Raw genomic sequence first — 288,358 nt, 5'->3', positions numbered from 1 at the left:
GGGCAGTGGGATTAGTTTCGCATTGATACAGGGCTATGGGGAGAGAGTGGGGCAGTGGGATTAGTTTGGAATTGATACTGGGCTATGGGGAGAGAGTGGGGCAGTGGGATTAGTTTGGGATTGATACAGGGCTATGGGGCGAGAGTGGGGCAATGGGATTAGTTTGGGGATTGATAGAGGGCTATGGAGAAACAGGGGGACAGTGGGATTAGTTTGGGATTGATACAGGGCTATGGGAAGAGAGCAGTGCAGTGGGATTAGTTTGGGGATTGATAAGGGCTATGGGGAGAGTGTGGGGCAATGGGATTAGTTTGGGATTGATACAGCACTATGGGAAGAGAGTGGGGCAATGGGATTAGTTTGGGATTGATACTGGCCTATGGGGAGAGAGTGGGGCAGTGGGATTAGTTTGGGATTGATGCAGGACTATGTGAGAGAGTGGGGCAGTGGGATTAGTTTGGGATTGATGCAGGACTATGTGCAGAGAGTTGGGCAGTGGGATTAGTTTGAGGACTGATACAGGGCTATGGGGAGACTGTGGGGCAGTGGGATTAGTTTGGGGATTGATAAGGGCTATGGGGAGAGAGGGGACACTGGGATTAGTTTGGGATTGATACAGAGCTATGGGGAGAGAGCAGGTCAGTGGGATTAGATTGGTTTGATACAGGTGCTATGGGGAGAGTGTGGGGCAGAGGGATTAGTTTAGGTTTGGCACAGGGCTATGGGGAGTGAGCGAGGCAGTGGGATTAGTTTGGGGATTGATACAGGGCTATAGGGAGAGACTGGGCCAGTGTGAGTAGTTTGGGATCGATACAGAGCTATGGGGAGAGAGCGGGGCAGTGGGAATAGTTTGGGGATTGACAGAGCGCTATGGGGAGAGAATGGGGCAGTGGGATTAGTTTTGGGATTGATTCAGGGCTATGGGAAGAGAGCGGGGCAGTGGGATTAGTTTGGGATTGATACGGGGCTATCAGGAGAGAGCGGGGCAGTGGGATTAGACTGGAATTGATAGAGGGATATGGGGAGACAGTGGGACAGTGGGATTAATTTGGGATTGATACAGGGCGATGGGGAGAGAGTGGGTCAGTTGGATTAGTTTGGAATTGATACAGGGCTATGGGAAGAGAGCGGGGCAGTGGGATTAGTTTGGGGATTGATAAGGGCTATCGGGAAAAAGTTGACAATTGGGATTAGTTTGGGATTGATACAGAGCTATGGGGAGTGAGCAAGTCAGTGGGATTAGATTGGGATTGATGCAGGGCTATGGGGAGTGCGTGGCACAGTGGGATTAGTTTAGGATTGATATTGGGCCATGGGGAGAGAGTGGGGCAGTGGGATTAGTTTGGGATTGATGCAGGGCTATGGGGAGAGAGCAGGGCAGTGGGATTAGTTTGGGGATTGACAGAGGGCTATGGGGAGGGAGCGGGGCAGTGGGATTAGTTTGTGGATAGGTACAGGGCTATGGGGAGAGAGTGGGGCAGTGGGATTAGTTTGGGATCGATACAGAGCTATGGGGAGAGAGCGGGGCAGTGGGATTAGTTTGGGGATTGATACAGGGCTGTGGGGAGAGAGCGGGGCAGTTGGATTAGTTTAGGATGGATACAGGGCTATGGGGAGAGAGTGGAGCAGTGGGATTAGTTTAGGATTGATACAGGGCTATGGGGAGAGAATGGGGCAGTGGGATTAGTTTGGGGATTTATACAGGGCTATTTGGAGAGAGCGGGGCAGTGGGATTAGTTTGGGGATTGATACAGGGCGATGGGGAGAGATTGGGGCAGTGAGATTAGTTTGGGATTGATACAGGGCTATGGGAAGAGTGGGGACACTGGGATTAGTTTGGGATTGATACAGAGCTATGGGGAGAGAGCAGGTCAGTGGGATTAGTTTAGGATTGATCCAGGGCTATGGGGAGAGAGCTGGGCAGTGGGATTAGTTTGGGGATTGATAAGGACTATGGGGAGAGAGGGTACACTGGGATTATTTTGGGATTGATACAGAGCTATGGGGAGAGAGCATGTCAGTGGGATTAGATTGGGATTGATACAGGGCTATTGGGAGTGCATGGGGCAGTGGGATTAGTTTGGGGTTGTTACAGGGCTATGAGGAGGGAGCGGGGCAGTGGGATTAGTTTCGGGATTGATATCAGGCTATGGGGAGAGAGCTGGACGGTGAGATTAGTTTTGGATTGATACGGGGCTATGGGGAGAGAGTGGGGCAGTAGGATTAGTTTGGGATTGATACAGGGCTATGGGAAGAGAGTGGGGCAGTGTGATTAGTTTGGGATTGATACAGGGCGATGGGGAGAGATTGTGTCAGTGGGATTAGTTTGGGATTGATGTGGGGCCATGGGGAGAGAGTGGGGTAGTGGGATTAGTTTGCGGTTGATATGGGTATATGGGGAGGGAGCGGGGCAGTGGGATTAGTTTGGGGATAGCTACAGGGCATTGGGGAGAGAGTGGGGCGGTGGGATTAGTTTGGTTCGATACAGAGCTATGGGGAGAGAGCGGGGCAGTGAGATTAGTTTGAGGATTGACAGAGGGCTATGGGGAGAGAGCGGGGCAATGGGATTAGTTTAGGATTGATACAGGGCTATCGGGAGAGAGGGGCACTGGGATTATTTTGGGATTGATACAGAGCTGTGGGGAGAGAGCATGTCAGTGGTATGAGATTGGGATTGCTACAGGGCTATTGGGAGTGCATGGGGTAGTGGGATTAGTTTGGGGTTGTTACGGGGATGTGGGGAGAGAGTGGGGCAGTGGGATTAGTTTGGGATTGATACAGGGCTATGGGGAGAGAGCGAGGCAGTGCGATTAGTTTGGTGCTTGTTATAGGGCTATGGGGAGGGAGCGTGGCAGTGGGATTGGTTTGGCAATGATACAGGGCTATGGGGAGAGAGTGGGGCAGTGTGATTAGTTTGGGATTGATACAGGGCGATGGGGAGAGAGTGTGTCAGTGGGATTAGTTTGGGATTGATATGGGGCCATGGGGAGAGAGTGGGGTAGTGGGATTAGTTTGCGCTTGATACGGGTATATGGGGAGGGAGCGGAGCAGTGGGATTAGTTTGGGATTGATAGAGGGATATGGGGAGACAGTGGGACAGTGGGATGAATTTGGGATTGATACAGGGCTATTGGGAGTGCATGGGGCAGTGGGATTAGTTTGGGGTTGTTACAGGGCTATGGGGAGGGAGCGGGGCAGTGGGATTAGTTTGGTGCTTGTTATAGTGCTATGGGGAGGGAGCGTGGCAGTGGGATTAGTTTGGGAATGATACAGGGCTATGGGGAGAGAGTGGGGCAGTGTGATTAGTTTGGGATTGATACAGGGCGATGGGGAGAGAGTGTGTCAGTGGGATTAGTTTGGGATTGATATGGGGCCATGGGGAGAGAGTGGGGTAGTGGGATTAGTTTGCGGTTGATACGGGTATATGGGGAGGGAGCGGAGCAGTGGGATTAGTTTGGGGATAGGTACAGGGCTATGGGGAGAGAGTGGGGCAGTGCGATTAGTTTGGGTTCGATGCAGAGCTATGGGGAGAGAGCGGGGCAGTGAGATTAGTTTGAGGATTGACAGAGGGCTATGGGGAGAGAGCGGGGCAATGGGATTAGTTTGCGGATTGATACCGGGCTATGGGGAGTGGGGCAGTGGGATTAGTTTGGGGATTGATAGAAGGCTATGTGGGGAGAGTGGGGCAGTGGGATTAGTTTGGGGATTGATAGAGGGCTATGGAGAAACAGGGGGACAGTGGGATTAGTTTGGGATTGATACAGGGCTATTTGGAGAGAGTGGGGCAGTGTGATTACGTAGGGGATTGATACAGAGCGATGTGGAGAGAGTGGGGCAGTGGGATTAGTTTGGGATTGATACAGGGCTATGGGAAGAGAGCAGTGCAGTGGGATTAGTTTGGGGATTGATAAGGGCTATGGGGAGAGTGTGGGGCAATGGGATTAGTTTGGGATTGATACAGCACTATGGGAAGAGAGTGGGGCAATGGGATTAGTTTGGGATTGATACTGGCCTATGGGGAGAGAGTGGGGCAGTGGGATTAGTTTGGGATTGATGCAGGTCTATGTGAGAGAGTGGGGCAGTGGGATTAGTTTGGGATTGATGCAGGACTATGTGCAGAGAGTTGGGCAGTGGGATTAGTTTGAGGACTGATACAGGGCTATGGGGAGACTGTGGGGCAGTGGGATTAGTTTGTGGATTGATAAGGGCTATGGGGAGAGAGGGGACACTGGGATTAGTTTGGGATTGATACAGAGCTATGGGGAGAGAGCAGGTCAGTGGGATTAGATTGGTTTGATACAGGTGCTATGGGGAGAGTGTGGGGCAGAGGGATTAGTTTAGGTTTGGCACAGGCCTATGGGGAGTGAGCGAGGCAGTGGGATTAGTTTGGGGATTGATACAGGGCTATAGGGAGAGACTGGGCCAGTGTGAGTAGTTTGGGATCGATACAGAGCTATGGGGAGAGAGCGGGGCAGTGGGATTAGTTTGGGGATTGACAGAGCGCTATGGGGAGAGAATGGGGCAGTGGGATTAGTTTTGGGATTGATTCAGGGCTATGGGAAGAGAGCGGGGCAGTGGGATTAGTTTGGGATTGATACGGGGCTATCAGGAGAGAGCGGGGCAGTGGGATTAGACTGGAATTGATAGAGGGATATGGGGAGACAGTGGGACAGTGGGATTAATTTGGGATTGATACAGGGCGATGGGGAGAGAGTGGGTCAGTTGGATTAGTTTGGAATTGATACAGGGCTATGGGAAGAGAGCGGGGCAGTGGGATTAGTTTGGGGATTGATAAGGGCTATCGGGAAAAAGGGGACAATTGGGATTAGTTTGGGATTGATACAGAGCTATGGGGAGTGAGCAAGTCAGTGGGATTAGATTGGGATTGATGCAGGGCTATGGGGAGTGCGTGGCACAGTGGGATTAGTTTAGGATTGATATTGGGCCATGGGGAGAGAGTGGGGCAGTGGGATTAGTTTGGGATTGATGCAGTGCTATGGGGAGAGAGCAGGGCAGTGGGATTAGTTTGGGGATTGACAGAGGGCTATGGGGAGGGAGCGGGGCAGTGGGATTAGTTTGTGGATAGGTACAGGGCTATGGGGAGAGAGTGGGGCAGTGGGATTAGTTTGGGATCGATACAGAGCTATGGGGAGAGAGCGGGGCAGTGGGATTAGTTTGGGGATTGATACAGGGCTGTGGGGAGAGAGCGGGGCAGTTGGATTAGTTTAGGATGGATACAGGGCTATGGGGAGAGAGTGGAGCAGTGGGATTAGTTTAGGATTGATACAGGGCTATGGGGAGAGAATGGGGCAGTGGGATTAGTTTGGGGATTTATACAGGGCTATTTGGAGAGAGCGGGGCAGTGGGATTAGTTTGGGGATTGATACAGGGCGATGGGGAGAGATTGGGGCAGTGAGATTAGTTTGGGATTGATACAGGGCTATGGGAAGAGTGGGGACACTGGGATTAGTTTGGGATTGATACAGAGCTATGGGGAGAGAGCAGGTCAGTGGGATTAGTTTAGGATTGATACAGGGCTATTGGGAGTGCATGGGGCAGTGGGATTAGTTTGGGGTTGTTACAGGGCTATGGGAAGGGAGCGGGGCAGTGGGATTAGTTTCGGGATTGATATCAGGCTATGGGGAGAGAGCTGGACGGTGAGATTAGTTTTGGATTGATACGGGGCTATGGGGAGAGAGTGGGGCAGTAGGATTAGTTTGGGATTGATACAGGGCTATGGGAAGAGAGTGGGGCAGTGTGATTAGTTTGGGATTGATACAGGGCGATGGGGAGAGAGTGTGTCAGTGGGATTAGTTTGGGATTGATATGGGGCCATGGGGAGAGAGTGGGGTAGTGGGATTAGTTTGGGATTGATACAGAGCTGTGGGGAGAGAGCATGTCAGTGGTATGAGATTGGGATTGATACAGGGCTATTGGGAGTGCATGGGGAAGTGGGATTAGTTTGGGGTTGTTACGGGGATGTGGGGAGAGAGTGGGGCAGTGGGATTAGTTTGGGATTGATACAGGGCTATGGGGAGAGAGCGAGGCAGTGCGATTAGTTTGGTGCTTGTTATAGGGCTATGGGGAGGGAGCGTGGCAGTGGGATTGGTTTGGGAATGATACAGGGCTATGGGGAGAGAGTGGGGCAGTGTGATTAGTTTGGGATTGATACAGGGCGATGGGGAGAGAGTGTGTCAGTGGGATTAGTTTGGGATTGATATGGGGCCATGGGGAGAGAGTGGGGTAGTGGGATTAGTTTGCGGTTGATACGGGTATATGGGGAGGGAGCGGAGCAGTGGGATTAGTTTGGGGATAGGTACAGGGCTATGGGGAGAGAGTGGGGCAGTGCGATTAGTTTGGGTTCGATGCAGAGCTATGGGGAGAGAGCGGGGCAGTGAGATTAGTTTGAGGATTGACAGAGGGCTATGGGGAGAGAGCGGGGCAATGGGATTAGTTTAGGATTGATACAGGGATATCGGTAGAGAGGGGACACTGGGATTATTTTGGGATTGATACAGAGCTATGGGGAGAGAGCATGTCAGTGGTATTAGATTGGGATTGATACAGGGCTATTGGGAGTGCATGGGGCAGTGGGATTAGTTTGGGGTTGTTACTGGGCTGTGGGGAGAGAGTGGGGCAGTGAGATTAGTTTGGGATTGATACAGGGCTATGGGGAGAGAGCGAGGCAGTGCGATTAGTTTGGTGCTTGTTATAGGGCTATGGGGAGGGAGCGTGGCAGTGGGATTGGTTTGGGAATGATACAGGGCTATGGGGAGAGAGTGGGGCATTGGGATTAGTTTAGGATTGATAGAGGGATATGGGAAGACAGTGGGACAGTGGGATGAATTTGGGATTGATACAGGGTGATGTGGAGAGAATGGGGCAGTGGGATTAGTTTCACATTGATACAGGGCTATGGGGAGAGAGTGGGGCAGTGGGATTAGTTTGGAATTGATACTGGGCTATGGGGAGAGAGTGGGGCAGTGGGATTAGTTTGGGATTGATACAGGGCTATGGGGAGAGAGTGGGGCAGTGGGACTAGTTTGGGATTGATACAGGGCTATGGGGAGAGAGTGCGGAAGTGGGATTAGTTTGCGGATTGATACAGGGCTATGGGGAGTGGGGCAGTGGGATTAGTTTGGGGATTGATAGAAGGCTATGTGGGGAGAGTGGGGCAGTGGGATTAGTTTGGGGATTGATAGAGGGCTATGGAGAAACAGGGGGACAGTGGGATTAGTTTGGGATTGATACAGGGCTATTTGGAGAGAGTGGGGCAGTGTGATTACGTAGGGGATTGATACAGAGCGATGTGGAGAGAGTGGGGCAGTGGGATTAGTTTGGGATTGATACAGGGCTATGGGAAGAGAGCAGTGCAGTGGGATTAGTTTGGGGATTGATAAGGGCTATGGGGAGAGTGTGGGGCAATGGGATTAGTTTGGGATTGATACAGCACTATGGGAAGAGAGTGGGGCAATGGGATTAGTTTGGGATTGATACTGGCCTATGGGGAGAGAGTGGGGCAGTGGGATTAGTTTGGGATTGATGCAGGACTATGTGAGAGAGTGGGGCAGTGGGATTAGTTTGGGATTGATGCAGGACTATGTGCAGAGAGTTGGGCAGTGGGATTAGTTTGAGGACTGATACAGGGCTATGGGGAGACTGTGGGGCAGTGGGATTAGTTTGGGGATTGATAAGGGCTATGGGGAGAGAGGGGACACTGGGATTAGTTTGGGATTGATACAGAGCTATGGGGAGAGAGCAGGTATCAGTGGGATTAGATTGGTTTGATACAGGTGCTATGGAGAGAGTGTGGGGCAGAGGGATTAGTTTAGGTTTGGCACAGGGCTATGGGGAGTGAGCGAGGCAGTGGGATTAGTTTGGGGATTGATACAGGGCTATAGGGAGAGACTGGGCCAGTGTGAGTAGTTTGGGATCGATACAGAGCTATGGGGAGAGAGCGGGGCAGTGGGATTAGTTTGGGGATTGACAGAGCGCTATGGGGAGAGAATGGGGCAGTGGGATTAGTTTTGGGATTGATTCAGGGCTATGGGAAGAGAGCGGGGCAGTGGGATTAGTTTGGGATTGATACGGGGCTATCAGGAGAGAGCGGGGCAGTGGGATTAGACTGGAATTGATAGAGGGATATGGGGAGACAGTGGGACAGTGGGATTAATTTGGGATTGATACAGGGCGATGGGGAGAGAGTGGGTCAGTTGGATTAGTTTGGAATTGATACAGGGCTATGGGAAGAGAGCGGGGCAGTGGGATTAGTTTGGGGATTGATAAGGGCTATCGGGAAAAAGGGGACAATTGGGATTAGTTTGGGATTGATACAGAGCTATGGGGAGTGAGCAAGTCAGTGGGATTAGATTGGGATTGATGCAGGGCTATGGGGAGTGCGTGGCACAGTGGGATTAGTTTAGGATTGATATTGGGCCATGGGGAGAGAGTGGGGCAGTGGGATTAGTTTGGGATTGATGCACTGCTATGGGGAGAGAGCAGGGCAGTGGGATTAGTTTGGGGATTGACAGAGGGCTATGGGGAGGGAGCGGGGCAGTGGGATTAGTTTGTGGATAGGTACAGGGCTATGGGGAGAGAGTGGGGCAGTGGGATTAGTTTGGGATCGATACAGAGCTATGGGGAGAGAGCGGGGCAGTGGGATTAGTTTGGGGATTGATACAGGGCTGTGGGGAGAGAGCGGGGCAGTTGGATTAGTTTTGGATGGATACAGGGCTATGGGGAGAGAGTGGAGCAGTGGGATTAGTTTAGGATTGATACAGGGCTATGGGGAGAGAATGGGGCAGTGGGATTAGTTTGGGGATTTATACAGGGCTATTTGGAGAGAGCGGGGCAGTGGGATTAGTTTGGGGATTGATACAGGGCGATGGGGAGAGATTGGGGCAGTGAGATTAGTTTGGGATTGATACAGGGCTATGGGAAGAGTGGGGACACTGGGATTAGTTTGGGATTGATACAGAGCTATGGGGAGAGAGCAGGTCAGTGGGATTAGTTTAGGATTGATACAGGGCTATTGGGAGTGCATGGGGCAGTGGGATTAGTTTGGGGTTGTTACAGGGCTATGGGGAGGGAGCGGGGCAGTGGGATTAGTTTCGGGATTGATATCAGGCTATGGGGAGAGAGCTGGACGGTGAGATTAGTTTTGGATTGATACGGGGCTATGGGGAGAGAGTGGGGCAGTAGGATTAGTTTGGGATTGATACAGGGCTATGGGAAGAGAGTGGGGCAGTGTGATTAGTTTGGGATTGATACAGGGCGATGGGGAGAGAGTGTGTCAGTGGGATTAGTTTGGGATTGATGTGGGGCCATGGGGAGAGAGTGGGGTAGTGGGATTAGTTTGCGGTTGATACGGGTATATGGGGAAGGAGCGGGGCAGTGGGATTAGTTTGGGGATAGCTACAGGGCTATGGGGAGAGAGTGGGGCAGTGGGATTAGTTTGTTCGATACAGAGCTATGGGGAGAGAGCGGGGCAGTGAGATTAGTTTGAGGATTGACGGAGGGCTATGGGGAGAGAGCGGGGCAATGGGATTAGTTTAGGATTGATACAGGGCTATCGGGAGAGAGGGGCACTGGGATTATTTTGGGATTGATACAGAGCTGTGGGGAGAGAGCATGTCAGTGGTATGAGATTGGGATTGATACAGGGCTATTGGGAGTGCATGGGGAAGTGGGATTAGTTTGGGGTTGTTACGGGGATGTGGGGAGAGAGTGGGGCAGTGGGATTAGTTTGGGATTGATACAGGGCTATGGGGAGAGAGCGAGGCAGTGCGATTAGTTTGGTGCTTGTTATAGGGCTATGGGGAGGGAGCGTGGCAGTGGGATTGGTTTGGGAATGATACAGGGCTATGGGGAGAGAGTGGGGCAGTGGGATTAGTTTGGGATTGATACAGGGCGATGGGGAGAGAGTGTGTCAGTGGGATTAGATTGGGATTGATATGGGGCCATGGGGAGAGAGTGGGGTAGTGGGATTAGTTTGCGGTTGATACGGGTATATGGGGAGGGAGCGGAGCAGTGGGATTAGTTTGGGGATAGGTACAGGGCTATGGGGAGAGAGTGGGGCAGTGCGATTAGTTTGGGTTCGATGCAGAGCTATGGGGAGAGAGCGGGGCAGTGAGATTAGTTTGAGGATTGACAGAGGGCTATGGGGAGAGAGCGGGGCAATGGGATTAGTTTAGGATTGATACAGGGATATCGGTAGAGAGGGGACACTGGGATTATTTTGGGATTGATACAGAGCTATGGGGAGAGAGCATGTCAGTGGTATTAGATTGGGATTGATACAGGGCTATTGGGAGTGCATGGGGCAGTGGGATTAGTTTGGGGTTGTTACTGGGCTGTGGGGAGAGAGTGGGGCAGTGAGATTAGTTTGGGATTGATACAGGGCTATGGGGAGAGAGCGAGGCAGTGCGATTAGTTTGGTGCTTGTTATAGGGCTATGGGGAGGGAGCGTGGCAGTGGGATTGGTTTGGGAATGATACAGGGCTATGGGGAGAGAGTGGGGCATTGGGATTAGTTTAGGATTGATAGAGGGATATGGGAAGACAGTGGGACAGTGGGATGAATTTGGGATTGATACAGGGTGATGTGGAGAGAATGGGGCAGTGGGATTAGTTTCGCATTGATACAGGGCTATGGGGAGAGAGTGGGGCAGTGGGATTAGTTTGGAATTGATACTGGGCTATGGGGAGAGAGTGGGGCAGTGGGATTAGTTTGGGATTGATACAGGGCTATGGGGAGAGAGTGGGGCAGTGGGATTAGTTTGGGATTGATGCAGGGCTATGGGGAGAGAGCAGGGCAGTGGGATTAGTTTGGGGATTGACAGAGGGCTATGGGGAGAGAGTGGGGCAGTGGGAATAATTTGCGGTTGATACGGGGCTATGGGGAGGGAGCGGGGCAGTGGGATTAGTTTCGGGATAGGTACAGGGCTATGGGGAGAGAGTGGGGCAGTGCGATTAGTTTGGGTTCGATGCAGAGCTATGGGGAGAGAGCGGGGCAGTGAGATTAGTTTGAGGATTGACAGAGGGCTATGGGGAGAGAGCGGGGCAATGGGATTAGTTTAGGATTGATACAGGGCTATCGGTAGAGAGGGGACACTGGGATTATTTTGGGATTGATACAGAGCTATGGGGAGAGAGCATGTCAGTGGTATTAGATTGGGATTGATACAAGGCTATTGGGAGTGCATGGGGCAGTGGGATTAGTTTGGGGTTGTTACTGGGCTGTGGGGAGAGAGTGGGGCAGTGGGATTAGTTTGGGATTGATACAGGGCTATGGGGAGAGAGCGAGGCAGTGCGATTAGTTTGGTGCTTGTTATAGGGCTATGGGGAGGGAGCGTGGCAGTGGGATTGGTTTGGGAATGATACAGGGCTATGGGGAGAGAGTGGGGCAGTGGGATTAGTTTAGGATTGATAGAGGGATATGGGAAGACAGTGGGACAGTGGGATGAATTTGGGATTGATACAGGGTGATGGGGAGAGAATGGGGCAGTGGGATTAGTTTCGCATTGATACAGGGCTATGGGGAGAGAGTGGGGCAGTGGGATTAGTTTGGAATTGATACTGGGCTATGGGGAGAGAGTGGGGCAGTGGGATTAGTTTGGGATTGATACAGGGCTATGGGGAGAGAGTGCGGAAGTGGGATTAGTTTGCGGATTGATACAGGGCTATGGGGAGTGGGGCAATGGGATTAGTTTGGGATTGATACTGGCCTATGGGGAGAGAGTGGGGCAGTGGGATTAGTTTGAGGACTGATACAGGGCTATGGGGAGACTGTGGGGCAGTGGGATTAGTTTGGGGATTGATAAGGGCCATGGGGAGAGAGGGGACACTGGGATTAGTTTGGGATTGATACAGAGCTATGGGGAGAGAGCAGGTCAGTGGGATTAGATTGGTTTGATACAGGTGCTATGGGGAGAGTGTGGGGTAGAGGGATTAGTTTAGGTTTGGCACAGGGCTATGGGGAGTGAGCGAGGCAGTGGGATTAGTTTGGGATTGATACAGGGCTATGGGGAGAGAGCGAGGCAGTGCGATTAGTTTGGTGCTTGTTATAGGGCTATGGGGAGGGAGCGTGACAGTGGGATTGGTTTGGGAATGATACAGGGCTATGGGGAGAGAGTGGGGCAGTGGGATTAGTTTAGGATTGATAGAGGGATATGGGAAGACAGTGGGACAGTGGGATGAATTTGGGATTGATACAGGGTGATGGGGAGAGAATGGGGCAGTGGGATTAGTTTCGCATTGATACAGGGCTATGGGGAGAAAGTGGGGCAGTGGGATTAGTTTGGAATTGATACTGGGCTATGGGGAGAGAGTGGGGCAGTGGGATTAATTTGGGATTGATACAGGGCTATGGGGAGAGAGTGCGGAAGTGGGATTAGTTTGCGGATTGATACAGGGCTATGGGGAGTGGGGCAATGGGATTAGTTTGGGATTGATACTGGCCTATGGGGAGAGAGTGGGGCAGTGGGATTAGTTTGGGATTGATGCAGGACTATGTGAGAGAGTGGGGCAGTGGGATTAGTTTGGGATTGATGCAGGACTATGTGCAGAGAGTTGGGCAGTGGGATTAGTTTGAGGACTGATACAGGGCTATGGGGAGACTGTGGGGCCGTGGGATTAGTTTGGGGATTGATAAGGGCTATGGGGAGAGAGGGGACACTGGGATTAGTTTGGTATTGATACAGAGCTATGGGGAGAGAGCAGGTCAGTGGGATTAGATTGGTTTGATACAGGTGCTATGGGGAGAGTGTGGGGCAGAGGGATTAGTTTGGGGATTGATAGAGGGCTATGGAGAAACAGGGGGACAGTGGGATTAGTTTGGGATTGATACAGGGCTATTTGGAGAGAGTGGGGCAGTGTGATTACGTAGGGGATTGATACAGAGCGATGTGGAGAGAGTGGGGCAGTGGGATTAGTTTGGGATTGATACAGGGCTATGGGAAGAGAGCAGTGCAGTGGGATTAGTTTGGGGATTGATAAGGGCTATGGGGAGAGTGTGGGGCAATGGGATTAGTTTGGGATTGATACAGCACTATGGGAAGAGAGTGGGGCAATGGGATTAGTTTGGGATTGATACTGGCCTATGGGGAGAGAGTGGGGCAGTGGGATTAGTTTGGGATTGATGCAGGACTATGTGAGAGAGTGGGGCAGTGGGATTAGTTTGGGATTGATGCAGGACTATGTGCAGAGAGTTGGGCAGTGGGATTAGTTTGAGGACTGATACAGGGCTATGGGGAGACTGTGGGGCAGTGGGATTAGTTTGGGGATTGATAAGGGCCATGGGGAGAGAGGGGACACTGGGATTAGTTTGGGATTGATACAGAGCTATAGGGAGAGAGCAGGTCAGTGGGATTAGATTGGTTTGATACAGGTGCTATGGGGAGAGTGTGGGGCAGAGGGATTAGTTTAGGTTTGGCACAGGGCTATGGGGAGTGAGCGAGGCAGTGGGATTAGTTTGGGGATTGATAAAGGGCTATAGGGAGAGACTGGGCCAGTGTGAGTAGTTTGGGATCGATACAGAGCTATGGGGAGAGAGCGGGGCAGTGGGATTAGTTTGGGGATTGACAGAGCGCTATGGGGAGAGAATGGGGCAGTGGGATTAGTTTTGGGATTGATTCAGGGCTATGGGAAGAGAGCGGGGCAGTGGGATTAGTTTGGGATTGATACGGGGCTATCAGGAGAGAGCGGGGCAGTGGGATTAGACTGGAATTGATAGAGGGATATGGGGAGACAGTGGGATTAATTTGGGATTGATACAGGGCGATGGGGAGAGAGTGGGTCAGTTGGATTAGTTTGGAATTGATACAGGGCTATGGGAAGAGAGCGGGGCAGTGGGATTAGTTTGGGGATTGATAAGGGCTATCGGGAAAAAGGGGACAATTGGGATTAGTTTGGGATTGATACAGAGCTATGGGGAGTGAGCAAATCAGTGGGATTAGATTGGGATTGATGCAGGGCTATGGGGAATGCGTGGCACAGTGGGATTAGTTTAGGATTGATATTGGGCCATGGGGAGAGAGTGGGGCAGTGGGATTAGTTTGGGGATTGATACAGGGCTGTGGGGAGAGAGCGGGGCAGTTGGATTAGTTTAGGATGGATACAGGGCTATGGGGAGAGAGTGGAGCAGTGGGATTAGTTTAGGATTGATACAGGGCTATGGGGAGAGAATGGGGCAGTGGGATTAGTTTGGGGATTTATACAGGGCTATTTGGAGAGAGCGGGGCAGTGGGATTAGTTTGGGGATTGATACAGGGCGATGGGGAGAGATTGGGGCAGTGAGATTAGTTTGGGATTGATACAGGGCTATGGGAAGAGTGGGGACACTGGGATTAGTTTGGGATTGATACAGAGCTATGGGGAGAGAGCAGGTCAGTGGGATTAGTTTAGGATTGATCCAGGGCTATGGGGAGAGAGCTGGCCAGTGGGATTAGTTTGGGGATTGATAAGGACTATGGGGAGAGAGGGGACACTGGGATTATTTTGGGATTGATACAGAGCTATGGGGAGAGAGCATGTCAGTGGGATTAGATTGGGATTGATACAGGGCTATTGGGTGTGCATGGGGCAGTGGGATTAGTTTGGGGTTGTTACAGGGCTATGGGGAGGGAGCGGGGCAGTGGGATTAGTTTCGGGATTGATATCAGGCTATGGGGAGAGAGCTGGACGGTGAGATTAGTTTTGGATTGATACGGGGCTATGGGGAGAGAGTGGGGCAGTAGGATTAGTTTGGGATTGATACAGGGCTATGGGAAGAGAGTGGGGCAGTGTGATTAGTTTGGGATTGATACAGGGCGATGGGGAGAGAGTGTGTCAGTGGGATTAGTTTGGGATTGATGTGGGGCCATGGGGAGAGAGTGGGGCAGTGGGATTAGTTTGCGGTTGATACGGGTATATGGGGAGGGAGCGGGGCAGTGGGATTAGTTTGGGGATAGCTACAGGGCTATGGGGAGAGAGTGGGGCAGTGGGATTAGTTTGGTTCGATACAGAGCTATGGGGAGAGAGCGGGGCAGTGAGATTAGTTTGAGGATTGACAGAGGGCTATGGAGAGAGAGCGGGGCAATGGGAATAGTTTAGGATTGATACAGGGCTGTCGGGAGAGAGGGGACACTGGGATTATTTTGGGATTGATACAGAGCTGTGGGGAGAGAGCATGTCAGTGGTATGAGATTGGGATTGATACAGGGCTATTGGGAGTGCATGGGGAAGTGGGATTAGTTTGGGGTTGTTACGGGGATGTGGGGAGAGAGTGGGGCAGTGGGATTAGTTTGGGATTGATACAGGGCTATGGGGAGAGAACGAGGCAGTGCGATTAGTTTGGTGCTTGTTATAGGGCTATGGGGAGGGAGCGTGGCAGTGGGATTGGTTTGGCAATGATACAGGGCTATGGGGAGAGAGGGGACACTGGGATTAGTTTGGTATTGATACAGAGCTATGGGGAGAGAGCAGGTCAGTGGGATTAGATTGGTTTGATACAGGTGCTATGGGGAGAGTGTGGGGCAGAGGGATTAGTTTCGGGATTGATAGAGGGCTATGGAGAAACAGGGGGACAGTGGGATTAGTTTGGGATTGATACAGGGCTATTTGGAGAGAGTGGGGCAGTGTGATTACGTAGGGGATTGATACAGAGCGATGTGGAGAGAGTGGGGCAGTGGGATTAGTTTGGGATTGATACAGGGCTATGGGAAGAGAGCAGTGCAGTGGGATTAGTTTGGGGATTGATAAGGGCTATGGGGAGAGTGTGGGGCAATGGGATTAGTTTGGGATTGATACAGCACTATGGGAAGAGAGTGGGGCAATGGGATTAGTTTGGGATTGATACTGGCCTATGGGGAGAGAGTGGGGCAGTGGGATTAGTTTGGGATTGATGCAGGACTATGTGAGAGAGTGGGGCAGTGGGATTAGTTTGGGATTGATGCAGGACTATGTGCAGAGAGTTGGGCAGTGGGATTAGTTTGAGGACTGATACAGGGCTATGGGGAGACTGTGGGGCAGTGGGATTGGTTTGGCAATGATACAGGGCTATGGGGAGAGAGGGGACACTGGGATTAGTTTGGTATTGATACAGAGCTATGGGGAGAGAGCAGGTCAGTGGGATTAGATTGGTTTGATACAGGTGCTATGGGGAGAGTGTGGGGCAGAGGGATTAGTTTGGGGATTGATAGAGGGCTATGGAGAAACAGGGGGACAGTGGGATTAGTTTGGGATTGATACAGGGCTATTTGGAGAGAGTGGGGCAGAGTGATTACGTAGGGGATTGATACAGAGCGATGTGGAGAGAGTGGGGCAGTGGGATTAGTTTGGGATTGATACAGGGCTATGGGAAGAGAGCAGTGCAGTGGGATTAGTTTGGGGATTGATAAGGGCTATGGGGAGAGTGTGGGGCAATGGGATTAGTTTGGGATTGATACAGCACTATGGGAAGAGAGTGGGGCAATGGGATTAGTTTGGGATTGATACTGGCCTATGGGGAGAGAGTGGGGCAGTGGGATTAGTTTGGGATTGATGCAGGACTATGTGAGAGAGTGGGGCAGTGGGATTAGTTTGGGATTGATGCAGGACTATGTGCAGAGAGTTGGGCAGTGGGATTAGTTTGAGGACTGATACAGGGCTATGGGGAGACTGTGGGGCAGTGGGATTAGTTTGGGGATTGATAAGGGCCATGGGGAGAGAGGGGACACTGGGATTAGTTTGGTATTGATACAGAGCTATGGGGAGAGAGCAGGTCAGTGGGATTAGATTGGTTTGATACAGGTGCTATGGGGAGAGTGTGGGGCAGAGGGATTAGTTTGGGGATTGATAGAGGGCTATGGAGAAACAGGGGGACAGTGGGATTAGTTTGGGATTGATACAGGGCTATTTGGAGAGAGTGGGGCAGTGTGATTACGTAGGGGATTGATACAGAGCGATGTGGAGAGAGTGGGGCAGTGGGATTAGTTTGGGATTGATACAGGGCTATGGGAAGAGAGCAGTGCAGTGGGATTAGTTTGGGGATTGATAAGGGCTATGGGGAGAGTGTGGGGCAATGGGATTAGTTTGGGATTGATACAGCACTATGGGAAGAGAGTGGGGCAATGGGATTAGTTTGGGATTGATACTGGCCTATGGGGAGAGAGTGGGGCAGTGGGATTAGTTTGAGATTGATGCAGGACTATGTGAGAGAGTGGGGCAGTGGGATTAGTTTGGGATTGATGCAGGACTATGTGCAGAGAGTTGGGCAGTGGGATTAGTTTGAGGACTGATACAGGGCTATGGGGAGACTGTGGGGCAGTGGGATTAGTTTGGGGATTGATAAGGGCCATGGGGAGAGAGGGGACACTGGGATTAGTTTGGGATTGATACAGAGCTATGGGGAGAGAGCAGGTCAGTGGGATTAGATTGGTTTGATACAGGTGCTATGGGGAGAGTGTGGGGCAGAGGGATTAGTTTAGGTTTGGCACAGGGCTATGGAGAGTGAGCGAGGCAGTGGGATTAGTTTGGGGATTGATAAAGGGCTATAGGGAGAGACTGGGCCAGTGTGAGTAGTTTGGGATCGATACAGAGCTATGGGGAGAGAGCGGGGCAGTGGGATTAGTTTGGGGATTGACAGAGCGCTATGGGGAGAGAATGGGGCAGTGGGATTAGTTTTGGGATTGATTCAGGGCTATGGGAAGAGAGCGGGGCAGTGGGATTAGTTTGGGATTGATACGGGGCTATCAGGAGAGAGCGGGGCAGTGGGATTAGACTGGAATTGATAGAGGGATATGGGGAGACAGTGGGACAGTGGGATTAATTTGGGATTGATACAGGGCGATGGGGAGAGAGTGGGTCAGTTGGATTAGTTTGGAATTGATACAGGGCTATGGGAAGAGAGCGGGGCAGTGGGATTAGTTTGGGGATTGATAAGGGCTATCGGGAAAAAGGGGACAATTGGGATTAGTTTGGGATTGATACAGAGCTATGGGGAGTGAGCAAGTCAGTGGGATTAGATTGGGATTGATGCAGGGCTATGGGGAGTGCGTGGCACAGTGGGATTAGTTTAGGATTGATATTGGGCCATGGGGAGAGAGTGGGGCAGTGGGATTAGTTTGGGATTGATGCAGGGCTATGGGGAGAGAGCAGGGCAGTGGGATTAGTTTGGGGATTGACAGAGGGCTATGGGGAGAGAGTGGGGCAGTGGGAATAATTTGCGGTTGATACGGGGCTATGGGGAGGGAGCGGGGCAGTGAGATTAGTTTCGGGATAGGTACAGGGCTATGGGGAGAGAGTGGGGCAGTGCGATTAGTTTGGGTTCGATGCAGAGCTATGGGGAGAGAGCGGGGCAGTGAGATTAGTTTGAGGATTGACAGAGGGCTATGGGGAGAGAGCGGGGCAATGGGATTAGTTTAGGATTGATACAGGGCTATCGGTAGAGAGGGGACACTGGGATTATTTTGGGATTGTTACAGAGCTATGGGGAGAGAGCATGTCAGTGGTATTAGATTGGAATTGATACAGGGCTTTTGGGAGTGCATGGGGCAGTGGGATTAGTTTGGGGTTGTTACTGGGCTGTGGGGAGAAAGTGGGGCAGTGGGATTAGTTTGGGATTGATACAGGGCTATGGGGAGAGAGCGAGGCAGTGCGATTAGTTTGGTGCTTGTTATAGGGCTATGGGGAGGGAGCGTGGCAGTGGGATTGGTTTGGGAATGATACAGGGCTATGGGGAGAGAGTGGGGCAGTGGGATTAGTTTAGGATTGATAGAGGGATATGGGAAGACAGTGGGACAGTGGGATGAATTTGGGATTGATACAGGGTGATGGGGAGAGAATGGGGCAGTGGGATTAGTTTCGCATTGATACAGGGCTATGGGGAGAGAGTGGGGCAGTGGGATTAGTTTGGAATTGATATTGGGCTATGGGGAGAGAGTGGGGCAGTGGGATTAGTTTGGGATTGATACAGGGCTATGGGGAGAGAGTGCGGAAGTGGGATTAGTTTGCGGATTGATACAGGGCTATGGGGAGTGGGGCAATGGGATTAGTTTGGGATTGATACTGGCCTATGGGGAGAGAGTGGGGCAGTGGGATTAGTTTGGGATTGATGCAGGACTATGTGAGAGAGTGGGGCAGTGGGATTAGTTTGGGATTGATGCAGGACTATGTGCAGAGAGTTGGGCAGTGGGATTAGTTTGAGGACTGATACAGGGCTATGGGGAGACTGTGGGGCCGTGGGATTAGTTTGGGGATTGATAAGGGCTATGGGGAGAGAGGGGACACTGGGATTAGTTTGGTATTGATACAGAGCTATGGGGAGAGAGCAGGTCAGTGGGATTAGATTGGTTTGATACAGGTGCTATGGGGAGAGTGTGGGGCAGAGGGATTAGTTTGGGGATTGATAGAGGGCTATGGAGAAACAGGGGGACAGTGGGATTAGTTTGGGGATTGATACAGGGCTATTTGGAGAGAGTGGGGCAGTGTGATTACGTAGGGGATTGATACAGAGCGATGTGGAGAGAGTGGGGCAGTGGGATTAGTTTGGGATTGATACAGGGCTATGGGAAGAGAGCAGTGCAGTGGGATTAGTTTGGGGATTGATAAGGGCTATGGGGAGAGTGTGGGGCAATGGGATTAGTTTGGGATTGATACAGCACTATGGGAAGAGAGTGGGGCAATGGGATTAGTTTGGGATTGATACTGGCCTATGGGGAGAGAGTGGGGCAGTGGGATTAGTTTGGGATTGATGCAGGACTATGTGAGAGAGTGGGGCAGTGGGATTAGTTTGGGATTGATGCAGGACTATGTGCAGAGAGTTGGGCAGTGGGATTAGTTTGAGGACTGATACAGGGCTATGGGGAGACTGTGGGGCAGTGGGATTAGTTTGGGGATTGATAAGGGCCATGGGGAGAGAGGGGACACTGGGATTAGTTTGGTATTGATACAGAGCTATGGGGAGAGAGCAGGTCAGTGGGATTAGATTGGTTTGATACAGGTGCTGTGGGGAGAGTGTGGGGCAGAGGGATTAGTTTAGGTTTGGCACAGGGCTATGGGGAGTGAGCGAGGCAGTGGGATTAGTTTGGGGATTGATAAAGGGCTATAGGGAGAGACTGGGCCAGTGTGAGTAGTTTGGGATCGATACAGAGCTATGGGGAGAGAGTGGGGCAGCGGGATTAGTTTGGGGATTGACAGAGCGCTATGGGGAGAGAATGGGGCAGTGGGATTAGTTTTGGGATTGATTCAGGGCTATGGGAAGAGAGCGGGGCAGTGGGATTAGTTTGGGATTGATACGGGGCTATCAGGAGAGAGCGGGGCAGTGGGATTAGACTGGAATTGATAGAGGGATATGGGGAGAGAGCGGGGCAGTGGGATTAGTTTAGGGAATGATAAGGGCTATCGGGAAAAAGGGGACAATTGGGATTAGTTTGGGATTGATACAGAGCTATGGGGAGTGAGCAAGTCAGTGGGATTAGATTGGGATTGATGCAGGGCTATGGGGAGTGCGTGGCACAGTGGGATTAGTTTAGGATTGATATTGGGCCATGGGGAGAGAGTGGGGCAGTGGGATTAGTTTGGGGATTGATACAGGGCTGTGGGGAGAGAGCGGGGCAGTTGGATTAGTTTAGGATGGATACAGGGCTATGGGGAGAGAGTGGAGCAGTGGGATTAGTTTAGGATTGATACAGGGCTATGGGGAGAGAATGGGGCAGTGGGATTAGTTTGGGGATTTATACAGGGCTATTTGGAGAGAGCGGGGCAGTGGGATTAGTTTGGGGATTGATACAGGGCGATGGGGAGAGATTGGGGCAGTGAGATTAGTTTGGGATTGATACAGGGCTATGGGAAGAGTGGGGACACTGGGATTAGTTTGGGATTGATACAGAGCTATGGGGAGAGAGCAGGTCAGTGGGATTAGTTTAGGATTGATCCAGGGCTATGGGGAGAGAGCTGGCCAGTGGGATTAGTTTGGGGATTGATAAGGACTATGGGGAGAGAGGGGACACTGGGATTATTTTGGGATTGATACAGAGCTATGGGGAGAGAGCATGTCAGTGGGATTAGATTGGGATTGATACAGGGCTATTGGGAGTGCATGGGGCAGTGGGATTAGTTTGGGGTTGTTACAGGGCTATGGGGAGGGAGCGGGGCAGTGGGATTAGTTTCGGAATTGATATCAGGCTATGGGGAGAGAGCTGGACGGTGAGATTAGTTTTGGATTGATACGGGGCTATGGGGAGAGAGTGGGGCAGTAGGATTAGTTTGGGATTGATACAGGGCTATGGGAAGAGAGTGGGGCAGTGTGATTAGTTTGGGATTGATACAGGGCGATGGGGAGAGAGTGTGTCAGTGGGATTAGTTTGGGATTGATGTGGGGCCATGGGGAGAGAGTGGGGTAGTGGGATTAGTTTGCGGTTGATACGGGTATATGGGGAGGGAGCGGGGCAGTGGGATTAGTTTGGGGATAGCTACAGGGCTATGGGGAGAGAGTGGGGCAGTGGGATTAGTTTGGTTCGATACAGAGCTATGGGGAGAGAGCGGGGCAGTGAGATTAGTTTGAGGATTGACAGAGGGCTATGGAGAGAGAGCGGGGCAATGGGATTAGTTTAGGATTGATACAGGGCTATCGGGAGAGAGGGGACACTGGGATTATTTTGGGATTGATACAGAGCTGTGGGGAGAGAGCATGTCAGTGGTATGAGATTGGGATTGATACAGGGCTATTGGGAGTGCATGGGGAAGTGGGATTAGTTTGGGGTTGTTACGGGGATGTGGGGAGAGAGTGGGGCAGTGGGATTAGTTTGGGATTGATACAGGGCTATGGGGAGAGAACGAGGCAGTGCGATTAGTTTGGTGCTTGTTATAGGGCTATGGGGAGGGAGCGTGGCAGTGGGATTGGTTTGGCAATGATACAGGGCTATGGGGAGAGAGTGGGGCAGTGTGATTAGTTTGGGATTGATACAGGGCGATGGGGAGAGAGTGTGTCAGTGGGATTAGTTTGGGATTGATATGGGGCCATGGGGAGAGAGTGGGGTAATGGGATAAGTTTGCGCTTGATACGGGTATATGGGGAGGGAGCGGAGTAGTGGGATTAGTTTGGGATTGATAGAGGGATATGGGGAGACAGTGGGACAGTGGGATGAATTTGGGATTGATACAGGGCTAGTGGGAGTGCATGGGGCAGTGGGATTAGTTTGGGGTTGTTACAGGGCTATGGGGAGGGAGCGGGGCAGTGGGATTAGTTTGGTGCTTGTTATAGTGCTATGGGGAGGGAGCGTGGCAGTGGGATTAGTTTGGGAATGATACAGGGCTATGGGGAGAGAGTGGGGCAGTGTGATTAGTTTGGGATTGATACAGGTCGATGGGGAGAGAGTGTGTCAGTGGGATTAGTTTATGATTGATATGGGGCCATGGGGAGAGAGTGGGGTAGTGGGATTAGTTTGCGGTTGATACGGGTATATGGGGAGGGAGCGGAGCAGTGGGATTAGTTTGGGGATAGGTACAGGGCTATGGGGAGAGAGTGGGGCAGTGCGATTAGTTTGGGTTCGATGCAGAGCTATGGGGAGAGAGCGGGGCAGTGAGATTAGTTTGAGGATTGACAGAGGGCTATGGGGAGAGAGCGGGGCAATGGGATTAGTTTAGGATTGATACAGGGCTATCGGTAGAGAGGGGACACTGGGATTATTTTGGGATTGATACAGAGCTATGGGGAGAGAGCATGTCAGTGGTATTAGATTGGGATTGATACAGGGCTATTGGGAGTGCATGGGGCAGTGGGATTAGTTTGGGGTTGTTACTGGGCTGTGGGGAGAGAGTGGGGCAGTGAGATTAGTTTGGGATTGATACAGGGCTATGGGGAGAGAGCGAGGCAGTGCGATTAGTTTGGTGCTTGTTATAGGGCTATGGGGAGGGAGCGTGGCAGTGGGATTGGTTTGGGAATGATACAGGGCTATGGGGAGAGAGTGGGGCAGTGGGATTAGTTTAGGATGATAGAGGGATATGGGAAGACAGTGGGACAGTGGGATGAATTTGGGATTGATACAGGGTGATGGGGAGAGAATGGGGCAGTGGGATTAGTTTCGCATTGATACAGGGCTATGGGGAGAGAGTGGGGCAGTGGGATTAGTTTGGAATTGATACTGGGCTATGGGGAGAGAGTGGGGCAGTGGGATTAGTTTGGGATTGATACAGGGCTATGGGGAGAGAGTGCGGAAGTGGGATTAGTTTGCGGATTGATACAGGGCTATGGGGAGTGGGGCAGTGGGATTAGTTTGGGGATTGATAGAAGGCTATGTGGGAAGAGTGGGGCAGTGGGATTAGTTTGGGGATTGATAGTGGGCTATGGAGAAACAGTGGGACAGTGGGATTAGTTTGGGATTGATACAGGGCTATTTGGAGAGAGTGGGGCAGTGGGATTAGTTTGGGGATTGATGCAGTGCTATGGGGAGACAGGGGGACAGTGGGATTAGTTTGGGATTCATACAGGGTTATTTGGAGAGAGCGGGGCAGTGTGATTACGTAGGGGATTGATACAGAGCGATGTGGAGAGAGTGGGGCAGTGGGATTAGTTTGGGATTGATACAGGGCTATGGGAAGAGAGCAGTGCAGTGGGATTAGTTTGGGGATTGATAAGGGATATGGGGAGAGTGTGGGGCAATGGGATTAGTTTGGGATTGATACAGCACTATGGGAAGAGAGTGGGGCAATGGGATTAATTTGGGATTGATACTGGCCTATGGGGAGAGAGTGGGGCAGTGGGATTAGTTTGGGATTGATGCAGGACTATGTGAGAGAGTGGGGCAGTGGGATTAGTTTAGGATTGATGCAGGACTATGTGCAGAGAGTTGGGCAGTGGGATTAGTTTGAGGACTGATACAGGGCTATGGGGAGACTGTGGGGCAGTGGGATTAGTTTGGGGATTGATAAGGGCTATGGGGAGAGAGGGGACACTGGGATTAGTTTGGGATTGATACAGAGCTATGGGGAGAGAGCAGGTCAGTGGGATTAGATTGGTTTGATACAGGTGCTATGGGGAGAGTGTGGGGCAGAGGGATTAGTTTAGGTTTGGCACAGGGCTATGGGGAGTGAGCGAGGCAGTGGGATTAGTTTGGGGATTGATACAGGGCTATAGGGAGAGACTGGGCCAGTGTGAGTAGTTTGGGATCGATACAGAGCTATGGGGAGAGAGCGGGGCAGTGGGATTAGTTTGGGGATTGACAGAGCGCTATGGGGAGAGAATGGGGCAGTGGGATTAGTTTTGGGATTGATTCAGGGCTCTGGGAAGAGAGCGGGGCAGTGGGATTAGTTTGGGATTGATACGGGGCTATCAGGAGAGAGCGGGGCAGTGGGATTAGACTGGAATTGATAGAGGGATATGGGGAGACAGTGGGACAGTGGGATTAATTTGGGATTGATACAGGGCGATGGGGAGAGAGTGGGTCAGTTGGATTAGTTTGGAATTGATACAGGGCTATGGGAAGAGAGCGGGGCAGTGGGATTAGTTTGGGGATTGATAAGGGCTATCGGGAAAAAGGGGACAATTGGGATTAGTTTGGGATTGATACAGAGCTATGGGGAGTGAGCAAGTCAGTGGGATTAGATTGGGATTGATGCAGGGCTATGGGGAGTGCCTGGCACAGTGGGATTAGTTTAGGATTGATATTGGGCCATGGGGAGAGAGTGGGGCAGTGGGATTAGTTTGGGATTGATGCAGGGCTATGGGGAGAGAGCAGGGCAGTGGGATTAGTTTGGGGATTGACAGAGGGCTATGGGGAGAGAGTGGGGTAGTGGGAATAATTTGCGGTTGATACGGAGCTATGGGGAGGGAGCGGGGCAGTGGGATTAGTTTGTGGATAGGTACAGGGCTATGGGGAGAGAGTGGGGCAGTGGGATTAGTTTGGGATCGATACAGAGCTATGGGGAGAGAGCGGGGCAGTGGGATTAGTTTGAGGATTGATACAGGGCTGTGGGGAGAGAGCGGGGCAGTTGGATTAGTTTAGGATGGATACAGGGCTATGGGGAGAGAGTGGAGCAGTGGGATTAGTTTAGGATTGATACAGGGCTATGGGGAGAGAATGGGGCAGTGGGATTAGTTTGGGGATTTATACAGGGCTATTTGGAGAGAGCGGGGCAGTGGGATTAGTTTGGGGATTGATGCAGGGCGATGGGGAGAGATAGGGGCAGTGAGATTAGTTTGGGATTGATACAGGGCTATGGGAAGAGTGGGGACACTGGGATTAGTTTAGGATTGATACAGAGCTATGGGGAGAGAGCAGGTCAGTGGGATTAGTTTAGGATTGATCCAGGGCTATGGGGAGAGAGCTGGGCAGTGGGATTAGTTTGGGGATTGATAAGGACTATGGGGAGAGAGGGGACACTGGGATTATTTTGGGATTGATACAGAGCTATGGGGAGAGAGCATGTCACTGGGATTAGATTGGGATTGATACAGGGCTATTGGGAGTGCATGGGGCAGTGGGATTAGTTTGGGGTTGTTACAGGGCTATGGGGAGGGAGCGGGGCAGTGGGATTAGTTTGGGGATTGATATCAGGCTATGGGGAGAGAGCGGGACGGTGAGATTAGTTTTGGATTGATACGGGGCTATGGGGAGAGAGTGGGGCAGTGGGATTAGTTTGGGATTGATACAGGGCTATGGGGAGAGAGTGGGGCAGTGTGATTAGTTTGGGATTGATACAGTGCGATGGGGAGAGAGTGTGTCAGTGGGATTAGTTTGGGATTGATGTGGGGCCATGGGGAGAGAGCGGGGCAGTGGGATTAGTTTGGGGATAGGTACAGGGCTATGGGGAGAGAGTGGGGCAGTGGGATTAGTTTGGGTTCGATACAGAGCTATGGGGAGAGAGCGGGGCAGTGAGATTAGTTTGAGGATTGAAAGAGGGCTATGGGGAGAGAGCGGGGCAATGGGATTAGTTTAGGATTGATGCAGGGCTATCGGGAGAGAGGGGACACTGGGATTATTTTGGGATTGATACAGAGCTATGGGGAGAGAGCATGTCAGTGGTATGAGATTGGGATTGATACAGGGCTATTGGGAGTGCATGGGGCAGTGGGATTAGTTTGGGGTTGTTACGGGGCTGTGGGGAGTGAGTGGGGCAGTGGGATTAGTTTGGGATTGATAGAGGGATATGGGGAGACAGTGGGACAGTGGGATGAATTTGGGATTGATACAGGGCTATTGGGAGTGCATGGGGCAGTGGGATTAGTTTGGGATTGATGCAGGGCTATGGGGAGAGAGTGGGGCAGTGGGATTAGTTTGGGATTGATGCAGGGCTATGGGGAGAGAGCAGGGCAGTGGGATTAGTTTGGGGATTGACAGAGGGCTATGGGGAGAGAGTGGGGTAGTGGGAATAATTTGCGGTTGATACGGGGCTATGGGGAGGGAGCGGGGCAGTGGGATTAGTTTGTGGATAGGTACAGGGCTATGGGGAGAGAGTGGGGCAGTGGGATTAGTTTGGGATCGATACAGAGCTATGGGGAGAGAGCGGGGCAGTGGGATTAGTTTGAGGATTGATACAGGGCTGTGGGGAGAGAGCGGGGCAGTTGGATTAGTTTAGGATGGATACAGGGCTATGGGGAGAGAGTGGAGCAGTGGGATTAGTTTAGGATTGATACAGGGCTATGGGGAGAGAATGGGGCAGTGGGATTAGTTTGGGGATTTATACAGGGCTATTTGGAGAGAGCGGGGCAGTGGGATTAGTTTGGGGATTGATGCAGGGCGATGGGGAGAGATAGGGGCAGTGAGATTAGTTTGGGATTGATACAGGGCTATGGGAAGAGTGGGGACACTGGGATTAGTTTAGGATTGATACAGAGCTATGGGGAGAGAGCAGGTCAGTGGGATTAGTTTAGGATTGATCCAGGGCTATGGGGAGAGAGCTGGGCAGTGGGATTAGTTTGGGGATTGATAAGGACTATGGGGAGAGAGGGGACACTGGGATTATTTTGGGATTGATACAGAGCTATGGGGAGAGAGCATGTCACTGGGATTAGATTGGGATTGATACAGGGCTATTGGGAGTGCATGGGGCAGTGGGATTAGTTTGGGGTTGTTACAGGGCTATGGGGAGGGAGCGGGGCAGTGGGATTAGTTTGGGGATTGATATCAGGCTATGGGGAGAGAGCGGGACGGTGAGATTAGTTTTGGATTGATACGGGGCTATGGGGAGAGAGTGGGGCAGTGGGATTAGTTTGGGATTGATACAGGGCTATGGGGAGAGAGTGGGGCAGTGTGATTAGTTTGGGATTGATACAGTGCGATGGGGAGAGAGTGTGTCAGTGGGATTAGTTTGGGATTGATGTGGGGCCATGGGGAGAGAGCGGGGCAGTGGGATTAGTTTGGGGATAGGTACAGGGCTATGGGGAGAGAGTGGGGCAGTGGGATTAGTTTGGGTTCGATACAGAGCTATGGGGAGAGAGCGGGGCAGTGAGATTAGTTTGAGGATTGAAAGAGGGCTATGGGGAGAGAGCGGGGCAATGGGATTAGTTTAGGATTGATGCAGGGCTATCGGGAGAGAGGGGACACTGGGATTATTTTGGGATTGATACAGAGCTATGGGGAGAGAGCATGTCAGTGGTATGAGATTGGGATTGATACAGGGCTATTGGGAGTGCATGGGGCAGTGGGATTAGTTTGGGGTTGTTACGGGGCTGTGGGGAGTGAGTGGGGCAGTGGGATTAGTTTGGGATTGATAGAGGGATATGGGGAGACAGTGGGACAGTGGGATGAATTTGGGATTGATACAGGGCTATTGGGAGTGCATGGGGCAGTGGGATTAGTTTGGGGTTGTTCCAGGGCTATGGGGAGGGAGCGGGGCAGTGGGATTAGTTTGGGGATTGATATCAGGCTATGGGGAGAGAGCGGGGCGGTGAGATAAGTTTTGGATTGATACGGGGCTATGGGGAGAGAGTGGGGCAGTGGGATTAGTTTGGGATTGATACAGGGCTATGGGGAGAGATCGAGGCAGTGGGATTAGTTCGGTGCTTGTTATAGTGCTATGGGGAGGGAGCGTGGCAGTGGGATTAGTTTGGGAATGATACAGGGCTATGGGGAGAGAGTGGGGCAGTGTGATTAGTTTGGGATTGATACAGGACGATGGGGAGAGAGTGTGTCAGTGGGATTAGTTTGGGATTGATATGGGGCCATGGGGAGGGAGCGGGGCAGTGGGATTAGTTTGGGGATAGGTACAGGGCTATGGGGAGAGAGTGGGGCAGTGCGATTAGTTTGGGTTCGATGCAGAGCTATGGGGAGAGAGCGGGGCAGTGAGATTAGTTTGAGGATTGACAGAGGGCTATGGGGAGAGAGCGGGGCAATGGGATTAGTTTAGGATTGATACAGGGCTATCGGTAGAGAGGGGACACTGGGATTATTTTGGGATTGATACAGAGCTATGGGGAGAGAGCATGTCAGTGGTATTAGAATGGGATTGATACAGGGCTATTGGGAGTGCATGGGGCAGTGGGATTAGTTTGGGGTTGTTACTGGGCTGTGGGGAGAGAGTGGGGCAGTGGGATTAGTTTGGTATTGATACAGGGCTATGGGGAGAGAGCGAGGCAGTGCGATTAGTTTGGTGCTTGTTATAGGGCTATGGGGAGGGAGCGTGGCAGTGGGATTGGTTTGGGAATGATACAGGGCTATGGGGAGAGAGTGGGGCAGTGGGATTAGTTTAGGATTGATACTGGGCTATGGGGAGAGAGTGGGGCAGTGGGATTAGTTTGGAATTGATACTGGGCTATGGGGAGAGAGTGGGGCAGTGGGATTAGTTTGAGATTGATACAGGGCTATGGGGAGAGAGTGCGGAAGTGGGATTAGTTTGCGGATTGATACAGGGCTATGGGGAGCGAGGCAGTGGGATTAGTTTGGGGATTGATAGAAGGCTATGTGGGGAGAGTGGGGCAGTGGGATTAGTTTGGGGATTGATAGAGGGCTATGGGGAAACAGTGGGACAGTGGGATTAGTTTGGGATTGATACAGGGCTATTTGGAGAGAGTGGGGCAGTGGGATTAGTTTGGGGATTGATGCAGTGCTATGGGGAGACAGGGGGACAGTGGGATTAGTTTGGGATTCATACAGGGTTATTTGGAGAGAGCGGGGCAGTGTGATTACGTAGGGGATTGATACAGAGCGATGTGGAGAGAGTGGGGCAGTGGGATTAGTTTGGGATTGATACAGGGCTATGGGAAGAGAGCAGTGCAGTGGGATTAGTTTGGGGATTGATAAGGGCTATGGGGAGAGTGTGGGGCAATGGGATTAGTTTGGGATTGATACAGCACTATGGGAAGAGAGTGGGGCAAAAACGATTAGTTTGGGATTGATACTGGCCTATGGGGAGAGAGTGGGGCAGTGGGATTAGTTTGGGATTGATGCAGGACTATGTGAGAGAGTGGGGCAGTGGGATTAGTTTGGGATTGATGCAGGACTATGTGCAGAGAGTTGGGCAGTGGGATTAGTTTGAGGACTGATACAGGGCTATGGGGAGACTGTGGGGCAGTGGGATTAGTTTGGGGATTGATAAGGGCTATGGGGAGAGAGGGGACACTGGGATTAGTTTGGGATTGATACAGAGCTATGGGGAGAGAGCAGGTCAGTGGGATTAGATTGGTTTGATACAGGTGCTATGGGGAGAGTGTGGGGCAGAGGGATTAGTTTAGGTTTGGCACAGGGCTATGGGGAGTGAGCGAGGCAGTGGGATTAGTTTGGGGATTGATACAGGGCTATAGGGGGAGGCTGGGCCAGTGTGAGTAGTTTGGGATCGATACAGAGCTATGGGGAGAGAGCGGGGCAGTGGGATTAGTTTGGGAATTGACAGAGCGCTATGGGGAGAGAATGGGGCAGTGGGATTAGTTTTGGGATTGATTCAGGGCTATGGGAAGAGAGCGGGGCAGTGGGATTAGTTTGGGATTGATACGGGGCTATCAGGAGAGAGCGGGGCAGTGGGATTAGACTGGAATTGATAGAGGGATATGGGGAGACAGTGGGACAGTGGGATTAATTTGTGATTGATACAGGGCGATGGGGAGAGAGTGGGTCAGTTGGATTAGTTTGGAATTGATACAGGGCTATGGGAAGAGAGCGGGGCAGTGGGATTAGTTTGGGGATTGATAAGGGCTATCGGGAAAAAGGGGACAATTGGGATTAGTTTGGGATTGATACAGAGCTATGGGGAGTGAGCAAGTCAGTGGGATTAGATTGGGATTGATGCAGGGCTATGGGGAGTGCGTGGCACAGTGGGATTAGTTTAGGATTGATATTGGGCCATGGGGAGAGAGTGGGACAGTAGGATTAGTTTGGGATTGATGCAGGGCTATGGGGAGAGAGCAGGGCAGTGGGATTAGTTTGGGGATTGACAGAGGGCTATGGGGAGAGAGTGGGGCAGTGGGAATAATTTGCGGTTGATACGGGGCTATGGGGAGGGAGCGGGGCAGTGGGATTAGTTTGTGGATAGGTACAGGGCTATGGGGAGAGAGTGGGGCAGTGCGATTAGTTTGGGTTCGATGCAGAGCTATGGGGAGAGAGCGGGGCAGTGGGATTAGTTTGGGGATTGATACAGGGCTGTGGGGAGAGAGCGGGGCAGTTGGATTAGTTTAGGATGGATACAGGGCTATGGGGAGAGAGTGGAGCAGTGGGATTAGTTTAGGATTGATACAGGGCTATGGGGAGAGAATGGGGCAGTGGGATTAGTTTGGGGATTTATACAGGGCTATTTGGAGAGAGCGGGGCAGTGGGATTAGTTTGGGAATTGATACAGGGCGATGGGGAGAGATTGGGGCAGTGAGATTAGTTTGGGATTGATACAGGGCTATGGGAAGAGTGGGGACACTGGGATTAGTTTGGGATTGATACAGAGCTATGGGGAGAGAGCAGGTCAGTGGGATTAGTTTAGGATTGATCCAGGGCTATGGGGAGAGAGCTGGGCAGTGGGATTAGTTTGGGGATTGATAAGGACTATGGGGAGAGAGGGGACACTGGGATTATTTTGGGATTGATACAGAGCTATGGGGAGAGAGCATGTCACTGGGATTAGATTGGGATTGATACAGGGCTATTGGGAGTGCATGGGGCAGTGGGATTAGTTTGGGGTTGTTACAGGGCTATGGGGAGGGAGCGGGGCAGTGGGATTAGTTTGGGGATTGATATCAGGCTATGGGGAGAGAGCGGGACGGTGAGATTAGTTTTGGATTGATACGGGGCTATGGGGAGAGAGTGGGGCAGTGGGATTAGTTTGGGATTGATACAGGGCTATGGGGAGAGAGTGGGGCAGCGTGATTAGTTTGGGATTGATACAGTGCGATGGGAGAGAGTGTGTCAGTGGGATTAGTTTGGGATTGATGTGGGGCCATGGGGAGAGAGTGGGGTAGTGGGATTAGTTTGCATTTGATACGGGTATATGGGGAGGGAGCGGGGCTGTGGGATTAGTTTGGGGATAGGTACAGGGCTATGGGGAGAGAGTGGGGTAGTGGGATTAGTTTGGGTTCGATACAGAGCTATGGGGAGAGAGCGGGTAAGTGAGATTAGTTTGAGGATTGAAAGAGGGCTATGGGGAGAGAGCGGGGCAATGGGATTAGTTTAGGATTGATATAGGGCTATCGGGAGAGAGGGGACACTGGGATTATTTTGGGATTGATACAGTGCTATGGGGAGAGAGCATGTCAGTGGTATGAGATTGGGATTGATACAGGGCTATTGGGAGTGCATGGGGCAGTGGGATTCGTTTGGGGTTGTTACGGGGCTGTGGGGAGTGAGTGGGGCAGTGGGATTAGTTTGGGATTGATAGAGGGATATGGGGATACAGTGGGACAGTGGGATGAATTTGGGATTGATACAGGGCTATTGGGAGTGCATGGGGCAGTGGGATTAGTTTGGGGTTGTTCCAGGGCTATGGGGAGGGAGCGGGGCAGTGGGATTAGTTTGGAGATTGATATCAGGCTATGGGGAGAGAGCGGGGCGGTGAGATAAGTTTTGGATTGATACGGGGCTATGGGGAGAGAGTGGGGCAGTGGGATTAGTTTGGGATTGATACAGGGCTATGGGGAGAGATCGAGGCAGTGGGATTAGTTCGGTGCTTGTTATAGTGCTATGGGGAGGGAGCGTGGCAGTGGGATTAGTTTGGGAATGATACAGGGCTATGGGGAGAGAGTGGGGCAGTGTGATTAGTTTGGGATTGATACAGGGCGATGGGGAGAGAGTGTGTCAGTGGGTATAGTTTGGGATTGATATGGGGCCATGGGGAGAGAGTGGGGTAGTGGGATTAGTTTGCGGTTGATACGGGTATATGGGGAGGGAGCGGGGCAGTGGGATTAGTTTGGGGATAGGTACAGGGCTATGGGGAGAGAGTGGGGCAGTGCGATTAGTTTGGGTTCGATGCAGAGCTATGGGGAGAGAGCTGAGCAGTGAGATTAGTTTGAGGATTGACAGAGGGCTATGGGGAGAGAGCGGGGCAATGAGATTAGTTTAGGATTGATACAGGGCTATCGGTAGAGAGGGGACACTGGGATTATTTTGGGATTGATACAGAGCTATGGGGAGAGAGCATGTCAGTGGTATTAGATTGGGATTGATACAGGGCTATTGGGAGTGCATGGGGCAGTGGGATTAGTTTGGGGTTGTTACTGGGCTGTGGGGAGAGAGTGGGGCAGTGGGATTATTTTTTGATTGATACAGGGCTATGGGGAGAGAGCGAGGCAGTGCGATTAGTTATAGGGCTAAGGTGAGAGAGCGGGGCAGTGCGATTAGTTTGGAATTGATACTGGGCTATGGATAGAGAGTGGGGCAGTGGGATTAGTTTGGGATTGATACAGGGCTATGGGGAGAGAGTGCGGAAGTGGGATTAGTTTGCGGATTGATACCGGGCTATGGGGAGCGGGGCAGTGGGATTAGTTTGGGGATTGATAGAAGGCTATGTGGGGAGAGTGGGGCAGTGGGATTAATTCGGGGATTGATAGAGGGCTATGGGGAAACAGTGGGACAGTGGGATTAGTTTGGGATTGATGCGGGACTATGTGCAGAGAGTGGGGCAGTGGGATTAGTTTGAGGACTGATACAGGGCGATGGGGAGACTGTGGGACAGTGGGGTTAGTTTGGGATTGATACAGGGCTATGCGGAGCGAGTGGGGCAGTGGGATTAGTTTGGGCTTGATAAAGGGCTATGGGAAGAGAGCAGAGCAGTGGGATTAGTTTGGGGATTGATAAGGGCTATGGGGAGAGAGGGGACACTGGGATTAGTTTGGGATTGATACAGAGCTATGGGGAGAGAGCAGGTCGGTGGGATTAGATTGGTTTGATACAGGGCTATGGGGAGAGTGTGGGGCAGAGGGATTAGTTTAGGTTTGGCACAGGGCTATGGGGAGTGAGCGAGGCAGTGGGATTAGTTTGCGGATTGATACAGCGCTATAGGGAGAGACTGGGCCAGTGTGAGTAGTTTGGGATCGATACAGAGCTATGGGGAGAGAGCGGGGCAGTGGGATTAGTTTGGGGACTGACAGAGCGCTATGGGGAGAGAATGGGGCAGTGGGATTAGTTTTGGGATTGATTCAGGGCTGTGGGAAGAGAGCGGGGCAGTGGGATTAGTTTGAGATTGATACGGGGCTATCAGGAGAGAGCGGGGCAGTGGGATTAGACTGGAATTGATAGAGGGATATGGGGAGACAGTGGGACAGTGGGATTAATTTGGGATTGATACAGGGCGATGGGGAGAGAGTGGGTCAGTTGGATTAGTTTGGAATTGATACAGGGCTATGGGAAGAGAGCAGGGCAGTGGGATTAGTTTGGGGATTGATAAGGGCTATCGGGAAAAAGGGGACAATTGGGATTAGTTTGGGATTGATACAGAGCTATGGGGAGTGAGCAAGTCAGTGGGATTAGATTGGGATTGATGCAGGGCTATGGGGAGTGCGTGGCACAGTGGGATTAGTTTAGGATTGATATTGGGCCATGGGGAGAGAGTGGGGCAGTGGGATTAGTTTGGGATTGATGCAGGGCTATGGGGAGAGAGCAGGGCAGTGGGATTAGTTTGGGGATTGACAGAGGGCTATGGGGAGAGAGTGGGGCAGTGGGAATAATTTGCGGTTGATACGGGGCTATGGGGAGGGAGCGGGGCAGTGGGATTAGTTTGTGGATAGGTACAGGGCTATGGGGAGAGAGTGGGGCAGTGGGATTAGTTTGGGATCGATACAGAGCTATGGGGAGAGAGCGGGGCAGTGGGATTAGTTTGGGGATTGATACAGGGCTGTGGGGAGAGAGCGGGGCAGTTGGATTAGTTTAGGATGGATACAGGGCTATGGGGAGAGAGTGGAGCAGTGGGATTAGTTTAGGATTGATACAGGGCTATGGGGAGAGAATGGGGCAGTGGGATTAGTTTGGGGATTTATACAGGGCTATTTGGAGAGAGCGGGGCAGTGGGATTAGTTTGGGAATTGATACAGGGCGATGGGGAGAGATTGGGGCAGTGAGATTAGTTTGGGATTGATACAGGGCTATGGGAAGAGTGGGGACACTGGGATTAGTTTGGGATTGATACAGAGCTATGGGGAAAGAGCAGGTCAGTGGGATTAGTTTAGGATTGATCCAGGGCTATGGGGAGAGAGCTGGGCAGTGGGATTAGTTTGGGGATTGATAAGGACTATGGGGAGAGAGGGGACACTGGGATTATTTTGGGATTGATACAGAGCTATGGGGAGAGAGCATGTCAGTGGTATGAGATTGGGATTGATACAGGGCTATTGGGAGTGCATGGGGCAGTGGGATTAGTTTGGGGTTGTTACGGGGCTGTGGGGAGTGAGTGGGGCAGTGGGATTAGTTTGGGATTGATACAGAGCTATGGGGAGAGAGCATGTCAGTGGTATTAGATTGGGATTGATACAGGGCTATTGGGAGTGCATGGGGCAGTGGGATTAGTTTGGGGTTGTTACGGGACTGTAGGGAGAGAGTGGGGCAGTGGGATTAGTTTGTGATTGATACAGGGCTATGGGGAGAGAGCGAGGCAGTGCGATTAGTTTGGTGCTTGTTATAGGGCTATGGGGAGGGAGCGTGGCAGTGGGATTGGTTTGGGAATGATACAGGGCTATGGGGAGAGAGTGGGGCAGTGGGATTAGTTTGGGATTGATAGAGGGACATGGGGAGACAGTGGGACAGTCGGATGAATTTGGGATTGATGCAGGGTGATGGGGAGAGAATGGTGCAGTGGGATTAGTTTCGCTATGATACAGGGCTATGGGGAGGGAGTGGGGCAGTGGGATTAGTTTGGGGATTGACAGAGGGCTATGGGGAGAGAGTGGGTAGTGGGATTAGTATGCGGTTGATACGGGGCTATGGGGAGGGAGCGGGGCAGTGAGATTAGTTTCGGGATAGGTACAGGGCTATGGGGAGAGAGTGGGGCAGTGGGATTAGTTTGGGGTCGATACAGAGCTATGGGGAGAGAGCGGGGCAGTGGGATTACTATGGGGATTGATACAGGGCTATGGGGAGAGAGTGGGGCAGTGGGATTAGTTTGGGATCGATACAGAGCTATGGGGAGAGAGCGGGGCAGTGGGAATAGTTTGAGCATTGACAGAGAGCTATGGGGAGAGAGCGGGGCAGTTGGATTAGTTTCGGATTGATCCAGGGCTGTGGGGAGAGTGTGGGGCAGTGGGATTAGTTTAGGTTTGACACAGGGCGAGGGGAGTGATTGGGCCTGTGCGATTAGTTTGGGATCGTTACAGAGCTATGGGGAGAGAGCGGGGCAGTGGGATTAGTTTGGGGATTGACAGAGCGCTATGGGGAGAGACTGGGGCAGTGGGATTAGTTTTGGGATTGATACAGGGCTATGGGAAGAGAGCGGGGCAGTGGGATTAGTTTGGGATTGATACGGGGCTATCAGGAGAGAGCGGGGAAATGGGATTAGACTGGAATTGATAGAGGGATATGGGGAGGCAGTGGGACAGTGGGATCAATTTGGGATTGATACAGGTGGATGGGGAGAGAGTGGGTTAGTGGGATTAGTTTGGGATTGATACAGGGCTCTGGGATGAGAGCGGGGCAGTGGGATTAGTTTGGGGATTGATAAGGGCTATCGGGAAAAAGGGAACAATTGGGATTAGTTTGGGATTTATACAGAGCTATGGGGAGTGAACAAGTCAGTGCGATTAGATTGGGATTGATGCAGGGCTATGGGGAGAGCGTGGGACAGTGGGATTTGTTTAGGATTGATATAGGGCCATGGGGAGAGAATGGGGCAGTGGGATTAGTTTGAGATTCATACAGGGCTGTGGGGAGAGAGCAGGGCAGTGGGATTAGTTTGGGGATTGACAGAGGGCTATGGGGAGAGAGTGGGGCAGTGGGATTAGTTTGCGGTTGATACGGGGCTATGGGGAGGGAGCGGGGCAGTGGGATTAGTTTGGAGATAGTTACAGTGCTATGGGGGGAGAGTGGGGCAGTGGGATTCGTTTGGGTTCGATACAGAGCTATGGGGAGAGAGCGGGGCTGTGGGATTAGTTTAGGATGGATACAGGGCTATGCGGAGAGAGCGGGGCAGTGGGATTGGTTTATGATTGATACAGGGCTATGGGGAGAGAGAGGGGCAGTGGGATTAGTTTGGGGATTGATACAGGGCTATTGGGAGAGAGTGGGGCAGTGGGATTAGTTTTGGGATTGATTCAGGGCTAAGGGGAGACAGCGGCGCAGTGGAATTAGTTTGGGATTGATACAGGGCTATGGGGAGAGAGTGGGGCAGTGGGATTAGTTTGGGGATTGATACAGGGCTATTTGGAGAGAGCGGGGCAGTGGGATTAGTTTGCGGATTTATACAGGGCTATTTGGAGAGAGCGGGGCAGTGGGATTAGTTTGAGGATTGATACAGGGCGATGGGGAGAGATTGGGGCAGTGGGATTAGTTTGGGATTGATACAGGGCTATGGGAAGAGTGCAGTTTAGTGGGATTAGTTTGGGGATTGATAAGGGTGATGGGGAGAGTGGGGACACTGGGATTAGTTTGGGATTGATACAGAGCTATGGGGAGAGAGCAGGTCAGTGGGATTAGTTTAGGATTGATACAGGGCTATGGGGAGAGAGCTGGGCAGTGGGATTAGTTTGGGGATTGATAAGGACTATGGGGAGAGAGGGGACACTGGGATTATTTTGGGATTGATACAGAGCTATGGGGAGAAAGCATGTCAGTGGAATTAGATTGGGATTGATACAGGGCTATTGGGAGTGCATGGGGCAGTGGGATTTGTTTGGGGTTGTTACAGGGCTATGGGGAGGGAGCGGGGCAGTGGGATTAGTTTAGGGATTGATTTCAGGCTATGGGGAGAGAGCGGGGTGGTGAGATTAGTTTTGGATTGATACGGGGCTATGGGGAGAGAGTGGGGCAGTGGGATTAGTTTGGGATTGATACAGGGCTATGGGGAGAGAGCGAGGCAGTGGGATTAGTTTGGTTCTTGTTATAGGGTATGGGAAGACAGTGGGGCAGTGGTATTAGTTTGCGGATTGATAGAGGGTTATGGGGAGAGAGCGGTGCAGTGGGATTAGTTTAGGATTGATACAGGGCTATGCGGAGAGAGTGGGGCAGTGGGATTCATTTGGGGATTGATACAGGGCTATGGGGAGAGAGTGGGGCAGTGGGATTAGTTTTGGGATTGATTCAGGGCTAAGGGGAGACAGCGGGGCAGTGGGATTAGTTTGGGGATTGATAAGGACTATGGGGAGAGAGGGGACACTGGGATTATTTTGGGATTGATACAGAGCTATGGGGAGAGAGCATGTCAGTGGGATTAGATTGGGATTGATACAGGGCTATTGGGAGTGCATGGGGCAGTGGGATTTGTTTGGGGTTGTTACGGGGCTAAGAGGAGGGAGTGGGGCAGTGGGATTAGTTTAGGGATTGATTTCAGGCTATGGGGAGAGAGCGGGGTGGTGAGATTAGTTTTGGATTGATACGGGGCTATGGGGAGAGAGTGGGGCAGTGGGATTAGTTTGGGATTGATACAGGGCTATGGGGAGAGAGCGAGGCAGTGGGATTAGTTTGGTGCTTGTTATAGGGTATGGGAAGACAGTGGGGCAGTGGTATTAGCTGGCGGATCGATAGAGGGTTATGGGGAGAGAGCGGTGCAGTGGGATTAGTTTAGGGTTGATACAGGGCTATGGGGAGAGAGCGGGGCAGTTGGATTAGTTTGGGGATTGATACAGGGCTATGGGGAGAGAGTGGGGCAGTGGGATTAGTTTTGGGATTGATTCAGGGCTAAGGGGAGACAGCGGGGCAGTGGGATTAGTTTGGGAATTGACAAAGGGCTATGGGGAGTGAGTGGGGCAGTGGGATTAGTTTGGGGATTGAAACAGGGCTATGGGGAAAGAGTGGGGCAGTGGGATTAGTTTGGGATTGATACAGGGCGATGGGAAGAGAGTGGGGCACTGGGATTAGTTAGGGATTTATACAGGGCTATAGATAGGGAGCGGGGCATTGGGATTAGTTTAGGGATTGATAAGGGCTGTGGGGAGAGATGGGCACTGGGATTAGTTTGCGATCGATACAGAGCTATGGGCAGAGAGTGGGCAGTGGGATTAGTTTAAGATTAATACACGGCTATGGGGAGAGAGCGGGCCAGTGGGATTAGTTTGGGATTGATCCAGGGCTATGGGGGATAGCGGGGCAGTGGGATTAGTTTGGGTTTGATATAGGGCTATAAGGAGAGAGAGCGGCAGTGTGATTAGTTTGGGGATTGATACAGGAATATGGGGAGAGAGTTGGGCAGTGGGATTAGTTCGGGATTGAAACAGCACTATGGGGAGAGAGTCGGGCATTGGGATCAGTTTGGGATTGATACAGGGCTGTGGGGAGAGAGTGGGTCAGTGGGATTAGTTTGGGATCGATACAGAGCTATGGATAGAGAGCGGGGCAGTGGGATTAGTTTGAGCATTGACAGAGGGCTATGGGGAGAGAGCGGGGCAGTTGGATTAGTTTAGGATTGATACAGGGCTATGGGGAGAGTGTGGGGCAGTGGGATTAGTTTAGGTTTGACACAGGGCGAGGGGAGAGATTGGGCCTGTGCGATTAGTTTCGGATCGATACAGAGCTATGGGGAGAGAGCGGGGCAGTGGGATTAGTTTGGGGATTGACAGAGCGCTATGGGGAGAGAGTGGGGCAGTGGGATTAGTTTTGGTATTGATACAGGGCTATGGGAAGAGAGCGGGGCAGTGGGATTAGTTTGGGATTGATACGGGGCTATCACGAGAGAAAGGGGAAGTGGGATTAGACTGGAATTGATAGAGGGATATGGGGAGGCAGTGGGACAGTGGAATCAATTTGGGATTGATACAGGTGGATGGGGAGAGAGTGGGTTAGTGGGATTAGTTTGGGATTGATACAGGGCTATGGGATGAGAGCGGGGCAGTGGGATTAGTTTGGGGATTGATAAGGGCTATCGGTAAAAAGGGAACAATTGGGATTAGTTTGGGATTGATACAGAGCTATGGGGAGTGAACAAGTCAGTGCGATTAGATTGGGATTGATGCAGGGCTATGGGGAGAGCGTGGGACAGTAGGATTAGTTTAGGATTGATATAGGGCCATGGGGAGAGAATGGGGCAGTGGGATTAGTTTGAGATTGATACAGGGCTGTGGGGAGAGAGCAGGGCAGTGGGATTATTTTGGGGATTGACAGAGGGCTATGTGGAGAGAGTGGGGCAGTGGGATTAGTTTGCGGTTGATACGGGGCTATGGGGAGGGAGCGGGGCAGTGGGATTAGTTTGGGGATAGGTACAGTGCTATGGGGGGAGAGTGGGGCAGTGGGATTAGTTTGGGTTCGATACAGAGCTATGGGGAGAGAGCGGGGCTGTGGGATTAGTTTAGGATGGATACAGGGCTATGGGGAGAGAGCGGGGCAGTGGGATTGGTTTATGATTGATACAGGGCTATGGGGAGAGAGAGGGGCAGTGGGATTAGTTTGGGGATTGATACAGGGCTATTGGGAGAGAGTGGGGCAGTGGGATTAGTTTTGGGATTGATTCAGGGCTAAGGGGAGACAGCGGCGCAGTGGAATTAGTTTGGGATTGATACAGGGCTATGGGGAGAGAGTGGGGCAGTGGGATTAGTTTGGGGATTGATACAGGGCTATTTGGAGAGAGCGGGGCAGTGGGATTAGTTTGCGGATTTATACAGGGCTATTTGGAGAGAGCAGGGCAGTGGGATTAGTTTGGGGATTGATACAGGGCGATGGGGAGAGATTGGGGCAGTGGGATTAGTTTGGGATTGATACAGGGCTATGGGAAGAGTGCAGTTTAGTGGGATTAGTTTGGGGATTGATAAGGGCGATGGGGAGAGTGGGGACACTGGGATTAGTTTGGGATTGATACAGAGCTATGGGGAGAGAGCAGGTCAGTGGGATTAGTTTAGGATTGATACAGGGCTATGGGGACAGAGCTGGGCAGTGGGATTAGTTTGGGGATTGATAATGACTATGGGGAGAGAGGGGACACTGGGATTATTTTGGGATTGATACAGAGCTATGGGGAGAAAGCATGTCAGTGGAATTAGATTGGGATTGATACAGGGCTATTTGGAGTGCATGGGGCAGTGGGATTTGTTTGGGGTTGTTACGGGGCTATGGGGAGGGAGCGGGGCAGTGGGATTAATTTAGGGATTGATTTCAGGCTATGGGGAGAGAGCGGGGTGGTGAGATTAGTTTTGGATTGATACGGGGCTATGGGGAGAGAGTGGGGCAGTGGGATTAGTTTGGGATTGATACAGGGCTATGGGGAGAGAGCGAGGCAGTGGGATTAGTTTGGTTCTTGTTATAGGGTATGGGAAGACAGTGGGGCAGTGGTATTAGTTTGCGGATTGATAGAGGGTTATGGGGAGAGAGCGGTGCAGTGGGATTAGTTTAGGATTGATACAGGGCTATGCGGAGAGAGTGGGGCAGTGGGATTCATTTGGGGATTGATACAGGGCTATGGGGAGAGAGTGGGGCAGTGGGATTAGTTTTGGGATTGATTCAGGGCTAAGGGGAGACAGCGGGGCAGTGGGATTAGTTTGGGGATTGATAAGGACTATGGAGAGAGAGGGGACACTGGGATTATTTTGGGATTGATACAGAGCTATGGGGAGAGAGCATGTCAGTGGGATTAGATTGGGATTGATACAGGGCTATTGGGAGTGCATGGGGCAGTGGGATTTGTTTGGGGTTGTTACGGGGCTAAGGGGAGGGAGCGGGGCAGTGGGATTAGTTTAGGGATTGATTTCAGGCTATGGGGAGAGAGCGGGGTGGTGAGATTAGTTTTGGATTGATACGGGGCTATGGGGAGAGAGTGGGGCAGTGGGATTAGTTTGGGATTGATACAGGGCTATGGGGAGAGAGCGAGGCAGTGGGATTAGTTTGGTGCTTGTTATAGGGTATGGGAAGACAGTGGGGCAGTGGTATTAGCTGGCGGATCGATAGAGGGTTATGGGGAGAGAGCGGTGCAGTGGGATTAGTTTAGGGTTGATACAGGGCTATGGGGAGAGAGCGGGGCAGTGGGATTAGTTTGGGGATTGATACAGGGCTATGGGGAGAGAGTGGGGCAGTGGGATTAGTTTTGGGATTGATTCAGGGCTAAGGGGAGACAGCGGGGCAGTGGGATTAGTTTGGGAATTGACAAAGGGCTATGGGGAGTGAGTGGGGCAGTGGGATTAGTTTGGGGATTGAAACAGGGCTATGGGGAAAGAGTGGGGCAGTGGGATTAGTTTGGGATTGATACAGGGCGATGGGAAGAGAGTGGGGCACTGGGATTAGTTAGGGATTTATACAGGGCTATAGAGAGGGAGCGGGGCATTGGGATTAGTTTAGGGATTGATAAGGGATGTGGGGAGAGATGTTCACTGGGATTAGTTTGCGATCGATACAGAGCTATGGGCAGAGAGTGGACAGTGGGATTAGTTTAAGATTAATACACGGCTATGGGGAGAGAGCGGGCCAGTGGGATTAGTTTGGGATTGATCCAGGGCTATGGGGAGATAGCGGGGCAGTGGGATTAGTTTGGGTTTGATATAGGGCTATAAGGAGAGAGAGCGGCAGTGTGATTAGTTTGGGGATTGATACAGGAATATGGGGAGAGAGTTGGGCAGTGGGATTAGTTCGGGATTGAAACAGCACTATGGGGAGAGAGTCGGGCACTGGGATCAGTTTGGGATTGATACAGGGCTGTGGGGAGAGAGTGGGTCAGTGGGATTAGTTTGGGATCGATACAGAGCTATGGATAGAGAGCGGGGCAGTGGGATTAGTTTGAGCATTGACAGAGGGCTATGGGGAGAGAGCGGGGCAGTTGGATTAGTTTAGGATTGATACAGGGCTATGGGGAGAGTGTGGGGCAGTGGGATTAGTTTAGGTTTGACACAGGGCGAGGGGAGAGATTGGGCCTGTGCGATTAGTTTCGGATCGATACAGAGCTATGGGGAGAGAGCGGGGCAGTGGGATTAGTTTGGGGATTGACAGAGCGCTATGGGGAGAGAGTGGGGCAGTGGGATTAGTTTTGGTATTGATACAGGGCTATGGGAAGAGAGCGGGGCAGTGGGATTAGTTTGGGATTGATACGGGGCTATCACGAGAGAAAGGGGAAGTGGGATTAGACTGGAATTGATAGAGGGATATGGGGAGGCAGTGGGACAGTGGAATCAATTTGGGATTGATACAGGTGGATGGGGAGAGAGTGGGTTAGTGGGATTAGTTTGGGATTGATACAGGGCTATGGGATGAGAGCGGGGCAGTGGGATTAGTTTGGGGATTGATAAAGGCTATCCGGAAAAAGGGAACAATTGGGATTAGTTTGGGATTGATACAGAGCTATGGGGAGTGAACAAGTCAGTGCGATTAGATTGGGATTGATGCAGGGCTATGGGGAGAGCGTGGGACAGTAGGATTAGTTTAGGATTGATATAGGGCCATGGGGAGAGAATGGGGCAGTGGGATTAGTTTGAGATTGATACAGGGCTGTGGGGAGAGAGCAGGGCAGTGGGATTATTTTGGGGATTGACAGAGGGCTATGTGGAGAGAGTGGGGCAGTGGGATTAGTTTGCGGTTGATACGGGGCTATGGGGAGGGAGCGGGGCAGTGGGATTAGTTTGGGGATAGGTACAGTGCTATGGGGGGAGAGTGGGGCAGTGGGATTAGTTTGGGTTCGATACAGAGCTATGGGGAGAGAGCGGGGCTGTGGGATTAGTTTAGGATGGATACAGGGCTATGCGGAGAGAGCGGGGCAGTGGGATTGGTTTATGATTGATACAGGGCTATGGGGAGAGAGAGGGGCAGTGGGATTAGTTTGGGGATTGATACAGGGCTATTGGGAGAGAGTGGGGCAGTGGGATTAGTTTTGGGATTGATTCAGGGCTAAGGGGAGACAGCGGCGCAGTGGAATTAGTTTGGGATTGATACAGGGCTATGGGGAGAGAGTGGGGCAGTGGGATTAGTTTGGGGATTGATACAGGGCTATTTGGAGAGAGCGGGCCAGTGGGATTAGTTTGCGGATTTATACAGGGCTATTTGGAGAGAGCAGGGCAGTGGGATTAGTTTGGGGATTGATACAGGGCGATGGGGAGAGATTGGGGCAGTGGGATTAGTTTGGGATTGATACAGGGCTATGGGAAGAGTGCAGTTTAGTGGGATTAGTTTGGGGATTGATAAGGGCGATGGGGAGAGTGGGGACACTGGGATTAGTTTGGGATTGATACAGAGCTATGGGGAGAGAGCAGGTCAGTGGGATTAGTTTAGGATTGATACAGGGCTATGGGGACAGAGCTGGGCAGTGGGATTAGTTTGGGGATTGATAAGGACTATGGGGAGAGAGGGGACACTGGGATTATTTTGGGATTGATACAGAGCTATGGGGAGAAAGCATGTCAGTGGAATTAGATTGGGATTGATACAGGGCTATTGGGAGTGCATGGGGCAGTGGGATTTGTTTGGGGTTGTTACGGGGCTATGGGGAGGGAGCGGGGCAGTGGGATTAGTTTAGGGATTGATTTCAGGCTATGGGGAGAGAGCGGGGTGGTGAGATTAGTTTTGGATTGATACGGGGCTATGGGGAGAGAGTGGGGCTGTGGGATTAGTTTGGGATTGATACAGGGCTATGGGGAGAGAGCGAGGCAGTGGGATTAGTTTGGTTCTTGTTATAGGGTATGGGAAGACAGTGGGGCAGTGGTATTAGTTTGCGGATTGATAGAGGGTTATGGGGAGAGAGCGGTGCAGTGGGATTAGTTTAGGATTGATACAGGGCTATGGGGAGAGAGTGGGGCAGTGGGATTCATTTGGGGATTGATACAGGGCTATGGGGAGAGAGTGGGGCAGTGGGATTAGTTTTGGGATTGATTCAGGGCTAAGGGGAGACAGCGGGGCAGTGGGATTAGTTTGGGGATTGATAAGGACTATGGGGAGAGAGGGGACACTGGGATTATTTTGGGATTGATACAGAGCTATGGGGAGAGAGCATGTCAGTGGGATTAGATTGGGATTGATACAGGGCTATTGGGAGTGCATGGGGCAGTGGGATTTGTTTGGGGTTGTTACGGGGCTATGGGGAGAGAGCGAGGCAGTGGGATTAGTTTGGTGCTTGTTATAGGGTATGGGAAGACAGTGGGGCAGTGGTATTAGTTTGCGGATCGATAGAGGGTTATGGGGAGAGAGCGGTGCAGTGGGATTAGTTTATGGTTGATACAGGGCTATGGGGAGAGAGCGGGGCAGTGGGATTAGTTTGGGGATTGATACAGGGCTATGGGGAGAGAGTGGGGCAGTGGGATTAGTTTTGGGATTGATTCAGGGCTAAGGGGAGAATGCGGGGCAGTGGGATTAGTTTGGGAATTGACAAAGGGCTATGGGGAGTGAGTGGGGCAGTGGGATTAGTTTGAGGATTGAAACAGGGCTATGGGGAAAGAGTGGGGCAGTGGGATTAGTTTGGGATTGATACAGGGCGATGGGAAGAGAGTGGGGCACTGGGATTAGTTAGGGATTTATACAGGGCTATAGAGAGGGAGCGGGGCATTGGGATTAGTTTAGGTATTGATTTCAGGCTATGGGGAGAGAGCGGGGTGGTGAGATTAGTTTTGGATTGATACGGGGCTATGGGGAGAGAGTGGGGCAGTGGGATTAGTTTGGGATTGATACAGGGCTATGGGGAGAGAGCGAGGCAGTGGGATTAGTTTGGGGTTGTTACGGGGCTATGGGGAGAGAGCGAGGCAGTGGGATTAGTTTGGTGCTTGTTATAGGGTATGGGAAGACAGTGGGGCAGTGGTATTAGTTTGCGGATCGATAGAGGGTTATGGGGAGAGAGCGGTGCAGTGGGATTAGTTTAGGGTTGATACAGGGCTATGGGGAGAGAGCGGGGCAGTGGGATTAGTTTGGGGATTGATACAGGGCTATGGGGAGAGAGTGAGGCAGTGGGATTAGTTTTGGAATTGATTCAGGGCTAAGGGGAGACAGCGGGGCAGTGGGATTAGTTTGGGAATTGACAAAGGGCTATGGGGAGTGAGTGGGGCAGTGGGATTAGTTTGGGGATTGAAACATGGCTATGGGGAAAGAATGGGGCAGTGGGATTAGTTTGGGATTGATACAGGGCGATGGGAAGAGAGTGGGGCACTGGGATTAGTTAGGGATTTATACAGGGCTATAGAGAGGGAGCGGGGCATTGGGATTAGTTTAGGTATTGATAAGGGCTGTGGGGAGAGATGGGCACTGGGATTAGTTTGCGATCGATACAGAGCTATGGGCAGAGAGTGGGCAGTGGGATTAGTTTAAGATTAATACACGGCTATGGGCAGAGAGCAAGCCAGTGGGATTAGTTTGGGATTGATCCAGGGCTATGGGGAGATAGCGGGGCAGTGGGATTAGTTTGGGTTTGATATAGGGCTATAAGGAGAGAGAGCGGCAGTGTGATTAGTTTGGGGATTGATACAGGAATATGGGGAGAGAGTTGGGCAGTGGGATTAGTTCGGGATTGAAACAGCACTATGGGGAGAGAGTCGGGCACTGGGATCAGTTTGGGATTGATACAGGGCTGTGGGGAGAGAGTGGGTCAGTGGGATTAGTTTGGGATCGATACAGAGCTATGGGGAGAGAGCGGGGCAGTGGGATTAGTTTGAGCATTGACAGAGGGCTATGGGGAGAGAGCGGGGCAGTTGGATTAGTTTAGGATTGATACAGGGCTATGGGGAGAGTGTGGGGCAGTGGGATTAGTTTAGGTTTGACACAGGGCGAGGGGAGAGATTGGGCCTGTGCGATTAGTTTCGGATCGATACAGAGCTATGGGGAGAGAGCGGGGCAGTGGGATTAGTTTGAGGATTGACAGAGCGCTATGGGGAGAGAGTGGGGCAGTGGGATTAGTTTTGGGATTGATACAGGGCTATGGGAAGAGAGCGGGGCAGTGGGATTAGTTTGGGATTGATACGGGGCTATCACGAGAGAAAGGGGAAGTGGGATTAGACTGGAATTGATAGAGGGATATGGGGAGGCAGTGGGACAGTGGGATCAATTTGGGATTGATACAGGTGGATGGGGAGAGAGTGGGTTAGTGGGATTAGTTTGGGATTGATACAGGGCTATGGGATGAGAGCGGGGCAGTGGGATTAGTTTGGGGATTGATAAGGGCTATCGGGAAAAAGGGAACAATTGGGATTAGTTTGGGATTGATACAGAGCTATGGGGAGTGAACAAGTCAGTGCGATTAGATTGGGATTGATGCAGGGCTATGGGGAGAGCGTGGGACAGTAGGATTAGTTTAGGATTGATATAGGGCCATGGGGAGAGAATGGGGCAGTGGGATTAGTTTGAGATTGATACAGGGCTGTGGGGAGAGAGCAGGGCAGTGGGATTATTTTGGGGATTGACAGAGGGCTATGGGGAGAGAGTGGGGCAGTGGGATTAGTTTGCGGTTGATACGGGGCTATGGGGAGAGAGCGGGGCAGTGGGATTAGTTTGGGGATAGGTACAGTGCTATGGGGGGAGAGTGGGGCAGTGGGATTAGTTTGGGTTCGATACAGAGCTATGGGGAGAGAGCGGGGCTGTGGGATTAGTTTAGGATGGATACAGGGCTATGGGGAGAGAGCGGGGCAGTGGGATTGGTTTATGATTGATACAGGGCTATGGGGAGAGAGAGGGGCTGTGGGATTAGTTTGGGGATTAATACAGGGCTATTGGGAGAGAGCGGGGCAGTGGGATTTGTTTGCGGATTTATACAGGGCTATTTGGAGAGAGCGGGGCAGTGGGATTAGTTTGGGGATTGATACAGGGCGATGGGGAGAGATTGGGGCAGTGGGATTAGTTTGGGATTGATACAGGGCTATGGGAAGAGTGCAGTTTAGTGGGATTAGTTTGGGGATTGATAAGGGCGATGGGGAGAGTGGGGACACTGGGATTAGTTTGGGATTGATACAGAGCTATGGGGAGAGAGCAGGTCAGTGGGATTAGTTTAGGATTGATACAGGGCTATGGGGAGAGAGCTGGGCAGTGGGATTAGTTTGGGGATTGATAAGGACTATGGGGAGCGAGGGGACACTGGGATTATTTTGGGATTGATACAGAGCTATGGGGAGAGAGCATGTCAGTGGAATTAGATTGGGATTGATACAGGGCTATTGGGAGTGCATGGGGCAGTGGGATTTGTTTGGGGTTGTTACGGGGCTATGGGGAGGGAGCGGGGCAGTGGGATTAGTTTTGGGATTGATTTCCGGCTATGGGGAGAGAGCGGGGTGGTGAGATTAGTTTTGGATTGATACGGGGCTATGGGGAGAGAGTGGGGCAGTGGGATTAGTTTGGGATTGATACAGGGCTATGGGGAGAGAGCGAGGCAGTGGGATTAGTTTGGTTCTTGTTATAGGGTATGGGAAGACAGTGGGGCAGTGGTATTAGTTTGCGGATTGATAGAGGGTTATGGGGAGAGAGCGGTGCAGTGGGATTAGTTTAGGATTGATACAGGGCTATGGGGAGAGAGCGGGGCAGTGGGATTAGTTTGGGGATTGATACAGGGCTATGGGGAGAGAGTGGGGCAGTGGGATTAGTTTTGGGATTGATTCAGGTCTAAGGGGAGACAGCGGGGCAGTGGGATTAGTTTGGGGATTAATAAGGACTATGGGGAGCGAGGGGACACTGGTATTATTTTGGGATTGATACAGAGCTATGGGGAGAGAGCATGTCAGTGGGATTAGATTGGGATTGATACAGGGCTATTGGTAGTGCATGGGGCAGTGGGATTTGTTTGGGGTTGTTACGGGGCTATGGGGAGGGAGCGGGGCAGTGGGATTAGTTTAGGGATTGATTTCAGGCTATGGGGAGAGAGCGGGGTGGTGAGATTAGTTTTGGATTGATACGGGGCTATGGGGAGAGAGTGGGGCAGTGGGATTAGTTTGGGATTGATACAGGGCTATGGGGAGAGAGCGAGGCAGTGGGATTAGTTTGGTGCTTGTTATAGGGTATGGGAAGACAGTGGGGCAGTGGTATTAGTTTGCGGATCGATAGAGGGTTATGGGGAGAGAGCGGTGCAGTGGGATTAGTTTAGGGTTGATACAGGGCTATGGGGAGAGAGCGGGGCAGTGGGATTAGTTTGGGGATTGATACAGGGCTATGGGGAGAGAGTGAGGCAGTGGGATTAGTTTTGGAATTGATTCAGGGCTAAGGGGAGACAGCGGGGCAGTGGGATTAGTTTGGGAATTGACAAAGGGCTATGGGGAGTGAGTGGGGCAGTGGGATTAGTTTGGGGATTGAAACATGGCTATGGGGAAAGAATGGGGCAGTGGGATTAGTTTGGGATTGATACAGGGCGATGGGAAGAGAGTGGGGCACTGGGATTAGTTAGGGATTTATACAGGGCTATAGAGAGGGAGTGGGGCATTGGGATTAGTTTAGGGATTGATAAGGGCTGTGGGGAGAGATGGGCACTGGGATTAGTTTGCGATCGATACAGAGCTATGGGCAGAGAGTGGGCAGTGGGATTAGTTTAAGATTAATACACGGCTATGGGGAGAGAGCGGGCCAGTGGGACTAGTTTGGGATTGATCCAGGGCTATGGGGAGATAGCGGGGCAGTGGGATTAGTTTGGGTTTGATATAGGGCTATAAGGAGAGAGAGCGGCAGTGTGATTAGTTTGGGGATTGATACAGGAATATGGGGAGAGAGTTGGGCAGTGGGATTAGTTCGGGATTGAAACAGCACTATGGGGAGAGAGTCGGGCACTGGGATCAGTTTGGGATTGATACAGGGCTGTGGGGAGAGAGTGGGTCAGTGGGATTAGTTTGGGATCGATACAGAGCTATGGGGAGAGAGCGGGGCAGTGGGATTAGTTTGAGCATTGACAGAGGGCTATGGGGAGAGAGCGGGGCAGTTGGATTAGTTTAGGATTGATACAGGGCTATGGGGAGAGTGTGGGGCAGTGGGATTAGTTTAGGTTTGACACAGGGCGAGGGGAGAGATTGGGCCTGTGCGATTAGTTTCGGATCGATACAGAGCTATGGGGAGAGAGCGGGGCAGTGGGATTAGTTTGGGGATTGACAGAGCGCTATGGGGAGAGAGTGGGGCAGTGGGATTAGTTTTGGGATTGATACAGGGCTATGGGAAGAGAGCGGGGCAGTGGGATTAGTTTGGGGATTGATACAGGGCTATGGGGAGAGAGTGGGGCAGTGGGATTAGTTTTGGGATTGATTCAGGTCTAAGGGGAGACAGCGGGGCAGTGGGATTAGTTTGGGGATTAATAAGGACTATGGGGAGAGAGGGGACACTGGGATTATTTTGGGATTGATACAGAGCTATGGGGAGAGAGCATGTCAGTGGGATTAGATTGGGATTGATACAGGGCTATTGGTAGTGCATGGGGCAGTGGGATTTGTTTGGGGTTGTTACGGGGCTATGGGGAGGGAGCGGGGCAGTGGGATTAGTTTAGGGATTGATTTCAGGCTATGGGGAGAGAGCGGGGTGGTGAGATTAGTTTTGGATTGATACGGGGCTATGGGGAGAGAGTGGGGCAGTGGGATTAGTTTGGGATTGATACAGGGCTATGGGGAGAGAGCGAGGCAGTGGGATTAGTTTGGTGCTTGTTATAGGGTATGGGAAGACAGTGGGGCAGTGGTATTAGTTTGCGGATCGATAGAGGGTTATGGGGAGAGAGCGGTGCAGTGGGATTAGTTTAGGGTTGATACAGGGCTATGGGGAGAGAGCGGGGCAGTGGGATTAGTTTGGGGATTGATACAGGGCTATGGGGAGAGAGTGAGGCAGTGGGATTAGTTTTGGGATTGATTCAGGGCTAAGGGGAGACAGCGGGGCAGTGGGATTAGTTTGGGAATTGACAAAGGGCTATGGGGAGTGAGTGGGGCAGTGGGATTAGTTTGGGGATTGAAACATGGCTATGGGGAAAGAATGGGGCAGTGGGATTAGTTTGGGATTGATACAGGGCGATGGGAAGAGAGTGGGGCACTGGGATTAGTTAGGGATTTATACAGGGCTATAGAGAGGGAGTGGGGCATTGGGATTAGTTTAGGGATTGATAAGGGCTGTGGGGAGAGATGGGCACTGGGATTAGTTTGCGATCGATACAGAGCTATGGGCAGAGAGTGGGCAGTGGGATTAGTTTAAGATTAATACACAGCTATGGGGAGAGAGCGGGCCAGTGGGATTAGTTTGGGATTGATCCAGGGCTATGGGGAGATAGCGGGGCAGTGGGATTAGTTTGGGTTTGATATAGGGCTATAAGGAGAGAGAGCGGCAGTGTGATTAGTTTGGGGATTGATACAGGAATATGGGGAGAGAGTTGGGCAGTGGGATTAGTTCGGGATTGAAACAGCACTATGGGGAGAGAGTCGGGCACTGGGATCAGTTTGGGATTGATACAGGGCTGTGGGGAGAGAGTGGGTCAGTGGGATTAGTTTGGGATCGATACAGAGCTATGGGGAGAGAGCGGGGCAGTGGGATTAGTTTGAGCATTGACAGAGGGCTATGGGGAGAGAGCGGGGCAGTTGGATTAGTTTAGGATTGATACAGGGCTATGGGGAGAGTGTGGGGCAGTGGGATTAGTTTAGGTTTGACACAGGGCGAGGGGAGAGATTGGGCCTGTGCGATTAGTTTCGGATCGATACAGAGCTATGGGGAGAGAGCGGGGCAGTGGGATTAGTTTGGGGATTGACAGAGCGCTATGGGGAGAGAGTGGGGCAGTGGGATTAGTTTTGGGATTGATACAGGGCTATGGGAAGAGAGCGGGGCAGTGGGATTAGTTTGAGATTGATACGGGGCTATCAGGAGAGAAAGGGGAAGTGAGATTAGACTGGAATTGATAGAGGGATATGGGGAGGCAGTGGGACAGTGGGATCAATTTGGGATTGATACAGGTGGATGGGGAGAGAGTGGGTTAGTGGGATTAGTTTGGGATTGATACAGGGCTATGGGATGAGAGCGGGGCAGTGGGATTAGTTTGGGGATTGATAAGGGCTATCGGGAAAAAGGGAACAATTGGGATTAGTTTGGGATTGATACAGAGCTATGGGGAGTGAACAAGTCAGTGCGATTAGATTGGGATTGATGCAGGGCTATGGGGAGAGCGTGGGACAGTAGGATTAGTTTAGGATTGATATAGGGCCATGGGGAGAGAATGGGGCAGTGGGATTAGTTTGGGATTGATACAGGGCTATGGGGAGAGAGCGAGGCAGTGGGATTAGTTTGGTTCTTGTTATAGGGTATGGGAAGACAGTGGGGCAGTGGTATTAGTTTGCGGATTGATAGAGGGTTATGGGGAGAGAGCGGTGCAGTGGGATTAGTTTAGGATTGATACAGGGCTATGGGGAGAGAGTGGGGCAGTGGGATTCATTTGGGGATTGATACAGGGCTATGGGGAGAGAGTGGGGCAGTGGGATTAGTTTTGGGATTGATTCAGGGCTAAGGGGAGACAGCGGGGCAGTGGGATTAGTTTGGGGATTGATAAGGACTATGGGGAGAGAGGGGACACTGGGATTATTTTGGGATTGATACAGAGCTATGGGGAGAGAGCATGTCAGTGGGATTAGATTGGGATTGATACAGGGCTATTGGGAGTGCATGGGGCAGTGGGATTTGTTTGGGGTTGTTACGGGGCTATGGGGAGGGAGCGGGGCAGTGGAATTAGTTTAGGGATTGATTTCAGGCTATGGGGAGAGAGCGGGGTGGTGAGATTAGTTTTGGATTGATACGGGGCTATGGGGAGAGAGTGGGGCAGTGGGATTAGTTTGGGATTGATACAGGGCTATGGGGAGAGAGCGAGGCAGTGGGATTAGTTTGGTGCTTGTTATAGGGTATGGGAAGACAGTGGGGCAGTGGTATTAGTTTGCGGATCGATAGAGGGTTATGGGGAGAGAGCGGTGCAGTGGGATTAGTTTAGGGTTGATACAGGGCTATGGGGAGAGAGCGGGGCAGTGGGATTAGTTTGGGGATTGATACAGGGCTATGGGGAGAGAGTGGGGCAGTGGGATTAGTTTTGGGATTGATTCAGGGCTAAGGGGAGACAGCGGGGCAGTGGGATTAGTTTGGGAATTGACAAAGGGCTATGGGGAGTGAGTGGGGCAGTGGGATTAGTTTGAGGATTGAAACAGGGCTATGGGGAAAGAGTGGGGCAGTGGGATTAGTTTGGGATTGATACAGGGCGATGGGAAGAGAGTGGGGCACTGGGATTAGTTAGGGATTTATACAGGGCTATAGAGAGGGAGCGGGGCATTGGGATTAGTTTAGGTATTGATAAGGGCTGTGGGGAGAGATGGGCACTGGGATTAGTTTGCGATCGATACAGAGCTATGGGCAGAGAGTGGGCAGTGGGATTAGTTTAAGATTAATACACGGCTATGGGCAGAGAGCAAGCCAGTGGGATTAGTTTGGGATTGATCCAGGGCTATGGGGAGATAGCGGGGCAGTGGGATTAGTTTGGGTTTGATATAGGGCTATAAGGAGAGAGAGCGGCAGTGTGATTAGTTTGGGGATTGATACAGGAATATGGGGAGAGAGTTGGGCAGTGGGATTAGTTCGGGATTGAAACAGCACTATGGGGAGAGAGTCGGGCACTGGGATCAGTTTGGGATTGATACAGGGCTGTGGGGAGAGAGTGGGTCAGTGGGATTAGTTTGGGATCGATACAGAGCTATGGGGAGAGAGCGGGGCAGTGGGATTAGTTTGAGCATTGACAGAGGGCTATGGGGAGAGAGCGGGGCAGTTGGATTAGTTTAGGATTGATACAGGGCTATGGGGAGAGTGTGGGGCAGTGGGATTAGTTTAGGTTTGACACAGGGCGAGGGGAGAGATTGGGCCTGTGCGATTAGTTTCGGATCGATACAGAGCTATGGGGAGAGAGCGGGGCAGTGGGATTAGTTTGAGGATTGACAGAGCGCTATGGGGAGAGAGTGGGGCAGTGGGATTAGTTTTGGGATTGATACAGGGCTATGGGAAGAGAGCGGGGCAGTGGGATTAGTTTGGGATTGATACGGGGCTATCACGAGAGAAAGGGGAAGTGGGATTAGACTGGAATTGATAGAGGGATATGGGGAGGCAGTGGGACAGTGGGATCAATTTGGGATTGATACAGGTGGATGGGGAGAGAGTGGGTTAGTGGGATTAGTTTGGGATTGATACAGGGCTATGGGATGAGAGCGGGGCAGTGGGATTAGTTTGGGGATTGATAAGGGCTATCGGGAAAAAGGGAACAATTGGGATTAGTTTGGGATTGATACAGAGCTATGGGGAGTGAACAAGTCAGTGCGATTAGATTGGGATTGATGCAGGGCTATGGGGAGAGCGTGGGACAGTAGGATTAGTTTAGGATTGATATAGGGCCATGGGGAGAGAATGGGGCAGTGGGATTAGTTTGAGATTGATACAGGGCTGTGGGGAGAGAGCAGGGCAGTGGGATTATTTTGGGGATTGACAGAGGGCTATGGGGAGAGAGTGGGGCAGTGGGATTAGTTTGCGGTTGATACGGGGCTATGGGGAGAGAGCGGGGCAGTGGGATTAGTTTGGGGATAGGTACAGTGCTATGGGGGGAGAGTGGGGCAGTGGGATTAGTTTGGGTTCGATACAGAGCTATGGGGAGAGAGCGGGGCTGTGGGATTAGTTTAGGATGGATACAGGGCTATGGGGAGAGAGCGGGGCAGTGGGATTGGTTTATGATTGATACAGGGCTATGGGGAGAGAGAGGGGCTGTGGGATTAGTTTGGGGATTAATACAGGGCTATTGGGAGAGAGCGGGGCAGTGGGATTTGTTTGCGGATTTATACAGGGCTATTTGGAGAGAGCGGGGCAGTGGGATTAGTTTGGGGATTGATACAGGGCGATGGGGAGAGATTGGGGCAGTGGGATTAGTTTGGGATTGATACAGGGCTATGGGAAGAGTGCAGTTTAGTGGGATTAGTTTGGGGATTGATAAGGGCGATGGGGAGAGTGGGGACACTGGGATTAGTTTGGGATTGATACAGAGCTATGGGGAGAGAGCAGGTCAGTGGGATTAGTTTAGGATTGATACAGGGCTATGGGGAGAGAGCTGGGCAGTGGGATTAGTTTGGGGATTGATAAGGACTATGGGGAGCGAGGGGACACTGGGATTATTTTGGGATTGATACAGAGCTATGGGGAGAGAGCATGTCAGTGGAATTAGATTGGGATTGATACAGGGCTATTGGGAGTGCATGGGGCAGTGGGATTTGTTTGGGGTTGTTACGGGGCTATGGGGAGGGAGCGGGGCAGTGGGATTAGTTTTGGGATTGATTTCCGGCTATGGGGAGAGAGCGGGGTGGTGAGATTAGTTTTGGATTGATACGGGGCTATGGGGAGAGAGTGGGGCAGTGGGATTAGTTTGGGATTGATACAGGGCTATGGGGAGAGAGCGAGGCAGTGGGATTAGTTTGGTTCTTGTTATAGGGTATGGGAAGACAGTGGGGCAGTGGTATTAGTTTGCGGATTGATAGAGGGTTATGGGGAGAGAGCGGTGCAGTGGGATTAGTTTAGGATTGATACAGGGCTATGGGGAGAGAGCGGGGCAGTGGGATTAGTTTGGGGATTGATACAGGGCTATGGGGAGAGAGTGGGGCAGTGGGATTAGTTTTGGGATTGATTCAGGTCTAAGGGGAGACAGCGGGGCAGTGGGATTAGTTTGGGGATTAATAAGGACTATGGGGAGCGAGGGGACACTGGTATTATTTTGGGATTGATACAGAGCTATGGGGAGAGAGCATGTCAGTGGGATTAGATTGGGATTGATACAGGGCTATTGGTAGTGCATGGGGCAGTGGGATTTGTTTGGGGTTGTTACGGGGCTATGGGGAGGGAGCGGGGCAGTGGGATTAGTTTAGGGATTGATTTCAGGCTATGGGGAGAGAGCGGGGTGGTGAGATTAGTTTTGGATTGATACGGGGCTATGGGGAGAGAGTGGGGCAGTGGGATTAGTTTGGGATTGATACAGGGCTATGGGGAGAGAGCGAGGCAGTGGGATTAGTTTGGTGCTTGTTATAGGGTATGGGAAGACAGTGGGGCAGTGGTATTAGTTTGCGGATCGATAGAGGGTTATGGGGAGAGAGCGGTGCAGTGGGATTAGTTTAGGGTTGATACAGGGCTATGGGGAGAGAGCGGGGCAGTGGGATTAGTTTGGGGATTGATACAGGGCTATGGGGAGAGAGTGAGGCAGTGGGATTAGTTTTGGAATTGATTCAGGGCTAAGGGGAGACAGCGGGGCAGTGGGATTAGTTTGGGAATTGACAAAGGGCTATGGGGAGTGAGTGGGGCAGTGGGATTAGTTTGGGGATTGAAACATGGCTATGGGGAAAGAATGGGGCAGTGGGATTAGTTTGGGATTGATACAGGGCGATGGGAAGAGAGTGGGGCACTGGGATTAGTTAGGGATTTATACAGGGCTATAGAGAGGGAGTGGGGCATTGGGATTAGTTTAGGGATTGATAAGGGCTGTGGGGAGAGATGGGCACTGGGATTAGTTTGCGATCGATACAGAGCTATGGGCAGAGAGTGGGCAGTGGGATTAGTTTAAGATTAATACACGGCTATGGGGAGAGAGCGGGCCAGTGGGACTAGTTTGGGATTGATCCAGGGCTATGGGGAGATAGCGGGGCAGTGGGATTAGTTTGGGTTTGATATAGGGCTATAAGGAGAGAGAGCGGCAGTGTGATTAGTTTGGGGATTGATACAGGAATATGGGGAGAGAGTTGGGCAGTGGGATTAGTTCGGGATTGAAACAGCACTATGGGGAGAGAGTCGGGCACTGGGATCAGTTTGGGATTGATACAGGGCTGTGGGGAGAGAGTGGGTCAGTGGGATTAGTTTGGGATCGATACAGAGCTATGGGGAGAGAGCGGGGCAGTGGGATTAGTTTGAGCATTGACAGAGGGCTATGGGGAGAGAGCGGGGCAGTTGGATTAGTTTAGGATTGATACAGGGCTATGGGGAGAGTGTGGGGCAGTGGGATTAGTTTAGGTTTGACACAGGGCGAGGGGAGAGATTGGGCCTGTGCGATTAGTTTCGGATCGTTACAGAGCTATGGGGAGAGAGCGGGGCAGTGGGATTAGTTTGGGGATTGACAGAGCGCTATGGGGAGAGAGTGGGGCAGTGGGATTAGTTTTGGGATTGATACAGGGCTATGGGAAGAGAGCGGGGCAGTGGGATTAGTTTGGGGATTGATACAGGGCTATGGGGAGAGAGTGGGGCAGTGGGATTAGTTTTGGGATTGATTCAGGTCTAAGGGGAGACAGCGGGGCAGTGGGATTAGTTTGGGGATTAATAAGGACTATGGGGAGAGAGGGGACACTGGGATTATTTTGGGATTGATACAGAGCTATGGGGAGAGAGCATGTCAGTGGGATTAGATTGGGATTGATACAGGGCTATTGGTAGTGCATGGGGCAGTGGGATTTGTTTGGGGTTGTTACGGGGCTATGGGGAGGGAGCGGGGCAGTGGGATTAGTTTAGGGATTGATTTCAGGCTATGGGGAGAGAGCGGGGTGGTGAGATTAGTTTTGGATTGATACGGGGCTATGGGGAGAGAGTGGGGCAGTGGGATTAGTTTGGGATTGATACAGGGCTATGGGGAGAGAGCGAGGCAGTGGGATTAGTTTGGTGCTTGTTATAGGGTATGGGAAGACAGTGGGGCAGTGGTATTAGTTTGCGGATCGATAGAGGGTTATGGGGAGAGAGCGGTGCAGTGGGATTAGTTTAGGGTTGATACAGGGCTATGGGGAGAGAGCGGGGCAGTGGGATTAGTTTGGGGATTGATACAGGGCTATGGGGAGAGAGTGAGGCAGTGGGATTAGTTTTGGGATTGATTCAGGGCTAAGGGGAGACAGCGGGGCAGTGGGATTAGTTTGGGAATTGACAAAGGGCTATGGGGAGTGAGTGGGGCAGTGGGATTAGTTTGGGGATTGAAACATGGCTATGGGGAAAGAATGGGGCAGTGGGATTAGTTTGGGATTGATACAGGGCGATGGGAAGAGAGTGGGGCACTGGGATTAGTTAGGGATTTATACAGGGCTATAGAGAGGGAGTGGGGCATTGGGATTAGTTTAGGGATTGATAAGGGCTGTGGGGAGAGATGGGCACTGGGATTAGTTTGCGATCGATACAGAGCTATGGGCAGAGAGTGGGCAGTGGGATTAGTTTAAGATTAATACACAGCTATGGGGAGAGAGCGGGCCAGTGGGATTAGTTTGGGATTGATCCAGGGCTATGGGGAGATAGCGGGGCAGTGGGATTAGTTTGGGTTTGATATAGGGCTATAAGGAGAGAGAGCGGCAGTGTGATTAGTTTGGGGATTGATACAGGAATATGGGGAGAGAGTTGGGCAGTGGGATTAGTTCGGGATTGAAACAGCACTATGGGGAGAGAGTCGGGCACTGGGATCAGTTTGGGATTGATACAGGGCTGTGGGGAGAGAGTGGGTCAGTGGGATTAGTTTGGGATCGATACAGAGCTATGGGGAGAGAGCGGGGCAGTGGGATTAGTTTGAGCATTGACAGAGGGCTATGGGGAGAGAGCGGGGCAGTTGGATTAGTTTAGGATTGATACAGGGCTATGGGGAGAGTGTGGGGCAGTGGGATTAGTTTAGGTTTGACACAGGGCGAGGGGAGAGATTGGGCCTGTGCGATTAGTTTCGGATCGATACAGAGCTATGGGGAGAGAGCGGGGCAGTGGGATTAGTTTGGGGATTGACAGAGCGCTATGGGGAGAGAGTGGGGCAGTGGGATTAGTTTTGGGATTGATACAGGGCTATGGGAAGAGAGCGGGGCAGTGGGATTAGTTTGAGATTGATACGGGGCTATCAGGAGAGAAAGGGGAAGTGAGATTAGACTGGAATTGATAGAGGGATATGGGGAGGCAGTGGGACAGTGGGATCAATTTGGGATTGATACAGGTGGATGGGGAGAGAGTGGGTTAGTGGGATTAGTTTGGGATTGATACAGGGCTATGGGATGAGAGCGGGGCAGTGGGATTAGTTTGGGGATTGATAAGGGCTATCGGGAAAAAGGGAACAATTGGGATTAGTTTGGGATTGATACAGAGCTATGGGGAGTGAACAAGTCAGTGCGATTAGATTGGGATTGATGCAGGGCTATGGGGAGAGCGTGGGACAGTAGGATTAGTTTAGGATTGATATAGGGCCATGGGGAGAGAATGGGGCAGTGGGATTAGTTTGAGATTGATACAGGGCTGTGGGGAGAGAGCAGGGTAGTGGGATTATTTTGGGGATTGACAGAGGGCTATGGGGAGAGAGTGGGGCAGTGGGATTAATTTGCGGTTGATACGGGGCTATGGGGAGGGAGCGGGGCAGTGGGATTAGTTTGGGGATAGGTACAGTGCTATGGGGGGAGAGTGGGGCAGTGAGATTAGTTTGGGTTCGATACAGAGCTATGGGGAGAGAGCGGGGCTGTGGGATTAGTTTAGGATGGATACAGGGCTATGGGGAGAGAGCGGGGCAGTGGGATTGGTTTATGATTGATACAGGGCTATGGGGAGAGAGAGGGGCTGTGGGATTAGTTTGGGGATTAATACAGGGCTATTGGGAGAGAGCGGGGCAGTGGGATTAGTTTGCGGATTTACACAGGGCTATTTGGAGAGAGCGGGGCAGTGGGATTAGTTTGGGGATTGATACAGGGCGATGGGGAGAGATTGGGGCAGTGGGATTAGTTTGGGATTGATACAGGGCTATGGGAAGAGTGCAGTTTAGTGGGATTAGTTTGGGGATTGATAAGGGCGATGAGGAGAGTGGGGACACTGGGATTAGTTTGGGATTGATACAGAGCTATGGGGAGAGAGCAGGTCAGTGGAATTAGTTTAGGATTGACCCAGGGCTATGGGGAGAGAGCTGGGCAGTGGGATTAGTTTGGGGATTGATAAGGACTATGGGGAGTGAGGGGACACTGGGATTATTTTGGGATTGATACAGAGCTATGGGGAGAGAGCATGTCAGTGGAATTAGATTGGGATTGATACAGGGCTATTGGGAGTGCATGGGGCAGTGGGATTTGTTTGGGGTTGTTACGGGGCTATGGGGAGCGAGCGGGGCAGTGGGATTAGTTTAGGGATTGATTTCCGGCTATGGGGAGAGAGCGGGGTGGTGAGATTAGTTTTGGATTGATACGGGGCTATGGGGAGAGAGCGGGGCAGTGGGATTGGTTTATGATTGATACAGGGCTATGGGGAGAGAGAGGGGCTGTGGGATTAGTTTGGGGATTAATACAGGGCTATTGGGAGAGAGCGGGGCAGTGGGATTTGTTTGCGGATTTATACAGGGCTATTTGGAGAGAGCGGGGCAGTGGGATTAGTTTGGGGGTTGATACAGGGCGATGGGGAGAGATTGGGGCAATGGGATTAGTTTGGGATTGATACAGGGCTATGGGAAGAGTGCAGTTTAGTGGGATTAGTTTGGGGATTGATAAGGGCGATGGCGAGAGTGGGGACACTGGGATTAGTTTGGGATTGATACAGAGCTATTGGGAGAGAGCAGGTCAGTGGGATTAGTTTAGGATTGATCCAGGGCTATGGGGAGAGAGCTGGGCAGTGGGATTAGTTTGGGGATTGATAAGGACTATGGGGAGCGAGGGGACACTGGGATTATTTTGGGATTGATACAGAGCTATGGGGAGAGAGCATGTCAGTGGAATTAGATTGGGATTGATACAGGGCTATTGGGAGTGCATGGGGCAGTGGGATTTGTTTGGGGTTGTTACGGGGCTATGGGGAGCGAGCGGGGCAGTGGGATTAGTTTAGGGATTGATTTCCGGCTATGGGGAGAGAGCGGGGTGGTGAGATTAGTTTTGGATTGATACGGGGCTATGGGGAGAGAGTGGGGCAGTGGGATTAGTTTGGGATTGATACAGGGCTATGGGGAGAGAGCGAGGCAGTGGGATTAGTTTGGTTCTTGTTATAGGGTATGGGAAGACAGTGGGGCAGTGGTATTAGTTTGCGGATTGATAGAGGGTTATGGGGAGAGAGCGGTTCAGTGGGATTAGTTTAGGATTGATACAGGGCTATGGGGAGAGAGCGGGGCAGTGGGATTAGTTTGGGGATTGATACAGGGCTATGGGGAGAGAGTGGGGCAGTGGGATTAGTTTTGGGATTGATTCAGGTCTAAGGGGAGACAGCGGGGCAGTGGGATTAGTTTGGGGATTGATAAGGACTATGGGGAGAGAGGGGACACTGGGATTATTTTGGGATTGATACAGAGCTATGGGGAGAGAGCATGTCAGTGGGATTAGATTGGGATTGATACAGGGCTATTGGGAGTGCATGGGGCAGTGGGATTTGTTTGGGGTTGTTACGGTGCAATGGGGAGGGAGCGGGGCAGTGGGATTAGTTTAGGGATTGATTTCAGGCTATGGGGAAGAGAGCGAGGCAGTGGGATTAGTTTGGTGCTTGTTATAGGGTATGGGAAGACAGTGGGGCAGTGGTATTAGTTTGCGGATTGATAGAGGGTTATGGGGAGAGAGCGGTGCAGTGGGATTAGTTTAGGATTGATACAGGGCTATGGGGAGAGAGCGGGGCAGTGGGATTAGTTTGGGGATTGATACAGGGCTATGGGGAGAGAGTGGGGCAGTGGGATTAGTTTTGGGATTGATTCAGGGCTAAGGGGAGACAGCGGGGCAGTGGGATTAGTTTGGGAATTGACAGAGGGCTATGGGGAAAGTGTGGGGCCGTGGGATTAGTTTAGGATTGACACAGGGCTACCGGGGGAAGGGGACATTGGGATTCGTTTGGGGATTGATACAGAGCTATTGGGAGTGAGCAAGTCAGTGGGTTTAGATTGGGATTGATACAGGGCTATGGGGAGCGGGGCAGTGGGATTAGTTTGGGGATTGATAGAAGGCTTTGGGGGGGAGAGTGGGCAGTGGGATTAGTTTGGGGATTGATAGAGGGCTATGGGGAGACAGTGGGACAGTGGGATTAGTTTGGGATTGATACAGGGTTATTTGGAGAGAGTGGGGCACTGGGATTAGTTTTGGGATTTATACAGTGCTATGGGGAGACAGTGCGACAGTGGGATTAGTTTGGGGATTGATACAGGGCGATGGGGAGAGAGTGGGGCAGTGGGATTAGTTTGGGATTAATACAGGGCTATGGGGAGAGAGCAGGTCAGTGGGATTAGTTTAGGATTGATACAGGGCTATGGGGAGAGTGGGGACACTGGGATTAGTTTGGGATTGATACAGAGCTATGGGGAGAGAGCAGGTCAGTGGGATTAGTTTAGGATTGATACAGGGCTATGGGGAGAGAGCTGGGCAGTGGGATTAGTTTGGGGATTGATACATGGCGATGGGGAAAGAGTGGGGCAGTGGGATTAGTTTGGGGATTGATATCGGGCCATGGGGAGAGTGTGGGGCAGTGGGATTAGTTTGGGGATTGTTAAGGGCTATCGGGGGAAAGGGGACATTGGGATTCGTTTGGGATTGATACAGAGCTATTGGGAGTGAGCAAGTCAGTGGGATTACTTTGAGGATTGATACAGGGCTATGGGGAGTGAGCGAGGCAGTGAGATTAGTTTGGGGATTGATACAGGGCTATCGGGAGAAACTGCGCCAGTGGGATTAGTTTGAGATCGATACAGAGCTATGGGGAGAGAGCGGGGCAGTGGGATTAATTTGGGGGTTGACAGAGCGCTATGGGGAGAGAGTGGGGCAGTGGGATTAGTTTTGGGATTGTTTCAGGGCTAAGGGGAGACAGTGGGGCAGTGGGATTAGTTTGGGATCGATACAGAGCTGTGGGGAGAGAGCGGGGCAGTGGGATTAGTTTGGGGATTGACAGAGGGCTATGGGGAGAGAGCGGGGCAGTTGGATTAGTTTAGGATTGATACACGGCTATGGGGAGAGAGCAGGGCAGTGAGATTAGTTTGGTGATTGATACAGGGCTATTGGGAGAGAGTGGGGCAGTGGGACTAGTTGTGGGATTGATTCAGGGCTAAGGGGAGACAGCGGGGCAGTGGGATTAGTTTTGGATTGATACAGGGCTATGGGGAGAGAGCGGGGCAGTGGGATTAATTTGGGGATTGTCAGAGGGCTATGGGGAGAGAGTGGGGCAGTGGGATTAGTTTGCGGTTGATACAGGGCGATGGGGACAGAGTGGGGCAGTGGGATTAGTTTGGGATTGATACAGGGCTATTTGGAGAGAGTGGGGCAGTGGGATTAGTTTAGGGATTGATACAGTGCTATGGGGAGACGGTGGGACAGTGGGATTAGTTTGGGATTTATACAGGGCTATTTGGAGAGAGCGGGGCAATGGGATTAGTTTGGTGATTGATACAGGGCGATGGGGAGAGAGTGGGGCAGTGGGATTAGTTTGGGATTGATGCAGGGCTATGGGAAGAGAGCAGTGCAGTTGGATTAGTTTGGGGATTGATAAGGGCTATGGGGAGAGTGGGGACACTGGGATTAGTTTGGGATTGATACAGAGCTATGGTGAGAGAGCAGGTCAGTGGGATTAGTTTATGATTGATCCAGTGATATGGGGAGAGAGCTGGGCAGTGGGATTAGTTTCGGGATCGATAAGGACTATGGGGAGAGAGGGGACACTGGGATTAGTTTGGTGATTGCTACAGGGCGATGGGGAGAGAGCAGGTCAGTGGGATTAGATTGGGATTGATACAGGGCTATTGGGAGAGCATGGGGCAGTGGGATTACTTTGGGGTTATTGCGGGACTATGGGGAGGGAGCAGGGCAGTGGGATAAGTTTGGGGATTGATATCGGGCTATGGGGAGAGAGCGGGGCGGTGAGATTAGTTTTGGATTGATACGGGGCTATGGGGAAAGAGTGGGGCAGTGGGATTAGTTTGGGATTGATACAGGGCTATGGGGAGAGAGCGAGGCAGTAGGATTAGTTTGGTGCTTGTTATAGGGCTATGGGGAGGGAGCGTGGCAGTGGGATTAGTTTGGGAATGATACAGTGCTATGGGGAGATAGTGGGACAGTGGGATTAGTTTGGGATTTATACAGGGCTATTTGGAGAGAGCGGGGCAGTGGGATTAGTTTGGGGATTGATACAGGGCGATGTGGAGAGAGTGGGGCACTGGGATTAGTTTGGGATTGATACAGGGCTCTGTAAAGAGAGCAGTGCAGTGGGATTAGTTTGGGGATTGATAAGGGCTATGGGGAGAGTGGGGACACTGGGATTAGTTTGGGAATGATACAGGGCTATGGGGAGAGAGTGGGGCAGTGGGATTAGTTTGGGATTGATACAGGGCTATTTGGAGAGAGCAGGTCAGTGGGATTAGTTTAGGATTGATCCAGGGCTATGGGGAGAGAGCTGGACAGTGGGAATAGTTTGGGGATTGACAGAGGGCTATGGGGAGAGAGTGGGGCAGTGGGATTAGTTTGGGATTGACACAGCACTGTGGGGAGAGAGTGGGGAAGTGGGATTAGTTTGGGATTGATGCAGGGCTATGAGGAGAGAGTGGGGCAGTGGGATTAGTTTGGGGATTGATACAGGGCGATGGGGAGAGAGTGGGGCGGTAGGATTGGTTTGGGATTGATACAGGGCTATGGGTAGAGAGCGGGGCAGTGGGACTAGTTTGGGGATTGATACGGGGCCATGGGGAGAGTGTGGGGCAGTGGGATAAGTTTGGGGATTGATACAGGGCTATGGGGAGAGAGCGGGACAGTGGGATTAGTTTGGGGATTGATACAGGGCTATGGGGAGAGAGCGGGGCACTGGAATTAGTTTAGGATTGATACAGGGCTATGGGGAGAGAGTGAGGCAGTGGGATTAGTTTGGGGATTGAGAAGGGCTATCGGGGGAAAGGGGACATTGGGATTCTTTTGGGATTGATTCAGAGCTATTGGGAGTGAGCAAGTCAGTGGGTTTAGATTAGGATTGATACAGGGCGATGGGGAGAGAATGAGGCAGTGTGATTAGTTTGGGGATTGCTACAGGGCTATGGGAGAGAGCAGGGCAGTGGGATTAGTTTGGGGATTGATACAGGGCGATGGGGAGAGAATGAGGCAGTGGGATTAGTTTGGGATTGATACAGGGCTATGGGGAGAGAATGAGGCAGTGGGATTAGTTTGGGGATTGCTACAGGGCTATGGGAGAGAGCAGGGCAGTGGGATCAGTTTGGGGATTGATACAGGGCGATGGGGAGAGAGTGGGGCAGTGGAATTAGTTTGGGGATTGGCACAGGGCTATGGGGAGATAGCAGGGCAGTGGGATTAATTTGGGGATAGGTACAGGGGTATGGGGAGAGACTGCGGCAGTGGGATTAGTTTGGGATCGATACAGGGCTATGGGAGAGAGCGGGGCAGTGGGATTAGTTTGGGGATTGACAGAGTGCTCTGGGGAGAGAGTGGGGCAGTGGGATTAGTTTTGGGATTGATACAGGGCTATGGGGAGAGAATGAGGCAGTGGGATTAGTTTGGGGATTGCTACAGGGCTATGGGAGAGAGTGGGGCAGTGGGATTAGTTTGGGGATTGGTACAGGGCTATGGGGAGATAGCAGGGTAGTGGGATTAGTTTGGGGATTGCTACAGGGCTATGGGAGAGAGCAGGGCAGTGGGATTAGTTTGGGGATTGATACAGTGTGATGGGGAGGGAGTGGGGCAGTGGGATTAGTTTGGGATTGATACAGGTCTATGGGGAGAGAATGAGGCAGTGGGATTAGTTTGGGGATTGCTACAGGGCTATGGGAGAGAGCAGGGCAGTTGGCTTAGTTTGGGGATTGATACAGGGCGATGGGGAGAGATTGGGGCAGTGGGATTAGTTTGGGGATTGGTACAGGGCTATGGGGAGATAGCAGGGCAGTGGGATTAATTTGGGGATAGGTAAAGGGCTATGGGGAGAGAGTTGGGCAGTGGGATTAGTTTGGGGATTGACAGAGCGCTCTGGGGAGAGAGTGGGGCAGTGGGATTAGTTTTGGGATTGATTGAGGGCTATGGGGCGATAGCGGGGCAGTGCGATTAGTTTGCGGATTGATACAGGGCTATGGGGAGACAGTGGGACAGTGGGATTAGTTTGCGGATTGATACAGGGCTATGGGGAGAGAGTGCGGCAGTGGGATTAGTTTGGGGATTGATACAGTGCGATGGGGAGGGAGTGGGGCAGTGGGATTAGTTTGGGATTGGTACAGGGCTATGGGGAGATAGCAGGGCAGTGGGATTAATTTGGGGTTAGGTACAGGGGTATGGGGAGAGACTGCGGCATTGGGATTAGTTTGGGATCGATACAGAGCTATGGGGAGAGAGCGGGGCAGTGCGATTAGTTTGCGGATTGATAGAGGGCTATGGGGATAGAGCGGGGCAATGGGATTAGATTAGGATTGGTACAGGGCTATGGGGAGAGAGTGGGGCAGTGCGATTAGTTTGCGGATTGATACAGGGGTATGGGGAGACAGTGGGACAGTGGTATTAGTTTGCGGATTGATACAGGGCTATGGGGAGAGAGTGCGGCAGTGGGATTAGTTTGCGGATTGATACAGGGCTGTGGGGAGACAGTGGGACAGTGGGATTAGTTTGGGGATTGATACAGTGCTATGGGGAGACAGTGGGACAGTGGGATTAGTTTGGGGATTGATAAGGGCTATGGGGAGAGTGGGGACACTGGGATTAGTTTGGGATTGATACAGAGCTATGGGGAGAGCGCAGGTCAGTGGGATTAGTTTAGGATTGATCCAGGGCTATGGGGAGAGAGCTGGGCAGTGGGATTAGTTTGGGGATTGATACATGGCGATGGGGAAAGAGTGGGGCGGTAGGATTGGTTTGGGATTGATACAGGGCTATGGGAAGAGAGTGGGGCAGTGGGATTAGTTTGGGGATTGATACGGGGCCATGGTGAGAGTGTGGGGCAGTGGGATTAGTTTGGGGATTGATACAGGACTATGGGAAGAGAGTGGGGCAGTGGGATTAGTTTGGGGATTGATACGGGGCCATGGTGAGAGTGTGGGGCAGTGGGATTAGTTTGGGGATTGATACAGGGCTATGGGGTGAGAGCGGGGCAGTGGGATTAGTTTAGGATTGATACAGGGCTATGGGGAGAGAGTGAGGCAGTGGGATTAGTTTCGGGATTGAGAAGGGCTATCGGGGGAAAGGGGACATTGGGATTCGTTTGGGATTGATACAGATAAATTGGGAGTGAGCAAGTCAGTGGGATTACTTTGAGGATTGATACAGGGCTATGGGGAGTGAGCGGGGTAGTGGGATTAGTTTGAGGGTTGACAGAGCGCTATGGGAAGAGAGTGGGGCAGTGGGATTAGTTTTGGGATTGTTTCAGGGCTAAGGGGAGACAGTGGGGCAGTGGGATTAGTTTGGGATCGATACAGAGCTGTGGGGAGAGAGCGGGGCAGTGGGATTAGTTTGGGGATTGACAGAGGGCTATGGGGAGAGAGCGGGGCAGTTGGATTAGTTTAGGATTGATACAGGGCTATGGGGAGAGAGCGGGGCAGTGGGATTAGTTTAGGATTGATACACGGCTATGGGGAGAGAGCAGGGCAGTGAGATTAGTTTGGTGATTGATACAGGGCTATTGGGAGAGAGTGGGGCAGTGGTACTAGTTTTGGGATTGCTTCAGGGCTAAGGGGAGACAGCAGTGCAGTGGGATTAGTTTTGGATTGATACAGGGCTATGGGGAGAGAGTGGGGCAATGGGATTAGTTTGGGGATTGTCAGAGGGCTATGGGGAGAGAGTGGGGCAGTGGGATTAGTTTGCGGTTGAAACAGGGCGATGGGGACAGAGTGGGGCAGTGGGATTAGTTTGGGGTTGATAAAGGGCTATTTGGAGAGAGCGGGGCAGTGGGATTAGTTTGGTGATTGATACAGGGCGATGGGGAGAGAGTGGGGCAGTGGGATTAGTTTGGGATTAATACAGGGCTATTTGGAGAGAGCGGGGCAGTGGGATTAGTTTGGTGATTGATACAGGGCGATGGGGAGAGAGTGGGGCAGTGGGATTAGTTTGGGATTAATACAGGGCTATGGGAAGAGAGCAGTGCAGTGGGATTAGTTTGGGGATTGATAAGGGCTATGGGGAGAGTGGGGACACTGGGATTAGTTTGGGATTGATACAGAGCTATGGGGAGAGAGCAGGTCAGTGGGATTAGTTTAGGATTGATCCAGGGATATGGGGAGAGAGCTGGGCAGTGGGATAAGTTTCGGGATCGATAAGGACTATAGAGAGAGAGGGGACACTGGGATTATTTTGGGATTGATACTGAGCTATGGGGAGAGAGCAGGTCAGTGGGATTAGATTGGGATTGATACAGGGCTATTGGGAGAGCATGGGGCAGTGGGATTAGTTTGGGGTTATTGCGGGGCTATGGGGAGGGAGCAGGGCAGTGGGATTAGTTTGGGGATTGATATCGGGCTGTGGGGAGAGAGCGGGGCGGTGAGATCAGTTTTGGATTGATACGGGGCTATGGGGAGAGAGTGGGGCAGTGGGATTAGTTTGGGATTGATACAGGGCTATTGGGAGAGCATGGGGCAGTGGGATTAGTTTGGTGCTTGTTATAGGGCTATGTGGAGGGATCGTGGCAGTGGGATTAGTTTGGGAATGATACAGTGCTATGGGGAGACAGTGGGACAGTGGGATTAGTTTGGAATTTATACAGGGCTATGGGTAGAGAGCGGGGCAGTGGGACTCGTTTCGGGATTGCTACGGGGCGATGTGGAGAGAGCGGGGCAGTGGGATTACTTTGGGGATTGATACAGGGCTATCGGGGTAAAGGGGACATTGGGATTCGTTTGGGATTGATACAGATAAATTGGGAGTGAGCAAGTCAGTGGGTTTAGATTGGGATTGATACAGGGCGATGGGGAGATCGTGGGGCAGTGGGATTAATTTGGGGATAGGTACAGGGGTATGGGGAGAGACTGCGGCAGTGGGATTAGTTTGGGATCGATACAGAGCTATGGGGAGAGAGCGGGGCAGTGCGATTAGTTTGCGGATTGACAGAGGGCTATGGGGAGAGAGCGGGGCAATGGGATTAGTTTAGGATTGGTACAGGGCTATGGGGAGAGAGCGGGGCAGTGGGATTAGTTTGGGGATTGACAGATCGCTCTGGGGAGAGAGTGGGGCAGTGGGATTAGTTTTGGGATTGATTGAGGGCTATGGGGAGAGAGCGGGGCAGTGGGATTAGTTTGGGGATTGCTACAGGGCTATGGGGAGAGAGTGGGGCAGTGGGATTAGTTTGGGATTGATACAGGGCTATTTGGAGAGAGCAGGTCAGTGGGATTAGTTTAGGATTGATCCAGGGCTATGGGGAGAGAGCTGGACAGTGGGAATAGTTTGGGGATTGACAGAGGGCTATGGGGAGAGAGTGGGGCAGTGGGATTAGTTTGGGATTGACACAGCACTGTGGGGAGAGAGTGGGGAAGTGGGATTAGTTTGGGATTGATGCAGGGCTATGAGGAGAGAGTGGGGCAGTGGGATTAGTTTGGGGATTGATACAGGGCGATGGGGAGAGAGTGGGGCGGTAGGATTGGTTTGGGATTGATACAGGGCTATGGGTAGAGAGCGGGGCAGTGGGACTAGTTTGGGGATTGATACGGGGCCATGGGGAGAGTGTGGGGCAGTGGGATAAGTTTGGGGATTGATACAGGGCTATGGGGAGAGAGCGGGACAGTGGGATTAGTTTGGGGATTGATACAGGGCTATGGGGAGAGAGCGGGGCACTGGAATTAGTTTAGGATTGATACAGGGCTATGGGGAGAGAGTGAGGCAGTGGGATTAGTTTGGGGATTGAGAAGGGCTATCGGGGGAAAGGGGACATTGGGATTCTTTTGGGATTGATTCAGAGCTATTGGGAGTGAGCAAGTCAGTGGGTTTAGATTAGGATTGATACAGGGCGATGGGGAGAGAATGAGGCAGTGTGATTAGTTTGGGGATTGCTACAGGGCTATGGGAGAGAGCAGGGCAGTGGGATTAGTTTGGGGATTGATACAGGGCGATGGGGAGAGAATGAGGCAGTGGGATTAGTTTGGGATTGATACAGGGCTATGGGGAGAGAATGAGGCAGTGGGATTAGTTTGGGGATTGCTACAGGGCTATGGGAGAGAGCAGGGCAGTGGGATCAGTTTGGGGATTGATACAGGGCGATGGGGAGAGAGTGGGGCAGTGGAATTAGTTTGGGGATTGGCACAGGGCTATGGGGAGATAGCAGGGCAGTGGGATTAATTTGGGGATAGGTACAGGGGTATGGGGAGAGACTGCGGCAGTGGGATTAGTTTGGGATCGATACAGGGCTATGGGAGAGAGCGGGGCAGTGGGATTAGTTTGGGGATTGACAGAGTGCTCTGGGGAGAGAGTGGGGCAGTGGGATTAGTTTTGGGATTGATACAGGGCTATGGGGAGAGAATGAGGCAGTGGGATTAGTTTGGGGATTGCTACAGGGCTATGGGAGAGAGTGGGGCAGTGGGATTAGTTTGGGGATTGGTACAGGGCTATGGGGAGATAGCAGGGTAGTGGGATTAGTTTGGGGATTGCTACAGGGCTATGGGAGAGAGCAGGGCAGTGGGATTAGTTTGGGGATTGATACAGTGTGATGGGGAGGGAGTGGGGCAGTGGGATTAGTTTGGGATTGATACAGGTCTATGGGGAGAGAATGAGGCAGTGGGATTAGTTTGGGGATTGCTACAGGGCTATGGGAGAGAGCAGGGCAGTTGGCTTAGTTTGGGGATTGATACAGGGCGATGGGGAGAGATTGGGGCAGTGGGATTAGTTTGGGGATTGGTACAGGGCTATGGGGAGATAGCAGGGCAGTGGGATTAATTTGGGGATAGGTAAAGGGCTATGGGGAGAGAGTTGGGCAGTGGGATTAGTTTGGGGATTGACAGAGCGCTCTGGGGAGAGAGTGGGGCAGTGGGATTAGTTTTGGGATTGATTGAGGGCTATGGGGCGATAGCGGGGCAGTGCGATTAGTTTGCGGATTGATACAGGGCTATGGGGAGACAGTGGGACAGTGGGATTAGTTTGCGGATTGATACAGGGCTATGGGGAGAGAGTGCGGCAGTGGGATTAGTTTGGGGATTGATACAGTGCGATGGGGAGGGAGTGGGGCAGTGGGATTAGTTTGGGATTGGTACAGGGCTATGGGGAGATAGCAGGGCAGTGGGATTAATTTGGGGTTAGGTACAGGGGTATGGGGAGAGACTGCGGCATTGGGATTAGTTTGGGATCGATACAGAGCTATGGGGAGAGAGCGGGGCAGTGCGATTAGTTTGCGGATTGATAGAGGGCTATGGGGATAGAGCGGGGCAATGGGATTAGATTAGGATTGGTACAGGGCTATGGGGAGAGAGTGGGGCAGTGCGATTAGTTTGCGGATTGATACAGGGGTATGGGGAGACAGTGGGACAGTGGTATTAGTTTGCGGATTGATACAGGGCTATGGGGAGAGAGTGCGGCAGTGGGATTAGTTTGCGGATTGATACAGGGCTGTGGGGAGACAGTGGGACAGTGGGATTAGTTTGGGGATTGATACAGTGCTATGGGGAGACAGTGGGACAGTGGGATTAGTTTGGGGATTGATAAGGGCTATGGGGAGAGTGGGGACACTGGGATTAGTTTGGGATTGATACAGAGCTATAGGGAGAGCGCAGGTCAGTGGGATTAGTTTAGGATTGATCCAGGGCTATGGGGAGAGAGCTGGGCAGTGGGATTAGTTTGGGGATTGATACATGGCGATGGGGAAAGAGTGGGGCGGTAGGATTGGTTTGGGATTGATACAGGGCTATGGGAAGAGAGTGGGGCAGTGGGATTGGTTGGGGATTGATACGGGGCCATGGTGAGAGTGTGGGGCAGTGGGATTAGTTTGGGGATTGATACAGGGCTATGGGGTGAGAGCGGGGCAGTGGGATTAGTTTAGGATTGATACAGGGCTATGGGGAGAGAGTGAGGCAGTGGGATTAGTTTCGGGATTGAGAAGGGCTATCGGGGGAAAGGGGACATTGGGATTCGTTTGGGATTGATACAGATAAATTGGGAGTGAGCAAGTCAGTGGGATTACTTTGAGGATTGATACAGGGCTATGGGGAGTGAGCGGGGTAGTGGGATTAGTTTGAGGGTTGACAGAGCGCTATGGGAAGAGAGTGGGGCAGTGGGATTAGTTTTGGGATTGTTTCAGGGCTAAGGGGAGACAGTGGGGCAGTGGGATTAGTTTGGGATCGATACAGAGCTGTGGGGAGAGAGCGGGGCAGTGGGATTAGTTTGGGGATTGACAGAGGGCTATGGGGAGAGAGCGGGGCAGTTGGATTAGTTTAGGATTGATACAGGGCTATGGGGAGAGAGCGGGGCAGTGGGATTAGTTTAGGATTGATACACGGCTATGGGGAGAGAGCAGGGCAGTGAGATTAGTTTGGTGATTGATACAGGGCTATTGGGAGAGAGTGGGGCAGTGGTACTAGTTTTGGGATTGCTTCAGGGCTAAGGGGAGACAGCAGTGCAGTGGGATTAGTTTTGGATTGATACAGGGCTATGGGGAGAGAGTGGGGCAATGGGATTAGTTTGGGGATTGTCAGAGGGCTATGGGGAGAGAGTGGGGCAGTGGGATTAGTTTGCGGTTGAAACAGGGCGATGGGGACAGAGTGGGGCAGTGGGATTAGTTTGGGGTTGATAAAGGGCTATTTGGAGAGAGCGGGGCAGTGGGATTAGTTTGGTGATTGATACAGGGCGATGGGGAGAGAGTGGGGCAGTGGGATTAGTTTGGGATTAATACAGGGCTATTTGGAGAGAGCGGGGCAGTGGGATTAGTTTGGTGATTGATACAGGGCGATGGGGAGAGAGTGGGGCAGTGGGATTAGTTTGGGATTAATACAGGGCTATGGGAAGAGAGCAGTGCAGTGGGATTAGTTTGGGGATTGATAAGGGCTATGGGGAGAGTGGGGACACTGGGATTAGTTTGGGATTGATACAGAGCTATGGGGAGAGAGCAGGTCAGTGGGATTAGTTTAGGATTGATCCAGGGATATGGGGAGAGAGCTGGGCAGTGGGATAAGTTTCGGGATCGATAAGGACTATAGAGAGAGAGGGGACACTGGGATTATTTTGGGATTGATACTGAGCTATGGGGAGAGAGCAGGTCAGTGGGATTAGATTGGGATTGATACAGGGCTATTGGGAGAGCATGGGGCAGTGGGATTAGTTTGGGGTTATTGCGGGGCTATGGGGAGGGAGCAGGGCAGTGGGATTAGTTTGGGGATTGATATCGGGCTGTGGGGAGAGAGCGGGGCGGTGAGATCAGTTTTGGATTGATACGGGGCTATGGGGAGAGAGTGGGGCAGTGGGATTAGTTTGGGATTGATACAGGGCTATTGGGAGAGCATGGGGCAGTGGGATTAGTTTGGTGCTTGTTATAGGGCTATGTGGAGGGATCGTGGCAGTGGGATTAGTTTGGGAATGATACAGTGCTATGGGGAGACAGTGGGACAGTGGGATTAGTTTGGAATTTATACAGGGCTATGGGTAGAGAGCGGGGCAGTGGGACTCGTTTCGGGATTGCTACGGGGCGATGTGGAGAGAGCGGGGCAGTGGGATTACTTTGGGGATTGATACAGGGCTATCGGGGTAAAGGGGACATTGGGATTCGTTTGGGATTGATACAGATAAATTGGGAGTGAGCAAGTCAGTGGGTTTAGATTGGGATTGATACAGGGCGATGGGGAGATCGTGGGGCAGTGGGATTAATTTGGGGATAGGTACAGGGGTATGGGGAGAGACTGCGGCAGTGGGATTAGTTTGGGATCGATACAGAGCTATGGGGAGAGAGCGGGGCAGTGCGATTAGTTTGCGGATTGACAGAGGGCTATGGGGAGAGAGCGGGGCAATGGGATTAGTTTAGGATTGGTACAGGGCTATGGGGAGAGAGCGGGGCAGTGGGATTAGTTTGGGGATTGACAGATCGCTCTGGGGAGAGAGTGGGGCAGTGGGATTAGTTTTGGGATTGATTGAGGGCTATGGGGAGAGAGCGGGGCAGTGCGATTAATTTGCGGATTGATACAGGGCTATGGGGAGACAGTGGGACAGTGGGATTAGTTTGCGGATTGATACAGGGCTATGGGGAGAGAGTGCGGCAGTGGGATTAGTTTGCGGATGGATACAGGGCTATGGGGAGACAGTGGGATAGTGGGATTAGTTTGGGGATTGACACAGTGCTATGGGGAGACTGTGGGACAGTGGGATTACTTTGGGATTTTACAGTGCTATTTGGAGAAAGCGGGGCAGTGGGATTAGTTTGGGGATTGATACAGGGCGATGGAGAGAGAGTGGGGCAGTGGGATTAGTTTGGGATTGATACAGGGCTATGGGAAGAGAGCAGTGCACTGGGATTAGTTTGGGGATTGATACGGGCTATGGGGAGAGTGGGGACACTGGGATTAGTTTGGGATTGATACAGAGCTATGGGGAGAAAGCAGGTCAGTGGGATTAGATTGGTTTGAGACAGGGCTATGGGGAAAGTGTGGGGCAGAGGGATTAGTTTAGGATTGACACAGGGCTATGGGGAGTGAGTGAGGCTGTGGTATTAGTCTGGGGATTGATACAGGGCGATGGGGAGAGAGTGGGGTGGTGGGATTAGTTTGCGATTGATACAGGGCTTTGGGAAGAGAGCGGGGCAGTGGGATTAGTTTGGGGATTGATACGGGGCGATGGGGAGAGAGTGGGCAGTGGGATTAGTTTGGGGATTGATAGAGGGCTATGGGGAGAGAGTGAGGCAGTGGGATTAGTTTGGGGATTGATAAGGGCTACCGGGGGAAGGGGACATTGGGATTCGTTTGGGATTGATGCAAAGCTATTGGGAGTGAGCAAGTCAGTGGGATTAGATTGGGATTGATACAGGGCTATGGGGCGAGAGTGCGGCAGTGGGATTAGTTTGCGGATTGATGCAGGGCTATGGGGAGCGGGGCAGTGGGATTAGTTTGAGGATTGATAGAAGGCTATGGGGGGAGAGTGGGCAGTGGGATTAGTTTGGGGATTGACAGAGGGCTATGGGGAGACAGTGGGACAGTGGGATTAGTTTGGGATTGATACAGGGCTATTTGGAGAGAGTCGGGCAGTGGGATTAGTTTTGGAATTGATACAGTGCTATGGGGAGACAGTGGGACAGTGGGATTAGTTTGGGGATTGATACAGGGCGATGTGGAGAGAGTGGGGCAGTGTGATTAGTTTGGGATTGATACAGGATATGGGAAGAGAGCAGTGCAGTGAGATTAGTTTGGGGATTGATAAGGGCTATGGGGAGAGTGGGGACACTGGGATTAGTTTGGGATTGATACAGAGCTATGGGGGGAGAGCAGGTCAGTGGGATTAGTTTAGGATTGATCCAGGGCTATGGGGAGAGAGCTGGGCAGTGGGATTAGTTTGGGATTGATACAGGGCTATGGGGAGAGAGCTGGGCGGTAGAATTGGTTTGGGATTGATATAGGGCTATGGGAAAAGAGCGGGGCAGTGGGATTAGTTTGGGGATTGATACGGGGCCATGGGGAGAGTGTGGGGCAGTGGGATTCGTTTGGGGAATGATACAGGACTATGGGGAGAAAGCGGGGCAGTGGAATTAGTTTAGGATTGATACAGGGCTATGGGGAGAGAGTGAGGCAGTGGGATTAGTTTGGGGATTGAGAAGGGCTATCGGGGGAAAGGGGACATTGGGATTTGTTTGGGATTGATACAGATAAATTGGGAGTGAGCAAGTCAGTGGGTTTAGATTGGGATTGATACAGGGCTATGGGGAGAGAGCAGGGCAGTGGAATTAGTTTGCGATTGATACAGGGCTATGGGGAGTGAGTGAGGCAGTGGGATTAGTTTGGGGATTGATAAGGACTATCGGGGGAAAGGGGACATTGGGATTCGTTTGGAATTGATACAGAGCTATTGGGAGTGAGCAAGTCAGTGGGTTTAGATTGGGATTGATACAGGGCTATGGGGAGAGAGTGAGGCAGTGGGATTAGTTTGGGCATTGCTACAGGGCTATGGGAGAGAGCAGGGCAGTGGGATTAGTTTGGACATTGATACAGGGCGATGGGGAGAGAGTGGGGCAGTGGGATTAGTTTGGGATTGGTACAGGGCTCTGGGGAAATAGCAGGGCAGTGGGATTAATTTGGAGATAGGTACAGGGGTATGGGGAGAGACTGCGGCAGTGGGATTAGTTTGGGATCGATACAGAGCTATGGGGAGAGAGCAGGGCAGTGCGATTAGTTTGCGGATTGACGTGGGCTATGGGGAGAGAGCGGGGCAGTGGCATTAGTTTAGGATTGGTACAGGGCTATAGGGAGAGAGCGGGGCAGTGGGATTAGTTTGGGGATTGACAGAGCGCTATGGGGAGAGAGTGGGGCAGTGGGATTAGTTTTGGGATTGATTGAGGGCTATGGGGAGAGAGCGGGGCAGTGCGATTAGTTTGCGGATTGATACAGGGCTATGGGGAGACAGTGGGACAGTGGGATTAGTTTGGGGATTGATACAGGGCTATGGGGAGACAGTGGGACAGTGGGATTAGTTTGGGATTGATACAGAGCTATGGGGCGAGAGCAGGTCAGTGGGATTAGTTTACGATTGATCCAGGGCTATGGGGAGAGAGCTGGGCAGTGGGATTAGTTTGAGGATCGATAAGGACTATGGGGAGAGAGAGGACACTGGGATTATTTTGGGATTGATACAGAGCTATGGGGAGAGAGCAGGTCAGTGGGATTAGATTGGGATTGATACAGGGCTATTGGGAGAGCATGGGGCAGTAGGATTAGTTTGGGGTTATTGCGGGGCTTTGGGGAGGGAGCGGGGCAGTGGGATTAGTTTGGGGATTGATATCGGGCTATGGGGAGAAAGCGGGGCGGTGAGATTAGTTTTGGATTGATACGGGGCTATGGGGAGAGATTGGGGCAGTGGGATTAGTTTGGGATTGATACAGGGCTCTGGGAAGAGAGCAGTGCAGTGGGATTAGTTTGGGGATGGATAAGGGCTATGGGGAGAGTGGGGACACTGGGATTAGTTTGGGAATGATACAGGGCTATGGGGAGAGAGTGGAGCAGTGGGATTAGTTTGGGATTGAAACAGGGCTATTTGGAGAGAGTGGGGCAGTGGGATTAGTTTGGGGATTGCTACAGGGCGATGGGGAGAGAGTGGGGCGGTGGGATTAGTTTGGGATTGATACAGGGCTATGGGGAGAGAGCGGGGCAGTGGGATTAGTTTGGGGATTGATAAGGGCTCCCGGGGGAAGGGGACATTGGGAATCGTTTGGGATTGATACAGAGCTATTGGGAGTGAGCAAGTCAGTGGGATTAAATTGGGATTGATACAGGGCTATGGGGAGCGGGGCAGTGGGATTAGTTTGGGGTTTGATAGAAGGCTATGGGGGGATAGTGGGGCAGTGGGATTAATTTGGGGATTGATACAGGGCTATTTGGAGAGAGTGCGGCAGTGGGATTAGTTTTGGGATTGTTACAGTGCTATGGGGAGACAGTGGGAAAGTGGAATTAGTTTGGGATTTATACAGGGCTATTTGGAGAGAGCGGGGCAGTGGGATTAGTTTGGGGATTGATACAGGGCGATGTGGAGAGAGTGGGGCAGTGGGATTAGTTTGGGATTGATACAGGGCTAACGGAAGAGAGCAGTGCAGTGGGATTAGTTTGGGGATTGATAAGGGCTATGGTGAGAGTGGGGACACTGGGATTAGTTTGGGATTGATACAGAGCTAAGGGGAGAGAGCAGGTCAGTGTGATGAGTTTAGGATTGATCCAGGGCTATGGGGAGAGAGCTGGGCAGTGGGATTAGTTTGGGGATTAATAATCTCTATGGGGAGAGAGTGGGGCAGTGGGATTAGTTTGGGGATTGACAGAGGGCTATGGGGAGAGAGTGGGGCACTGTGATTAGTTTGGGGATTGATACAGTGCGATGGGGAGAGAGTGGGGCGCTAGGATTGGTTTGGGATTGATACAGGGCTATGGGAAGAGAGCGGGACAGTGGGATTAGTTTGGGGATTGATACAGGGCTATGGGGAAAGAGCGGGGCAGTGGAATTAGTTTAGGATTGATACAGGGCTATGGGGAGAGAGTGAGGCAGTGGGATCAGTTTGGGGATTGATAAGGGCTATCGGGGGAAAGGGGACATTGGGATTCGTTTGGGATTGATACAGAGCTATTGGGAGTGAGCAAGTCAGTGGGTTTAGATTGGGATTGAGACAGGGCTATGGGGAGAGCGTGCGGCAGTGGGATTAGTTTGGGGATTGATACAGGGCTATGGGGAGAGAGCATGGCAGTGGGATTAGTTTGGGGATTGATACAGGGCTATGGGGAGAGAGCATGGCAGTGGGATTAGTTTGGGGATTGATACAGGGCTATGGGGAGAGAGCATGGCAGTGGGATTAGTTTGGGGATTGATACAGGGCTATGGGGAGAGAGTGAGGCAGTGGGATTAGTTTGGGGATTGGTACAGGGCTATGGGGAGAGAGTGGGGCAGTGGGACTAGTTTGGGGATTGATACAGGGCGATGGGGAGAGAGTGGGGCAGTGGGATTAGTTTGGGGATTGGTACAAGGCTATGGGGAGAGAGCAGGGCAGTGTGATTAATTTGGGGATAGGTACAGTGGTATGGGGAGAGACTGGGGCAGTGGGATTAGTTTGGATTCGATACAGAGCTATGGGGAAGAGAGCGGGGCAGTGGGATTAGTTTGAAATCGATACAGAGCTATGGGGAGAGAGTGGAGCAGTGGGATTAGTTTGGGGATTGTCAGAGGGCTATGGGGAGAGAGCGGGGCAGTGGGATTAGTTTGGGATCGATACAGAGCTATGGGGAGAGAATGGAGCAGTGGGATTAGTTTGGGATTGATACAGGGCTATGGGGAGAGAGTGCGGCAGTGGGATTAGTTTGCGGATTGATACAGGGCTATGGGGAGACAGTGGGACAGTGGGATTAGTTTGGGATTGATACAGGGCTATTTGGAGAGAGTGGGGCAGTGGGATTAGTTTGGGGATTGACACAGTGCTATGGGGAGACAGTGGGACTAGTTTGGGATTTATAGAGGGCTATTTGGAGAGAGCGGGGCAGTGGGATTAGTTTGGGGATTGATATCATGCTATGGGGAGAGAGCGGGAGGTGAGATTAGTTTTGGATTGATACGGGGCTATGGGGAGAGAGTGGGGCAGTGGGATTAGTTTGGGATTGATACAGGGCTATGGGGAGAGAGCGAGGCATTGGGATTAGTTTGGTGCTTGTTATAGGGCTATGGGGAGGGAGCGTGGCAGTGGGATTAGTTTGGGAATGATACAGGGCTATGGGGAGTGAGCGAGGTAGTGGGATTAGTTTGAGGATTGATACAGGGCTATGGGGAGTGAGCGAGGCAATGGGATTAGTTTGGGGATTGATACAGGGCTATGGGGAGAGAGTGGGGCGGTGGGATCAGTTTAGGATTGACACAGGACTATGGGGAGTGAGTGAGGCAGTGAGATTAGTTTGGGGATTGATACAGGGCTATGGGGAGAGACTGGGCCAGTATGATTAGTTTGGGATCGATACAGAGCTATGGGGAGAGAGCGGGGCAGTGGGATTAGTTTGGGGGTTGAAAGAGCGCTATGGGGAGAGAGTGGGGCAGTGGGATTAGTTTGGGGGTTGAAAGAGCGCTATGGGGAGAGAGTGGGGCAGTGGGATTAGTTTGGGGGTTGAAAGAGCGCTATGGGGAGAGAGTGGGGCAGTGGGATTAGTTTTGGGATTGATTCAGGTCTAAGGGGAGACAGCGGGGCAGTAGGATTGGTTTGAAATTGATACAGGGCTATGGGGAGAGTGCTGGGCAGTGGGATTAGTTTGGGGATTGATAAGGGCTATGGGGAGAGTGGGGATACTGGGATTAGTTTGGGATTGATACAGGGCTATGGGGAGAGAGCGAGGCAGTAGGATTATTTTGGTGCTTGTTATAGGGCTAAGGGGAGGGAGCGTGGCAGTGGGATTAGTTTGGGAATGATACAGTGCTATGGGGAGACAGTGGGACAGTGGGATTAGTTTGGGATTTATACAGGGCTATTTGGAGAGAGCGGGGCAGTGGGATTTGTTTGGTGATTGATACAGGGCGATGTGGAGAGAGTGGGGCAGTGGGATTAGTTTGGGATTGATACAGGGCTCTGGGAAGAGAGCAGTGCAGTGGGATTAGTTTGGGGATTGATAAGGGCTCTGGGGAGAGTGGGGACACTGGGATTAGTTTGGGAATGATACAGGGCTATGGGGAGAGTGTGGGGCAGTGGGATTAGTTTGGGATTGATACAGGGCTATTTGGAGAGAGTGGGGCAGTGGGATTAGTTTGGGGATTGATAGAGAGCTATGGGGAGAGAGTAGGTCAGTGGGATTAGTTTATGATTGATCCAGGGCTATGGGGAGAGAGCTGGGCAGTGGGATTAGTTTGGGATTGATACAGCACTGTGGGGATAGAGTGGGGCAGTGCGATTAGTTTGGGATTGGTGCAGGGCTATGGGGAGACAGTGGGGCAGTGGGATTAGTTTGGGATTGATGCAGGACTATGTGCACAGAGTTGGGCAGTGGGATTAGTTTGAGGACTGATACAGGGCTATGGGGAGACAGTGGGACAGTGGGATTAGTTTGGGATTGATACAGGGCTATGCAGAGAGAGTGGGGCAGTGGGATTAGTTTGGGCTTGATACAGGGCTATGGGAAGAGAGCAGAGCAGAGGGATTAGTTTGCGGATTGATAAGGGCTATGGGGAGAGAGGGGACACTGGGATTAGTTTGGGATTGATACAGAGCTATGGGGAGAGAGCAGGTCAGTGGGATTAGATTGGTTTAATACAGGGTTATGGGGAGAGTGTGGGGCAGTGGGATTAGTTTAGGTTTGACACAGGGCTATGGGGAGTGAGCGAGGCAGTGGGATTAGTTTGAGGATTGATACAGGTCTATGGAAAGTGAGCGAGGCAGTGGGATTAGTTTGGGGATTGATACACGGCGATGGGGAGAGAGTCGGGCGGTGGGATCAGTTTAGGATTGACACAGGGCTATGGGGAGTGAGTGAGGCAGTGAGATTAGTTTGGGGATTGATAGAGGGCTATGGGGAGAGACTGGGCCAGTGGGATTAGTTTGGGATCGATACAGAGCTACGGGGAGAGAGCGGGGCAGTGGGATTAGTTTGGGGGTTGAAAGAGCGCTATGGGGAGAGAGTAGGGCAGTGGGATTAGTTTTGGGATTGATTCAGGGCAAAGGGGAGACAGTGGGGCAGTGGGATTAGTTTGGGATTGATACAGGGCTCTGGGAAGAGAGCAGTGCAGTGGGATTAGTTTGGGGATGGATAAGGGCTATGGGGAGAGTGGGGACACTGGGATAAGTTTGGGAATGATACAGGGCTATGGGGAGAGAGTGGAGCAGTGGGTTTAGTTTGGGATTGATACGGGGCTATCGGGAGAGAGCAGGGCAGTGGGATTAGACTGGGATTGATAGAGGGATATGGGAAAGCGTGGGGCTGTGGGCTTATTTTAGGATTCATACAGTGCTATTTGGACAGAGCGGGGCAGTGGGAATAGTTTGGGGATTGATACAGGGCGATGGGCAGAGAGCAGTGCAGTGGGATTAGTTTGGGATTGATACAGGGCTATGGGAAGAGAGCAGTGCAGTGGGATTAGTTTGGGGATTGATAAGGGCTATGGGGAGAGTTGGGAGACTGGGATTAGTTTGGGATTGATACAGAGCTATGGGGAGAGAGCAGGTCACTGGGATTATTTTGGGATTGATACAGAGCTATGGGGAGAGAGCAGGTCAGTGGGATTAGATTGTGATTGATACAGGGCTATTGGGAGAGCATGGGGCAGTGGGATTAGTTTGGGGTTGTTACGGGGCTATGGGGAGGGAGCGTGGTGGTGAGATTAGTTTTGGATTGATCCGGGGTTATGGGGAGAGATCGTGGCAGTGAGATTAGTTTTGGATTGATACGGGGCTATGGGGAGAGAGTGGGGCAGTGGGATTAGTTTGGGATTGATACAGGGCTATGGGGAGAGAGCGAGGCAGTGGGATTAGTTTGGTGCTTGATATCGGGCTATGGGGAGGGAACGTGGCAGTGGGATTAGTTTAGGATTGATACAGGGCTATGGGGAGGGAGCGGGGCAGTGGGATTAGTTTCGGGATAGGTATTGGGCTATGGGGAGAGAGTGGGTCAGTGGGATTAGTTTGGGATTGATACAGGTCTATTGGGAGAGAGCGGGGCAGTGGGATTAGTTTGGGGATTGACAGAGGGCTTTGGGGAGAGAGTGGGCCAGTGGGATTAGTTTGGGGATAGGTACAGGGCAATGGTGAGAGAGTGGGGCAGTGGGATTAGTTTGGGATCGATACAGAGCAATGGGGAGAGAGTGGGGCAGTGGGATTAGTTTGGGGATTGACAGAGGGCTATGGGGAGAGAGCGGGGCAGTTGGACTAGTTTAGGATTGATACAGGACTCTGGGGAGAGAGCGGGGCAGTGGGATTAGTTTAGGATTGATCCAGGGCTATGGGGAGAGAGTGGGGCAGTGGGATTAGTTTTGGGATTGATTCAGGGCTAAGGGGAGACAGCGGGGCAGTGGGATTAGTTTGCGGATTGATACAGGGTTATGGGTAAAGAGCGTTGCAGTGGGATTAGTTTAGGATTTATACAGGGCTATCGGGAGAGAGCGAGGCAGTGGGATTAGTTTAGGATTTATACAGGGCTATCGGGAGAGAGCGAGGCAGTGGGATTAGTTTGGGGATTGATACAGTGCTATGGGGAGAGAGTGGGGCAGTGGGATTAGTTTTGGGATTGATTCAGGTCTAAGGGGAGACAGGGGGGCAGTGGGATTAGTTTGGGATTGATACAGGGCTCGGGGCAGAGATTGGGGCAGTGGGATTAGTTTGCGGATTGATACAGGGCTGTGGGGAGAGAGCGGGGCAGTGGGATTAATTTGGGGATTGATACAGGGCTATGGGGAGAGAGTGGGGCAGTGGGATTGGTTTGTGATTGATACAGGGCTATGGGAAGAGAGCGGGGCAGTGGGATTAGTTTGGGGATTGATAAGGGCTATGGGGACAAAGGGGATACTGGGATTAGTTTGGAATTGATACAGAGCTGAGGGGAGAGAGCAGGTCAGTGGGATTAGATTGGGATTGATACAGGGCTATTGGGAGAGTGCGGGGCAGTGGGATTAGTTTAGGATTGATCCAGGGCTATGGGGAGAGAGCTGGACAGTGGGATTAGTTTGGGATTGATACAGGGCTATGGGGAGAGAGTGGGGCAGTGGGATTAGTTTTGGGATTGATTCAGGTCTAAGGGGAGACAGTGGGGCAGTGGGATTAGTTTGGGATTGATACAGGGCTAGGGGCAGAGATTGGGGCAGTGGGATTAGTTTGCGGATTGATACAGGGCTGTGGGGAGAGAGTGGGGCAGTGGGATTAGACTGGGATTGATAGAGGGATAAGGGGAGACAGTGGGACAGTGGGATTGATTTTGGATTGATACAGGGCGATGGGGAGAGATTGGGGCAGTGGGATTAGTTTACGGATTGATACAGGGCTGTGGGGAGAGAGTGGGGCAGTGGGATTAGACTGGGATTGATAGAGGGATAAGGGGAGACAGTGGGACAGTGGGATTGATTTGGGATTGATACAGGGCGATGGGGTGAGAGTTGGGAAGTGGGTTTAGTTTGGGATTGATACGGGGCTATCGGGAGAGAGCGGGGCAGTGGGATTAGACTGGGATTGATTGAGGGATATGGGGAGACAGTGGGACATTGGGATTGATTTGGGATTGATACAGGGCGATGGGGAGAGAGTGGGTCAGTGGCATTAGTTTCGGGATTGATAAGGGCTATCGGGAAAAAGAGGACAATTGGGATTAGTTTGGGATTGATACAGAGCTATGGGGAGTGAGCAAGTCAGTGGGATTAGATTGGGATTGATGCAGGGCTATGGGGAGAGCGTGGGGCAGTGGGATTAGTTTAGGATTGATATAGGGCCAAGGGGAGAGTGTGAGGCACTGGGATTAGTTTGGGATTGATACAGGGCTATGGGGAGAGAGCGGGGCAGTGGGATTAGTTTGGGGATTGACAAAGGGCTATGAGCAGAGAGTGGGGCAGTGGGATTAGTTTGCGGTTGATACGAGGCTATGGGGAGGGAGCGGGGCAGTGGGATTAGTTTCGGGCTAGGTACAGGGCTATGGGGAGAGAGTGGGTCAGTGGGATTAGTTTGGGATTGATACAGGTCTATTGGGAGAGAGCGGGGCAGTGGGATTAGTTTGGGGATTGACAGAGGGCTTTGGGGAGAGAGTGGGGCAGTGGGATTAGTTTGGGGATAGGTACAGGGCTATGGGGAGAGAGTGGGACAGTGGGATTAGTTTGGGATCGATACAGAGCAATGGGGAGAGAGTGAGGCAGTGGGATTAGTTTGGGGATAGACAGAGGGCTATGGGGAGAGAGCGGGGCAGTTGGACTAGTTTAGGATTGATACAGGACTCTGGGTAGAGAGCGGGGCAGTGGGATTAGTTTAGGATTGATCCAGGGCTATGGGGAGAGAGTGGGGCAGTGGGATTAGTTTTGGGATTGATTCAGGGCTACGGGGAGACAGCAGGGCAGTGGGATTAGTTTGTGGATTGAAATAGGGTTATGGGGAGAGAGCGGGGCAGTGGGATTAGTTTAGGATTTATACAGGGCTATCGGGAGAGAGCGAGGCAGTGGGATTAGTTTGGGGATTGATACAGGGCTATGGGGAGAGAGTGGGGCAGTGGGATTAGTTTTGGGATTGATTCAGGTCTAAGGGGAGACAGAGGGGCAGTGGGATTAGTTTGGGATTGATACGGGGCTCGGGGCAGAGATTGGGGCAGTGGGATTAGTTTGTGGATTGATACAGGGCTGTGGGGAGAGAGTGGGGCAGTGGGATTGGTTTGTGATTGATACAGGGCTGTGGGAAGAGAGCGGGGCAGTGGGATTAGTTTGGGGATTGACAGAGGGCTATGGGGGGAGAGCGGGGCAGTTGGACTAGTTTAGGGTTGAAACAGGACTCTGGGGAGAGAGCGGGGCAGTGGGATTAGTTTAGGATTGATCCAGGGCTATGGGGAGAGAGTGGGGCAGTGGGATTAGTTTTGGGATTGATTCAGGGCTAAGGGGAGACAGCGGGGCAGTGGGATTAGTTTGTGGATTGATACAGGGTTATGGGGAGAGAGCGGGGCAGTAGGATTAGTTTAGCATTTATACAGGGCTATCGGGAGAGAGCGAGGCAGTGGAATAGTTTGGGGATTGATACAGGGCTATGGGGAGAGTGTGAGGCACTGGGATTAGTTTGGGATTGATACAGGGCTATGGGGAGAGAGCGGGGCAGTGGGATTAGTTTGGGGATTGACAGAGGGCTATGGGCAGAGAGTGGGGCAGTGGGATTAGTTTGCGGTTGATACGAGGCTATGGGGAGGGAGCGGGGCAGTGGGATTAGTTTCGGGATAGGTACAGGGCTATCGGGAGAGAGTGGGGCAGTGGGATTAGTTTGGGATCGATACAGAGCAATGGGGAGAGAGTGGGGCAGTGGGATTAGTTTGGGGATTGACAGAGGGCTATGGGGAGAGAGCGGGGCAGTTGGACTAGTTTAGGATTGATACAGGACTCTGGGGAGAGAGCGGGGCAGTGGGATTAGTTTAGGATTGATCCAGGGCTATGGGGAGAGAGTGGGGCAGTGGGATTAGTTTTGGGATTGATTCAGGGCTAAGGGGAGACAGCGGGGCAGTGGGATTAGTTTGCGGATTGATACAGGGTTATGGGTAGAGAGCGGGGCAGTGGGATTAGTTTAGGATTTATACAGGGTTATGAGGAGAGAGCGGGGCAGTGGGATTAGTTTAGGATTTATACAGGGCTATCGTGAGAGAGCGAGGCAGTGGGATTAGTTTGGGGATTGATACAGGGCTATGGGGAGAGAGTGGGGCAGTGGGATTAGTTTTGGGATTGATTCAGGTCTAAGGGGAGACAGGGGGGCAGTGGGATTAGTTTGGGATTGATACAGGGCTCGGGGCAGAGATTGGGGCAGTGGGATTAGTTTGCGGATTGATACAGGGCTGTGGGGAGAGAGCGGGGCAGTGGGATTAATTTGGGGATTGATACAGGGCTATGGGGAGAGAGTGGGGCAGTGGGATTGGTTTGTGATTGATACAGGGCTATGGGAAGAGAGCGGGGCAGTGGGATTAGTTTGGGGATTGATAAGGGCTATGGGGACAAAGGGGATACTGGGATTAGTTTGGAATTGATACAGAGCTGAGGGGAGAGAGCAGGTCAGTGGGATTAGATTGGGATTGATACAGGGCTATTGGGAGAGTGCGGGGCAGTGGGATTAGTTTAGGATTGATCCAGGGCTATGGGGAGAGAGCTGGACAGTGGGATTAGTTTGGGATTGATACAGGGCTATGGGGAGAGAGTGGGGCAGTGGGATTAGTTTTGGGATTGATTCAGGTCTAAGGGGAGACAGTGGGGCAGTGGGATTAGTTTGGGATTGATACAGGGCTAGGGGCAGAGATTGGGGCAGTGGGATTAGTTTGCGGATTGATACAGGGCTGTGGGGAGAGAGTGGGGCAGTGGGATTAGACTGGGATTGATAGAGGGATAAGGGGAGACAGTGGGACAGTGGGATTGATTTTGGATTGATACAGGGCGATGGGGAGAGATTGGGGCAGTGGGATTAGTTTACGGATTGATACAGGGCTGTGGGGAGAGAGTGGGGCAGTGGGATTAGACTGGGATTGATAGAGGGATAAGGGGAGACAGTGGGACAGTGGGATTGATTTGGGATTGATACAGGGCGATGGGGTGAGAGTTGGGAAGTGGGTTTAGTTTGGGATTGATACGGGGCTATCGGGAGAGAGCGGGGCAGTGGGATTAGACTGGGATTGATTGAGGGATATGGGGAGACAGTGGGACATTGGGATTGATTTGGGATTGATACAGGGCGATGGGGAGAGAGTGGGTCAGTGGCATTAGTTTCGGGATTGATAAGGGCTATCGGGAAAAAGAGGACAATTGGGATTAGTTTGGGATTGATACAGAGCTATGGGGAGTGAGCAAGTCAGTGGGATTAGATTGGGATTGATGCAGGGCTATGGGGAGAGCGTGGGGCAGTGGGATTAGTTTAGGATTGATATAGGGCCAAGGGGAGAGTGTGAGGCACTGGGATTAGTTTGGGATTGATACAGGGCTACGGGGAGAGAGCGGGGCAGTGGGATTAGTTTGGGGATTGACAAAGGGCTATGGGCAGAGAGTGGGGCAGTGGGATTGATTTGGGATTGATACAGGGCTATGGGGAGAGAGTGGGGCAGTGGGATTAGTTTGGGGATAGGTACAGGGCTATGGGGAGAGAGTGGGGCAGTGGGATTAGTTTGGGGATAGGTACAGGGCTATGGGGAGAGAGCGGGGCAGTTGGACTAGTTTAGGATTGATACAGGACTCTGGGGAGAGAGCGGGGCAGTGGGATTAGTTTAGGATTGATCCAGGGCTATGGGGAGAGAGTGGGGCAGTGGGATTAGTTTTGGGATTGATTCAGGGCTACGGGGAGACAGCAGGGCAGTGGGATTAGTTTGTGGATTGAAATAGGGTTATGGGGAGAGAGCGGGGCAGTGGGATTAGTTTAGGATTTATACCGGGCTATCGGGAGAGAGCGAGGCAGTGGGATTAGTTTGGGGATTGATACAGGGCTATGGGGAGAGAGTGGGGCAGTGGGATTAGTTTTGGGATTGATTCAGGTCTAAGGGGAGACAGAGGGGCAGTGGGATTAGTTTGGGATTGATACAGGGCTCGGGGCAGAGATTGGGGCAGTGGGATTAGTTTGCGGATTGATACAGGGCTGTGGGGAGAGAGTGGGGCAGTGGGATTGGTTTGTGATTGATACAGGGCTGTGGGAAGAGAGCGGGGCAGTGGGATTAGTTTGGGGATTGACAGAGGGCTATGGGGGGAGAGCGGGGCAGTTGGACTAGTTTAGGGTTGAAACAGGACTCTGGGGAGAGAGCGGGGCAGTGGGATTAGTTTAGGATTGATCCAGGGCTATGGGGAGAGAGTGGGGCAGTGGGATTAGTTTTGGGATTGATTCAGGGCTAAGGGGAGACAGCGGGGCAGTGGGATTAGTTTGTGGATTGATACAGGGTTATGGGGAGAGAGCGGGGCAGTAGGATTAGTTTAGCATTTATACAGGGCTATCGGGAGAGAGCGAGGCAGTGGAATAGTTTGGGGATTGATACAGGGCTATGGGGAGAGTGTGAGGCACTGGGATTAGTTTTGGATTGATACAGGGCTATGGGGAGAGAGCGGGGCAGTGGGATTAGTTTGGGGATTGACAGAGGGCTATGGGCAGAGAGTGGGGCAGTGGGATTAGTTTGCGGTTGATACGAGGCTATGGGGAGGGAGCGGGGCAGTGGGATTAGTTTCGGGATAGGTACAGGGCTATCGGGAGAGAGTGGGGCAGTGGGATTAGTTTGGGATCGATACAGAGCAATGGGGAGAGAGTGGGGCAGTGGGATTAGTTTGGGCATTGACAGAGGGCTATGGGGAGAGAGCGGGGCAGTTGGACTAGTTTAGGATTGATACAGGACTCTGGGGAGAGAGCGGGGCAGTGGGATTAGTTTAGGATTGATCCAGGGCTATGGGGAGAGAGTGGGGCAGTGGGATTAGTTTTGGGATTGATTCAGGGCTAAGGGGAGACAGCGGGGCAGTGGGATTAGTTTGCGGATTGATACAGGGTTATGGGTAGAGAGCGGGGCAGTGGGATTAGTTTAGGATTTATACAGGGTTATGAGGAGAGAGCGGGGCAGTGGGATTAGTTTAGGATTTATACAGGGCTATCGTGAGAGAGCGAGGCAGTGGGATTAGTTTGGGGATTGATACAGGGCTATGGGGAGAGAGTGGGGCAGTGGGATTAGTTTTGGGATTGATTCAGGTCTAAGGGGAGACAGGGGGGCAGTGGGATTAGTTTGTGATTGATACAGGGCTCGGGGCAGAGATTGGGGCAGTGGGATTAGTTTGCGGATTGATACAGGGCTGTGGGGAGAGAGTGGGGCAGTGGGATTAATTTGGGGATTGATACAGGGCTATGGGGAGAGAGTGGGGCAGTGGGATTGGTTTGTGATTGATACAGGGCTATGGGAAGAGAGCGGGGCAGTGGGATTAGTTTGGGGATTGATAAGGGCTATGGGGACAAAGGGGAACTGGGATTAGTTTGGAATTGATACAGAGCTAAGGGGAGAGAGCAGGTCAGTGGGATTAGATTGGGATTGATACAGGGCTATTGGGAGAGTGCGGGGCAGTGGGATTAGTTTAGGATTGATCCAGGGCTATGGGGTGAGAGCTGGACAGTGGGATTAGTTTGGGATTGATACAGGGCAATGGGGAGAGTGCGCGGCAGTGGGATTAGTTTGGGATTGATACAGGGCTATGGGGAGGGAGCGGGACAGTGGGATTAGTTTGGGGATAGGTACAGGGCTATGGGGAGAGAGTGGGGCAATGGGATTATTTGGGATCGATACAGAGCTATGGGGAGAGTGCGGGGCAGTGTGATTAGTTTGGGGATTGACAGAGGGCTATGGGGAGAGAGCGGGGCAGTTGGACTAGTTTAGGGTTGAAACAGGGATTTGGGGAGAGTGCGGGGCAGTGGGATTAGTTTAGGATGAATAGAGGGCTATGGGGAGAGAGCGAGGCAGTGGGATTAGTTTGGGGATTGATACAGGGCTATGGGGAGAGAGTGGGGCAGTGGGATTAGTTTGGGATTGATCCAGGGTTATGGGAAGAGAGTGGGGCAGTGGGATTAGTTTGGGGATTGATAAGGGCTATGGGGACAAAGGGGACACTGGGATTAGTTTGGACTTGATACAGAGCTATGGGTTAGAGAGCAGGTCATTGGGATTAGATTGGGATTGATACAGGCCTATTAGGAGAGTGTGGGGCAGTGGGAGTAGTTTGCGGTTGATACAGGGCTATGAGGAGGGAGCGGGGCAGTGGGATTAGTTTCGGGATAGGTACAGGGCTATGGGGAAAGAGCGGGGCAGTGGAATTAGTTTAGGAAAATGATACAGGGCTATGGGGAGAGAGTGAGGCAGTGAGATTAGTTTGGGGATTGTTAAGGGCTATCGGGGGAAAGGGGACATTGGGATTCATTTGGGATTGATACAGAGCTATTGGGAGAGAGTGGGGCAGTGGGATTAGTTTGGGGATTGGTACAGGGCTCTGGGGAGAGAGCAGGGCAGTGGGATTAGTTTGGGGATTGATACAGTGCTATGGGGAGAGACTGGGGCAGTGGGATTAGTTTGGGATCGACACAGAGCTATGGGGAGAGAGTGAGGCAGTGGGATTAGTTTGGGGATCGATAGAAGGCTATGGGGAGTATGTTTGACAGTGGGATTAGTTTGGGGATCGATATAGGGCTATGGGGAGACAGTGGGACAGTGGTATTAGTTTGGGAATAGGTACAAGGCGATGGGGAGAGAGTGGGGCAGTGGGATTAGTTTGGGGATTGATAGAAGGTTATGGGGAGAGAGTTTGGCAGTGGGATTAGTTTGTGGATTGATAGAGGGCAAAGGGGAGACAGTGGGAAAGTGGGATTAGTTTGGGATTGATACAGGGCTATTTGGAGAGAGTGGGGCAGTGAGATTAGTTTCCGGTTGATACAGGGTTATGGGGAGAGAGCGGGGCAGTGTGATTAGTTTGGGATTGATACAGGGCTATTTGGAGAGAGTGGGGCAGTGGGATTAGTTTCCGGTTGATACGGGGTTATGGGGAGAGAGCGGGGCAGTGTGATTAGTTTAGGATTGATGCAGGGCTATGGGGAGAAAGTGGGGCAGTGGGATTAGTTTTGGGATTGATTCAGGGCTAAGGGGAGACAGCGGGGCAGTGGGATTAGTTTAGGATTGATACAGGGCTATGGGGAGAGAGTGGGGCAGTGGAATTAGTTTGCAGATTGATACAGGGTTATGGGGAGAGAGCGGGGCAGTGGGATTAGTTTGGGGATTGATACAGGGCTATGGGGAGAGAGCGGGGCAGTGTGATTAGTTTAAGATTGATGCAGGGCTATGGGGAGAGAGTGGGGCAGTGGGATTAGTTTTGGGATTGATTCAGGTCTAAGGGGAGACAGGGGGGCAGTGGGATTAGTTTGTGGATTGATACAGGGTTATGGGGAGAGAGCGGGGCAGTGGGATTAGTTTGTGGATTGATACAGGGCTGTGGGGAGAGAGTGGGGCAGTGGGATTAATTTGGGGATTGATACAGGGCTATGGGGAGAGAGTGGGGCAGTGGGATTGGTTTGTGATTGATACAGGGCTATGGGAAGAGAGCGGGGCAGTGGGATTAGTTTGGGGATTGATAAGGGCTATGGGGACAAAGGGGAACTGGGATTAGTTTGGAATTGATACAGAGCTAAGGGGAGAGAGCAGGTCAGTGGGATTAGATTGGGATTGATACAGGGCTATTGGGAGAGTGCGGGGCAGTGGGATTAGTTTAGGATTGATCCAGGGCTATGGGGTGAGAGCTGGACAGTGGGATTAGTTTTGGATTGATACAGGGCAATGGGGAGAGTGCGCGGCAGTGGGATTAGTTTGGGATTGATACAGGGCTATGGGGATGGAGCGGGACAGTGGGATTAGTTTGGGGATAGGTACAGGGCTATGGGGAGAGAGTGGGGCAATGGGATTATTTGGGATCGATACAGAGCTATGGGGAGAGAGCGGGGCAGTGTGATTAGTTTGGGGATTGACAGAGGGCTATGGGGAGAGAGCGGGGCAGTTGGACCCGTTTAGGGTTGAAACAGGGATTTGGGGAGAGTGCGGGGCAGTGGGATTAGTTTAGGATGAATAGAGGGCTATGGGGAGAGAGCGAGGCAGTGGGATTAGTTTGGGGATTGATACAGGGCTATGGGGAGAGAGTGGGGCAGTGGGATTAGTTTGGGATTGATCCAGGGCTATGGGAAGAGAGTGGGGCAGTGGGATTAGTTTGGGGATTGATAAGGGCTATGGGGACAAAGGGGACACTGGGATTAGTTTGGACTTGATACAGAGCTATGGGTTAGAGAGCAGGTCATTGGGATTAGATTGGGATTGATACAGGGCTATTGGGAGAGTGCGGGGCAGTGGGATTAGTTTGCAGTTGATACGGGGCTATGAGGAGGGAGCGGGGCAGTGGGATTAGTTTCGGGATAGGTACAGGGCTATGGGGAAAGAGCGGGGCAGTGGAATTAGTTTAGGATTGATACAGGGCTATGGGGAGAGAGTGAGGCAGTGAGATTAGTTTGGGGATTGTTAAGGGCTATCGGGGGAAAGGGGACATTGGTATTCATTTGGGATTGATACAGAGCTATTGGGAGAGAGTGGGGCAGTGGGATTAGTTTGGGGATTGGTACAGGGCTCTGGGGAGAGAGCAGGGCAGTGGGATTAGTTTGGGGATTGATACAGTGCTATGGGGAGAGACTGGGGCAGTGGGATTAGTTTGGGATCGACACAGAGCTATGGGGAGAGAGTGAGGCAGTGGGATTAGTTTGGGGATCGATAGAAGGCTATGGGGAGTATGTTTGACAGTGAGATTAGTTTGGGGATCGATATAGGGCTATGGGGAGACAGTGAGACAGTGGGATTAGTTTGGGAATAGGTACAGGAGTATGGGGAGAGAGTGGGGCAGTGGGATTAGTTTGGGGATTGACAGAGGGCTATGGGGAGAGAGCGGGGCAATGGGATTAGTTTAGGATTGGTACAAGGCTATGGGGAGAGAGTGGGGCAGTGGGATCAGTTTGGGGATTGATAGAAGCTAATGGGGAGAGAGTTTGGCAGTGGGATTAGTTTGGGGATTGATAGAGGGCAAAGGGGAGACAGTGGGAAAGTGGGATTAGTTTGGGATTGATACAGGGCTATTTAGAGAGAGTGGGGCAGTGAGATTAGTTTCCGGTTGATACGGGGCTATGGGGAGAGAGCGGGGCAGTGTGATTAGTTTGCAGATTGATACAGGGTTATGGGGAGAGAGCGGGGCAGTGGGATTAGTTTGGGATTGATACAGGGCTATTTGGAGAGAGTGGGGCAGTGGGATTAGTTTCCGGTTGATACGGGGCTATGGGGAGAGAGCGGGGCAGTGGGATTAGTTTAGGATTGATGCAGGGCTATGGGGAGAAAGTGGGGCAGTGGGATTAGTTTTGGGATTGATTCAGGGCTAAGGGGAGACAGCGGGGCAGTGGGATTAGTTTAGGATTGATGCAGGGCTATGGGGAGAAAGTGGGGCAGTGGGATTAGTTTTGGGATTGTTTCAGGGCTAAGGGGAGACAGCGGGGCAGTGGGATTAGTTTAGGATTGATACAGGGCTATGGGGAGAGAGTGGGGCAGTGGAATTAGTTTGCAGATTGATACAGGGTTATGGGGAGAGAGCGGGGCAGTGTGATTAGTTTGGGATTGATACAGGGCTATTTGGAGAGAGTGGGGCAGTGGGATTAGTTTCCGGTTGATACGGGGCTATGGGGAGAGAGCGGGGCAGTGTGATTAGTTTAGGATTGATGCAGGGCTATGGGGAGAAAGTGGGGCAGTGGGATTAGTTTTGGGATTGATTCAGGGCTAAGGGGAGACAGCGGGGCAGTGGGATTAGTTTAGGATTGATACAGGGCTATGGGGAGAGAGTGGGGCAGTGGAATTAGTTTGCAGATTGATACAGGGTTATGGGGAGAGAGCGGGGCAGTGGGATTAGTTTGGGGATTGATACAGGGCTATGGGGAGAGAGCGGGGCAGTGTGATTAGTTTAAGATTGATGCAGGGCTATGGGGAGAGAGTGGGGCAGTGGGATTAGATTTGAAATTGATTCAGGGCTAAGGGGAGACAGCGGGTCAGTGGGATTAGTTTGGGATTGATACACGGCTAGGGGCAGAGAGTGGGGCAGTGGGATTTGTTTGCAGATTGATACAGGGCTGTGGGGAGAGAGTGGGGCAGTGGGATTAATTTGGGGATTGATCCAGGGCTATGGGAAGAGAGCGGGGCAGTGGGATTAGTTTGGTGATTGATAAGGGCTATGGGGACAAAGGGGATACTGGGATTAGTTTGGAATTGATACAGAGCTATGGGGAGAGAGCAGGTCAGTGGGATTAGATTGTGATTGATACAGGGCTATTTGGAGAGAATGGGGCAGTGGGATTAGTTTGGGATTGACACAGGGCGATGGGGAGAAAGTGTGGCAGTGGGATTAGTTTGGGATTGATACAGGGCTATGGGAAGAGAGCAGTGCAGTCGGATTAGTTTGGGGATTGATAAGGACTATGGGGAGAGAGGGGACAATGGAATTAGTTTGGGATTGATACAGAGCGATTGGGAGAGTGCGGGGCAGTGGGATTAGTTGAGGATTGATCCAGGGCTATGGGGAGAGAGCAGGTCATTGAGATTAGATTGGGATTGATACAGGGCTATGGGGAGAGATTCGGGCAGTGGGATTAATTTTGGGATTGATTCAGGGCTAAGGGGAGAGAGCGGGGCAGTGGGATTAGACTGGGATTGATAGAGGGATATGGGGAGACAGTGGGACAGTGGGATTAGTTTGGGATTGATACAGGGCTATGCAGAGAGAGTGGGGCAGTGGGATTAGTTTGGGCTTGATACAGGGCTATGGGAAGAGAGCAGAGCAGAGGGATTAGTTTGCGGATTGATAAGGGCTATGGGGAGAGAGGGGACACTGGGATTAGTTTGGGATTGATACAGAGCTATGGGGAGAGAGCAGGTCAGTGGGATTAGATTGGTTTAATACAGGGTTATGGGGAGAGTGTGGGGCAGTGGGATTAGTTTAGGTTTGACACAGGGCTATGGGGAGTGAGCGAGGCAGTGGGATTAGTTTGAGGATTGATACAGGTCTATGGAAAGTGAGCGAGGCAGTGGGATTAGTTTGGGGATTGATACACGGCGATGGGGAGAGAGTCGGGCGGTGGGATCAGTTTAGGATTGACACAGGGCTATGGGGAGTGAGTGAGGCAGTGAGATTAGTTTGGGGATTGATAGAGGGCTATGGGGAGAGACTGGGCCAGTGGGATTAGTTTGGGATCGATACAGAGCTACGGGGAGAGAGCGGGGCAGTGGGATTAGTTTGGGGGTTGAAAGAGCGCTATGGGGAGAGAGTAGGGCAGTGGGATTAGTTTTGGGATTGATTCAGGGCAAAGGGGAGAGAGTGGGGCAGTGGGATTAGTTTGGGATTGATACAGGGCTCTGGGAAGAGAGCAGTGCAGTGGGATTAGTTTGGGGATGGATAAGGGCTATGGGGAGAGTGGGGACACTGGGATAAGTTTGGGAATGATACAGGGCTATGGGGAGAGAGTGGAGCAGTGGGTTTAGTTTGGGATTGATACGGGGCTATCGGGAGAGAGCAGGGCAGTGGGATTAGACTGGGATTGATAGAGGGATATGGGAAAGCGTGGGGCTGTGGGCTTATTTTAGGATTCATACAGTGCTATTTGGACAGAGCGGGGCAGTGGGAATAGTTTGGGGATTGATACAGGGCGATGGGCAGAGAGCAGTGCAGTGGGATTAGTTTGGGATTGATACAGGGCTATGGGAAGAGAGCAGTGCAGTGGGATTAGTTTGGGGATTGATAAGGGCTATGGGGAGAGTTGGGAGACTGGGATTAGTTTGGGATTGATACAGAGCTATGGGGAGAGAGCAGGTCACTGGGATTATTTTGGGATTGATACAGAGCTATGGGGAGAGAGCAGGTCAGTGGGATTAGATTGTGATTGATACAGGGCTATTGGGAGAGCATGGGGCAGTGGGATTAGTTTGGGGTTGTTACGGGGCTATGGGGAGGGAGCGTGGTGGTGAGATTAGTTTTGGATTGATCCGGGGCTATGGGGAGAGATCGTGGCAGTGAGATTAGTTTTGGATTGATACGGGGCTATGGGGAGAGAGTGGGGCAGTGGGATTAGTTTGGGATTGATACAGGGCTATGGGGAGAGAGCGAGGCAGTGGGATTAGTTTGGTGCTTGATATCGGGCTATGGGGAGGGAACGTGGCAGTGGGATTAGTTTAGGATTGATACAGGGCTATGGGGAGGGAGCGGGGCAGTGGGATTAGTTTCGGGATAGGTATTGGGCTATGGGGAGAGAGTGGGTCAGTGGGATTAGTTTGGGATTGATACAGGTCTATTGGGAGAGAGCGGGGCAGTGGGATTAGTTTGGGGATTGACAGAGGGCTTTGGGGAGAGAGTGGGCCAGTGGGATTAGTTTGGGGATAGGTACAGGGCAATGGTGAGAGAGTGGGGCAGTGGGATTAGTTTGGGATCGATACAGAGCAATGGGGAGAGAGTGGGGCAGTGGGATTAGTTTGGGGATTGACAGAGGGCTATGGGGAGAGAGCGGGGCAGTTGGACTAGTTTAGGATTGATACAGGACTCTGGGGAGAGAGCGGGGCAGTGGGATTAGTTTAGGATTGATCCAGGGCTATGGGGAGAGAGTGGGGCAGTGGGATTAGTTTTGGGATTGATTCAGGGCTAAGGGGAGACAGCGGGGCAGTGGGATTAGTTTGCGGATTGATACAGGGTTATGGGTAAAGAGCGTTGCAGTGGGATTAGTGTAGGATTTATACAGGGCTATCGGGAGAGAGCGAGGCAGTGGGATTAGTTTAGGATTTATACAGGGCTATCGGGAGAGAGCGAGGCAGTGGGATTAGTTTGGGGATTGATACAGTGCTATGGGGAGAGAGTGGGGCAGTGGGATTAGTTTTGGGATTGATTCAGGTCTAAGGGGAGACAGGGGGGCAGTGGGATTAGTTTGGGATTGATACAGGGCTCGGGGCAGAGATTGGGGCAGTGGGATTAGTTTGCGGATTGATACAGGGCTGTGGGGAGAGAGCGGGGCAGTGGGATTAATTTGGGGATTGATACAGGGCTATGGGGAGAGAGTGGGGCAGTGGGATTGGTTTGTGATTGATACAGGGCTATGGGAAGAGAGCGGGGCAGTGGGATTAGTTTGGGGATTGATAAGGGCTATGGGGACAAAGGGGATACTGGGATTAGTTTGGAATTGATACAGAGCTGAGGGGAGAGAGCAGGTCAGTGGGATTAGATTGGGATTGATACAGGGCTATTGGGAGAGTGCGGGGCAGTGGGATTAGTTTAGGATTGATCCAGGGCTATGGGGAGAGAGCTGGACAGTGGGATTAGTTTGGGATTGATACAGGGCTATGGGGAGAGAGTGGGGCAGTGGGATTAGTTTTGGGATTGATTCAGGTCTAAGGGGAGACAGTGGGGCAGTGGGATTAGTTTGGGATTGATACAGGGCTAGGGGCAGAGATTGGGGCAGTGGGATTAGTTTGCGGATTGATACAGGGCTGTGGGGAGAGAGTGGGGCAGTGGGATTAGACTGGGATTGATAGAGGGATAAGGGGAGACAGTGGGACAGTGGGATTGATTTTGGATTGATACAGGGCGATGGGGAGAGATTGGGGCAGTGGGATTAGTTTACGGATTGATACAGGGCTGTGGGGAGAGAGTGGGGCAGTGGGATTAGACTGGGATTGATAGAGGGATAAGGGGAGACAGTGGGACAGTGGGATTGATTTGGGATTGATACAGGGCGATGGGGTGAGAGTTGGGAAGTGGGTTTAGTTTGGGATTGATACGGGGCTATCGGGAGAGAGCGGGGCAGTGGGATTAGACTGGGATTGATTGAGGGATATGGGGAGACAGTGGGACATTGGGATTGATTTGGGATTGATACAGGGCGATGGGGAGAGAGTGGGTCAGTGGCATTAGTTTCGGGATTGATAAGGGCTATCGGGAAAAAGAGGACAATTGGGATTAGTTTGGGATTGATACAGAGCTATGGGGAGTGAGCAAGTCAGTGGGATTAGATTGGGATTGATGCAGGGCTATGGGGAGAGCGTGGGGCAGTGGGATTAGTTTAGGATTGATATAGGGCCAAGGGGAGAGTGTGAGGCACTGGGATTAGTTTGGGATTGATACAGGGCTATGGGGAGAGAGCGGGGCAGTGGGATTAGTTTGGGGATTGACAAAGGGCTATGAGCAGAGAGTGGGGCAGTGGGATTAGTTTGCGGTTGATACGAGGCTATGGGGAGGGAGCGGGGCAGTGGGATTAGTTTCGGGCTAGGTACAGGGCTATGGGGAGAGAGTGGGTCAGTGGGATTAGTTTGGGATTGATACAGGTCTATTGGGAGAGAGCGGGGCAGTGGGATTAGTTTGGGGATTGACAGAGGGCTTTGGGGAGAGAGTGGGGCAGTGGGATTAGTTTGGGGATAGGTACAGGGCTATGGGGAGAGAGTGGGACAGTGGGATTAGTTTGGGATCGATACAGAGCAATGGGGAGAGAGTGAGGCAGTGGGATTAGTTTGGGGATAGACAGAGGGCTATGGGGAGAGAGCGGGGCAGTTGGACTAGTTTAGGATTGATACAGGACTCTGGGTAGAGAGCGGGGCAGTGGGATTAGTTTAGGATTGATCCAGGGCTATGGGGAGAGAGTGGGGCAGTGGGATTAGTTTTGGGATTGATTCAGGGCTACGGGGAGACAGCAGGGCAGTGGGATTAGTTTGTGGATTGAAATAGGGTTATGGGGAGAGAGCGGGGCAGTGGGATTAGTTTAGGATTTATACAGGGCTATCGGGAGAGAGCGAGGCAGTGGGATTAGTTTGGGGATTGATACAGGGCTATGGGGAGAGAGTGGGGCAGTGGGATTAGTTTTGGGATTGATTCAGGTCTAAGGGGAGACAGAGGGGCAGTGGGATTAGTTTGGGATTGATACAGGGCTCGGGGCAGAGATTGGGGCAGTGGGATTAGTTTGTGGATTGATACAGGGCTGTGGGGAGAGAGTGGGGCAGTGGGATTGGTTTGTGATTGATACAGGGCTGTGGGAAGAGAGCGGGGCAGTGGGATTAGTTTGGGGATTGACAGAGGGCTATGGGGGGAGAGCGGGGCAGTTGGACTAGTTTAGGGTTGAAACAGGACTCTGGGGAGAGAGCGGGGCAGTGGGATTAGTTTAGGATTGATCCAGGGCTATGGGGAGAGAGTGGGGCAGTGGGATTAGTTTTGGGATTGATTCAGGGCTAAGGGGAGACAGCGGGGCAGTGGGATTAGTTTGTGGATTGATACAGGGTTATGGGGAGAGAGCGGGGCAGTAGGATTAGTTTAGCATTTATACAGGGCTATCGGGAGAGAGCGAGGCAGTGGAATAGTTTGTGGATTGATACAGGGCTATGGGGAGAGTGTGAGGCACTGGGATTAGTTTGGGATTGATACAGGGCTATGGGGAGAGAGCGGGGCAGTGGGATTAGTTTGGGGATTGACAGAGGGCTATGGGCAGAGAGTGGGGCAGTGGGATTAGTTTGCGGTTGATACGAGGCTATGGGGAGGGAGCGGGGCAGTGGGATTAGTTTCGGGATAGGTACAGGGCTATCGGGAGAGAGTGGGGCAGTGGGATTAGTTTGGGATCGATACAGAGCAATGGGGAGAGAGTGGGGCAGTGGGATTAGTTTGGGGATTGACAGAGGGCTATGGGGAGAGAGCGGGGCAGTTGGACTAGTTTAGGATTGATACAGGACTCTGGGGAGAGAGCGGGGCAGTGGGATTAGTTTAGGATTGATCCAGGGCTATGGGGAGAGAGTGGGGCAGTGGGATTAGTTTTGGGATTGATTCAGGGCTAAGGGGAGACAGCGGGGCAGTGGGATTAGTTTGCGGATTGATACAGGGTTATGGGTAGAGAGCGGGGCAGTGGGATTAGTTTAGGATTTATACAGGGTTATGAGGAGAGAGCGGGGCAGTGGGATTAGTTTAGGATTTATACAGGGCTATCGTGAGAGAGCGAGGCAGTGGGATTAGTTTGGGGATTGATACAGGGCTATGGGGAGAGAGTGGGGCAGTGGGATTAGTTTTGGGATTGATTCAGGTCTAAGGGGAGACAGGGGGGCAGTGGGATTAGTTTGGGATTGATACAGGGCTCGGGGCAGAGATTGGGGCAGTGGGATTAGTTTGCGGATTGATACAGGGCTGTGGGGAGAGAGTGGGGCAGTGGGATTAATTTGGGGATTGATACAGGGCTATGGGGAGAGAGTGGGGCAGTGGGATTGGTTTGTGATTGATACAGGGCTATGGGAAGAGAGCGGGGCAGTGGGATTAGTTTGGGGATTGATAAGGGCTATGGGGACAAAGGGGAACTGGGATTAGTTTGGAATTGATACAGAGCTAAGGGGAGAGAGCAGGTCAGTGGGATTAGATTGGGATTGATACAGGGCTATTGGGAGAGTGCGGGGCAGTGGGATTAGTTTAGGATTGATCCAGGGCTATGGGGTGAGAGCTGGACAGTGGGATTAGTTTGGGATTGATACAGGGCAATGGGGAGAGTGCGCGGCAGTGGGATTAGTTTGGGATTGATACAGGGCTATGGGGAGGGAGCGGGACAGTGGGATTAGTTTGGGGATAGGTACAGGGCTATGGGGAGAGAGTGGGGCAATGGGATTATTTGGGATCGATACAGAGCTATGGGGAGAGTGCGGGGCAGTGTGATTAGTTTGGGGATTGACAGAGGGCTATGGGGAGAGAGCGGGGCAGTTGGACTAGTTTAGGGTTGAAACAGGGATTTGGGGAGAGTGCGGGGCAGTGGGATTAGTTTAGGATGAATAGAGGGCTATGGGGAGAGAGCGAGGCAGTGGGATTAGTTTGGGGATTGATATAGGGCTATGGGGAGAGAGTGGGGCAGTGGGATTAGTTTGGGATTGATCCAGGGTTATGGGAAGAGAGTGGGGCAGTGGGATTAGTTTGGGGATTGATAAGGGCTATGGGGACAAAGGGGACACTGTGATTAGTTTGGACTTGATACAGAGCTATGGGTTAGAGAGCAGGTCATTGGGATTAGATTGGGATTGATACAGGCCTATTGGGAGAGTGCGGGGCAGTGGGATTAGTTTGCGGTTGATACGGGGCTATGAGGAGGGAGCGGGGCAGTGGGATTAGTTTCGGGATAGGTACAGGGCTATGGGGAAAGAGCGGGGAAGTGGAATTAGTTTAGGAAAATGATACAGGGCTATGGGGAGAGAGTGAGGCAGTGAGATTAGTTTGGGGATTGTTAAGGGCTATCGGGGGAAAGGGGACATTGGGATTCATTTGGGATTGATACAGAGCTATTGGGAGAGAGTGGGGCAGTGGGATTAGTTTGGGGATTGGTACAGGGCTCTGGGGAGAGAGCAGGGCAGTGGGATTAGTTTGGGGATTGATACAGTGCTATGGGGAGAGACTGGGGCAGTGGGATTAGTTTGGGATCGACACAGAGCTATGGGGAGAGAGTGAGGCAGTGGGATTAGTTTGGGGATCGATAGAAGGCTATGGGGAGTATGTTTGACAGTGGGATTAGTTTGGGGATCGATATAGGGCTATGGGGAGACCGTGGGACAGTGGTATTAGTTTGGGGATAGGTACAGGAGTATGGGGAGAGAGTGGTGCAGTGGGATTAGTTTTGGGATTGATTCAGGGCTAAGGGGAGACAGCGGGGCAGTGGGATTAGTTTGCGGATTGATACACGGTTATGGGTAGAGAGCGGGGCAGTGGGATTAGTTTGGAGATTGATACAGGGTTATGAGGAGAGAGCGGGGCAGTGGGATTAGTTTAGGATTTATACAGGGCTATCGGGAGAGAGCGAGGCAGTGGGATTAGTTTGGGGATTGATACAGTGCTATGGGGAGAGAGTGGGGCAGTGGGATTAGTTTTGGGATTGATTCAGGTCTAAGGGGAGACAGGGGGGCAGTGGGATTAGTTTGGGATTGATACAGGGCTCGGGGCAGAGATTGGGGCAGTGGGATTAGTTTGCGGATTGATACAGGGCTGTGGGGAGAGAGCGGGGCAGTGGGATTAATTTGGGGATTGATACAGGGCTATGGGGAGAGAGTGGGGCAGTGGGATTGGTTTGTGATTGATACAGGGCTATGGGAAGAGAGCGGGGCAGTGGGATTAGTTTTGGGATTGATAAGGGCTATGGGGACAAAGGGGATACTGGGATTAGTTTGGAATGATACAGAGCTGAGGGGAGAGAGCAGGTCAGTGGGATTAGATTGGGATTGATACAGGGCTATTGGGAGAGTGCGGGGCAGTGGGATTAGTTTAGGATTGATCCAGGGCTATGGGGAGAGAGCTGGACAGTGGGATTAGTTTGGGATTGATACAGGGCTATGGGGAGAGAGTGGGGCAGTGGGATTAGTTTTGGGATTGATTCAGGTCTAAGGGGAGACAGTGGGGCAGTGGGATTAGTTTGGGATTGATACAGGGCTAGGGGCAGAGATTGGGGCAGTGGGATTAGTTTGCGGATTGATACAGGGCTGTGGGGAGAGAGTGGGGCAGTGGGATTAGACTGGGATTGATAGAGGGATAAGGGGAGACAGTGGGACAGTGGGATTGATTTTGGATTGATACAGGGCGATGGGGAGAGATTGGGGCAGTGGGATTAGTTTACGGATTGATACAGGGCTGTGGGGAGAGAGTGGGGCAGTGGGATTAGACTGGGATTGATAGAGGGATAAGGGGAGACAGTGGGACAGTGGGATTGATTTGGGATTGATACAGGGCGATGGGGTGAGAGTTGGGAAGTGGGTTTAGTTTGGGATTGATACGGGGCTATCGGGAGAGAGCGGGGCAGTGGGATTAGACTGGGATTGATTGAGGGATATGGGGAGACAGTGGGACATTGGGATTGATTTGGGATTGATACAGGGCGATGGGGAGAGAGTGGGTCAGTGGCATTAGTTTCGGGATTGATAAGGGCTATCGGGAAAAAGAGGACAATTGGGATTAGTTTGGGATTGATACAGAGCTATGGGGAGTGAGCAAGTCAGTGGGATTAGATTGGGATTGATGCAGGGCTATGGGGAGAGCGTGGGGCAGTGGGATTAGTTTAGGATTGATATAGGGCCAAGGGGAGAGTGTGAGGCACTGGGATTAGTTTGGGATTGATACAGGGCTATGGGGAGAGAGCGGGGCAGTGGGATTAGTTTGGGGATTGACAAAGGGCTATGAGCAGAGAGTGGGGCAGTGGGATTAGTTTGCGGTTGATACGAGGCTATGGGGAGGGAGCGGGGCAGTGGGATTAGTTTCGGGCTAGGTACAGGGCTATGGGGAGAGAGTGGGTCAGTGGGATTAGTTTGGGATTGATACAGGTCTATTGGGAGAGAGCGGGGCAGTGGGATTAGTTTGGGGATTGACAGAGGGCTTTGGGGAGAGAGTGGGGCAGTGGGATTAGTTTGGGGATAGGTACAGGGCTATGGGGAGAGAGTGGGACAGTGGGATTAGTTTGGGATCGATACAGAGCAATGGGGAGAGAGTGAGGCAGTGGGATTAGTTTGGGGATAGACAGAGGGCTATGGGGAGAGAGCGGGGCAGTTGGACTAGTTTAGGATTGATACAGGACTCTGGGTAGAGAGCGGGGCAGTGGGATTAGTTTAGGATTGATCCAGGGCTATGGGGAGAGAGTGGGGCAGTGGGATTAGTTTTGGGATTGATTCAGGGCTACGGGGAGACAGCAGGGCAGTGGGATTAGTTTGTGGATTGAAATAGGGTTATGGGGAGAGAGCGGGGCAGTGGGATTAGTTTAGGATTTATACAGGGCTATCGGGAGAGAGCGAGGCAGTGGGATTAGTTTGGGGATTGATACAGGGCTATGGGGAGAGAGTGGGGCAGTGGGATTAGTTTTGGGATTGATTCAGGTCTAAGGGGAGACAGAGGGGCAGTGGGATTAGTTTGGGATTGATACAGGGCTCGGGGCAGAGATTGGGGCAGTGGGATTAGTTTGTGGATTGATACAGGGCTGTGGGGAGAGAGTGGGGCAGTGGGATTGGTTTGTGATTGATACAGGGCTGTGGGAAGAGAGCGGGGCAGTGGGATTAGTTTGGGGATTGACAGAGGGCTATGGGGGGAGAGCGGGGCAGTTGGACTAGTTTAGGGTTGAAACAGGACTCTGGGGAGAGAGCGGGGCAGTGGGATTAGTTTAGGATTGATCCAGGGCTATGGGGAGAGAGTGGGGCAGTGGGATTAGTTTTGGGATTGATTCAGGGCTAAGGGGAGACAGCGGGGCAGTGGGATTAGTTTGTGGATTGATACAGGGTTATGGGGAGAGAGCGGGGCAGTAGGATTAGTTTAGCATTTATACAGGGCTATCGGGAGAGAGCGAGGCAGTGGAATAGTTTGGGGATTGATACAGGGCTATGGGGAGAGTGTGAGGCACTGGGATTAGTTTGGGATTGATACAGGGCTATGGGGAGAGAGCGGGGCAGTGGGATTAGTTTGGGGATTGACAGAGGGCTATGGGCAGAGAGTGGGGCAGTGGGATTAGTTTGCGGTTGATACGAGGCTATGGGGAGGGAGCGGGGCAGTGGGATTAGTTTCGGGATAGGTACAGGGCTATCGGGAGAGAGTGGGGCAGTGGGATTAGTTTGGGATCGATACAGAGCAATGGGGAGAGAGTGGGGCAGTGGGATTAGTTTGGGGATTGACAGAGGGCTATGGGGAGAGAGCGGGGCAGTTGGACTAGTTTAGGATTGATACAGGACTCTGGGGAGAGAGCGGGGCAGTGGGATTAGTTTAGGATTGATCCAGGGCTATGGGGAGAGAGTGGGGCAGTGGGATTAGTTTTGGGATTGATTCAGGGCTAAGGGGAGACAGCGGGGCAGTGGGATTAGTTTGCGGATTGATACAGGGTTATGGCGAGAGAGCGGGGCAGTGGGATTAGTTTAGGATTTATACAGGGTTATGGGGAGAGAGCGGGGCAGTGGGATTAGTTTAGGATTTATTCAGGGCTATCGGGAGAGAGCGAGGCAGTGGGATTAGTTTGGGGATTGATACAGGGCTATGGGGAGAGAGTGGGACAGTGGGATTAGTTTTGGGATTGATTCAGGTCTAAGGGGAGACAGAGGGGCAGTGGGATTAGTTTGGGATTGATACAGGGCTCGGGGCAGAGATTGGGGCAGTGGGATTAGTTTGCGGATTGATACAGGGCTGTGGGGAGAGAGTGGGGCAGTGGGATTAATTTGGGGATTGATACAGGGCTATGGGGAGAGAGTGGGGCAGTGGGATTGGTTTGTGATTGATACAGGGCTATGGGAAGAGAGCGGGGCAGTGGGATTAGTTTGGGGATTGATAAGGGCTATGGGGACAAAGGGGAACTGGGATTAGTTTGGAATTGATACAGAGCTAAGGGGAGAGAGCAGGTCAGTGGGATTAGATTGGGATTGATACAGGGCTATTGGGAGAGTGCGGGGCAGTGGGATTAGTTTAGGATTGATCCAGGGCTATGGGGTGAGAGCTGGACAGTGGGATTAGTTTGGGATTGATACAGGGCAATGGGGAGAGTGCGCGGCAGTGGGATTAGTTTGGGATTGATACAGGGCTATGGGGAGGGAGCGGGACAGTGGGATTAGTTTGGGGATAGGTACAGGGCTATGGGGAGAGAGTGGGGCAATGGGATTATTTGGGATCGATACAGAGCTATGGGGAGAGTGCGGGGCAGTGTGATTAGTTTGGGGATTGACAGAGGGCTATGGGGAGAGAGCGGGGCAGTTGGACTAGTTTAGGGTTGAAACAGGGATTTGGGGAGAGTGCGGGGCAGTGGGATTAGTTTAGGATGAATAGAGGGCTATGGGGAGAGAGCGAGGCAGTGGGATTAGTTTGGGGATTGATACAGGGCTATGGGGAGAGAGTGGGGCAGTGGGATTAGTTTGGGATTGATCCAGGGTTATGGGAAGAGAGTGGGGCAGTGGGATTAGTTTGGGGATTGATAAGGGCTATGGGGACAAAGGGGACACTGTGATTAGTTTGGACTTGATACAGAGCTATGGGTTAGAGAGCAGGTCATTGGGATTAGATTGGGATTGATACAGGCCTATTGGGAGAGTGCGGGGCAGTGGGATTAGTTTGCGGTTGATACGGGGCTATGAGGAGGGAGCGGGGCAGTGGGATTAGTTTCGGGATAGGTACAGGGCTATGGGGAAAGAGCGGGGCAGTGGAATTAGTTTAGGAAAATGATACAGGGCTATGGGGAGAGAGTGAGGCAGTGAGATTAGTTTGGGGATTGTTAAGGGCTATCGGGGGAAAGGGGACATTGGGATTCATTTGGGATTGATACAGAGCTATTGGGAGAGAGTGGGGCAGTGGGATTAGTTTGGGGATTGGTACAGGGCTCTGGGGAGAGAGCAGGGCAGTGGGATTAGTTTGGGGATTGATACAGTGCTATGGGGAGAGACTGGGGCAGTGGGATTAGTTTGGGATCGACACAGAGCTATGGGGAGAGAGTGAGGCAGTGGGATTAGTTTGGGGATCGATAGAAGGCTATGGGGAGTATGTTTGACAGTGGGATTAGTTTGGGGATCGATATAGGGCTATGGGGAGACAGTGGGACAGTGGTATTAGTTTGGGAATAGGTACAAGGCGATGGGGAGAGAGTGGGGCAGTGGGATTAGTTTGGGGATTGATAGAAGGTTATGGGGAGAGAGTTTGGCATTGGGATTAGTTTGGGGATTGATAGAGGGCAAAGGGGAGACAGTGGGAAAGTGGGATTAGTTTGGGATTGATACAGGGCTATTTGGAGAGAGTGGGGCAGTGAGATTAGTTTCCGGTTGATACAGGGTTATGGGGAGAGAGCGGGGCAGTGTGATTAGTTTGGGATTGATACAGGGCTATTTGGAGAGAGTGGGGCAGTGGGATTAGTTTCCGGTTGATACGGGGTTATGGGGAGAGAGCGGGACAGTGTGATTAGTTTAGGATTGATGCAGGGCTATGGGGAGAAAGTGGGGCAGTGGGATTAGTTTTGGGATTGATTCAGGGCTAAGGGGAGACAGCGGGGCAGTGGGATTAGTTTAGGATTGATACAGGGCTATGGGGAGAGAGTGGGGCAGTGGAATTAGTTTGCAGATTGATACAGGGTTATGGGGAGAGAGCGGGGCAGTGGGATTAGTTTGGGGATTGATACAGGGCTATGGGGAGAGAACGGGGCAATGTGATTAGTTTAAGATTGATGCAGGGCTATGGGGAGAGAGTGGGGCAGTGGGATAAGTTTTGGGATTGATTCAGGTCTAAGGGGAGACAGGGGGGCAGTGGGATTAGTTTGTGGATTGATACAGGGTTATGGGGAGAGAGCGGGGCAGTGGGATTAGTTTGTGGATTGATACAGGATTGTGGGGAGAGAGTGGGGCAGTGGGATTAATTTGGGGATTGATACAGGGCTATGGGGAGAGAGTGGGGCAGTGGGATTGGTTTGTGATTGATACAGGGCTATGGGAAGAGAGCGGGGCAGTGGGATTAGTTTGGGGATTGATAAGGGCTATGGGGACAAAGGGGAACTGGGATTAGTTTGGAATTGATACAGAGCTAAGGGGAGAGAGCAGGTCAGTGGGATTAGATTGGGATTGATACAGGGCTATTGGGAGAGTGCGGGGCAGTGGGATTAGTTTAGGATTGATCCAGGGCTATGGGGTGAGAGCTGGACAGTGGGATTAGTTTGGGATTGATACAGGGCAATGGGGAGAGTGCGCGGCAGTGGGATTAGTTTGGGATTGATACAGGGCTATGGGGAGGGAGCGGGACAGTGGGATTAGTTTGGGGATAGGTACAGGGCTATGGGGAGAGAGTGGGGCAATGGGATTATTTGGGATCGATACAGAGCTATGGGGAGAGAGCGGGGCAGTGTGATTAGTTTGGGGATTGACAGAGGGCTATGGGGAGAGAGCGGGGCAGTTGGACCCGTTTAGGGTTGAAACAGGGATTTGGGGAGAGTGCGGGGCAGTGGGATTAGTTTAGGATGAATAGAGGGCTATGGGGAGAGAGCGAGGCAGTGGGATTAGTTTGGGGATTGATACAGGGCTATGGGGAGAGAGTGGGGCAGTGGGATTAGTTTGGGATTGATCCAGGGCTATGGGAAGAGAGTGGGGCAGTGGGATTAGTTTGGGGATTGATAAGGGCTATGGGGACAAAGGGGACACTGGGATTAGTTTGGACTTGATACAGAGCTATGGGTTAGAGAGCAGGTCATTGGGATTAGATTGGGATTGATACAGGGCTATTGGGAGAATGCGGGGCAGTGGGATTAGTTTGCAGTTGATACGGGGCTATGAGGAGGGAGCGGGGCAGTGGGATTAGTTTCGGGATAGGTACAGGGCTATGGGGAAAGAGCGGGGCAGTGGAATTAGTTTAGGATTGATACAGGGCTATGGGGAGAGAGTGAGGCAGTGAGATTAGTTTGGGGATTGTTAAGGGCTATCGGGGGAAAGGGGACATTGGTATTCATTTGGGATTGATACAGAGCTATTGGGAGAGAGTGGGGCAGTGGGATTAGTTTGGGGATTGGTACAGGGCTCTGGGGAGAGAGCAGGGCAGTGGGATTAGTTTGGGGATTGATACAGTGCTATGGGGAGAGACTGGGGCAGTGGGATTAGTTTGGGATCGACACAGAGCTATGGGGAGAGAGTGAGGCAGTGGGATTAGTTTGGGGATCGATAGAAGGCTATGGGGAGTATGTTTGACAGTGAGATTAGTTTGGGGATCGATATAGGGCTATGGGGAGACAGTGAGACAGTGGGATTAGTTTGGGAATAGGTACAGGAGTATGGGGAGAGAGTGGGGCAGTGGGATTAGTTTGGGGATTGACAGAGGGCTATGGGGAGAGAGCGGGGCAATGGGATTAGTTTAGGATTGGTACAAGGCTATGGGGAGAGAGTGGGGCAGTGGGATCAGTTTGGGGATTGATAGAAGCTAATGGGGAGAGAGTTTGGCAGTGGGATTAGTTTGGGGATTGATAGAGGGCAAAGGGGAGACAGTGGGAAAGTGGGATTAGTTTGGGATTGATACAGGGCTATTTGGAGAGAGTGGGGCAGTGAGATTAGTTTCCGGTTGATACGGGGCTATGGGGAGAGAGCGGGGCAGTGTGATTAGTTTGCAGATTGATACAGGGTTATGGGGAGAGAGCGGGGCAGTGGGATTAGTTTGGGATTGATACAGGGCTATTTGGAGAGAGTGGGGCAGTGGGATTAGTTTCCGGTTGATACGGGGCTATGGGGAGAGAGCGGGGCAGTGGGATTAGTTTAGGATTGATGCAGGGCTATGGGGAGAAAGTGGGGCAGTGGGATTAGTTTTGGGATTGATTCAGGGCTAAGGGGAGACAGCGGGGCAGTGGGATTAGTTTAGGATTGATACAGGGCTATGGGGAGAGAGTGGGGCAGTGGAATTAGTTTGGGATTGATACAGAGCAATGGGGAGAGAGCGGGGCAGTGGGATTAGTTTGGGGATTGACAGAGGGCTATGGGCAGAGAGTGGGGCAGTGGGATTAGTTTGCGGTTGATACGAGGCAATGGGGAGGGAGCGGGGCAGTGGGATTAGTTTCGGGATAGGTACAGGGCTATGGGGAGAGAGCGGGGCAGTGGGATTAGTTTGGGATTGATACAGGTCTATTGGGAGAGAGCGGGGCAGTGGGATTAGTTTGGGATTGATACAGGGCTCGGGGCAGAGATTGGGGTAGTGGGATTAGTTTGCAGATTGATACAGGGCTGTGGGGAGAGAGTGGGGCAGTGGGATTGGTTTGTGATTGATACAGGGCTGTGGGAAGAGAGCGGGGCAGTGGGATTAGTTTGGGGATTGACAGAGGGCTATGGGGGGAGAGCGGGGCAGTTGGACTAGTTTAGGGTTGAAACAGGACTCTGGGGAGAGAGCGGGGCAGTGGGATTAGTTTAGGATTGATCCAGGGCTGTGGGGAGAGAGTGGGGCAGTGGGATTAATTTGGGGATTGATACAGGGCTATGGGGAGAGAGTGGGGCAGTGGGATTGGTTTGTGATTGATACAGGGCTATGGGAAGAGAGCGGGGCAGTGGGATTAGTTTGGGGATTGATAAGGGCTATGGGGACAAAGGGGAACTGGGATTAGTTTGGAATTGATACAGAGCTAAGGGGAGAGAGCAGGTCAGTGGGATTAGATTGGGATTGATACAGGGCTATTGGGAGAGTGCGGGGCAGTGGGATTAGTTTAGGATTGATCCAGGGCTATGGGGTGAGAGCTGGACAGTGGGATTAGTTTGGGATTGATACAGGGCAATGGGGAGAGTGCGCGGCAGTGGGATTAGTTTGGGATTGATACAGGGCTATGGGGAGGGAGCGGGACAGTGGGATTAGTTTGGGGATAGGTACAGGGCTATGGAGAGAGAGTGGGGCAATGGGATTATTTGGGATCGATACAGAGCTATGGGGAGAGAGCGGGGCAGTGTGATTAGTTTGGGGATTGACAGAGGGCTATGGGGAGAGAGCGGGGCAGTTGGACCCGTTTAGGGTTGAAACAGGGATTTGGGGAGAGTGCGGGGCAGTGGGATTAGTTTAGGATGAATAGAGGGCTATGGGGAGAGAGCGAGGCAGTGGGATTAGTTTGGGGATTGATACAGGGCTATGGGGAGAGAGTGGGGCAGTGGGATTAGTTTGGGATTGATCCAGGGCTATGGGAAGAGAGTGGGGCAGTGGGATTAGTTTGGGGATTGATAAGGGCTATGGGGACAAAGGGGACACTGGGATTAGTTTGGACTTGATACAGAGCTATGGGTTAGAGAGCAGGTCATTGGGATTAGATTGGGATTGATACAGGGCTATTGGGAGAGTGCGGGGCAGTGGGATTAGTTTGCAGTTGATACGGGGCTATGAGGAGGGAGCGGGGCAGTGGGATTAGTTTCGGGATAGGTACAGGGCTATGGGGAAAGAGCGGGGCAGTGGAATTAGTTTAGGATTGATACAGGGCTATGGGGAGAGAGTGAGGCAGTGAGATTAGTTTGGGGATTGTTAAGGGCTATCGGGGGAAAGGGGACATTGGGATTCATTTGGGATTGATACAGAGCTATTGGGAGAGAGTGGGGCAGTGGGATTAGTTTGGGGATTGGTACAGGGCTCTGGGGCGAGAGCAGGGCAGTGGGATTAGTTTGGGGATTGATACAGTGCTATGGGGAGAGACTGGGGCAGTGGGATTAGTTTGGGATCGACACAGAGCTATGGGGAGAGAGTGAGGCAGTGGGATTAGTTTGGGGATCGATAGAAGGCTATGGGGAGTATGTTTGACAGTGAGATTAGTTTGGGGATCGATATAGGGCTATGGGGAGACAGTGAGACAGTGGGATTAGTTTGGGAATAGGTACAGGAGTATGGGGAGAGAGTGGGGCAGTGGGATTAGTTTGGGGATTGACAGAGGGCTATGGGGAGAGAGCGGGGCAATGGGATTAGTTTAGGATTGGTACAAGGCTATGGGGAGAGAGTGGGGCAGTGGGATCAGTTTGGGGATTGATAGAAGCTAATGGGGAGAGAGTTTGGCAGTGGGATTAGTTTGGGGATTGATAGAGGGCAAAGGGGAGACAGTGGGAAAGTGGGATTAGTTTGGGATTGATACAGGGCTATTTGGAGAGAGTGGGGCAGTGAGATTAGTTTCCGGTTGATACGGGGCTATGGGGAGAGAGCGGGGCAGTGTGATTAGTTTGCAGATTGATACAGGGTTATGGGGAGAGAGCGGGGCAGTGGGATTAGTTTGGGATTGATACAGGGCTATTTGGAGAGAGTGGGGCAGTGGGATTAGTTTCCGGTTGATACGGGGCTATGGGGAGAGAGCGGGGCAGTGGGATTAGTTTAGGATTGATGCAGGGCTATGGGGAGAAAGTGGGGCAGTGGGATTAGTTTTGGGATTGATTCAGGGCTAAGGGGAGACAGCGGGGCAGTGGGATTAGTTTAGGATTGATGCAGGGCTATGGGGAGAAAGTGGGGCAGTGGGATTAGTTTTGGGATTGTTTCAGGGCTAAGGGGAGACAGCGGGGCAGTGGGATTAGTTTAGGATTGATACAGGGCTATGGGGAGAGAGTGGGGCAGTGGAATTAGTTTGCAGATTGATACAGGGTTATGGGGAGAGAGCGGGGCAGTGTGATTAGTTTGGGATTGATACAGGGCTATTTGGAGAGAGTGGGGCAGTGGGATTAGTTTCCGGTTGATACGGGGCTATGGGGAGAGAGCGGGGCAGTGTGATTAGTTTAGGATTGATGCAGGGCTATGGGGAGAAAGTGGGGCAGTGGGATTAGTTTTGGGATTGATTCAGGGCTAAGGGGAGACAGCGGGGCAGTGGGATTAGTTTACGATTGATACAGGGCTATGGGGAGAGAGTGGGGCAGTGGAATTAGTTTGCAGATTGATACAGGGTTATGGGGAGAGAGCGGGGCAGTGGGATTAGTTTGGGGATTGATACAGGGCTATGGGGAGAGAGCGGGGCAGTGTGATTAGTTTAAGATTGATGCAGGGCTATGGGGAGAGAGTGGGGCAGTGGGATTAGATTTGAAATTGATTCAGGGCTAAGGGGAGACAGCGGGTCAGTGGGATTAGTTTGGGATTGATACACGGCTAGGGGCAGAGAGTGGGGCAGTGGGATTTGTTTGCAGATTGATACAGGGCTGTGGGGAGAGAGTGGGGCAGTGGGATTAATTTGGGGATTGATCCAGGGCTATGGGAAGAGAGCGGGGCAGTGGGATTAGTTTGGTGATTGATAAGGGCTATGGGGACAAAGGGGATACTGGGATTAGTTTGGAATTGATACAGAGCTATGGGGAGAGAGCAGGTCAGTGGGATTAGATTGTGATTGATACAGGGCTATTTGGAGAGAATGGGGCAGTGGGATTAGTTTGGGATTGACACAGGGCGATGGGGAGAAAGTGTGGCAGTGGGATTAGTTTGGGATTGATACAGGGCTATGGGAAGAGAGCAGTGCAGTCGGATTAGTTTGGGGATTGATAAGGACTATGGGGAGAGAGGGGACAATGGAATTAGTTTGGGATTGATACAGAGCGATTGGGAGAGTGCGGGGCAGTGGGATTAGTTGAGGATTGATCCAGGGCTATGGGGAGAGAGCAGGTCATTGAGATTAGATTGGGATTGATACAGGGCTATGGGGAGAGATTCGGGCAGTGGGATTAATTTTGGGATTGATTCAGGGCTAAGGGGAGAGAGCGGGGCAGTGGGATTAGTTTAGGATTGATACAGGGTTATGGGGAGAGAGCGGGGCAGTGGAATTAGTTTGCAGATTGATACAGGGTTATGGGGAGAGAGTGGGGCAGTGGGATTAGTTTGGGGATAGGTACAGGGCTATGGGGAGAGAGTGGGGCAGTGGGATTAGTTTGGGATCGATACAGAGCTATGGGGAGAGAGTGCGGCAGTGGGATTAGTTTTGGGATTGAGAGATGGCTCTTGGGAGAGAGCGGGGCAGTTGGACTCGTTTAGGATTGATACAGGGCTCTGGGGAGAGAGCGGGGCAATGGGATTAGTTTAGGATTGATCCAGGGCAATGGGGAGAGAGTGGGGCAGTGGGATTAGTTTTGGGATTGATTCAGGTCTAAGGGGATACAGGGGGGCAGTGGGATTAGTTTTGGATTGATACAGGGAAATGGGGAGAGAGCAGTGCAGGGTATCAGTTTGGGGATTGATAAGGGATATGGGGAGAGAGTGGACACTGGGATTAGTTTGGAATTGATACAGAGCTATGGGGAGAGAGCAGGTCAGTGGGATTAGATTGGGATTGATACAGGGCTATTGGGAGAGTGCGGGGCAGTGGGATTAGTTTAGGATTGATCCAGGGATATGGGGAGAGAGCTGGACAGTGGGATTAGTTTGGGATTGATACAGAGCAATGGGGAGAGAGCGGGGCAGTGGGATTAGTTTGGGGATTGACAGAGGGCTATGGGCAGAGAGTGGGGCAGTGGGATTAGTTTGCGGTTGATACGAGGCAATGGGGAGGGAGCGGGGCAGTGGGATTAGTTTCGGGATAGGTACAGGGCTATGGGGAGAGAGCGGGGCAGTGGGATTAGTTTGGGATTGATACAGGTCTATTGGGAGAGAGCGGGGCAGTGGGATTAGTTTGGGATTGATACAGGGCTCGGGGCAGAGATTGGGGTAGTGGGATTAGTTTGCAGATTGATACAGGGCTGTGGGGAGAGAGTGGGGCAGTGGGATTGGTTTGTGATTGATACAGGGCTGTGGGAAGAGAGCGGGGCAGTGGCATTAGTTTGGGGATTGACAGAGGGCTATGGGGGGAGAGCGGGGCAGTTGGACTAGTTTAGGGTTGAAACAGGACTCTGGGGAGAGAGCGGGGCAGTGGGATTAGTTTAGGATTGATCCAGGGCTGTGGGGAGAGAGTGGGGCAGTGGGATTAATTTGGGGATTGATACAGGGCTATGGGGAGAGAGTGGGGCAGTGGGATTGGTTTGTGATTGATACAGGGCTATGGGAAGAGAGCGGGGCAGTGGGATTAGTTTGGGGATTGATAAGGGCTATGGGGACAAAGGGGAACTGGGATTAGTTTGGAATTGATACAGAGCTAAGGGGAGAGAGCAGGTCAGTGGGATTAGATTGGGATTGATACAGGGCTATTGGGAGAGTGCGGGGCAGTGGGATTAGTTTAGGATTGATCCAGGGCTATGGGGTGAGGGCTGGACAGTGGGATTAGTTTGGGATTGATACAGGGCAATGGGGAGAGTGCGCGGCAGTGGGATTAGTTTGGGATTGATACAGGGCTATGGGGAGGGAGCGGGACAGTGGGATTAGTTTGGGGATAGGTACAGGGCTATGGGGAGAGAGTGGGGCAATAGGATTATTTGGGATCGATACAGAGCTATGGGGAGAGAGCGGGGCAGTGTGATTAGTTTGGGGATTGACAGAGGGCTATGGGGAGAGAGCGGGGCAGTTGGACCCGTTTAGGGTTGAAACAGGGATTTGGGGAGAGTGCGGGGCAGTGGGATTAGTTTAGGATGAATAGAGGGCTATGGGGAGAGAGCGAGGCAGTGGGATTAGTTTGGGGATTGATACAGGGCTATGGGGAGAGAGTGGGGCAGTGGGATTAGTTTGGGATTGATCCAGGGCTATGGGAAGAGAGTGGGGCAGTGGGATTAGTTTGGGGATTGATAAGGGCTATGGGGACAAAGGGGACACTGGGATTAGTTTGGACTTGATACAGAGCTATGGGTTAGAGAGCAGGTCATTGGGATTAGATTGGGATTGATACAGGGCTATTGGGAGAGTGCGGGGCAGTGGGATTAGTTTGCAGTTGATACGGGGCTATGAGGAGGGAGCGGGGCAGTGGGATTAGTTTCGGGATAGGTACAGGGCTATGGGGAAAGAGCGGGGCAGTGGAATTAGTTTAGGATTGATACAGGGCTATGGGGAGAGAGTGAGGCAGTGAGATTAGTTTGGGGATTGTTAAGGGCTATCGGGGGAAAGGGGACATTGGGATTCATTTGGGATTGATACAGAGCTATTGGGAGAGAGTGGGGCAGTGGGATTAGTTTGGGGATTGGTACAGGGCTCTGGGGAGAGAGAAGGGCAGTGGGATTAGTTTGGGGATTGATACAGTGCTATGGGGAGAGACTGGGGCAGTGGGATTAGTTTGGGATCGACACAGAGCTATGGGGAGAGAGTGAGGCAGTGGGATTAGTTTGGGGATCGATAGAAGGCTATGGGGAGTATGTTTGACAGTGAGATTAGTTTGGGGATCGATATAGGGCTATGGGGAGACAGTGAGACAGTGGGATTAGTTTGGGAATAGGTACAGGAGTATGGGGAGAGAGTGGGGCAGTGGGATTAGTTTGGGGATTGACAGAGGGCTATGGGGAGAGAGCGGGGCAATGGGATTAGTTTAGGATTGGTACAAGGCTATGGGGAGAGAGTGGGGCAGTGGGATCAGTTTGGGGATTGATAGAAGCTAATGGGGAGAGAGTTTGGCAGTGGGATTAGTTTGGGGATTGATAGAGGGCAAAGGGGAGACAGTGGGAAAGTGGGATTAGTTTGGGATTGATACAGGGCTATTTGGAGAGAGTGGGGCAGTGAGATTAGTTTCCGGTTGATACGGGGCTATGGGGAGAGAGCGGGGCAGTGTGATTAGTTTGCAGATTGATACAGGGTTATGGGGAGAGAGCGGGGCAGTGGGATTAGTTTGGGATTGATACAGGGCTATTTGGAGAGAGTGGGGCAGTGGGATTAGTTTCCGGTTGATACGGGGCTATGGGGAGAGAGCGGGGCAGTGGGATTAGTTTAGGATTGATGCAGGGCTATGGGGAGAAAGTGGGGCAGTGGGATTAGTTTTGGGATTGATTCAGGGCTAAGGGGAGACAGCGGGGCAGTGGGATTAGTTTAGGATTGATGCAGGGCTATGGGGAGAAAGTGGGGCAGTGGGATTAGTTTTGGGATTGTTTCAGGGCTAAGGGGAGACAGCGGGGCAGTGGGATTAGTTTAGGATTGATACAGGGCTATGGGGAGAGAGTGGGGCAGTGGAATTAGTTTGCAGATTGATACAGGGTTATGGGGAGAGAGCGGGGCAGTGTGATTAGTTTGGGATTGATACAGGGCTATTTGGAGAGAGTGGGGCAGTGGGATTAGTTTCCGGTTGATACGGGGCTATGGGGAGAGAGCGGGGCAGTGTGATTAGTTTAGGATTGATGCAGGGCTATGGGGAGAAAGTGGGGCAGTGGGATTAGTTTTGGGATTGATTCAGGGCTAAGGGGAGACAGCGGGGCAGTGGGATTAGTTTAGGATTGATACAGGGCTATGGGGAGAGAGTGGGGCAGTGGAATTAGTTTGCAGATTAATACAGGGTTATGGGGAGAGAGCGGGGCAGTGGGATTAGTTTGGGGATTGATACAGGGCTATGGGGAGAGAGCGGGGCAGTGTGATTAGTTTAAGATTGATGCAGGGCTATGGGGAGAGAGTGGGGCAGTGGGATTAGATTTGAAATTCATTCAGGGCTAAGGGGAGACAGCGGGTCAGTGGGATTAGTTTGGGATTGATACACGGCTAGGGGCAGAGAGTGGGGCAGTGGGATTTGTTTGCAGATTGATACAGGGCTGTGGGGAGAGAGTGGGGCAGTGGGATTAATTTGGGGATTGATCCAGGGCTATGGGAAGAGAGCGGGGCAGTGGGATTAGTTTGGTGATTGATAAGGGCTATGGGGACAAAGGGGATACTGGGATTAGTTTGGAATTGATACAGAGCTATGGGGAGAGAGCAGGTCAGTGGGATTAGATTGTGATTGATACAGGGCTATTTGGAGAGAATGGGGCAGTGGGATTTAGTTTGGGATTGACACAGGGCGATGGGGAGAAAGTGTGGCAATGGGATTAGTTTGGGATTGATACAGGGCTATGGGAAGAGAGCAGTGCAGTCGGATTAGTTTGGGGATTGATAAGGACTATGGGGAGAGAGGGGACAATGGAATTAGTTTGGGATTGATACAGAGCGATTGGGAGAGTGCGGGGCAGTGGGATTAGTTGAGGATTGATCCAGGGCTATGGGGAGAGAGCAGGTCATTGAGATTAGATTGGGATTGATACAGGGCTATTGGGAGAGATTCGGGCAGTGGGATTAATTTTGGGATTGATTCAGGGCTAAGGGGAGAGAGCGGGGCAGTGGGATTAGTTTAGGATTGATACAGGGTTATGGGGAGAGAGCGGGGCAGTGGAATTAGTTTGCAGATTGATACAGGGTTATGGGGAGAGAGTGGGGCAGTGGGATTAGTTTGGGGATAGGTACAGGGCTATGGGGAGAGAGTGGGGCAGTGGGATTAGTTTGGGATCGATACAGAGCTATGGGGAGAGAGTGCGGCAGTGGGATTAGTTTTGGGATTGAGAGATGGCTCTTGGGAGAGAGCGGGGCAGTTGGACTCGTTTAGGATTGATACAGGGCTCTGGGGAGAGAGCGGGGCAATGGGATTAGTTTAGGATTGATCCAGGGCAATGGGGAGAGAGTGGGGCAGTGGGATTAGTTTTGGGATTGATTCAGGTCTAAGGGGAGACAGGGGGGCAGTGGGATTAGTTTTGGATTGATACAGGGCAATGGGGAGAGAGCAGTGCAGTGGTATCAGTTTGGGGATTGATAAGGGATATGGGGAGAGAGTGGACACTGGGATTAGTTTGGAATTGATACAGAGCTATGGGGAGAGAGCAGGTCAGTGGGATTAGATTGGGATTGATACAGGGCTATTGGGAGAGTGCGGGGCAGTGGGATTAGTTTAGGATTGATCCAGGGATATGGGGAGAGAGCTGGACAGTGGGATTAGTTTGGGATTGATACAGAGCAATGGGGAGAGAGCGGGGCAGTGGGATTAGTTTGGGGATTGACAAAGGGCTATGGGCAGAGAGTGGGGCAGTGGGATTAGTTTGCAGTTGATACGAGGCAATGGGGAGGGAGCGTGGGGCAGTGGGATTAGTTTCGGGATAGGTACAGGGCTATGGGGAGAGAGCGGGGCAGTGGGATTAGTTTGGGATTGATACAGGTCTATTGGGAGAGAGCGGGGCAGTGGGATTAGTTTGGGATTGATACAGGGCTCGGGGCAGAGATTGGGGTAGTGGGATTAGTTTGCAGATTGATACAGGGCTGTGGGGAGAGAGTGGGGCAGTGGGATTGGTTTGTGATTGATACAGGGCTGTGGGAAGAGAGCGGGGCAGTGGGATTAGTTTGGGGATTGACAGAGGGCTATGGGGGGAGAGCGGGGCAGTTGGACTAGTTTAGGATTGATCCAGGGCTATGGGGAGAGAGTGGGGCAGTGGGATTAGTTTTGGGATTGATTCAGGGCTAAGGGGAGACAGCGGGGCAGTGGGATTAGTTTGTGGATTGATACAGGGTTATGGGGAGAGAGCGGGGCAGTGGGATTAGTTTAGGATTTATACAGGGCTATCGGGAGAGAGCGAGGCAGTGGGATTAGTTTGGGGATTGATACAGGGCTATGGGGAGAGTGTGAGGCACTGGGATTAGTTTGGGATTGATACAGGGCTATGGGGAGAGAGCGGGGCAGTGGGATTAGTTTGGGGATTGACAGAGGGCTATGGGCAGAGAGTTGGGCAGTGGGATTAGTTTGCAGTTGATACGAGGCTATGGGGAGGGAGCGGGGCAGTGGGATTAGTTTCGGGATAGGTACAGGGCTATCGGGAGAGAGTGGGGCAGTGGGATTAGTTTGGGATCGATACAGAGCAATGGGGAGAGAGTGGGGCAGTGGGATTAGTTTGGGGATTGACAGAAGGCTATGGGGAGAGAGCGGGGCAGTTGGACTAGTTTAGGATTGATACAGGACTCTGGGGAGAGAGCGGGGCAGTGGGATTAGTTTAGGATTGATCCAGGGCTATGGGGAGAGAGTGGGGCAGTGGGATTAGTTTTGGGATTGATTCAGGGCTAAGGGGAGACAGCGGGGCAGTGGGATTAGTTTGCGGATTGATACAGGGTTATGGGGAGAGAGCGGGGCAGTGGGATTAGTTTAGGATTTATACAGGGTTATGAGGAGAGAGCGGGGCAGTGGGATTAGTTTAGGATTTATACAGGGCTATCGTGAGAGAGCGAGGCAGTGGGTTTAGTTTGGGGATTGATACAGGGCTATGGCGAGAGAGTGGGGCAGTGGGATTAATTTTGGGATTGATTCAGGTCTAAGGGGAGACAGGGGGGCAGTGGGATTAGTTTGGGATTGATACAGGGCTCGGGGCAGAGATTGGGGCAGTGGGATTAGTTTGCGGATTGATACAGGGCTGTGGGGAGAGAGTGGGGCAGTGGGATTAATTTGGGGATTGATACAGGGCTATGGGGAGAGAGTGGGGCAGTGGGATTGGTTTGTGATTGATACAGGGCTATGGGAAGAGAGCGGGGCAGTGGGATTAGTTTGGGGATTGATAAGGGCTATGGGGACAAAGGGGAACTGGGATTAGTTTGGAATTGATACAGAGCTAAGGGGAGAGTGCAGGTCAGTGGGATTAGATTGGGATTGATACAGGGCTATTGGGAGAGTGCGGGGCAGTGGGATTAGTTTAGGATTGATCCAGGGCTATGGGGTGAGAGCTGGACAGTGGGATTAATTTGGGATTGATACAGGGCAATGGGGAGAGTGCGCGGCAGTGGGATTAGTTTGGGATTGATACAGGGCTATGGGGAGGGAGCGGGACAGTGGGATTAGTTTGGGGATAGGTACAGGGCTATGGGGAGAGAGTGGGGCAATGGGATTATTTGGGATCGATACAGAGCTATGGGGAGAGAGCAGGGCAGTGTGATTGTTTGGGGATTGACAGAGGGCTATGGGGAGAGAGCGGGGCAGTTGGACTAGTTTAGGGTTGAAACAGGGATTTGGGGAGAGTGCGGGGCAGTGGGATTAGTTTAGGATGAATAGAGGGCTATGGGGAGAGAGCGAGGCAGTGGGATTAGTTTTGGGATTGATACAGGGCTATGGGGAGAGAGTAGGGCAGTGGGATTAGTTTGGGATTGATCCAGGGTTATGGGAAGAGAGTGGGGCAGTGGGATTAGTTTGGGGATTGATAAGGGCTATGGGGACAAAGGGACACTGGGATTAGTTTGGACTTGATACAGAGCTATGGGTTAGAGAGCAGGTCATTGGGATTAGATTGGGATTGATACAGGGCTATTGGGAGAGTGCGGGGCAGTGGGATTAGTTTGCGGTTGATACGGGGCTATGAGGAGGGAGCGGGGCAGTGGGATTAGTTTCGGGATAGGTACAGGGCTATGGGGAAAGTGCGGGGCAGTGGAATTAGTTTAGGATTGATACAGGGCTATGGGGAGAGAGTGAGGCAGTGAGATTAGTTTGGGGATTGTTAAGGGCTATCGGGGGAAAGGGGACATTGGGATTCATTTGGGATTGATACAGAGCTATTGGGAGAGAGTGGGGCAGTGGGATTAGTTTGGGGATTGGTACAGGGCTCTGGGGAGAGAGCAGGGCAGTGGGATTAGTTTGGGATTGACAGAGCTATGGGGAGAGAGTGAGGCAGTGGGATTAGTTTGGGGATCGATAGAAGGCTATGGGGAGTATGTTTGACAGTGGGATTAGTTTGGGGATCGATATAGGGCTATGGGGAGACAGTGGGACAGTGGGATTAGTTTGGGAATAGGTACAGGAGTATGGGGAGAGAGTGGGGCAGTGGGATTAGTTTGGGGATTGACAGAGGGCTATGGGGAGAGAGCGGGGCAATGGGATTAGTTTAGGATTGGTACAAGGCGATGGGGAGAGAGTGGGGCAGTGGGATTAGTTTGGGGATTGATAGAAGGTTATGGGGAGACAGTTTGGCAGTGGGATTAGTTTGGGGATTGATAGAGAGCAAAGGGGAGACAGTGGGAAAGTGGGATTAGTTTGGGATTGATACAGGGCTATTTGGAGAGAGTGGGGCAGTGAGATTAGTTTCCGGTTGATACGGGGCTATGGGGAGAGAGCGGGGCAGTGGGATTAGTTTAGGATTGATGCAGGGCTATGGGGAGAAAGTGGGGCAGTGGGAGTAGTTTTAGGATTGTTTCAGGGCTAAGGGGAGACAGCGGGGCAGTGGGATTAGTTTAGGATTGATGCAGGGCTATGGGGAGAAAGTGGGGCAGTGGGATTAGTTTTGGGATTGATAGAAGGTTATGGGGAGACAGTTTGGCAGTGGGATTAGTTTGGGGATTGATAGAGAGCAAAGGGGAGACAGTGGGAAAGTGGGATTAGTTTGGGATTGATACAGGGTTATGGGGAGAGAGCGGGGCAGTGGGATTAGTTTAGGATTGATACAGGGCTATGGGGAGAGAGTGGGGCAGTGGAATTAGTTTGCAGATTGATACAGGGTTATGGGGAGAGAGTGGGGCAGTGGAATTAGTTTGCAGATTGATACAGGGTTATGGGGAGAGAGCGGGGCAGTGGGATTAGTTTAGGATTGATACAGGGTTATGGGGAGAGAGCGGGGCAATGGGATTAGTTTAGGATTGGTACAAGGCGATGGGGAGAGAGTGGGGCAGTGGGATTAGTTTGGGGATTGATAGAAGGTTATGGGGAGACAGTTTGGCAGTGGGATTAGTTTGGGGATTGAGAGAGAGCAAAGGGGAGACAGTGGGAAAGTGGGATTAGTTTGGGATTGATACAGGGCTATTTGGAGAGAGTGGGGCAGTGAGATTAGTTTCCGGTTGATACGGGGCTATGGGGAGAGAGCGGGGCAGTGGGATTAGTTTAGGATTGATGCAGGGCTATGGGGAGAAAGTGGGGCAGTGGGATTAGTTTTAGGATTGTTTCAGGGCTAAGGGGAGACAGCGGGGCAGTGGGATTAGTTTAGGATTGATGCAGGGCTATGGGGAGAAAGTGGGGCAGTGGGATTAGTTTTGGGATTGTTTCAGGGCTAAGGGGAGACAGCGGGGCAGTGGGATTAGTTTAGGATTGATACAGGGCTATGGGGAGAGAGTGGGGCAGTGGAATTAGTTTGCAGATTGATACAGGGTTATGGGGAGAGAGCGGGGCAGTGGGATTAGTTTAGGATTGATACAGGGCTATGGGGAGAGAGTGGGGCAGTGGAATTAGTTTGCAGATTGATACAGGGTTATGGGGAGAGAGTGGGGCAGTGGAATTAGTTTGCAGATTGATACAGGGTTATGGGGAGAGAGCGGGGCAGTGGGATTAGTTTGGGATTGATACAGGGCTATTTGGAGAGAGTGGGGCAGTGGGATTAGTTTCCGGTTGATACGGGGCTATGGGGAGAGAGCGGGGCAGTGTGATTAGTTTAGGATTGATGCAGGGCTATGGGGAGAAAGTGGGGCAGTGGGATTAGTTTTGGGATTGATTCAGGGCTAAGGGGAGACAGCGGGGCAGTGGGATTAGTTTAGGATTGATACAGGGCTATGGGGAGAGAGTGGGGCAGTGGAATTAGTTTGCAGATTGATACAGGGTTATGGGGAGAGAGCGGGGCAGTGGGATTAGTTTGGGGATTGATACAGGGCTATGGGGAGAGAGCGGGGCAGTGGGATTAGTTTGGGGATTGATACAGGGCTATGGGGAGAGAGCGGGGCAGTGTGATTAGTTTAAGATTGATGCAGGGCTATGGGGAGAGAGTGGGGCAGTGGGATTAGATTTGAAATTGATTCAGGGCTAAGGGGAGACAGCGGGTCAGTGGGATTAGTTTGGGATTGATACACGGCTAGGGGCAGAGAGTGGGGCAGTGGGATTTGTTTGCAGATTGATACAGGGCTGTGGGGAGAGAGTGGGGCAGTGGGATTAATTTGGGGATTGATCCAGGGCTATGGGAAGAGAGCGGGGCAGTGGAATTAGTTTGGGGATTGATAAGGGCTATGGGGACAAAGGGGATACTGGGATTAGTTTGGACTTGATACAGAGCTATGGGGAGAGAGCAGGTCAGTGGGATTAGATTGTGATTGATACAGGGCTATTTGGAGAGAATGGGGCAGTGGGATTAGTTTGGGATTGACACAGGGCGATGGGGAGAAAGTGTGGCAGTGGGATTAGTTTGGGATTGATACAGGGCTATGGGAAGAGAGCAGTGCAGTCGGATTAGTTTGGGGATTGATAAGGACTATGGGGAGAGAGGGGACAATGGAATTAGTTTGGGATTGATACAGAGCGATTGGGAGAGTGCGGAGCAGTGGGATTAGTTGAGGATTGATCCAGGGCTATGGGGAGAGAGCAGGTCATTGAGATTAGATTGGGATTGATACAGGGCTATGGGGAGAGAGTCGGGCAGTGGGATTAATTTTGGGATTGATTCAGGGCTAAGGGGAGAGAGCGGGGCAGTGGGATTAGTTTAGGATTGATACAGGGTTATGGGGAGAGAGCGGGGCAGTGGAATTAGTTTGCAGATTGATACAGGGTTATGGGGAGAGAGTGGGGCAGTGGGATTAGTTTGGGGATAGGTACAGGGCTATGGGGAGAGAGTTGGGCAGTGGGATTAGTTTGGGATCGATACAGAGCTATGGGGAGAGAGTGGGGCAGTGGGATTAGTTTTGGGATTGAGAGATGGCTCTTGGGAGAGAGCGGGGCAGTTGGACTAGTTTAGGATTGATACAGGGCTCTGGGGAGAGAGCGGGGCAATGGGATTAGTTTAGGATTGATCCAGGGCAATGGGGAGAGAGTGGGGCAGTGGGATTAGTTTTGGGATTGATTCAGGTCTAAGGGGAGACAGGGGGGCAGTGGGATTAGTTTTGGATTGATACAGGGCAATGGGGAGAGAGCGGTGCAGTGGGATCAGTTTGGGGATTGATAAGGGATATGGGGAGAGAGTGGACACTGGGATTAGTTTGGAATTGATACAGAGCTAAGGGGAGAGTGCAGGTCAGTGGGATTAGATTGGGATTGATACAGGGCTATTGGGAGAGTGCGGGGCAGTGGGATTAGTTTAGGATTGATCCAGGGCTATGGGGTGAGAGCTGGACAGTGGGATTAATTTGGGATTGATACAGGGCAATGGGGAGAGTGCGCGGCAGTGGGATTAGTTTGGGATTGATACAGGGCTATGGGGAGGGAGCGGGACAGTGGGATTAGTTTGGGGATAGGTACAGGGCTATGGGGAGAGAGTGGGGCAATGGGATTATTTGGGATCGATACAGAGCTATGGGGAGAGAGCGGGGCAGTGTGATTGTTTGGGGATTGACAGAGGGCTATGGGGAGAGAGCGGGGCAGTTGGACTAGTTTAGGGTTGAAACAGGGATTTGGGGAGAGTGCGGGGCAGTGGGATTAGTTTAGGATGAATAGAGGGCTATGGGGAGAGAGCGAGGCAGTGGGATTAGTTTTGGGATTGATACAGGGATATGGGGAGAGAGTAGGGCAGTGGGATTAGTTTGGGATTGATCCAGGGTTATGGGAAGAGAGTGGGGCAGTGGGATTAGTTTGGGGATTGATAAGGGCTATGGGGACAAAGGGACACTGGGATTAGTTTGGACTTGATACAGAGCTATGGGTTAGAGAGCAGGTCATTGGGATTAGATTGGGATTGATACAGGGCTATTGGGAGAGTGCGGGGCAGTGGGATTAGTTTGCGGTTGATACGGGGCTATGAGGAGGGAGCGGGGCAGTGGGATTAGTTTCGGGATAGGTACAGGGCTATGGGGAAAGTGCGGGGCAGTGGAATTAGTTTAGGATTGATACAGGGCTATGGGGAGAGAGTGAGGCAGTGAGATTAGTTTGGGGATTGTTAAGGGCTATCGGGGGAAAGGGGACATTGGGATTCATTTGGGATTGATACAGAGCTATTGGGAGAGAGTGGGGCAGTGGGATTAGTTTGGGGATTGGTACAGGGCTCTGGGGAGAGAGCAGGGCAGTGGGATTAGTTTGGGATCGACACAGAGCTATGGGGAGAGAGTGAGGCAGTGGGATTAGTTTGGGGATCGATAGAAGGCTATGGGGAGTATGTTTGACAGTGGGATTAGTTTGGGGATCGATATAGGGCTATGGGGAGACAGTGGGACAGTGGGATTAGTTTGGGAATAGGTACAGGAGTATGGGGAGAGAGTGGGGCAGTGGGATTAGTTTGGGGATTGACAGAGGGCTATGGGGAGAGAGCGGGGCAATGGGATTAGTTTAGGATTGGTACAAGGCGATGGGGAGAGAGTGGGGCAGTGGGATTAGTTTGGGGATTGATAGAAGGTTATGGGGAGACAGTCTGGCAGTGGGATTAGTTTGGGGATTGATAGAGGGCAAAGGGGAGACAGTGGGAAAGTGGGATTAGTTTGGGATTGATACAGGGCTATTTGGAGAGAGTGGGGCAGTGAGATTAGTTTCCGGTTGATACGGGGCTATGGGGAGAGAGCGGGGCAGTGGGATTAGTTTAGGATTGATGCAGGGCTATGGGGAGAAAGTGGGGCAGTGGGATTAGTTTTAGGATTGTTTCAGGGCTAAGGGGAGACAGCGGGGCAGTGGGATTAGTTTAGGATTGATGCAGGGCTATGGGGAGAAAGTGGGGCAGTGGGATTAGTTTTGGGATTGTTTCAGGGCTAAGGGGAGACAGCGGGGCAGTGGGATTAGTTTAGGATTGATGCAGGGCTATGGGGAGAGAGTGGGGCAGTGGAATTAGTTTGCAGATTGATACAGGGTTATGGGGAGAGAGCGGGGCAGTGGGATTAGTTTAGGATTGATACAGGGCTATGGGGAGAGAGTGGGGCAGTGGAATTAGTTTGCAGATTGATACAGGGTTATGGGGAGAGAGTGGGGCAGTGGAATTAGTTTGCAGATTGATACAGGGTTATGGGGAGAGAGCGGGGCAGTGGGATTAGTTTGGGATTGATACAGGGCTATTTGGAGAGAGTGGGGCAGTGGGATTAGTTTCCGGTTGATACGGGGCTATGGGGAGAGAGCGGGGCAGTGTGATTAGTTTAGGATTGATGCAGGGCTATGGGGAGAAAGTGGGGCAGTGGGATTAGTTTTGGGATTGATTCAGGGCTAAGGGGAGACAGCGGGGCAGTGGGATTAGTTTAGGATTGATACAGGGCAATGGGGAGAGTGCGCGGCAGTGGGATTAGTTTGGGATTGATACAGGGCTATGGGGAGGGAGCGGGACAGTGGGATTAGTTTGGGGATAGGTACAGGGCTATGGGGAGAGAGTGGGGCAATGGGATTATTTGGGATCGATACAGAGCTATGGGGAGAGAGCGGGGCAGTGTGATTAGTTTGGGGATTGACAGAGGGCTATGGGGAGAGAGCGGGGCAGTTGGACCCGTTTAGGGTTGAAACAGGGATTTGGGGAGAGTGCGGGGCAGTGGGATTAGTTTAGGATGAATAGAGGGCTATGGGGAGAGAGCGAGGCAGTGGGATTAGTTTGGGGATTGATACAGGGCTATGGGGAGAGAGTGGGGCAGTGGGATTAGTTTGGGATTGATCCAGGGCTATGGGAAGAGAGTGGGGCAGTGGGATTAGTTTGGGGATTGATAAGGGCTATGGGGACAAAGGGGACACTGGGATTAGTTTGGACTTGATACAGAGCTATGGGTTAGAGAGCAGGTCATTGGGATTAGATTGGGATTGATACAGGGCTATTGGGAGAGTGCGGGGCAGTGGGATTAGTTTGCAGTTGATACGGGGCTATGAGGAGGGAGCGGGGCAGTGGGATTAGTTTCGGGATAGGTACAGGGCTATGGGGAAAGAGCGGGGCAGTGGAATTAGTTTAGGATTGATACAGGGCTATGGGGAGAGAGTGAGGCAGTGAGATTAGTTTGGGGATTGTTAAGGGCTATCGGGGGAAAGGGGACATTGGGATTCATTTGGGATTGATACAGAGCTATTGGGAGAGAGTGGGGCAGTGGGATTAGTTTGGGGATTGGTACAGGGCTCTGGGGAGAGAGCAGGGCAGTGGGATTAGTTTGGGGATTGATACAGTGCTATGGGGAGAGACTGGGGCAGTGGGATTAGTTTGGGATCGACACAGAGCTATGGGGAGAGAGTGAGGCAGTGGGATTAGTTTGGGGATCGATAGAAGGCTATGGGGAGTATGTTTGACAGTGAGATTAGTTTGGGGATCGATATAGGGCTATGGGGAGACAGTGAGACAGTGGGATTAGTTTGGGAATAGGTACAGGAGTATGGGGAGAGAGTGGGGCAGTGGGATTAGTTTGGGGATTGACAGAGGGCTATGGGGAGAGAGCGGGGCAATGGGATTAGTTTAGGATTGGTACAAGGCTATGGGGAGAGAGTGGGGCAGTGGGATCAGTTTGGGGATTGATAGAAGCTAATGGGGAGAGAGTTTGGCAGTGGGATTAGTTTGGGGATTGATAGAGGGCAAAGGGGAGACAGTGGGAAAGTGGGATTAGTTTGGGATTGATACAGGGCTATTTGGAGAGAGTGGGGCAGTGAGATTAGTTTCCGGTTGATACGGGGCTATGGGGAGAGAGCGGGGCAGTGTGATTAGTTTGCAGATTGATACAGGGTTATGGGGAGAGAGCGGGGCAGTGGGATTAGTTTGGGATTGATACAGGGCTATTTGGAGAGAGTGGGGCAGTGGGATTAGTTTCCGGTTGATACGGGGCTATGGGGAGAGAGCGGGGCAGTGGGATTAGTTTAGGATTGATGCAGGGCTATGGGGAGAAAGTGGGGCAGTGGGATTAGTTTTGGGATTGATTCAGGGCTAAGGGGAGACAGCGGGGCAGTGGGATTAGTTTAGGATTGATGCAGGGCTATGGGGAGAAAGTGGGGCAGTGGGATTAGTTTTGGGATTGTTTCAGGGCTAAGGGGAGACAGCGGGGCAGTGGGATTAGTTTAGGATTGATACAGGGCTATGGGGAGAGAGTGGGGCAGTGGAATTAGTTTGCAGATTGATACAGGGTTATGGGGAGAGAGCGGGGCAGTGTGATTAGTTTGGGATTGATACAGGGCTATTTGGAGAGAGTGGGGCAGTGGGATTAGTTTCCGGTTGATACGGGGCTATGGGGAGAGAGCGGGGCAGTGTGATTAGTTTAGGATTGATGCAGGGCTATGGGGAGAAAGTGGGGCAGTGGGATTAGTTTTGGGATTGATTCAGGGCTAAGGGGAGACAGCGGGGCAGTGGGATTAGTTTAGGATTGATACAGGGCTATGGGGAGAGAGTGGGGCAGTGGAATTAGTTTGCAGATTGATACAGGATTATGGGGAGAGAGCGGGGCAGTGGGATTAGTTTGGGGATTGATACAGGGCTATGGGGAGAGAGCGGGGCAGTGTGATTAGTTTAAGATTGATGCAGGGCTATGGGGAGAGAGTGGGGCAGTGGGATTAGATTTGAAATTGATTCAGGGCTAAGGGGAGACAGCGGGTCAGTGGGATTAGTTTGGGATTGATACACGGCTAGGGGCAGAGAGTGGGGCAGTGGGATTTGTTTGCAGATTGATACAGGGCTGTGGGGAGAGAGTGGGGCAGTGGGATTAATTTGGGGATTGATCCAGGGCTATGGGAAGAGAGCGGGGCAGTGGGATTAGTTTGGTGATTGATAAGGGCTATGGGGACAAAGGGGATACTGGGATTAGTTTGGAATTGATACAGAGCTATGGGGAGAGAGCAGGTCAGTGGGATTAGATTGTGATTGATACAGGGCTATTTGGAGAGAATGGGGCAGTGGGATTAGTTTGGGATTGACACAGGGCGATGGGGAGAAAGTGTGGCAGTGGGATTAGTTTGGGATTGATACAGGGCTATGGGAAGAGAGCAGTGCAGTCGGATTAGTTTGGGGATTGATAAGGACTATGGGGAGAGAGGGGACAATGGAATTAGTTTGGGATTGATACAGAGCGATTGGGAGAGTGCGGGGCAGTGGGATTAGTTGAGGATTGATCCAGGGCTATGGGGAGAGAGCAGGTCATTGAGATTAGATTGGGATTGATACAGGGCTATGGGGAGAGATTCGGGCAGTGGGATTAATTTTGGGATTGATTCAGGGCTAAGGGGAGAGAGCGGGGCAGTGGGATTAGTTTAGGATTGATACAGGGTTATGGGGAGAGAGCGGGGCAGTGGAATTAGTTTGCAGATTGATACAGGGTTATGGGGAGAGAGTGGGGCAGTGGGATTAGTTTGGGGATAGGTACAGGGCTATGGGGAGAGAGTGGGGCAGTGGGATTAGTTTGGGATCGATACAGAGCTATGGGGAGAGAGTGCGGCAGTGGGATTAGTTTTGGGATTGAGAGATGGCTCTTGGGAGAGAGCGGGGCAGTTGGACTCGTTTAGGATTGATACAGGGCTCTGGGGAGAGAGCGGGGCAATGGGATTAGTTTAGGATTGATCCAGGGCAATGGGGAGAGAGTGGGGCAGTGGGATTAGTTTTGGGATTGATTCAGGTCTAAGGGGAGACAGGGGGGCAGTGGGATTAGTTTTGGATTGATACAGGGAAATGGGGAGAGAGCAGTGCAGTGGTATCAGTTTGGGGATTGATAAGGGATATGGGGAGAGAGTGGACACTGGGATTAGTTTGGAATTGATACAGAGCTATGGGGAGAGAGCAGGTCAGTGGGATTAGATTGGGATTGATACAGGGCTATTGGGAGAGTGCGGGGCAGTGGGATTAGTTTAGGATTGATCCAGGGATATGGGGAGAGAGCTGGACAGTGGGATTAGTTTGGGATTGATACAGAGCAATGGGGAGAGAGCGGGGCAGTGGGATTAGTTTGGGGATTGACAAAGGGCTATGGGCAGAGAGTGGGGCAGTGGGATTAGTTTGCAGTTGATACGAGGCAATGGGGAGGGAGCGTGGGGCAGTGGGATTAGTTTCGGGATAGGTACAGGGCTATGGGGAGAGAGCGGGGCAGTGGGATTAGTTTGGGATTGATACAGGTCTATTGGGAGAGAGCGGGGCAGTGGGATTAGTTTGGGATTGATACAGGGCTCGGGGCAGAGATTGGGGTAGTGGGATTAGTTTGCAGATTGATACAGGGCTGTGGGGAGAGAGTGGGGCAGTGGGATTGGTTTGTGATTGATACAGGGCTGTGGGAAGAGAGCGGGGCAGTGGGATTAGTTTGGGGATTGACAGAGGGCTATGGGGGGAGAGCGGGGCAGTTGGACTAGTTTAGGATTGATCCAGGGCTATGGGGAGAGAGTGGGGCAGTGGGATTAGTTTTGGGATTGATTCAGGGCTAAGGGGAGACAGCGGGGCAGTGGGATTAGTTTGTGGATTGATACAGGGTTATGGGGAGAGAGCGGGGCAGTGGGATTAGTTTAGGATTTATACAGGGCTATCGGGAGAGAGCGAGGCAGTGGGATTAGTTTGGGGATTGATACAGGGCTATGGGGAGAGTGTGAGGCACTGGGATTAGTTTGGGATTGATACAGGGCTATGGGGAGAGAGCGGGGCAGTGGGATTAGTTTGGGGATTGACAGAGGGCTATGGGGAGAGAGCGGGGCAGTTGGACTAGTTTAGGATTGATACAGGACTCTGGGGAGAGAGCGGGGCAGTGGGATTAGTTTGGGGATTGACAGAGGGCTATGGGCAGAGAGTTGGGCAGTGGGATTAGTTTGCGGTTGATACGAGGCTATGGGGAGGGAGCGGGGCAGTGGGATTAGTTTCGGGATAGGTACAGGGCTATCGGGAGAGAGTGGGGCAGTGGGATTAGTTTGGGATCGGTACAGAGCAATGGGGAGAGAGTGGGGCAGTGGGATTAGTTTGGGGATTGACAGAGGGCTATGGGGAGAGAGCGGGGCAGTTGGACTAGTTTAGGATTGATACAGGACTCTGGGGAGAGAGCGGGGCAGTGGGATTAGTTTAGGATTGATCCAGGGCTATGGGGAGAGAGTGGGGCAGTGGGATTAGTTTTGGGATTGATTCAGGGCTAAGGGGAGACAGCGGGGCAGTGGGATTAGTTTGCGGATTGATACAGGGTTATGGGGAGAGAGCGGGGCAGTGGGATTAGTTTAGGATTTATACAGGGTTATGAGGAGAGAGCGGGGCAGTGGGATTAGTTTAGGATTTATACAGGGCTATCGTGAGAGAGCGAGGCAGTGGGTTTAGTTTGGGGATTGATACAGGGCTATGGGGAGAGAGTGGGGCAGTGGGATTAATTTTGGGATTGATTCAGGTCTAAGGGGAGACAGGGGGGCAGTGGGATTAGTTTGGGATTGATACAGGGCTCGGGGCAGAGATTGGGGCAGTGGGATTAGTTTGCGGATTGATACAGGGCTGTGGGGAGAGAGTGGGGCAGTGGGATTAATTTGGGGATTGATACAGGGCTATGGGGAGAGAGTGGGGCAGTGGGATTGGTTTGTGATTGATACAGGGCTATGGGAAGAGAGCGGGGCAGTGGGATTAGTTTGGGGATTGATAAGGGCTATGGGGACAAAGGGGAACTGGGATTAGTTTGGAATTGATACAGAGCTAAGGGGAGAGTGCAGGTCAGTGGGATTAGATTGGGATTGATACAGGGCTATTGGGAGAGTGCGGGGCAGTGGGATTAGTTTAGGATTGATCCAGGGCTATGGGGTGAGAGCTGGACAGTGGGATTAATTTGGGATTGATACAGGGCAATGGGGAGAGTGCGCGGCAGTGGGATTAGTTTGGGATTGATACAGGGCTATGGGGAGGGAGCGGGACAGTGGGATTAGTTTGGGGATAGGTACAGGGCTATGGGGAGAGAGTGGGGCAATGGGATTATTTGGGATCGATACAGAGCTATGGGGAGAGAGCAGGGCAGTGTGATTGTTTGGGGATTGACAGAGGGCTATGGGGAGAGAGCGGGGCAGTTGGACTAGTTTAGGGTTGAAACAGGGATTTGGGGAGAGTGCGGGGCAGTGGGATTAGTTTTAGGATTGTTTCAGGGCTAAGGGGAGACAGCGGGGCAGTGGGATTAGTTTAGGATTGATGCAGGGCTATGGGGAGAAAGTGGGGCAGTGGGATTAGTTTTGGGATTGTTTCAGGGCTAAGGGGAGACAGCGGGGCAGTGGGATTAGTTTAGGATTGATGCAGGGCTATGGGGAGAGAGTGGGGCAGTGGAATTAGTTTGCAGATTGATACAGGGTTATGGGGAGAGAGCGGGGCAGTGGGATTAGTTTAGGATTGATACAGGGCTATGGGGAGAGAGTGGGGCAGTGGAATTAGTTTGCAGATTGATACAGGGTTATGGGGAGAGAGTGGGGCAGTGGAATTAGTTTGCAGATTGATACAGGGTTATGGGGAGAGAGCGGGGCAGTGGGATTAGTTTGGGATTGATACAGGGCTATTTGGAGAGAGTGGGGCAGTGGGATTAGTTTCCGGTTGATACGGGGCTATGGGGAGAGAGCGGGGCAGTGTGATTAGTTTAGGATTGATGCAGGGCTATGGGGAGAAAGTGGGGCAGTGGGATTAGTTTTGGGATTGATTCAGGGCTAAGGGGAGACAGCGGGGCAGTGGGATTAGTTTAGGATTGATACAGGGCAATGGGGAGAGTGCGCGGCAGTGGGATTAGTTTGGGAGTGATACAGGGCTATGGGGAGGGAGCGGGACAGTGGGATTAGTTTGGGGATAGGTACAGGGCTATGGGGAGAGAGTGGGGCAATGGGATTATTTGGGATCGATACAGAGCTATGGGGAGAGAGCGGGGCAGTGTGATTAGTTTGGGGATTGACAGAGGGCTATGGGGAGAGAGCGGGGCAGTTGGACCCGTTTAGGGTTGAAACAGGGATTTGGGGAGAGTGCGGGGCAGTGGGATTAGTTTAGGATGAATAGAGGGCTATGGGGAGAGAGCGAGGCAGTGGGATTAGTTTGGGGATTGATACAGGGCTATGGGAAGAGAGTGGGGCAGTGGGATTAGTTTGGGATTGATCCAGGGCTATGGGAAGAGAGTGGGGCAGTGGGATTAGTTTGGGGATTGATAAGGGCTATGGGGACAAAGGGGACACTGGGATTAGTTTGGACTTGATACAGAGCTATGGGTTAGAGAGCAGGTCATTGGGATTAGATTGGGATTGATACAGGGCTATTGGGAGAGTGCGGGGCAGTGGGATTAGTTTGCAGTTGATACGGGGCTATGAGGAGGGAGCGGGGCAGTGGGATTAGTTTCGGGATAGGTACAGGGCTATGGGGAAAGAGCGGGGCAGTGGAATTAGTTTAGGATTGATACAGGGCTATGGGGAGAGAGTGAGGCAGTGAGATTAGTTTGGGGATTGTTAAGGGCTATCGGGGGAAAGGGGACATGGGGATTCATTTGGGATTGATACAGAGCTATTGGGAGAGAGTGGGGCAGTGGGATTAGTTTGGGGATTGGTACAGGGCTCTGGGGAGAGAGCAGGGCAGTGGGATTAGTTTGGGGATTGATACAGTGCTATGGGGAGAGACTGGGGCAGTGGGATTAGTTTGGGATCGACACAGAGCTATGGGGAGAGAGTGAGGCAGTGGGATTAGTTTGGGGATCGATAGAAGGCTATGGGGAGTATGTTTGACAGTGAGATTAGTTTGGGGATCGATATAGGGCTATGGGGAGACAGTGAGACAGTGGGATTAGTTTGGGAATAGGTACAGGAGTATGGGGAGAGAGTGGTGCAGTGGGATTAGTTTGGGGATTGACAGAGGGCTATGGGGAGAGAGCGGGGCAATGGGATTAGTTTAGGATTGGTACAAGGCTATGGGGAGAGAGTGGGGCAGTGGGATCAGTTTGGGGATTGATAGAAGCTAATGGGGAGAGAGTTTGGCAGTGGGATTAGTTTGGGGATTGATAGAGGGCAAAGGGGAGACAGTGGGAAAGTGGGATTAGTTTGGGATTGATACAGGGCTATTTGGAGAGAGTGGGGCAGTGAGATTAGTTTCCGGTTGATACGGGGCTATGGGGAGAGAGCGGGGCAGTGTGATTAGTTTGCAGATTGATACAGGGTTATGGGGAGAGAGCGGGGCAGTGGGATTAGTTTGGGATTGATACAGGGCTATTTGGAGAGAGTGGGGCAGTGGGATTAGTTTCCGGTTGATACGGGGCTATGGGGAGAGAGCGGGGCAGTGGGATTAGTTTAGGATTGATGCAGGGCTATGGGGAGAAAGTGGGGCAGTGGGATTAGTTTTGGGATTGATTCAGGGCTAAGGGGAGACAGCGGGGCAGTGGGATTAGTTTAGGATTGATGCAGGGCTATGGGGAGAAAGTGGGGCAGTGGGATTAGTTTTGGGATTGTTTCAGGGCTAAGGGGAGACAGCGGGGCAGTGGGATTAGTTTAGGATTGATACAGGGCTATGGGGAGAGAGTGGGGCAGTGGAATTAGTTTGCAGATTGATACAGGGTTATGGGGAGAGAGCGGGGCAGTGTGATTAGTTTGGGATTGATACAGGGCTATTTGGAGAGAGTGGGGCAGTGGGATTAGTTTCCGGTTGATACGGGGCTATGGGGAGAGAGCGGGGCAGTGTGATTAGTTTAGGATTGATGCAGGGCTATGGGGAGAAAGTGGGGCAGTGGGATTAGTTTTGGGATTGATTCAGGGCTAAGGGGAGACAGCGGGGCAGTGGGATTAGTTTAGGATTGATACAGGGCTATGGGGAGAGAGTGGGGCAGTGGAATTAGTTTGCAGATTGATACAGGATTATGGGGAGAGAGCGGGGCAGTGGGATTAGTTTGGGGATTGATACAGGGCTATGGGGAGAGAGCGGGGCAGTGTGATTAGTTTAAGATTGATGCAGGGCTATGGGGAGAGAGTGGGGCAGTGGGATTAGATTTGAAATTGATTCAGGGCTAAGGGGAGACAGCGGGTCAGTGGGATTAGTTTGGGATTGATACACGGCTAGGGGCAGAGAGTGGGGCAGTGGGATTTGTTTGCAGATTGATACAGGGCTGTGGGGAGAGAGTGGGGCAGTGGGATTAATTTGGGGATTGATCCAGGGCTATGGGAAGAGAGCGGGGCAGTGGGATTAGTTTGGTGATTGATAAGGGCTATGGGGACAAAGGGGATACTGGGATTAGTTTGGAATTGATACAGAGCTATGGGGAGAGAGCAGGTCAGTGGGATTAGATTGTGATTGATACAGGGCTATTTGGAGAGAATGGGGCAGTGGGATTAGTTTGGGATTGACACAGGGCGATGGGGAGAAAGTGTGGCAGTGGGATTAGTTTGGGATTGATACAGGGCTATGGGAAGAGAGCAGTGCAGTCGGATTAGTTTGGGGATTGATAAGGACTATGGGGAGAGAGGGGACAATGGAATTAGTTTGGGATTGATACAGAGCGATTGGGAGAGTGCGGGGCAGTGGGATTAGTTGAGGATTGATCCAGGGCTATGGGGAGAGAGCAGGTCATTGAGATTAGATTGGGATTGATACAGGGCTATGGGGAGAGATTCGGGCAGTGGGATTAATTTTGGGATTGATTCAGGGCTAAGGGGAGAGAGCGGGGCAGTGGGATTAGTTTAGGATTGATACAGGGTTATGGGGAGAGAGCGGGTCAGTGGGATTAGTTTGGGATTGATACACGGCTAGGGGCAGAGAGTGGGGCAGTGGGATTTGTTTGCAGATTGATACAGGGCTGTGGGGAGAGAGTGGGGCAGTGGGATTAATTTGGGGATTGATCCAGGGCTATGGGAAGAGAGCGGGGCAGTGGGATTAGTTTGGTGATTGATAAGGGCTATGGGGACAAAGGGGATACTGGGATTAGTTTGGAATTGATACAGAGCTATGGGGAGAGAGCAGGTCAGTGGGATTAGATTGTGATTGATACAGGGCTATTTGGAGAGAATGGGGCAGTGGGATTAGTTTGGGATTGACACAGGGCGATGGGGAGAAAGTGTGGCAGTGGGATTAGTTTGGGATTGATACAGGGCTATGGGAAGAGAGCAGTGCAGTCGGATTAGTTTGGGGATTGATAAGGACTATGGGGAGAGAGGGGACAATGGAATTAGTTTGGGATTGATACAGAGCGATTGGGAGAGTGCGGGGCAGTGGGATTAGTTGAGGATTGATCCAGGGCTATGGGGAGAGAGCAGGTCATTGAGATTAGATTGGGATTGATACAGGGCTATGGGGAGAGATTCGGGCAGTGGGATTAATTTTGGGATTGATTCAGGGCTAAGGGGAGAGTGCGGGGCAGTGGGATTAGTTTAGGATTGATACAGGGTTATGGGGAGAGAGCGGGGCAGTGGAATTAGTTTGCAGATTGATACAGGGTTATGGGGAGAGAGTGGGGCAGTGGGATTAGTTTGGGGATAGGTACAGGGCTATGGGGAGAGAGTGGGGCAGTGGGATTAGTTTGGGATCGATACAGAGCTATGGGGAGAGAGTGCGGCAGTGGGATTAGTTTTGGGATTGAGAGATGGCTCTTGGGAGAGAGCGGGGCAGTTGGACTCGTTTAGGATTGATACAGGGCTCTGGGGAGAGAGCGGGGCAATGGGATTAGTTTAGGATTGATCCAGGGCAATGGGGAGAGAGTGGGGCAGTGGGATTAGTTTTGGGATTGATTCAGGTCTAAGGGGAGACAGGGGGGCAGTGGGATTAGTTTTGGATTGATACAGGGCAATGGGGAGAGAGCAGTGCAGTGGTATCAGTTTGGGGATTGATAAGGGATATGGGGAGAGAGTGGACACTGGGATTAGTTTGGAATTGATACAGAGCTATGGGGAGAGAGCAGGTCAGTGGGATTAGATTGGGATTGATACAGGGCTATTGGGAGAGTGCGGGGCAGTGGGATTAGTTTAGGATTGATCCAGGGATATGGGGAGAGAGCTGGACAGTGGGATTAGTTTGGGATTGATACAGAGCAATGGGGAGAGAGCGGGGCAGTGGGATTAGTTTGGGGATTGACAAAGGGCTATGGGCAGAGAGTGGGGCAGTGGGATTAGTTTGCAGTTGATACGAGGCAATGGGGAGGGAGCGTGGGGCAGTGGGATTAGTTTCGGGATAGGTACAGGGCTATGGGGAGAGAGCGGGGCAGTGGGATTAGTTTGGGATTGATACAGGTCTATTGGGAGAGAGCGGGGCAGTGGGATTAGTTTGGGATTGATACAGGGCTCGGGGCAGAGATTGGGGTAGTGGGATTAGTTTGCAGATTGATACAGGGCTGTGGGGAGAGAGTGGGGCAGTGGGATTGGTTTGTGATTGATACAGGGCTGTGGGAAGAGAGCGGGGCAGTGGGATTAGTTTGGGGATTGACAGAGGGCTATGGGGGGAGAGCGGGGCAGTTGGACTAGTTTAGGATTGATCCAGGGCTATGGGGAGAGAGTGGGGCAGTGGGATTAGTTTTGGGATTGATTCAGGGCTAAGGGGAGACAGCGGGGCAGTGGGATTAGTTTGTGGATTGATACAGGGTTATGGGGAGAGAGCGGGGCAGTGGGATTAGTTTAGGATTTATACAGGGCTATCGGGAGAGAGCGAGGCAGTGGGATTAGTTTGGGGATTGATACAGGGCTATGGGGAGAGTGTGAGGCACTGGGATTAGTTTGGGATTGATACAGGGCTATGGGGAGAGAGCGGGGCAGTGGGATTAGTTTGGGGATTGACAGAGGGCTATGGGCAGAGAGTTGGGCAGTGGGATTAGTTTGCGGTTGATACGAGGCTATGGGGAGGGAGCGGGGCAGTGGGATTAGTTTCGGGATAGCTACAGGGCTATCGGGAGAGAGTGGGGCAGTGGGATTAGTTTGGGATCGGTACAGAGCAATGGGGAGAGAGTGGGGCAGTGGGATTAGTTTGGGGATTGACAGAGGGCTATGGGGAGAGAGCGGGGCAGTTGGACTAGTTTAGGATTGATACAGGACTCTGGGGAGAGAGCGGGGCAGTGGGATTAGTTTAGGATTGATCCAGGGCTATGGGGAGAGAGTGGGGCAGTGGGATTAGTTTTGGGATTGATTCAGGGCTAAGGGGAGACTGCGGGGCAGTGGGATTAGTTTGCGGATTGATACAGGGTTATGGGGAGAGAGCGGGGCAGTGGGATTAGTTTAGGATTTATACAGGGTTTTGAGGAGAGAGCGGGGCAGTGGGATTAGTTTAGGATTTATACAGGGCTATCGTGAGAGAGCGAGGCAGTGGGTTTAGTTTGGGGATTGATACAGGGCTATGGGGAGAGAGTGGGGCAGTGGGATTAATTTTGGGATTGATTCAGGTCTAAGGGGAGACAGGGGGGCAGTGGGATTAGTTTGGGATTGATACAGGGCTCGGGGCAGAGATTGGGGCAGTGGGATTAGTTTGCGGATTGATACAGGGCTGTGGGGAGAGAGTGGGGCAGTGGGATTAATTTGGGGATTGATACAGGGCTATGGGGAGAGAGTGGGGCAGTGGGATTGGTTTGTGATTGATACAGGGCTATGGGAAGAGAGCGGGGCAGTGGGATTAGTTTGGGGATTGATAAGGGCTATGGGGACAAAGGGGAACTGGGATTAGTTTGGAATTGATACAGAGCTAAGGGGAGAGTGCAGGTCAGTGGGATTAGATTGGGATTGATACAGGGCTATTGGGAGAGTGCGGGGCAGTGGGATTAGTTTAGGATTGATCCAGGGCTATGGGGTGAGAGCTGGACAGTGGGATTAATTTGGGATTGATACAGGGCAATGGGGAGAGTGCGCGGCAGTGGGATTAGTTTGGGATTGATACAGGGCTATGGGGAGGGAGCGGGACAGTGGGATTAGTTTGGGGATAGGTACAGGGCTATGGGGAGAGAGTGGGGCAATGGGATTATTTGGGATCGATACAGAGCTATGGGGAGAGAGCAGGGCAGTGTGATTGTTTGGGGATTGACAGAGGGCTATGGGGAGAGAGCGGGGCAGTTGGACTAGTTTAGGGTTGAAACAGGGATTTGGGGAGAGTGCGGGGCAGTGGGATTAGTTTAGGATGAATAGAGGGCTATGGGGAGAGAGCGAGGCAGTGGGATTAGTTTTGGGATTGATACAGGGCTATGGGGAGAGAGTAGGGCAGTGGGATTAGTTTGGGATTGATCCAGGGTTATGGGAAGAGAGTGGGGCAGTGGGATTAGTTTGGGGATTGATAAGGGCTATGGGGACAAAGGGACACTGGGATTAGTTTGGACTTGATACAGAGCTATGGGTTAGAGAGCAGGTCATTGGGATTAGATTGGGATTGATACAGGGCTATTGGGAGAGTGCGGGGCAGTGGGATTAGTTTGCGGTTGATACGGGGCTATGAGGAGGGAGCGGGGCAGTGGGATTAGTTTCGGGATAGGTACAGGGCTATGGGGAAAGTGCGGGGCAGTGGAATTAGTTTAGGATTGATACAGGGCTATGGGGAGAGAGTGAGGCAGTGAGATTAGTTTGGGGATTGTTAAGGGCTATCGGGGGAAAGGGGACATTGGGATTCATTTGGGATTGATACAGAGCTATTGGGAGAGAGTGGGGCAGTGGGATTAGTTTGGGGATTGGTACAGGGCTCTGGGGAGAGAGCAGGGCAGTGGGATTAGTTTGGGATTGACAGAGCTATGGGGAGAGAGTGAGGCAGTGGGATTAGTTTGGGGATCGATAGAAGGCTATGGGGAGTATGTTTGACAGTGGGATTAGTTTGGGGATCGATATAGGGCTATGGGGAGACAGTGGGACAGTGGGATTAGTTTGGGAATAGGTACAGGAGTATGGGGAGAGAGTGGGGCAGTGGGATTAGTTTGGGGATTGACAGAGGGCTATGGGGAGAGAGCGGGGCAATGGGATTAGTTTAGGATTGGTACAAGGCGATGGGGAGAGAGTGGGGCAGTGGGATTAGTTTGGGGATTGATAGAAGGTTATGGGGAGACAGTTTGGCAGTGGGATTAGTTTGGGGATTGAGAGAGAGCAAAGGGGAGACAGTGGGAAAGTGGGATTAGTTTGGGATTGATACAGGGCTATTTGGAGAGAGTGGGGCAGTGAGATTAGTTTCCGGTTGATACGGGGCTATGGGGAGAGAGCGGGGCAGTGGGATTAGTTTAGGATTGATGCAGGGCTATGGGGAGAAAGTGGGGCAGTGGGATTAGTTTTAGGATTGTTTCAGGGCTAAGGGGAGACAGCGGAGCAGTGGGATTAGTTTAGGATTGATGCAGGGCTATGGGGAGAAAGTGGGGCAGTGGGATTAGTTTTGGGATTGTTTCAGGGCTAAGGGGAGACAGCGGGGCAGTGGGATTAGTTTAGGATTGATACAGGGCTATGGGGAGAGAGTGGGGCAGTGGAATTAGTTTGCAGATTGATACAGGGTTATGGGGAGAGAGCGGGGCAGTGGGATTAGTTTAGGATTGATACAGGGCTATGGGGAGAGAGTGGGGCAGTGGAATTAGTTTGCAGATTGATACAGGGTTATGGGGAGAGAGTGGGGCAGTGGAATTAGTTTGCAGATTGATACAGGGTTATGGGGAGAGAGCGGGGCAGTGGGATTAGTTTGGGATTGATACAGGGCTATTTGGAGAGAGTGGGGCAGTGGGATTAGTTTCCGGTTGATACGGGGCTATGGGGAGAGAGCGGGGCAGTGTGATTAGTTTAGGATTGATGCAGGGCTATGGGGAGAAAGTGGGGCAGTGGGATTAGTTTTGGGATTGATTCAGGGCTAAGGGGAGACAGCGGGGCAGTGGGATTAGTTTAGGATTGATACAGGGCTATGGGGAGAGAGTGGGGCAGTGGAATTAGTTTGCAGATTGATACAGGGTTATGGGGAGAGAGCGGGGCAGTGGGATTAGTTTGGGGATTGATACAGGGCTATGGGGAGAGAGCGGGGCAGTGGGATTAGTTTGGGGATTGATACAGGGCTATGGGGAGAGAGCGGGGCAGTGTGATTAGTTTAAGATTGATGCAGGGCTATGGGGAGAGAGTGGGGCAGTGGGATTAGATTTGAAATTGATTCAGGGCTAAGGGGAGACAGCGGGTCAGTGGGATTAGTTTGGGATTGATACACGGCTAGGGGCAGAGAGTGGGGCAGTGGGATTTGTTTGCAGATTGATACAGGGCTGTGGGGAGAGAGTGGGGCAGTGGGATTAATTTGGGGATTGATCCAGGGCTATGGGAAGAGAGCGGGGCAGTGGAATTAGTTTGGGGATTGATAAGGGCTATGGGGACAAAGGGGATACTGGGATTAGTTTGGACTTGATACAGAGCTATGGGGAGAGAGCAGGTCAGTGGGATTAGATTGTGATTGATACAGGGCTATTTGGAGAGAATGGGGCAGTGGGATTAGTTTGGGATTGACACAGGGCGATGGGGAGAAAGTGTGGCAGTGGGATTAGTTTGGGATTGATACAGGGCTATGGGAAGAGAGCAGTGCAGTCGGATTAGTTTGGGGATTGATAAGGACTATGGGGAGAGAGGGGACAATGGAATTAGTTTGGGATTGATACAGAGCGATTGGGAGAGTGCGGAGCAGTGGGATTAGTTGAGGATTGATCCAGGGCTATGGGGAGAGAGCAGGTCATTGAGATTAGATTGGGATTGATACAGGGCTATGGGGAGAGAGTCGGGCAGTGGGATTAATTTTGGGATTGATTCAGGGCTAAGGGGAGAGAGCGGGGCAGTGGGATTAGTTTAGGATTGATACAGGGTTATGGGGAGAGAGCGGGGCAGTGGAATTAGTTTGCAGATTGATACAGGGTTATGGGGAGAGAGCGGGGCAGTGGGATTAGTTTACGATTTATACAGGGCTATCGGGAGAGAGCGAGGCAGTGGGATTAGTTTGGGGATTGATACAGGGCTATGGGGAGAGAGCGGGGCAGTGTGATTAGTTTAGGATTGATGCAGGGCTATGGGGAGAGAGTGGGGCAGTGGGATTAGATTTGGAATTGATTCAGGGCTAAGGGGAGACAGCGGGGCAGTGGGATTAGTTTGGGATTGATACACGGCTAGGGGCAGAGAGTGGGGTAGTGGGATTTGTTTGCAGATTGATACGGGGCTGTGGGGAGAGAGTGGGGCAGTGGGATTTGTTTGCAGATTGATACAGTGCTGTGCGGAGAGAGTGGGGCAGTGGGATTAATTTGGGGATTGCTCCAGGGCTATGGGAAGAGAGCGGGGCAGTGGGATTAGTTTGGGGTTTGATAAGGGCTATGGGGACAAAGGGGATACTGGGATTAGTTTGGATTGATACAGAGCTATGGGGAGAGAGCAGGTCAGTGGGATTAGATTGTGATTCATACAGGGCTATTTGGAGAGAATGGGGCAGTGGGATTAGTTTGGGATTGACACAGGGCGATGGGGAGAAAGTGGGGCAGTGGGATTAGTTTGGGATTGATACAGGGCTATGGGAAGAGAGCGGGGCAGTGGGATTAGTTTGGGGATTGATACAGGACTATGGGGAGAGAGTGGGTCAGTGGGATTAGATTGGGATTGATACAGGTCGATTGGGAGAGTGCGGGGCAGTGGGATTAGTTTAGGATTGATCCAGGGCTATGGGGAGAGAGCTGGACAGTGGGATTAGTTTGGGATTGATACAGGGCGATGGGGAGAGTGCGGGGCAGTGGGATTAGTTTGGGATTGATACAGGGCTATGGGGAGAGAGTGGGGCAGTGGGATTAGTTTGGGGATAGGTACAGGGCTATGGGGAGAGAGTGGGGCAGTGGGATTAATTTTGGGATTGATTCAGGGCTAAGGGGAGACAGTGGGGCAGTGGGATTAGTTTGGGATTGATACAGGGCTATGGGGAGAGAGTGGGGCAGTGGGATTAGTTTGGGGATTGACAGAGGGCTATGGGGAGAGAGTGGGGCAGTGGGATTAGTTTTGGGATTGATTCAGGGCTAAGGAGAGACAGCGGGGCAGTGGGATTAGTTTAGGATTGATACATGGCTATGGGGAGAGAGCGAGGCAGTGGGATTAGTTTGGGGCTTGGTACAGGGCTATGGGGACAGAGTGGGGCAGTGGGATTAGTTTTGGGAGTGATTCAGGGCTAAGGGGAAACAGCGGGGCAGTAGGATTTGTTTGGGATTGATACAGGGCTATGGGGAGAGAGCGGGGCGGTGGGATTAGTTTGCGGATTGATACAGGGTTATGGGGAGAGAGCGGGGCAGTGGGATTAGTTGAGGGTTTATACAGGGCTATGGGGAGAGAGGGAGGCAGTGGGATTAGTTTGGGGATTGATCCAGGGCTGTGTGGAGAGAGTGGGGCAGTGGGATTAGACTGGGATTGATAGAGGGATAAGGGGAGACAGTGGGACAGTGGGATTGATTTGGGATTGATACAGGGCGATGGGGAGAGAGTTGGGAAGTGGGTTTAGTTTGGGATTGATACGGGGCTATCGGGAGAGAGCGGGGCAGTGGGATTAGACTGGGATTGATTGAGGGATATGGGGAGACAGTGGGACATTGGGATTGATTTGGGGTTAATACAGGGCGATGGGGAGAGAGTGGGTCAGTGGCATTAGTTTCGGGATTGATAAAGGCTATCGGGAAAAAGAGGACAATTGGGATTAGTTTGGGATTGATACAGAGCTATGGGGAGTGAGCAAGTCAGTGGGATTAGATTGGGATTGATGCAGGGCTATGGGGAGAGCGTGGGGCAGTGGGATTAGTTTAGGATTGATATAGGGCCAAGGGGAGAGTGTGAGGCACTGGGATTAGTTTGGGATTGATACAGAGCTATGGGGAGAGAGCGGGGCAGTGGGATTAGATTGGGATTGATACAGGGCTATTGGGAGAGTGCGGGGCAGTGGGATTAGTTTAGGATTGATCCAGGGCTATGGGGAGAGAGCTGGACAGTGGGATTAGTTTGGGATTGATACAGGGCTATGGGGAGAGAGTGGGGCAGTGGGATTAGTTTTGGGATTGATTCAGGTCTAAGGGGAGACAGTGGGGCAGTGGGATTAGTTTGGGATTGATACAGGGCTAGGGGCAGAGATTGGGGCAGTGGGATTAGTTTGCGGATTGATACAGGGCTGTGGGGAGAGAGTGGGGCAGTGGGATTAGACTGGGATTGATAGAGGCATAAGGGGAGACAGTGGGACAGTGGGATTGATTTGGGATTGATACAGGGCGATGGGGAGAGATTGGGGCAGTGGGATTAGTTTGCGGATTGATACAGGGCTGTGGGGAGAGAGTGGGGCAGTGGGATTAGACTGGGATTGATAGAGGGATAAGGGGAGACAGTCGGACAGTGGGATTGATTTGGGATTGATACAGGGCGATGGGGAGAGAGTTGGGAAGTGGGTTTAGTTTGGGATTGATACGGGGCTATCGGGAGAGAGCGGAGCAGTGGGATTAGACTGGGATTGATTGAGGGATATGGGGAATGAGTGGGACATTGGGATTGATTTGGGATTGATACAGGGCGATGGGGAGAGAGTGGGTCAGTGGCATTAGTTTCGGGATTGATAAGGGCTATCGGGAAAAAGAGGACAATTGGGATTAGTTTGGGATTGATACAGAGCTATGGGGAGTGAGCAAGTCAGTGGGATTAGATTGGGATTGATGCAGGGCTATGGGGAGAGCGTGGGGCAGTGGGATTAGTTTAGGATTGATATAGGGCCAAGGGGAGAGTGTGAGGCACTGGGATTAGTTTGGGATTGATACAGGGCTATGGGGAGAGAGCGGGGCAGTGGGATTAGTTTGGGGATTGACAAAGGGCTATGGGCAGAGAGTGGGGCAGTGGGATTAGTTTGCGGTTGATACGAGGCTATGGGGAGGGAGCGGGGCAGTGGGATTAGTTTCGGGCTAGGTACAGGGCTATGGGGAGAGAGTGGGTCAGTGGGATTAGTTTGGGATTGATACAGGTCTATTGGGAGAGAGCGGGGCAGTGGGATTAGTTTGGGGATTGACAGAGGGCTTTGGGGAGAGAGTGGGGCAGTGGGATTAGTTTGGGGATAAGTACAGGGCTATGGGGAGAGAGTGGGACAGTGGGATTAGTTTGGGATCGATACAGAGCAATGGGGAGAGAGTGAGGCAGTGGGATTATTTTGGGGATTGACAGAGGGCTATGGGGAGAGAGCGGGGCAGTTGGACTAGTTTAGGATTGATACAGGACTCTGGGGAGAGAGCGGGGCAGTGGGATTAGTTTAGGATTGATCCAGGGCTATGGGGAGAGCGTGGGGCAGTGGGATTAGTTTAGGATTGATATAGGGCCAAGGGGAGAGTGTGAGGCACTGGGATTAGTTTGGGATTGATACAGGGCTATGGGGAGAGAGCGGGGCAGTGGGATTAGTTTGGGGATTGACAGAGGGCTATGGGCAGAGAGTTGGGCACTGGGATTAGTTTGCGGTTGATACGAGGCTATGGGGAGGGAGCGGGGCAGTGGGATTAGTTTCGGGATAGGTACAGGGCTATCGGGAGAGAGTGGGGCAGTGGGATTAGTTTGGGATCGATACAGAGCAATGGGGAGAGAGTGGGGCAGTGGGATTAGTTTGGGGATTGACAGAGGGCTATGGGGAGAGAGCGGGGCAGTTGGACTAGTTTCGGATTGATACAGGACTCTGGGGAGAGAGCGGGGCAGTGGGATTAGTTTAGGATTGATCCAGGGCTATGGGGAGAGAGTGGGGCAGTGGGATTAGTTTTGGGATTGATTCAGGGCTAAGGGGAGACAGCGGGGCAGTGGGATTAGTTTGCGGATTGATACACGGTTATGGGGAGAGAGCGGGGCAGTGGGATTAGTTTAGGATTTATACAGGGTTATGAGGAGAGAGCGGGGCAGTGGGATTAGTTTAGGATTTATACAGGGCTATCGTGAGAGAGCGAGGCAGTGGGATTAGTTTGGGGATTGATACAGGGCTATGGCGAGAGAGTGGGGCAATGGGATTAGTTTTGGGATTGATTCAGGTCTAAGGGGAGACAGGGGGGCAGTGGGATTAGTTTGGGATTGATACAGGGCTCGGGGCAGAGATTGGGGCAGTGGGATTAGTTTGCGGATTGATACAGGGCTGTGGGGAGAGAGTGGGGCAGTGGGATTAATTTGGGGATTGATACAGGGCTATGGGGAGAGAGTGGAGCAGTGGGATTGGTTTGTGATTGATACAGGGCTATGGGAAGAGAGCGGGGCAGTGGGATTAGTTTGGGGATTGATAAGGGCTATGGGGACAAAGGGGATACTGGGATTAGTTTGGAATTGATACAGAGCTAAGGGGAGAGAGCAGGTCAGTGGGATTAGATTGGGATTGATACAGGGCTATTGGGAGAGTGCGGGGCAGCGGGATTAGTTTAGGATTGATCCAGGGCTATGGGGAGAGAGCTGGACAGTGGGATTAGTTTGGGATTGATACAGGGCAATGGGGAGAGTGCGCGGCAGTGGGATTAGTTTGGGATTGATACAGGGCTATGGGGAGGGAGCAGGACAGTGGGATTAGTTTGGGGATAGGTACAGGGCTATGGGGAGAGAGTGGGGCAATGGGATTATTTGGGATCGATACAGAGCTATGGGGAGAGAGCGGGGCAGTGTGATTAGTTTCGGGATTGACAGAGGGCTATGGGGAGAGAGCGGGGCAGTTGGCCTAGTTTAGGGTTGAAACAGGGATTTGGGGAGAGTGCGGGGCAGTGGGATTAGTTTAGGATGAATAGAGGGCTATGGGGAGAGAGCGAGGCAGTGGGATTAGTTTGGGGATTGATACAGGGCTATGGGAAGAGAGTGGGGCAGTGGGATTAGTTTGGGGATTGATAAGGGCTATGGGGACAGAGGGGACACTGGGATTAGTTTGGACCTGAAACAGAGCTATGGGTTAGAGAGCAGGTCATTGGGATTAGATTGGGATTGATACAGGGCTATTGGGAGAGTGCGGGGCAGTGGGATTAGTTTGCGGTTGATATGGGGCTACGAGGAGGGAGCGGGGCAGTGGGATTAGTTTCGGGATAGGTACAGGGCTATGGGGAAAGAGCGGGGCAGTGGAATTAGTTTAGGATTGATACAGGGCTATGGGGAGAGAGTGAGGCAGTGAGATTAGTTTGGGGATTGTTAAGGGCTATCGGGGGAAAGGGGACATTGGGATTCATTTGGGATTGATACAGAGCTATTGGGAGAGAGTGGGGCAGTGGGATTAGTTTGGGGATTGGTACAGGGCTCTGGGGAGAGAGCAGGGCAGTGGGATTAGTTTGGGGATTGATACAGTGCTATGGGGAGAGACTGGGGCAGTGGGATTAGTTTGGGATCGACACAGAGCTATGGGGAGAGAGTGAGGCAGTGGGATTAGTTTGGGGATCGATAGAAGGCTATGGGGAGTATGTTTGACAGTGGGATTAGTTTGGAGATCGATATAGGTCTATGGGGAGACAGTGGGACAGTGGGATTAGTTTGGGAATAGGTACAGGAGTATGGGGAGAGAGTGGTTCAGTGGGATTAGTTTGGGGATTGACAGAGGGCTATGGGGAGAGAGCGGGTCAATGGGATTAGTTTAGGATTGGTACAAGGCTATGGGGAGAGAGTGGGGCAGTAGGATTAGTTTGGGGATTGATAGAAGGTTATGGGGAGAGAGTGGGGCAGTGGAATTAGTTTGCAGATTGATACAGGGTTATGGGGAGAGAGCGGGGCAGTGGGATTAGTTTACGCTTTATACAGGGCTATGGGGAGAGAGCTGGGCAGTGGGATTAGTTTGGGGATTGATACAGGGCTATGGGGAGAGAGCGGGGCAGTGTGATTAGTTTAAGATTGATGCAGGGCTATGAGGAGAGAGTGGGGCAGTGGGATTAGATTTGAAATTGATTCAGGGCTAAGGGGAGACAGCGGGGCAGTGGGATTAGTTTGGGATTGATACACGGCTAGGGGCAGAGAGTGGGGCAGTGGGATTTGTTTGCAGATTGATACAGGGCTGTGGGGAGAGAGTGGGGCAGTGGGATTAATTTGGGGATTGATCCAGGGCTATGGGAAGAGAGCGGGGCAGTGGGATTAGTTTGGGGATTGATAAGGGCTATGGGGACAAAGGGGATACTGGGATTAGTTTGGACTTGATACAGAGCTATGGGGAGAGAGCAGGTCAGTGGGATTAGATTGTGATTGATACAGGGCTATTTGGAGAGAATGGGGCAGTGGGATTAGTTTGGGATTGACACAGGGCGATGGGGAGAAAGTGTGGCAGTGGGATTAGTTTGGGATTGATACAGGGCTATGGGAAGAGAGCAGTGCAGTCGGATTAGTTTGGGGATTGATAAGGACTATGGGGAGAGAGGGGACACTGGGATTAGTTTGGGATTGATACAGAGCGATTGGGAGAGTGCGGGGCAGTGAGATTAGTTGAGGATTGATCCAGGGCTATGGGGAGAGAGCAGGTCAGTGAGATTAGATTGGGATTGATACAGGGCTATGGGGAGAGAGTCGGGCAGTGGGATTAATTTTGGGATTGATTCAGGGCTAAGGGGAGAGAGCGGGGCAGTGTGATTAGTTTAGGATTGATACAGGGTTATGGGGAGAGAGCGGGGCAGTGGAATTAGTTTGCAGATTGATACAGGGTTATGGGGAGAGAACGGGGCAGTGGGATTAGTTTACGATTTATACAGGGCTATCGGGAGAGAGCGAGGCAGTGGGATTAGTTTAGGATTGATACAGGGCTATGGGGAGAGAGCGGGGCAGTGTGATTAGTTTAGGATTGATGCAGGGCTATGGGGAGAGAGTGGGGCAGTGGGATTAGATTTGGAATTGATTCAGGGCTAAGGGGAGACAGCGGGGCAGTGGGATTAGTTTGGGATTGATACACGGCTAGGGGCAGAGAGTGGGGCAGTGGGATTTGTTTGCAGATTGATACGGGGCTGTGGGGAGAGAGTGAGGCAGTGGGATTTGTTTGCAGATTGATACAGTGCTGTGCGGAGAGAGTGGGGCAGTGGGATTAATTTGGGGATTGCTTCAGGGCTATGGGAAGAGAGCGGGGCAGTGGGATTAGTCTGGGGATTGATAAGGGCTATGGGGACAAAGGGGATACTGGGATTAGTTTGGATTGATACAGAGCTATGGGGAGAGAGCAGGTCAGTGGGATTAGATTGTGATTCATACAGGGCTATTTGGAGAGAATGGGGCAGTGGGATTAGTTTGGGATTGACACAGGGCGATGGGGAGAAAGTGGGGCAGTGGGATTAGTTTGGGATTGATACAGGGCTATGGGAAGAGAGTGGGGCAGTGGGATTAGTTTGGGGATTGATAAGGACTATGGGGAGAGAGTGGGTCAGTGGGATTAGATTGGGATTGATACAGGGTGATTGGGAGAGTGCGGGGCAGTGGGGTTAGTTTAGGATTGATCCAGGGCTATGGGGAGAGAGCTGGACAGTGGGATTAGTTTGGGATTGATACAGGGCGATGGGGAGAGTGTGGGGCAGTGGGATTAGTTTGGGATTGATACAGGGCTATGGGGAGAGAGTGGGGCAGTGGGATTAGTTTGGGGATAGGTACAGGGCTATGGGGAGAGAGTGGGGCAGTGGGATTAATTTTGGGATTGATTCAGGGCTAAGGGGAGACAGTGGGGCAGTGGGATTAGTTTGGGATTGATACAGGGCTATGGGGAGAGAGTGGGGCAGTGGGATTAGTTTGGGGATTGACAGAGGGCTATGGGGAGAGAGTGGGGCAGTGGGATTAGTTTTGGGATTGATTCAGGGCTAAGGAGAGACAGCGGGGCAGTGGGATTAGTTTAGGATTGATACATGGCTATGGGGAGAGAGCGAGGCAGTGGGATTAGTTTGGGGCTTGATACAGGGCTATGGGGACAGAGTGGGGCAGTGGGATTAGTTTTGGGAGTGATTCAGGGCTAAGGGGAAACAGCGGGGCAGTAGGATTTGTTTGGGATTGATACAGGGCTATGGGGAGAGAGCGGGGCAGTGGGATTAGTTTGCGGATTGATACAGGGTTATGGGGAGAGAGCGGGGCAGTGGGATTAGTTGAGGGTTTATACAGGGCTATGGGGAGAGAGGGAGGCAGTGGGATTAGTTTGGGGGTTGATCCAGGGCTATGGGGAGAGAGTGGGGCAGTGGGATTAGTTTGGGATTGATACAGGGCTGTGTGGAGAGAGTGGGGCAGTGGGATTAGACTGGGATTGATAGAGGGATAAGGGGAGACAGTGGGACAGTGGGATTGATTTGGGATTGATACAGGGCGATGGGGAGAGAGTTGGGAAGTGGGTTTAGTTTGGGATTGATACGGGGCTATCGGGAGAGAGCGGGGCAGTGGGATTAGACTGGTATTGATTGAGGGATATGGGGAGACAGTGGGACATTGGGATTGATTTGGGATTGATACAGGGCGATGGGGAGAGAGTGGGTCAGTGGCATTAGTTTCGGGATTGATAAGGGCTATCGGGAAAAAGAGGACAATTGGGATTAGTTTGGGATTGATACAGAGCTATGGGGAGTGAGCAAGTCAGTGGGATTAGATTGGGATTGATGCAGGGCTATGGGGAGAGCGTGGGGCAGTGGGATTAGTTTAGGATTGATATAGGGCCAAGGGGAGAGTGTGAGGCACTGGGATTAGTTTGGGATTGATACAGGGCTATGGGGAGAGAGCGGGGCAGTGGGATTAGTTTGGGGATTGACAAAGGGCTATGGGCAGAGAGTGGGGCAGTGGGATTAGTTTGCGGTTGATACGAGGCTATGGGGAGGGAGCGGGGCAGTGGGATTATTTTCGGGATAGGTACAGGGCTATGGGGAGAGAGTGGGTCAGTGGGATTAGTTTGGGATTAATACAGGTCTATTGGGAGAGAGCGGGGCAGTGGGATTAGTTTGGGGATTGACAGAGGGCTTTGGGGAGAGAGTGGGGCAGTGGGATTAGTTTGGGGATAGGTACAGGGCTATGGGGAGAGAGTGGGACAGTGGGATTAGTTTGGGATCGATACAGAGCAATGGGGAGAGAGTGAGGCAGTGAGATTAGTTTGGGGATTGACAGAGGGCTATGGGGAGAGAGCGGGGCAGTTGGACTAGTTTAGGATTGATACAGGACTCTGGGGAGAGAGCGGGGCAGTGGGATTAGTTTAGGATTGATCCAGGGCTATGGGGAAAGAGTGGGGCAGTGGGATTAGTTGTGGGATTGATTCAGGGCTAAGGGGAGACAGCAGGGCAGTGGGATTAGTTTGTGGATTGATACAGGGTTATGGGGAGAGAGCGGGGCAGTGGGATTAGTTTAGGATTTATACAGGGCTATCGGGAGAGAGCGAGGCAGTGGGATTAGTTTGGGGATTGATACAGGGCTATGGGGAGAGAGTGAGGCAGTGGGATTAGTTTTGGGATTGATTCAGGTCTAAGGGGAGACAGAGGGGCAGTGGGATTAGTTTGGGATTGATACAGGGCTCGGGGCAGAGATTGGGGCAGTGGGATTAGTTTGCGGATTGATACAGGGCTGTGGGGAGAGAGTGGGGCAGTGCGATTGGTTTGTGATTGATTCAGGGCTGTGGGAAGAGAGTGGGGCAGTGGGATTAGTTTGGGGATTGACAGAGGGCTATGGGGGGAGAGCGGGGCAGTTGGACTAGTTTAGGGTTGAAACAGGACTCTGGGGAGAGAGCGGGGCAGTGGGATTAGTTTAGGATTGATCCAGGGCTATGGGGAGAGAGTGGGGCAGTGGGATTAGTTTGGGATTGATACAGGGCTATGGGGAGAGAGCGGGGCAGTGGGATTAGTTTGGGGATTGACAGAGGGCTATGGGCAGAGAGTGTGGCAGTGGGATTAGTTTGCGGTTGATACGAGGCTATGGGGAGGGAGCGGGGCAGTGGGATTAGTTTCGGGATAGGTACAGGGCTATCGGGAGAGAGTGGGGCAGTGGGATTAGTTTGGGATCGATACAGAGCAATGGGGAGAGAGTGGGGCAGTGGGATTAGTTTGGGGATTGACAGAGGGCTATGGGGAGAGAGCGGGGCAGTTGGACTAGTTTAGGATTGATACAGGACTCTGGGGAGAGAGCGGGGCAGTGGGATTAGTTTAGGATTGATCCAGGGCTACGGGGAGAGAGTGGGGCAGTGGGATTAGTTTTGGGATTGATTCAGGGCTAAGGGGAGACAGCGGGGCAGTGGGATTAGTTTGCGGATTGATACAGGGTTATGGGGAGAGAGCGGGGCAGTGGGATTAGTTTAGGATTTATACAGGGCTATCGTGAGAGAGCGAGGCAGTGGGATTAGTTTGGGGATTGATACAGGGCTATGGGGAGAGAGTGGGGCAGTGGGATTAGTTTTGGGATTGATTCAGGTCTAAGGGGAGACAGGGGGGCAGTGGGATTAGTTTGGGATTGATACAGGGCTCGGGGCAGAGATTGGGGCAGTGGGATTAATTTGCGGATTGATACAGTGCTGTGGGGAGAGGGTGGGGCAGTGGGATTAATTTGGGGAATGATACAGGGCTATGGGGAGAGAGTGGGGCAGTGGGATTGGTTTGTGATTGATACAGGGCTATGGGAAGAGAGCGGGGCAGTGGGATTAGTTTGGGGATTGATAAGGGCTATGGGGACAAAGGGGAACTGGGATTAGTTTGGAATTGATACAGAGCTAAGGGGAGAGAGCAGGTCAGTGGGATTAGATTGGGATTGATACAGGGCTATTGGGAGAGTGCGGGGCAGTGGGATTAGTTTAGGATTGATCCAGGGCTATGGGTTGAGAGCTGGACAGTGGGATTAGTTTGGGATTGATACAGGGCAATGGGGAGAGTGCGCGGCAGTGGGATTAGTTTGGGATTGATACAGGGCTATGGGGAGGGAGCGGGACAGTGGGATTAGTTTGGGGATAGGTACAGGGCTATGGGGAGAGAGTGGGGCAATGGGATTATTTGGGATCGATACAGAGCTATGGGGAGAGAGCGGGGCAGTGTGATTAGTTTGGGGATTGACAGAGGGCTATGGGGAGAGAGCGGGGCAGTTGGACTAGTTTAGGGTTGAAACAGGGATTTGGGGAGAGTGCGGGGCAGTGGGATTAGTTTAGGATGAATAGAGGGCTATGGGGAGAGAGCGAGGCAGTGGGATTAGTTTGGGGATTGATACAGGGCTATGGGGAGAGAGTGGGGCAGTGGGATTAGTTTGGGATTGATCCAGGGCTATGGGAAGAGAGCGGGGCAGTGGGATTAGTTTGGGGATTGATAAGGGCTATGGGGACAAAGGGGATACTGGGATTAGTTTGGACTTGATACAGAGCTATGGGGAGAGAGCAGGTCAGTGGGATTAGATTGTGATTGATACAGGGCTATTTGGAGAGAATGGGGCAGTGGGATTAGTTTGGGATTGACACAGGGCGATGGGGAGAAAGTTTGGCAGTGGGATTAGTTTGGGATTGATACAGGGCTATGGGAAGAGAGCAGTGCAGTCGGATTAGTTTGGGGATTGATAAGGACTATGGGGAGAGAGGGGACAATGGAATTAGTTTGGGATTGATACAGAGCGATTGGGAGAGTGCGGGGCAGTGGGATTAGTTGAGGATTGATCCAGGGCTATGGGGAGAGAGCAGGTCATTGAGATTAGATTGGGATTGATACAGGGCTATGGGGAGAGAGTCGGGCAGTGGGATTAATTTTGGGATTGATTCAGGGCTAAGGGGAGAGAGCGGGACAGTGGGATTAGTTTAGGATTGATACAGGGTTATGGGGAGAGAGCGGGGCAGTGGAATTAGTTTGCAGATTGATACAGGGTTATGGGGAGAGAGTGGGGCAGTGGGATTAGTTTGGGGATAGGTACAGGGCTATGGGGAGAGAGTGGGGCAGTGGGATTAGTTTGGGATCGATACAGAGCTATGGGGAGAGAGTGCGGCAGTGGGATTAGTTTTGGGATTGAGAGATGGCTCTTGGGAGAGAGCGGGGCAGTTGGACTAGTTTAGGATTGATACAGGGCTCTGGGGAGAGAGCGGGGCAATGGGATTAGTTTAGGATTGATCCAGGGCAATGGGGAGAGAGTGGGGCAGTGGGATTAGTTTTGGGATTGATTCAGGTCTAAGGGGAGACAGGGGGGCAGTGGGATTAGTTTTGGATTGATACAGGGCAATGGGGAGAGAGCGGTGCAGTGGGATCAGTTTGGGGATTGACAGAGGGCTATGGGGAGAGAGCGGGGCAGTTGGACTAGTTTAGGATTGATACAGGACTCTGGGGAGAGAGCGGGGCAGTGGGATTAGTTTAGGATTGATCCAGGGCTATGGGGAGAGAGTGGGGCAGTGGGATTAGTTTTGGGATTGATTCAGGGCTAAGGGGAGACAGTGGGGCAGTGGGATTAGTTTGCGGATTGATACAGGGTTATGGGGAGAGAGCGGGGCAGTGGGATTAGTTTAGGATTTATACAAGGTTATGAGGAGAGAGCGGGGCAGTGGGATTAGTTTAGGATTTATACAGGGCTATCGTGAGAGAGCGAGGCAGTGGGATTAGTTTGGGGATTGATACAGGGCTATGGGGAGAGAGTGGGGCAGTGGGATTAGTTTTGGGATTGATTCAGGTCTAAGGGGAGACAGGGGGGCAGTGGAATTAGTTTGGGATTATACAGGGCTCGGGGAAGAGATTGGGGCAGTGGGATTAATTTGCGGATTGATACAGGGCTGTGGGGAGAGAATGCGGCAGTGGGATTAATTTGGGGATTGATACAGGGCTATGGGGAGAGAGTGGGGCAGTGGGATTGGTTTGTGATTGATACAGGGCTATGGGAAGAGAGCGGGGCAGTGGGATTAGTTTGGGGATTGATAAGGGCTATGGGGACAAAGGGGAACTGGGATTAGTTTGGAATTGATACAGAGCTAAGGGGAGAGAGCAGGTCAGTGGGATTAGATTGGGATTGATACAGGGCTATTGGGAGAGTGCGGGGCAGTGGGATTAGTTTAGGATTGATCCAGGGCTATGGGGTGAGAGCTGGACAGTGGGATTAGTTTGGGATTGATACAGGGCAATGGGGAGAGTGCGCGGCAGTGGGATTAGTTTGGGATTGATACAGGGCTATGGGGAGGGAGCGGGACAGTGGGATTAGTTTGGGGATAGGTACAGGGCTATGGGGAGAGAGTGGGGCAATGGGATTATTTGGGATCGATACAGAGCTATGGGGAGAGAGCGGGGCAGTGTGATTAGTTTGGGGATTGACAGAGGGCTATGGGGAGAGAGCGGGGCAGTTGGACTAGTTTAGGGTTGAAACAGGGATTTGGGGAGAGTGCGGGGCAGTGGGATTAGTTTAGGATGAATAGAGGGCTATGGGGAGAGAACGAGGCAGTGGGATTAGTTTGGGGATTGATACAGGGCTATGGGGAGAGAGTGGGGCAGTGGGATTAGTTTGGGATTGATCCAGGGATATGGGAAGAGAGTGGGGCAGTGGGATTAGTTTGGGGATTGATAAGGGCTATGGGGACAAAGGGGACACTGGGATTAGTTTGGACTTGATACAGAGCTATGGGTTAGAGAGCAGGTCATTGGGATTAGATTGGGATTGATACAGGGCTATTGGGAGAGTGCGGGGCAGTGGGATTAGTTTGCGGTTGATACAGGGCTATGAGGAGGGAGCGGGGCAGTGGGATTAGTTTCGGGATAGGTACAGGGCTCTGGGGAAAGAGCGGGGCAGTGGAATTAGTTTAGGATTGATACAGGGCTATGGGGAGAGAGTGAGGCAGTGAGATTAGTTTGGGGATTGTTAAGGGCTATCGGGGGAAAGGGGACATTGGGATTCATTTGGGATTGATACAGAGCTATTGGGAGAGAGTGGGGCAGTGGGATTAGTTTGGGGATTGGTACAGGGCTCTGGGGAGAGAGCAGGGCAGTGGGATTAGTTTGGGGATTGATACAGTGCTATGGGGAGAGACTGGGGCAGTGGGATTAGTTTGGGATCGACACAGAGCTATGGGGAGAGAGTGAGGCAGTGGGATTAGTTTGGGGATCGATAGAAGGCTATGGGGAGTATGTTTGACAGTGGGATTAGTTTGGGGATCGATATAGGGCTATGGGGAGACAGTGGGACAGTGGGATTAGTTTGGGAATAGGTACAGGAGTATGGGGAGAGAGTGGTGCAGTGGGATTAGTTTGGGGATTGACAGAGGGCTATGGGGAGAGAGCGGGGCAATGGGATTAGTTTAGGATTGGTACAAGGCGATGGGGAGAGAGTGGGGCAGTGGGATTAGTTTGGGGATTGATAGAAGGTTATGGGGAGAGAGTTTGGCAGTGGGATTAGTTTGGGGATTGATAGAGGGCAAAGGGGAGACAGTGGGAAAGTGGGATTAGTTTGGGATTGATACAGGTCTATTTGGAGAGAGTGGGGCAGTGAGATTAGTTTCCGGTTGATACGGGGCTATGGGGAGAGAGCGGGGCAGTGTGATTAGTTTAGGATTGATACAGGGCTATGGGGAGAAAGTGGGGCAGTGGGATTAGTTTTGGGATTGATTCAGGGCTAAGGGGAGACAGCGGGGCAGTGGGATTAGTTTGCGGATTGATACAGGGCTGTGGGGAGATAGTGGGCAGTGGGATTAGTTTGGGGATTGACAGAGGGCTATGGGGAGAGAGCGGGGCAATGGGATTAGTTTAGGATTGGTACAAGGCGATGGGGAGAGAGTGGGGCAGTGGGATTAGTTTGGGGATTGATAGAAGGTTATGGGGAGAGAGTTTGGCAGTGGGATTAGTTTGGGGATTGATAGAGGGCAAAGGGGAGACAGTGGGAAAGTGGGATTAGTTTGGGATTGATACAGGTCTATTTGGAGAGAGTGGGGCAGTGAGATTAGTTTCCGGTTGATACGGGGCTATGGGGAGAGAGCGGGGCAGTGTGATTAGTTTAGGATTGATACAGGGCTATGGGGAGAAAGTGGGGCAGTGGGATTAGTTTTGGGATTGATTCAGGGCTAAGGGGAGAGAGCGGGGCAGTGGGATTAGTTTAGGATTGATACAGGGCTATGGGGAGAGAGTGGGGCAGTGGAATTAGTTTGCAGATTGATACAGGGTTATGGGGAGAGAGCGGGGCAGTGGGATTAGTTTGGGGATTGATACAGGGCTATGGGGAGAGAGCGGGGCAGTGTGATTAGTTTAAGATTGATGCAGGGCTATGGGGAGAGAGTGGGGCAGTGGGATTAGATTTGAAATTGATTCAGGGCTAAGGGGAGACAGCGGGTCAGTGGGATTAGTTTGGGATTGATACACGGCTAGGGGCAGAGAGTGGGGCAGTGGGATTTGTTTGCAGATTGATACAGGGCTGTGGGGAGAGAGTGGGGCAGTGGGATTAATTTGGGGATTGATCCAGGGCTATGGGAAGAGAGCGGGGCAGTGGGATTAGTTTGGGGATTGATAAGGGCTATGGGGACAAAGGGGATACTGGGATTAGTTTGGACTTGATACAGAGCTATGGGGAGAGAGCAGGTCAGTGGGATTAGATTGTGATTGATACAGGGCTATTTGGAGAGAATGGGGCAGTGGGATTAGTTTGGGATTGACACAGGGCGATGGGGAGAAAGTGTGGCAGTGGGATTAGTTTGGGATTGATACAGGGCTATGGGATGAGAGCAGTGCAGTCGGATTAGTTTGGGGATTGATAAGGACTATGGGGAGAGAGGGGACAATGGAATTAGTTTGGGATTGATACAGAGCGATTGGGAGAGTGCGGGGCAGTGGGATTAGTTGAGGATTGATCCAGGGCTATGGGGAGAGAGCAGGTCATTGAGATTAGATTGGGATTGATACAGGGCTATGGGGAGAGAGTCGGGCAGTGGGATTAATTTTGGGATTGATTCAGGGCTAAGGGGAGAGAGCGGGGCAGTGGGATTAGTTTAGGATTGATACAGGGTTATGGGGAGAGAGCGGGGCAGTGGAATTAGTTTGAGGATTGATACAGGGTTATGGGGAGAGAGTGGGGCAGTGGGATTAGTTTGGGGATAGGTACAGGGCTATGGAGAGAGAGTGGGGCAGTGGGATTAGTTTGGGATCGATACAGAGCTATGGGGAGAGAGTGGGGCAGTGGGATTAGTTTTGGGATTGAGAGATGGCTCTTGGGAGAGAGCGGGGCAGTTGGACTAGTTTAGGATTGATACAGGGCTCTGGGGAGAGAGCGGGGCAATGGGATTAGTTTAGGATTGATCCAGGGCAATGGGGAGAGAGTGGGGCAGTGGGATTAGTTTTGGTATTGATTCAGGTCTAAGGGGAGACAGGGGGGCAGTGGGATTAGTTTTGGATTGATACAGGGCAATGGGGAGAGAGCGGTGCAGTGGGATCAGTTTGGGGATTGATAAGGGATATGGGGAGAGAGTGGACACTGGGATTAGTTTGGAATTGATACAGAGCTATGGGGAGAGAGCAGGTCAGTGGGATTAGATTGGGATTGATACAGGGCTATTGGGAGAGTGCGGGGCAGTGGGATTAGTTTAGGATTGATCCAGGGATATGGGGAGAGAGCTGGACAGTGGGATTAGTTTGGGATTGATACAGGGCAATGGGGAGAGTGCGCAGCAATGGGATTAGTTTGGGATTGATACAGGGCTATGTGAAGGGAGCGGGACAGTGGGATTAGTTTGGGGATAGGTACAGGGCTGTGGGGAGAGAGTGGGGCAGTTGGACTAGTTTAGGATTGATACAGGGATTTGGGGAGAGTGCGGGGCAGTGGGATTAGTTTAGGATTGATAGAGGGCTATGGGGAGAGAGCGAGGCAGTGAGATTAGTTTTGGGATTGATACAGGGCAATGGGGAGACAGCGGGGCAGTGGGATTATTTTGGGATTGATACAGGGCTATGGGGAGAGAACAAGGCAGTGGGATTAGTTTGTGGATTGATACAGGGCTATGGGGAGAGAGCGGGGCGGTGGGATTAGTTTCCGGATTGATACAGGGTTATGGGGAGAGAGCGGGGCAGTAGGATTAGTTTGGGGATTGATACAGGGCTATGGGGAGAGAGCGGGCAGTGGGATTAGTTTAGGATTTATACAGGGCCATGGGGAGAGAGCGGGGCAGTGGGATTAGTTTGGGGATTGATAAGGGCTATGGGGACAAAGGGGACACTGGGATTAGTTTGGACTTGATACAGAGCTATGGGGAGAGAGCAGGTCAATGGCATTAGATTGGGATTGATACAGGGCTATTTGGAGAGAGTGGGGCAGTGGGATTAGTTTGGAATTGATACAGAGCTCTGGGTTAGAGAGCAGGTCATTGGGATTAGATTGGGATTGATACAGGGCTATTGGGAGAGTGCGGGGCAGTGGGATTAGTTTGGGATTGATACAGGGCTAGGGGCAGAGAGTGGGGCAGTGGGATTAGTTTGTGGATTGATACAGGGCCGTGGGGAGAGAGATGGGACACTGGGATTAGTTTGGAATTGATACAGAGCGATGGGGAGAGAGCAGGTCAGTGGGATTAGATTGGGATTGACACAGGGCTATTGGGAGAGTGCGGGGCAGTGGGATTAGTTTAGGATTGATCCAGGGCTATGAGGAGAGAGCTGGACAGTGGGATTAGTTTGGGATTGATACAGGGCTATGGGGAGAGTGCGGGGCAGTGGGATTCGTTTGGGATTGAAACAGGGCTATGAGGAGAGAGTGGGGCAGTGGGATTAGTTTGCGGATTGACAGAGGGCTATAGGGAGAGAGTGGGGCAGTCGGATTAGTTTGGGATTGATACAGGGCTATGGGGAAAGTTGGGACACTGGGATTAGTTTGGGATTGATACAGAGCTATGGGGAGAGAGCAGGTCTCTGGGATTATTTTGGGATTGATACAGAGCTATGGGAGAGAGCAGGTCAGTGGGATTAGATTGGGATTGATACAGGGCTATGGGGAGAGAGCGGGGCAGTGGGATTAGTTTGGGGATTGATATCGGGCTATGGGGAGAGAGCGTGGCGGTGAGATTAGTTTTGGATTGATCCGGGGCTATGGGGAGGGAGCGGGGCAGTGGGATTAGTTTCGTGATAGGTACAGGGCTAAGGGGAGAGAGTGGGGCAGTGGGATTAGTTTGGGATTGATACAGGTCTATTGGGAGAGAGCGGGGCAGTGGGATTAGTTTGGGGATTGACAGAGGACTGTGGGGAGAGAGTGGGGCAGTGGGATTAGTTTGGGGATAGGTACAGGGCTATGGGGAGAGAGTGGGGCAGTGGGATTTGTTTGGGATTGAAACAGAGCTATGGGGAGAGAGTGGGGCAGTGGGATTAGTTTGGAGATTGATAAGGGCTATGGGGACAAAGGGGATACTGGGATTAGTTTGAAATTGATACAGAGCTAAAGGGAGAGAGCAGGTCAGTGGGATTAGATTGGGATTGATACAGGCCTATTGGGAGAGTGCGGGGCAGTGGAATTAGTTTGGGGATTGACAGAGGACTTTGGGGAGAGAGTGGGGCAGTGGGATTAGTTTGGGGATAGGTACAGGGCTATGGGGAGAGAGTGGGGCAGTGGGATTTGTTTGGGATTGAAACAGAGCTATGGGGAGAGAGTGGGGCAGTGGGATTAGTTTGGGGATTGATAAGGGCTATGGGGACAAAGGGGATACTGGGATTAGTTTGGAATTGATACAGAGCTAAGGGGAGAGAGCAGGTCAGTGGGATTAGATTGGGATTGATACAGGGCTATTGGGAGAGTGCGGGGCAGTGGGATTAGTTTAGGATTGTCCAGGGCTATGGGGAGAGAGCTGGACAGTGGGATTAGTTTGGGATTGATATAGGGCAATGGGGAGAGTGCGCGGCAGTGGGATTAGTTTGGGATTGATACAGGGCTATGGGGAGGGAGTGGGACATTGGGATTAGTTTGGGGATTGATACAGGGCTATGGGGAGAGAGTGGGGCAGTGGGATTAGTTTTGGAATTGATTCAGGTCTAAGGGGAGACAGTGGGGCAGTGGGATTAGTTTGGGATTGATACAGGGCTAGGGGCAGAGATTGGGGCAGTGGGATTAGTTTGCGGATTGATACAGGGCTGTGGGGAGAGAGTGGGGCAGTGGGATTAGACTGGGATTGATAGAGGGATAAGGGGAGACAGTGGGACAGTGGGATTGATTTGGGATTGATACAGGGCGATGGGGAGAGAGTTGGGCAGTGGGTTTAGTTTGGGATTGATACGGGGCTATCGGGAGAGAGCGGGGCAGTGGGATTAGACTGGGATTGATTGAGGGATATGGGGAGACAGTGGGACATTGGGATTGATTTGGGATTGATACAGGGCGATGGGGAGAGAGTGGGTCAGTGGCATTAGTTTCGGGATTGATAAGGGCTATCGGGAAAAAGATGACAATTGGGATTAGTTTGGGATTGATACAGAGCTATGGGGAGTGAGCAAGTCAGTGGGATTAGATTGGGATTGATGCAGGGCTATGGGGAGAGCGTGGGGCAGTGGGATTAGTTTAGGATTGATATAGGGCCAAGGGGAGAGTGTGAGGCACTGGGATTAGTTTGGGATTGATACAGGGCTATGGGGAGGGAGCGGGGCAGTGGGATTAGTTTCGGGATAGGTACAGGGCTATGGGGAGAGAGTGGGGCAGTGGGATTAGTTTGGGATCGATACAGAGCAATGGGGAGAGAGTGGGGCAGTGGGATTAGTTTGGGGATTGACAGAGGGCTATGGGGAGAGAGCGGGGCAGTTGGACTAGTTTAGGATTGATACAGGACTCTGGGGAGAGAGCGGGGCAGTGGGATTAGTTTGGGGATTGTTACAGGGCTATGGGGAGAGAGCGGGCAGTGGGATTAGTTTAGGATTTATACAGGGCTATGGGGAGAGAGCGGGGCAGTGGGATTAGTTTGGGGATTGATAAGGGCTATGGGGACAAAGGGGACACTGGGATTAGTTTGGACTTGATACAGAGCTATGGGGAGAGAGCAGGTCAATGGCATTAGATTGGGATTGATACAGGGCTATTTGGAGAGAGTGGGGCAGTGGGATTAGTTTGGAATTGATACAGGGCTAGGGGCAGAGAGTGGATCAGTGGGATTAGTTTGTGGATTGATACAGGGCCGTGGGGAGAGAGATGGGACACTGGGATTAGTTTGGAATTGATACAGAGTGATGGGGAGAGAGCAGGTCAGTGGGATTAGATTGGGATTGACACAGGGCTATTGGGAGAGTGCGGGGCAGTGGGATTAGTTTAGGATTGATCCAGGGCTATGAGGAGAGAGCTGGACAGTGGGATTAGTTTGGGATTGATACAGGGCTATGGGGAGAGTGCGGGGCAGTGGGATTCGTTTGGGATTGAAACAGGGCTATGAGGAGAGAGTGGGGCAGTGGGATTAGTTTGCGGATTGACAGAGGGCTATAGGGAGAGAGTGGGGCAGTCGGATTAGTTTGGGATTGATACAGGGCTATGGGGTGAGTTGGGACACTGGGATTAGTTTGGGATTGATACAGAGCTATGGGGAGAGAGCAGGTCTCTGGGATTATTTTGGGATTGATACAGAGCTATGGGGAGAGAGCAGGTCAGTGGGATTAGATTGGGATTGATACAGGGCTATGGGGAGAGAGCGGGGCAGTGGGATTAGTTTGGGGATTGATATCGGGCTATGGGGAGAGAGCGTGGCGGTGAGATTAGTTTTGGATTGATCCGGGGCTATGGGGAGGGAGCGGGGCAGTGGGATTAGTTTCGTGATAGGTACAGGGCTATGGGGAGAGAGTGGGGCAGTGGGATTAGTTTGAGATTGATACAGGTCTATTGGGAGAGAGCGGGGCAGTGGGATTAGTTTGGGGATTGACAGAGGACTGTGGGGAGAGAGTGGGGCAGTGGGATTAGTTTGGGGATAGGTACAGGGCTATGGGAAGAGAGTGGGGCAATGGGATTTGTTTGGGATTGAAACAGAGCTATGGGGAGAGAGTGGGGCAGTGGGATTAGTTTGGAGATTGATAAGGGCTATGGGGACAAAGGGGATACTGGGATTAGTTTGGAATTGATACAGAGCTAAAGGGAGAGAGCAGGTCAGTGGGATTAGATTGGGATTGATACAGGGCTATTGGGAGAGTGCGGGGCAGTGGGATTAATTTGGGGATTGACAGAGGACTTTGGGGAGAGAGTGGGGCAGTGGGATTAGTTTGGGGATAGGTACAGGGCTATGGGGAGAGAGTGGGGCAGTGGGATTTGTTTGGGATTGAAACAGAGCTATGGGGAGAGAGTGGGGCAGTGGGATTAGTTTGGGGATTGATAAGGGCTATGGGGACAAAGGGGATACTGGGATTAGTTTGGAATTGATACAGAGCTAAGGGGAGAGAGCAGGTCAGTGGGATTAGATTGGGATTGATACAGGGCTATTGGGAGAGTGCGGGGCAGTGGGATTAGTTTAGGATTGTCCAGGGCTATGGGGAGAGAGCTGGACAGTGGGTTTAGTTTGGGATTGATATAGGGCAATGGGGAGAGTGCGCGGCAGTGGGATTAGTTTGGGATTGATACAGGGCTATGGGGAGGGAGCGGGACATTCGGATTAGTTTGGGGATTGATACAGGGCTATGGGGAGAGAGTGGGGCAGTGGGATTAGTTTTGGAATTGATTCAGGTCTAAGGGGAGACAGTGGGGCAGTGGGATTAGTTTGGGATTGATACAGGGCTAGGGGCAGAGATTGGGGCAGTGGGATTAGTTTGCGGATTGATACAGGGCTGTGGGGAGAGAGTGGGGCAGTGGGATTAGACTGGGATTGATAGAGGGATAAGGGGAGACAGTGGGACAGTGGGATTGATTTGGGATTGATACAGGGCGATGGGGAGAGAGTTGGGCAGTGGGTTTAGTTTGGGATTGATACGGGGCTATCGGGAGAGAGCGGGGCAGTGGGATTAGACTGGGATTGATTGAGGGATATGGGGAGACAGTGGGACATTGGGATTGATTTGGGATTGATACAGGGCGATGGGGAGAGAGTGGGTCAGTGGCATTAGTTTCGGGATTGATAAGGGCTATCGGGAAAAAGAGGACAATTGGGATTAGTTTGGGATTGATACAGAGCTATGGGGAGTGAGCAAGTCAGTGGGATTAGATTGGGATTGATGCAGGGCTATGGGGAGAGCGTGGGGCAATGGGATTAGTTTAGGATTGATATAGGGCCAAGGGGAGAGTGTGAGGCACTGGGATTAGTTTGGGATTGATACAGGGCTATGGGGAGGGAGCGGGGCAGTGGGATTAGTTTCGGGATAGGTACAGGGCTATGGGGAGAGAGTGGGGCAGTGGGATTAGTTTGGGATCGATACAGAGCAATGGGGAGAGAGTGGGGCAGTGGGATTAGTTTGGGGATTGACAGAGGGCTATGGGGAGAGAGCGGGGCAGTTGGACTAGTTTAGGATTGATACAGGACTCTGGGGAGAGAGCGGGGCAGTGGGATTAGTTTAGGATTGATCCAGGGCTATGGGGAGAGAGTGGGGCAGTGGGATTAGTTTTGGGATTGATTCAGGGCTAAGGGGAGACAGCGGGGCAGTGGGATTAGTTTGCGGATTGATACAGGGTTATGGCGAGAGAGCGGGGCAGTGGGATTAGTTTAGGATTTATACAGGGTTATGGGGAGAGAGCGGGGCAGTGGGATTAGTTTAGGATTTATTCAGGGCTATCGGGAGAGAGCGAGGCAGTGGGATTAGTTTGGGGATTGATACAGGGCTATGGGGAGAGAGTGGGACAGTGGGATTAGTTTTGGGATTGATTCAGGTCTAAGGGGAGACAGAGGGGCAGTGGGATTAGTTTGGGATTGATACAGGGCTCGGGGCAGAGATTGGGGCAGTGGGATTAGTTTGCGGATTGATACAGGGCTGTGGGGAGAGAGTGGGGCAGTGGAATTAATTTGGGGATTGATACAGGGCTATGGGGAGAGAGTGGGGCAGTGGGATTGGTTTGTGATTGATACAGGGCTGTGGGAAGAGAGCGGGGCAGTGGGATTAGTTTGGGGATTGACAGAGGGCTATGGGGGGAGAGCGGGGCAGTTGGACTAGTTTAGGGTTGAAACAGGACTCTGGGGAGAGAGCGGGGCAGTGGGATTAGTTTAGGATTGATCCAGGGCTATGGGGAGAGCGTGGGGCAGTGGGATTAGTTTAGGATTGATATAGGGCCAAGGGGAGAGTGTGAGGCACTGGGATTAGTTTGGGATTGATACAGGGCTATGGGGAGAGAGCGGGGCAGTGGGATTAGTTTGGGGATTGACAGAGGGCTATGGGCAGAGAGTAGGGCAGTGGGATTAGTTTGCAGTTGATACGAGGCTATGGGGAGGGAGCGGGGCAGTGGGATTAGTTTCGGGATAGGTACAGGGCTATCGGGAGAGAGTGGGGCAGTGGGATTAGTTTGGGATCGATACAGAGCAATGGGGAGAGAGTGGGGCAGTGGGATTAGTTTGGGGATTGACAGAGGGCTATGGGGAGAGAGCGGGGCAGTTGGACTAGTTTCGGATTGATACAGGACTCTGGGGAGAGAGCGGGGCAGTGGGATTAGTTTAGGATTGATCCAGGGCTATGGGGAGAGAGTGGGGCAGTGGGATTAGTTTTGGGATTGATTCAGGGCTAAGGGGAGACAGCGGGGCAGTGGGATTAGTTTCAGGATTGATACACGGTTATGGGGAGAGAGCGAGGCAGTGGGATTAGTTTAGGATTTATACAGGGTTATGAGGAGAGAGCGGGGCAGTGGGATTAGTTTAGGATTTATACAGGGCTTTCGTGAGAGTGCGAGGCAGTGGGATTAGTTTGGGGATTGATACAGGGCTATGGGGAGAGAGTGGGGCAGTGGGATTAGTTTTGGGATTGATTCAGGTCTAAGGGGAGAAAGGGGGGCAGTGGGATTAGTTTGGGATTGATACAGGGCTCGGGGCAGAGATTGTGGCAGTGGGATTAGTTTGCGGATTGAAACAGGGCTGTGGGGAGAGAGTGGGGCAGTGGGATTAATTTGGGGATTGATACAGGGCTATGGGGAGAGAGTGGGGCAGTGGGATTGGTTTGTGATTGATACAGGGCTATGGGAAGAGAGCGGGGCAGTGGGATTAGTTTGGGGATTGATAAGGGCTATGGGGACAAAGGGGATACTGGGATTAGTTTGGAATTGATACAGAGCTAAGGGGAGAGAGCAGGTCAGTGGGATTAGATTGGGATTGATACAGGGCTATTGGGAGAGTGCGGGGCAGTGGGATTAGTTTAGGATTGATCCAGGGCTATGGGGAGAGAGCTGGACAGTGGGATTAGTTTGGGATTGATACAGGGCAATGAGGAGAGTGCGCGGCAGTGGGATTAGTTTGGGATTGATACAGGGCTATGGGGAGGGAGCGGGACAGTGGGATTAGTTTGGGGATAGGTACAGGGCTATGGGGAGAGAGTGGGGCAATGGGATTATTTGGGATCGATACAGAGCTATGGGGAGAGAGCGGGGCAGTGTGATTAGTTTGGGGATTGACAGAGGGCTATGGGGAGAGAGCGGGGCAGTTGGCCTAGTTTACGGTTGAAACAGGGATTTGGGGAGAGTGCGGGGCAGTGGGATTAGTTTAGGATGAATAGAGGGCTATGGGGAGAGAGCGAGGCAGTGGGATTAGTTTGGGGATTGATACAGGGCTATGGGAAGAGAGTGGGGCAGTGGGATTAGTTTGGGGATTGATAAGGGCTATGAGGACAGAGGGGACACTGGGATTAGTTTGGACCTGATACAGAGCTATGGGTTAGAGAGCAGGTCATTGGGATTAGATTGGGATTGATACAGGGCTATTGGGAGAGTGCGGGGCAGTGGGATTAGTTTGCGGTTGATACGGGGCTACGAGGAGGGAGCGGGGCAGTGGGATTAGTTTCGGGATAGGTACAGGGCTCTGGGGAAAGAGCGGGGCAGTGGAATTAGTTTAGGATTGATACAGGGCTATGGGGAGAGAGTGAGGCAGTGAGATTAGTTTGGGGATTGTTAAGGGCTATCGGGGGAAAGGGGACATTGGGATTCATTTGGGATTGATACAGAGCTATTGGGAGAGAGTGGGGCAGTGGGATTAGTTTGGGGATTGGTACAGGGCTCTGGGGAGAGAGCAGGGCAGTGGGATTAGTTTGGGGATTGATACAGTGCTATGGGGAGAGACTGGGGCAGTGGGATTAGTTTGGGATCGACACAGAGCTATGGGGAGAGAGTGAGGCAGTGGGATTAGTTTGGGGATCGATAGAAGGCTATGGGGAGTATGTTTGACAGTGGGATTAGTTTGGAGATCGATATAGGGCTATGGGGAGACAGTGGGACAGTGGGATTAGTTTGGGAATAGGTACAGGAGTATGGGGAGAGAGTGGTGCAGTGGGATTAGTTTGGGGATTGACAGAGGGCTATGGGGAGAGAGCGGGGCAATGGGATTAGTTTAGGATTGGTACAAGGCTATGGGGAGAGAGTGGGGCAGTGGGATTAGTTTGGGGATTGATAGAAGGTTATGGGGAGAGAGTGGGGCAGTGGAATTAGTTTGCAGATTGATACAGGGTTATGGGGAGAGAGCGGGGCAGTGGGATTAGTTTACGCTTTATACAGGGCTATGGGGAGAGAGCGGGGCAGTGGGATTAGTTTGGGGATTGATACAGGGCTATGGGGAGAGAGCGGGGCAGTGTGATTAGTTTAAGATTGATGCAGGGCTATGGGGAGAGAGTGGGGCAGTGGGATTAGATTTGAAATTGATTCAGGGCTAAGGGGAGACAGCGGGGCAGTGGGATTAGTTTGGGATTGATACACGGCTAGGGGCAGAGAGTGGGGCAGTGGGATTTATTTGCAGATTGATACAGGGCTGTGGGGAGAGAGTGGGGCAGTGGGATTAATTTGGGGATTGATCCAGGGCTATGGGAAGAGAGCGGGGCAGTGGGATTAGTTTGGGGATTGATAAGGGCTATGGGGACAAAGTGGATACTGGGATTAGTTTGGACTTGATACAGAGCTATGGGGAGAGAGCAGGTCGATGGGATTAGATTGTGATTGATACAGGGCTATTTGGAGAGAATGGGGCAGTGGGATTAGTTTGGGATTGACACAGGGCGATGGGGAGAAAGTGTGGCAGTGGGATTAGTTTGGGATTGATACAGGGCTATGGGAAGAGAGCAGTGCAGTCGGATTAGTTTGGGGATTGATAAGGACTATGGGGAGAGAGGGGACACTGGGATTAGTTTGGGATTGATACAGAGCGATTGGGAGAGTGCGGGGCAGTGAGATTAGTTGAGGATTGATCCAGGGCTATGGGGAGAGAGCAGGTCAGTGAGATTAGATTGGGATTGATACAGGGCTATGGGGAGAGAGTCGGGCAGTGGGATTAATTTTGGGATTGATTCAGGGCTAAGGGGAGAGAGCGGGGCAGTGGGATTAGTTTAGGATTGATACAGGGTTATGGGGAGAGAGCGGGGCAGTGGAATTAGTTTGCAGATTGATACAGGGTTATGGGGAGAGAGCGGGGCAGTGGGATTAGTTTACGATTTATACAGGGCTATCGGGAGAGAGCGAGGCAGTGGGATTAGTTTGGGGATTGATACAGGGCTATGGGGAGAGAGCGGGGCAGTGTGATTAGTTTAGGATTGATGCAGGGCTATGGGGAGAGAGTGGGGCAGTGGGATTAGATTTGGAATTGATTCAGGGCTAAGGGGAGACAGCGGGGCAGTGGGATTAGTTTGGGATTGATACACGGCTAGGGGCAGAGAGTGGGGCAGTGGGATTTGTTTGCAGATTGATACGGGGCTGTGGGGAGAGAGTGGGGCAGTGGGATTTGTTTGCAGATTGATACAGTGCTGTGCGGAGAGAGTGGGGCAGTGGGATTAATTTGGGGATTGATCCAGGGCTATGGGAAGAGAGCGGGGCAGTGGGATTAGTTTGGGGATTGATAAGGGCTATGGGGACAAAGGGGATACTGGGATTAGTTTGGATTGATACAGAGCTATGGGGAGAGAGCAGGTCAGTGGGATTAGATTGTGATTCATACAGGGCTATTTGGAGAGAATGGGGCAGTGGGATTAGTTTGGGATTGACACAGGGCGATGGGGAGAAAGTGGGGCAGTGGGATTAGTTTGGGATTGATACAGGGCTATGGGAAGAGAGCGGGGCAGTGGGATTAGTTTGGGGATTGATAAGGACTATGGGGAGAGAGTGGGTCAGTGGGATTAGATTGGGATTGATACAGGGCGATTGGGAGAGTGCGGGGCAGTGGGATTAGTTTAGGATTGATCCAGGGCTATGGGGAGAGAGCTGGACAGTGGGATTAGTTTGGGATTGATACAGGGCGATGGGGAGAGTGCGGGGCAGTGGGATTAGTTTGGGATTGATACAGGGCTATGGGGAGAGAGTGGGGCAGTGGGATTAGTTTGGGGATAGGTACAGGGCTATGGGGAGAGAGTGGGGCAGTGGGATTAATTTTGGGATTGATTCAGGGCTAAGGGGAGACAGTGGGGCAGTGGGATTAGTTTGGGATTGATACAGGGCTATGGGGAGAGAGTGGGGCAGTGGGATTAGTTTGGGGATTGACAGAGGGCGATGGGGAGAGAGTGGGGCAGTGGGATTAGTTTTGGGATTGATTCAGGGCTAAGGAGAGACAGCGGGGCAGTGGGATTAGTTTAGGATTGATACAGGGCTATGGGGAGAGAGCGAGGCAGTGGGATTAGTTTGGGGCTTGATACAGGGCTATGGGGACAGAGTGGGGCAGTGGGATTAGTTTTGGGAGTGATTCAGGGCTGAGGGGAAACAGGGGGGCAGTGGGATTAGTTTGGGATTGATACAGGGCTCGGGGCAGAGATTGTGGCAGTGGGATTAGTTTGCGGATTGATACAGGGCTGTGGGGAGAGAGTGGGGCAGTGGGATTAATTTGGGGATTGATACAGGGCTATGGGCAGAGAGTGGGGCAGTGGGATTGGTTTGTGATTGATACAGGGCTATGGGAAGAGAGCGGGGGAGTGGGATTAGTTTGGGGATTGATAAGGGCTATGGGGACAAAGGGGAACTGGGATTAGTTTGGAATTGATACAGAACTAAGGGGAGAGAGCAGGTCAGTGGGATTAGATTGGGATTGATACAGGGCTATTGGGAGAGTGCGGGGCAGTGGGATTAGTTTAGGATTGATCCAGGGCTATGGGGTGAGAGCTGGACAGTGGGATTAGTTTGGGATTGATACAGGGCAATGGGGAGAGTGCGCGGCAGTGGGATTAGTTTGGGATTGATACAGGGCTATGGGGAGGGAGCGGGACAGTGGGATTAGTTTGGGGATAGGTACAGGGCTATGGGGAGAGAGTGGGGCAATGGGATTATTTGGGATCGATACAGAGCTATGGGGAGAGAGCGGGGCAGTGTGATTAGTTTCGGGATTGACAGAGGGCTATGAGGAGGGAGCGGGGCAGTGGGATAGTTTCGGGATAGGTACAGGGCTATGGGGAAAGAGCGGGGCAGTGGAATTAGTTTAGGATTGATACAGGGCTATGGGGAGAGAGTGAGGCAGTGAGATTAGTTTGGGGATTGTTAAGGGCTATCGGGGGAAAGGGGACATTGGGATTCATTTGGGATTGATACAGAGCTATTGGGAGAGAGTGGGGCAGTGGGATTAGTTTGGGGATTGGTACAGGGCTCTGGGGAGAGAGCAGGGCAGTGGGATTAGTTTGGGGATTGATACAGTGCTATGGGGAGAGACTGGGGCAGTGGGATTAGTTTGGGATCGACACAGAGCTATGGGGAGAGAGTGAGGCAGTGGGATTAGTTTGGGGATCGATAGAAGGCTATGGGGAGTATGTTTGACAGTGTTATTAGTTTGGGGATCGATATAGGGCTATGGGGAGACAGTGGGACAGTGGGATTAGTTTGGCAATAGGTACAGGAGTATGGGGAGAGAGTGGGGCAGTGGGATTAGTTTGGGGATTGACAGAGGGCTATGGGGAGAGAGCGGGGCAATGGGATTAGTTTAGGATTGGTACAAGGCGATGGGGAGAGAGTGGGGCAGTGGGATTAGTTTGGGGATTGATAGAAGGTTATGGGGAGAGAGTTTGGCAGTGGGATTAGTTTGGGGATTGATAGAGGGCAAAGGGGAGACAGTGGGAAAGTGGGATTAGTTTGGGATTGATTCAAGGCTATTTGGAGAGAGTGGGGCAGTGGGATTAGTTTCCGGTTGATACGGGGCTATGGGGAGAGAGCGGGGCAGTGTGATTAGTTTAGGATTGATGCAGGGCTATGGGGAGAAAGTGGGGCAGTGGGATTAGTTTTAGGATTGTTTCAGGGCTAAGGGGAGACAGCGGGGCAGTGGGATTAGTTTAGGATTGATACAGGGCTATGGGGAGAGAGTGGGGCAGTGGAATTAGTTTGCAGATTGATACAGGGTTATGGGGAGAGAGCGGGGCAGTGTGATTAGTTTGGGATTGATACAGGGCTATTTGGAGAGAGTGGGGCAGTGGGATTAGTTTCCGTTGATACGGGGCTATGGGGAGAGAGCGGGGCAGTGTGATTAGTTTAGGATTGATGCAGGGCTATGGGGAGAAAGTGGGGCAGTGGGATTAGTTTTGGGATTGATTCAGGGCTAAGGGGAGACAGCGGGGCAGTGGGATTAGTTTAGGATTGATACAGGGCTATGGGGAGAGAGTGGGGCAGTGGAATTAGTTTGCAGATTGATACAGGGTTATGGGGAGAGAGCGGGGCAGTGGGATTAGTTTGGAGATTGATACAGGGCTATGGGGAGAGAGCGGGGCAGTGTGATTAGTTTAAGATTGATGCAGGGCTATGGGGAGAGAGTGGGGCAGTGGGATTAGATTTGAAATTGATTCAGGGCTAAGGGGAGACAGCGGGTCAGGGGGATTAGTTTGGGATTGATACACGGCTAGGGGCAGAGAGTGGGGCAGTGGGATTTGTTTGCAGATTGATACAGGGCTGTGGGGAGAAAGTGGGGCAGTGGGATTAATTTGGGGATTGATCCAGGGCTATGGTAAGAGAGCGGGGCAGTGGGATTAGTTTGGGGATTGATAAGGGCTATGGGGACAAAGGGGATACTGGGATTAGTTTGGACTTGATACAGAGCTATGGGGAGAGAGCAGGTCAGTGGGATTAGATTGTGATTGATACAGGGCTATTTGGAGAGAATGGGGCAGTGGGATTAGTTTGGGATTGACACAGGGCGATGGGGAGAAAGTGTGGCAGTGGGATTAGTTTGGGATTGATACAGGGCTATGGGAAGAGAGCAGTGCAGTCGGATTAGTTTGGGGATTGATAAGGACTATGGGGAGACAGGGGACAATGGAATTAGTTTGGGATTGATACAGAGCGATTGGGAGAGTGCGGGGCAGTGGGATTAGTTGAGGATTGATCCAGGGCTATGGGGAGAGAGCAGGTCATTGAGATTAGATTGGGATTGATACAGGGCTATGGGGAGAGAGTCGGGCAGTGGGATTAATTTTGGGATTGATTCAGGGCTAAGGGGAGAGAGCGGGGCAGTGGGATTAGTTTAGGATTGATACAGGGTTATGGGGAGAGAGCGGGGCAGTGGAATTAGTTTGAGGATTGATACAGGGTTATGGGGAGAGAGTGGGGCAGTGGGATTAGTTTGGGGATAGGTACAGGGCTATGGGGAGAGAGTGGGGCAGTGGGATTAGTTTGGGATCGATACAGAGCTATGGGGAGAGAGTGGGGCAGTGGGATTAGTTTTGGGATTGAGAGATGGCTCTTGGGAGAGAGCGGGGCAGTTGGACTAGTTTAGGATTGATACAGGGCTCTGGGGAGAGAGCGGGGCAATGGGATTAGTTTAGGATTGATCCAGGGCAATGGGGAGAGAGTGGCGCAGTGGGATTAGTTTTGGGATTGATTCAGGTCTAAGGGGAGACAGGGGGGCAGTGGGATTAGTTTTGGATTAATACAGGGCAATGGGGAGAGAGCGGTGCAGTGGGATCAGTTTGGGGATTGATAAGGGATATGGGGAGAGAGTGGACACTGGGATTAGTTTGGAATTGATACAGAGCTATGGGGAGAGAGCAGGTCAGTGGGATTAGATTGGGATTGATACAGGGCTATTGGGAGAGTGCGGGGCAGTGGGATTAGTTTAGGATTGATCCAGGGATATGGGGAGAGAGCTGGACAGTGGGATTAGTTTGGGATTGATACAGGGCAATGGGGAGAGTGCGCAGCAGTGGGATTAGTTTGGGATTGATACAGGGCTATGTGAAGGGAGCAGGACAGTGGGATTAGTTTGGTGATAGGTACAGGGCTGTGGGGAGAGAGTGGGGCAGTTGGACTAGTTTAGGATTGATACAGGGATTTGGGGAGAGTGCGGGGCAGTGGGATTAGTTTAGGATTGATAGAGGGCTATGGGGAGAGAGCGAGGCAGTGAGATTAGTTTTGGGATTGATACAGGGCTATGGGGAGACAGCGGGGCAGTGGGATTATTTTGGGATTGATACAGGGCTATGGGGAGAGAGCGAGGCAGTGGGATTAGTTTGGGGATTGATACAGGGCTATGGGGAGAGAGCGGGGCGGTGGGATTAGTTTCCGGATTGATACAGGGTTATGGGGAGAGAGCGGGGCAGTGGGATTAGTTTGGGGATTGATACAGGGCTATGGGGAGAGAGCGGGCAGTGGGATTAGTTTAGGATTTATACAGGGCTATGGGGAGAGAGCGGGGCAGTGGGATTAGTTTGGGGATTGATAAGGGCTATGGGGACAAAGGGGACACTGGGATTAGTTTGGACTTGATACAGAGCTATGGGGAGAGAGCAGGTCAATGGCATTAGATTGGGATTGATACAGGGCTATTTGGAGAGAGTGGGGCAGTGGGATTAGTTTGGAATTGATACAGAGCGATGGGGAGAGAGCAGGTCAGTGGGATTAGATTGGGATTGACACAGGGCTATTGGGAGAGTGCGGGGCAGTGGGATTAGTTTAGGATTGATCCAGGGCTATGAGGAGAGAGCTGGACAGTGGGATTAGTTTGGGATTGATACAGGGCTATGGGGAGAGTGCGGGGAAATGGGATTCGTTTGGGATTGAAACAGGGCTATGAGGAGAGAGTGGGGCAGTGGGATTAGTTTGCGGATTGACAGAGGGCTATAGGGAGAGAGTGGGGCAGTCGGATTAGTTTGGGATTGATACAGGGCTATGGGGAGAGTTGGGACACTGGGATTAGTTTGGGATTGATACAGAGCTATGGGGAGAGAGCAGGTCTCTGGGATTATTTTGGGATTGATACAGAGCTATGGGGAGAGAGCAGGTCAGTGGGATTAGATTGGGATTGATACAGGGCTATGGGGAGAGAGCGGGGCAGTGGGATTAGTTTGGGGATTGATATCGGGCTATGGGGAGAGAGCGTGGCGGTGAGATTAGTTTTGGATTGATCCGGGGCTATGGGGAGGGAGCGGGGCAGTGGGATTAGTTTCGTGATAGGTACAGGGCTATGGGGAGAGAGTGGGGTAGTGGGATTAGTTTGGGATTGATACAGGTCTATTGGGAGAGAGCGGGGCAGTGGGATTAGTTTGGGGATTGACAGAGGACTGTGGGGAGAGAGAAGGGCAGTGGGATTAGTTTGGGGATAGGTACAGGGCTATGGGGAGAGAGTGGGGCAGTGGGATTTGTTTGGGATTGAAACAGAGCTATGGGGAGAGAGTGGGGCAGTGGGATTAGTTTGGAGATTGATAAGGGCTATGGGGACAAAGGGGATACTGGGATTAGTTTGGAATTGATACAGAGCTAAAGGGAGAGAGCAGGTCAGTGGGATTAGATTGGGATTGATACAGGGCTATTGGGAGATTGCGGGGCAGTGGGATTAGTTTGGGGATTGACAGAGGACTTTGGGGAGAGAGTGGGGCAGTGGGATTAGTTTGGGGATAGGTACAGGGCTATGGGGAGAGAGTGGGGCAGTGGGATTTGTTTGGGATTGAAACAGAGCTATGGGGAGAGAGTGGGGCAGTGGGATTAGTTTGGGGATTGATAAGGGCTATGGGGACAAAGGGGATACTGGGATTAGTTTGGAATTGATACAGAGCTAAGGGGAGAGAGCAGGTCAGTGGGATTAGATTGGGATTGATACAGGGCTATTGGGAGAGTGCGGGGCAGTGGGATTAGTTTAGGATTGTCCAGGTCTATGGGGAGAGAGCTGGACAGTGGGATTAGTTTGGGATTGATATAGGGCAATGGGGAGAGTGCGCGGCAGTGGGATTAGTTTGGGATTGATACTGGGCTATGGGGAGAGAGCGGGACATTGGGATTAGTTTGGGGATTGATACAGGGCTATGGGGAGAGAGTGGGGCAGTGGGATTAGTTTTGGAATTGATTCAGGTCTAAGGGGAGACAGTGGGGCAGTGGGATTAGTTTGGGATTGATACAGGGCTAGGGGCAGAGATTGGGGCAGTGAGATTAGTTTGCGGATTGATACAGGGCTGTGGGGAGAGAGTGGGGCAGTGGGATTAGACTGGGATTGATAGAGGGATAAGGGGAGACAGTGGGACAGTGGGATTGATTTGGGATTGATACAGGGCGATGGGGAGAGAGTTGGGCAGTGGGTTTAGTTTGGGATTGATACGGGGCTATCGGGAGAGAGCGGGGCAGTGGGATTAGACTGGGATTGATTGAGGGATATGGGGAGACAGTGGGACATTGGGATTGATTTGGGATTGATACAGGGCGATGGGGAGAGAGTGGGTCAGTGGCATTAGTTTCGGGATTGATAAGGGCTATCGGGAAAAAGAGGACAATTGGGATTAGTTTGGGATTGATACAGAGCTATGGGGAGTGAGCAAGTCAGTGGGATTAGATTGGGATTGATGCAGGGCTATGGGGAGAGCGTGGGGCAGTGGGATTAGTTTAGGATTGATATAGAGCCAAGGGGAGAGTGTGAGGCACTGAGATTAGTTTGGGATTGATACAGGGCTATGGGGAGGGAGCGGGGCAGTGGGATTAGTTTCGGGATAGGTACAGGGCTATGGGGAGAGAGTGGGGCAGTGGGATTAGTTTGGGATCGATACAGAGCAATGGGGAGAGAGTGGGGCAGTGGGATTAGTTTGGGGATTGACAGAGGGCTATGGGGAGAGAGCGGGGCAGTTGGACTAGTTTAGGATTGATACAGGACTCTGGGGAGAGAGCGGGGCAGTGGGATTAGTTTAGGATTGATCCAGGGCTATGGGGAGAGAGTGGGGCAGTGGGATTAGTTTTGGGATTGATTCAGGGCTAAGGGGAGACAGCGGGGCAGTGGGATTAGTTTGAGGATTGATACAGGGTTATGGGGAGAGAGCGGGGCAGTGGGATTAGTTTAGGATTTATACAGGGTTATGGGGAGAGAGCGGGGCAGTGGGATTAGTTTAGGATTTATACAGGGCTATCGGGAGAGAGCGAGGCAGTGGGATTAGTTTGGGGATTGATACAGGGCTATGGGGAGAGAGTGGGGCAGTGGGATTAGTTTTGGGATTGATTCAGGTCTAAGGGGAGACAGAGGGGCAGTGGGATTAGTTTGGGATTGATACAGGGCTCGGGGCAGAGATTGGGGCAGTGGGATTAGTTTGCGGATTGATACAGGGCTGTGGGGAGATAGTGGGGCAGTGGAATTAATTTGGGGATTGATACAGGGCTATGGGGAGAGAGTGGGGCAGTGGGATTGGTTTGTGATTGATACAGGGCTGTGGGAAGAGAGCGGGGCAGTGGGATTAGTTTGGGGATTGACAGAGGGCTATGGGGGGAGAGCGGGGCAGTTGGACTAGTTTAGGGTTGAAACAGGACTCTGGGGAGAGAGCGGGGCAGTGGGATTAGTTTAGGATTGATCCAGGGCTATGGGGAGAGCGTGGGGCAGTGGGATTAGTTTAGGATTGATATAGGGCCAAGGGGAGAGTGTGAGGCACTGGGATTAGTTTGGGATTGATACAGGGCTATGTGGAGAGAGCGGGGCAGTGGGATTAGTTTGGGGATTGACAGAGGGCTATGGGCAGAGAGTGGGGCAGTGGGATTAGTTTGCGGTTGATACGAGGCTATGGGGAGGGAGCGGGGCAGTGGGATTAGTTTCGGGATAGGTACAGGGCTATCGGGAGAGAGTGGGGCAGTGGGATTAGTTTGGGATCGATACAGAGCAATGGGGAGAGAGTGGGGCAGTGGGATTAGTTTGGGGATTGACAGAGGGCTATGGGGAGAGAGCAGGGCAGTTGGACTAGTTTCGGATTGATACAGGACTCTGGGGAGAGAGCGGGGCAGTGGGATTAGTTTAGGATTGATCCAGGGCTATGGGGAGAGAGTGGGGCAGTGGGATTAGTTTTGGGATTGATTCAGGGCTAAGGGGAGACAGCGGGGCAGTGGGATTAGTTTGGGATTGATACAGGGCTATGGGGAGGGAGCGGGACAGTGGGATTAGTTTGGGGATAGGTACAGGGCAATGAGGAGAGAGCGGGGCAGTGGGATTAGTTTAGGATTTATACAGGGCTATCGTGAGAGAGCGAGGCAGTGGGATTAGTTTGGGGATTGATACAGGGCTATGGGGAGAGAGTGGGGCAGTGGGATTAGTTTTGGGATTGATTCAGGTCTAAGGGGAGAAAGGGGGGCAGTGGGATTAGTTTGGGATTGATACAGGGCTCGGGGCAGAGATTGTGGCAGTGGGATTAGTTTGTGGATTGATACAGGGCTGTGGGGAGAGAGTGGGGCAGTGGGATTAATTTGGGGATTGATACAGGGCTATGGGGAGAGAGTGGGGCAGTGGGATTGGTTTGTGATTGATACAGGGCTATGGGAAGAGAGCGGGGCAGTGGGATTAGTTTGGGGATTGATAAGGGCTATGGGGACAAAGGGGATACTGGGAATAGTTTGGAATTGATACAGAGCTAAGGGGAGAGAGCAGGTCAGTGGGATTAGATTGGGATTGATACAGGGCTATTGGGAGAGTGCGGGGCAGTGGGATTAGTTTAGGATTGATCCAGGGCTATGGGGAGAGAGCTGGACAGTGGGATTAGTTTGGGATTGATACAGGGCAATGAGGAGAGTGCGCGGCAGTGGGATTAGTTTGGGATTGATACAGGGCTATGGGGAGGGAGCGGGACAGTGGGATTAGTTTGGGGATAGGTACAGGGCTATGGGGAGAGAGTGGGGCAATGGGATTATTTGGGATCGATACAGAGCTATGGGGAGAGAGCGGGGCAGTGTGATTAGTTTGGGGATTGACAGAGGGATATGGGGAGAGAGCAGGGCAGTTGGCCTAGTTTAGAGTTGAAACAGGGATTTGGGGAGAGTGCGGGGCAGTGGGATTAGTTTAGGATGAATAGAGGGCTATGGGGAGAGAGCGAGGCAGTGGGATTAGTTTGGGGATTGATACAGGGCTATGGGAAGAGAGTGGGGCAGTGGGATTAGTTTGGGGATTGATAAGGGCTATGGGGACAGAGGGGACAATGGGATTAGTTTGGAGCTGATACAGAGCTATGGGTTAGAGAGCAGGTCATTGGGATTAGATTGGGATTGATACAGGGCTATTGGGAGAGTGCGGGGCAGTGGGATTAGTTTGCGGTTGATACGGGGCTACGAGGAGGGAGCGGGGCAGTGGGATTAGTTTCGGGATAGGTACAGGGCTCTGGGGAAAGAGCGGGGCAGTGGAATTAGTTTAGGATTGATACAGGGCTATGGGGAGAGAGTGAGGCAGTGAGATTAGTTTGGGGATTGTTAAGGGCTATCGGGGGAAAGGGGACATTGGGATTCATTTGGGATTGATACAGAGCTATTGGGAGAGAGTGGGGCAGTGGGATTAGTTTGGGGATTGGTACAGGGCTCTGGGGAGAGAGCAGGGCAGTGGGATTAGTTTGGGGATTGATACAGTGTTATGGGGAGAGACTGGGGCAGTGGGATTAGTTTGGGATCGACACAGAGCTATGGGGAGAGAGTGAGGCAGTGGGATTAGTTTGGGGATCGATAGAAGGCTATGGGGAGTATGTTTGACAGTGGGATTAGTTTGGAGATCGATATAGGGCTATGGGGAGACAGTGGGACAGTGGGATTAGTTTGGGAATAGGTACAGGAGTATGGGGAGAGAGTGGTGCAGTGGGATTAGTTTGGGGATTGACAGAGGGCTATGGGGAGAGAGCGGGGCAATGGGATTAGTTTAGGATTGGTACAAGGCTATGGGGAGAGAGTGGGGCAGTGGGATTAGTTTGCAGATTGATACAGGGTTATGGGGAGAGAGCGGGGCAGTGGGATTAGTTTACGCTTTATACAGGGCTATGGGGAGAGAGCGGGGCAGTGGGATTAGTTTGGGGATTGATACAGGGCTATGGGGAGAGAGCGGGGCAGTGTGATTAGTTTAAGATTGATGCAGGGCTATGGGGAGAGAGTGGAGCAGTGGGATTAGATTTGAAATTGATTCAGGGCTAAGGGGAGACAGCGGGGCAGTGGGATTAGTTTGGGATTGATACACGGCTAGGGGCAGAGAGTGGGGCAGTGGGATTTGTTTGCAGATTGATACAGGGCTGTGGGGAGAGAGTGGGGCAGTGGGATTAATTTGGGGATTGATCCAGGGCTATGGGAAGAGAGCGGGGCAGTGGGATTAGTTTGGGGATTGATAAGGGCTATGGGGACAAAGTGGATACTGGGATTAGTTTGGACTTGATACAGAGCTATGGGGAGAGAGCAGGTCAGTGGGATTAGATTGTGATTGATACAGGGCTATTTGGAGAGAATGGGGCAGTGGGATTAGTTTGGGATTGACACAGGGCGATGGGGAGAAAGTGTGGCAGTGGGATTAGTTTGGGATTGATACAGGGCTATGGGAAGAGAGCAGTGCAGTCGGATTAGTTTGGGGATTGATAAGGACTATGGGGAGAGAGGGGACACTGGGATTAGTTTGGGATTGATACAGAGCGATTGGGAGAGTGCGGGGCAGTGAGATTAGTTGAGGATTGATCCAGGGCTATGGGGAGAGAGCAGGTCAGTGAGATTAGATTGGGATTGATACAGGGCTATGGGGAGAGAGTCGGGCAGTGGGATTAATTTTGGGATTGATTCAGGGCTAAGGGGAGAGAGTGGGGCAGTGGGATTAGTTTAGGATTGATACAGGGTTATGGGGAGAGAGCGGGGCAGTGGAATTAGTTTGCAGATTGATACAGGGTTATGGGGAGAGAGCGGGGCAGTGGGATTAGTTTACGATTTATACAGGGCTATCGGGAGAGAGCGAGGCAGTGGGATTAGTTTGGGGATTGATACAGGGCTATGGGGAGAGAGCGGGGCAGTGTGATTAGTTTAGGATTGATGCAGGGCTATGGGGAGAGAGTGGGGCAGTGGGATTAGATTTGGAATTGATTCAGGGCTAAGGGGAGACAGCGGGGCAGTGGGATTAGTTTGGGATTGATACACGGCTAGGGGCAGAGAGTGGGGCAGTGGGATTTGTTTGCAGATTGATACGGGGCTGTGGGGAGAGAGTGGGGCAGTGGGATTTGTTTGCAGATTGATACAGTGCTGTGCGGAGAGAGTGGGGCAGTGGGATTAATTTGGGGATTGATCCAGGGCTATGGGAAGAGAGCGGGGCAGTGGGATTAGTTTGGGGATTGATAAGGGCTATGGGGACAAAGGGGATACTGGGATTAGTTTGGATTGATACAGAGCTATGGGGAGAGAGCAGGTCAGTGGGATTAGATTGTGATTCATACAGGGCTATTTGGAGAGAATGGGGCAGTGGGATTAGTTTGGGATTGACACAGGGCAATGGGGAGAAAGTGGGGCAGTGGGATTAGTTTGGGATTGATACAGGGCTATGGGAAGAGAGCGGGGCAGTGGGATTAGTTTGGGGATTGATAAGGACTATGGGGAGAGAGTGGGTCAGTGGGATTAGATTGGGATTGATACAGGGCGATTGGGAGAGTGCGGGGCAGTGGGATTAGTTTAGGATTGATCCAGGGCTATGGGGAGAGAGCTGGACAGTGGGATTAGTTTGGGATTGATACAGGGCGATGGGGAGAGTGCGGGGCAGTGGGATTAGTTTGGGATTGATACAGGGCTATGGGGAGAGAGTGGGGCAGTGGGATTAGTTTGGGGATAGGTACAGGGCTATGGGGAGAGAGTGGGGCAGTGGGATTAATTTTGGGATTGATTCAGGGCTAAGGGGAGACAGTGGGGCAGTGGGATTAGTTTTGGATTGATACAGGGCTATGGGGAGAGAGTGGGGCAGTGGGATTAGTTTAGGATTGATGCAGGGCTATGGGGAGAGAGTGGGGCAGTGGGATTAGTTTTAGGATTGTTTCAGGGCTAAGGGGAGACAGCGGGGCAGTGGGATTAGTTTAGGATTGATACAGGGCTATGGGGAGAGAGTGGGGCAGTGGAATTAGTTTGCAGATTGATACAGGGTTATGGGGAGAGAGCGGGGCAGTGTGATTAGTTTGGGATTGATACAGGGCTATTTGGAGAGAGTGGGGCAGTGGGATTAGTTTCCGGTTGATACGGGGCTATGGGGAGAGAGCGGGGCAGTGTGATTAGTTTAGGATTGATGCAGGGCTATGGGGAGAAAGTGGGGCAGTGGGATTAGTTTTGGGATTGATTCAGGGCTAAGGGGAGACAGCGGGGCAGTGGGATTAGTTTAGGATTGATACAGGGCTATGGGGAGAGAGTGGGGCAGTGGAATTAGTTTGCAGATTGATACAGGGTTATGGGGAGAGAGCGGGGCAGTGGGATTAGTTTGGGGATTGATACAGGGCTATGGGGAGAGAGCGGGGCAGTGTGATTAGTTTAAGATTGATGCAGGGCTATGGGGAGAGAGTGGGGCAGTGGGATTAGATTTGAAATTGATTCAGGGCTAAGGGGAGACAGCGGGTCAGTGGGATTAGTTTGGGATTGATACACGGCTAGGGGCAGAGAGTGGGGCAGTGGGATTTGTTTGCAGATTGATACAGGGCTGTGGGGAGAGAGTGGGGCAGTGGGATTAATTTGGGGATTGATCCAGGGCTATGGGAAGAGAGCGGGGCAGTGGGATTAGTTTGGGGATTGATAAGGACTATGGGGACAAAGGGGATACTGGGATTAGTTTGGACTTGATACAGAGCTATGGGGAGAGAGCAGGTCAGTGGGATTAGATTGTGATTGATACAGGGCTATTTGGAGAGAATGGGGCAGTGGGATTAGTTTGGGATTGACACAGGGCGATGGGGAGAAAGTGTGGCAGTGGGATTAGTTTGGGATTGATACAGGGCTATGGGAAGAGAGCAGTGCAGTCGGATTAGTTTGGGGATTGATAAGGACTATGGGGAGAGAGGGGACAATGGAATTAGTTTGGGATTGATACAGAGCGATTGGGAGAGAGTGGGGCAGTGGGATTAGTTTGGGGATAGGTACAGGGCTATGGGGAGAGAGTGGGGCAGTGGGATTAGTTTGGGATCGATACAGAGCTATGGGGAGAGAGTGGGGCAGTGGGATTAGTTTTGGGATTGAGAGATGGCTCTTGGGAGAGAGCGGGGCAGTTGGACTAGTTTAGGATTGATACAGGGCTCTGGGGAGAGAGCGGGGCAATGGGATTAGTTTAGGATTGATCCAGGGCAATGGGGAGAGAGTGGGGCAGTGGGATTAGTTTTGGGATTGATTCAGGTCTAAGGGGAGACAGGGGGGCAGTGGGATTAGTTTTGGATTGATACAGGGCAATGGGGAGAGAGCGGTGCAGTGGGATCAGTTTGGGGATTGATAAGGGATATGGGGAGAGAGTGGACACTGGGATTAGTTTAGGATTTATACAGGGCTATGGGGAGAGAGCGGGGCAGTGGGATTAGTTTGGGGATTGATAAGGGCTATGGGGACAAAGGGAACACTGGGATTAGTTTGGACTTGATACAGAGCTATGGGGAGAGAGCAGGTCAGTGGGATTAGATTGGGATTGATACAGGGCTATTGGGAGAGCATGGGGCAGTGGGATTAGTTTGGGGTTGTTACGCGGCTATGGGGAGAGTGTGGGGCAGTGGAATTCGTTTGGGATTGATACAGGGCTATGGGGAGAGAGCGAGGCAGTGGGATTAGTTTGGTGCTTGTTATAGGGCTATGGGGAGGGAGCGTGGCAGTGGGATTAGTTTGGGGATTGATATCGGGCTATAGGTAGAGAGCGTAGCGGTGAGATTAGTTTTGGATTGATACGGGACTGTCGGGAGAGAGTGGGACAGTGGGATTAGACTGGGATTGATAGAGGGATATGGGGAGACAGTGGGACAGTGGGATTGGTTTCGGGATTGATAAGGACTATCGGGAAAAAGGAGACAATTGGGATTAGTTTGGAATTGATACAGAGCTATGGGGAGAGAGCGAGTCAGTGGGATTAGTTTGGGGATTGATACAGGGCTATGGGGAGAGAGCGGGGCGGTGGGATTAGTTTCCGGATTGATACAGGGTTATGGGGAGAGAGCGGGGCAGTGGGATTAGTTTGGGGATTGATACAGGGCTATGGGGAGAGAGCGGGCAGTGGGATTAGTTTAGGATTTATACAGGGCTATGGGGAGAGAGCGGGGCAGTGGGATTAGTTTGGGGATTGATAAGGGCTATGGGGACAAAGGGGACACTGGGATTAGTTTGGACTTGATACAGAGCTATGGGGAGAGAGCAGGTCAATGGCATTAGATTGGGATTGATACAGGGCTATTTGGAGAGAGTGGGGCAGTGGGATTAGTTTGGAATTGATACAGAGCTCTGGGTTAGAGAGCAGGTCATTGGGATTAGATTGGGATTGATACAGGGCTATTGGGAGAGTGCGGGGCAGTGGGATTAGTTTGGGATTGATACAGGGCTAGGAGCAGAGAGTGGGGCAGTGGGATTAGTTTGTGGATTGATACAGGGCCGTGGGGAGAGAGATGGGACACTGGGATTAGTTTGGAATTGATACAGAGCGATGAGGAGAGAGCAGGTCAGTGGGATTAGATTGGGATTGACACAGGGCTATTGGGAGAGTGCGGGGCAGTGGGATTAGTTTAGGATTGATCCAGGGCTATGAGGAGAGAGCTGGACAGTGGGATTAGTTTGGGATTGATACAGGGCTATGGGGAGAGTGCGGGGAAATGGGATTCGTTTGGGATTGAAACAGGGCTATGAGGAGAGAGTGGGGCAGTGGGATTAGTTTGCGGATTGACAGAGGGCTATAGGGAGAGAGTGGGGCAGTCGGATTAGTTTGGGATTGATACAGGGCTATGGGGAGAGTTGGGACACTGGGATTAGTTTGGGATTGATACAGAGCTATGGGGAGAGAGCAGGTCTCTGGGATTATTTTGGGATTGATACAGAGCTATGGGGAGAGAGCAGGTCAGTGGGATTAGATTGGGATTGATACAGGGCTATGGGGAGAGAGCGGGGCAGTGGGATTAGTTTGGGGATTGATATCGGGCTATGGGGAGAGAGCGTGGCGGTGAGATTAGTTTTGGATTGATCCGGGGCTATGGGGAGGGAGCGGGGCAGTGGGATTAGTTTCGTGATAAGTACAGGGCTATGGGGAGAGAGTGGGGCAGTGGGATTAGTTTGGGATTGATACAGGTCTATTGGGAGAGAGCGGGGCAGTGGGATTAGTTTGGGGATTGACAGAGGACTGTGGGGAGAGAGAAGGGCAGTGGGATTAGTTTGGGGATAGGTACAGGGCTATGGGGAGAGAGTGGGGCAGTGGGATTTGTTTGGGGTTGAAACAGAGCTATGGGGAGAGAGTGGGGCAGTGGGATTAGTTTGGAGATTGATAAGGGCTATGGGGACAAAGGGGATACTGGGATTAGTTTGGAATTGATACAGAGCTAAAGGGAGAGAGCAGGTCAGTGGGATTAGATTGGGATTGATACAGGGCTATTGGGAGAGTGCGGGGCAGTGGGATTAGTTTGGGGATTGACAGAGGACTTTGGGGAGAGAGTGGGGCAGTGGGATTAGTTTGGGGATAGGTACAGGGCTATGGGGAGAGAGTGGGGCAGTGGGAGTTGTTTGGGATTGAAACAGAGCTATGGGGAGAGAGTGGGGCAGTGGGATTAGTTTGGGGATTGATAAGGGCTATGGGGACAAAGGGGATACTGGGATTAGTTTGGAATTGATACAGAGCTAAGGAGAGAGAGCAGGTCAGTGGGATTAGATTGGGATTGATACAGGGCTATTGGGAGAGTGCGGGGCAGTGGGATTAGTTTAGGATTGTCCAGGTCTATGGGGAGAGAGCTGGACAGTGGGATTAGTTTGGGATTGATATAGGGCAATGGGGAGAGTGCGCGGCAGTGGGATTAGTTTGGGATTGATACAGGGCTATGGGGAGGGAGCGGGACATTGGGATTAGTTTGGGGATTGATACAGGGCTATGGGGAGAGAGTGGGGCAGTGGGATTAGTTTTGGAATTGATTCAGGTCTAAGGGGAGACAGTGGGGCAGTGGGATTAGTTTGGGATTGATACAGGGCTAGGGGCAGAGATTGGGGCAGTGGGATTAGTTTGCGGATTGATGCAGGGCTGTGGGGAGAGAGTGGGGCAGTGGGATTAGACTGGGATTGATAGAGGGATAAGGGGAGACAGTGGGACAGTGGGATTGATTTGGGATTGATACAGGGCGATGGGGAGAGAGTTGGGCAGTGGGTTTAGTTTGGGATTGATACGGGGCTATCGGGAGAGAGCGGGGCAGTGGGATTAGACTGGGATTGATTGAGGGATATGGGGAGACAGTGGGACATTGGGATTGATTTGGGATTGATACAGGGCGATGGGGAGAGAGTGGGTCAGTGGCATTAGTTTCGGGATTGATAAGGGCTATCGGGAAAAAGAGGACAATTGGGATTAGTTTGGGATTGATACAGAGCTATGGGGAGTGAGCAAGTCAGTGGGATTAGATTGGGATTGATGCAGGGCTATGGGGAGAGCGTGGGGCAGTGGGATTAGTTTAGAATTGATATAGGGCCAAGGGGAGAGTGTGAGGCACTGGGATTAGTTTGGGATTGATACAGGGCTATGGGGAGGGAGCGGGGCAGTGGGATTAGTTTCGGGATAGGTACAGGGCTATGAGGAGAGAGTGGGGCAGTGGGATTAGTTTGGGATCGATACAGAGCAATGGGGAGAGAGTGGGGCAGTGGGATTAGTTTGGGGATTGACAGAGGGCTATGGGGAGAGAGCGGGGCAGTTGGACTAGTTTAGGATTGATACAGGACTCTGGGGAGAGAGCGGGGCAGTGGGATTAGTTTAGGATTGATCCAGGGCTATGGGGAGAGAGTGGGGCAGTGGGATTAGTTTTGGGATTGATTCAGGGCTAAGGGGAGACAGCGGGGCAGTGGGATTAGTTTGCGGATTGATACAGGGTTATGGGGAGAGAGCGGGGCAGTGGGATTAGTTTAGGATTTATACAGGGCTATCGGGAGAGAGCGAGGCAGTGGGATTAGTTTGGGGATTGATACAGGGCTTTGGGGAGAGAGTGGGGCAGTGGGATTAGTTTTGGGATTGATTCAGGTCTAAGGGGAGACAGAGGGGCAGTGGGATTAGTTTGGGATTGATACAGGGCTCGGGGCAGAGATTGGGGCAGTGGGATTAGTTTGCGGATTGATACAGGGCTGTGGGGAGAGAGTGGGGCAGTGGAATTAATTTGGGGATTGATACAGGGCTATGGGGAGAGAGTGGGGCAGTGGGATTGGTTTGTGATTGATACAGGGCTGTGGGAAGAGAGCGGGGCAGTGGGATTAGTTTGGGGATTGACAGAGGGCTATGGGCAGAGAGTGGGGCAGTGGGATTAGTTTGCGGTTGATACGAGGCTATGGGGAGGGAGCGGGGCAGTGGGATTAGTTTCGGGATAGGTACAGGGCTATCGGGAGAGAGTGGGGCAGTGGGATTAGTTTGGGGTTAAAACAGGACTCTGGGGAGAGAGCGGGGCAGTGGGATTAGTTTAGGATTGATCCAGGGCTATGGGGAGAGCGTGGGGCAGTGGGATTAGTTTAGGATTGATATAGGGCCAAGGGGAGAGTGTGAGGCACTGGGATTAGTTTGGGATTGATACAGGGCTATGGGGAGAGAGCGGGGCAGTGGGATTAGTTTGGGGATTGACAGAGGGCTATGGGCAGAGAGTGGGGCAGTGGGATTAGTTTGCGGTTGATACGAGGCTATGGGGAGGGAGCGGGGCAGTGGGATTAGTTTCGGGATAGGTACAGGGCTATCGGGAGAGAGTGGGGCAGTGGGATTAGTTTGGGATCGATACAGAGCAATGGGGAGAGAGTGGGGCAGTGGGATTAGTTTGGGGATTGACAGAGGGCTATGGGGAGAGAGCGGGGCAGTTGGACTAGTTTCGGATTGATACAGGACTCTGGGGAGAGAGCGGGGCAGTGGGATTAGTTTAGGATTGATCCAGGGCTATGGGGAGAGAGTGGGGCAGTGGGATTAGTTTTGGGATTGATTCAGGGTTAAGGGGAGACAGCGGGGCAGTGGGATTAGTTTGCGGATTGATACACAGTTATGGGGAGAGAGCGGGGCAGTGGAATTAGTTTAGGATTTATACAGGGTTATGAGGAGAGAGCGAGGCAGTGGGATTAGTTTATGATTTATACAGGGCTATCGTGAGAGAGCGAGGCAGTGGGATTAGTTTGGGGATTGATACAGGGCTATGGGGAGAGAGTGGGGCAGTGGGATTAGTTTTGGGATTGATTCAGGTCTAAGGGGAGAAAGGGGGGCAGTGGGATTAGTTTGGGATTGATACAGGGCTCGGGGCAGAGATTGTGGCAGTGGGATTAGTTTGCGGATTGATACAGGGCTGTGGGGAGAGAGTGGGGCAGTGGGATTAATTTGGGGATTGATACAGGGCTATGGGGAGAGAGTGGGGCAGTGGGATTGGTTTGTGATTGATACAGGGCTATGGGAAGAGAGCGGGGCAGTGGGATTAGTTTGGGGATTGATAAGGGCTATGGGGACAAAGGGGATACTGGGATTAGTTTGGAATTGATACAGAGCTAAGGGGAGAGAGCAGGTCAGTGGGATTAGATTGGGATTGATACAGGGCTATTGGGAGAGTGCGGGGCAGTGGGATTAGTTTAGGATTGATCCAGGGCTATGGGGAGAGAGCTGGACAGTGGGATTAGTTTGGGATTGATACAGGGCAATGAGGAGAGTGCGCGGCAGTGGGATTAGTTTGGGATTGATACAGGGCTATGGGGAGGGAGCGGGACAGTGGGATTAGTTTGGGGATAGGTACAGGGCTATGGGGAGAGAGTGGGGCAATGGGATTATTTGGGATCGATACAGAGCTATGGGGAGAGAGCGGGGCAGTTGGCCTAGTTTTGGGTTGAAACAGGGATTTGGGGAGAGTGCGGGGCAGTGGGATTAGTTTAGGATGAATAGAGGGCTATGGGGAGAGAGCGAGGCAGTGGGATTAGTTTGGGGATTGATAAGGGCTATGGGGACAGAGGGGACACTGGGATTAGTTTGGACCTGATACAGAGCTATGGGTTAGAGAGCAGGTCATTGGGATTAGATTGGGATTGATACAGGGCTATTGGGAGAGTGCGGGGCAGTGGGATTAGTTTGCGGTTGATACGGGGCTACGAGGAGGGAGCGGGGCAGTGGGATTAGTTTCGGGATAGGTACAGGGCTCTGGGGAAAGAGCGGGGCAGTGGAATTAGTTTAGGATTGATACAGGGCTATGGGGAGAGAGTGAGGCAGTGAGATTAGTTTGGGGATTGTTAAGGGCTATCGGGGGAAAGGGGACATTGGGATTCATTTGGGATTGATACAGAGCTATTGGGAGAGAGTGGGGCAGTGGGATTAGTTTGGGGATTGGTACGGGGCTCTGGGGAGAGAGCAGGGCAGTGGGATTAGTTTGGGGATTGATACAGTGTTATGGGGAGAGACTGGGGCAGTGGGATTAGTTTGGGATCGACACAGAGCTATGGGGAGAGAGTGAGGCAGTGGGATTAGTTTGGGGATCGATAGAAGGCTATGGGGAATATGTTTGACAGTGGGATTAGTTTGGAGATCGATATAGGGCTATGGGGAGACAGTGGGACAGTGGGATTAGTTGGGGAATAGGTACAGGAGTATGGGGAGAGAGTGGTGCAGTGGGATTAGTTTGGGGATTGACAGAGGGCTATGGGGAGAGAGCGGGGCAATGGGATTAGTTTAGGATTGGTACAAGGCTATGGGGAGAGAGTGGGGCAGTGGGATTAGTTTGCAGATTGATACAGGGTTATGGGGAGAGAGCGGGGCAGTGGGATTAGTTTACGCTTTATACAGGGCTATGGGGAGAGAGCGGGGCAGTGGGATTAGTTTGGGGATTGATACAGGGCTATGGGGAGAGAGCGGGGCAGTGTGATTAGTTTAAGATTGATGCAGGGCTATGGGGAGAGAGTGGGGCAGTGGGATTAGATTTGAAATTGATTCAGGGCTAAGGGGAGACAGCGGGGCAGTGGGATTAGTTTGGGATTGATACACGGCTAGGGGCAGAGAGTGGGGCAGTGGGATTTGTTTGCAGATTGATACAGGGCTGTGGGGAGAGAGTGGGGCAGTGGGATTAATTTGGGGATTGATCCAGGGCTATGGGAAGAGAGCGGGGCAGTGGGATTAGTTTGGGGATTGATAAGGGCTATGGGGACAAAGTGGATACTGGGATTAGTTTGGACTTGATACAGAGCTATGGGGAGAGAGCAGGTCAGTGGGATTAGATTGTGATTGATACAGGGCTATTTGGAGAGAATGGGGCAGTGGGATTAGTTTGGGATTGACACAGGGCGATGGGGAGAAAGTGTGGCAGTGGGATTAGTTTGGGATTGATACAGGGCTATGGGAAGAGAGCAGTGCAGTCGGATTAGTTTGGGGATTGATAAGGACTATGGGGAGAGAGGGGACACTGGGATTAGTTTGGGATTGATACAGAGCGATTGGGAGAGTGCGGGGCAGTGAGATTAGTTGAGGATTGATCCAGGGCTATGGGGAGAGAGCAGGTCAGTGAGATTAGATTGGGATTGATATAGGGCTATGGGGAGAGAGTCGGGCAGTGGGATTAATTTTGGGATTGATTCAGGGCTAAGGGGAGAGAGTGGGGCAGTGTGATTAGTTTAGGATTGATACAGGGTTATGGGGAGAGAGTGGGGCAGTGGAATTAGTTTGCAGATTGATACAGGGTTATGGGGAGAGAGCGGGGCAGTGGGATTAGTTTACGATTTATACAGGGCTATCGGGAGAGAGCGAGGCAGTGGGATTAGTTTGGGGATTGATACAGGGCTATGGGGAGAGAGCGGGGCAGTGTGATTAGTTTAGGATTGATGCAGGGCTATGGGGAGAGAGTGGGGCAGTGCGATTAGATTTGGAATTGATTCAGAGCTAAGGGGAGACAGCGGGGCAGTGGGATTAGTTTGGGATTGATACATGGCTAGGGGCAGAGAGTGGGGCAGTGGGATTTGTTTGCAGATTGATACGGGGCTGTGGGGAGAGAGTGGGGCAGTGGGATTTGTTTGCAGATTGATACAGTGCTGTGCGGAGAGAGTGGGGCAGTGGGATTAATTTGGGGATTGATCCAGGGCTATGGGAAGAGAGCGGGGCAGTGGGATTAGTTTGGGGATTGATAAGGGCTATGGGGACAAAGGGGATACTGGGATTAGTTTGGATTGATACAGAGCTATGGGGAGAGAGCAGGTCAGTGGGATTAGATTGTGATTCATACAGGGCTATTTGGAGAGAATGGGGCAGTGGGATTAGTTTGGGATTGACACAGGGCGATGGGGAGAATGTGGGGCAGTGGGATTAGTTTGGGATTGATACAGGGCTATGGGAAGAGAGCGGGGCAGTGGGATTAGTTTGGGGATTGATAAGGACTATGGGGAGAGAGTGGGTCAGTGGGATTAGATTGGGATTGATACAGGGCGATTGGGAGAGTGCGGGGCAGTGGGATTAGTTTAGGATTGATCCAGGGCTATGGGGAGAGAGCTGGACAGTGGGATTAGTTTGGGATTGATACAGGGCGATGGGGAGAGTGCGGGGCAGTGGGATTAGTTTGGGATTGATACAGGGCTATGGGGAGAGAGTGGGGCAGTGGGATTAGTTTGGGGATAGGTACAGGGCTATGGGGAGAGAGTGGGGCAGTGGGATTAATTTTGGGATTGATTCAGGGCTAAGGGGAGACAGTGGGGCAGTGGGATTAGTTTTGGATTGATACAGGGCTATGGGGAGAGAGTGGGGCAGTGGGATTAGTTTGGGGATTGACAGAGGGCGATGGGGAGTGAGCGGGGCAGTGTGATTAGTTTAGGATTGATGCAGGGCTATGGGGAGAGAGTGGGGCAGTGGGATTAGATTTGGAATTGATTCAGGGCTAAGGGGAGACAGCGGGGCAGTGGGATTAGTTTGGGATTGATACACGGCTAGGGGCAGAGAGTGGGGCAGTGGGATTTGTTTGCAGATTGATACGGGGCTGTGGGGAGAGAGTGGAGCAGTGGGATTTGTTTGCAGATTGATACAGTGCTGTGCGGAGAGAATGGGGCAGTGGGATTAATTTGGGGATTGATCCAGGGCTATGGGAAGAGAGCGGGGCAGTGGGATTAGTTTGGGGATTGATAAGGGCTATGGGGACAAAGGGGATACTGGGATTAGTTTGGATTGATACAGAGCTATGGGGAGAGAGCAGGTCAGTGGGATTAGATTGTGATTCATACAGGGCTATTTGGAGAGAATGGGGCAGTGGGATTAGTTTGGGATTGACACAGGGCGATGGGGAGAAAGTGGGGCAGTGGGATTAGTTTGGGATTGATACAGGGCTATGGGAAGAGAGCGGGGCAGTGGGATTAGTTTGGGGATTGATAAGGACTATGGGGAGAGAGTGGGTCAGTGGGATTAGATTGGGATTGATACAGGGCGATTGGGAGAGTGCGGGGCAGTGGGATTAGTTTAGGATTGATCCAGGGCTATGGGGAGAGAGCTGGACAGTGGGATTAGTTTGGGATTGATACAGGGCGATGGGGAGAGTGCGGGGCAGTGGGATTAGTTTGGGATTGATACAGGGCTATGGGGAGAGAGTGGGGCAGTGGGATTAGTTTGGGGATAGGTACAGGGCTATGGGGAGAGAGTGGGGCAGTGGGATTAATTTTGGGATTGATTCAGGGCTAAGGGGAGACAGTGGGGCAGTGGGATTAGTTTTGGATTGATACAGGGCTATGGGGAGAGAGTGGGGCAGTGCGATTAGTTTAGGATTGATGCAGGGCTATGGGGAGAGAGTGGGGCAGTGGGATTAGTTTTAGGATTGTTTCAGGGCTAAGGGGAGACAGCGGGGCAGTGGGATTAGTTTAGGATTGATACAGGGCTATGGGGAGAGAGTGGGGCAGTGGAATTAGTTTGCAGATTGATACAGGGTTATGGGGAGAGAGCGGGGCAGTGTGATTAGTTTGGGATTGATACAGGGCTATTTGGAGAGAGTAGGGCAGTGGGATTAGTTTCCGGTTGATACGGGGCTATGGGGAGAGAGCGGGGCAGTGTGATTAGTTTAGGATTGATGCAGGGCTATGGGGAGAAAGTGGGGCAGTGGGATTAGTTTTGGGATTGATTCAGGGCTAAGGGGAGAGAGCGGGGCAGTGGGATTAGTTTAGGATTGATACAGGGCTATGGGGAGAGAGTGGGGCAGTGGAATTAGTTTGCAGATTGATACAGGGTTATGGGGAGAGAGCGGGGCAGTGGGATTAGTTTGGGGATTGATACAGGGCTATGGGGAGAGAGTGGGGCAGTGGGATTAGATTTGAAATTGATTCAGGGCTAAGGGGAGACAGCGGGTCAGTGGGATTAGTTTGGGATTGATACACGGCTAGGGGCAGAGAGTGGGGCAGTGGGATTTGTTTGCAGATTGATACAGGGCTGTGGGGAGAGAGTGGGGCAGTGGGATTAATTTGGGGATTGATCCAGGGCTATGGGAAGAGAGCGGGGCAGTGGGATTAGTTTGGGGATTGATAAGGGCTATGGGGACAAAGTGGATACTGGGATTAGTTTGGACTTGATACAGAGCTATGGGGAGAGAGCAGGTCAGTGGGATTAGATTGTGATTGATACAGGGCTATTTGGAGAGAATGGGGCAGTGGGATTAGTTTGGGATTGACACAGGGCGATGGGGAGAAAGTGTGGCAGTGGGATTAGTTTGGGATTGATACAGGGCTATGGGAAGAGAGTGTGCAGTCGGATTAGTTTGGGGATTGATAAGGACTATGGGGAGAGAGGGGACAATGGAATTAGTTTGGGATTGATACAGAGCGATTGGGAGAGTGTGGGGCAGTGGGATTAGTTGAGGATTGATCCAGGGCTATGGGGAGAGAGCAGGTCATTGAGATTAGATTGGGATTGATACAGGGCTATGGGGAGAGAGTCGGGCAGTGGGATTAATTTTGGGATTGATTCAGGGCTATGGGGAGAGAGCGGGGCAGTGGGATTAGTTTAGGATTGATACAGGGTTATGGGGAGAGAGCGGGGCAGTGGAATTAGTTTGAGGATTGATACAGGGTTATGGGGAGAGTTGGGACACTGGGATTAGTTTGGGATTGATACAGAGCTATGGGGAGAGAGCAGGTCAGTGGGATTAGATTGTGATTGATACAGGGCTATTTGGAGAGAATGGGGCAGTGGGATTAGTTTGGGATTGACACAGGGCGATGGGGAGAAAGTGTGGCAGTGGGATTAGTTTGGGATTGATACAGGGCTATGGGAAGAGAGCAGTGCAGTCGGATTAGTTTGGGGATTGATAAGGACTATGGGGAGAGAGGGGACACTGGGATTAGTTTGGGATTGATACAGAGCGATTGGGAGAGTGCGGGGCAGTGAGATTAGTTGAGGATTGATCCAGGGCTATGGGGAGAGAGCAGGTCAGTGAGATTAGATTGGGATTGATACAGGGCTATGGGGAGAGAGTCGGGCAGTGGGATTAATTTTGGGATTGATTCAGGGCTAAGGGGAGAGAGTGGGGCAGTGGGATTAGTTTAGGATTGATACAGGGTTATGGGGAGAGAGCGGGGCAGTGGAATTAGTTTGCAGATTGATACAGGGTTATGGGGAGAGAGCGGGGCAGTGGGATTAGTTTACGATTTATACAGGGCTATCGGGAGAGAGCGAGGCAGTGGGATTAGTTTGGGGATTGATACAGGGCTATGGGGAGAGAGCGGGGCAGTGTGATTAGTTTAGGATTGATGCAGGGCTATGGGGAGAGAGTGGGGCAGTGGGATTAGTTTGGGATTGATTCAGGGCTAAGGGGAGACAGCGGGGCAGTGGGATTAGTTTGGGATTGATACACGGCTAGGGGCAGAGAGTGGGGCAGTGGGATTTGTTTGCAGATTGATACGGGGCTGTGGGGAGAGAGTGGGGCAGTGGGATTTGTTTGCAGATTGATACAGTGCTGTGCGGAGAGAGTGGGGCAGTGGGATTAATTTGGGGATTGATCCAGGGCTATGGGAAGAGAGCGGGGCAGTGGGATTAGTTTGGGGATTGATAAGGGCTATGGGGACAAAGGGGATACTGGGATTAGTTTGGATTGATACAGAGCTATGGGGAGAGAGCAGGTCAGTGGGATTAGATTGTGATTCATACAGGGCTATTTGGAGAGAATGGGGCAGTGGGATTAGTTTGGGATTGACACAGGGCGATGGGGAGAAAGTGGGGCAGTGGGATTAGTTTGGGATTGATACAGGGCTATGGGAAGAGAGCGGGGCAGTGGGATTAGTTTGGGGATTGATAAGGACTATGGGGAGAGAGTGGGTCAGTGGGATTAGATTGGGATTGATACAGGGCGATTGGGAGAGTGCGGGGCAGTGGGATTAGTTTAGGATTGATCCAGGGCTATGGGGAGAGAGCTGGACAGTGGGATTAGTTTGGGATTGATACAGGGCGATGGGGAGAGTGCGGGGCAGTGGGATTAGTTTGGGATTGATACAGGGCTATGGGGAGAGAGTGGGGCAGTGGGATTAGTTTGGGGATAGGTACAGGGCTATGGGGAGAGAGTGGGGCAGTGGGATTAATTTTGGGATTGATTCAGGGCTAAGGGGAGACAGTGGGGCAGTGGGATTAGTTTTGGATTGATACAGGGCTATGGGGAGAGAGTGGGGCAGTGGGATTAGTTTAGGATTGATGCAGGGCTATGGGGAGAGAGTGGGGCAGTGGGATTAGTTTTAGGATTCTTTCAGGGCTAAGGGGAGACAGCGGGGCAGTGGGATTAGTTTAGGATTGATACAGGGCTATGGGGAGAGAGTGGGGCAGTGGAATTAGTTTGCAGATTGATACAGGGTTATGGGGAGAGAGCGGGGCAGTGTGATTAGTTTGGGATTGATACAGGGCTATTTGGAGAGAGTGGGGCAGTGGGATTAGTTTCCGGTTGATACGGGGCTATGGGGAGAGAGCGGGGCAGTGTGATTAGTTTAGGATTGATGCAGGGCTATGGGGAGAAAGTGGGGCAGTGGGATTAGTTTTGGGATTGATTCAGGGCTAAGGGGAGACAGCGGGGCAGTGGGATTAGTTTAGGATTGATACAGGGCTATGGGGAGAGAGTGGGGCAGTGGAATTAGTTTGCAGATTGATACAGGGTTATGGGGAGAGAGCGGGGCAGTGGGATTAGTTTGGGGATTGATACAGGGCTATGGGGAGAGAGCGGGGCAGTGTGATTAGTTTAAGATTGATGCAGGGCTATGGGGAGAGAGTGGGGCAGTGGGATTAGATTTGAAATTGATTCAGGGCTAAGGGGAGACAGCGGGTCAGTGGGATTAGTTTGGGATTGATACACGGCTAGGGGCAGAGAGTGGGGCAGTGGGATTTGTTTGCAGATTGATACAGGGCTGTGGGGAGAGAGTGGGGCAGTGGGATTAATTTGGGGATTGATCCAGGGCTATGGGAAGAGAGCGGGGCAGTGGGATTAGTTTGGGGATTGATAAGGACTATGGGGACAAAGGGGATACTGGGATTAGTTTGGACTTGATACAGAGCTATGGGGAGAGAGCAGGTCAGTGGGATTAGATTGTGATTGATACAGGGCTATTTGGAGAGAATGGGGCAGTGGGATTAGTTTGGGATTGACACAGGGCGATGGGGAGAAAGTGTGGCAGTGGGATTAGTTTGGGATTGATACAGGGCTATGGGAAGAGAGCAGTGCAGTCGGATTAGTTTGGGGATTGATAAGGACTATGGGGAGAGAGGGGACAATGGAATTAGTTTGGGATTGATACAGAGCGATTGGGAGAGAGTGGGGCAGTGGGATTAGTTTGGGGATAGGTACAGGGCTATGGGGAGAGAGTGGGGCAGTGGGATTAGTTTGGGATCGATACAGAGCTATGGGGAGAGAGTGGGGCAGTGGGATTAGTTTTGGGATTGAGAGATGGCTCTTGGGAGAGAGCGGGGCAGTTGGACTAGTTTAGGATTGATACAGGGCTCTGGGGAGAGAGCGGGGCAATGGGATTAGTTTAGGATTGATCCAGGGCAATGGGGAGAGAGTGGGGCAGTGGGATTAGTTTTGGGATTGATTCAGGTCTAAGGGGAGACAGGGGGGCAGTGGGATTAGTTTTGGATTGATACAGGGCAATGGGGAGAGAGCGGTGCAGTGGGATCAGTTTGGGGATTGATAAGGGATATGGGGAGAGAGTGGACACTGGGATTAGTTTAGGATTTATACAGGGCTATGGGGAGAGAGCGGGGCAGTGGGATTAGTTTGGGGATTGATAAGGGCTATGGGGACAAAGGGGACACTGGGATTAGTTTGGACTTGATACAGAGCTATGGGGAGAGAGCAGGTCAGTGGGATTAGATTGGGATTGATACAGGGCTATTGGGAGAGCATGGGGCAGTGGGATTAGTTTGGGGTTGTTACGCGGCTATGGGGAGAGTGTGGGGCAGTGGAATTCGTTTGGGATTGATACAGGGCTATGGGGAGAGAGCGAGGCAGTGGGATTAGTTTGGTGCTTGTTATAGGGCTATGGGGAGGGAGCGTGGCAGTGGGATTAGTTTGGGGATTGATATCGGGCTATAGGTAGAGAGCGTAGCGGTGAGATTAGTTTTGGATTGATACGGGACTGTCGGGAGAGAGTGGGACAGTGGGATTAGACTGGGATTGATAGAGGGATATGGGGAGACAGTGGGACAGTGGGATTGGTTTCGGGATTGATAAGGACTATCGGGAAAAAGGAGACAATTGGGATTAGTTTGGAATTGATACAGAGCTATGGGGAGAGAGCAGGTCAGTGGGATTAGATTGGGATTGATACAGGGCTATTGGGAGAGTGCGGGGCAGTGGGATTAGTTTAGGATTGATCCAGGGATATGGGGAGAGAGCTGGACAGTGGGATTAGTTTGGGATTGATACAGGGCAATGGGGAGAGTGCGCAGCAGTGGGATTAGTTTGGGATTGATACAGGGCTATGTGAAGGGAGCGGGACAGTGGGATTAGTTTGGGGATAGGTACAGGGCTGTGGGGAGAGAGTGGGGCAGTTGGACTAGTTTAGGATTGATACAGGGATTTGGGGAGAGTGCGGGGCAGTGAGATTAGTTTAGGATTGATAGAGGGCTATGGGGAGAGAGCGAGGCAGTGAGATTAGTTTTGGGATTGATACAGGGCTATGGGGAGACAGCGGGGCAGTGGGATTATTTTGGGATTGATACAGGGCTATGGGGAGAGAGCGAGTCAGTGGGATTAGTTTGGGGATTGATACAGGGCTATGGGGAGAGAGCGGGGCGGTGGGATTAGTTTCCGGATTGATACAGGGTTATGGGGAGAGAGCGGGGCAGTGGGATTAGTTTGGGGATTGATACAGGGCTATGGGGAGAGAGCGGGCAGTGGGATTAGTTTAGGATTTATACAGGGCTATGGGGAGAGAGCGGGGCAGTGGGATTAGTTTGGGGATTGATAAGGGCTATGGGGACAAAGGGGACACTGGGATTAGTTTGGACTTGATACAGAGCTATGGGGAGAGAGCAGGTCAATGGCATTAGATTGGGATTGATACAGGGCTATTTGGAGAGAGTGGGGCAGTGGGATTAGTTTGGAATTGATACAGAGCTCTGGGTTAGAGAGCAGGTCATTGGGATTAGATTGGGATTGATACAGGGCTATTGGGAGAGTGCGGGGCAGTGGGATTAGTTTGGGATTGATACAGGGCTAGGAGCAGAGAGTGGGGCAGTGGGATTAGTTTGTGGATTGATACAGGGCCGTGGGGAGAGAGATGGGACACTGGGATTAGTTTGGAATTGATACAGAGCGAAGAGGAGAGAGCAGGTCAGTGGGATTAGATTGGGATTGACACAGGGCTATTGGGAGAGTGCGGGGCAGTGGGATTAGTTTAGGATTGATCCAGGGCTATGAGGAGAGAGCTGGACAGTGGGATTAGTTTGGGATTGATACAGGGCTATGGGGAGAGTGCGGGGAAATGGGATTCGTTTGGGATTGAAACAGGGCTATGAGGAGAGAGTGGGGCAGTGGGATTAGTTTGCGGATTGACAGAGGGCTATAGGGAGAGAGTGGGGCAGTCGGATTAGTTTGGGATTGATACAGGGCTATGGGGAGAGAGCTGGGCAGTGGGATTAGTTTGGGGATTGATACAGGGCTATGGGGAGAGAGCGGGGCAGTGTGATTAGTTTAAGATTGATGCAGGGCTATGAGGAGAGAGTGGGGCAGTGGGATTAGATTTGAAATTGATTCAGGGCTAAGGGGAGACAGCGGGGCAGTGGGATTAGTTTGGGATTGATACACGGCTAGGGGCAGAGAGTGGGGCAGTGGGATTTGTTTGCAGATTGATACAGGGCTGTGGGGAGAGAGTGGGGCAGTGGGATTAATTTGGGGATTGATCCAGGGCTATGGGAAGAGAGCGGGGCAGTGGGATTAGTTTGGGGATTGATAAGGGCTATGGGGACAAAGGGGATACTGGGATTAGTTTGGACTTGATACAGAGCTATGGGGAGAGAGCAGGTCAGTGGGATTAGATTGTGATTGATACAGGGCTATTTGGAGAGAATGGGGCAGTGGGATTAGTTTGGGATTGACACAGGGCGATGGGGAGAAAGTGTGGCAGTGGGATTAGTTTGGGATTGATACAGGGCTATGGGAAGAGAGCAGTGCAGTCGGATTAGTTTGGGGATTGATAAGGACTATGGGGAGAGAGGGGACAATGGAATTAGTTTGGGATTGATACAGAGCGATTGGGAGAGTGTGGGGCAGTGGGATTAGTTGAGGATTGATCCAGGGCTATGGGGAGAGAGCAGGTCATTGAGATTAGATTGGGATTGATACAGGGCTATGGGGAGAGAGTCGGGCAGTGGGATTAATTTTGGGATTGATTCAGGGCTATGGGGAGAGAGCGGGGCAGTGGGATTAGTTTAGGATTGATACAGGGTTATGGGGAGAGAGCGGGGCAGTGGAATTAGTTTGAGGATTGATACAGGGTTATGGGGAGAGTTGGGACACTGGGATTAGTTTGGGATTGATACAGAGCTATGGGGAGAGAGCAGGTCAGTGGGATTAGATTGTGATTGATACAGGGCTATTTGGAGAGAATGGGGCAGTGGGATTAGTTTGGGATTGACACAGGGCGATGGGGAGAAAGTGTGGCAGTGGGATTAGTTTGGGATTGATACAGGGCTATGGGAAGAGAGCAGTGCAGTCGGATTAGTTTGGGGATTGATAAGGACTATGGGGAGAGAGGGGACACTGGGATTAGTTTGGGATTGATACAGAGCGATTGGGAGAGTGCGGGGCAGTGAGATTAGTTGAGGATTGATCCAGGGCTATGGGGAGAGAGCAGGTCAGTGAGATTAGATTGGGATTGATACAGGGCTATGGGGAGAGAGTCGGGCAGTGGGATTAATTTTGGGATTGATTCAGGGCTAAGGGGAGAGAGTGGGGCAGTGGGATTAGTTTAGGATTGATACAGGGTTATGGGGAGAGAGCGGGGCAGTGGAATTAGTTTGCAGATTGATACAGGGTTATGGGGAGAGAGCGGGGCAGTGGGATTAGTTTACGATTTATACAGGGCTATCGGGAGAGAGCGAGGCAGTGGGATTAGTTTGGGGATTGATACAGGGCTATGGGGAGAGAGCGGGGCAGTGTGATTAGTTTAGGATTGATGCAGGGCTATGGGGAGAGAGTGGGGCAGTGGGATTAGTTTGGGATTGATTCAGGGCTAAGGGGAGACAGCGGGGCAGTGGGATTAGTTTGGGATTGATACACGGCTAGGGGCAGAGAGTGGGGCAGTGGGATTTGTTTGCAGATTGATACGGGGCTGTGGGGAGAGAGTGGGGCAGTGGGATTTGTTTGCAGATTGATACAGTGCTGTGCGGAGAGAGTGGGGCAGTGGGATTAATTTGGGGATTGATCCAGGGCTATGGGAAGAGAGCGGGGCAGTGGGATTAGTTTGGGGATTGATAAGGGCTATGGGGACAAAGGGGATACTGGGATTAGTTTGGATTGATACAGAGCTATGGGGAGAGAGCAGGTCAGTGGGATTAGATTGTGATTCATACAGGGCTATTTGGAGAGAATGGGGCAGTGGGATTAGTTTGGGATTGACACAGGGCGATGGGGAGAAAGTGGGGCAGTGGGATTAGTTTGGGATTGATACAGGGCTATGGGAAGAGAGCGGGGCAGTGGGATTAGTTTGGGGATTGATAAGGACTATGGGGAGAGTGCGGGGCAGTGGGATTAGTTTAGGATTGATCCAGGGCTATGGGGAGAGAGCTGGACAGTGGGATTAGTTTGGGATTGATACAGGGCGATGGGGAGAGTGCGGGGCAGTGGGATTAGTTTGGGATTGATACAGGGCTATGGGGAGAGAGTGGGGCAGTGGGATTAGTTTGGGGATAGGTACAGGGCTATGGGGAGAGAGTGGGGCAGTGGGATTAATTTTGGGATTGATTCAGGGCTAAGGGGAGACAGTGGGGCAGTGGGATTAGTTTTGGATTGATACAGGGCTATGGGGAGAGAGTGGGGCAGTGGGATTAGTTTAGGATTGATGCAGGGCTATGGGGAGAGAGTGGGGCAGTGGGATTAGTTTTAGGATTCTTTCAGGGCTAAGGGGAGACAGCGGGGCAGTGGGATTAGTTTAGGATTGATACAGGGCTATGGGGAGAGAGTGGGGCAGTGGAATTAGTTTGCAGATTGATACAGGGTTATGGGGAGAGAGCGGGGCAGTGTGATTAGTTTGGGATTGATACAGGGCTATTTGGAGAGAGTGGGGCAGTGGGATTAGTTTCCGGTTGATACGGGGCTATGGGGAGAGAGCGGGGCAGTGTGATTAGTTTAGGATTGATGCAGGGCTATGGGGAGAAAGTGGGGCAGTGGGATTAGTTTTGGGATTGATTCAGGGCTAAGGGGAGACAGCGGGGCAGTGGGATTAGTTTAGGATTGATACAGGGCTATGGGGAGAGAGTGGGGCAGTGGAATTAGTTTGCAGATTGATACAGGGTTACGGGGAGAGAGCGGGGCAGTGGGATTAGTTTGGGGATTGATACAGGGCTATGGGGAGAGAGCGGGGCAGTGTGATTAGTTTAAGATTGATGCAGGGCTATGGGGAGAGAGTGGGGCAGTGGGATTAGATTTGAAATTGATTCAGGGCTAAGGGGAGACAGCGGGTCAGTGGGATTAGTTTGGGATTGATACACGGCTAGGGGCAGAGAGTGGGGCAGTGGGATTTGTTTGCAGATTGATACAGGGCTGTGGGGAGAGAGTGGGGCAGTGGGATTAATTTGGGGATTGATCCAGGGCTATGGGAAGAGAGCGGGGCAGTGGGATTAGTTTGGGGATTGATAAGGACTATGGGGACAAAGGGGATACTGGGATTAGTTTGGACTTGATACAGAGCTATGGGGAGAGAGCAGGTCAGTGGGATTAGATTGTGATTGATACAGGGCTATTTGGAGAGAATGGGGCAGTGGGATTAGTTTGGGATTGACACAGGGCGATGGGGAGAAAGTGTGGCAGTGGGATTAGTTTGGGATTGATACAGGGCTATGGGAAGAGAGCAGTGCAGTCGGATTAGTTTGGGGATTGATAAGGACTATGGGGAGAGAGGGGACAATGGAATTAGTTTGGGATTGATACAGAGCGATTGGGAGAGAGTGGGGCAGTGGGATTAGTTTGGGGATAGGTACAGGGCTATGGGGAGAGAGTGGGGCAGTGGGATTAGTTTGGGATCGATACAGAGCTATGGGGAGAGAGTGGGGCAGTGGGATTAGTTTTGGGATTGAGAGATGGCTCTTGGGAGAGAGCGGGGCAGTTGGACTAGTTTAGGATTGATACAGGGCTCTGGGGAGAGAGCGGGGCAATGGGATTAGTTTAGGATTGATCCAGGGCAATGGGGAGAGAGTGGGGCAGTGGGATTAGTTTTGGGATTGATTCAGGTCTAAGGGGAGACAGGGGGGCAGTGGGATTAGTTTTGGATTGATACAGGGCAATGGGGAGAGAGCGGTGCAGTGGGATCAGTTTGGGGATTGATAAGGGATATGGGGAGAGAGTGGACACTGGGATTAGTTTAGGATTTATACAGGGCTATGGGGAGAGAGCGGGGCAGTGGGATTAGTTTGGGGATTGATAAGGGCTATGGGGACAAAGGGGACACTGGGATTAGTTTGGACTTGATACAGAGCTATGGGGAGAGAGCAGGTCAGTGGGATTAGATTGGGATTGATACAGGGCTATTGGGAGAGCATGGGGCAGTGGGATTAGTTTGGGGTTGTTACGCGGCTATGGGGAGAGTGTGGGGCAGTGGAATTCGTTTGGGATTGATACAGGGCTATGGGGAGAGAGCGAGGCAGTGGGATTAGTTTGGTGCTTGTTATAGGGCTATGGGGAGGGAGCGTGGCAGTGGGATTAGTTTGGGGATTGATATCGGGCTATAGGTAGAGAGCGTAGCGGTGAGATTAGTTTTGGATTGATACGGGACTGTCGGGAGAGAGTGGGACAGTGGGATTAGACTGGGATTGATAGAGGGATATGGGGAGACAGTGGGACAGTGGGATTGGTTTCGGGATTGATAAGGACTATCGGGAAAAAGGAGACAATTGGGATTAGTTTGGAATTGATACAGAGCTATGGGGAGAGAGCAGGTCAGTGGGATTAGATTGGGATTGATACAGGGCTATTGGGAGAGTGCGGGGCAGTGGGATTAGTTTAGGATTGATCCAGGGATATGGGGAGAGAGCTGGACAGTGGGATTAGTTTGGGATTGATACAGGGCAATGGGGAGAGTGCGCAGCAGTGGGATTAGTTTGGGATTGATACAGGGCTATGTGAAGGGAGCGGGACAGTGGGATTAGTTTGGGGATAGGTACAGGGCTGTGGGGAGAGAGTGGGGCAGTTGGACTAGTTTAGGATTGATACAGGGATTTGGGGAGAGTGCGGGGCAGTGAGATTAGTTTAGGATTGATAGAGGGCTATGGGGAGAGAGCGAGGCAGTGAGATTAGTTTTGGGATTGATACAGGGCTATGGGGAGACAGCGGGGCAGTGGGATTATTTTGGGATTGATACAGGGCTATGGGGAGAGAGCGAGTCAGTGGGATTAGTTTGGGGATTGATACAGGGCTATGGGGAGAGAGCGGGGCGGTGGGATTAGTTTCCGGATTGATACAGGGTTATGGGGAGAGAGCGGGGCAGTGGGATTAGTTTGGGGATTGATACAGGGCTATGGGGAGAGAGCGGGCAGTGGGATTAGTTTAGGATTTATACAGGGCTATGGGGAGAGAGCGGGGCAGTGGGATTAGTTTGGGGATTGATAAGGGCTATGGGGACAAAGGGGACACTGGGATTAGTTTGGACTTGATACAGAGCTATGGGGAGAGAGCAGGTCAATGGCATTAGATTGGGATTGATACAGGGCTATTTGGAGAGAGTGGGGCAGTGGGATTAGTTTGGAATTGATACAGAGCTCTGGGTTAGAGAGCAGGTCATTGGGATTAGATTGGGATTGATACAGGGCTATTGGGAGAGTGCGGGGCAGTGGGATTAGTTTGGGATTGATACAGGGCTAGGAGCAGAGAGTGGGGCAGTGGGATTAGTTTGTGGATTTATACAGGGCCGTGGGGAGAGAGATGGGACACTGGGATTAGTTTGGAATTGATACAGAGCGATGAGGAGAGAGCAGGTCAGTGGGATTAGATTGGGATTGACACAGGGCTATTGGGAGAGTGCGGGGCAGTGGGATTAGTTTAGGATTGATCCAGGGCTATGAGGAGAGAGCTGGACAGTGGGATTAGTTTGGGATTGATACAGGGCTATGGGGAGAGTGCGGGGAAATGGGATTCGTTTGGGATTGAAACAGGGCTATGAGGAGAGAGTGGGGCAGTGGGATTAGTTTGCGGATTGACAGAGGGCTATAGGGAGAGAGTGGGGCAGTCGGATTAGTTTGGGATTGATACAGGGCTATGGGGAGAGAGCTGGGCAGTGGGATTAGTTTGGGGATTGATACAGGGCTATGGGGAGAGAGCGGGGCAGTGTGATTAGTTTAAGATTGATGCAGGGCTATGAGGAGAGAGTGGGGCAGTGGGATTAGATTTGAAATTGATTCAGGGCTAAGGGGAGACAGCGGGGCAGTGGGATTAGTTTGGGATTGATACACGGCTAGGGGCAGAGAGTGGGGCAGTGGGATTTGTTTGCAGATTGATACAGGGCTGTGGGGAGAGAGTGGGGCAGTGGGATTAATTTGGGGATTAATCCAGGGCTATGGGAAGAGAGCGGGGCAGTGGGATTAGTTTGGGGATTGATAAGGGCTATGGGGACAAAGGGGATACTGGGATTAGTTTGGACTTGATACAGAGCTATGGGGAGAGAGCAGGTCAGTGGGATTAGATTGTGATTGATACAGGGCTATTTGGAGAGAATGGGGCAGTGGGATTAGTTTGGGATTGACACAGGGCGATGGGGAGAAAGTGTGGCAGTGGGATTAGTTTGGGATTGATACAGGGCTATGGGAAGAGAGCAGTGCAGTCGGATTAGTTTGGGGATTGATAAGGACTATGGGGAGAGAGGGGACAATGGAATTAGTTTGGGATTGATACAGAGCGATTGGGAGAGTGTGGGGCAGTGGGATTAGTTGAGGATTGATCCAGGGCTATGGGGAGAGAGCAGGTCATTGAGATTAGATTAGGATTGATACAGGGCTATGGGGAGAGAGTCGGGCAGTGGGATTAATTTTGGGATTGATTCAGGGCTATGGGGAGAGAGCGGGGCAGTGGGATTAGTTTAGGATTGATACAGGGTTATGGGGAGAGAGCGGGGCAGTGGAATTAGTTTGAGGATTGATACAGGGTTATGGGGAGAGTTGGGACACTGGGATTAGTTTGGGATTGATACAGGGCTATGGGAAGAGAGCAGTGCAGTCGGATTAGTTTGGGGATTGATAAGGACTATGGGGAGAGAGGGGACACTGGGATTAGTTTGGGATTGATACAGAGCGATTGGGAGAGTGCGGGGCAGTGAGATTAGTTGAGGATTGATCCAGGGCTATGGGGAGAGAGCAGGTCAGTGAGATTAGATTGGGATTGATACAGGGCTATGGGGAGAGAGTCGGGCAGTGGGATTAATTTTGGGATTGATTCAGGGCTAAGGGGAGAGAGTGGGGCAGTGGGATTAGTTTAGGATTGATACAGGGTTATGGGGAGAGAGCGGGGCAGTGGAATTAGTTTGCAGATTGATACAGGGTTATGGGGAGAGAGCGGGGCAGTGGGATTAGTTTACGATTTATACAGGGCTATCGGGAGAGAGCGAGGCAGTGGGATTAGTTTGGGGATTGATACAGGGCTATGGGGAGAGAGCGGGGCAGTGTGATTAGTTTAGGATTGATGCAGGGCTATGGGGAGAGAGTGGGGCAGTGGGATTAGTTTGGGATTGATTCAGGGCTAAGGGGAGACAGCGGGGCAGTGGGATTAGTTTGGGATTGATACACGGCTAGGGGCAGAGAGTGGGGCAGTGGGATTTGTTTGCAGATTGATACGGGGCTGTGGGGAGAGAGTGGGGCAGTGGGATTTGTTTGCAGATTGATACAGTGCTGTGCGGAGAGAGTGGGGCAGTGGGATTAATTTGGGGATTGATCCAGGGCTATGGGAAGAGAGCGGGGCAGTGGGATTAGTTTGGGGATTGATAAGGGCTATGGGGACAAAGGGGATACTGGGATTAGTTTGGATTGATACAGAGCTATGGGGAGAGAGCAGGTCAGTGGGATTAGATTGTGATTCATACAGGGCTATTTGGAGAGAATGGGGCAGTGGGATTAGTTTGGGATTGACACAGGGCGATGGGGAGAAAGTGGGGCAGTGGGATTAGTTTGGGATTGATACAGGGCTATGGGAAGAGAGCGGGGCAGTGGGATTAGTTTGGGGATTGATAAGGACTATGGGGAGAGTGCGGGGCAGTGGGATTAGTTTAGGATTGATCCAGGGCTATGGGGAGAGAGCTGGACAGTGGGATTAGTTTGGGATTGATACAGGGCGATGGGGAGAGTGCGGGGCAGTGGGATTAGTTTGGGATTGATACAGGGCTATGGGGAGAGAGTGGGGCAGTGGGATTAGTTTGGGGATAGGTACAGGGCTATGGGGAGAGAGTGGGGCAGTGGGATTAATTTTGGGATTGATTCAGGGCTAAGGGGAGACAGTGGGGCAGTGGGATTAGTTTTGGATTGATACAGGGCTATGGGGAGAGAGTGGGGCAGTGGGATTAGTTTAGGATTGATGCAGGGCTATGGGGAGAGAGTGGGGCAGTGGGATTAGTTTTAGGATTCTTTCAGGGCTAAGGGGAGACAGCGGGGCAGTGGGATTAGTTTAGGATTGATACAGGGCTATGGGGAGAGAGTGGGGCAGTGGAATTAGTTTGCAGATTGATACAGGGTTATGGGGAGAGAGCGGGGCAGTGTGATTAGTTTGGGATTGATACAGGGCTATTTGGAGAGAGTGGGGCAGTGGGATTAGTTTCCGGTTGATACGGGGCTATGGGGAGAGAGCGGGGCAGTGTGATTAGTTTAGGATTGATGCAGGGCTATGGGGAGAAAGTGGGGCAGTGGGATTAGTTTTGGGATTGATTCAGGGCTAAGGGGAGACAGCGGGGCAGTGGGATTAGTTTAGGATTGATACAGGGCTATGGGGAGAGAGTGGGGCAGTGGAATTAGTTTGCAGATTGATACAGGGTTATGGGGAGAGAGCGGGGCAGTGGGATTAGTTTGGGGATTGATACAGGGCTATGGGGAGAGAGCGGGGCAGTGTGATTAGTTTAAGATTGATGCAGGGCTATGGGGAGAGAGTGGGGCAGTGGGATTAGATTTGAAATTGATTCAGGGCTAAGGGGAGACAGCGGGTCAGTGGGATTAGTTTGGGATTGATACACGGCTAGGGGCAGAGAGTGGGGCAGTGGGATTTGTTTGCAGATTGATACAGGGCTGTGGGGAGAGAGTGGGGCAGTGGGATTAATTTGGGGATTGATCCAGGGCTATGGGAAGAGAGCGGGGCAGTGGGATTAGTTTGGGGATTGATAAGGACTATGGGGACAAAGGGGATACTGGGATTAGTTTGGACTTGATACAGAGCTATGGGGAGAGAGCAGGTCAGTGGGATTAGATTGTGATTGATACAGGGCTATTTGGAGAGAATGGGGCAGTGGGATTAGTTTGGGATTGACACAGGGCGATGGGGAGAAAGTGTGGCAGTGGGATTAGTTTGGGATTGATACAGGGCTATGGGAAGAGAGCAGTGCAGTCGGATTAGTTTGGGGATTGATAAGGACTATGGGGAGAGAGGGGACAATGGAATTAGTTTGGGATTGATACAGAGCGATTGGGAGAGAGTGGGGCAGTGGGATTAGTTTGGGGATAGGTACAGGGCTATGGGGAGAGAGTGGGGCAGTGGGATTAGTTTGGGATCGATACAGAGCTATGGGGAGAGAGTGGGGCAGTGGGATTAGTTTTGGGATTGAGAGATGGCTCTTGGGAGAGAGCGGGGCAGTTGGACTAGTTTAGGATTGATACAGGGCTCTGGGGAGAGAGCGGGGCAATGGGATTAGTTTAGGATTGATCCAGGGCAATGGGGAGAGAGTGGGGCAGTGGGATTAGTTTTGGGATTGATTCAGGTCTAAGGGGAGACAGGGGGGCAGTGGGATTAGTTTTGGATTGATACAGGGCAATGGGGAGAGAGCGGTGCAGTGGGATCAGTTTGGGGATTGATAAGGGATATGGGGAGAGAGTGGACACTGGGATTAGTTTAGGATTTATACAGGGCTATGGGGAGAGAGCGGGGCAGTGGGATTAGTTTGGGGATTGATAAGGGCTATGGGGACAAAGGGGACACTGGGATTAGTTTGGACTTGATACAGAGCTATGGGGAGAGAGCAGGTCAGTGGGATTAGATTGGGATTGATACAGGGCTATTGGGAGAGCATGGGGCAGTGGGATTAGTTTGGGGTTGTTACGCGGCTATGGGGAGAGTGTGGGGCAGTGGAATTCGTTTGGGATTGATACAGGGCTATGGGGAGAGAGCGAGGCAGTGGGATTAGTTTGGTGCTTGTTATAGGGCTATGGGGAGGGAGCGTGGCAGTGGGATTAGTTTGGGGATTGATATCGGGCTATAGGTAGAGAGCGTAGCGGTGAGATTAGTTTTGGATTGATACGGGACTGTCGGGAGAGAGTGGGACAGTGGGATTAGACTGGGATTGATAGAGGGATATGGGGAGACAGTGGGACAGTGGGATTGGTTTCGGGATTGATAAGGACTATCGGGAAAAAGGAGACAATTGGGATTAGTTTGGAATTGATACAGAGCTATGGGGAGAGAGCAGGTCAGTGGGATTAGATTGGGATTGATACAGGGCTATTGGGAGAGTGCGGGGCAGTGGGATTAGTTTAGGATTGATCCAGGGATATGGGGAGAGAGCTGGACAGTGGGATTAGTTTGGGATTGATACAGGGCAATGGGGAGAGTGCGCAGCAGTGGGATTAGTTTGGGATTGATACAGGGCTATGTGAAGGGAGCGGGACAGTGGGATTAGTTTGGGGATAGGTACAGGGCTGTGGGGAGAGAGTGGGGCAGTTGGACTAGTTTAGGATTGATACAGGGATTTGGGGAGAGTGCGGGGCAGTGAGATTAGTTTAGGATTGATAGAGGGCTATGGGGAGAGAGCGAGGCAGTGAGATTAGTTTTGGGATTGATACAGGGCTATGGGGAGACAGCGGGGCAGTGGGATTATTTTGGGATTGATACAGGGCTATGGGGAGAGAGCGAGTCAGTGGGATTAGTTTGGGGATTGATACAGGGCTATGGGGAGAGAGCGGGGCGGTGGGATTAGTTTCCGGATTGATACAGGGTTATGGGGAGAGAGCGGGGCAGTGGGATTAGTTTGGGGATTGATACAGGGCTATGGGGAGAGAGCGGGCAGTGGGATTAGTTTAGGATTTATACAGGGCTATGGGGAGAGAGCGGGGCAGTGGGATTAGTTTGGGGATTGATAAGGGCTATGGGGACAAAGGGGACACTGGGATTAGTTTGGACTTGATACAGAGCTATGGGGAGAGAGCAGGTCAATGGCATTAGATTGGGATTGATACAGGGCTATTTGGAGAGAGTGGGGCAGTGGGATTAGTTTGGAATTGATACAGAGCTCTGGGTTAGAGAGCAGGTCATTGGGATTAGATTGGGATTGATACAGGGCTATTGGGAGAGTGCGGGGCAGTGGGATTAGTTTGGGATTGATACAGGGCTAGGAGCAGAGAGTGGGGCAGTGGGATTAGTTTGTGGATTGATACAGGGCCGTGGGGAGAGAGATGGGACACTGGGATTAGTTTGGAATTGATACAGAGCGATGAGGAGAGAGCAGGTCAGTGGGATTAGATTGGGATTGACACAGGGCTATTGGGAGAGTGCGGGGCAGTGGGATTAGTTTAGGATTGATCCAGGGCTATGAGGAGAGAGCTGGACAGTGGGATTAGTTTGGGATTGATACAGGGCTATGGGGAGAGTGCGGGGAAATGGGATTCGTTTGGGATTGAAACAGGGCTATGAGGAGAGAGTGGGGCAGTGGGATTAGTTTGCGGATTGACAGAGGGCTATAGGGAGAGAGTGGGGCAGTCGGATTAGTTTGGGATTGATACAGGGCTATGGGGAGAGTTGGGACACTGGGATTAGTTTGGGATTGATACAGAGCTATGGGGAGAGAGCAGGTCTCTGGGATTATTTTGGGATTGATACAGAGCTATGGGGAGAGAGCAGGTCAGTGGGATTAGATTGGGATTGATACAGGGCTATGGGGAGAGAGCGGGGCAGTGGGATTAGTTTGGGGATTGATATCGGGCTATGGGGAGAGAGCGTGGCGGTGAGATTAGTTTTGGATTGATCCGGGGCTATGGGGAGGGAGCGGGGCAGTGGGATTAGTTTCGTGATAAGTACAGGGCTATGGGGAGAGAGTGGGGCAGTGGGATTAGTTTGGGATTGATACAGGTCTATTGGGAGAGAGCGGGGCAGTGGGATTAGTTTGGGGATTGACAGAGGACTGTGGGGAGAGAGAAGGGCAGTGGGATTAGTTTGGGGATAGGTACAGGGCTATGGGGAGAGAGTGGGGCAGTGGGATTTGTTTGGGGTTGAAACAGAGCTATGGGGAGAGAGTGGGGCAGTGGGATTAGTTTGGAGATTGATAAGGGCTATGGGGACAAAGGGGATACTGGGATTAGTTTGGAATTGATACAGAGCTAAAGGGAGAGAGCAGGTCAGTGGGATTAGATTGGGATTGATACAGGGCTATTGGGAGAGTGCGGGGCAGTGGGATTAGTTTGGGGATTGACAGAGGACTTTGGGGAGAGAGTGGGGCAGTGGGATTAGTTTGGGGATAGGTACAGGGCTATGGGGAGAGAGTGGGGCAGTGGGAGTTGTTTGGGATTGAAACAGAGCTATGGGGAGAGAGTGGGGCAGTGGGATTAGTTTGGGGATTGATAAGGGCTATGGGGACAAAGGGGATACTGGGATTAGTTTGGAATTGATACAGAGCTAAGGAGAGAGAGCAGGTCAGTGGGATTAGATTGGGATTGATACAGGGCTATTGGGAGAGTGCGGGGCAGTGGGATTAGTTTAGGATTGTCCAGGTCTATGGGGAGAGAGCTGGACAGTGGGATTAGTTTGGGATTGATATAGGGCAATGGGGAGAGTGCGCGGCAGTGGGATTAGTTTGGGATTGATACAGGGCTATGGGGAGGGAGCGGGACATTGGGATTAGTTTGGGGATTGATACAGGGCTATGGGGAGAGAGTGGGGCAGTGGGATTAGTTTTGGAATTGATTCAGGTCTAAGGGGAGACAGTGGGGCAGTGGGATTAGTTTGGGATTGATACAGGGCTAGGGGCAGAGATTGGGGCAGTGGGATTAGTTTGCGGATTGATGCAGGGCTGTGGGGAGAGAGTGGGGCAGTGGGATTAGACTGGGATTGATAGAGGGATAAGGGGAGACAGTGGGACAGTGGGATTGATTTGGGATTGATACAGGGCGATGGGGAGAGAGTTGGGCAGTGGGTTTAGTTTGGGATTGATACGGGGCTATCGGGAGAGAGCGGGGCAGTGGGATTAGACTGGGATTGATTGAGGGATATGGGGAGACAGTGGGACATTGGGATTGATTTGGGATTGATACAGGGCGATGGGGAGAGAGTGGGTCAGTGGCATTAGTTTCGGGATTGATAAGGGCTATCGGGAAAAAGAGGACAATTGGGATTAGTTTGGGATTGATACAGAGCTATGGGGAGTGAGCAAGTCAGTGGGATTAGATTGGGATTGATGCAGGGCTATGGGGAGAGCGTGGGGCAGTGGGATTAGTTTAGAATTGATATAGGGCCAAGGGGAGAGTGTGAGGCACTGGGATTAGTTTGGGATTGATACAGGGCTATGGGGAGGGAGCGGGGCAGTGGGATTAGTTTCGGGATAGGTACAGGGCTATGAGGAGAGAGTGGGGCAGTGGGATTAGTTTGGGATCGATACAGAGCAATGGGGAGAGAGTGGGGCAGTGGGATTAGTTTGGGGATTGACAGAGGGCTATGGGGAGAGAGCGGGGCAGTTGGACTAGTTTAGGATTGATACAGGACTCTGGGGAGAGAGCGGGGCAGTGGGATTAGTTTAGGATTGATCCAGGGCTATGGGGAGAGAGTGGGGCAGTGGGATTAGTTTTGGGATTGATTCAGGGCTAAGGGGAGACAGCGGGGCAGTGGGATTAGTTTGCGGATTGATACAGGGTTATGGGGAGAGAGCGGGGCAGTGGGATTAGTTTAGGATTTATACAGGGCTATCGGGAGAGAGCGAGGCAGTGGGATTAGTTTGGGGATTGATACAGGGCTTTGGGGAGAGAGTGGGGCAGTGGGATTAGTTTTGGGATTGATTCAGGTCTAAGGGGAGACAGAGGGGCAGTGGGATTAGTTTGGGATTGATACAGGGCTCGGGGCAGAGATTGGGGCAGTGGGATTAGTTTGCGGATTGATACAGGGCTGTGGGGAGAGAGTGGGGCAGTGGAATTAATTTGGGGATTGATACAGGGCTATGGGGAGAGAGTGGGGCAGTGGGATTGGTTTGTGATTGATACAGGGCTGTGGGAAGAGAGCGGGGCAGTGGGATTAGTTTGGGGATTGACAGAGGGCTATGGGCAGAGAGTGGGGCAGTGGGATTAGTTTGCGGTTGATACGAGGCTATGGGGAGGGAGCGGGGCAGTGGGATTAGTTTCGGGATAGGTACAGGGCTATCGGGAGAGAGTGGGGCAGTGGGATTAGTTTGGGGTTAAAACAGGACTCTGGGGAGAGAGCGGGGCAGTGGGATTAGTTTAGGATTGATCCAGGGCTATGGGGAGAGCGTGGGGCAGTGGGATTAGTTTAGGATTGATATAGGGCCAAGGGGAGAGTGTGAGGCACTGGGATTAGTTTGGGATTGATACAGGGCTATGGGGAGAGAGCGGGGCAGTGGGATTAGTTTGGGGATTGACAGAGGGCTATGGGCAGAGAGTGGGGCAGTGGGATTAGTTTGCGGTTGATACGAGGCTATGGGGAGGGAGCGGGGCAGTGGGATTAGTTTCGGGATAGGTACAGGGCTATCGGGAGAGAGTGGGGCAGTGGGATTAGTTTGGGATCGATACAGAGCAATGGGGAGAGAGTGGGGCAGTGGGATTAGTTTGGGGATTGACAGAGGGCTATGGGGAGAGAGCGGGGCAGTTGGACTAGTTTCGGATTGATACAGGACTCTGGGGAGAGAGCGGGGCAGTGGGATTAGTTTAGGAATGATCCAGGGCTATGGGGAGAGAGTGGGGCAGTGGGATTAGTTTTGGGATTGATTCAGGGTTAAGGGGAGACAGCGGGGCAGTGGGATTAGTTTGCGGATTGATACACAGTTATGGGGAGAGAGCGGGGCAGTGGAATTAGTTTAGGATTTATACAGGGTTATGAGGAGAGAGCGAGGCAGTGGGATTAGTTTATGATTTATACAGGGCTATCGTGAGAGAGCGAGGCAGTGGGATTAGTTTGGGGATTGATACAGGGCTATGGGGAGAGAGTGGGGCAGTGGGATTAGTTTTGGGATTGATTCAGGTCTAAGGGGAGAAAGGGGGGCAGTGGGATTAGTTTGGGATTGATACAGGGCTCGGGGCAGAGATTGTGGCAGTGGGATTAGTTTGCGGATTGATACAGGGCTGTGGGGAGAGAGTGGGGCAGTGGGATTAATTTGGGGATTGATACAGGGCTATGGGGAGAGAGTGGGGCAGTGGGATTGGTTTGTGATTGATACAGGGCTATGGGAAGAGAGCGGGGCAGTGGGATTAGTTTGGGGATTGATAAGGGCTATGGGGACAAAGGGGATACTGGGATTAGTTTGGAATTGATACAGAGCTAAGGGGAGAGTGCAGGTCAGTGGGATTAGATTGGGATTGATACAGGGCTATTGGGAGAGTGCGGGGCAGTGGGATTAGTTTAGGATTGATCCAGGGCTATGGGGAGAGAGCTGGACAGTGGGATTAGTTTGGGATTGATACAGGGCAATGAGGAGAGTGCGCGGCAGTGGGATTAGTTTGGGATTGATACAGGGCTATGGGGAGGGAGCGGGACAGTGGGATTAGTTTGGGGATAGGTACAGGGCTATGGGGAGAGAGTGGGGCAATGGGATTATTTGGGATCGATACAGAGCTATGGGGAGAGAGCGGGGCAGTTGGCCTAGTTTATGGTTGAAACAGGGATTTGGGGAGAGAGCGGGGCAGTGGGATTAGTTTAGGATGAATAGAGGGCTATGGGGAGAGAGCGAGGCAGTGGGATTAGTTTGGGGATTGATAAGGGCTATGGGGACAGAGGGGACACTGGGATTAGTTTGGACCTGATACAGAGCTATGGGTTAGAGAGCAGGTCATTGGGATTAGATTGGGATTGATACAGGGCTATTGGGAGAGTGCGGGGCAGTGGGATTAGTTTGCGGTTGATACGGGGCTACGAGGAGGGAGCGGGGCAGTGGGATTAGTTTCGGGATAGGTACAGGGCTCTGGGGAAAGAGCGGGGCAGTGGAATTAGTTTAGGATTGATACAGGGCTATGGGGAGAGAGTGAGGCAGTGAGATTAGTTTGGGGATTGTTAAGGGCTATCGGGGGAAAGGGGACATTGGGATTCATTTGGGATTGATACAGAGCTATTGGGAGAGAGTGGGGCAGTGGGATTAGTTTGGGGATTGGTACGGGGCTCTGGGGAGAGAGCAGGGCAGTGGGATTAGTTTGGGGATTGATACAGTGTTATGGGGAGAGACTGGGGCAGTGGGATTAGTTTGGGATCGACACAGAGCTATGGGGAGAGAGTGAGGCAGTGGGATTAGTTTGGGGATCGATAGAAGGCTATGGGGAGTATGTTTGACAGTGGGATTAGTTTGGAGATCGATATAGGGCTATGGGGAGACAGTGGGACAGTGGGATTAGTTTGGGAATAGGTACAGGAGTATGGGGAGAGAGTGGTGCAGTGGGATTAGTTTGGGGATTGACAGAGGGCTATGGGGAGAGAGCGGGGCAATGGGATTAGTTTAGGATTGGTACAAGGCTATGGGGAGAGAGTGGGGCAGTGGGATTAGTTTGCAGATTGATACAGGGTTATGGGGAGAGAGCGGGGCAGTGGGATTAGTTTACGCTTTATACAGGGCTATGGGGAGAGAGCGGGGCAGTGGGATTAGTTTGGGGATTGATACAGGGCTATGGGGAGAGAGCGGGGCAGTGTGATTAGTTTAAGATTGATGCAGGGCTATGGGGAGAGAGTGGGGCAGTGGGATTAGATTTGAAATTGATTCAGGGCTAAGGGGAGACAGCGGGGCAGTGGGATTAGTTTGGGATTGATACACGGCTAGGGGCAGAGAGTGGGGCAGTGGGATTTGTTTGCAGATTGATACAGGGCTGTGGGGAGAGAGTGGGGCAGTGGGATTAATTTGGGGATTGATCCAGGGCTATGGGAAGAGAGCGGGGCAGTGGGATTAGTTTGGGGATTGATAAGGGCTATGGGGACAAAGTGGATACTGGGATTAGTTTGGACTTGATACAGAGCTATGGGGAGAGAGCAGGTCAGTGGGATTAGATTGTGATTGATACAGGGCTATTTGGAGAGAATGGGGCAGTGGGATTAGTTTGGGATTGACACAGGGCGATGGGGAGAAAGTGTGGCAGTGGGATTAGTTTGGGATTGATACAGGGCTATGGGAAGAGAGCAGTGCAGTCGGATTAGTTTGGGGATTGATAAGGACTATGGGGAGAGAGGGGACACTGGGATTAGTTTGGGATTGATACAGAGCGATTGGGAGAGTGCGGGGCAGTGAGATTAGTTGAGGATTGATCCAGGGCTATGGGGAGAGAGCAGGTCAGTGAGATTAGATTGGGATTGATATAGGGCTATGGGGAGAGAGTCGGGCAGTGGGATTAATTTTGGGATTGATTCAGGGCTAAGGGGAGAGAGTGGGGCAGTGTGATTAGTTTAGGATTGATACAGGGTTATGGGGAGAGAGTGGGGCAGTGGAATTAGTTTGCAGATTGATACAGGGTTATGGGGAGAGAGCGGGGCAGTGGGATTAGTTTACGATTTATACAGGGCTATCGGGAGAGAGCGAGGCAGTGGGATTAGTTTGGGGATTGATACAGGGCTATGGGGAGAGAGCGGGGCAGTGTGATTAGTTTAGGATTGATGCAGGGCTATGGGGAGAGAGTGGGGCAGTGGGATTAGATTTGGAATTGATTCAGAGCTAAGGGGAGACAGCGGGGCAGTGGGATTAGTTTGGGATTGATACACGGCTAGGGGCAGAGAGTGGGGCAGTGGGATTTGTTTGCAGATTGATACGGGGCTGTGGGGAGAGAGTGGGGCAGTGGGATTTGTTTGCAGATTGATACAGTGCTGTGCGGAGAGTGTGGGGCAGTGGGATTAATTTGGGGATTGATCCAGGGCTATGGGAAGAGAGCGGGGCAGTGGGATTAGTTTGGGGATTGATAAGGGCTATGGGGACAAAGGGGATACTGGGATTAGTTTGGATTGATACAGAGCTATGGGGAGAGAGCAGGTCAGTGGGATTAGATTGTGATTCATACAGGGCTATTTGGAGAGAATGGGGCAGTGGGATTAGTTTGGGATTGACACAGGGCGATGGGGAGAAAGTGGGGCAGTGGGATTAGTTTGGGATTGATACAGGGCTATGGGAAGAGAGCGGGGCAGTGGGATTAGTTTGGGGATTGATAAGGACTATGGGGAGAGAGTGGGTCAGTGGGATTAGATTGGGATTGATACAGGGCGATTGGGAGAGTGCGGGGCAGTGGGATTAGTTTAGGATTGATCCAGGGCTATGGGGAGAGAGCTGGACAGTGGGATTAGTTTGGGATTGATACAGGGCGATGGGGAGAGTGCGGGGCAGTGGGATTAGTTTGGGATTGATACAGGGCTATGGGGAGAGAGTGGGGCAGTGGGATTAGTTTGGGGATAGGTACAGGGCTATGGGGAGAGAGTGGGGCAGTGGGATTAATTTTGGGATTGATTCAGGGCGAAGGGGAGACAGTGGGGCAGTGGGATTAGTTTTGGATTGATACAGGGCTATGGGGAGAGAGTGGGGCAGTGGGATTAGTTTGGGGATTGACAGAGGGCGATGGGGAGTGAGCGGGGCAGTGTGATTAGTTTAGGATTGATGCAGGGCTATGGGGAGAGAGTGGGGCAGTGGGATTAGATTTGGAATTGATTCAGGGCTAAGGGGAGACAGCGGGGCAGTGGGATTAGTTTGGGATTGATACACGGCTAGGGGCAGAGAGTGGGGCAGTGGGATTTGTTTGCAGATTGATACGGGGCTGTGGGGAGAGAGTGGGGCAGTGGGATTTGTTTGCAGATTGATACAGTGCTGTGCGGAGAGAGTGGGGCAGTGGGATTAATTTGGGGATTGATCCAGGGCTATGGGAAGAGAGCGGGGCAGTGGGATTAGTTTGGGGATTGATAAGGGCTATGGGGACAAAGGGGATACTGGGATTAGTTTGGATTGATACAGAGCTATGGGGAGAGAGCAGGTCAGTGGGATTAGATTGTGATTCATACAGGGCTATTTGGAGAGAATGGGGCAGTGGGATTAGTTTGGGATTGACACAGGGCGATGGGGAGAAAGTGGGGCAGTGGGATTAGTTTGGGATTGATACAGGGCTATGGGAAGAGAGCGGGGCAGTGGGATTAGTTTGGGGATTGATAAGGACTATGGGGAGAGAGTGGGTCAGTGGGATTAGATTGGGATTGATACAGGGCGATTGGGAGAGTGCGGGGCAGTGGGATTAGTTTAGGATTGATCCAGGGCTATGGGGAGAGAGCTGGACAGTGGGATTAGTTTGGGATTGATACAGGGCGATGGGGAGAGTGCGGGGCAGTGGGATTAGTTTGGGATTGATACAGGGCTATGGGGAGAGAGTGGGGCAGTGGGATTAGTTTGGGGATAGGTACAGGGCTATGGGGAGAGAGTGGGGCAGTGGGATTAATTTTGGGATTGATTCAGGGCTAAGGGGAGACAGTGGGGCAGTGGGATTAGTTTTGGATTGATACAGGGCTATGGGGAGAGAGTGGGGCAGTGCGATTAGTTTAGGATTGATGCAGGGCTATGGGGAGAGAGTGGGGCAGTGGGATTAGTTTTAGGATTGTTTCAGGGCTAAGGGGAGACAGCGGGGCAGTGGGATTAGTTTAGGATTGATACAGGGCTATGGGGAGAGAGTGGGGCAGTGGAATTAGTTTGCAGATTGATACAGGGTTATGGGGAGAGAGCGGGGCAGTGTGATTAGTTTGGGATTGATACAGGGCTATTTGGAGAGAGTAGGGCAGTGGGATTAGTTTGGGATTGATACAGGGCTATGGGGAGAGTGCGGGGAAATGGGATTCGTTTGGGATTGAAACAGGGCTATGAGGAGAGAGTGGGGCAGTGGGATTAGTTTGCGGATTGACAGAGGGCTATAGGGAGAGAGTGGGGCAGTCGGATTAGTTTGGGATTGATACAGGGCTATGGGGAGAGAGCTGGGCAGTGGGATTAGTTTGGGGATTGATACAGGGCTATGGGGAGAGAGCGGGGCAGTGTGATTAGTTTAAGATTGATGCAGGGCTATGAGGAGAGAGTGGGGCAGTGGGATTAGATTTGAAATTGATTCAGGGCTAAGGGGAGACAGCGGGTCAGTGGGATTAGTTTGGGATTGATACACGGCTAGGGGCAGAGAGTGGGGCAGTGGGATTTGTTTGCAGATTGATACAGGGCTGTGGGGAGAGAGTGGGGCAGTGGGATTAATTTGGGGATTGATCCAGGGCTATGGGAAGAGAGCGGGGCAGTGGGATTAGTTTGGGGATTGATAAGGGCTATGGGGACAAAGGGGATACTGGGATTAGTTTGGACTTGATACAGAGCTATGGGGAGAGAGCAGGTCAGTGGGATTAGATTGTGATTGATACAGGGCTATTTGGAGAGAATGGGGCAGTGGGATTAGTTTGGGATTGACACAGGGCGATGGGGAGAAAGTGTGGCAGTGGGATTAGTTTGGGATTGATACAGGGCTATGGGAAGAGAGCAGTGCAGTCGGATTAGTTTGGGGATTGATAAGGACTATGGGGAGAGAGGGGACAATGGAATTAGTTTGGGATTGATACAGAGCGATTGGGAGAGTGTGGGGCAGTGGGATTAGTTGAGGATTGATCCAGGGCTATGGGGAGAGAGCAGGTCATTGAGATTAGATTGGGATTGATACAGGGCTATGGGGAGAGAGTCGGGCAGTGGGATTAATTTTGGGATTGATTCAGGGCTATGGGGAGAGAGCGGGGCAGTGGGATTAGTTTAGGATTGATACAGGGTTATGGGGAGAGAGCGGGGCAGTGGAATTAGTTTGAGGATTGATACAGGGTTATGGGGAGAGTTGGGACACTGGGATTAGTTTGGGATTGATACAGAGCTATGGGGAGAGAGCAGGTCTCTGGGATTATTTTGGGATTGATACAGAGCTATGGGGAGAGAGCAGGTCAGTGGGATTAGATTGGGATTGATACAGGGCTATGGGGAGAGAGCGGGACAGTGGGATTAGTTTGGGGATTGATATCGGGCTATGGGGAGAGAGCGTGGCGGTGAGATTAGTTTTGGATTGATCCGGGGCTATGGGGAGGGAGCGGGGCAGTGGGATTAGTTTCGTGATAGGTACAGGGCTATGGGGAGAGAGTGGGGCAGTGGGATTAGTTTGGGATTGATACAGGTCTATTGGGAGAGAGCGGGGCAGTGGGATTAGTTTGGGGATTGACAGAGGACTGTGGGGAGAGAGAAGGGCAGTGGGATTAGTTTGGGGATAGGTACAGGGCTATGGGGAGAGAGTGGGGCAGTGGGATTTGTTTGGGATTGAAACAGAGCTATGGGGAGAGAGTGGGGCAGTGGGATTAGTTTGGAGATTGATAAGGGCTATGGGGACAAAGGGGATACTGGGATTAGTTTGGAATTGATACAGAGCTAAAGGGAGAGAGCAGGTCAGTGGGATTAGATTGGGATTGATACAGGGCTATTGGGAGAGTGCGGGGCAGTGGGATTAGTTTGGGGATTGACAGAGGACTTTGGGGAGAGAGTGGGGCAGTGGGATTAGTTTGGGGATAGGTACAGGGCTATGGGGAGAGAGTGGGGCAGTGGGAGTTGTTTGGGATTGAAACAGAGCTATGGGGAGAGAGTGGGGCAGTGGGATTAGTTTGGGGATTGATAAGGGCTATGGGGACAAAGGGGATACTGGGATTAGTTTGGAATTGATACAGAGCTAAGGGGAGAGAGCAGGTCAGTGGGATTAGATTGGGATTGATACAGGGCTATTGGGAGAGTGCGGGGCAGTGGGATTAGTTTAGGATTGTCCAGGTCTATGGGGAGAGAGCTGGACAGTGGGATTAGTTTGGGATTGATATAGGGCAATGGGGAGAGTGCGCGGCAGTGGGATTAGTTTGGGATTGATACAGGGCTATGGGGAGGGAGCGGGACATTGGGATTAGTTTGGGGATTGATACAGGGCTATGGGGAGAGAGTGGGGCAGTGGGATTAGTTTTGGAATTGATTCAGGTCTAAGGGGAGACAGTGGGGCAGAGGGATTAGTTTGGGATTGATACAGGGCTAGGGGCAGAGATTGGGGCAGTGGGATTAGTTTGCGGATTGATGCAGGGCTGTGGGGAGAGAGTGGGGCAGTGGGATTAGACTGGGATTGATAGAGGGATAAGGGGAGACAGTGGGACAGTGGGATTGATTTGGGATTGATACAGGGCGATGGGGAGAGAGTTGGGCAGTGGGTTTAGTTTGGGATTGATACGGGGCTATCGGGAGAGAGCGGGGCAGTGGGATTAGACTGGGATTGATTGAGGGATATGGGGAGACAGTGGGACATTGGGATTGATTTGGGATTGATACAGGGCGATGGGGAGAGAGTGGGTCAGTGGCATTAGTTTCGGGATTGATAAGGGCTATCGGGAAAAAGAGGACAATTGGGATTAGTTTGGGATTGATACAGAGCTATGGGGAGTGAGCAAGTCAGTGGGATTAGATTGGGATTGATGCAGGGCTATGGGGAGAGCGTGGGGCAGTGGGATTAGTTTAGGATTGATATAGGGCCAAGGGGAGAGTGTGAGGCACTGGGATTAGTTTGGGATTGATACAGGGCTATGGGGAGGGAGCGGGGCAGTGGGATTAGTTTCGGGATAGGTACAGGGCTATGGGGAGAGAGTGGGGCAGTGGGATTAGTTTGGGATCGATACAGAGCAATGGGGAGAGAGTGGGGCAGTGGGATTAGTTTGGGGATTGACAAAGGGCTATGGGGAGAGAGCGGGGCAGTTGGACTAGTTTAGGATTGATATAGGACTCTGGGGAGAGAGCGGGGCAGTGGGATTAGTTTAGGATTGATCCAGGGCTATGGGGAGAGAGTGGGGCAGTGGGATTAGTTTTGGGATTGATTCAGGGCTAAGGGGAGACAGCGGGGCAGTGGGATTAGTTTGCGGATTGATACAGGGTTATGGGGAGAGAGCGGGGCAGTGGGATTAGTTTAGGATTTATACAGGGTTAAGGGGAGAGAGCGGGGCAGTGGGATTAGTTTAGGATTTATACAGGGCTATCGGGAGAGAGCGAGGCAGTGGGATTAGTTTGGGGATTGATACAGGGCTATGGGGAGAGAGTGGGGCAGTGGGATTAGTTTTGGGATTGATTCAGGTCTAAGGGGAGACAGAGGGGCAGTGGGATTAGTTTGGGATTGATACAGGGCTCGGGGCAGAGATTGGGGCAGTGGGATTAGTTTGCGGATTGATACAGGGCTGTGGGGAGAGAATGGGGCAGTGGAATTAATTTGGGGATTGATACAGGGCTATGGGGAGAGAGTGGGGCAGTGGGATTGGTTTGTGATTGATACAGGGCTGTGGGAAGAGAGCGGGGCAGTGGGATTAGTTTGGGGATTGACAGAGGGCTATGGGGGGAGAGCGGGGCAGTTGGACTAGTTTAGGGTTGAAACAGGACTCTGGGGAGAGAGCGGGGCAGTGGGATTAGTTTAGGATTGATCCAGGGCTATGGGGAGAGCGTGGGGCAGTGGGATTAGTTTAGGATTGATATAGGGCCAAGGGGAGAGTGTGAGGCACTGGGATTAGTTTGGGATTGATACAGGGCTATGGGGAGAGAGCGGGGCAGTGGGATTAGTTTGGGGATTGACAGAGGGCTATGGGCAGAGAGTGGGGCAGTGGGATTAGTTTGCGGTTGATACGAGGCTATGGGGAGGGAGCGGGGCAGTGGGATTAGTTTCGGGATAGGTACAGGGCTATCGGGAGAGAGTGGGGCAGTGGGATTAGTTTGGGATCAATACAGAGCAATGGGGAGAGAGTGGGGCAGTGGGATTAGTTTGGGGATTGACAGAGGGCTATGGGGAGAGAGCAGGGCAGTTGGACTAGTTTCGGATTGATACAGGACTCTGGGGAGAGAGCGGGGCAGTGGGATTAGTTTAGGATTGATCCAGGGCTATGGGGAGAGAGTGGGGCAGTGGGATTAGTTTTGGGATTGATTCAGGGCTAAGGGGAGACAGCGGGGCAGTGGGATTAGTTTGCGGATTGATACACGGTTATGGGGAGAGAGCGGGGCAGTGGGATTAGTTTAGGATTTATACAGCGTTATGAGGAGACAGCGGGGCAGTGGGATTAGTTTAGGATTTATACAGGGCTATCGTGAGAGAGCGAGGCAGTGGGATTAGTTTGGGGATTGATACAGGGCTATGGGGAGAGAGTGGGGCAGTGGGATTAGTTTTGGGATTGATTCAGGTCTAAGGGGAGAAAGGGGGGCAGTGGGATTAGTTTGAGATTGATACAGGGCTCGGGGCAGAGATTATGGCAGTGGGATTAGTTTGCGGATTGATACAGGGCTGTGGGGAGAGAGTGGGGCAGTGGGATTAATTTGGGGATTGATACAGGGCTATGGGGAGAGAGTGGGGCAGTGGGATTGGTTTGTGATTGATACAGGGCTATGGGAAGAGAGCGGGGCAGTGGGATTAGTTTGGGGATTGATAAGGGCTATGGGGACAAAGGGGATACTGGGATTAGTTTGGAATTGATACAGAGCTAAGGGGAGAGAGCAGGTCAGTGGGATTAGATTGGGATTGATACAGGGCTATTGGGAAAGTGCGGGGCAGTGGGATTAGTTTAGGATTGATCCAGGGCTATGGGGAGAGAGCTGGACAGTGGGATTAGTTTGGGATTGATACAGGGCAATGAGGAGAGTGCGCGGCAGTGGGATTAGTTTGGGATTGATACAGGGCTATGGGGAGGGAGCGGGACAGTGGGATTAGTTTGGGGATAGGTACAGGGCTATGGGGAGAGAGTGGGGCAATGGGATTATTTGGGATCGATACAGAGCTATGGGGAGAGAGCGGGGCAGTGTGATTAGTTTGGGGATTGACAGAGGGCTATGGGGAGAGAGCGGGGCAGTTGGCCTAGTTTAGGGTTGAAACAGGGATTTGGGGAGAGTGCGGGGCAGTGGGATTAGTTTAGGATGAATAGAGGGCTATGGGGAGAGAGCGAGGCAGTGGGATTAGTTTGGGGATTGATACAGGGCTATGGGAAGAGAGTGGGGCAGTGGGATTAGTTTGGGGATTGATAAGGGCTATGGGGACAGAGGGGACACTGGGATTAGTTTGGACCTGATACAGAGCTATGGGTTAGAGAGCAGGTCATTGGGATTAGATTGGGATTGATACAGGGCTATTGGGAGAGTGCGGGGCAGTGGGATTAGTTTGCGGTTGATACGGGGCTACGAGGAGGGAGCGGGGCAGTGGGATTAGTTTCGGGATAGGTACAGGGCTCTGGGGAAAGAGCGGGGCAGTGGAATTAGTTTAGGATTGATACAGGGCTATGGGGAGAGAGTGAGGCAGTGAGATTAGTTTGGGGATTGTTAAGGGCTATCGGGGGAAAGGGGACATTGGGATTCATTTGGGATTGATACAGAGCTATTGGGAGAGAGTGGGGCAGTGGGATTAGTTTGGGGATTGGTACAGGGCTCTGGGGAGAGAGCAGGGCAGTGGGATTAGTTTGGGGATTGATACAGTGCTATGGGGAGAGACTGGGGCAGTGGGATTAGTTTGGGATCGACACAGAGCTATGGGGAGAGAGTGAGGCAGTGGGATTAGTTTGGGGATCGATAGAAGGCTATGGGGAGTATGTTTGACAGTGGGATTAGTTTGGAGATCGATATAGGGCTATGGGGAGACAGTGGGACAGTGGGATTAGTTTGGGAATAGGTACAGGAGTATGGGGAGAGAGTGGTGCAGTGGGATTAGTTTGGGGATTGACAGAGGGCTATGGGGAGAGAGCGGGGCAATGGGATTAGTTTAGGATTGGTACAAGGCTATGGGGAGAGAGTGGGGCAGTGGGATTAGTTTGGGGATTGATAGAAGGTTATGGGGAGAGAGTGGGGCAGTGGAATTAGTTTGCAGATTGATACAGGGTTATGGGGAGAGAGCGGGGCAGTGGGATTAGTTTACGCTTTATACAGGGCTATGGGGAGAGAGCGGGGCAGTGGGATTAGTTTGGGATTGATATAGGGCAATGGGGAGAGTGCGCGGCAGTGGGATTAGTTTGGGATTGATACAGGGCTATGGGGAGGGAGCGGGACATTGGGATTAGTTTGGGGATTGATACAGGGCTATGGGGAGAGAGTGGGGCAGTGGGATTAGTTTTGGAATTGATTCAGGTCTAAGGGGAGACAGTGGGGCAGTGGGATTAGTTTGGGATTGATACAGGGCTAGGGGTAGAGATTGGGGCAGTGGGATTAGTTTGCGGATTGATGCAGGGCTGTGGGGAGAGAGTGGGGCAGTGGGATTAGACTGGGATTGATAGAGGGATAAGGGGAGACAGTGGGACAGTGGGATTGATTTGGGATTGATACAGGGCGATGGGGAGAGAGTTGGGCAGTGGGTTTAGTTTGGGATTGATACGGGGCTATCGGGAGAGAGCGGGGCAGTGGGATTAGACTGTGATTGATTGAGGGATATGGGGAGACAGTGGGACATTGGGATTGATTTGGGATTGATACAGGGCGATGGGGAGAGAGTGGGTCAGTGGCATTAGTTTCGGGATTGATAAGGGCTATCGGGAAAAAGAGGACAATTGGGATTAGTTTGGGATTGATACAGAGCTATGGGGAGTGAGCAAGTCAGTGGGATTAGATTGGGATTGATGCAGGGCTATGGGGAGAGCGTGGGGCAGTGGGATTAGTTTAGAATTGATATAGGGCCAAGGGGAGAGTGTGAGGCACTGGGATTAGTTTGGGATTGATACAGGGCTATGGGGAGGGAGCGGGGCAGTGGGATTAGTTTCGGGATAGGTACAGGGCTATGGGGAGAGAGTGGGGCAGTGGGATTAGTTTGGGATCGATACAGAGCAATGGGGAGAGAGTGGGGCAGTGGGATTAGTTTGGGGATTGACAAAGGGCTATGGGGAGAGAGCGGGGCAGTTGGACTAGTTTAGGATTGATACAGGACTCTGGGGAGAGAGCGGGGCAGTGGGATTAGTTTAGGATTGATCCAGGGCTTTGGGGAGAGAGTGGGGCAGTGGGATTAGTTTTGGGATTGATTCAGAGCTAAGGGGAGACAGCGGGGCAGTGGGATTAGTTTGCGGATTGATACAGGGTTATGGGGAGAGAGCGGGGCAGTGGGATTAGTTTAGGATTTATACAGGGTTAAGGGGAGAGAGCGGGGCAGTGGGATTAGTTTAGGATTTATACAGGGCTATCGTGAGAGAGCGAGGCAGTGGGATTAGTTTGGGGATTGATGCAGGGCTATGGGGAGAGAGTGGGGCAGTGGGATTAGTTTTAGGATTGATTCAGGGCTAAGGGGAGACAGCGGGGCAGTGGGATTAGTTTGCGGATTGATACACGGTTATGGGGAGAGAGCGGGGCAGTGGGATTAGTTTAGGATTTATACAGCGTTATGAGGAGACAGCGGGGCAGTGGGATTAGTTTAGGATTTATACAGGGCTATCGTGAGAGAGCGAGGCAGTGGGATTAGTTTGGGGATTGATACAGGGCTATGGGGAGAGAGTGGGGCAGTGGGATTAGTTTTGGGATTGATTCAGGTCTAAGGGGAGAAAGGGGGGCAGTGGGATTAGTTTGAGATTGATACAGGGCTCGGGGCAGAGATTATGGCAGTGGGATTAGTTTGCGGATTGATACAGGGCTGTGGGGAGAGAGTGGGGCAGTGGGATTAATTTGGGGATTGATACAGGGCTATGGGGAGAGAGTGGGGCAGTGGGATTGGTTTGTGATTGATACAGGGCTATGGGAAGAGAGCGGGGCAGTGGGATTAGTTTGGGGATTGATAAGGGCTATGGGGACAAAGGGGATACTGGGATTAGTTTGGAATTGATACAGAGCTAAGGGGAGAGAGCAGGTCAGTGGGATTAGATTGGGATTGATACAGGGCTATTGGGAAAGTGCGGGGCAGTGGGATTAGTTTAGGATTGATCCAGGGCTATGGGGAGAGAGCTGGACAGTGGGATTAGTTTGGGATTGATACAGGGCAATGAGGAGAGTGCGCGGCAGTGGGATTAGTTTGGGATTGATACAGGGCTATGGGGAGGGAGCGGGACAGTGGGATTAGTTTGGGGATAGGTACAGGGCTATGGGGAGAGAGTGGGGCAATGGGATTATTTGGGATCGATACAGAGCTATGGGGAGAGAGCGGGGCAGTGTGATTAGTTTGGGGATTGACAGAGGGCTATGGGGAGAGAGCGGGGCAGTTGGCCTAGTTTAGGGTTGAAACAGGGATTTGGGGAGAGTGCGGGGCAGTGGGATTAGTTTAGGATGAATAGAGGGCTATGGGGAGAGAGCGAGGCAGTGGGATTAGTTTGGGGATTGATACAGGGCTATGGGAAGAGAGTGGGGCAGTGGGATTAGTTTGGGGATTGATAAGGGCTATGGGGACAGAGGGGACACTGGGATTAGTTTGGACCTGATACAGAGCTATGGGTTAGAGAGCAGGTCATTGGGATTAGATTGGGATTGATACAGGGCTATTGGGAGAGTGCGGGGCAGTGGGATTAGTTTGCGGTTGATACGGGGCTACGAGGAGGGAGCGGGGCAGTGGGATTAGTTTCGGGATAGGTACAGGGCTCTGGGGAAAGAGCGGGGCAGTGGAATTAGTTTAGGATTGATACAGGGCTATGGGGAGAGAGTGAGGCAGTGAGATTAGTTTGGGGATTGTTAAGGGCTATCGGGGGAAAGGGGACATTGGGATTCATTTGGGATTGATACAGAGCTATTGGGAGAGAGTGGGGCAGTGGGATTAGTTTGGGGATTGGTACAGGGCTCTGGGGAGAGAGCAGGGCAGTGGGATTAGTTTGGGGATTGATACAGTGCTATGGGGAGAGACTGGGGCAGTGGGATTAGTTTGGGATCGACACAGAGCTATGGGGAGAGAGTGAGGCAGTGGGATTAGTTTGGGGATCGATAGAAGGCTATGGGGAGTATGTTTGACAGTGGGATTAGTTTGGAGATCGATATAGGGCTATGGGGAGACAGTGGGACAGTGGGATTAGTTTGGGAATAGGTACAGGAGTATGGGGAGAGAGTGGTGCAGTGGGATTAGTTTGGGGATTGACAGAGGGCTATGGGGAGAGAGCGGGGCAATGGGATTAGTTTAGGATTGGTACAAGGCTATGGGGAGAGAGTGGGGCAGTGGGATTAGTTTGGGGATTGATAGAAGGTTATGGGGAGAGAGTGGGGCAGTGGAATTAGTTTGCAGATTGATACAGGGTTATGGGGAGAGAGCGGGGCAGTGGGATTAGTTTACGCTTTATACAGGGCTATGGGGAGAGAGCGGGGCAGTGGGATTAGTTTGGGATTGATATAGGGCAATGGGGAGAGTGCGCGGCAGTGGGATTAGTTTGGGATTGATACAGGGCTATGGGGAGGGAGCGGGACATTGGGATTAGTTTGGGGATTGATACAGGGCTATGGGGAGAGAGTGGGGCAGTGGGATTAGTTTTGGAATTGATTCAGGTCTAAGGGGAGACAGTGGGGCAGTGGGATTAGTTTGGGATTGATACAGGGCTAGGGGTAGAGATTGGGGCAGTGGGATTAGTTTGCGGATTGATGCAGGGCTGTGGGGAGAGAGTGGGGCAGTGGGATTAGACTGGGATTGATAGAGGGATAAGGGGAGACAGTGGGACAGTGGGATTGATTTGGGATTGATACAGGGCGATGGGGAGAGAGTTGGGCAGTGGGTTTAGTTTGGGATTGATACGGGGCTATCGGGAGAGAGCGGGGCAGTGGGATTAGACTGTGATTGATTGAGGGATATGGGGAGACAGTGGGACATTGGGATTGATTTGGGATTGATACAGGGCGATGGGGAGAGAGTGGGTCAGTGGCATTAGTTTCGGGATTGATAAGGGCTATCGGGAAAAAGAGGACAATTGGGATTAGTTTGGGATTGATACAGAGCTATGGGGAGTGAGCAAGTCAGTGGGATTAGATTGGGATTGATGCAGGGCTATGGGGAGAGCGTGGGGCAGTGGGATTAGTTTAGAATTGATATAGGGCCAAGGGGAGAGTGTGAGGCACTGGGATTAGTTTGGGATTGATACAGGGCTATGGGGAGGGAGCGGGGCAGTGGGATTAGTTTCGGGATAGGTACAGGGCTATGGGGAGAGAGTGGGGCAGTGGGATTAGTTTGGGATCGATACAGAGCAATGGGGAGAGAGTGGGGCAGTGGGATTAGTTTGGGGATTGACAAAGGGCTATGGGGAGAGAGCGGGGCAGTTGGACTAGTTTAGGATTGATACAGGACTCTGGGGAGAGAGCGGGGCAGTGGGATTAGTTTAGGATTGATCCAGGGCTTTGGGGAGAGAGTGGGGCAGTGGGATTAGTTTTGGGATTGATTCAGAGCTAAGGGGAGACAGCGGGGCAGTGGGATTAGTTTAGGATTTATACAGGGTTAAGGGGAGAGAGCGGGGCAGTGGGATTAGTTTAGGATTTATACAGGGCTATCGGGAGAGAGCGAGGCAGTGGGATTAGTTTGGGGATTGATACAGGGCTATGGGGAGAGAGTGGGGCAGTGGGATTAGTTTTGGGATTGATTCAGGTCTAAGGGGAGACAGAGAGGCAGTGGGATTAGTTTGGGATTGATACAAGGCTCGGGGCAGAGATTGGGGCAGTGGGATTAGTTTGCGGATTGATACAGGGCTGTGGGGAGAGAGTGGGGCAGTGGAATTAATTTGGGGATTGATACAGGGCTATGGGGAGAGAGTGGGGCAGTGGGATTGGTTTGTGATTGATACAGGGCTGTGGGAAGAGAGCGGGGCAGTGGGATTAGTTTGGGGATTGACAGAGGGCTATGGGGGGAGAGCGGGGCAGTTGGACTAGTTTAGGGTTGAAACAGGACTCTGGGGAGAGAGCGGGGCAGTGGGATTAGTTTAGGATTGATCCAGGGCTATGGGGAGAGCGTGGGGCAGTGGGATTAGTTTAGGATTGATATAGGGCCAAGGGGAGAGTGTGAGGCACTGGGATTAGTTTGGGATTGATACAGGGCTATGGGGAGAGAACGGGGCAGTGGGATTAGTTTGGGGATTGACAGAGGGCTATGGGCAGAGAGTGGGGCAGTGGGATTAGTTTGCGGTTGATACGAGGCTATGGGGAGGGAGCGGGGCAGTGGGATTAGTTTCGGGATAGGTACAGGGCTATCGGGAGAGAGTGGGGCAGTGGGATTAGTTTGGGATCAATACAGAGCAATGGGGAGAGAGTGGGGCAGTGGGATTAGTTTGGGGATTGACAGAGGGCTATGGGGAGAGAGCAGGGCAGTTGGACTAGTTTCGGATTGATACAGGACTCTGGGGAGAGAGCGGGGCAGTGGGATTAGTTTAGGATTGATCCAGGGCTATGGGGAGAGAGTGGGGCAGTGGGATTAGTTTTGGGATTGATTCAGGGCTAAGGGGAGACAGCGGGGCAGTGGGATTAGTTTGCGGATTGATACACGGTTATGGGGAGAGAGCGGGGCAGTGGGATTAGTTTAGGATTTATACAGGGTTATGAGGAGAGAGCGGGGCAGTGGGATTAGTTTAGGATTTATACAGGGCTATCGTGAGAGAGCGAGGCAGTGGGATTAGTTTGGGGATTGATACAGGGCTATGGGGAGAGAGTAGGGCAGGGGGATTAGTTTTGGGATTGATTCAGGGCTAATGGGAGACAGCGGGGCAGTGGGATTAGTTTGCGGATTGATACACGGTTATGGGGAGAGAGCGGGGCAGTGGGATTAGTTTAGGATTTATACAGCGTTATGAGGAGAGAGCGGGGCAGTGGGATTAGTTTAGGATTTATACAGGGCTATCGTGAGAGAGCGAGGCAGTGGGATTAGTTTGGGGATTGATACAGGGCTATGGGGAGAGAGTGGGGCAGTGGGATTAGTTTTGGAATTGATTCAGGTCTAAGGGGAGAAAGGGGGGCAGTGGGATTAGTTTGGGATTGATACAGGGCTCGGGGCAGAGATTGTGGCAGTGGGATTAGTTTGCGGATTGATACAGGGCTGTGGGGAGAGAGTGGGGCAGTGGGATTAATTTGGGGATTGATACAGGGCTATGGGGAGAGAGTGGGGCAGTGGGATTGGTTTGTGATTGATACAGGGCTATGGGAAGAGAGCGGGGCAGTGGGATTAGTTTGGGGATTGATAAGGGCTATGGGGACAAAGGAGATACTGGGATTAGTTTGGAATTGATACAGAGCTAAGGGGAGAGAGCAGGTCAGTGGGATTAGATTGGGATTGATACAGGGCTATTGGGAGAGTGCGGGGCAGTGGGATTAGTTTAGGATTGATCCAGGGCTATGGGGAGAGAGCTGGACAGTGGGATTAGTTTGGGATTGATACAGGGCAATGAGGAGAGTGCGCGGCAGTGGGATTAGTTTGGGATTGATACAGGGCTATGGGGAGGGAGCGGGACAGTGGGATTAGTTTGGGGATAGGTACAGGGCTATGGGGAGAGAGTGGGGCAATGGGATTATTTGGGATCGATACAGAGCTATGGGGAGAGAGCGGGGCAGTGTGATTAGTTTGGGGATTGACAGAGGGCTATGGGGAGAGAGCGGGGCAGTTGGCCTAGTTTAGGGTTGAAACAGGGATTTGGGGAGAGTGCGGGGCAGTGGGATTAGTTTAGGATGAATAGAGGGCTATGGGGAGAGAGCGAGGCAGTGGGATTAGTTTGGGGATTGATACAGGGCTATGGGAAGAGAGTGGGGCAGTGGGATTAGTTTGGGGATTGATAAGGGCTATGGGGACAGAGGGGACACTGGGATTAGTTTGGACCTGATACAGAGCTATGGGTTAGAGAGCAGGTCATTGGGATTAGATTGGGATTGATACACGGCTATTGGGAGAGTGCGGGGCAGTGGGATTAGTTTGCGGTTGATACGGGGCTACGAGGAGGGAGCGGGGCAGTGGGATTAGTTTCGGGATAGGTACAGGGCTCTGGGGAAAGAGCGGGGCAGTGGAATTAGTTTAGGATTGATACAGGGCTATGGGGAGAGAGTGAGGCAGTGAGATTAGTTTGGGGATTGTTAAGGGCTATCGGGGGAAAGGGGACATTGGGATTCATTTGGGATTGATACAGAGCTATTGGGAGAGAGTGGGGCAGTGGGATTAGTTTGGGGATTGGTACAGGGCTCTGGGGAGAGAGCAGGGCAGTGGGATTAGTTTGGGGATTGATACAGTGCTATGGGGAGAGACTGGGGCAGTGGGATTAGTTTGGGATCGACACAGAGCTATGGGGAGAGAGTGAGGCAGTGGGATTAGTTTGGGGATCGATAGAAGGCTATGGGGAGTATGTTTGACAGTGGGATTAGTTTGGAGATCGATATAGGGCTATGGGGAGACAGTGGGACAGTGGGATTAGTTTGGGAATAGGTACAGGAGTATGGGGAGAGAGTGGTGCAGTGGGATTAGTTTGGGGATTGACAGAGGGCTATGGGGAGAGAGCGGGGCAATGGGATTAGTTTAGGATTGGTACAAGGCTATGGGGAGAGAGTGGGGCAGTGGGATTAGTTTGGGGATTGATAGAAGGTTATGGGGAGAGAGTGGGGCAGTGGAATTAGTTTGCAGATTGATACAGGGTTATGGGGAGAGAGCGGGGCAGTGGGATTAGTTTACGCTTTATACAGGGCTATGGGGAGAGAGCGGGGCAGTGGGATTAGTTTGGGGATTGATACAGGGCTATGGGGAGAGAGCGGGGCAGTGTGATTAGTTTAAGATTGATGCAGGGCTATGGGGAGAGAGTGGGGCAGTGGGATTAGATTTGAAATTGATTCAGGGCTAAGGGGAGACAGCGGGGCAGTGGGATTAGTTTGGGATTGATACACGGCTAGGGGCAGAGAGTGGGGCAGTGGGATTTGTTTGCAGATTGATACAGGGCTGTGGGGAGAGAGTGGGGCAGTGGGATTAATTTGGGGATTGATCCAGGGCTATGGGAAGAGAGCGGGGCAGTGGGATTAGTTTGGGGATTGATAAGGGCTATGGGGACAAAGTGGATACTGGGATTAGTTTGGACTTGATACAGAGCTATGGGGAGAGAGCAGGTCAGTGGGATTAGATTGTGATTGATACAGGGCTATTTGGAGAGAATGGGGCAGTGGGATTAGTTTGGGATTGACACAGGGCGATGGGGAGAAAGTGTGGCAGTGGGATTAGTTTGGGATTGATACAGGGCTATGGGAAGAGAGCAGTGCAGTCGGATTAGTTTGGGGATTGATAAGGACCATGGGGAGAGAGGGGACACTGGGATTAGTTTGGGATTGATACAGAGCGATTGGGAGAGTGCGGGGCAGTGAGATTAGTTGAGGATTGATCCAGGGCTATGGGGAGAGAGCAGGTCAGTGAGATTAGATTGGGATTGATACAGGGCTATGGGGAGAGAGTCGGGCAGTGGGATTAATTTTGGGATTGATTCAGGGCTAAGGGGAGAGAGTGGGGCAGTGGGATTAGTTTAGGATTGATACAGGGTTATGGGGAGAGAGCGGGGCAGTGGAATTAGTTTGCAGATTGATACAGGGTTATGGGGAGAGAGCGGGGCAGTGGGATTAGTTTACGATTTATACAGGGCTATCGGGAGAGAGCGAGGCAGTGGGATTAGTTTAGGATTGATGCAGGGCTATGGGGAGAGAGTGGGGCAGTGGGATTAGATTTGGAATTGATTCAGGGCTAAGGGGAGACAGCGGGGCAGTGGGATTAGTTTGGGATTGATACACGGCTAGGGGCAGAGAGTGGGGCAGTGGGATTTGTTTGCAGATTGATACGGGGCTGTGGGGAGAGAGTGGGGCAGTGGGTTTAGTTTGGGATTGATACGGGGCTATCGGGAGAGAGCGGGGCAGTGGGATTAGACTGTGATTGATTGAGGGATATGGGGAGACAGTGGGACATTGGGATTGATTTGGGATTGATACAGGGCGATGGGGAGAGAGTGGGTCAGTGGCATTAGTTTCGGGATTGATAAGGGCTATCGGGAAAAAGAGGACAATTGGGATTAGTTTGGGATTGATACAGAGCTATGGGGAGTGAGCAAGTCAGTGGGATTAGATTGGGATTGATGCAGGGCTATGGGGAGAGCGTGGGGCAGTGGGATTAGTTTAGAATTGATATAGGGCCAAGGGGAGAGTGTGAGGCACTGGGATTAGTTTGGGATTGATACAGGGCTATGGGGAGGGAGCGGGGCAGTGGGATTAGTTTCGGGATAGGTACAGGGCTATGGGGAGAGAGTGGGGCAGTGGGATTAGTTTGGGATCGATACAGAGCAATGGGGAGAGAGTGGGGCAGTGGGATTAGTTTGGGGATTGACAAAGGGCTATGGGGAGAGAGCGGGGCAGTTGGACTAGTTTAGGATTGATACAGGACTCTGGGGAGAGAGCGGGGCAGTGGGATTAGTTTAGGATTGATCCAGGGCTTTGGGGAGAGAGTGGGGCAGTGGGATTAGTTTTGGGATTGATTCAGGGCTAAGGGGAGACAGCGGGGCAGTGGGATTAGTTTGCGGATTGATACAGGGTTATGGGGAGAGAGCGGGGCAGTGGGATTAGTTTAGGATTTATACAGGGTTAAGGGGAGAGAGCGGGGCAGTGGGATTAGTTTAGGATTTATACAGGGCTATCGGGAGAGAGCGAGGCAGTGGGATTAGTTTGGGGATTGATACAGGGCTATGGGGAGAGAGTGGGGCAGTGGGATTAGTTTTGGGATTGATTCAGGTCTAAGGGGAGACAGAGGGGCAGTGGGATTAGTTTGGGATTGATACAAGGCTCGGGGCAGAGATTGGGGCAGTGGGATTAGTTTGCGGATTGATACAGGGCTGTGGGGAGAGAGTGGGGCAGTGGAATTAATTTGGGGATTGATACAGGGCTATGGGGAGAGAGTGGGGCAGTGGGATTGGTTTGTGATTGATACAGGGCTGTGGGAAGAGAGCGGGGCAGTGGGATTAGTTTGGGGATTGACAGAGGGCTATGGGGGGAGAGCGGGGCAGTTGGACTAGTTTAGGGTTGAAACAGGACTCTGGGGAGAGAGCGGGGCAGTGGGATTAGTTTAGGATTGATCCAGGGCTATGGGGAGAGCGTGGGGCAGTGGGATTAGTTTAGGATTGATATAGGGCCAAGGGGAGAGTGTGAGGCACTGGGATTAGTTTGGGATTGATACAGGGCTATGGGGAGAGAACGGGGCAGTGGGATTAGTTTGGGGATTGACAGAGGGCTATGGGCAGAGAGTGGGGCAGTGGGATTAGTTTGCGGTTGATACGAGGCTATGGGGAGGGAGCGGGGCAGTGGGATTAGTTTCGGGATAGGTAAAGGGCTATCGGGAGAGAGTGGGGCAGTGGGATTAGTTTGGGATCAATACAGAGCAATGGGGAGAGAGTGGGGCAGTGGGATTAGTTTGGGGATTGACAGAGGGCTATGGGGAGAGAGCAGGGCAGTTGGACTAGTTTCGGATTGATACAGGACTCTGGGGAGAGAGCGGGGCAGTGGGATTAGTTTAGGATTGGTCCAGGGCTATGGGGAGAGAGTGGGGCAGTGGGATTAGTTTTGGGATTGATTCAGGGCTAAGGGGAGACAGCGGGGCAGTGGGATTAGTTTGCGGATTGATACACGGTTATGGGGAGAGAGCGGGGCAGTGGGATTAGTTTAGGATTTATACAGGGTTATGAGGAGAGAGCGGGGCAGTGGGATTAGTTTAGGATTTATACAGGGCTATCGTGAGAGAGCGAGGCAGTGGGATTAGTTTGGGGATTGATACAGGGCTATGGGGAGAGAGTGGGGCAGTGGGATTAGTTTTGGGATTGATTCAGGGCTAATGGGAGACAGCGGGGCAGTGGGATTAGTTTGCGGATTGATACACGGTTATGGGGAGAGAGCGGGGCAGTGGGATTAGTTTAGGATTTATACAGCGTTATGAGGAGAGAGCGGGGCAGTGGGATTAGTTTAGGATTTATACAGGGCTATCGTGAGAGAGCGAGGCAGTGGGATTAGTTTGGGGATTGATACAGGGCTATGGGGAGAGAGTGGGGCAGTGGGATTAGTTTTGGGATTGATTCTGGCCTAAGGGGAGAAAGGGGGGCAGTGGGATTAGTTTGGGATTGATACAGGGCTCGGGGCAGAGATTGTGGCAGTGGGATTAGTTTGCGGATTGATACAGGGCTGTGGGGAGAGAGTGGGGCAGTGGGATTAATTTGGGGATTGATACAGGGCTATGGGGAGAGAGTGGGGCAGTGGGATTGGTTTGTGATTGATACAGGGCTATGGGAAGAGAGCGGGGCAGTGGGATTAGTTTGGGGATTGATAAGGGCTATGGGGACAAAGGAGATACTGGGATTAGTTTGGAATTGATACAGAGCTAAGGGGAGAGAGCAGGTCAGTGGGATTAGATTGGGATTGATACAGGGCTATTGGGAGAGTGCGGGGCAGTGGGATTAGTTTAGGATTGATCCAGGGCTATGGGGAGAGAGCTGGACAGTGGGATTAGTTTGGGATTGATACAGGGCAATGAGGAGAGTGCGCGGCAGTGGGATTAGTTTGGGATTGATACAGGGCTATGGGGAGGGAGCGGGACAGTGGGATTAGTTTGGGGATAGGTACAGGGCTATGGGGAGAGAGTGGGGCAATGGGATTATTTGGGATCGATACAGAGCTATGGGGAGAGAGCGGGGCAGTGTGATTAGTTTGGGGATTGACAGAGGGCTATGGGGAGAGAGCGGGGCAGTTGGCCTAGTTTAGGGTTGAAACAGGGATTTGGGGAGAGTGCGGGGCAGTGGGATTAGTTTAGGATGAGTAGAGGGCTATGGGGAGAGAGCGAGGCAGTGGGATTAGTTTGGGGATTGATACAGGGCTATGGGAAGAGAGTGGGGCAGTGGGATTAGTTTGGGGATTGATAAGGGCTATGGGGACAGAGGGGACACTGGGATTAGTTTGGACCTGATACAGAGCTATGGGTTAGAGAGCAGGTCATTGGGATTAGATTGGGATTGATACACGGCTATTGGGTGAGTGCGGGGCAGTGGGATTAGTTTGCGGTTGATACGGGGCTACGAGGAGGGAGCGGGGCAGTGGGATTAGTTTCGGGATAGGTACAGGGCTCTGGGGAAAGAGCGGGGCAGTGGAATTAGTTTAGGATTGATACAGGGCTATGGGGAGAGAGTGAGGCAGTGAGATTAGTTTGGGGATTGTTAAGGGCTATCGGGGGAAAGGGGACATTGGGATTCATTTGGGATTGATACAGAGCTATTGGGAGAGAGTGGGGCAGTGGGATTAGTTTGGGGATTGGTACAGGGCTCTGGGGAGAGAGCAGGGCAGTGGGATTAGTTTGGGGATTGATACAGTGCTATGGGGAGAGACTGGGGCAGTGGGATTAGTTTGGGATCGACACAGAGCTATGGGGAGAGAGTGAGGCAGTGGGATTAGTTTGGGGATCGATAGAAGGCTATGGGGAGTATGTTTGACAGTGGGATTAGTTTGGAGATCGATATAGGGCTATGGGGAGACAGTGGGACAGTGGGATTAGTTTGGGAATAGGTACAGGAGTATGGGGAGAGAGTGGTGCAGTGGGATTAGTTTGGGGATTGACAGAGGGCTATGGGGAGAGAGCGGGGCAATGAGATTAGTTTAGGATTGGTACAAGGCTATGGGGAGAGAGTGGGGCAGTGGGATTAGTTTGGGGATTGATAGAAGGTTATGGGGAGAGAGTGGGGCAGTGGAATTAGTTTGCAGATTGATACAGGGTTATGGGGAGAGAGCGGGGCAGTGGGATTAGTTTACGCTTTATACAGGGCTATGGGGAGAGAGCGGGGCAGTGGGATTAGTTTGGGGATTGATACAGGGCTATGGGGAGAGAGCGGGGCAGTGTGATTAGTTTAAGATTGATGCAGGGCTATGGGGAGAGAGTGGGGTAGTGGGATTAGATTTGAAATTGATTCAGGGCTAAGGGGAGACAGCGGGGCAGTGGGATTAGTTTGGGATTGATACACGGCTAGGGGCAGAGAGTGGGGCAGTGGGATTTGTTTGCAGATTGATACAGGGCTGTGGGGAGAGAGTGGGGCAGTGGGATTAATTTGGGGATTGATCCAGGGCTATGGGAAGAGAGCGGGGCAGTGGGATTAGTTTGGGGATTGATAAGGGCTATGGGGACAAAGTGGATACTGGGATTAGTTTGGACTTGATACAGAGCTATGGGGAGAGAGCAGGTCAGTGGGATTAGATTGTGATTGATACAGGGCTATTTGGAGAGAATGGGGCAGTGGGATTAGTTTGGGATTGACACAGGGCGATGGGGAGAAAGTGTGGCAGTGGGATTAGTTTGGGATTGATACAGGGCTATGGGAAGAGAGCAGTGCAGTCGGATTAGTTTGGGGATTGATAAGGACCATGGGGAGAGAGGGGACACTGGGATTAGTTTGGGATTGATACAGAGCGATTGGGAGAGTGCGGGGCAGTGAGATTAGTTGAGGATTGATCCAGGGCTATGGGGAGAGAGCAGGTCAGTGAGATTAGATTGGGATTGATACAGGGCTATGGGGAGAGAGTCGGGCAGTGGGATTAATTTTGGGATTGAATCAGGGCTAAGGGGAGAGAGTGGGGCAGTGGGATTAGTTTAGGATTGATACAGGGTTATGGGGAGAGAGCGGGGCAGTGGAATTAGTTTGCAGATTGATACAGGGTTATGGGGAGAGAGCGGGGCAGTGGGATTAGTTTACGATTTATACAGGGCTATCGGGAGAGAGCGAGGCAGTGGGATTAGTTTAGGATTGATGCAGGGCTATGGGGAGAGAGTGGGGCAGTGGGATTAGATTTGGAATTGATTCAGGGCTAAGGGGAGACAGCGGGGCAGTGGGATTAGTTTGGGATTGATACACGGCTAGGGGCAGAGAGTGGGGCAGTGGGATTTGTTTGCAGATTGATACGGGGCTGTGGGGAGAGAGTGGTGCAGTGGGATTTGTTTGCAGATTGATACAGTGCTGTGCGGAGAGAGTGGGGCAGTGTGATTAATTTGGGGATTGATCCAGGGCTATGGGAAGAGAGCGGGGCAGTGGGATTAGTTTGGGGATTGATAAGGGCTATGGGGACAAAGGGGATACTGGGATTAGTTTGGATTGATACAGAGCTATGGGGAGAGAGCAGGTCAGTGGGATTAGATTGTGATTCATACAGGGCTATTTGGAGAGAATGGGGCAGTGGGATTAGTTTGGGATTGACACAGGGCGATGGGGAGAAAGTGGGGCAGTGGGATTAGTTTGGGATTGATACAGGGCTATGGGAAGAGAGCGGGGCAGTGGGATTAGTTTGGGGATTGATAAGGACTATGGGGAGAGAGTGGGTCAGTGGGATTAGATTGCGATTGATACAGGGCGATTGGGAGAGTGCGGGGCAGTGGGATTAGTTTAGGATTGATCCAGGGCTATGGGGAGAGAGCTGGACAGTGGGATTAGTTTGGGGATAGGTACAGGGCTATGGGGAGAGAGTGGGGCAGTGGGATTAATTTTGGGATTGCTTCAGGGCTAAGGGGAGACAGTGGGGCAGTGGGATTAGTTTTGGATTGATACAGGGCTATGGGGAGAGAGTGGGGCAGTGGGATTAGTTTGGGGATTGACAGAGGGCGATGGGGAGAGAGTGGGGCAGTGGGATTAGTTTTGGGATTGATTCAGGGCTAAGGAGAGACAGCGGGGCAGTGGGATTAGTTTAGGATTGATACAGGGCTATGGGGAGAGAGCGAGGCAGTGGGATTAGTTTGGGGCTTGATACAGGGCTATGGGGACAGAGTGGGGCAGTGGGATTAGTTTTGGGAGTGATTCAGGGCTAAGGGGAAACAGCGGGGCAGTAGGATTTGTTTGGGATTGATACAGGGCTATGGGGAGAGAGCGGGGCGGTGGGATTAGTTTGCGGATTGATACAGGGTTATGGGGAGAGAGCGGGGCAGTGGGATTAGTTGAGGGTTTATACAGGGCTATGGGGAGAGAGGGAGGCAGTGGGATTAGTTTGGGGATTGATCCAGGGCCATGGGGAGAGAGTGGGGCAGTGGGATTAGTTTGGGATTGATACAGGGCTGTGTGGAGAGAGTGGGGCAGTGCGATTAATTTGGGGATTGATACAGGGCTATGGAGAGAGAGTGGGGCAGTGGGATTAGTTTGGGGATTGATACAGGGCTATGGCGAGAGAGGGGACACTGGGATTAGATTGGAATTGATACAGAGCTATGTGGGAGAGAGCAGGTCAGTGGGATTAGATTGGGATTGACACAGGGCTATTGGGAGAGTGCGGGGCAGTGGGATTAGTTTAGGATTGATCCAGGGCTATGGGGAGAGAGCGGGGCAGTGGGATTAGTTTGGGATTGATCCAGGGCTATGGGGAGAGTGCGGGGCAGTGGGATTAGTTTGGAATTGAAACAGGGCTATGGGGAGAGAGTGGGGCAGTGGGATTAGTTTGCGGATTGACAGAGGGCTATGGGGAGAGAGTGGGGCAGTCGGATTAGTTTGGGATTGATACAGGGCTATGGGGAGAGAGTGGGGCAGTGGGATTAGTTTGCGGATTGATACAGGACTATGGGGAGCGGGGCAGTGGGATTAGTTTGGGGATTGATAGAAGGCTATGGGGAGAGAGTGGGGCAGTGGGATTAGTTTGTGGATTGATAAAGGGCTATGGGGAGACAGCGGGACAGTGGGATTATTTTGGGATTCATACAGGGCTATTTGGACAGAGCGGGGCAGTGGGAATAGTTTGGGGATTGATACAGGGCGATGGGCAGAGAGTGGGGCAGTGGGATTAGTTTGGGGATTGATAAGGGCTATGGGGAGAGTTGGGACACTGGGATTAGTTTGGGATTGATACAAAGCTATGGGGAGAGAGCAGGTCAGTGGGATTAGTTTAGGATTGATCCAGCGCTATGGGGAGAGAGCTGGGCAGTGGGATTAGTTTGGGGATTGATAAGGACTATGGGGAGAGAGGGGTCACTGGGATTATTTTGGGATTGATACAGAGCTATGGGGAGAGGGCAGGTCAGTGGGATTAGATTGGGATTGATACAGGGCTATTGGGAGAGCATGGGGCAGTGGGATTAGTTTGGGGTTGTTACGCGGCTATGGGGAGAGTGTGGGGCAGTGGAATTCGTTTGGGATTGATACAGGGCTATGGGGAGAGAGCGAGGCAGTGGGATTAGTTTGGTGCTTGTTATAGGGCTATGGGGAGGGAGCGTGGCAGTGGGATTAGTTTGGGGATTGATATCGGGCTATAGGGAGAGAGCGTAGCGGTGAAATTAGTTTTGGATTGATACGGGACTGTCGGGAGAGAGCGGGACAGTGGGATTAGACTGGGATTGATAGAGGGATATGGGGAGACAGTGGGACAGTGGGATTGGTTTCGGGATTGATAAGGACTATCGGGAAAATGGGGACAATTGGGATTAGTTTGGGATTGATACAGAGCTATGGGGAGTGAGCAAATCAGTGGGATTAGATTGGGATTGATGCAGGGCTATGGGGAGAGCGTGGGGCAGTGGGATTAGTTTAGGATTGATATAGGGCCATGGGGAGAGTGTGAGGCACTGGGATTAGTTTGGGATTGATACAGTGCTATGGCGAGAGAGCGGGGCAGTGGGATTAGTTTGAGGTTTGACAGAGGGCTATGGGCAGAGAGTGGGTAGTGGGATTAGTTTGGGGATTGACAGAGGGCTATGGGCAGAGAGTGGGGCAGTGGGATTAGTTTCCGGTTGATACGGGGCTATGGGGAGGGAGCGGGGCAGTGGGATTAGTTTCGGGATAGGTACAGGGCTATGGGGAGAGAGTGGGGCAGTGGGATTAGTTAGGGATTGATACAGGTCTATTGGGAGAGAGCGGGGCAGTGGGATTAGTTTGGGGATTGACAGAGGGCTTTGGGGAGAGAGTGGGGCAGTGGGATTAGTTTGGGGATAGGTACAGGGCTATGGGGAGAGAGTGGGGCAGTGGGATTAGTTTGGGATCGATACAGAGCTATGGGGAGAGAGTGGGGCAGTGGGATTAGTTTTGGGATTGAGAGATGGCTCTTGTGAGAGAGCGGGGCAGTTGGACTAGTTTAGGATTGATACAGGGCTCTGGGCAGAGAGCGGGGCAGTGGGATTAGTTTAGGATTGATCCAGGGCAATGGGGAGAGAGTGGGGCAGTGGGATTAGTTTTGGGATTGATTCAGGTCTAAGGGGAGACAGGGGGGCAGTGGGATTAGTTTTGGATTGATACAGGGCTCGGGGCAGAGATTGGGGCAGTGGGATGAGTTTGCGGATTGATGCAGGGCTGTGGGGTGAGAGTGGGGCAGTGGGATTAATTTGGGGATTGATACAGGGCTATGGGGAGAGAGTGGGGCAGTGGGATTAGTTTATGATTGATACAGGGCTATGGGGACAAAGTGGATACTGGGATTAGTTTGGACTTGATACAGAGCTATGGGGAGAGAGCAGGTCAGTGGGATTAGATTGTGATTGATACAGGGCTATTTGGAGAGAATGGGGCAGTGGGATTAGTTTGGGATTGACACAGGGCGATGGGGAGAAAGTGTGGCAGTGGGATTAGTTTGGGATTGATACAGGGCTATGGGAAGAGAGCAGTGCAGTCGGATTAGTTTGGGGATTGATAAGGACTATGGGGAGAGAGGGGACACTGGGATTAGTTTGGGATTGATACAGAGCGATTGGGAGAGTGCGGGGCAGTGAGATTAGTTGAGGATTGATCCAGGGCTATGGGGAGAGAGCAGGTCAGTGAGATTAGATTGGGATTGATACAGGGCTATGGGGAGAGAGTCGGGCAGTGGGATTAATTTTGGGATTGATTCAGGGCTAAGGGGAGAGAGTGGGGCAGTGGGATTAGTTTAGGATTGATACAGGGTTATGGGGAGAGAGCGGGGCAGTGGAATTAGTTTGCAGATTGATACAGGGTTATGGGGAGAGAGCGGGGCAGTGGGATTAGTTTACGATTTATACAGGGCTATGGGGAGAGAGCGGGGCAGTGTGATTAGTTTAGGATTGATGCAGGGCTATGGGGAGAGAGTGGGGCAGTGGGATTAGATTTGGAATTGATTCAGGGCTAAGGGGAGACAGCGGGGCAGTGGGATTAGTTTGGGATTGATACACGGCTAGGGGCAGAGAGTGGGGCAGTGGGATTTGTTTGCAGATTGATACGGGGCTGTGGGGAGAGAGTGGGGCAGTGGGATTTGTTTTCAGATTGATACAGTGCTGTGCGGAGAGAGTGGGGCAGTGGGATTAATTTGGGGATTGATCCAGGGCTATGGGAAGAGAGCGGGGCAGTGGGATTAGTTTGGGGATTGATAAGGGCTATGGGGACAAAGGGGATACTGGGATTAGTTTGGATTGATACAGAGCTATGGGGAGAGAGCAGGTCAGTGGGATTAGATTGTGATTCATACAGGGCTATTTGGAGAGAATGGGGCAGTGGGATTAGTTTGGGATTGACACAGGGCGATGGGGAGAAAGTGGGGCAGTGGGATTAGTTTGGGATTGATACAGGGCTATGGGAAGAGAGCGGGGCAGTGGGATTAGTTTGGGGATTGATAAGGACTATGGGGAGAGAGTGGGTCAGTGGGATTAGATTGGGATTGATACAGGGCGATTGGGAGAGTGCGGGGCAGTGGGATTAGTTTAGGATTGATCCAGGGCTATGGGGAGAGAGCTGGACAGTGGGATTAGTTTGGGATTGATACAGGGCGATGGGGAGAGTGCGGGGCAGTGGGATTAGTTTGGGATTGATACAGGGCTATGGGGAGAGAGTGGGGCAGTGGGATTAGTTTGGGGATAGGTACAGGGCTATGGGGAGAGAGTGGGGCAGTGGGATTAATTTTGGGATTGATTCAGGGCTAAGGGGAGACAGTGGGGCAGTGGGATTAGTTTTGGATTGATACAGGGCTATGGGGAGAGAGTGGGGCAGTGGGATTAGTTTGGGGATTGACAGAGGGCGATGGGGAGAGAGTGGGGCAGTGGGATTAGTTTTGGGATTGATTCAGGGCTAAGGAGAGACAGCGGGGCAGTGGGATTAGTTTAGGATTGATACAGGGCTATGGGGAGAGAGCGAGGCAGTGGGATTAGTTTGGGGCTTGATACAGGGCTATGGGGACAGAGTGGGGCAGTGGGATTAGTTTTGGGAGTGATTCAGGGCTAAGGGGAAACAGTGGGGCAGTAGGATTTGTTTGGGATTGATACAGGGCTATGGGGAGAGAGCGGGGCGGTGGGATTAGTTTGCGGATTGATACAGGGTTATGGGGAGAGAGCGGGGCAGTGGGATTAGTTGAGGGTTTATACAGGGCTATGGGGAGAGAGGGAGGCAGTGGGATTAGTTTGGGGATTGATCCAGGGCTATGGGTAGAGAGTGGGGCAGTGGGATTAGTTTGGGATTGATACAGGGCTGTGTGGAGAGAGTGGGGCAGTGCGATTAATTTGGGGATTGATACAGGGCTATGGAGAGAGAGTGGGGCAGTGGGATTAGTTTGGGGATTGATACAGGGCTATGGCGAGAGAGGGGACACTGGGATTAGATTGGAATTGATACAGAGCTATGTGGGAGAGAGCAGGTCAGTGGGATTAGATTGGGATTGACACAGGGCTATTGGGAGAGTGCGGGGCAGTGGGATTAGTTTAGGATTGATCCAGGGCTATGGGGAGAGAGCGGGGCAGTGGGATTAGTTTGGGATTGATCCAGGGCTATGGGGAGAGTGCGGGGCAGTGGGATTAGTTTGGAATTGAAACAGGGCTATGGGGAGAGAGTGGGGCAGTGGGATTAGTTTGCAGATTGACAGAGGGCTATGGGGAGAGAGTGGGGCAGTCGGATTAGTTTGGGATTGATACAGGGCTATGGGGAGAGAGTGGGGCAGTGGGATTAGTTTGCGGATTGATACAGGACTATGGGGAGCGGGGCAGTGGGATTAGTTTGGGGATTGATAGAAGGCTATGGGGAGAGAGTGGGGCAGTGGGATTAGTTTGTGGATTGATAGAGGGCTATGGGGAGACAGCGGGACAGTGGGATTATTTTGGGATTCATACAGGGCTATTTGGACAGAGCGGGGCAGTGGGAATAGTTTGGGGATTGATACAGGGCGATGGGCAGAGAGTGGGGCAGTGGGATTAGTTTGGGGATTGATAAGGGCTATGGGGAGAGTTGGGACACTGGGATTAGTTTGGGATTGATACAAAGCTATGGGGAGAGAGCAGGTCAGTGGGATTAGTTTAGGATTGATCCAGCGCTATGGGGAGAGAGCTGGGCAGTGGGATTAGTTTGGGGATTGATAAGGACTATGGGGAGAGAGGGGTCACTGGGATTATTTTGGGATTGATACAGAGCTATGGGGAGAGGGCAGGTCAGTGGGATTAGATTGGGATTGATACAGGGCTATTGGGAGAGCATGGGGCAGTGGGATTAGTTTGGGGTTGTTACGCGGCTATGGGGAGAGTGTGGGGCAGTGGAATTCGTTTGGGATTGATACAGGGCTATGGGGAGAGAGCGAGGCAGTGGGATTAGTTTGGTGCTTGTTATAGGGCTATGGGGAGGGAGCGTGGCAGTGGGATTAGTTTGGGGATTGATATCGGGCTATAGGGAGAGAGCGTAGCGGTGAAATTAGTTTTGGATTGATACGGGACTGTCGGGAGAGAGCGGGACAGTGGGATTAGACTGGGATTGATAGAGGGATATGGGGAGACAGTGGGACAGTGGGATTGGTTTCGGGATTGATAAGGACTATCGGGAAAATGGGGACAATTGGGATTAGTTTGGGATTGATACAGAGCTATGGGGAGTGAGCAAATCAGTGGGATTAGATTGGGATTGATGCAGGGCTATGGGGAGAGCGTGGGGCAGTGGGATTAGTTTAGGATTGATATAGGGCCATGGGGAGAGTGTGAGGCACTGGGATTAGTTTGGGATTGATACAGTGCTATGGCGAGAGAGCGGGGCAGTGGGATTAGTTTGAGGTTTGACAGAGGGCTATGGGCAGAGAGTGGGGCAGTGGGATTAGTTTGGGGATTGACAGAGGGCTATGGGCAGAGAGTGGGGCAGTGGGATTAGTTTCCGGTTGATACGGGGCTATGGGGAGGGAGCGGGGCAGTGGGATTAGTTTCGGGATAGGTACAGGGCTATGGGGAGAGAGTGGCGCAGTGGGATTAGTTAGGGATTGATACAGGTCTATTGGGAGAGAGCGGGGCAGTGGGATTAGTTTGGGGATTGACAGAGGGCTTTGGGGAGAGAGTGGGGCAGTGGGATTAGTTTGGGGATAGGTACAGGGCTATGGGGAGAGAGTGGGGCAGTGGGATTAGTTTGGGATCGATACAGAGCTATGGGGAGAGAGTGGGGCAGTGGGATTAGTTTTGGGATTGAGAGATGGCTCTTGTGAGAGAGCGGGGCAGTTGGACTAGTTTAGGATTGATACAGGGCTCTGGGCAGAGAGCGGGGCAGTGGGATTAGTTTAGGATTGATCCAGGGCAATGGGGAGAGAGTGGGGCAGTGGGATTAGTTTTGGGATTGATTCAGGTCTAAGGGGAGACAGGGGGGCAGTGGGATTAGTTTTGGATTGATACAGGGCTCGGGGCAGAGATTGGGGCAGTGGGATGAGTTTGCGGATTGATGCAGGGCTGTGGGGTGAGAGTGGGGCAGTGGGATTAATTTGGGGATTGATACAGGGCTATGGGGAGAGAGTGGGGCAGTGGGATTAGTTTATGATTGATACAGGGCTATGGGAATAGAGCGGGGCAGTGGGATCAGTTTGGGGATTGATAAGGGCTATGGGGACAAAGGGGATACTGGGATTAGTTTGGACTTGATACAGAGCTATGGTGAGAGAGCAGGTAAGTGTGATTAGATTGTGAATGATACAGGGCTATTTGGAGAGAGTGGGGCAGTGGGATTAGTGTGGGATTGAAACAGGGCGATGGGGAGACAGTGGGGCAGTGGGATTAGTTTGTGATTGATACAGGGCAATGGGGAGAGAGCGGTGCAGTGGGATCAGTTTGGGGATTGATAAGGGATATGGGGAGAGAGGGGACACTGGGATTAGTTTGGAATTGATACAGAGCTATGGGGAGAGAGCAGGTCAGTGGGATTAGATTGGGATTGATACAGGGCTATTGGGAGAGTGCGGGGCAGTGGGATTAGTTTAGGATTGATCCAGGGATATGGGGAGAGAGCTGGACAGTGGGATTAGTTTGGGATTGATACAGGGCAATGGGGAGAGTGCGCAGCAGTGGGATTAGTTTGGGATTGATACAGGGCTATGTGAAGGGAGCGAGGCAGTGGGATTAGTTTGGGGATAGGTACAGGGCTGTGGGGAGAGAGTGGGGCAGTTGGACTAGTTTAGGATTGATACAGGGATTTGGGGAGAGAGCGGGGCAGTGGGATTAGTTTAGGATTGATAGAGAGCTATGGGGAGAGAGCGAGGCAGTGAGATTAGTTTTGGGATTGATACAGGGCTATGGGGAGACAGCGGGGCAGTGGGATTATTTTGGGATTGATACAGGGCTATGGGGAGAGAGCGAGGCAGTGGGATTAGTTTGGGGATTGATACAGGGCTATGGGGAGAGAGCGGGGCGGTGGGATTAGTTTCCGGATTGATACAGGGTTATGGGGAGAGAGCGGGGCAGTGGGATTAGTTTGGGGATTGATACAGGGCTATGGGGAGAGAGCGGGCAGTGGGATTAGTTTAGGATTTATACAGGGCTATGGGGAGAGAGCGGGGCAGTGGGATTAGTTTGGGGATTGATAAGGGCTATGGGGACAAAGGGGACACTGGGATTAGTTTGGACTTGATACAGAGCTATGGGGAGAGAGCAGATCAATGGCATTAGATTGGGATTGATACAGGGCTATTTGGAGAGAGTGAGGCAGTGGGATTAGTTTGGAATTGATACAGAGCTATGGGTTAGAGAGCAGGTCATTGGGATTAGATTGGGATTGATACAGGGCTATTGGGAGAGTGCGGGGCAGTGGGATTAGTTTGGGATTGATACAGGGCTAGGGGCAGAGAGTGGGGCAGTGGGATTAGTTTGCGGATTGATACAGGGCCGTGGGTAGAGAGTGGGGCAGTGGGATTAGTTTGGGGATTGATAAGGACAATGCCGAGAGATGGGACACTGGGATTAGTTTGGAATTGATACAGAGCGATGGGGAGCGAGCAGGTCAGTGGGATTAGATTGGGATTGACACAGGGCTATTGGGAGAGTGCGGGGCAGTGGGATTAGTTTAGGATTGATCCAGGGCTATGAGGAGAGAGCTGGACAGTGGAATTAGTTTGGGATTGATACAGGGCTAAGGGGAGAGTGCGGGGCAGTGGGATTCGTTTGGGATTGAAACAGGGCTATGGGGAGGGAGCGGGGCAGTCGGATTAGTTTGCGGTTGATACAGGGCTATGGGGAGAGTTGGGACACTGGGATTAGTTTGGGATTGATACAGAGCTATGGGGAGAGAGCAGGTCTCTGGGATTATTTTGGGATTGATACAGAGCTATGGGGAAAGAGCAGGTCAGTGAGATTAGATTGGGATTGATACAGGTCTATTGGGAGAGAGCGGGGCAGTGGGACTAGTTTGGGGATTGACAGAGGACTTTGGGGAGAGAGTGGGGCAGTAGGATTAGTTTGGGGATAGGTACAGGGCTATGGGGAGAGAGTGGGGCAGTGGGATTAGTTTGGGATTGAAACAGAGCTATGGGGAGAGAGTGGGGCAGTGGGATTAGTTTGGGGATTGACAGAGGGCTATGGGGAGAGAGCGGGGCAGTTGGACTAGTTTAGGATTGATACAGGGCTCTGGGGAGAGAGCGGGGCAGTGGGTTTCGTTTAGGATTGGTCCAGGGCTATGGGGAGAGAGTGGGGCAGTGGGATTAGTTTTGGGATTGATTCAGGGCTAAGGGGAGACAGCGGGGCAGTGGGATTAGTTTGCGGATTGATACAGGGTTATGGGGAGAGAGCGGGGCAGTGAGATTAGTTTTGGATTGATACAGAGCTATGGGAGAGAGCGGGGCAGTGGGATTAGTTTGGGGATTGATGCAGGGCTATGGGGAGAGAGCGGGGCAGTGTGATTAGTTTAGGATTAATGCAGGGCTAAGGGGAGACAGTGGGTCAGTGGGATTAGTTTGGGATTGATACACGGCTAGGGGCAGAGAGTGGGGCAGTGGGATTTGTTTGCAGATTGATACAGGGCTGTGGGGAGAGAGTGGGGCCAGTGGCATTAATTTGGGGATTGATCCAGGGCTATGGGAAGAGAGCGGGGCAGTGGGATTAGTTTGGGGATTGATAAGGGCTATGGGGACAAAGGGGATACTGGGATTAGTTTGGACTTGATACAGAGCTATGGGGAGAGAGCAGGTCAGTGGGATTAGATTGTGATTGATACAGGGCTATTTGGAGAGAATGGGGCAGTGGGATTAGTTTGGGATTGACACAGGGCGATGGGGAGAAAGTGGGGCAGTGGGATTAGTTTGGGATTGATACAGGGCTATGGGAAGAGAGCAGTGCAGTCGGATTAGTTTGGGGATTGATAAGGACTATGGGGAGAGAGGGGACACTGGGATTAGTTTGGAATTGATACAGAGCTATGGCGAGAGAGCAGGTCAGTGAGATTAGATTGGGTTCGATACAGAGCGATTGGGAGAGTGCGGGGCAGTGGGATTAGTTTAGGATTGATCCAGGGCTATGGGGAGAGAACTGGAGAGTGGGATTAGTTTGGGATTGATACAGGGCAATGGGGAGAGTGCGGATCAGTGGGATTAGTTTGGGATTGATACAGGGCTATGAGGAGAGAGTGGGGCAGTGTGATTAGTTTGCGGATTGACAAAGGGCTATGGGGAGAGAGTGAGGCAGTGGGATTAGTTTGCGGTTGATACGGGGCTATGTGGAGGGAGCGGGGCAGTGGGATTAGTTTGTGGATAGGTACAGGGCTATGGGGAGAGAGTGGGGCAATGGGATTAGTTTGGGATCGATACAGAGCGATGGGGAGAGAGCGGGGCAGTGGGATTAGTTTGGGGATTGACAGAGGGCTATGGGGAGAGAGTGGGGCAGTGAGATTAGTTTGAGATTGATACAGGGCTATTGGGAGAGAGCGGGGCAGTGGGATTAGTTTGGGGATTGACAGAGGGCTATGGGGAGAGAGTGGGGCTATGGGATTAGTTTGGGGATAGGTACAGGGCTATGGAGAGAGAGTGGGGCAGTGGGATTAGTTTTGGCATTGATACAGGGCTATGGGGAGAGAGTGGGGCAATGGGATTAGTTTGGGATCGATACAGAGCGATGGGGAGAGAGTGGGGCAGTGGGATTAGTTTGGGGATTGACAGAGGGCTATTGGGAGAGAGCGGGGCAGTGGGATTAGTTTGGGGATTGATACAGTGCTAAGGGGAGACAGCGGGGCAGTGGGATTTGTTTGGGATTGATACAGGGCTATGGGGAGAGAGTGGGGCAGTGGGATTAGTTTGAGATTGATACAGGGCTATTGGGAGAGAGCGGGGCAGTGGGATTAGTTTGGGGATAGGTACAGGGCTGTGGAGAGAGAGTGAGGCAGTGGGATTAGTTTTGGGATTGATTCAGGGCTAAGGAAAGACAGCGGGGCAGTGGGATTAGTTTAGGATTGATACAGGGCTATGGGGAGAGAGCGAGGCAGTGGGATTAGTTTGGGACTTGATACAGGGCTATGGGAACAGAGTGGGGCAGTGGGATTAGTTTTGGGAGTGATTCAGGGCTAAGGGGAAACAGCGGGGCAGTGGGATTAGATTGGGATTGATACAGGGCTATGGGGAGAGAGCGGGGCGGTGGGATTAGTTTGCGGATTGATACAGGGTTATGGGGGGAGAGCGGGGCAGCGGGATTAGTTTAGGATTTATACAGGGCTATGGGGAGAGAGCGAGGCAGTGGGATTAGTTTGGGGATTGATACAGGGCTATGGGGAGAGAGTGGGGCAGTGGGATTAGTTTGGGGATTGACAGAGGGCTATTGGGAGAGAGCGGGGCAGTGGGATTAGTTTGGGGATTGATACAGGGCTAAGGGGAGACAGCGGGACAGTGGGATTATTTTGGGATTCATACAGGGCTATTTGGACAGAGTGGGGCAGTGGGAATAGTTTGGGGATTGACACAGGGCGATGGGCAGAGAGTGGGGCAGTGGGATTAGTTTGGGGATTGATACAGGGCTATGGCGAGAGAGGGGACACTGGGATTAGATTGGAATTGATACAGAGCTATGTGGGAGAGAGCAGGTCAGTGGGATTAGATTGGGATTGACACAGGGCTATTGGGAGAGTGCGGGGCAGTGGGATTAGTTTAGGATTGATCCAGGGCTGTGGGGAGAGAGCTGGACAGTGGGATTAGTTTGGGATTGATACAGGGCTATGGGAAGAGAGCAGTGCAGTCGGATTAGTTTGGGGATTGATAAGGACTATGGGGAGAGAGGGGACACTGGGATTAGTTTGGAATTGATACAGAGCTATGGGGAGAGAGCAGGTCAGTGAGATTAGATTGGCTTCGATACAGAGCGATTGGGAGAATGCGGGGCAGTGGGATTAGTTTAGGATTGATCCAGGGCTATGGGGAGAGAACTGGAGAGTGGGATTAGTTTGGGATTGATACAGGGCAATGGGGAGAGTGCGGGGCAGTGGGATTAATTTGGGATTGATACAGGGCTATGGGACGAGAGCAGTGCAGTGGGATTAGTTTGCGGTTGATACGGGGCTATGTGGAGGGAGCGAGGCAGTGGGATTAGTTTGGGGATAGGTACAGGGCTATGGGGAGAGAGTGGGGCAATGGGATTAGTTTGGGATCGATACAGAGCGATGGGGAGAGAGCGGGGCAGTGGGATTAGTTTGGGGATTGACAGAGTGCTATTGGGTGAGAGCGGGGCAGTGGGATTAGTTTGGGGATTGACAGAGGGCTATGGGGAGAGAGTGGGGCAGTGGGATTAGTTTGGGGATAGGTACAGGGCTCTGGAGAGAGAGTGGGGCAGTGGGATTAGTTTTGGCATTGATACAGGGCTATCGGGAGAGAGTGGGCAATGGGATTAGTTTGGGATCGATACAGAGCGATGGGGAGAGAGCGGGGCAGTGGGATTAGTTTGGGGATTGACAGAGGGCTATTGGGAGAGAGCGGGGCAGTGAGATTAGTTTGGGGATTGATACAGGGCTAAGGGGAGACAGCGGGGCAGTGGGATTAGTTTGGGATTGATACAGGGCTATGGGGAGAGAGTGGGGCAGTGGGATTAGTTTGAGATTGATACAGGGCTATTGGGAGAGAGCGGGGCAGTGGGATTAGTTTGGGGATAGATACAGGGCTGTGGAGAGAGAGTGGGGCAGTGGGATTAGTTTTGGGATTGATTCAGGGCTAAGGAGAGACAGCGGGGCAGTGGGATTAGTTTAGGATTGATACAGGGCTATGGGGAGAGAGCGAGGCAGTGGGATTAGTTTGGGACTTGATACAGGGCTATGGGAACAGAGTGGGGCAGTGGGATTAGTTTTGGGAGTGATTCAGGGCTAAGGGGAAACAGCGGGGCAGTGGGATTAGTTTGGGATTGATACAGGGCTATGGGGAGAGAGCGGGGCGGTGGGATTAGTTTGCGGATTGATACAGGGTTATGGGGGGAGAGCGGGGCAGTGGGATTAGTTTAGGATTTATGCAGGGCTATGGGGAGAGAGCGAGGCAGTGGGATTAGTTTGGGGATTGATACAGGGCTATGGGGAGAGAGTGGGGCAGTGGGATAAGTTTTGGGATTGATACAGGTCTATGAGGAGAGAGTGGGGCAGTGGGATTAGTTTTGGGATTGATTCACGGCTAATGGCGACAGCAGGGCAGTGGGATTAGTTTGGGATTGATATAGGGCTATGGGGAGCGGGGCAGTGGGATTAGTTTGGGGATTGATAGAAGGCTATGGAGAGAGAGTGGGGCAGTGGGATTAGCTTGGGGATTGATAGAGGGCTATGGGGAGACAGCGGGACAGTGGGATTATTTTGGGATTCATACAGGGCTATTTGGACAGAGTGGGGCAGTGGGAATAGTTTGGGGATTGACACAGGGCGATGGGCAGAGAGTGGGGCAGTGGGATTAGTTTGGGGATTGATACAGGGCTATGGCGAGAGAGGGGATACTGGGATTAGATTGGAATTGATACAGAGCTATGTGGGAGAGAGCAGGTCAGTGGGATTAGATTGGGATTGACACAGGGCTATTGGGCAAGTGCGGGGCAGTGGGATTAGTTTAGGATTGATCCAGGGCTGTGGGGAGAGAGCTGGACAGTGGGATTAGTTTGGGATTGATACAGGGCTATGGGGAGAGTGCGGGGCAGTGGGATTAATTTGGGATTGAAACAGGGCTATGGGGAGAGAGTGGGGCAGTGGGATTAGTTTGCGGATTGACAGAGGGCTATGGGGAGAGAGTGGGGCAGTCGGATTAGTTTGCGGATTGACAGAGGGCTATGGGGAGAGAGTGGGGTAGTGGGATTAGTTTGCGGATTGATACAGGGCTATGGGGAGAGAGCGGGGCAGTGGGATTAGTTTGGGGATTGATAGAAGGCTATGGAGAGAGAGTGGGGCAGTGGGATTAGTTTGGGGATTGATAGAGGGCTATGGGGAGACAGCGGGACAGTGGGATTATTTTGGGATTCATACAGGGCTATTTGGACAGAGTGGGGCAGTGGGAATAGTTTGGGGATTGATACAGGGCGATGGGCAGAGAGTGGGGCAGTGGGATTAGTTTGGGATTGATACAGGGCTATGGGACGAGAGCAGTGCAGTGGGATTAGTTTGGGGATTGATAAGGGCTATGGGGAGAGTTGGGACACTGGGATTAGTTTGGGATTGATACAGAGCTATGGGGAGAGAGCAGGTCAGTGGGATTAGTTTAGGATTGATCCAGCGCTATGGGGACAGAGCGGGGCAGTGGGATTAGTTTGGGGATTGATAAGGACTATGGGGAGAGAGGGGTCACTGGGATTATTTTGGGATTGATACAGAGCTATGGGGAGAGAGCAGGTCAGTGGGATTAGATTGGGATTGATACAGGGCTATTGGGAGAGCATGGGGCAGAGGGATTAGTGTGGGGTTGTTACGCGGCTATGGGGAGAGTGTGGGGCAGTGGAATTAGTTTGGGATTGATACAGGGCTATGGGGAGAGAGCGAGGCAGTGGGATTAGTTTGGTGCTTGTTATAGGGCTATGGGGAGGGAGCGTGGCAGTGGGATTAGTTTGGGGATTGATATCGGGCTATAGGGAGAGAGCGTAGCGGTGAGATTAGTTTTGGATTGATACGGGACTGTCGGGAGAGAGCGGGACAGTGGGATTAGACTGGGATTGATAGAGGGATATGGGGAGACAGTGGGACAGTGGGATTGGTTTCGGGATTGATAAGGACTATCGGGAAAAAGGAGACAATTGGGATTAGTTTGGAATTGATACAGAGCTATGGGGAGAGAGCAGGTCAGTGGGATTAGATTGGGATTGATACAGGGCTATTGGGAGAGTGCGGGGCAGTGGGATTAGTTTAGGATTGATCCAGGGATATGGGGAGAGAGCTGGACAGTGGGATTAGTTTGGGATTGATACAGGGCAATGGGGTGAGTGCGCAGCATTGGGATTAGTTTGGAGATTGACAGAGGGTTGTGGGGAGAGAGTGGGGCAGTTGGACTAGTTTAGGATTGATACAGGGATTTGGGGAGAGAGCGGGGCAGTAGGATTAGTTTAGGATTGATAGAGGGCTATGGGGAGAGAGCGAGGCAGTGAGATTAGTTTTGGGATTGATACAGGGCTATGGGGAGACAGCGGGGCAGTGGGATTAGTTTGGGGATTGATACAGGGCTATGGGGAGACAGAGGGCAGTGGGATTAGTTTAGGATTTATACAGGGCTATGGGGAGAGAGCGGGGCAGTGGGATTAGTTTGGGGATTGATAAGGGCTATGGGGACAAAGGGGACACTGGGATTAATTTGGACTTGATACAGAGCTACGGGGAGAGAGCAGGCCAATGGGATTAGATTGGGATTGATACAGGGCTATTTGGAGAGAGTGGGGCAATGGGATTAGTTTGGGATTGATACAGGGCTATGGGAAGAGAGCAGGGCAGTGGGATAAGTTTGGGGATTGATAAGGGCTATGGGAGACAGGGGACACTGGGATTAGTTTGGAATTGATACAGAGCTATGGGTTAGAGAGCAGGTCATTGGGATTAGATTGGGATTGGTACAGGGCTATTGGGAGAGTGCGGGGCAGTGGGATTAGTTTGGGATTGATACAGGGCTAGGGGCAGAGAGTGGGGCAGTGGGATTAGTTTGCGGATTGATACAGGGCCGTGGGGAGAGAGTGGGGCAGTGGGATTAGTTTGGGGATTGATAAGGACAATGCCGAGAGATGGGACACTGGGATTAGTTTGGAATTGATACAGAGCTATGGGGAGAGAGCAGGTCAGTGGGATTAGATTGGAATTGACACAGGGCTATTGGGAGAGTGCGGGGCAGTGGGATTAGTTTAGGATTGATCCAGGGCTATGAGGAGAGAGCTGGACAGTGGGATTAGTTTGGGGATTGATATCGGGCTATGGGGAGAGAGCGTGGCGGTGAGATTAGTTTAGGATTGATCCGGGGCTATGGGGAGTGAGCGTGGCAGTGAGATTAGTTTTGGATTGATACGGGGCTATGGGGAGAGAGTGGGGCAGTGGGATTAGTTTGGGATTGATACAGGGCTATGGGGAGAGAGCGGGGCAGTTGGGACTAGTTTAGGATTGATACAGGACTCTGGGGAGAGAGTGGGGCAGTGGGATTAGTTTAGGATTGATACAGGGTTATGGGGAGAGAGCGGGGCAGTGGGATCAGTTTAGGATTTATACAGGGTTATGGGAAGAGAGCGGGGCAGTGGGATTAGTTTAGGATTTATACAGGGCTATCGGGAGAGAGCGAGGCAGTGGGATTAGTTTGGGGATTGATACAGGGCTATGGGGAGAGAGTGGGGCAGTGGGATTAGTTTTGGGATTGATTCAGGTCTAAGGGGAGACAGTGGGGCAGTGGGATTAGTTTGGGATTGATACAGGGCTAGGGGCAGAGATTGGGGCAGTGGGATTAGTTTGCGGATTGATACAGGGCTGTGGGGAGAGAGTGGGGCAGTGGGATTAGACTGGGATTGATAGAGGGATATGGGGAGTCAGTGGGACAGTGGGATTGATTTGGGATTGATACAGGGCGATGGGGAGAGAGTTGGGCAGTGGGTTTAGTTTGGGATTGATACGGGGCTATCGGGAGAGAGCGGGGCAGTGGGATTAGATTGGGATTGATAGAGGGATATGCGGAGACAGTGGGACATTGGGATTGATTTGGGATTGATACAGGGCGATGGGGAGAGAGTGGGGCAGTGGGATTAGTTTGGGATTGATCCAGGGCTATGGGAAGAGAGTGGGGCAGTGGGATTAGTTTGGGGATTGATAAGGGTTATGGGGACAAAGGGGACACTGGGATTAGTTTGGACTTGATACAGAGCTATGGGTTAGAGAGCAGATCATTGGGATTAGATTGGGATTGATACAGGGCTATGGGGAGAGAGTGGGGCAGTGGGATTGGTTTGCAGATTGATACATGGCTGTGGGGAGAGAGTGGGGCAGTGGGATTAATTTGGGGATTGATACAGGACTATGGGGAGAGAGCGGGCAGTGGGATTAGTTCAGGGTTTATACAGGGCTATGGGGAGAGAGCGGGGCAGTGGGATTAGTTTGGGGATTGATAAGGGCTATGGGGGCAAAGCGGACACTGGGATTAGTTTGGACTTGATACAGAGCTATGGGGAGAGAGCAGGTCAATGGGATTAGATTGGGATTGATACAGGGCTATTTGGAGAGAGTGGGGCAGTGGGATTAGTTTGGGATTGATACAGGGCTATGGGAAGAGAGCAGGGCAGTGGGATTAGTTTGGTGATTGATAAGGGCTATGGGAGACAGGGGACACTGGATTAGTTTGGAATTGATACAGAGCTATGGGTTAGAGAGCAGGTCATTGGGATTAGATTGGGATTGATACAGGGCTATTGGGAGAGTGCGGGGCAGTGGGATTAGTTTGGGATTGATACAGGGCTGGGGCAGAGAGTGGGGCAGTGGGATTAGTTTGCGGATTGATACAGGGCCGTGGGGAGAGAGTGGGGCAGTGGGATTAGTTTGGGGATTGATAAGGACAATGCCGAGAGATGGGACACTGGGATTAGTTTGGAATTGATACAGAGCTATGGGGAGAGAGCAGGTCAGTGGGATTAGATTGGGATTGACACAGGGCTATTGGGAGAGTGTGGGGCAGTGGGATTAGTTTAGGATTGATCCAGGGCTATGAGGAGAGAGCTGGACAGTGGGATTAGTTTGGGGATTGATATCGGGCTATGGGGAGAGAGCGTGGCGGTGAGATTAGTTTTGGATTGATCCGGGGCTATGGGGAGTGAGCGTGGCAGTGAGATTAGTTTTGGATTGATACGGGGCTATGGGGAGAGAGTGGGGCAGTGGGATTAGTTTGGGATTGATACAGGGCTATGGGGAGAGAGTGGGGCAGTGGGATTAGTTTGGGGATTGACAGAGGGCTATGGGGAGAGAGCGGGGCAGTTGGGACTAGTTTAGGATTGATACAGGACTCTGGGGAGAGAGTGGGGCAGTGGGATTAGTTTAGGATTGATACAGGGTTATGGGGAGAGAGCGGGGCAGTGGGATCAGTTTAGGATTTATACAGGGTTATGGGAAGAGAGCGGGGCAGTGGGATTAGTTTAGGATTTATACAGGGCTATCGGGAGAGAGCGAGGCAGTGGGATTAGTTTGGGGATTGATACAGGGCTATGGGGAGAGAGTGGGGCAGTGGGATTAATTTTGGGATTGATTCAGGTCTAAGGGGAGACAGTGGGGCAGTGGGATTAGTTTGGGATTGATACAGGGCTAGGGGCAGAGATTGGGGCAGTGGGATTAGTTTGCGGATTGATACAGGGCTGTGGGGAGAGAGTGGGGCAGTGGGATTAGACTGGGATTGATAGAGGGATATGGGGAGACAGTGAGACAGTGGGATTGATTTGGGATTGATACAGGGCGATGGGGAGAGAGTTGGGCAGTGGGTTTAGTTTGGGATTGATACGGGGCTATCGGGAGAGAGCGGGGCAGTGGGATTAGACTGGGATTGATAGAGGGATATGCGGAGACAGTGGGACATTGGGATTGATTTGGGATTGATACAGGGCGATGGGGAGAGAGTGGGGCAGTGGGATTAGTTTGGGATTGATCCAGGGCTATGGGAAGAGAGTGGGGCAGTGGGATTAGTTTGGGGATTGATAAGGGCTATGGGGACAAAGGGGACACTGGGATTAGTTTGGACTTGATACAGAGCTATGGGTTAGAGAGCAGGTCATTGGGATTAGATTGGGATTGATACAGGGCTATGGGGAGAGAGTGGGGCAGTGGGATTGGTTTGCAGATTGATACATGGCTGTGGGGAGAGAGTGGGGCAGTGGGATTAATTTGGGGATTGATACAGGACTATGGGGAGAGAGCGGGCAGTGGGATTAGTTCAGGATTTATACAGGGCTATGGGGAGAGAGCGGGGCAGTGGGATTAGTTTGGGGATTGATAAGGGCTATGGGGACAAAGGGGACACTGGGATTAGTTTGGACTTGATACAGAGCTATGGGGAGAGAGCAGGTCAATGGGATTAGATTGGGATTGATACAGGGCTATTTGGAGAGAGTGGGGCAGTGGGATTAGTTTGGGATTGATACAGGGCTATGGGAAGAGAGCAGGGCATTGGGATTAGTTTGGTGATTGATAAGGGCTATGGGAGCAGGGGACACTGGATTAGTTTGGAATTGATACAGAGCTATGGGTTAGAGAGCAGGTCATTGGGATTAGATTGGGATTGATACAGGGCTATTGGGAGAGTGCGGGGCAGTGGGATTAGTTTGGGATTGATACAGGGCTAGGGGCAGAGAGTGGGGCAGTGGGATTAGTTTGCGGATTGATATAGGGCCGTGGGGAGAGAGTGGGGCAGTGGGATTAGTTTGGGGATTGATAAGGACAATGCCGAGAGATGGGACACTGGGATTAGTTTGGAATTGATACAGAGCTATGGGGAGAGAGCAGGTCAGTGGGATTAGATTGGGATTGACACAGGGCTATTGGGAGAGAGTGGGGCAGTGGGATTAGTTTGGGGATTGATACAGGGCTATGGGGAGAGAGCGGGGCAGTGGGATTAGTTTGCGATTGATACAGGGTTATTTGGAAAGAGTGGGGCAGTGGGATTAGTTTGGGATTGATACAGGGCGATGGGGAGAGAGCGGGGCAGTGGGATTAGTTTGGGGATTGATACGGGCTATGTGGAGAGAGCGGGTCAGTGGGATTAGTTTGGGGATTGATACGGGCTATGTGGAGAGAGGGGACACTGGGATTAGTTTGGGATTGATACAGAGCTATGGGGATAGAGCAGGTCAGTGGGATTCGATTGGGATTGATACAGGGCTATGTGTAGACAGCGGGTCATTGGGATTAGTTTGGGGATTGATACAGGACTATGGGGAGAGAGCGAGGCAGTGGAATTAGTTTGGGATTGATACAGGGTTATGGGGAGAGAGCGAGGCAGTGGGATTAGTTTGGGGATTGATACAGGACTATGGGGAGAGAGCGAGGCAGTGGGATTAGTTTGGGATTGATACAGGGCGATGGGGAGACAGTGGGGCAGTGGGATTAGTTTGGGATTGATACAGGGCTAGGGGCAGAGATTGGGGCAGTGGGATTAGTTTGCGGATTGATACAGGGCTGTGGGGAGAGAGTGGGGCAGTGGGATTAGACTGGGATTGATAGAGGGATATGGGGAGACAGTGAGACAGTGGGATTGATTTGGGATTGATACAGGGCGATGGGGAGAGAGTTGGGCAGTGGGTTTAGTTTGGGATTGATACGGGGCTATCGGGAGAGAGCGGGGCAGTGGGATTAGACTGGGATTGATAGAGGGATATGCGGAGACAGTGGGACATTGGGATTGATTTGGGATTGATACAGGGCGATGGGGAGAGAGTGGGGCAGTGGGATTAGTTTGGGATTGATCCAGGGCTATGGGAAGAGAGTGGGGCAGTGGGATTAGTTTGGGGATTGATAAGGGCTATGGGGACAAAGGGGACACTGGGATTAGTTTGGACTTGATACAGAGCTATGGGTTAGAGAGCAGGTCATTGGGATTAGATTGGGATTGATACAGGGCTATGGGGAGAGAGTGGGGCAGTGGGATTGGTTTGCAGATTGATACATGGCTGTGGGGAGAGAGTGGGGCAGTGGGATTAATTTGGGGATTGATACAGGACTATGGGGAGAGAGCGGGCAGTGGGATTAGTTCAGGATTTATACAGGGCTATGGGGAGAGAGCGGGGCAGTGGGATTAGTTTGGGGATTGATAAGGGCTATGGGGACAAAGGGGACACTGGGATTAGTTTGGACTTGATACAGAGCTATGGGGAGAGAGCAGGTCAATGGGATTAGATTGGGATTGATACAGGGCTATTTGGAGAGAGTGGGGCAGTGGGATTAGTTTGGGATTGATACAGGGCTATGGGAAGAGAGCAGGGCATTGGGATTAGTTTGGTGATTGATAAGGGCTATGGGAGCAGGGGACACTGGATTAGTTTGGAATTGATACAGAGCTATGGGTTAGAGAGCAGGTCATTGGGATTAGATTGGGATTGATACAGGGCTATTGGGAGAGTGCGGGGCAGTGGGATTAGTTTGGGATTGATACAGGGCTAGGGGCAGAGAGTGGGGCAGTGGGATTAGTTTGCGGATTGATACAGGGCCGTGGGGAGAGAGTGGGGCAGTGGGATTAGTTTGGGGATTGATAAGGACAATGCCGAGAGATGGGACACTGGGATTAGTTTGGAATTGATACAGAGCTATGGGGAGAGAGCAGGTCAGTGGGATTAGATTGGGATTGACACAGGGCTATTGGGAGAGAGTGGGGCAGTGGGATTAGTTTGGGGATTGATACAGGGCTATGGGGAGAGAGCGGGGCAGTGGGATTAGTTTGCGATTGATACAGGGTTATTTGGAAAGAGTGGGGCAGTGGGATTAGTTTGGGATTGATACAGGGCGATGGGGAGAGAGCGGGGCAGTGGGATTAGTTTGGGGATTGATACGGGCTATGTGGAGAGAGCGGGTCAGTGGGATTAGTTTGGGGATTGATACGGGCTATGTGGAGAGAGGGGACACTGGGATTAGTTTGGGATTGATACAGAGCTATGGGGATAGAGCAGGTCAGTGGGATTCGATTGGGATTGATACAGGGCTATGTGTAGACAGCGGGTTATTGGGATTAGTTTGGGGATTGATACAGGACTATGGGGAGAGAGCGAGGCAGTGGAATTAGTTTGGGATTGATACAGGGTTATGGGGAGAGAGCGAGGCAGTGGGATTAGTTTGGGGATTGATACAGGACTATGGGGAGAGAGCGAGGCAGTGGGATTAGTTTGGGATTGATACAGGGCGATGGGGAGACAGTGGGGCAGTGGGATTAGTTTGGGATTGATACAGGGCTATGGGGAGAGAGTGGGGCAGTGGGATTAGTTTGCGGATTGACAGAGGGCTATGGGGAGAGAGTGGGGCAGTGGGATTAGTTTTGGGATTGATTCAGGTGTAAGGGGTGACAGTGGGGCAGTGGGATTAGTTTGCGGTTGATACGGGGCTATGGGGAGAGAGCGGGGCAGTGGGATTAGTTTGGGGATAGGTACGGGGCTATGGGGAGAGAGCGAGGCAGTGGGATTAGTTTTGGGATTGATTCAGGGCTAAGGGGAGACAGCGGGGCAGTGGGATTAGTTTGGGATTGATTCAGGTCTATGGGGAGAGAGCGGGGCGGTGGGATTAGTTTAGGATTTATACAGGGCTATGGGGAGAGAGCGAGGCAGTGGGATTAGTTTGGGGATTGATACGGGGCTATGGGGAGAGAGTGGGGCAATGGGATTAGTTTTGGGTTTGATTCACGGCTAAGGCTAGACTGCGGGGCAGTGGGATTAGTTTGGGATTGATACAGGGCTCGGGGCAGAGAGTGGGGCAGTGGGATTAGTTTGCGGATTGATACAGGGCTGTGGTCGAGAGTGGGGCAGTGGGATTAGTTTGGGATTGATACAGGGCTATGGGGAGAGAGCGGGGCAGTGGGATTAGTTTGGGGATTGATACAGGGCTATGGGGAGAGAGCAGGGCAGTGGGATTGGTTTGGGATTGATACAGGGCTATGGGGAGAGAGTGGGGCAGTGGGATTGGTTTGCAGATTGATACATGGCTGTGGGGAGAGAGTGGGGCAGTGGGATTAATTTGGGGATTGATACAGGACTATGGGGAGAGAGCGGGCAGTGGGATTAGTTCAGGATTTATACAGGGCTATCGGGAGAGAGCGAGGCAGTGGGATTAGTTTGGGGATTGATACGGGGCTATGGGGAGAGAGTGGGGCAATGGGATTAGTTTTGGGTTTGATTCACGGCTAAGGCTAGACAGCGGGGCAGTGGGATTAGTTTGGGATTGATACAGGGCTCGGGGCAGAGAGTGGGGCAGTGGGATTAGTTTGCGGATTGATGCAGGGCTGTGGTCGAGAGTGGGGCAGTGGGATTATTTTGTGATTGATACAGGGCTATGGGGAGAGAGCGGGGCAGTGGGATTAGTTTGGGGATTGATACAGGGCTATGGGGAGAGAGCAGGGCAGTGGGATTGGTTTGGGATTGATACAGGGCTATGGGGAGAGAGTGGGGCAGTGGGATTGGTTTGCAGATTGATACATGGCTGTGGGGAGAGAGTGGGGCAGTGGGATTAATTTGGGGATTGATACAGGACTATGGGGAGAGAGCGGGCAGTGGGATTAGTTCAGGATTTATACAGGACTATGGGGAGAGAGCGGGGCAGTGGGATTAGTTTGGGGATTGATAAGGGCTATGGGGGCAAAGGGGACACTGGGATTAGTTTGGACTTGATACAGAGCTATGGGGAGAGAGCAGGTCAATGGGATTAGATTGGGATTGATACAGGGCTATTTGGAGAGAGTGGGGCAGTGGGATTAGTTTGGGATTGATACAGGGCTATGGGAAGAGAGCAGGGCAGTGGGATTAGTTTGGTGATTGATAAGGGCTATGGGAGACAGGGGACACTGGATTAGTTTGGAATTGATACAGAGCTATGGGTTAGAGAGCAGGTCATTGGGATTAGATTGGGATTGATACAGGGCTATTGGGAGAGTGCGGGGCAGTGGGATTAGTTTGGGATTGATACAGGGTTGGGGCAGAGAGTGGGGCAGTGGGATTAGTTTGCGGATTGATACAGGGCCGTGGGGAGAGAGTGGGGCAGTGGGATTAGTTTGGGGATTGATAAGGACAATGCCGAGAGATGGGACACTGGGATTAGTTTGGAATTGATACAGAGCTATGGGGAGAGAGCAGGTCAGTGGGATTAGATTGGGATTGACACAGGGCTATTGGGAGAGTGTGGGGCAGTGGGATTAGTTTAGGATTGATCCAGGGCTATGAGGAGAGAGCTGGACAGTGGGATTAGTTTGGGGATTGATATCGGGCTATGGGGAGAGAGCGTGGCGGTGAGATTAGTTTTGGATTGATCCGGGGCTATGGGGAGTGAGCGTGGCAGTGAGATTAGTTTTGGATTGATACGGGGCTATGGGGAGAGAGTGGGGCAGTGGGATTAGTTTGGGATTGATACAGGGCTATGGGGAGAGAGTGGGGCAGTGGGATTAGTTTGGGGATTGACAGAGGGCTATGGGGAGAGAGCGGGGCAGTTGGGACTAGTTTAGGATTGATACAGGACTCTGAGGAGAGAGTGGGGCAGTGGGATTAGTTTAGGATTGATACAGGGTTATGGGGAGAGAGCGGGGCAGTGGGATCAGTTTAGGATTTATACAGGGTTATGGGAAGAGAGCGAGGCAGTGGGATTAGTTTAGGATTGATACAGGACTCTGGGGAGAGAGTGGGGCAGTGGGATTAGTTTAGGATTTATACAGGGCTATCGGGAGAGAGCGAGGCAGTGGGATTAGTTTGGGGATTGATACAGGGCTATGGGGAGAGAGTGGGGCAGTGGGATTAATTTTGGGATTGATTCAGGTCTAAGGGGAGACAGTGGGGCAGTGGGATTAGTTTGGGATTGATACAGGGCTAGGGGCAGAGATTGGGGCAGTGGGATTAGTTTGCGGATTGATACAGGGCTGTGGGGAGAGAGTGGGGCAGTGGGATTAGACTGGGATTGATAGAGGGATATGGGGAGACAGTGAGACAGTGGGATTGATTTGGGATTGATACAGGGCGATGGGGAGAGAGTTGGGCAGTGGGTTTAGTTTGGGATTGATACGGGGCTATCGGGAGAGAGCGGGGCAGTGGGATTAGACTGGGATTGATAGAGGGATATGCGGAGACAGTGGGACATTGGGATTGATTTGGGATTGATACAGGGCGATGGGGAGAGAGTGGGGCAGTGGGATTAGTTTGGGATTGATCCAGGGCTATGGGAAGAGAGTGGGGCAGTGGGATTAGTTTGGGGATTGATAAGGGCTATGGGGACAAAGGGGACACTGGGATTAGTTTGGACTTGATACAGAGCTATGGGTTAGAGAGCAGGTCATTGGGATTAGATTGGGATTGATACAGGGCTATGGGGAGAGAGTGGGGCAGTGGGATTGGTTTGCAGATTGATACATGGCTGTGGGGAGAGAGTGGGGCAGTGGGATTAATTTGGGGATTGATACAGGACTATGGGGAGAGAGCGGGCAGTGGGATTAGTTCAGGATTTATACAGGGCTATGGGGAGAGAGCGGGGCAGTGGGATTAGTTTGGGGATTGATAAGGGCTATGGGGACAAAGGGGACACTGGGATTAGTTTGGACTTGATACAGAGCTATGGGGAGAGAGCAGGTCAATGGGATTAGATTGGGATTGATACAGGGCTATTTGGAGAGAGTGGGGCAGTGGGATTAGTTTGGGATTGATACAGGGCTATGGGAAGAGAGCAGGGCATTGGGATTAGTTTGGTGATTGATAAGGGCTATGGGAGCAGGGGACACTGGATTAGTTTGGAATTGATACAGAGCTATGGGTTAGAGAGCAGGTCATTGGGATTAGATTGGGATTGATACAGGGTTATTGGGAGAGTGCGGGGCAGTGGGATTAGTTTGGGATTGATACAGGGCTAGGGGCAGAGAGTGGGGCAGTGGGATTAGTTTCCGGATTGATACAGGGCCGTGGGGAGAGAGTGGGGCAGTGGGATTAGTTTGGGGATTGATAAGGACAATGCCGAGAGATGGGACACTGGGATTAGTTTGGAATTGATACAGACCTATGGGGAGAGAGCAGGTCAGTGGGATTAGATTGGGATTGACACAGGGCTATTGGGAGAGAGTGGGGCAGTGGGATTAGTTTGGGGATTGATACAGGGCTATGGGGAGAGAGCGGGGCAGTGGGATTAGTTTGCGATTGATACAGGGTTATTTGGAAAGAGTGGGGCAGTGGGATTAGTTTGGGATTGATACAGGGCGATGGGGAGAGAGCGGGGCAGTGGGATTAGTTTGGGGATTGATACGGGCTATGTGGAGAGAGCGGGTCAGTGGGATTAGTTTGGGGATTGATACGGGCTATGTGGAGAGAGGGGACACTGGGATTAGTTTGGGATTGATACAGAGCTATGGGGATAGAGCAGGTCAGTGGGATTCGATTGGGATTGATACAGGGCTATGTGTAGACAGCGGGTCATTGGGATTAGTTTGGGGATTGATACAGGACTATGGGGAGAGAGCGAGGCAGTGGAATTAGTTTGGGATTGATACAGGGTTATGGGGAGAGAGCGAGGCAGTGGGATTAGTTTGGGGATTGATACAGGACTATGGGGAGAGAGCGAGGCAGTGGGATTAGTTTGGGATTGATACAGGGCGATGGGGAGACAGTGGGGCAGTGGGATTAGTTAGGGATTGATACAGGGCTATGGGGAGAGAGCGGGGCAGTGGGATTAGTTTGCGGATTGACAGAGGGCTATGGGGAGAGAGTGGGACAGTGGGATTAGTTTTGGGATTGATTCAGGTGTAAGGGGTGACAGTGGGGCAGTGGGATTAGTTTGCGGTTGATACGGGGCTATGGGGAGAGAGCGGGGCAGTGGGATTAGTTTGGGGATTGATACGGGGCTATGGGGAGAGAGTGGGGCAGTGGGATTAGTTTGCGGATTGATACAGGGCTGTGGTCGAGAGTGGGGCAGTGGGATTAGTTTGGGATTGATACAGGGCTATGGGGAGAGAGCGGGGCAGTGGGATTAGTTTGGGGATTGATACAGGGCTATGGGGAGAGAGCAGGGCAGTGGGATTGGTTTGGGATTGATACAGGGCTATGGGGAGAGAGCGGGGCCAGTGGGATTAGTTTGGGGATTGATACAGGGATATGGGCAGAGAGTGGGACAGTGGGATTAGTTTGCGATTGATACAGGGCTATTTGGAAAGAGTGGGGCAGTGAGATTAGTTTGGGATTGATACAGGGCGATGGGGAGAGAGTGGGACAGTGGGATTAGTTTGGGATAGATGCAGGGCAATAGAAGAGAGCGGGGCAGTGGGATAAGTTTGGGGATTGATACGGGCTATGTGGAGAGAGGGGACACTGGGATTAGTTTGGGATTGATACAGAGCTATGGGGAGAGAGCAGGTCAGTGGGATTAGATTGGAATTGATACAGGGCTATGGGGAGAGTGCGGGGCAGTGGGATTAGTTTAGGATTGATACAGGGCTATGGGGAGAGAGCGGGGCAGTGGGATTAGTTTGGGATTGATACAGGGCTATGGTGAGGGAGCGGGGCAGTGTGTTTAGTTTGGGAATCGGTACAGGGCTATGGGTCGAGAGCGAGGCAGTGGGATTAGTTTGGGGATTGATACAGGGCTATGGGGAGAGAGCGGGGCAGTGGGATAAGTTTGGGGATTGATACAGGGCTATGGGGAGAAAGTGGGGCAGTGGAATTAGTTTTGGGATTGATTCAGGACTATGGGCAGAGAGTGGGGCAGTGGAATTAGTTTTGGGATTGATTCAGGGCTCAGGGGAGACAGCGGGGCAGTGGGATTAGTTTCAGATTGATACAGGGCTTTGGGGAGAGAGCGGAGCGGTGAGATTAGTTTGCAGATTGATACAGGGCAATGGGGATAGAGCAGGTCAGTGGGATTCGATTGGGATTGATACAGGGATATGGGTAGACAGCGGGTCATTGGGATTAGTTTGGGATTGATACAGGTCTATGGGGATAGAGCGAGGCAGTGGGATTAGTTTGGGATTGATACAGGGTTATGGGGAGAGAGCGGGGCAGTGGGATTAGTTTGGGATTGATACAGGGTTATGGGGAGAGAGCGGGGCAGTGGGATTAGTTTTTGGATGTTGGTTGAGGGATACATTTTGAACCCAGGACACAGGGGAGAACTCCCCCTGCTCTTCGTCCCATAGAGGCAGTGGGACTCATGACATTGACCCGAGATGCTGACGGGCCCTCGGGTTTAATATCTCCGATAGTGTCGCACTCCCTTGGACTTGCAGCCGGTGAGTGTGGGCCTGGATTACAGGCCTGCAGTCTCTGTACTGTGTGGGGTTCAAACCCTTGTCCTTCTGACTCAGAGGAGAGAAAGTGAGACTGACCGAGCGAAGGCTGCCACATATTTCTTTCCTCGTTTGTTGTCCTGTGGCTGGTTTGGTGAAAGCACACCGACCCCAGAGCCCCTCCCCTGTGCCCGGCCCGAATGTGCGGCCTACCCACAGCCGAAAGCTCACCCTGGTGATCCCGGAAATCACTGGAGTAGACTTTGCGGGATTGCTCGAGGGACTGAATGGCCCACTCCCGTTTCCATGTCCCGGAGAGAACGAAGACACGGATAAGAAGCTTTGATCGGCGCAGCGAGTTTTATTTCTGAGCAATGCCCATTTGCCAGCAGTTTTACAGGGCCTACACAATCAGCTGGAGCCTGAATTAAAGTTAGCTTCGGTCGGGATCCTTGGACAGCTTCGCTGGGCAGGCCACATAGTCCGGCTGCCCGACACGAGACTCCCAAAGGGAGAGCAGCAGAAAACATGGCAAACCGAGTCTGTCAATGTCACAGTCACAGGGGAATATTACAGAGTGTTTCATAGAAATAACACAGGAACAGGAGGAGGCCCATTCAGCCCCTCGGGCCTGTTACACTGGAAAAGGAGGAGCCCATTCAGCCCCTCGAGCCTGTTACACAGGAACAGGAGGAGACCCATTCAGCCCCTCGAGCCTGTTACACAGGAACAGGAGGAGACCCATTCAGCCCCTCGAGCCTGTTACACAGGAAAAGGAGGAGCCCATTCAGCCCCTCGAGCCTGTTACACAGGAACAGGAGGAGACCCATTCAGCCCCTCGAGCCTGTTACACAGGAACAGGAGGAGACCCATTCAGCCCCTCGAGCCTGTTACACAGGAACAGGAGGAGGCCCATTCAGCCCCTCGAGCCTGTTACACAGGAACAGGAGGAGAACCATTCAGCCCCTCGGGCCTGTTACACAGGAACAGGAGGAGACCCATTCAGCCCCTTGAGCCTGTTACACAGGAACAGGAGGAGGCCCATTCAGCCCTTCGAGCCTGTTCCGCCAATCAATGAAATCATGACTGATCTGCGACCGAAGGCTAGACTTTTCACTTGGTGGCTAAGGCCGAAAAAAATGGGCCTTGTTCCTACGATGCGGGACGTATCGCCCGTGCTGATCGCCGGCTCAAGGCCAATTTTGTTTTTGCGATTTTCCACTCGGCCTTACCCCAGCGATGTCAAATGTGCGATGTGATTACTCGGCGATCTCACGATCGCCAAAAGAAAATGGAAGTAAATGAAAAAAAACGTTCCCTTGCAACGCATTACTGCGCATGTGTAGGTTGATTTTTTTTTCAGGTTGATGTTCTTTCCCACGTTTTGAGAGGTCAGAGGTCGTCACATGCTGAGAAGCTCTGTGAGGGTCTGTGAGAGAGAGAGAGAGAGGAGAAATGAGAAAGGAAGTGAGATTTGACAAAGCACTTACCAGAGAAAAATACTACCCTTAATTCAAACAATGGAGGGATCATTAGAAAGGCGAAGGGCCAAGCCCTTCAGCGAGGAGGCCAATGAGGCCCTTGTTCACATTGTCAGCACGAGGTGGGAGAATCTGACACGGGCTGGGCATGGGAAACCGCCACCCCATGCATATCGGAGGATTTGGGCAGAGATTGCCAACGTGGTCACGTCGGCATCTAATGAAGCGCGGATATCAGACCAGCGCTGCCAAAGATGGAACAGCCGACTGGCAGCTGCAAGAGTAAGTTGAAATTTATATTTGAAATCATCCATATTTATTATTTAATGATGTCTGGAAATTCTAACTCGAATCTGCAATGTTATCTTGTAATTTTTAAACATAACTAAATTAGAATTAAATTATAGAAACATAGAAACATAGAAAATAGGTGCAGAGTAGGCCTTTCGGCCCTTCGAGCCTGCACTGCCATTCAATAAGATCACAGCTGATCATTCCCTCAGTACCCCTTTTCTGCTTTCTCTCCATACCCCTTGATCCCTTTAGCCGTAAGGGCCATATCTAAATCCCCCTTGAATATATCCAATGAACTGGCATCAACAACTCTCTGCGGCAGGGAATTCCACAGGTTAACAACTCTCTGAGTGAAGAAGTTTATCCTCATCTCAGTCCTAATGGCTTACCCCTTATCCTTCGACTATGTCCCCTGGTTCTGGACATCGGGAACATTCTTCCCGCATCTAACCTGTCTAGTCCCGTCAGAATCTTATACGTTTCTATGAGATCCCCTCTCATCCTTCTAAACTCCAGTGAATAAAGGCTCAGTTGATCCAGTCTCTCCTCATATGACAGTCCAGCCATCCCTGGAATCAGTCTGGTGAACCTTCGCTGCACTCCCTCAATAGCAAGAACATCCTTCCTCAGATTAGGAGACCAAAACTGAACACAATATTCCAGGTGAGGCCTCACTAAGGCCCTGTACAACTGCAGTAAGACCTCCCTGCTCCTATACTCAAATCCCCTAGCTATGAAGGCCAACATACCATTTGCCTTCTTCACCGCCTGTTGTACGTACATGCCAACTTTCAATGACTGATGAACCATGACACCCAGGTCTCGTTGCACCTCCCCTTTTCCTAATCTGCCGCCATTCAGATAATATTCTGCCTTCGTGTTTTTGCCCCAAAAATGGATAACCTCACATTTATCCACATTATACTGCATCTGCCATGCATTTGCCCACTCACCTAACCTGTCCAAGTCACCCTGCAACCTCTTAGCGTCCTCCTCACAGCTCACACCGCCACCCAGTTTAGTGTCATCTGCAAACTTGGAGATATTACACTCAATTCCTTCATCTAAATCATTAATGTATATTGGAAAGAGCTGGGGTCCCAGCACTGAGCCCTGCGGCACTCCACTAGTCACTGCCTGCCATTCTGAAAAGGACACGTTTATCCCGACTCTCTGCTTCCTGTCTGCCAACCAGTTCTCTATCCACGTCAGTACATTACCCCCAATACCATGTGCTTTGATTTTGCACACCAATCTCTTGTGCGGGACCTTGTCAAAAGCCTTTTAAAAGTCCAAATACACCACATCCACTGGTTCTCCCTTGTCCACTCTACTAGTTACATCCTCAAAAAATTCCACAAGATTCGTCAAGCATGATTTCCCTTTTATAAATCCATGCTGACTCGATCTGATCCTGTCACTGTTTTCCAAATGCGCTGCTATTTCATCTTTAATGATTGATTCCAACATTTTCCCCACTACTGATGTCAGGCTAACCGGTCTATAATTAACCATTTTCTCTCTCCCTCCTTTTTAAAATGCGGTGTTACATTAGCTACCCTCCAGTCCAGAGGAACTGATCCAGAGTCGATAGACCGTTGGAAAATGATCACCAATGCATCCACTATTTCTAGGGCCACTTCCTTAAGTACTCTGGGATGTAGACCATCAGGCTCTGGGGATTTATCGACCTTCAATACCATCAATTTCCCTAACACAATTTCCCGTCTATTAAGGATATCCTTCAGTTCCTCCTTCTCACTAGACCCACTGTCCCCTAGCACATTCAGAAGGTTATTTGTGTCTTCCTTTGTGAAGACAGAACCGAAGTATTTGTTCAACTGGTCTGCCATTTCTTTGTTCCCCATTATAAATTCACCCGAATCCGACTGCAAGGGATCTATGTTTGTCTTCACTAATCTTTTTCTCTTCACATATTTATAGAAGCTTTTGCAGTCAATTTTTATGTTCCCTGCAAGTTTCCTCTCATACTCTATTTTCCCCTTCTTAATTAAACCCTTAATCCTTCTCTGATGAATTCTAAATTTCTCCCAGTCCTCAGGTTTGCTGCTTTTTCTGGCCAATTTCTATGCCTCTTCCTTGGATTTAACCCTATCCTTAATTTCCCTTGTTAGCCACAGTTGAGCCACCTTCCCCGTTTTATTTTTATTCCAGACAGGGATATACAATTGCTGAAGTTTATCCATGTGATCTTTAAATGTTTGTCATTGCTTATCCACCATCAACCCCTTAATTATGATTACATTTATGCACCGCAATATAAATTTGAATGTTACAGTATGAAATATCTTATTCCTATGCAATGTAATGCAAATTTGTAATTGAACTTATAAATCTGTCGGTCTTAAATGTTTATTGCCAAATCCATTTGCTTATGCCGTGCAATGTTACCTTATCTATTACAGAAGAAGATATCTATCAACTAACGCGAGCAACGCAGGACGGGCGGGAGCTGTGCCATGCTGCAGTCTCTTACTGCTTACAAAGAGCTTGCAGTGGCCTTGGTGGGGCCAGAAAGCCTTTCGGTCACAACCCGTGGTGTGGCTGAACCCACCCTTGAGTCACGTGAGTAATGAGAACTGTGCATTGTGCAATGTGTGAATCAATAGTAAATATTTGTTACGCGGGTAATCCTATGCAATGATACTTTAATTTGATATATAATTGAGTTATACTAGTGAGATGTACTATTGATCTTCAAATGAGGTCATGTTAGGCCTGATGAGCGCTTGAGCATATGGGCTAATGGTAATGTTTTGAGTTCTTGAAAAATTGAGATGAATTGATTTGAATTTATAAACGTTGTTTATAACTTCCATTTGTCTTTTAAAGGTCAACAAGTATCAGTGGAGTCAGTGGCCACATCCACTGAACCTTGAGGAACCTCCCAGGAGGATGAGCCAGAGGAGGAGCCAGTACAGACTCCTGCTGCTGCTGTGCATGAGCAGGAGGAGGAGGAGGAGGAGGAGGAGGAGGAGGAGGAGGGGGAGGAGGAGGTGGAGGAGGAGGAGGAGGAGGAGGGGGAGGAGGAGCAGGAGGGGGAGGAGGAGGAGGAGGAGGAGGAACAGGAGAAGGGGAGGAGGAGGAGCAGGAGGAGAAGGGGGATGAGGAGGAGGAGGAGGAGGAGCAGGAGGAGGAGGAGAGGAAGGAAGAGGAGGAGGGGAGGAGGAGGAGGAGGAACAGGAGGAGGGGAGGAGGAGGAGGAGGGTAGGAGGAGGAGGACGTGGAGGAGGAGGAGGAGGGGGAGGACGAGGAAGAGGAAGAAGAGGAGATTTTTTTGTGGGAGAGGGGGAACAACCTGCGGCCATCTCTTTTGAGACAGATGAGGCACCGGGACCAAGTGCAGGCGGTGATGCCAAGGCCCGTGACATTGCAGACGCTGACCCCACGGCGGTCCGGTCAGCGTGATATGCACTCGCCTACCACAGAGGACCAGACGGAGAGCTTACTTTCCCTGTGCAGGGAGACGATCGCGATCGGTCGCGACCTTATCCAGCGGTTCGTGGGTTTTTCAGCCAATTGGAGCCCATTCTCCACAACCTGGAGCGAGTTCTGTTCGCGCTTCTCCAGCTGGTGTTCTGAGTAGTGACAGACTGCTCGGGAGACGTTGGAGGCGATTAGGGAGCAGACAGTCACAACAAATGCCCCATGTCATGCGTTGTTGGCTGGACACGGCGCTACATCCCAAGGTGTCGTGTCCACTCGCAGCGAGACCCCAAGCACACAAGTGAGTACGGAGGACACAGTTCCTCCTGACTCGGAAGTAGAGCCTGAGGCTTCTGCTCCCGCTCCGTTACCCCCACCACGGCAGGAAGTCTTGCTGTCCCACTCTGCACGACATCTTAGTGTCGGTCTGCGTCGACCAAAACGGGCGGGTGGGGTGAGAACACGGGGTGGGACAGGATCTGGAGGGAAATGTGGCTGCAGGTAGGGAGAGGGGAGTGTCTTTCAATAGTTCCGTTGTTACATAAATATTCACTTGTTATTGTCACTTTACTATTCTCTTGTTATTCTTACTAAAATGGTCACTTGTTATCAATACTTAAATGTTCACTTGCTATCATTACTTAACTGTCCACGTGCTTTTCTTACTAAAATAGTCACTTGTTATCATTACATAACTGTTCACTTGCTATTCTTACTAAAATGGTCACTTGTTATCAATACTTAAATGTTCACTTGCTATCATTACTTAACTGTCCACGTGCTATTCTTACTAAAATAGTCACTTGTTATCATTACATAAATGTTCACTTGTTATCATTACAAAAAGGTCACTTGTTATTAATACTTAAATGTTCAATTTCTTCTTCTAATGTTTTGGGGATTTGAGGGAAGGGTTGGTGTGGGGCGGGGGGTGGGGTGGGTGGGGGGTTGGAGGGAGGGTGTTGTTCATTAGTTCATAGAAAAAATTTTGCTTGTTAATAAAAAAAAAGTTTTTCTATAGCTTTTGTGCCTTCTCTCTTAGTTACATTAGTTTTCAAACGTACAGTTTTTCATGCATATTTGTTTGTTTATTCTGTTATTATACCAGTACTTTTACTTTGCCAGTACTTTAAACTTTACTTAAACTAATTCAGATGATAGGCCAGTGCAGGAAAGACAACAAGGAAACCCCACGGAAATGAAACTTTTGATTAACCCTAACTGTAATTGAACGTTTGAATATCAACAATAATAGTTTATGCAAAGCGTCCATTAATGAGCTGCTGACGCAAAAGCTTAGCGGCCATGTAACTGCCACTGGCTACTGGTCTTCGGGAAAGGTGTGGTGGTACCGGTGCTAGATCGCCAGGCTGATTAAGCTCCCCTATGTCCTCGCCCGCGTCCTCTCCTGCCTGTTCCTCCTCTTCATCTTCGCCGGCTGCCTCTTCTGTCTCATCTCCTTCTGGAGGTGGACCTGCACATGATCTGGCATTATTTGTCCTCTCTTTATAGCTAGGTTATGCAGCATGCAACACACCACAATAAACTCTGCTACCTGATCAGTGTGGTACTGGAGGCTGCCTCCGGAATGATCCAGGCATCTGAAGCATTGCTTTAGGACTCCTATTGTCTTTTTAACGATGTTGCGAGTCGCTATGTGACTTTCATTGTACCGTTTCTGTGTTTCAGTGACAGGGTTATGCAGAGGGGTCATAAGCCAACTGGCAAGGCCATATTCTTTATCCCCCAGCATCCAACTGTGACCTTCTGGCTGATTGACAAACAGGTCAGGGATAGCACTTTCACGTAAGATGTGCGCATCATGGATGCTGCCAGGAAATGTAGCATTTACTGTCATAATTGTTTGATTGTAGTCAACAACAAGCTGCACATTTAGTGAGTGGAACCCCTTTCTGTTACGAAACACCTCTGCGTTCTTTAAGGGTGCTTTCAGGGCAATGTGCCTGCAGTCTATTGCTCCCTGCACCTTGGGGAAGTCTGCTATTCTCGAGAAACCCAAAGCCCTCTCGGTCTGTGCCTCCCTGGTCATTGGGAAGCTGATGAAGTCCATCCTGCGAGCGTAAAGGGTTTTCAGTCACCTGTCGAATGCAGCAGTGTGTAGTGTGCTGAGAGATATGGCAGATGTCGCCAGCTGAAGCCTGAAAAGATCCCGATGCGTAAAAGGCTAGGGTGGCAGTAACCTTCACTTCAACGGACAGTGCGGTTCTGATGGTGCTGGAGGCTGCAGATCACCCTTGACGAATTGACATATCTCATCAATGACCTGCTTCTGGAATTGTGGCCTCCTAAGACAAGCGTTTTCAGACAAGTTCAGGTTGGATTGCTTTAACAAGTACCTTTGTTGGCTGAACGGTCTCCTCTTCTGTCTTCGTTTCCATCTATACATTACTCTGCCACCTCTTCGATTGATCCTTTCAGTAACCAATGTGTGAGCAGTTGCAATTAAAGGCAGGGAAAGCATAGGCCCCATCACTATCGATAATTACTTTCACTAATTTTAATAATCTCTCTACTCTATACTCTCTAATCACTGTACTCTGCACTCTCTGTACTCTCTACGCTGTGTACCAGTCAGTTTGATAGGCCCCAACAATATCAGGAAATAACTTCACTATGTAAAAACTATTTACAAAATAATTCCAATATATGAAAACTATTTACCAAAAATAAGTTGATAATACCTATTTATATTCCCTGTCCCAAATATTGAAGTACAATATTCTTCAATTTTACTCTCGAAATAACTCACAATTAATTCTCCACCCTTCCTCCGAAGTTCAAAATGATGTCCGTAGTGCCCATTTCCTTCTCTTAGCCCCAGAAAAAGCAACTATTTCTCAGCACTCTTTTGGGCCTTGCATTGGCCCAGCGAAGTGCATGTTAGGTGCTGAAACTTGGGATGGGCCTTGTGTGGGCGATCATCTCGGCGATCAAAGTGGAAACTTAGGCACCTGTTTTTCCGGCGATATTTTGGGCCTCGTTTCCATTTTTTGCTCAAAATGGGCGATAGATGGGCCATAGATGGGCGATGTGAAGTGGAAAGTCTAGCCCATATATACCTGCCTTTGCTCCATACCCCTCAATGGTTAACAGAAAGCTATCAAGCTCCGGTTTAAAATTAACAATTGACCGAACATCAATTGCCATTTGTGGAAGAGAGTTCCAAACCTCTCCCACCCTGTGTGTGTAGAAGTGTTCCCCAATCTCACTCCTGAAAGGTCTGGCTCTAATGTTTAGACTGTGCCCCTAGTCCGAGACTCCCCAACCAGCGGAAGTAATTTCTCTCTACCTACCCCATCAGTTCCCCTTAATATCCTGAAAACTTCGATCAGATCTCCCCTTAACCTTCTAAATTCCAGGGACTACCTCCCTAGTTTGTGTAATCTCTCTTCGTAACTTAACCCTCGGAGTCCAGGTATCATTCTGGTAAACCCACGCTGTGCTCCCTCCAAGGCCAATATATCCTCCCGAAGGTGTGGTGCTCAGAACTGCTCACAGTGCTCCAGGTGTGGTCTAACCAGGGTTCTGTACAGCTGCAGTATAACTTCTACCCCCTTGTATTCCAGTCCTCGGGATATAAGGCCTTCCAGTAACCTTTTGGATTATTTCTGGAGCTGTTCCTGACCTTTTAATGATCTGTGTACCTGGACCCACAGTCTCTGGACCACCACTGTTTTTAGCTTTTCACCATTTAGAAAGGACCCTGTTCGATCCTTTTTAGGTCCAAAGTGGATGACCTCACATTTGCCGACATTGAACTGCACTTGCCTTCATTTTGCCCGGTCACTTAATCACTTTCTATCCCATCATCTAAGTCATTAATAAATACTGTGAATAGTTGAGGCCCCACCACAGATCCCTGCAGGACACGACGAGTCACATCCTGCCAATGAGAAAACCTGCTCATTATCCCGACTCTCTGTCTCCTGTCACTCAGACAGTTTCCGAACCAGGTCAATCATTTGATTCAATTTCGTGGACCTTCGTTAACAGTCTCTTATATGGGAATTTCTATTAGTCCCTATAAATAACAGCCACAGATGTTCCCCGTCCCCACTTTAGTCACCTCTTCAAAGAGATCACGCTGTACATTCAATGTCATTTGGGTTAGTTATTGGCAGGCTATATCCCCAGTAGGGGAATCTAGAATTGTGCACAGTGCTCCAAATGTGGTTTAACCCAGGTAGATGGAGACCAGAACTGTGCACAGTGCTCCAAATGTGGTCTAACCCAGGTATATGGAGACCAGAACTATGCACAGTGCTCCAAATGTGGTCTAACCCAGGTATATGGAGACCAGAACTGTGCACAGTGCTCCAAGTGTGGTCTATCTAAGCGATTTGGAGACCAGAACTGTGCACGGTGCTCCAAGTGTGGTCTAACCAGAACTGTGCACAGATAATCTGTTTTAGTGATGTTGATTGAGGGATAAATATTGGCCAGGTCACTCTCTCCTGCGAAGTAGTGCTATGGGATCATAGAAACATAGAAACACAGAAAATAGGTGCAGGAGTAGGCCATTCAGCCCTTCGACCCTGCACCACCATTCAATAAGATCATGGCTGATCATTCACCTCAGTACCCCTTTCCTGCTTTCTCTCCATACCCATTGATCACTTTACCTGTAAGGACCATATCTAACTCCCTCTTGAATATATCCAATGAACTGGCATCAACAACTCTCTGCGGCAGGGAATTCCACAGGTTAACAACTCTCTGAATGAAGAAGTTTCTTCTCATCTCAGTCCTAAATGGCTTAGCCCTTATCCTTAGACTATGTCCCCTGGCTCTGGACTTCCCCAACATCGGGAACATTCTTCCTGCATCTAACCTGTCCGTCCCGCCAGAATTTTATATGTTTCTATGAGATCTCCTCTCATCCTTCTAAACTCCAGTGAATAAAGGCCCAGTTGATCCAGTCTCTCCTCATATGTCAGTCCTGTCATCCCTGGAATCAGTCTGGTGAACCTTCGCTGCACTCCCTCAATAGCAAGAACATCCTTCCTCAGATTAGGAGACCAAAACTGAACACAATATTCCAGGTGAGGCCTCACTAAGGCCTTGTACAAATGCAGTAAGACCTCCCTGCTCCTATACTCAAATCCCCTAGCTATGAAGGCCAACATACCATTTGCCTTCTTCACCGCCTGCTGTACCTGCATGCCAACTTTCAATGACTGATGTACAATGACACCCAGGTCTCGTTGCACCTCCTTTTCCTAATCTGCCGCCATTCAGATAATATTCTGCCTTCGTGTTTTTGCCCCCAAAGTGGATAACCTCACATTTATCCACATTATACTGCATCTGCCATGCGTTTGCCCAATCACCTAACCTGTCCATATCACCCTGCAGCCTCTTGGCATCCTCCTCACAGCTCACACCGCCACCCAGCTTAGTGTCATCTGCAAACTTGGAGATATTACACTCAATTCCTTCATCTAAATCATTAATGTATATTGTAAATAGCTGGGGTCCCAGCACTGAGCCCTGCGGCACTCAACTAATCACTGCCTGCCATTCTGAAAAGGAGCCATTTATCCAGACTCTCTGCTTCCTGTCTGCCAACCAGTTCTCTATCCACGTCAGTACATTACCCCCAATACCATGCACTTTGATTTTGCACACCAATCTCTTGTGTAGGGCCTTGTCAAAAGCCTTTTGAAAGTCCAAATACACCACATCCACTGGTTCTCCCTTGTCCACTCTACTAGTTACATCCTCAAAAAATTCTAGAAGATTTGTCAAGCACGATTTCCCTTTCATAAATCCATGCTGACTTTTTATGTTCCCAGCAAGCTTCCTCTCATACTCTATTTTCTCCCTCCTAATTAAACCCTTTGTCCTCCTCTGCTGAATTCTAAATTTCTCCCAGTTCTCAGGTTTGCTGCTTTTTCCTGCCAATTTATATGCCTCTTCCTTGGATTTAACACTATCCTTAATTTCCCTTGTTAGCCACGGTTGAGCCACCTTCCCCGTTTTATTTTTACTCCAGACAGGGATGTACAATTGTTGAAGTTCATCCATGTGATCTTTAAATGTTTGCCATTGCCAATCCACTATAAACCCTTTAAGTATCATTCACCAGTCTATTCTAGCCAATTCACGTCTCATACCATCGAAGTTACCTTTCCTTAAGTTCAGGACCTTAGTTTCTGAATTAACTGTGTCACTCTCCATCTTAATAAAGAATTCTACCATATTATGGTCACTCTTCCCCAAGGGGCCTCGCACAACAAGATTGCTATTAGTCCCTTCTCATTACACATCACCCAGTCTAGGATGGTCAGCTCCCTGGTTGGTTCCTCGACATATTGGTCTAGAAAACCATCCCTAATACACTCCAGGAAATCCTCCTCCACCGCATTGCTACCAGTTTGGTTAGCCCAATCTATATGTAGATTAAAGTCACCCATGATAACTGCTGTACCTTTATTGCACACATCCCTTATTTCTTGTTTGATGCTGTCCCCAACCTCACTACTACTGTTTGGTGGTCTGTACACAACTCCCACTAGCGTTTTCTGCCCTTTGGTATTCCGTAGCTCCACCCATACTGATTCGTCCACCTTATTCTGAATACTCCTCGCATTGAGGCACAGAGCCTTCAGGCTTGTCTTTTTAACACACTTTGCCCCTTTAGGATTTTGCTGTAATGTGGCCCTTTTTGCTTTTTGCCTTAGGTTTCTCTGCCCTCCACTTTTACTATTCTCCTTTCTATCTTTTGCTTCTGCCCCCATTCTACTTTCCTCTATCTCCCTGCATAGGTTCCCATCCCCCTGCCATATTAGTTTAACTCCTCCCCAACAGTACTAGCAAACACTCCCTCTAGGGACATAGGTTCCAGTCCTGCCCAGGTGTAGACTGTCCGGTTTGTACTGGTCCCATCTCCCCCAGAACCGGTTCCAATGTTCCAGGAATTTGAATCCCTCCCCTCTGCACCACTCCTCAAGCCACGTATTCATCTGAGCTATCCTGCGATTCCTACTCTGACTAGCACGTGGCACTGGTAGCAATCCTGAGATTACTACTTTTGAGGTCCTACTTTTTAATTTAGTTCCTAGCTGCCTAAATTCGTCTTGTAGGACCTGATCCGGTTTTTACATATATCGTTGGTACCTATATGCAGCACGATAACTGGTTGTTCACCCTCCCTTTTCAGAATGTCCTGCACTCGCTCCAAGACATCCTTGACCCTTGCACCAAGGAGGCTTCACAGGTTGGAGAGGCACTCTGGAGACCTGCAATAAAAGACTAAGGTCACACTTTACTTTGAGGTCACAGTGTTCAGTCTGACTCTTTCTCCATACACTACAGCACGCATCCCTAATTTCTTGTTTGATGCTGTCCCCAACCTCACTACTACTTTTACAACTGCCCGAGAGAGCTGCCGCAGTTTCTGGTAAACATCTCACCCGAAAGACGGCCCCTCCGACAGTGCAGCACTCACTCAGTAATGCACTGGACTTCTGTGCTCAAGTCTCTGGAGTGGGACTTGAACCCACAACCTTCTGACTCAGAGGCGAGAGTGCTGCCCACTGAGCCACAGCTAACAGTGATGGCATAAAACACTTCCTCACACAAAGGGTCGTGTCAAGCTGCAGCGCTGCTCTCCCCCACCCCCGGCCCACATCCCCCATTCCCCCCCCCCCCCCAACTGCTCCCACCCCCGCTCGACTATCCCCCATCCCCGACCCCCCCTCTCCCCCGACCCAACCACCCCCCATCCCCGACCCCCCCCCCCACTGCTCCCACCCCCGCTCGACTATCCCCCATCCCCGACCCCCCCACTCTCCCGACCCAACCTCCCCCCATCCCCGACCCACCCCCCCTCCCTCCCCTCCGTCTCTGCTCCCCCACCCCCCGACCACAAAAAGCTGTGAATGCTGGGGACAATTAACAAATTCTAGATTGAGATGGAGAGATTTATGTTGGGTCAGGGTATTCAGGATATGAAGGGTATTAAAGGTTACGGAACCAAGGCGGGTAGATGGAGTTAAGATACAGATCAGCCGTGATCTTATTGAAAAGCAGAACAGGCTCGAGGGGATGAATGGCCTCTTCCTGCTCCTATTTCTTATCTTCTCCCGTTAGTTGTTTAATGGTCCACCACCATTCCCGACTGGATGTGGCAAGTCTGCAGAGCTTGGATCTGATCCGTTGGTTGTGGAATCGCTTAGCTCTGTCTATAACATGCTGCGTCCGCTGTTTAGCATGCGTGTAGTCCTGTGTTGCAGCTTCCCCAGGTTGGTACCTCATTTTTAGGTACACCTGGTGCTGCTCCTGGCATGCTCTTCTGCACTCCTCATTGGTCCCCTGGCTTGCTGGTCATGGTAGAGTGAGGGATATACCGGGCCATGAGGTTACAGATTGTGGTGGAATACAATTCTGCTGCTGCTGATGGCCCACAGTGCCTCATGTGTGCATATATTATTGTATTTGTGTTTATTTCAGTGTGCGCGGATATTATAGTAAAGTACTCGGAAATATCCGTCTCATTATTTGAACTTTAACTGCCCTTTCCCCATCTCTCTCTCTCTTTGACTGATATTTTCTGGATAATCTTCCCAGACAGTCCCTCGGAGTTGAGGATGACTTGCTCCCACACTAACACGAGTTCTCAGGTTGACCGATGAGACCAATGTGGGACCTACAGTCTCTGTCACAGGTGGGGCAGACGGTGGTTGGAGGGACGGGTGGGTGGGGTGCTTGGTTTGTCGTGCGCTCCTTCCGCTGTTTGTACTTGGCCTCCACGTGCTCCCGGCGAAGGGACTCGAGGTGCTCAGCGCCCTCCCTGATGCTCCTCCTCCACTTTGAGCGGCCTTGGGCCGGGGACTCCCAGGTGTCAGTGGGAATGTTACATTTTATCAAGGAAATTGTGGGGGTGTCCTTGAAGTGTTTTCTCTGCCCTCCTGGGGGATGGAGTATAAAAGCAGGGAAGTCTTGCTCCAGTTATACAGGGGATTGGTGAGGCCACACCTGGAGTACTGCGTGCAGTTTTGGTTTCCATATTTACGAAAGGATATACTTGCCTTGGAGGCAGTTCAGAGAAGGTTCACTAGGTTGATTCCGGGGATGAGGGGGTTGACTTATGAGGAAAGGTTGAGGAGGTTGGGCCTCTACTCATTGGAATTCAGAAGAATGAGAGGTGATCTTATCGAAACGTATAAGATTATGAGGGGGCTTGACAAGGTGGATGCAGAGAGGATGTTTCCACTGATGGGGGAGACTAGAACTAGGGGGCATAATCTTAGAATAAGGGGTCGCCCATTTAAAACTGAGATGAGGAGAAATTTCTTCTCTGAGGGTTGTAAATCTGTGGAATTCACTGCCTCAGAGAGCTGTGGAAGCCGGGACATTGAATATATTTCAGACAGAAATAGACAGTTTTTTAACTGCTAAGGGAATAAGGGGTTATGGGGAGCGGGCGGGGAAGTGGACCTGAGTCCATGATCAGATCAGCCATGATCATATTAAATGGTGGAGCAGGCTCGAGGGGCTGTATGGCCTACTCCTGCTCTTACTTCTTATGTTCTTATGCAAACAAGCTGAGACAATGACATTGTGAACAATGTCTGACAGAGTGCCCTGGGGGTGTTGAAAGTGCTCAAAGACAAGTTGGACCAGAGATGGGAAAATGTAGAAAACACACTGTGTTTGTGAGTATGTACATTCACATCCCTGACAGCTTTACACATGATGTTGACATGGTAATGTTACCAGTGATCCAATTAACCTGGACTCATTATCTGAAATACAAATCCAAGTTTGGGTTCTTGGAAAGTTGAACTTAAAAAATACGAAATGAATCTGCTTTAAAAAAAAAACTATTCTTTCCTCTCAGTCTTTCTCTCTATTCGTCTCCATGGGCTTGAAATTCCATAGTCGCACCTGCCCTGGGAGATATCTGTACACTGACTGGTGTCTCTCAGTTCCTCTCCCTCAGGGAGATATCTGTACACTGACTGGTGTCTCTCAGTCCCTCTCCCTCAGGGAGATATCTGTACACTGACTGGTGTCTCTCAGTTCCTCTCCCTCAGGGAGATATCTGTACACTGACTGGTGTCTCTCAGTCCCTCTCTCTCAGGGAGATATCTGTACACTGACTGGTGTCTCTCAGTCCCTCTCCCTCAGGGAGATATCTGTACACTGACTGGTGTCTCTCAGTCCCTCGCCATCGGGGAGATATCTGCACACTGACTGGTGTCTCTCAGTCCCGCTCCCTCAGGGAGATATCTGTACACTGACTGGTATCTCTCAGTCCCTCTCTCTCAGGAAGATATTTGTACACTGACTGGTGTCTCTCAGTCCCTCTCCCTCGGGTAGATAACTGTACACTGACTGGTGTCTCTCAGTCTCTCTCCCTCAGGGAGATATCTGTACACTGACTGGTGTCTCTCAGTCCCACTCCTTCAGGGAAATGTCGGTACACTGACTGGTGTCTCTCAGTCTCTCTCCCTCAGGGAGATATCTGTACACTGACTGGTGTCTCTCAGTCCCTCTCCCTCGGGGAGATATCTGTACATTGACGGATGTGTCTCAGTCCCTCTCCCTCGGGGAGATATCTGTACACTGACTGGTGTCTCTCAGTCCCTCTCCCTCAGGGAGATATCTGTACACTGACTGGTGTCTCTCAGTTCCTCTCCCTCAGGGAGATATCTGTACACTGACTGGTGTCTCTCAGTCCCTCTCTCTCAGGGAGATATCTGTACACTGACTGGTGTCTCTCAGTCCCTCTCCCTCAGGGAGATATCTGTACACTGACTGGTGTCTCTCAGTCCCTCGCCATCGGGGAGATATCTGCACACTGACTGGTGTCTCTCAGTCCCGCTCCCTCAGGGAGATATCTGTACACTGACTGGTATCTCTCAGTCCCTCTCTCTCAGGAAGATATTTGTACACTGACTGGTGTCTCTCAGTCCCTCTCCCTCGGGTAGATAACTGTACACTGACTGGTGTCTCTCAGTCTCTCTCCCTCAGGGAGATATCTGTACACTGACTGGTGTCTCTCAGTCCCACTCCTTCAGGGAAATGTCGGTACACTGACTGGTGTCTCTCAGTCTCTCTCCCTCAGGGAGATATCTGTACACTGACTGGTGTCTCTCAGTCCCTCTCCCTCGGGGAGATATCTGTACATTGACGGATGTGTCTCAGTCCCTCTCCCTCGGGGAGATATCTGTATACAGACTGGTGTCTCTCAGTCAGTCTCCCTCGGGGAGATATCTGTACACTGACTGGTGTTTCTCAGGCCCTCTTCCTCAGGGAGATATCTGTACACTGACTGGTGTCTCTCTGTTCATCTCCCTCAGGGAGATAACTGTACACTGACTGGTGTCTCTCAGCCTCTCTCCCTCAGTGAGATATCTGTACACTGACTGGTGTCTCTCAGTCCCACTCCTTCAGGGAAATGTCGGTACACTAACTGGTGTCTCTCAGTCCCTCTCCCTCAGGGAGAGATGTGCACAATGACTGGTGTCTCTCAGTCCCTCTCCCTCGGGGAGATATCTGTACATTGACGGATGTGTCTCACTCCATCTCCCTCGGGGAGATATCTGTATACAGACTGGTGTCTCTCAGTCAGTCTCCCTCGGCGAGATATCTGTACACTGAATGGTGTTTCTCAGGCCCTCTCCCTCAGGGAGATATCTGTACACTGACTGGTGTCTCCCTGTTCCTCTCCCTCAGGGAGATATCTGTACACTGACTTGTGTCTCTCAGTCCCTCTCCCTCCGGGAGATATCTGTACACTGACTGGTGTCTTTCAGTCAGTCTCCCTCGGGAGATATCTGCACATTGACTGGTGTCTCTCAGTTCTTCTCTCTCAGGGAGATATCTGTACACTGACTGGTGTCTCCAGTCCCTCTTCCTCGGGGAGATATCAGTACACTGACTGGTGTGTCTCAGTCCCTCTCAGTCGGGGAGATAATTGTACACTGACTGATGTCTCTCAGTCCCTCTCCCTCAGGGAGATATCTGTACACTGACTTGTGTCTCTCAGTCCCTCTCCCTCAGGGAGATATCTGTACACTGACTGGTGTGTCTCAGTCCCTCTTCCTCAGGGAGATATCTGTACACTGACTGGTGTCTCTCAGTCCCTGTTCTTCAGGGAGATATCTGTACACTGACTGGTGTCTCTCAGTCCCTCTCCCTCAGGGAGATATCTGTACAGTGACTGGTATCTCTCAGAGCCTCTCCCTCAGGGAGATATCTGTACACTGACTGGTGTCTCTCAGTCCCTCTCTCTCAGGAAGATATCTATACACTGACTGGTGTCTCTCAGTCCCTCTCCCTCAGGGAGATATCTGTACAATGACTGGTGTGTCTCAGTCCCTCTCCCTCGGGGAGATAACTGTACACTGTCTGGTGTCTCTCAGTCTCTCTCCCACAGGGAGATATCTGTACACTGACTTGTGTCTCTCAGTCCCTCTCCCTCAGGGAGATATCTGGACACTAACTGGTGTCTCTCAGTCCCTCTCCCTCAGGGAGATATCTGTACACTGACTGGTGTCTTTCAGTTCCTCTCCCTCGGGGAGATATCTATATACAGACTGGTGTCTCTCAGTCAGTCCATCTCAGGGCGATATCTGTACACTGACTGGTGTCTCTCAGTCCCTCTCCCTCAGAGAGATATCTGTGCACAGAATGGTGTCTCTCAGTCCCTCTCCCTCGGGGAGATATCTGTACATTGACTGATGTGTCTCAGTCCCTCTCCCTCGGGGAGACATCTGTACACTGACTTGTGTCTCTCAGTCCCTCTCCCTCAGGGAGATATCTGTACACTGACTGGTGTCTCTCAGTCCCTCTCTCTCAGGAAGATATCTATACACTGACTGGTGTCTCTCAGTCCCTCTCCCTCAGGGAGATATCTGTGCAATGACTGGTGTGTCTCAGTCCCTCTCCCTCAGGGAGATAACTGTACACTGACTGGTGTCTTTCAGTCCCTCTCCCTCAGGGAGATATCTGTACACTGACTTGTGTCTCTCAGTCCCTCTCCCTCGGGGAGATATCTGTACACTGACTGGTGTCTCTCAGTCAGTCTCCCTCGGGAGATATCTGTACATTGACTGGTGTCTCTCAGTTCCTCTCTCTCAGGGAGATATCTGTACACTGACTGGTGTCTCTCAGTCTCTCTCCCTTAGGGAGATATCTGTACACTGACTAGTGTCTCTCAGTCCCTCTCCTTCAGGGAAATGTCGGTAAACTGACTGGTGTCTCTCAGTCCCTCTCCCTCAGGGAGATATGTGTACACTGACTGGTGTCTCTCAGTCCCTCTCCCTCGGGGAGATATCTGTAGATTGACTGATGTGTCTCAGTCCCACTCCCTCGGGGAGATATCTGCATACAGACTGGTGTCTCGCAGTCCCTCTCCCTCGGGGAGATATCTGGACACTGACTGATGTTTCTCAGGCCCTCTCCCTCAGGGAGATATCTGTACACTGACTGGTGTCTCTATGTTGCTCTCCCTCGGGGAGATATCTGTTCACTGACTGGTATCTCTCAGTTCCTCTCTCTCAGGGAGATATCTGTACACTGACTGCTGTGTCTCAGTCCCTCTCCCTCGGGGAGATATCTGTACACTGACTGGTGTCTCTCAGTCAGTCTCCCTCAGGGAGATATCTGTACACTGACTTGTGTCTCTCAGTCCCTCTCCCTCAGGGAGATATCTGTACACTGACTGGCGTCTCCAGTCCCTCTCCCTCAGGGAGATATCTGTACACTGACTGGTGTGTCTCAGTCCCTCTTCCTCAGGGAGATATCTGTACACTGACTGGCGTCTCCAGTCCCTCTCCCTCAGGGAGATATCTGTACACTGACTGGTGTGTCTCAGTCCCTCTCCCTCGGGGAGATATCTGCACATTGACTGATGTGTTTCAGTCCCTCTCCCTCGGGGAGAAATCTGTATACAGACTGGTGTCTCTCAGTCAGTCCATCTCAGGGCGACATCTGTACATTGACTGGTGTCTCTCAGTCCCTCTCCCTCGGGGAGATATCTGTACATTGACTGATGTGTCTCAGTCCCACTCCCTCGGGGAGATAATTGTACACTGACTGATGTCTCTCAGTCCCTCTCCCTCAGGGAGATATCTGTACACTGACAGGGGTCTCTCAGTCCCTCTCCCTCGGGAGATATCTGTACACTGACTGGTGTCTCTCCGTCCCTCTTTCTCAGGGAGATATCTGTACACTGACTTGTGTATCTCAGTCCCTCTCCCTCAGGGAGATATCTGTACACTGAATGGTGTCTCTCAGTCCCTCTCCCTCGGGGAGATATCTGTACATTGACTGATGTGTCTCAGTCCCTCTCCCTCGGGGAGATAATTGTACACTGACTGATGTCTCTCAGTCCCTCTCCCTCAGGGAGATATCTGTACACTGACAGGGGTCTCTCAGTCCCTCTCCCTCGGGAGATATCTGTACACTGACTGGTGTCGCTCCGTCCCTCTTTCTCAGGGAGATATCTGTACACTGACTTGTGTATCTCAGTCCCTCTCCCTCAGGGAGATATCTGTACACTGACTGATGTGTCTCAGTCCCTCTCCCTCGGGGAGACATCTGAATACAGACTGTTGTCTCTCAGTCAATCTCCCTCGGGGAGATATCTGTACACTGACTGGTGTTTCTCAGGCCCTCTCCCTCAGGGAGATATCTGTACACTGACTTGTGTATCTCAGTCCCTCTCCCTCAGGGAGATATCTGTATATTGACTGGTGTCTCTCAGTCTCTCTCCCTCAGGGAGATATCTGTACACTGACTGGTGTCTCTCAGTCCCTCTCCCTCGGGGAGATATCTGTACATTGACGGATGTGTCTCAGTCCCTCTCCCTCGGGGAGATAATTGTACACTGACTGATGTCTCTCAGTCCCTCTCCCTCAGGGAGATATCTGTACACTGACAGGGGTCTCTCAGTCCCTCTCCCTCGGGAGATATCTGTACACTGACTGGTGTCTCTCCGTCCCTCTTTCTCAGGGAGATATCTGTACACTGACTTGTGTATCTCAGTCCCTCTCCCTCAGGGAGATATCTGTACACTGACTGATGTGTCTCAGTCCCTCTCCCTCGGGGAGACATCTGAATACAGACTGGTGTCTCTCAGTCAATCTCCCTCGGGGAGATATCTGTACACTGACTGGTGTTTCTCAGGCCCTCTCCCTCGGGGAGATATCTGTACACTGACTTGTGTCTCTCAGTCCCTCTCCCTCGGGGAGATATCTGTACACTGACTTGTGTATCTCAGTCCCTCTCCCTCGGGGAGATATCTGTACACTGACTGGTGTCTCTCAGTCAGTCTCCCTCAGGGAGATATCTGTACACTGACTGGTGTCTCTCTGTTCCTCTCCCTCAGGGAGATATCTGTACACTGACTTGCGTCTCTCAGTCCCTCTCACTTAGGGAGATATCAGTACACTGACTGGTGTCTCTCAGTCTCTCTCCCTCAGGGAGATACCTGCACATTGACTGGTGTCTCTCAGTCCCTCTCCCTCGGGGAGACATCTGTACACTGACTGGTATCTCCAGTCCCTCTTCCTCAGGGAGAATTCTGTACACTGACTGGTGGGTCTCAGTCCCTCTCCCTCGGGGAGATAATTGTACACTGACTGATGTCTCTCAGTTCCTCTCCCTCGGGGAGATATCTGTACACTGACTGGTGTCTGTCAGTTCCTCTCCCTCGGGGAGATGTCTGTACACTGACTGGTGTCTCTCAGTCCCTGTTCTTCAGGGAAATGTCGCTACACAGACTGGTGTCTCTCAGTCCCTGTACTTCAGGGAAATGTCGGTACACTGACTGGTATCTATCTGTCCCTCTCCCTCAGGGAGATATCTGTACACTGACTGAGTGTTTCTGTCCCTCTCCCTCAGGGAGATATCTGTTCACTGACAGGGGTCTCTCAGTCCCTCTCCCTCGGGAGATATCTGTACACTGACTGGTGTCTCTCCGTCCCTCTTTCTCAGGGAGATATCTGTACACTGACTTGTGTATCTCAGTCCCTCTCCCTCAGGGAGATATCTGTACACTGACTGGTATCTCTCAGTCCCTCTCCTTCAGGGAAATGTCGGTACACTGACTGGTGTCTCTCAGTCCCTCTCCCTCAGAGGGATACCTGTACACTGACTGGTGTCTCTCAGTCCCTCCCCCTCGGGGAGATATCTGTACACTGACTGATGTCTCTCAGTCAGTCTCCCTCGGGAGATATCTGTACACTGACAGGGGTCTCTCAGTCCCTCTCCCTCGGGAGATATCTGTACACTGACTGGTGTCTCTCCGTCCCTCTTTCTCAGGGAGATATCTGTACACTGACTTGTGTATCTCAGTCCCTCTCCCTCAGGGAGATATCTGTACACTGAATGGTGTCTCTCAGTCCCTCTCCCTCGGGGAGATATCTGTACATTGACTGATGTGTCTCAGTCCCTCTCCCTCGGGGAGATAATTGTACACTGACTGATGTCTCTCAGTCCCTCTCCCTCAGGGAGATATCTGTACACTGACAGGGGTCTCTCAGTCCCTCTCCCTCGGGAGATATCTGTACACTGACTGGTGTCGCTCCGTCCCTCTTTCTCAGGGAGATATCTGTACACTGACTTGTGTATCTCAGTCCCTCTCCCTCAGGGAGATATCTGTACACTGACTGATGTGTCTCAGTCCCTCTCCCTCGGGGAGACATCTGAATACAGACTGGTGTCTCTCAGTCAATCTCCCTCGGGGAGATATCTGTACACTGACTGGTGTTTCTCAGGCCCTCTCCCTCAGGGAGATATCTGTACACTGACTTGTGTATCTCAGTCCCTCTCCCTCAGGGAGATATCTGTATATTGACTGGTGTCTCTCAGTCTCTCTCCCTCAGGGAGATATCTGTACACTGACTGGTGTCTCTCAGTCCCTCTCCCTCGGGGAGATATCTGTACATTGACGGATGTGTCTCAGTCCCTCTCCCTCGGGGAGATAATTGTACACTGACTGATGTCTCTCAGTCCCTCTCCCTCAGGGAGATATCTGTACACTGACAGGGGTCTCTCAGTCCCTCTCCCTCGGGAGATATCTGTACACTGACTGGTGTCTCTCCGTCCCTCTTTCTCAGGGAGATATCTGTACACTGACTTGTGTATCTCAGTCCCTCTCCCTCAGGGAGATATCTGTACACTGACTGATGTGTCTCAGTCCCTCTCCCTCGGGGAGACATCTGAATACAGACTGGTGTCTCTCAGTCAATCTCCCTCGGGGAGATATCTGTACACTGACTGGTGTTTCTCAGGCCCTCTCCCTCGGGGAGATATCTGTACACTGACTTGTGTCTCTCAGTCC

General features: G+C 51.7%; 1 protein-coding gene across 1 annotated transcript in view; it reads left to right on the top strand.

The window, feature by feature from the left end:
• Positions 1-267,336: 267,336 nt before the first annotated feature.
• LOC139245759 (protein capicua homolog) overlaps positions 267,337-288,358 on the top strand; it is an 88,116-nt gene continuing 67,094 nt past the window's right edge. Inside the window, exon 1 of the mRNA XM_070871276.1 lies at positions 267,337-267,579. Within this exon, the coding sequence (XP_070727377.1) occupies positions 267,337-267,579 (243 nt within the window). The remainder of the gene's footprint in view (positions 267,580-288,358) is intronic.

This window comes from Pristiophorus japonicus, unplaced genomic scaffold (genome assembly GCF_044704955.1).
Source record: "Pristiophorus japonicus isolate sPriJap1 unplaced genomic scaffold, sPriJap1.hap1 HAP1_SCAFFOLD_234, whole genome shotgun sequence".
NCBI lineage: Eukaryota > Metazoa > Chordata > Chondrichthyes > Pristiophoridae > Pristiophorus > Pristiophorus japonicus.
The sequence above is the reverse complement of the archived record's forward strand: the minus strand, read 5'-3'. Positions and strand labels throughout refer to the sequence as shown.